The sequence below is a fragment of the Lynx canadensis genome, chromosome B1, assembly GCF_007474595.2.
Source record: "Lynx canadensis isolate LIC74 chromosome B1, mLynCan4.pri.v2, whole genome shotgun sequence".
NCBI lineage: Eukaryota > Metazoa > Chordata > Mammalia > Carnivora > Felidae > Lynx > Lynx canadensis.
In genome coordinates, this window is record NC_044306.2 from 161,487,031 (window position 1) to 161,705,762 (window position 218,732).

Sequence of the window (218,732 nt, forward strand, 5' to 3'; positions counted from 1 at the left end):
GCAAGCTTGAAAACCCGGATCCCATCCTCTTGGAGCCTCTTGGTTTGCCATATTCCTCTGGCTCCCACTCAAATCCTTGCCAGAAGGGAACGGACCTGCACCGCTTTCTTTCCCTGTTCCTCCCAGAGGCCCGAGGGCCGGCAGAGCGAAAATGCGCACTGTCCTGAGTCAGAACTCTGGCCGGGGGCGGGTCCCGCTGCGGCTGGGGGCGTCGGGGGCGGGCAGCGGGTGGCCAGTGACGCGACGGAGGCCGGGGGCGGCGGGTGCGAGGTGACGCGCGTGGGGACCGCGCTGGCCCAGCCCACGTGTCCGCGAGATTTAAAAGTTGGCGGCGCGCGGGGAGGTCAGCTTGGCGGCGGAGCCCCGCGAGCAGCGCGCCCGGGACGCAGAGGCACTGCCAGGGCCCCGCGTGGAGTGCTGACCCGCGCAGCTCAGGCTTCTAGCTCCGAGCCGCCAAGCGCCGAGATGCCGCGAGCAGCGAACCGCCGCCCTGGGCCGCCCGCCGGACAGGTGGCCGCCGCGTCCCGTCCCCTGCTGCTGCTGCTGCTGCTCGCCTGTTGCGCGGGCACCTGCCTTGGTAAGCGCGCCCCGCGCCTCCCGGGCTCCCCGCGCCCGCCGCTTCCCGCGCCTTTCCCCTGCCCACTCGCCGCGCTCTCTTCCCTCCCTTTCTCGCCTCTACTGTTGGCTGCTGGGACTGTCTTTCCCCTCGTGCGGTGGGGCTTCCTAGCTTCTCGCCTTTGACGACCGGCGCGCGTCTCGGCCACCGGGCAGCCAGGGCGCGGGTGCCTGTGGCCCGGCTGGAGCGCGGTCCCCGCTCGTCCGAAATCCCCAGGCCCCGGGCAGCCTGCAGTTGGCGGAAATCTGTAGGGCCCCCTAGCCTTGCGGATGTCCGTGGCCGGTGAAAACGTAAATAAATTAACACAGTGAAAAATGAAAATGCGTTCCCTTTCATTACAATAACTAGAGGGACTGATGGCTGAAGCAAAAGTAGAGTGGGATACTTGACCTTCTGATGCCGGGTAGACTTGGAGCGTGCTCATCATCTTTGGTGAGTGAGCTACTGTTGTGTTCAGATAATCCTGAGCAGTGAAACAGGCCCCCTTCTAGCCGTTTAGAAGGGAAAACTAGTGGGGTTTTGTGCCTTCTAGGTTTTGACGCACCAGATCAGGAAAAAGCATAGTGAAAAAAAGTGGCTTAGAAAAAAGAAGTGGGAAAAGCAAAAGCAAAGGCAGGGAGGGATATCTGAAGCTCGGAAGACAAGGTAGGGCTGAGCCCAGCGTGTTCCAATGGGGAGATCACTTCCCTATCTCCTAAAAGTTACTGTTTCCAAGTACGTTGATAGATCATCCTTTATCTCTCAGCTCCCAGAGTCCCCTCCAGGGCTAGTAAGTATCCTGCAAAACCATGAATTTTCTAACTCTGCAGAAGGTTCTTTTAGCTTCCCTCCGCTCTCCTGTCAGTGAGGTGAAGGTGGGCAGACAATCTCATCATTGTTCATAATATTGGGGACTTGAAACCATAACTGCAGGGACCTTTCAGAGTATACGGGACAGCCCTCAATTAGAGGTGGAGAAACTGAAGCTATTCTTGCTTTCCAATGTATTTATTTTTATTGCTGACCTTTCATTGTTTTGTTTTTTTCCTTTCCTGGGGGCATTGAAGAAGGGGGTAGGGGAGGGGGTTCTCCTGCTTGAAAAACGAGGGCATTTGGCTCTGAAATCTAAGCAGTCAGAGGCTAGACCTGAACTTTTTCCATCATCACATAGCCAGCAATGATACAGCATAATTCATGCAAAGTACTGTTAATATTTTTTATTTTTAGAATTAGTAGTAGAATTAGTAGTAGATGGCAATCTTTATCTACTTTATTAGGGAAGCAGATAATTATAGTTTTAAAAGTGTCTTTTTCTCTGTAAAGCAAATGTACTTGCCATGCATGTTGCATGTTATGTGCCTACAGTGATCTTTGCATCAGTTGGAGATAACTGCTTTTTGGGGAGGCAGGGAGTTTTCAGGCTGCTGGTGATTAAGCAGAAACTGTGGAAGGCTGCTTTCTAAAAAAGACAAGTCTTGGGTTTTATTTCCACAAAGAGTGTATCTGCTGGCTGGTCAATCATCCCAAAAATATCCCCAGTATTTCTCAATAGGGACAAGATGCTTTTTTCACTGTACAGAGACCCCCTACACTACCATTTTGTATCTCTTTTCCCCTTCAACCTGCTCTTGATATTTCAAGATGTGATGGAGGGGGGAGAGGGTAAACATAGTGTGATCTTCCCTAGTCCCGAGACCCTAAAAATGGCACAGGAGGGGAAGCGTGACGTACATAACCAAAACCGAGAGATAATCTACCAAGATTAATCATTATGCAGAAAACAAGATGATGTATCTAAAAACAACAAAACAGATGTCACAAAGCCAGAGGAAAATAAAATAGTGCCAATAAGTGGAGCATCCTTGGCAAAATGAGTTAGCAGAGCATGCAACAGTAGTGAGAATATAAAGAGCCAGCCACAGATTTGGTGGATGGAAACAGTTCGCTATCCAGAGAACATTGTTAAAATCAGGAAGATTTCCTAAAAGGGGGCACATTTTGGATAACTGCATCAAACCTCGATTCGGCCTGTGACTATAAGTGATCAAAGTGCCTGAGACTAAAGAAAAAAGTGGGGGCACCTGGGTGGCTCAGTTAAGCGTTTAACTCTTCCTTTCCACTCAGGTCATGATCTCGCGTTTCGTGAGTTCGAGCCCCGCGTCGGGCTCCAAGCTGACAGTGTGGAGCCTGCTTGAGATTCTCTCTCTACTTCTCTCTCTGCCCCTCCCCTGCTAGCTCTCTGTCTCTCTCAAAAATGAATAAATAAACTTACCAAAAAAAAAAAAAGATGTGTTTTTTCCTACTCAGATCCCTATTTATTGAATAATCCTTAAAATTAAGTCAGCAGTAATAATTTCTCACTTCAAAACCCTACGCTAGTTAAGTGCTAGCAGTGAGAAAAGAAAGTTAGCACCACTTTTATAACAGAGTCTATTTTTCAGAGAAAGACAAATACTGTATGATCTCACATAGATGTGGAATCTAAAATACAAAACCAAAAAATGCCAACAAAACAAAATCAAACCAAGCATGTGGATACTGAGACCAGATTGGTGGTTCACAGAGATGGGAGGTGGAGATGTGTGAAATGGGTAAAGGGGGTTGAAAGGTACAAACTTCCACTTATAAAATAAGTCATGGGGATGTAACGTACAGCATGGTGACTATATGGCGTATTTGAAAGTTGCTAAGAGACTAAGTCTTAAAAGTTCTCATCACAAGAAAAAAAAATTCTACAAGTATATATAGTGATGGATGTTAACTAGACTTATTGTAGTGATCATCTGACAATATATACAAATTTAGGATCATCATGTTGTACACCTGAAACTAATATGATGTTGTATGTCAGTTATACTCCAATAAAAAGGTCTGTTTTTCTTTCTCTTACTGATGCTGTATTTTACAGATGCAAAAATTGTCTATACATACTATTTGCATTAGTTAGATTGCATAAGACTAAAGGTTTCACTTTACTAGTAGTACTTTAGTATAAATATCTCAAGGGGTGCTTGAGTGGCTCAGTCAGTTAAGCATCCAACTCTTGATTTCAGCTCAGGTTATGATCTCAGGATTCGTGGGACCAAGCCCCCTATTGGGCTGTGCACAGAGAGCACAGAGCCTACTTGGGATTCTCTCCCTCTGTCTCTGCCTCTCCCCTGCTTGCACTGTCTCTCAAAATAAACAAACTTTAAAAAAGTATGAATATCTCAAAACTGATTGAAAACAGTGCAGTTTTCATGATATAGAAGATAATGGCACTCTTAGTATATTTGAGAAAGTATCTAGTACTGCTATTTGACAATATAAAGCCCACATCTAGGGTATCTTGGGGAGAAAAAAAATCACTCAACTTGGGTTAGCAAACACACAAAGGGAAGAAAAATAATTCTCCCTTATGTTTGGGTTTGGTAATAGGATATTAGTGGATTTGTATAAGTTAAAAACACTTTAAAATTTTGGCTTCTCTAGCTTTTTTACCCTGAGACTGTATTTACATGTTTTGTGTAAGAGCCACAAAGTACCCCTTTTTGATTATGTAAGTGCTTGGGACAAAGTTAGATATAATGGCAATTCCTGTGGGACCCATGCAAGCTTGGGAGCACGGAAGTAGGCAAGCTCTCGGTTGCTGGTAAGGCAGTGTGGAGGTGGGAGTTTCCACTTCTATCGGAGGTTGGGAGACAGACAGGCGTGGAAAGAATATAAAATTGTATTCTTTAAACAGGAACACCCTGTCACACAGAAAGGAACAGTGGTATAATGAGTGGAGAAATCAGAAGTACCTGCGGGTGACGGCTGAATCTAAAGAGTGAAAATCTCTGTGTTCTTCTCTCGCGTCAAATCCACCCTGCTCTCTCCTTCCATTCCTCTTCCTTTTACCTTCCTCTTATTCAGTCTTGGTAACAGTACATAAGCCGCACATCCCAGTTGCAAGGAAAGGGCTGATGGCCTTTTAGATGGTTTTCATGAGAATATCCATATCCCCCTTTTGGAAATCTTCAGACTTGTTAAAGAGAATCTTAGACCTAAAATGTTTGTTTGAGCTGCTTATTTCTGTTGAATAAAGAGGCATCTTCTGTTTCTTTTTACAATGCAATGCCCTATCCCCCTTGGATATTCGGTGTTGTCCGTGGACTAGCAGCATCATTGTCACCAGGGAGCTTGCTATAAATGCAGACTCTTGGGCCTGTCCCTGACTGACTGAATTAGAATCTCATTTAGTAAGATCTCCAGGTGTTGTGTACGAAAAGTAGAGAAGCACAGCTTTCTCCCTTCCTGAAAACAGAATCAGCTCAGAGGAATATACACCAGACAACAGAAACTTTGAGACATACACGTGTGCTAGGGTGAGAGCTATACAGTTGAGAAGCATGTAAGACCATTTGCCCACCTTGAACAGTTGTTCTGTGAAAGGGGATTCAATGAGGTTCTGAGATAAATCAACCATTATGGGCCACATGACCTCTGTACATTATTTCTGATGCTTGGTAGCACAGAAAATATAGCTAAATTTGTACTATTATTTACATTCTAATAAACAGTTAATATTATTAGAATTTAAATAATGGTATAAATTTGTATGAACTCAAGGGAAGACTTAACTTCCTGCTATCTTTTTAAAAAATTATTTTCTTTAAGCTTATTTTTTTAAGTATTTAATTTTGTTATATTTGAGATCTTAGAAAAATTTAGTCTTTTACTAACAGGATGTATTGTTGATTTCGTTAAACAAAAATGTATACATTTAAGAAAATGAGTAGTAATTACATTTAATATTAATAGATATTATCTCAAGGGGTGCCTGGGTGGCTCAGTCGGTTAAACATCTGACTTCAGTTCAGGTCATGATCTCAGGGTTCATGAGTTCAACCCCTGCATTGGGCTCTGTGCTGACAGCTCAGAGCCTGGAGCCTGCTTCGGATTCTGTGTCTCCCTCTCTCTCTGCACCTCCCGTGCTGGTGCTGTCTCTGTCTCTCATTAAAAATTTTTTTTGAATAATAAATATTATCTCAGTGTTTTTACAGAGATAATTTACATAGCATGAATTAGATAATTAAATCTATGAAGAAAATATTACCTTAGAGGGTGGAAGCTAATTAACATTTTACTTCAGTAATAATTAAGGGCCTAACAAGTAATTCTTATTTTTTAATATGAAATTTATTGTCAAATTGGTTTCCATACAACACCCACTGCTCATCCCAAAAGGTGCCCTCCTCAATACCCATCACCCACCCTCCCCTCCCTCCCACCCCCCATCAACCGTCAGTTTGTTCTCATTTTTTTTTAACATTTTTATTTATTTTTGAGACACATAGAACGTGAGCAGGGTAGGGGCAAAGAGAGAGGGAGACACAGAATCTGAAGCAGGCTCCAGGGTCTGAGCTGTCAGCACAGAGCCTGATGCGGGGCTCGAACCCATGAACTGCAAGATCATAACCTGAGCTGAAGCTGGACACTTAACCAACTGAGCCACCCAGGCGCCCCTGTTCTCAGTTTTTAAGAGTCTCTTATGCTTTGGCTCTCTTCCTCTCTAACCTCTTTCTTTTTTTTTCCTTCCCCTCCCCCATGGACTTCTGTTAAGTTTCTCAGGATCCACATAAGAGTGAAAACATATGGTATCTGTCTTTCTCTGTATGACTTATTTCACTTAGCATCACACTCTCCAGTTCCATTCACGTTGCTACAAAAGACCACATTTCATTCTTTCTCATTGCCACGTAGTATTCCATTGTGTATATACACCACAATTTCTTTATCCATTTGTCAGTTGATGGACATTTAGGCTCTTTCCATAATTTGGCTATTGTTGAAAGTGCTGCTATAAGCATTGGGGTACAAATGCCCCTATGCATCAGCACTCCTGTATCCTTTGGGTAAATTCCTAGCAGTGCTATTGCTGGGTCATAGGGTAGGTCTATTTTTAATTTTTTGAGGAACCTCCACACCGTTTTCCAGAGCAGCTGCACCAGTTTGCATTCCCACAAGTAGTTCTTTTTTAAAAGGCCTTCACTGAAATATACTTTATATACCATAAAATTTATGTTTTAAGTGTGCAACTCAGTGGGTTTTAAGTAGATTTCAAGACCTATGCTGCTGTCCCAACAATACAGTTTTCCATGACCCCTCCCAAAAATCTCTTATGTCTTTGCAGTCAATCTCTGTTCTTACCCCTAGCCCCAGGCAGCCACTAATCTTTCTATGATTACAGATTTGCCTTTTCTGGACATTCTATATAAATGGAATCATATATTTGGTCTTTTGCCTCTGGCTTATTTGATTTAGTGTAATATGTCTGAGATTCATCTTTGATGAAGCATGTATCAGTAGTTCATTTCTTTTTATTGCCAAATAGTATTCCATTGTGTGCAGGTACCACATTTAGCTTATCTATTCTCAGAGAATGGACATTTGGATTGTTTCCACTTGGGGGCTATTATGATAATGCTGCTATGCACATTCATGTACATGTTTTGGTGTAAACATATAAGGAATTCATTCTTAAGAGTAATGTCTTTGAAATGCTATTTAATAATTATGTATCCTCATACTAAGTCAAATGCTGAAATATCTAGTTGAAATAGGAGGGTAATGATGTATGGCAAAATGAAAAATATCATCCAAAAATGAGTTATATATACATGTTTAATTTTAGAAGAAATATAACAAAAATAACATGCAAGTATAACTTTAATTTCAGGTGCTCCAATATTATCTCAAGAACTACGGCCTGAACAAGAACTACAGCTGTGGAATGAGGTAAAGAATTGTCCTTATACAAATTAGTGGAAACTTTAACCCTCTTTGAAAATATCAAATGAAATAATATAATTGAGTTTTGGGACAAGTATGATTTTATTAACATTCTGATATCATAATATTCAGAATTCTTTTGAAGTGAAAAAAGGAAAGATTAAAAAAATTAAACAATTACAGTAAATGACAAAGCAAGATGGCAAAATGAGCCCTAATAATAGAGTAATTACAATAATGTGAATACACTAGAATATGCCACTTAAAGACAGAAATTCTCAGATTGAATTTTTTTTAAAGATCCAGCAATATGCTGTCTATAAAAGTCTCACTTAAGATGAAAAACAAAAGAAGGCTAAGCAACAAGTATGGAAAAGGACATACCAAAGAGCCCCGAACACCACGTGGCATAGTTTTATTTTATATATTTTTTACTTCTTTGTCTCCCAATTATGGTAACATACAAACATGCAGTCTGATTAAGTGGTCTCATGTTACAGGGTCGTGAGGGATGTTATCACATACATACCTGTATAGCCAGGTTGCCTTGAAGTTTTTTTTTTTCTTTCCTTAGGGAGGGGACCCTACCATATTCCCCCCTTTGATGCTTGGACCCCTCTATTTAGGGTCAAAGAGCATCATCTTGGTTTAGAGGTTTATATAGGCCATCCTCCCACATATCTAGTATAGTCCACCTGGGGCCTGCTATTTGATAGCTGCGTTGACATTGTCCCAGGTCTCTCAGAGATGAGAGAAGTTAGACAAGGGGTGAGGATCTGGCTCAAGGTGAGATGAAAGGTGAAACCCCCAACATTGGGTTTTCCAGACAGTTGAGTTATAAAATCTTTGGCTTAGGCATGTTAAGTTTTTAACAGAGACGACGATGAACTGTTTCCCCAGTAGACAAGACAGTTTTTCCCAATAAATGCACTTTTTTTTAAAAAAAAAATTTTTTTTCAACGTTTATTTATTTTTTTGGGACAGAGAGAGACAGAGCATGAACGGGGGAGGGGCAGAGAGAGAGGGAGACAACAGAATCGGAAACAGGCTCCAGGCTCTGAGCCATCAGCCCAGAGCCTGACGCGGGGCTCGAACTCACGGACCGCGAGATCGTGACCTGGCCGAAGTCGGACGCTTAACCGACTGCGCCACCCAGGCGCCCCAATAAATGCACTTTTGAAGAACCAAACCCCGGTAGTAGGACTGAGGCACTTTGTTTTACTATAAGGTTTGTGGAGATCTAATTTTCTAGTCTCTTCTGGCCATTGTTTTCCCATGTTAGTACCAACGAAGTATCCTATCCACAAAAGGAAGGTGAGTGTTCATAGAAACCTCTCATCACATTTCCAGCCAGCCAGGGTGGCCTTGGCCAATCCTGTGGCAAAGAGCAGAGCATGAATCACAATAATAGTGAGAAACTAGGTGTGACAGTGCATCACAGTAAGAAAACATATAGAAAATAAGGACAGTCTTTTGTTCCACTGGACCGTCGATTCTTCCAGCTTCTGCCATGTGTAGATTAGTCAGCTTCCGGAGTGACTAAAGCAGGGCTGCAGTCTCCCAGAGCCTCTGGAGTTGCAGATTGCTTCTTCCATATGGTCAGCTTGCATGGCATTGATGGATCAGGAATGCACTCCCAGTTTCGAGATTCTGGCTTCACTCTGCTGTAGTGAATCCAGGGACCCACTTTGGCTACCTTTACTGCAGCAGGGGTGGACAAAGTGACAGTGAACGGGTCCCTCCAGAGGGTTTTTAGGGGTTAGACATTTTACTCCTTTATCCATATTGCATCTCCTGGCTTAAAGGGGTGAGCGTCTGTGGTCAGATTCGTAGGTAATTGCTCCCTGACCCAGTGGTGTAAGGTGGTTAGGGTAGAGCCAAGGGCCTGCATCTGTTGTCTTAGGGTTAGATTGTCTGTCTCATTTAGATCCCCCCTTATGCACTGGATAATGGGAAGAGGGCACCCATAAAGGATTTTATAAAGGGAGAACCCCATCTGCTTCTTCAGCCTCCCACTTGCAGCTGCCTCCCTGAGGGTCCCTACCTCTCCCTGTCTAATGTTGACCCTTTCCCTATTTATTTCTCCCCTGGAGCAGGGCCTGTAACTGCTTTTAGGGAACAAGATTGATGACCACTCTGGCTTCTTCAAGCTGATAAGGACAGTGTGGGGGTACAGCAGTTAGAGTCTACCCAAGGGTCGGTCGAGTGGCCCACAGTATGGTTTTACAGGAAGGCTGGCAGGCATGAGGCGCATAAACATTAGCAGATACAAAGAGAAAAACACAAAGTAAAGATCATACTGACCAACAAGATGCCATCTGAAGATAATGTCTACAGTTTCCAAACCTGTCAAATAATCTAGGAGAGACTCTGACTTTGTAAACAACGTATGTCAGGGGATCTCTCATAACCCAGGTGATGGAGAAGCAGGAGCAGTAAGTAATCAATGGTGGCTCTATTTCCAAGAGTTTGGCCCTAACTTAATTAAAAACACTTTTTTTTTAAAAATTTTTTTTTTTCAACGTTTATTTATTTTTGGGACAGAGAGAGACAGAGCATGAACGGGCGAGGGGCAGAGAGAGAGGGAGACACAGAATGGGAAACAGGCTCCAGGCTCTGAGCCATCAGCCCAGAGCCCGACGCGGGGCTCGAACTCCCGGACCGCGAGATCGTGACCTGGCTGAAGTCGGACGCTCAACCGACTGCGCCACCCAGGCGCCCCAAAAACACTTTTTTTTTAAATCATCTAATGCTTGTGAGGTATTATTTAGAGTTTTGCTGAGTATAAGCAGACAGTTTGTTTTATTTTGAGGTGTAAAATTTTTCTAAGAGTCAGGAGTTTCTCATAGAGAAAGAGTCAAGGCAGCCATTTACCATTATTAATCTGCAATTTTTTAGGTAAGCCAGATCTGGGTATTATTTCATAAAGCAGAATTTTTATTACTTTTTGTGCCTTCTCTGTCTTGTAGGGGAAGGCCTTTACCCAGTTGGTAAAAGTATTAACCCATACCAACAAATGTTGGAATTTCTTTGACCTTGGCATGAGTGAAACCTAATTGTCAGTCTTTTCTGGATAGCCTCCAGTTCGTTGATTGCCTGAGAATGAAAGTTTGTGGTTGAAAGGATTGTTTCTAAGACATACTTCACAGGCTGATACTACTTGCAGAACGGTCCTTGACAAATTTTTTTTCCAGTAAACATCCTTTGGGCCATTTGGTAAGTTTGGTCCCTCCCTAAATGAAAGGCATGATGCTGTGTTTCAATGACCTTTCAGCTCTGTGTGCTTGATAATAGTAATTTCCCTGCTCTATTTGTAACCATCCCAAGGGCTGGAGACAGTGTCTAAGAGTAAGACCCCAGTTATTTGTTTGTCTGTTTGTTTGTTTGTTTGTTTGTTTTGAGGGGTGGGGGGAGAGTAAATGGGATTGAGTCTCCTTTAATAATTGATATAGTGGGCAAACTGTTTTCCTGAACCCTGATATCTATACCCTACAATATCCAGTAATTTTCAAAAACTCACATAATTGTTTATCTGCCCTAGATAGTACCACCATAGTCTCTAATTTAGTTATAATGTCCCTTTCTAGCAAGGGAGTAAGGCTTTCTGGTATTATCAGGAAAGAATGAGAAAAAAATTAGGTTTTCCCACATACATCCCAGGGGCTGAGAGAAAAATTTAGTTAGTTTTCTGGAGATGCCTCTAATTGTCATGCTGCGTTTGGATAGTTGGCCTGGAGTGGAAAGGAGGACAGAAAAGATAGCTCTGGTGTTAAGAAGGAAATCAACCAGTTTTCCTTCTATATTCAGAGTTACCCGAGGTTCTGGGTTTCTGATAGACAGTTGGTTTAGGGGAGCCACCATGAAGAGCCCCAGGACCTGGTTAGTCCCTTCCAGGGACACTGTTTATCTGAGCCCTCACAGATAGAGGTCCCCGAGGGCATTCAGATCTCCAGTGATTGTTTCCATACAAGGGGCATGGCTTATGGGGTTTTCATTTTGGTTGTCCCCTCTGAGGATGGTCTCATTTTAGTGCTCTGAACGGCCATATAAATGGCACTTGGTGCCAGGACCTCGGGAAGTCCAGTCTGACATAATATGTAAGGCCACAACTAAGGCCTCAGATTTCTTTTTTAAGCCTGCTTTTCTGTTTTGTTTGTAATATACCCAATTGGCAACTAGTAAGAGCTCCTCCAGGGTCCCTTCAAGGCTAACAGCCAATTTTCACATTTTTTTTTTTAATATCTAGGGCTGATTGAGTGACAGATTTGTCCTTTAAAATCATCTCAGCCTTAGGGGTGTCAGGGAGATAGCCATATATTTAATGAGAGCCCCCCTCAACATCTCCAGGAAGGCCATTGGGCTCTCATTTTGTGTTTGTAAAATAGTGGCTAAGTTAGCATAGTTTAAGGGCTAAATCTTAGATTTCCTTACATTTTTTTAAAAAACATCTGTCTCATTAAGAGTCTGATTTAACAAAAGCATTATATCTTTCTAGGTCAACTCAAAAACATATGTAATATTCTGCAAAGCCTTTATATACTTGTCCGATCAGAAAATTTATCTGTATCTCTTTTTATCTGTCTTACACTTTGTAAAAATTTTTTCCTTCTGGTATTCTAGCTTCTTGTAAGGGAAACATGCCTGATACATTACAGGGAGGGCCTGGATAAGGTGGGTAGCAGGGAGCAGAATTGTTTTTTGGTGTTTTTTTTTTTTTTTTTTTTAATATATAGATTGAGGACCCTAGGAGGAGGAGGTTGAGGTAGGAGACTTCCCTTCCTCCTTCTTTAGGTCTGTTTTGGATACAGGTAAAGGGCCCTTAATTGTTTCCTCTCCAGATTGCTGGACTTTAGAAAGGGCTGCCATTAAATTAAGATCTGCCTTACATTGTTTACATATATCTTGATTTTTTTCTTAAGGCCCAAAAACAATGAACATGGGGGAATTCGCCCCATTTCCCTTCACATTTGCAAAACAAGTCCACTTGTAGGGTAGTATTGCCACTGATACTTCCCTCTGGAGGCCAGGTTCCCTCTTCCAGTTTGCACTGGGGCCAAGCCTTTGGGCAAAAGAAAATGAATCATAATGCATTCCAAAGGAGTAATGGCCTTGGTAGGGGAATTACCCATCTATAGGAAAAAGGAAGAAAGTTGTCCCTTATCTCAATTTCCTATAGCTAGCCAGGAGAAACCTCATTTCCTGGCTCTGCATTTTGGCTGGCTATGCGACTGACAGCCAAAAGCCCTGTCAGTTTCGCTGAGGTGCTGGGAGTAGTCATTTTTACCCAGGCTTGACTCTACCCCTGAGAGCGGACCTGGTCTTTACTTTTTTTTTTTTCTTACTCCTCCATTTCCCATCTGTAGGACCTTGGGGGTATGGACGGTGACCAAGCAAAACTTTACTGGTTGTCATAGGATGCACTAATTTTGTTTTGGCCCAACAGTAACTTACATATTGATCATTGGCCATTGAGGGAGGGGTTAAAGGGCCAAGGTCAAGGTCAATTCCCCTGCCTTTTTCATCAATGCCCACATAAATATGTTTCAGCCATGTGGATATCCATTTTTGGCAAACAGTGGGCTAAGTTTAGTAAGATGGCTCTCATGTATCTTAGTAAAAGCCCTTCAAATATCATCCATGCTTCATATGGCATAGGCTTCCATTCCTCTGCTAAACAGGAACAACACAAATGGGGAGGATTTGGAGACTGACACCAAGAGAATTGCCATCATTTTCCCAGCCTTTGGATCAAAGGAGGAGGAATTTTAATCTTAACCCTGGGTGCTTTTAAAATCCATTTATTTTAACCTTAGTCTGTCCTGACCATATGTAAAATTTCTTTTTAAAGATTTTCCTTCACAAACCTTCTACAACTTTTCTTTGCATTTAGATTTTGTCCCAAGCCATTTCTCTCCAAATAACCAAGCTCATTTAGGACAAACTTACGTTCTTTTACCTTCAACAAAAATATATTTCCATTTCTTATATCTTTCTTTCATATCTCTTACTTTTCTACATACAGAGTTGCTTTTCATATTGTTATTAGTTTTAACTACATTTAGCAGAATTTTAACTCTTAGAAACCTTAGTCTCTAGTGAAAACTAAGTAGTAACCAATTGTGGACTCTATGTTACATCAGAACTTTTTAAGTGGCAAATTTATGAATCCATTAAGCACAAAACATGTTTTTCTACAGTTCCAAATATGCTTCGCTTTTTTTTGCAACAAGTCAAAAGCACAGACCTGCATCTAGTAATTAGTGCTTTAGCTTCTTATCTCGTTATATATCCAATGAATTCAATCTCAATTTATCATGCAAGCAAAACTTTAACATTCTAGATTACCAAAGACTTTGAAAGCTATCTTAACAATTACCCATGAAAACTTTGAGACTGACAAAATTAACCATCACTTTAAGTCATCTTTTTGTTAACAAATTGGAACAGAGATAACATTAGCATATTTGATCTGCAGCAAATCTAGGTAGAATAAAAGTTTGTTTTTTAATGTTGATAAACACTGTCTATCTCAAACCAACAAACTTAAATTAGCTTAAACACTGAATATGTTTCATTTGGGTCCATGTAAGACAATTTGTTCCCCAGTGTTAACTTTTACCTGGACCTTTGGTGGGGAAATCTGACATCAGTGGTCTTCACTCCTCGACCTCAAGGGTGGGAGGAGGAGCTGATGGTGAGCCATTGAGGAGCTGGTGATGCAGGCCACCCCCCAGGTGGTGCAGAAAAGGAGGGGGAAAGGGAACCTGAAGAGGAGAGGTGCCAGCAGAAGGCAGAGAAAGAGATTTCCCAATTCTAAGTCTTGTCAGCTCAGACAGAGGAGCAGTCTCCAGGTTTCTTTTGTTTTGTTTTCCCCCAGTGGAATTAGTCAGTCAATGTCAGTACGGAGAAGGCAAGGGATTTCCCCAAAACAAAGGAGTTTTGGCAGCTGCCTGGGAATATTCCTTAAAGTCTCCATTCTAAGGTAGACTAACCAGAGACTGTTGGCTCTAATTATCATAGTCATTGACCCAGGAAACAAAGGAGACACACATCCCCATACATAGTCACATGGTGACTCCAACCTGCCGCCCAGCGCCCAATGCCTTAGAGTTGCAGCTTCATTCCTCTTCCCTTGCGGAACTACTAGGGCAACTCTGGGAGGTGATCAGGCTCCCCTTCTGCCTCTTAGGGGCAGGTCTGCCAAAATGAACCCCAGGTTCTTACCAGTCTGACGGGCGTTCACCGAGCTGGTTCCTGGGCCTCACAGGTTCTGTTGGCACACATGGGGTCCTTGCCCTGGCACGCCAGGAGGGCTAATCTCCTTCCAATCAAGCGGTCCACTGGCGTCAGGAGAGGCTGCTTCTCCCGGTGCCTCCAGGTTCACATCCCCGGTGGCGGTGGCGAAGGAGGTGGAAATGCACTATCTCTGAATCCCGGACGCAAGCCCCCAAGTAATGTAGCAGGATTCTCACACAGAGAGTCGTGACACCCAGGCTTTTCTTTCCAGGAAACAACTTTATTCCTGCCGGCACCACTCAGTTGGGTTCATATGCAAAGAACTGAGCCCCAAACGCCACGTGGTGTAGTTTTTGAAATATTTTTTACTTCTTTGTCTCCCATATATGGTAACACACAAACATGCAGTCTGATTAAGTGGTCTCCTGTTACAAGGTCGTGAGGGATGTTGTCACGTATGCGTATACCCAGGTTGCCTTGAGGGTTTTGTTTTTTGTTTTTTGTTTTTTCCTTAAGGAGCGGACTCCACCACAGGTTGAGCATCTGACTCTTAGTCTCTGCTTGGGTCATGGTATCATGGCTCATGGGATTGAGCCCCTTGTGGGGCTCTGTGCTGACAGCAGCGAGCCTGCTTGGGATTCTTCTCTCCCTCTGTCTCTGCCCCTCTCCCCATGCGTGCTCTCTCTCTGTCTCAAAAATAAATAAATAAACTTTAAAAATTAAAAAAAAAAAGAAAAATTAGCAACAAAAGTATAACTTCAATATCCCATCTGTTTTGAAAATAAGTAGCATTTTGGTAAATAACCCTAGGCTAAAGAGGAAATTCCAAGATGGTTAGAATTAAATGACATAAAAATATTATAAGTCAAAATTTGGGGGTGCCTGGGTCAGGCAGTAGAGCATGCAACTCTTGATCTCGGGGTCATGAGTTCAAACCCCATGTTGAGTATCGTTGGACTGTGCTCAGGGCCGACCAGAAGTGCCTGGGAGTAAATACACCCACCACTGAGAATACCCCTCAGTTGGTGACCCAAGGGAATTGGTGGATCAATACCTTAGCTGCTGGTAGAGCCATCTTCCCGCAGTTGGGATACTCTGAGGTGTGTTCTGCATTGGTTCCCAGAATTCCCTAGATAGACTGATTCCAGTTACCCATGGTGATAATCTGCCTGATGACATACACTTTATCAAATTCCTTCTCTTCCCTGCTTGTCTCCTCCACTCTTCTATGAGTGTTTTTTGGGTCATCTCCCAAATAACCTACTTGTATCCACATCCTTATCTCAAGGTCTGTCTCCAGGAAAAGCCAAACTAAGACGGAAATGCACATACACATAAATAACTCTCAATAAAAGTAACATTAAAATTCACAGGGAAAAGGACAGATTATTTGGCAAATGGAGGTTGAGAAGCTTGCTTGCTATATGGAGAAAAAGAAAACTAACACCCCATTGTACTGTATATAAATGTAATGATATACATTTTGTAATGTATATAAATATCAAACCACTGTGTTGTGCACCTGAAACTAATATAATATTTTATGTCAATTATTCATCAATTAAAAAACACCTAAGAGGTGGGCTCCAAGTGGATTAAAGATCTAAATATAAAGTGTAAAATTATAGAGTTAATAGAATCTATCTTTTCTATTAGGAAAATATCTTTGTGAACTAGGAGCTAGGAATGCCTTCTAAAACAAAATTTCAGGGGCACCTGGGTGGCTCAGTTGGTTAAGCATTCAGCTCTTAGTTTTGGCTTAGGTCATGATCTCACAGATTTGCATTAACAGTGTAGAGCTTGCTTGAGATTCTCTCTCTCTGCACTTCCCCCATTTACACTGTCTCTTTCTCTCCCAAATAAATAAATAAACTTTAAAAAAACCCACAAAATTTCCAATATAAATCATAAGACCAAAAATATGATAGTAAAGATTTCTTTCAAAAGGACTACATTTAAAAAGGAAGAGCCTTTGAATGATGTTGGTTATGTCTAAAACTGACAAAGGATTAATTTCTAGACTATCTTAGAAACTCTATCAAACCAATTGGATAAAGATAAGGATCTAAGGTGAAAGTTGTCAAAGGATAGAACAGACAATTTACAAAGAAGAAACCTAAAAGGCCAATAAGCATGTAAAGAGATGCTCAGATTCATTAGTAACAATGAAATGAAAATCAAGACAACAACAAAGTGTTACTCTCTACCCATTTAGATTGGCAAAAAAAAATTGAAATCTAGATAATGGCAAGTGTTAGCAAGGATGTGGGTTGTACAAACCTCATGCATTATTGGTGAGAGTGTCAATTGGTGGAGACATCTGGAAAGCAACCTAGATATCCCCATGATCTAGCATTCCCTCTCCTGGGTAGATAGCCCAAAGATAACTTCAATAGATTCGTAAGTGGAGAATAAATACAAGGAAGTTGATTACAGCTTTGCTTGAATAGAATTGGAGGAAACCCCGCTGTCTATCACTGGGGAGCGGGATAGGCAACAAGCGTGTTGTAGATGCATGTGTAGATGCACATTATAGAGTATTCTACAGCAGCTAGGAGCAACATACTAGATGTCCCCAGTAGCATGGATAGATCTCAAAGTATAGTGTTAAATGGAAAAAATAAGGAAACACCATACATGCACACCAAATAGTAATACAGATTTTTCAAGAACATAAACAAATGAAGGATACACATCAAATACATAAGAAGAGTTGCCCACGAGTGGATGAAACAGGAGTAGGAAATTGAAATATAAAAGAATAAATAAATAAATAAATAAATAAAGCAGGTTCAATGATGATTGTGAACTAAGAGCTGAGGAGAATATTCTGTTCACCTAAGCCACCACTAACAAAATACATAAAGGAAGAGATGAGATGGATAGTAAGTGCCAAGTACTAAGTAATCTCTAAAAGCATAAAAATTCATAAAGTCAATTATAATGTTCTCTGCCTTAGTGTATCAAAATACATGCTAGAGGCATATAAACAAGATGAAGAATAATTTTGACAACAGACATTAATGTATAATACAGAAACGCTTATTTTAGCTTGGAATTATCTATATTTCTGTGGAAAATCTTTGAAAAAATATTTTAGATGAGAAAGCTGGGGGAAACCTCAAATAGAGTTGTAAAAGCACTATAGATTCTTTTATAGAAAAAGATATTTAAAGAAACTAAGATGCTAAAACGTGTACTTTTCTTCTGGAGGTTTTAAAAATTACTGAGCTCTTCAGACACTAGAAACACATCCTTTTCAAACCATTTACAGAGACCTAACCATTTTCAAACAGATTCATCAATGGATTTTGCAGAGTTCTCAAAAGCAATTAGTGGCACTTAAAACCATTAGGGCCACAAGCTGAGTAAAATGAATAAATGCTTATCCAAATGGAAAGTGGGTGAGCAATGTTGCTGTGCCTTTTAAAGAAAAGAGAACAAAGATTGAAAAGCTTTGCAATTATCTCCCAATTTGATTAATTGGTGTTTTCTTTTTCTTATTCGGATATTTTTATGCAAACAACATTGATGCACTGATTCATCAGCCCTTAGGTTCAAGAGTTTGCTGGTTTTGGACCCGGGCACCTCACCCACGCAGCAGCCTGGTCTGCGGGTGGACAGCTTTGCCTTTGAGCATGTGATATCTGCAGCTATCTAAGTATCACAAAAATGTTACTGGAGGAACCCGTTCCTCCTACCCTCTAAGTAACTGAGCAAACTTAGCAAACTAAGTAACATTTGGAAGCGATATATTAAAGCATTGGTCACAATTCAAAGCTTTAAAAAAGGTATCTTTTTGCCTTTCCCCTTTTTGCCTTTCCCCTCAGTTGACTTCTCTTTTTATTTTGTTTTCTTTCCATAGGTTCAATGCAATTTAATTAAAGAATATTTATCGAACACTTATTCTAGGCAAGTTAGATATGGCATAACCTCCGCCCTCAAGAAGTTTATCACTGTGTGTGTGTGTGTTTGTAGTCATGATTCCGGATTTGTATGGCATGGAAGAGGGAGGAGGTGGGTGGGCACAAGGAATGACTGGAATAGAACAATTTCCTAAATATTTGTGACTTCTAGAGAAGATAGCAGGCTCTGTGAGGATAAAAGGAGAGAGACATTAAGCCTTTACTCTTATATGATATTGTATGCCTTTGTTATTCTCTAAATTAGAGAATCATATATTTAAGTACATGTTCACTTGGAAGCAGTAAGGAGCATGAGGAATTATGACCAAAGAGTATGATTATTCCCCCTTCAGTATAGTATAATGATGGAAATTAAATTAAACTGATCAGCAAAGAATTCTGAGATATTGACCATAAATAGGACTCAACCTAAATCATCCCAGACAGACACAAATCAGTACTGTTTTTTTCCAGTCCCATTTTAAAAGGCCAGCAAAGGGGCGCCTGGGTGGCTCAGTCGGTTGAGCGGCCGACTTCGGCTCAGGTCATGATCTCACGGTCCGTGAGTTCAAGCCCCGCATCGGGCTCTGTGCTGACAGCTCGGAGCCTGGAGCCTGTTTCGGATTCTGTGTCTCCCTCTCTCTGACCCTCCCCCGTTCATGCTCTGTCTCTCTCTGTCTCAAAAATAAATAAACGTTAAAAAAATTAAAAAAAAAAAAAGGCCAGCAAAGAAATAAATGCCATAAACTACTCCAGACATCCAGCTTAGTGTTTAACTTTTGCAGCACAGTTAGTTTAGTGATTAATATAAATCTCTTATAGTAGTTTAAAGTCTTTCAGTTTTTCTCTTAGAAAAAGAGATAAAGGCTGAGAACAGCTGTCAACTGTAGTTCAATAAACCTTTTTTTTAATCTGTAAAGATTTCTTTATTGTGACCACAACAACTAATATTCTCTACTTCTAACTATTACTATTACAAAAATACAGCAGTATTTTATTGTATTGCCACCTCTTTTTTTCATAAAGACCATTTGGTATCAGATATTATTTATAAAATTCAAAATGTCCCTTAGTTATACAAAACACAGATGATTGTGTGAACATCCATTTCATGGTAACTTCCATCAATGCTATAGGTCAACTACAAACAGTATCTCCATTTAGATTTTCCTCATATATATTATATTGTCCTTAATCTTCAAAGGAAAAACAGATATGCATGAATCCCACCACATGAAGAAGAGTGTCACATTATCTTTCATGCAGCAACAATCATCACATGATTTCCCACACCCACTAGGGAAAACAGGTATTTCAATGAAGTGATTTGAGAGTAGAAATACATTAAAATTTGCTAGTTACAAATGTCAAATAAGGTCAATATAAAAAAGCATGTTGTAATTAATTATACCTGTCCAAAAATCCATCCCCTTTATCTTTTGAAGCATGCTAGCAAATACAGTATCTAAGCATTTAACTTATATTCTTTCTCATACTCTGGCTTAAAGTAATGTCTGAAAGGAGTCACTGACTTACTGCTTTCTACTGTCAGTCATGACATTTATTGATATTTGATGTTCAACTAAATACTTTTCTAAATTTTTATATCTCTAAAGTTATATTCCTTTATGCACTCTGGTGTTTACACAAAGCTGCGTATTTACAACAAAGGTCTTTCCTCTTTCATCACATTTCCAGGGTTTGAATCTAGTGTGCCTTTGGGGATACCGAATAATGACTAAATTCCAGTTAAAGGCTTTGTCATTTTCTTTATATTTTATGGTTTCTCTCCTGTATGGTATCTATGATGGTGAATAAGTTGTGAATTCCAGCTAAAGACTTGCCACATTCTTTATATTTGTAAGGTTTCTCCTTAGTGTGAACTCTGAAATGGTAAGGGTTGAAAAGTCCTTAAAGGTTTTACCACATTCTTTACATTTGTAAGGTTTCTCTCTAGTATGAATTCCGTAGTATTAAATAAGGTTTGAGCACTGATTAAAGGGTTTCCAAAATCTATTTTCTTTTTGAGAGAGAGAGTGAGAGAGCATGCATGAGGGGGAGGGACAGATTGAGGGGGGGGGGGGGGGGGGGGAGAGAATTCCCAAGCAGGCTCCGCACTGAGCCTAATGCGAGGCTCGATCCCACAACCCTGGGATCATGACCTGAGCTGAAATCAAGAGTCAGATGCTTAACAGACTGAGTCACCCAGGGACCCCAAGGCTCAAATAATGTTAATAAACACCTGAGGAGTCACTTTCCAGAGAACCATGATAAATGTAATAAATGCGAGGAGATCTTTTCTGAAAGCTCAGACCTTATTATACATGAGAGTATCCATATTGGAGATAATCCTTATAAATGTAATGAATGTGGGAAAACTTTTAATGAGTCCCCCAATCTTGCTGAACATCAGAGAATCCATGTTGGAAAAACCCATATAGATGTAATAAATCTGGAAAAGACTTTAGTCAGTCGTCAATTCTAAATAGACATAAGACAGTCTATACTGGAGAGGCCTTACAGATGTAAAGAATGTGGTGAAACCTTTACTGATTCCCCAATAAACCTTCATTGCAAATAGAATCCTTTCCTGATGCTGGCTTCTTGGTAGAGAACTAGTAGATTGCTGTTGTGTAAGAGTTTTTTCTGGGTGCTATGTATCAAGCTACTTTTCATTTAGCACTTCTATTATCATGTTCGTTTAGATGATGTGATTAGACTTACGTAATAAAGAACCACGTGATAACAGGGTGCTCCTTAATTTTGAGGCCATTCTTCATCGCTTGCTCGCGTTTCTCAGGCTGAATACCCAAAGTGTGTTTCTCTTAGTATTTGAAGCATCTGTATACTCTCTGGCGATCCCTATCAACTGTCCTTGGGGACCATTTAGCCCTGTGGCTGGAGGTAAATCTTGGGGAGATCCCAATTCCAGGACTTCCTTAGAAAGTTTAAGAGGCTCTTCCTGCCCAAATCCACAGTCCTGAACTGTCTCAGAACTTAAATTAATGGTACCTAGGTAACTTGACTTTGTAAAAGTCCCATTTTCTGCTCTTTTCTATTTCCAAGATGTAACTGGCATTTTTTATTTTCTACAGATAGACGATGCCTGTTCGTCTTTCCTGTCCCTTGATTCTCAGCCTCAGGTAATTCCAATTGAAGATGTTTTATAGTACCATAAGCAGTTGTCACTCCATTTCTCCCTTTGGACCTGTCATTACTTTATGGACTTATTAAACATGTCAACACTTTAGAAATTATTACATTATCCGCAGGCAATAATCAGTTCTATGAGTTTATGTTGTAAGGTCATGCTGGGGCATTTGTCTCTAAGTAAAATAGGTTTGCAGATAATATGCACATATTTTGGAAATCAAAATGCTAATTTCAAAATCAAATTCTGTGTTAGATTAAAAATAATGTGCCTCTGGTTGCATTTGGAGGCTCATATCCCAACTGTCCCTCAGTTGAGTTTGAAACCCAGGCAGAGAGGAACGTGAAGTCAGACTTGGGGAGTTCAGAATAGTCAATTTGTGAATGTGGCCTCAGATCTGATGCCCAGAGTGTTTGCTAAGAATTCCCAGACTTTAACTCCAGAATTTAATTCCCAGAATTAAACTGGGGTTAGACAGTGACCTGAGGCCTCCCCACCAGTCAGGTTTGCTGGCACAGGGCAGAGACTCGACCAAAACAGCTGGCCAGACAGCTGGCTCTTTAAGAGGAAAGGGCTGAATGTGCCCAGTTTCCTCCACTCAGTTACCTCTCAGGTAACTCTGTCCCCTTCCCACAGCAAAGAGTTCAGAGAGGGTTGGGGAGTGAGGAGTGCTAGTCTAGCTCCTGCACGCGAAGCGTGAGGAGTTGAAAATAAGCGTGTCCTCCTTACACAGCATCCACTGGACTGGACCCTGCTGTTCTGTCTGCGGCTCTGCTTCCAGCACAGGTGTAGCAGAGTTAGCCTCAGCCTTCGCTCTCTCTTCATCAGTGTCAACAGTTTCCTGGATGGAGAGGAGGGCTCAGGAGAGGCTCTTGGCTCATCCTCTTTCAGAACAATCAGCAATGTGCCTGGGGCGTAACACCAACATGGTCTGGCTAAGGTGCCATGCTTTGTCCTTCCAGAATGTCATCACGGCCCAGGTAGAGAAATGCTGTATTTCTCCTTCCTCAATCCATTTCTCAGTTTGCAGAGGGTCACTTGCAGGGAGTTAGTGGCATTAGATGAAAAAGCAAGACCAGGATCACAAGAGATGACATTTATGAATAATTCAAATTATAGGAGAAGCACTGATGGACATGTAACATATGATGGGTGTTAATTAGCATGTAAGCTTTTGCATTGTATTTAAAATTCAAGAACACCCTCAGAATCATTTCTATTTCTGCAGTACTAAAAGGATGAATTAAAAGCACTCACTCATCTAGACACCATGAAGCTAAATGAAGCTTTTACTGGATTTGGAGACTGTGTACCTTTTGAAGAGAGCTTGGTCAATTTACTATGACATCGTTTACATTCACTAATACAATTTTTAAAAATCACTACTTTTCGGGGTACCCGGATGACGCAGTCAAACGTCTGGCTCTTGGTTTTGGCTCAGGTCATGATCTCATGGTTTGTGGGATTGAGCCCCACATCAGACTCTGTGCTGACAGTGTGGAACTGCTTGGGATTCTCTCTCTCCCTCCCTCTCTCTGCCCCTCTACCCCTCCCCCACTCCTGCTCTCTCTCGTCTCTCTCTCTGTCTCTCAAAATAAATAAACTAAAAAAAATTTAAAAATCACTTCTTTTCACATTAGTTATAATTTTATTATTAATATGATTTTCTGAACAGTGCTTCAAAACATTTTTACCAAATGGAAAATAAAGGTTCACAAATAAAAAATAAAGTATTAAAAATTTAGTATAAGAAAAACTCTTAAAGAATAGTTGTAGCTCCAGGAATAATGGTTTCATGAGAAGGGTGGCTGGAAAAAATACAGTTTGTTTTAAAACTTTTCCCTTCAAACTTCGGTCTTGTTGCGAAGCCTCATCCGGCTTCAAAGCTGTGTTCTTGGGAGACGCTACATTTATTCTTTTGTGTGTTAAGAGACACATGACACCACCAGATATATATTTTTTTATTGCTTTGTATTTTATAGCATTTCTAAAAGGCCATAAAAGGAAGTTTCAGGAATCTGTTTCCCTATTTTTTATGGGGTGACCTATGTACCCAACGCTGAAGGGAAACCGTGGGAAAGAGTGTATCAGTGTTCGTACTCTTTCTCTCATCCAAGTCCCCGGTCACAGGCTTCACAGTCATTGCCAGTGAAACACGGGAATACTTGCAGGTCCGACGACCCAGCTCCCAGGCCACACTCGACCAACCATTAGCCACGTGTGGTATCGAGGAAATGATAGTCTCTTAGAACCTCACTTCCTTTACATACGGGAAGGACGATTCCTGTCCTTCATAACACACAGGTGCATTTTAAGGACAAAATGTGAATTAGGTGTATGAAAGTGTTTTGTAAGCTAGTGAAGCACTACAGAAATAGGAGCCATTTCATATTATTAGTAAACATCCCAACAATCTGCATGGCAGACAAGCACATGGAAGAGAACAAAGCAGGCCTCTGATGTGCTGGGGAGGATGTTCAGAGAAGCTGATCCATGACTCCATCTGTATCCCTAACTTCAGCCCACCATGTTAAACATGCACTGTTGTTCAAAGGGTGAGGATATGGGTGGCCCCAAATAATCCTTTCTGACGTATCTCCTACATGAAGAGTAACTTCAGTTGTAAATCCAGCTTTACAGGCCACACATTCTTTAATGCTATTATTGTTAACTAATTGCTATGTACCTGGCACTGTGCTAAGAGCTCTACCTACATTTAATCCTTCCAAGAACTCTCTGCAGTGATGTTGTCATCCCCGATTTATAGCTGAAGATACTGAAGTTTAGAGAGGTTAGGTAACCAGCCCAAGGTGACACAGCTAATGAGTAGAAATGGAACTTGCACTGCCTTTGAGCAGTGACAGGCTGCTCAACTCCACAGCCCACGTTTTTAACTACGAATTAAATTGCTCCCCCCAACACTGTTCCAGCTCCTTGTTACTTCTAACATGCATTTATTAAGTAATCAATTGTTCATGGTTCTAGTGTGCTAAATTCTGTGCAAAGCAGGTTTCGCCCCTGCTTGTCCATTTGTGTTAGTCCTCACCACACCCAGCCGGCTCCTAACCACAGGGAGCCCTGCCCTACTTCTGTGCTCAGATGCTTTGAAAAACCTGATCCTGGGGTGTGCAGTCAGCAGCCTGGAAGGGTGGTAACTCCGATGAGGTGCACCATGTGCGGCTTCTTTCCCTCCAACTCCCATTGTTTGCAAGCACTTGCAGGATTTTCAAATTAGCCACTAATGAGTAATATTCAGTGAAGCTCACAGCTTTGGCATGTAGATTCAAACTTTGCTACAAGCTGGGAGGAATAATCCCTCTTTTGGCACTGTTCTAGTTTCTCTCAGTCATACAATTTCACGGACTCTTAGAAAGTATGAGAGAACTATGTATCTGGACCACCGTGGAAGCCTTAATCAGTGCATATATACAGTACATAACATTCCCCCCCACCCCCACCCCTGGTTGGAAGGAAGGTTTTACTTTTAGGAGCCAAGTTTTTGTCATGAAAGAAACCAAGGGATTTCTACAGAGTTTTGATGGGACACGAGAAGGAATCTATTCTGGGTGCTTGGAATATCCTTGTACTCCTAACATTCGACAGTTACATATTCTATGCAAATATTGTTAAAGCACAAGGTTGGCCTATATATCTTCTCATTTTCATTAGGCATCCAATGCACTGGAGGAGCTTTGCATCACAATTAGGAGGACTCTACCAAAGCCCCAGGTAAGGTTGGAATAGTGTTTTAATTGTAGGCAAAAAAAAAAAAAAAAAAGAATTGCTCAGTGATACCTTGGTATTCCTTCTGGAAGAAAATATACCCGATTTAGGAAGCATTTCATGAAGAGCCAAGAAGATCATGAGTTGGTTTTGGATAAGAAACAAAAACTTAAGTTTCTCAAGTGTCTGAGAATTTAGTGTTCACATTAATGGGGTTTACAATCATCTAATTGGAAAATCATATAGCCCTCTCATAAGATGTGTTCTAGTTCTCATGAAAGAAATTTGGGGTCATTTTGACTCCTTTTCTCATACTAGAATTGGAGAACAGATGTATATCAGCTTGGAGTTCAGGGCATTGTACTTTGCTAGAGAGAAGGACATTAAGAATTTATATATATAGACAGTATCAGTTTGAAAATTATATTCTTACTGTGATGTCTTGGTTTCTTATTGAAATTATTTGATTCATCTAGAAGAACTTTTTGGTCTGAAACGAGGAGAGCTGGGAACTTGAAAAATAGCTTAAGTATACCATACTTCAGATTATATTCTGTATATTATAGATGAATTTATTTTAAAACTACTTTATAAGGATAAGAGAGGCAGGTCTAGAATTACATTTTTCATTAGCAATCCTAATTTAACTATGATCATTGGTACATTCTCACTTATATACCTTTCACATACAATAATTCAAAGAAACCTTGATATTTTGAAAGCATAAATGTTTCCTGTATATATATATATACACACATATATATATATGTGTGTATATATATATATATATTTTTTTTTGGTGTCTTTAGTGGTGTTATTTTCCAAAACATTTCATTGACTTTTCTTCCTGATTAGGATAAAAGAAGTGACAATTGTGTTTATCCATGAATTTCTTTTCGTATTAAAAGCAAATGAGAACAAAAAGGAACAACAAAAAGGAATATGACTCATTCTTAAAAAAATAGATTTTCGGAGGGAGAGAGGACTATAGAAAAGTTTATGGAAAAAAAAACAAAAATAACTCATAATCTTATTACTACAAGTATTGTATTTTGATATGACTCCTTAGAGTCTTTTTCTCTGAGTACTCTATCATGTGATTGATCATACCATAATTTTCTGTATCACCATTGTTGAACTATTAGGATGTTTCTGGTTTTTTACTCTTATGAATAATGCTATAGTAGAGAACTTTGTTCACACCTTTATTTGTAAACAATATCTAATTAATTTCCCATTTATTTTTAGAGCAATATATATGTTTAACCAATTTCAGTATTATAGTTTATATATAGCATGTCACATATTTTTAAAAATTATGTGATGTAATTTTATAATGTTACAAATTTTATACTACATATATTATAGTATACTGTAATATACTATAGTGTAGTGTAATATAATAATATAGTATTTTATGTATAATTTTATAATATGTTACATATAATAGAATATTTATTTCTCTCTTTTCTCAACAGGAAACAGATGAAAAAGATAATACCAAAAGGGTAAGGTGATTTCCATAAATATATACACCAAAAAATAAAAGAAACCAGTAACCGTCTATAGTAAATCTCACTACTTTTTTTTAACAGTTCTTATTTCATTATTCGAAGACACGGAAGTTGGGCAATTCAAATGTTGTGGTAAGTTGTAGAATTACTTCATATTAGTAATCATTAGTATTTTTTAATCTGTTTTTACAGTTTATCTAATAAGCTAGATCAAAATTCATGTTTTTTACTTTAGAAGTTTATATGTGGATAAACAAATGGAAATTAATATTTATTACACATTAATTTATTTTATATCTTAACTACATGTGTTTTAAATTTATTTATTCATTCATTCAATAATTATTTACTGAGTATCTATTATGTGCCAAGCACAACTCTAGGTACTAGAAATATAGCAGTGAATAAAATAGAAAATTAAAAAAGAATCCCATCCTGTCATGAAATCTACATTCTAGAGGCAAAAAAAAAAAAAAGTGCAAATGATCAAGTAAAACATATTGCTTTAGATATCAATTAGTGCAAGGATAAAACAGATTTATTCAAAGTCATTTTAAGAATTATTTTAAAAGATGATTGCTGAAAATGTCATTAAATATAACTAGAAATATCCACTTCTATTCCTCAGGTCTCCTTATTTGTAACTAGGCTTTTAATGTGAGAATTTACTAAGATTAGCTGGATACCAGTAACATGAATTCAGTTTACTTCTAAATTGTGCAGTTTTAGTAGTAGCTTTTCTTTTTATATGAATGGATTTTAAAAATGCTATTCTGGTGTTTTAATCTAGAGTGCTTAATAATAATTGACTATAGTATTCCTTCTGTGATTGTGACTCACTATCATGGACCAATTTAGGGAATGAGGAGCTGTGGAAAGATAACTGTAGTATAAACTCAGTTTTAAATATCATATGGAATATTCTTATGTATGAGGAGTTGAAAGTTAGGTTATACTGGCTTTAGGCCAAATACAGATTGAATTGATTAACAGATAACCATTATATAGGGTTTAAAGTAATCCATTTGAAAAATGTATTTAATATTTGTGACAAGGTTCAATTCAAGCCATGCCCTTAAAATGAAACTGTTTCAGGTAACTACATGTCTTGGATGTACTTTCATTTTCTTCCACTTGGCATCTTTACATTTTGAGAAAATGTATCTTGGTCACATTTTTCACTCTCGATGACACATTTGTCACCTTTTGTGTCCCCTGTTGTCTTGTTCCGTATGTTCACTTTTAAACAAAATATATATTTTGTAAAGGAGATGACCAGATGTGTGTACAGGAGAATCTTCCAGATATACATTTTCATAGTGGAAAACTGATTCTCACAGAGTAGGTTTCCTCTGTCCAAATCATTTTTGCGTGAAATCTGGAAGCAGGCAGACTCTGAGAATTGCAGGTTCTCAGGATGATCTCCTTGCTGGCAGCTGGTGATGGAGCTGACGCCCTAAGAACAGTGTTCTTCAACGTAGCATAGAGCTACCATATTTCATTCAGTGTCTTAGCTTACTCTCCAGGTTCTTTGAAGTGCTCTCCAAGGGCTGTATTACCTAACACCTTTCTCGTTCTTTTTTGGTCTGGAGCAAGTACAGTGGGTAAAAGCAAAACCAAAACCAAACAAGTAGGAAACCGTCTTTATGCTCAATGCCGAGAAGCTTTTGTGCTCATCATGTGTGTGTGTTCGTGTCTCTCAGTCGTCTGTCGTGCATCCGTTACTGCAGCTTGTTCCTCACCTGCATGAGAGAAGAACGAAGAGATTCAGACTGGACGTACGTAACACAGACCGCATGCTTAACTTGCCGCTCTTTGTGGGACCAGTAATTCCCAGTCGTGGTGGTTTGTAAGGTCCTCCTTTTCAGGCTAAGCCCAACATAAACACCCAGTTGGCCTGTGGAAGAGCGTCTGTTGGCAGAACCGTTTTCACTCAGGAAGAAGAGAACTGTTCCCCCTCCCCATGTTATGTCCCTTTGGGTTCAAGCTGGGGGCCAATGAGGAAAACTGGGGTTAGATTCCCTTCCAGGGCTGTGACCCTCCCAGGGAGGAGACCTATTCTTGGTTGAAGGGAGGACACAGCAGTGTGCCTAGTCTCTAGGTAGGAAATAGGAGAAAAGATGAAGGACAATTCATTGCCCTCCATGTGCGGTTGGCAACTGGCTAGGACAGTAAGCTTTCTATCCAAGTCTTAAAATGTTAGGAAGAGTAAGGCTCGTGAAGTAAATATATCAGAAATTAAATGCAGGCACTTTGGTTTTTCAAATTAAAAATATGGCCCAAATCCAGTATCTATGTTTAAGATGAATACAACTGACTTTTAACACATTTTTAACTAGAAATTGTGGCATTTTTATTGTCATTGAAAAGGAATCCTAACTCTCTTGATGATAAAAGTTTCTAGGTATTATTTTAAGTGATGCCTTACTTTGTTGTGATGCATTACAGTTTTAAGTCTTATATTACCTCAGTTTATTCTTTTCGCAACTCTGTTAATACACAACTCTTGTCCCCAGTTTACTAAAGGGGAAACAACTCAGAATAAAGATCTTTCCCAAGACAATGCTAGTAAGTGAGTTTAGAGATTACAGCAGAGCTTTCTGTCTCCTGGTCTAGGCAAATATTTTTTTTCATTATGCTGTTCTTTTTATTGTCTAATCTTGGATACTTCTGTTTTTTTTTTTTTTTTTTTTTTAAGATTTTATTTTAGGGGCACCTGGGTGGCTCAGTTGGTTAAATGTCTGACTTCAGCTTAGGCCATGATCTTGTGATTTGTGAATTTGAGACCCGCGTCTGGCTCTTACTGTCAGCGCTGAGCCTGCTTTGGATCCTCTGTCTCCCTCTCTCTTTGTTCCTCCCTCTCTCTCTCTCTGTGTCTCTCAAAAATAAATAAACATTAAAAAAATTATTAGAAAAATAAAAGACCTTATTTTTAAGTAATGTCTACACCCAACATGGAACTCAAACTTGCAACCCCACAATCAACAATCAAAATGCTCTTTTGACAGGGCCAGCCAGGCACCCCAGATACATCTATTATTTTATTGTTAGGTTTTCCCTTAATTTAAGTATCATGTTAATTTTATTCTTAAATTTTTTTTTTCAATGTTTATTTATTTTTGGGACAGAGAGAGACAGAGCATGAACGGGGGAGGGGCAGAGTGAGAGGGAGACACAGAATCGGAAACAGGCTCCAGGCTCCGAGCCATCAGCCCGGAGCCTGACGCGGGGCTCGAACTCACGGACCGCGAGATCGTGACCTGGCTAAAGTCGGACGCTTAACCGACTGCGCCACCCAGGCGCCCCACATGTTAATTTTATTCTTAAAATCCTACCAAAAGTCTTCAAATACTTTTAAAAATGCATATGGTTTAGGCAAAGAAATTCCTCAAAATTTATTATTATGGTCACTACTTCCCTCCTAAATTTTCACATTCTTAAACTAAGCTTCCATCAAGGAAGACAATGTCTGTTGCCAATTTGAATAAGAAATGTCAGAGGAACTCCAGCCTCTTAAAATTTTGGGATTTCCAGTATGAAAAAAAAATCTGTTGTCAACAAACTTTCTAGAAATAATACACGCTTTTTTGAATTAACTTTTACTTTCTGAAGACTTTGCTTGACTTATGAATAGTGTAAGATTCCAATTTAAAGATCCAGTTTCTTAAAATACACCAGCAAATTATTAGTTTACTATATTGCTTCAGTGTCATTGTTTACCAAAGCTAAACACTCAGTACTGTGGCCAATTAGGTACTTTGTCTGAATGTTCCACGTTGAGTGAGACTCTATTTCCAGAAAACTAGCTGCATAAGTGACCTCTTAACTTAGCAGAATATCCTGTTGGACAAATCACCCCTGAAAGTATTTTGCAACAAGCCAAGTTTCACAGGAACCGATGAAAGAAAAGAGTGTAAGACATGAATAGAAAAAAAAATTACAGTAGGGTGTCAGCTTTCTGGGCCTATATCACCTAATTTTAAAACAGATTTTTGGTAGTGAAATGTTTTGTGTTCTTAAAGAAAATGAGTTTTCAGATCTTAGTGTATTCAAACACTTTTTTTTTTTTCTTTTTTTTTTCTTTTTTCAACGTTTATTTATTTTTGGGACAGAGAGAGACAGAGCATGAATGGGGGAGGGGCAGAGAGAGAGGGAGACACAGAATCAGAAACAGGCTCCAGGCTCCGAGCCATCAGCCCAGAGCCTGACGCGGGGCTCGAACTCACGGACCGCGAGATCGTGACCTGGCTGAAGTCGGACGCTTAACCGACTGCGCCACCCAGGCGCCCCCAAACACTTTTCTTAAATGTTCTTTGCTAGACATCCTCACTTCCAAACCTACATCTTTTTTATCCCTACTTCCCAAATTCTTTTATATGCAGTTCTATCTCTAAATAATAAGACTAAAAAGACCTGTGTGTTTGGGCTTGAAGATTTTAAATTTTGCCACTATTTAAGTTACATTTTTCCCTGCCTTTTTTTTTCTTATATAATATATATATATATATTTCTAATATGTAGAATATAGAAATATATATATAGATATGTATATCTATATAGAATCTTGTATGGAATATAATATGTCTTATATAGAATATATAAATATATATATTTTTAATATATATAACTTTTCTTATATAAACATATAAATATATAGTTTCTATCTGAACATTTAAAAAATAAAGTTTCTTCATTTAGTATTTCTGAGACAGAGAGAGAGAGAGAGAGAGATAGAGAATGCACAAGAGGAGTAGGGGCAGAGAGAGGGAGACACAGAATTGGCAAGCAGGCTCCAGGCTTTGAGCTGTAGCACAGAGCCTGATGGGGGCTCGAACTCACGAACTACAAGTCCATGACCTGAGCTAGAGTCGGTGGCTTAACCGACTGAGCCACCCAGGTGCCCCTCTATAAGTATATTTTAAATATTAAGTAATTTGGAGGGTTTATAGTCAGGATGAGAATTAGATACAAAATATTGAGAATTTAAGATATATTTGTTGTAAAGCAAGTATTTCAGAATTTATTTTTATTTTCTTTTAAGTTTATTGATTTATTTGAATAATCTCTACACCCAGCGTAGGGCTCGAACTCATGACCCCAAGATCAAGGGTCACATTCTCTTCTGACTGAGCCATCCAGGTACCCCAAATCAATAAGGGATTTCATAATATTAATAGATGTCAGGGCTGTTTCTTAGAATTTAAATATATGATTATACTTATATTACAGAATAATTTTAAAAGGTCTTGATGACAGATTTCATAGTGATTGCCATCCTGACACTTTTATAATAAGTTGTTGAAAATAGGAAGCTATAATAACCAATATTATGAAAACCATAAAATGTTAAATATTTTTGCCATTGTTTACAATGCAATTAAAAATTTTTTTTAATGTTTATTTATTTTTGAGACAGAGAGACAGAGCTTGAGCGGGGGAGGGGCAGAGAGAGAGGGAGACATAGAATCTGAAGCAGGCTCTAGGCTCTGAGCTGTCAGCACAGAGCCGGATACAGAGCTCGAACTTGTGAAACGGGAGATCATGACCGGAGCTGAAGTCGGCCGCCCCTAAAAATGAAGTGTTTTAAGAAAAGAAGTACTTCAAAATATACCCATTTTGAATAATTGGTTTGTTTCCATTTGGTATTTTTTTCATTATAATATCTGTGAATATGTTATATTGGGAAAATCTCTACTCAAGTCTCATTGAATAAATATAGTTTACCAAAGTTGTCCCTCAATTTTAATTTCAATTCCTTATAGAAATATAGTGTATTTTAGCTCTGACACAATTCCATTTTATATTTTCCCTGTTCAAGTGTTAGCACATACAGTATGTATTTTAAAGGAAATATTTCATTCAAACAAAATTAAATATAGTTAATTATCTATGAACTGTCATTTCTCATTCTACTTACCGATGAATATACATACAACTGATGAACTTCCTAGAAGCTGTTATGTTGATAAGGAAATTATTTTATTAGTTATTTAAAAAATTTTTTTAAAGTAAACTCTATTCCCAACATGGGGCTCAAACTCATGACCCTGAGATCAAGAGTAGCACGTTCTACCAATTGAGGTAGCCACCCCTAGGAAATTATTTTAAAATATAACATCCTGGCGATTTTGCTAGTTGAAAATTCTTCAGGTATACATACAAAGATTACTTATTGGTATGAATTATGTACTCAAGCCCTTGATTCCCTCTTTAATTATGATCGTTGAAAATACCTTTGAGCTTCACTATACTCTCAAGAAGAATTTTCACTTATTTTTACTGTTAGTTGATGTGTAATGTCCTCATTTTCTCTTCCAGGAAGAATTCCAAGGTCCTTTTGCAAGCCAAGTTCGGAGACAGTTTTTATTCAGGGTATGCAAATACTGTATTTAAAAAAAATCATTCAATATTAAAATTGAAAAATACCCTGTGCATTTATTTACACTAAGTTGAAGTTTGTTTATAGATATCTGACATCAGGTATTATAGTCTGAGGTTAACTTCTTCCACCACCATATTGTTTTAATGTTATGGTATCTCTGATCTCTTCTTTAATCCACTCCGCATGTTTGTAAATACCCCAAATTTCACCCATTAAACAGTTTAGTTCTATAAAATTTCGTGTGCAGAAAATGAGTATCTTAAAATTTTTTTTTTCAACGTTTTTATTTATTTTTGGGACAGAGAGAGACAGAGCATGAACGGGGGAGGGGCAGAGAGAGAGGGAGACACAGAATCGGAAACAGGCTCCAGGCTCCGAGCCATCAGCCCAGAGCCTGACGCGGGGCTCGAACTCACGGACCGCAAGATCCTGACCTGGCTGAAGTCGGACGCTTAACCGACTGCGCCACCCAGGCGCCCCAGAAAATGAGTATCTTAAAGATGCATTATTCCTTAAGTTCCAAAGAAATATTTACTAAATATTTGATTCAGGAGATACTGGAATAATTATGACTATTTTCATGTTTTTAAAAGTAAAACAATCAACTATACTAGAGGTTGTAAGTAGAAAAGCTTTGTAATTGCATTTAGTGTTTTGTATGTCCAAATTGTCTGTGAAATGTGAGTTTCTTTCTAAGTAGTTACACTTGCCAAAAAAAAGTTTGTATCCTTACTACATTACCAGAGATTTTTTTTTATTCATTTATTTAGCAACTATTTTTTGAATTTCTACTGGGTGCTGGGCAATGTTCCAAAGGTTAGAAGTATGCAGATAGATAGGATTCCATTCTTATACTCTAAGAGTTTACAGCTTAATACAGGAAACTGATAAATAAACAAATACAAATTACTATGCTAATGCACCTTCAATTCAGGGGCTGTGGGTTCTTTTTCTTTTCTTTCATATCCTTTTCTTTTCTTTTCTTTTTTAATCAATTAATTTGTTTTGAGAGAGAGAGAGACAGAGCCAGAGACAGAGAAAGGGAGAGACAATCCCAAGAAGGCTCTGTGCTGTCAGTGTAGAGACCGGCTCAGGGTTCAAACTCACTAACCATGCCTTGAGATCATGACCTGAGCCAACATCAAGAGTTGGATGCTTAACCTACTGAGCCCACAGGTGCCCACAGGGCTGTGGTTTCTGAAAGAAATGCACTTAACCCAGGTCAGAGAGTGGAGGAGGTACAGAGAAGGTTTTAAGAGCTGAATTTGAAGAATCAACATGAATTAACTAGTGAAATAATTAACTAAGGAATTTCAACTTTATTATTAAGTTATATGGTGAGATTTCCATTTTGGAAACTAACTCTAACAATGAAGTGGAGAACGGATGGAAAGATGAGCAAACTAGATAAAAGAAGAAATAATAATACCCGTCGAAATCATTAGGTTGCTTTGTATGAAAATTAACTTCATTCCTTAGTTTACTGATTTATTTCTAATTTATTATTTTCTAGCCACGCAATGGAAGAAGGTCAGAAGGTTACATTTAAAATGGTATGTGCTTCACAATTCAACCCAGTTTGAAAATTTCTGTCATTTCAGATATTCACAAATTAAGCTTTGCTCAGTATATTTCTATTACTTGATTGTGTGTGCACATTAACATTAATAATATTAATATTAATAATGCACATACCATTATAAGGGCCGTGGGGGCTTTATATGATGGAAAATGTCCGTATTTGAGGGACAGATATGCTGCCATGTGTTCCTCAAACTGATGTGGGGAACAAAGGCAAAAGAAAAAGTTAAATTTCCTTACAACTTACAGCCCACTGACAAGTCCTTGAGACAGGCAGAGTGACCTTCTTCTAGGAACTCAACTGCCTCAATGTCAATACTTTGCTAAAGGCAAAAGAGAATCTTAGCTTAACATTAACCTCACTTCCAGGATCCTGTAAGTCTCCTTTAACATAAAAAAATTCCTTTAGAAATTTTCTTCATCTCTACCCCCTCCAGACATATGTTAGCGACCATACTCCAAGCATATGGCCCCCTGATATACATCTGAAGGGTCTCATGATTAAGGTTTTACTAGACAGTAATAAATGACCTCTTCCTAACAACAGCTAGCCCCTCAAGGTCCTGGAAATCTTGCTTCCAAATTCCTTAGAGACTTACGCTACCCGTAGCCCCCTCCCAATTTGAAAGTATATAATCAGCCACTCCTCACGTCTGCAATGCAGCCTTTTCTGCTCACGGGTCCTGTCGGTGTTTGAATGAAACCCCCTTTTTTGCACAAAAGATGCCTCAAGAATTTTTTCCTGACCATTCCCCCCTGAACCCCAACATTTTCATATGAAGACTATACCACAATAGTCCTCACTGTTTCAGAGACATTGACCTTATCATCATTTATTGGGTAAGTAATATGTCAGCAGTTGTCTCTTATTGTGATGATCAGTGTCCACCATAATGGGCCAGAACTTACAGACTGAATGCATTTCTGTCTTCCAAGTGACCTGTATTCAAAGATTCTTTATAAAAGCTGTAATTTACCATTTCTAGAGAACTAAGAAAATGTGGGAAGACATGAGAGCATGACTTCTACTTTGGGACTCAGTTTTCCACATCAATGTTGGAGATATAGTAGACATTTCATAGCTATTGGATAGCCCTACATATTTAATAAATTTGTTAATCCTAGTATCTTATTAGGCTGTGAATTTTGAAATTAAACCCAATGCAGGTTGATACATTTACACCATGCAAATAAAAGTATATTCTATTAACTTTATATAATCTTAAATGCAGATTTTGTGCTTAGCATGTTTTTGCAAATATATTTTTCATATCACCATCTCAACCCTTAAATACATAGTTAGCTTAAGAATATTAAATTTCTTGGGGCGCCTGGGTGGCGCAGTCGGTTAAGCGTCCGACTTCAGCCAGGTCACGATCTCGCGGTCCGTGAGTTCGAGCCCCGCGTCGGGCTCTGTGCTGACTGCTCAGAGCCTGGAGCCTGTTTCCGATTCTGTGTCTCCCTCTCCCTCTGCCCCTCCCCCGTTCATGCTCTGTCTCTCTCTGTCCCAAAAATAAATAAACGTTGAAAAAAAAAAATTAAAAAAAAAAAAAAGAATATTAAATTTCTTAATTCTTTCTCATGAAAACAAAAATCAAAATGTACTATTTCTAACTAATGAAGATAATACCAAAAAATTTACAGTATCTACAAAATAAAGAGATAATAAAAACACTGCACATTAAAACTTATGGGGCTCTGCCAAAGCCATATTCAGTAGAAAATACAAGGCTTTAAATACTGTCAAGCGAGAAAGAATGAGTGAATTAAGGATTTACTTTAAAAAGTTAAAAAAGAACAACAAGGTGAACCTCAGGAGAGCAAAAGAAAGAAAATTATAAAATGAAAAATGAAATTAATAAATTATAAAATAGTAAAACAGAATAATTGGTAAAGCAAAATCTGATTATTTGCAAAAAATAAAATAAAATAAACTAGCCTAACTGGCCCACCCTAATCAAGAAAAAAAAGGAGAAACCATAAACATGCAAAAATACAAATGAAAGTAAGGAAATTAAAACAGATATAGAAGAAATGGAAACCATAAGAGAGTACTTTGTAAATCTTGTGCCTACCCATTTGAAAACCTGAATAAAATGGAGGATTGTCTGGTAAGGTAGATACTACCAAAATTGTCTTCAGAAGAAAGAAAAAAAATCTGAACAGACTAATGGCCATTGGAAAAAATTGAAAACATTATCTAGAAACTCCCTGCTCAAAAGTACTAGACCAACAGATTTTGAACTTTTACAGCTCAGCGATGGAAGAAAATCTCAAAATATTTTTTATGAAGCCAGCAAATACTAATGCCAAAACCTTATAAAAGTAGTATATAAAAAGAAACTATAGGTCAATCCTATTTATAAATATCAATGCAAAAATGTTAAAGAAATACTAGTAAATTGTATTCAGCCGTATATTTTAAAAATTATATAACTCCAAAAAAGTGAAGTTTGTTCCAACAACTCAGGATGGTTCAACATCAGGAATTCTTTTACAATATGTTCACCATTAGAAGAAAAATTATTTAATCATCTCAAAATTCCACATCAATTTCTGATGTTTTATTTTATTTTTGTCCATTTTTTTTTTAATTTTAGAGAGATGGAGAGAGAGAGCTCGTGCACAAGCTGGGAGAGGACAGAGAGAGAGAGAGAGAGAGAGAGAGAGAGAATCTTAAGCAGGCCTCACGCTTAGCATGGAGCCCAATCCCACAACCCTGGGATCATAACCTGAGCCAAAATCAAGAGTCAGACACTCAACCAACTGAGCCATTCAGGCGTTCCCAATTTCTTTTTTTTTTTTAATTTTTTTTTTCAACGTTTATTTATTTTTGGGACAGAGAGAGACAGAGCATGAACGGGGGAGGGGCAGAGAGAGAGGGAGACACAGAATCGGAAACAGGCTCCAGGCTCTGAGCCATCAGCCCAGAGCCTGACGCGGGGCTGGAACTCCCGGACCGCGAGATCGTGACCTGGCTGAAGTCGGACGCTTAACCGACTGCGCCACCCAGGCGCCCCCCCAATTTCTGATGTTTTAAAAGAACATCTTCTAGAAAGAGATGAATCTTTATTAACATTATTTATATAATGGTCTCAAAGTCAGTAGCAGTCTTGATAGTAAAACACTTTGAAGAATTTCTATTGAAATGTCAGGAACAAAACAGGGATGCTCTGTTACCTCTTATTTAATGTAGTTCTTATGCATTAGCCAATTCAGTACATAAGAAAGAAATAAAAGAGACAAATATTGAAAAAGTGAAGAAAATTTTAATGTGCTCATGGGGCAAAATTAGGAACTTAAATTTTTGGACTATATTTGGCATTAATTCCTATTTTAGCAAAGGCCTGTTATATTCACATCAGAAATATGAGCAAATATATTCTTTAAAAAAATTTTTTTTTAAGATTTATTTATTTTTGAGAGACAGAGAGTATTTGTGTGTGAGCAGGGGAGGGGCAGAGAGAGAAAGGAAGACACAAATCCGAAGCAGGCTCCAGGCTCTGAGCTGTCAGCACAGAGCCTGACATGGGGCTCGAACTCAGAACTATAAGATCATGACCTGAGCTGAAGTCAGATGCTTAACTGACTGAGCCACCCAGGTGCCCCTGAGCAAATAAATTCTTAATTTTTTATTTTTTTAAGGAGCTAAGACCAAAGGGTCAATGGAAAAGAAGCTATGCTTTATAATATTACAAAGATAGAGATATTTACAAAATGTGGACAAAAAATAGTTTAATACTAATTGAAAAAAATGTCTGTGATTGTTAACACCAAACCAAGTGGTAGAGTCTTCACAAATGTGAAATGGAAATTAATCCATGATTTGGTTAATTTAGTTAAAAATTCTCTCTGAATTTGACAAAAATTGCTTTATTTGGGTTGTTTTCAAGATTAGGGTTTACACAGACTAACTTAAGATTTCGTTGTATTTTGTCATAAACAGCTCAATAGTCATTTTTTGGGGTTTTTTTTCATCTGATTATCTGAGATCTTTCTCTGTCTTGATGACTTCTATTTACTTAGAAACTGGTTAGACATTTTAAAAAATGGTTAGACATAAAATGGGATTTGATTTAATTGCACATACAAAAGGAAATAAATAAATGAGGAATAACTGTGCAAATTTTAAAATATTTTATTCTTAGATCTTACTGGCATCAATGAGCTTTAGGAAACTACTTTTATATAGTTAAATACTGTATAAAGTTTTGGGAAATACAGACACATAGAACGAGTGTTCTATCAGAGAGAGATTAATAACTAAAACTATACAGACTGAAGAATAGCTGAGAAATGGCCCTGATGTCAATTTTATCATACATGAAGAAATATTTATAGAAATGTCTGTATGCTAACATTGCCTGCCCTCCTTCACAGACTCATTTATACTTGACTCTAAACTTAATTTTTGTTTTTATACAGGACCAACAATTTTCCACAGAAGCAGCAAAATGTTGACATTTTGTTTTCTTCTCAAAAACAATCCTTGCTAAACTTACTGTATTTGACAATCCCTGTGTTGTAAACATTCTCAATAAAAGTTGGTTGAGATTATAAAATGTTTAATTTGTCAAAAATTTTAAAAACATCTTAAAATATTTTTTTCTTAGATAATAAAGCTGTACATAATGATGTTCCTTAGATCCCTGCAGCTTTTGACAGTACAGTTGACCCTTGAACAACATGGGTTTGAATTGCAAGGTCCACTTATACAAGGACTTTTTCAAAAAATACAGTACAGTAATGTAAATGTATTTTCTCTTATTATTTTGTTAATAACACTTTCTTTTCTGTAGTTCACTTTATTGTAAGAACACAGCATATATTACATATAACATATAAAATATGTGTTAATCAATTATGTTATTGGTAAGGCATCTGGTCAACAGTAGGCTATTAGTAGTTAAGTTTGGGGAGGGTCAAAAGTTGTGCTAGGATTTTGATGCATGGGAGGACCCTCCAAACCCCTGTGTTATTCAGAGTCAACTGTACTGATACACATGCTCTTTTGTTATTTTTATTAAAGGCACTCAGAAGAGAGCTGACTTTTAATGAGCTGTTTTAGTTTATCCTATTTGGATTTCATCAGTGACAAAGTCACCAACTCTTATAATACCATAGTGTCCAGTAACTTACTCTCTTAGAATGTGAATACCAACTAAAACTACACTAGTTGAAGTTGGCCATGATCCATCAAATAGTCCAATAAGCAAGTTCTGATTTATCTGCTGTAAAATAAATATCTGGTTACTACAAACATATCAGGGGGTTAGCTTTTTCTACCAACGAGTAGTGTTCAACTTATCTCAAAATAAGTCATTTCACTCTGCAACATCTGAAAGGCAACCAGTGTCATCCATTACCAGAAAGAAAACAGTGTCACCAGTAGAGGATCATGAACACACTTGGAAAACATTTTACATCAAATTAGTGCTTATTGGACACAGAATTAACCTCAGATGGATGTTGAGATTATTTCCATTCAGGTTCCCCTGGGTTTTTCCCTTCTCACTTCCCTCTTGGATAACCTCCTCCACCACAAAGCAGGCTGGCTGGTTAGAGGAGGGTGACTCTAGAATAGGGAGGATTAGTAACTCAACTAGCTAGGGTTTTGGATGGTCAAAATAAAACCAGTTGAATATTAATTTAAGCAGCGGTTCCTCAGGCCTCTCAGAAATACAGAGAGACTTAGGTTATTTACATTTTAGGGTTCCCAGGATATAAAGAAAAAGGAAGAAGAAGAAAAAATACCAAAACATGGTTACAAAAATTGTGGGATGTTCTACAATATTTTATATTTAACAAATTAATATTTTATATACAAACACAACAAAACATATAGGCTACCAGGAGTATAGGATTTTCATTAAATATTAACTGGGCACTACAGGTGGAGCGGTCTAATAGTGAACCCGAGTTTAAAATTGTGTCACTAAAAGCATTTTTTTCTTCTTTTCCAAATCCTATCAGTATATCTCTGTGACCATGTATATAACCTTATTTGGTGATAATATCAAATGTTTTCCTTACGTTCCTGGCAGCTACCAGTAAACATCCTTTCCTTAACCTAACCACCAAGGAATCCACCTGTCTAGGCTTTCTACGTAAAGTCAGAACTCCTGTCTTCTAAGGCAGTGGGTTTTTAGATAGGGGTGGAGAACCATTTGAGAATCTGATGAAAGCTCTGGTCCTAAACGCCCAAGACCCCCAACACAAACCTACGCATACAACGAAATGATGCACAATTGGGGTCTGTGAGCTAGTGGTCCCCTAAAATCCATCCAAATATAGTCTATGGGCTCCTCTGAAGGGTTCTCTCTCCAGGATTTGGTTCTTTCTTCATGAAGACAGGACTCAGGAGTTGAAGGGTGCCAGAGGCTCTGAGACAACGTGCCGATTTGGTGGTGGTGGAAGGAGGGATGGGAGGAATATGAGCACCAGTACTAACAGGTAAGGCACCACTCAGTACACAGGCCCCAGGCAGGACCTGGTGCATTCTCACAGCCAGCCCCTAGGCCACGCCTCCACGTTGCCCGGCAACAGAGCCGCGCTGGGTGCACCAGCGAAGGAGGCCCTTGTTCTCCCCTCCCCCTCCTGCCCCCTCTTCCGGGCGGTGGAAACGGCGAGGCCTTCGGCGGGCTCGCCTCCAACCTGAAAGAGACTTGGGGTGTCAGGAAGACACCGCCGCCACGTGACGAGCGAAGGGGAACACCATGCAGGTGGGCACGCACAGGGGTCCCCAGCTAAACCTAGAGTGAGCACCAACGGGGAGGGAGGCCCACAGCGGGTGGGTTCTAACGTTTGTTCCGGTAAGGGCTACGTTTTGTGTGCCTCTCTGTCAAGATTTGACCCCCAGGATAATACCATTTCTCAACGCTCAAGACTTTTGTCTCTGGAAGAAGTTTTTAGAGTTGTTTGGGATTGAATTTTACGCCTGCATCCCGGAAATCTTAACTGCTGCACTATTTCTCACTTGAGAAATAGACCAGCAACTGTAGCCCAAGTGTAATTCAGTTTAAGTATTTGGCTCCGCTACCTTAAAAAAAGATCAGAACGAAAACCCAGGAGTTGCATCTGTCTCAAGAAAGACCAGCTGTCCCTGGAGTTTCTCCTACCGGATTGCAAAAAAGCTCTGTTAGGCTTCCATTTAGTCCTTAGAAGGCTGCTCCTCTAACGCTTCCTTATTCAACCGAAGGCTGTGCCTTTGTTTCTTCTTTTATCAGAGTAAAATTCTCACTTTCTGACTTTCAGAAACAGCTTCTTCCCACCTGCTCCCCCAAATTAAAACCACTGTAATTTCTCTTGTTTTGCATATTTTATTTTTACTTGCATATACTGTGTAAGTTATCAGAATATTTTGAACATAAATTACACATAATTTTTAATGAATAGTCCTTTTGTGTTAATAATAGATTCCTAGCAAATACATTTTATCCAGTCTGTAAAAACGTTGTGAATCTGTCTGGATTTATACCTGCTCTTCAAGAAATAAGCCAAAATATAATTGAGTGAAATTAACAGCACGTTAACCTTTGTTCATTTATTCATCAATTTACTCGACATCCAGTTATTCAGTGTTTATGTTTAGTTCTGGACTTACTCTAAAAGAGCTTAGTATGGGGGAATAAGAGGGAGACAGATGTAACCATTTGTGGTATGATAAATGCCACAGTAGTTTTAACACAGAGATTGTGGTACCTATTTCTACTAGAAGAAATTTCATAGATAATTTCTAAAACTGAAGAGAAGAATAAATTAAAGAGGATTTACTGTTAAATCCCATTGTGATGAACTCCTAGATCAGTTAAGGAAGAGCAGAAAGGTATACATAAAACCGTAAGAATGTGGTATCATGAATATCGAAAAAGGCCATTTTAACAAGAAAGGTATGAGACAGTCTCTCCAATTCTGCTTAAGAGATCAAATACAATGAATATTCATTGAAATGAACAAGATGGTGCTTGTAGGTGACATTATCTAGAGCACTTTTGGTAGTATTAGAAGCAAAAGCTAACTTTGGAGTGGGTTGAAGAGTAAATGGGAAGTGGGAGTGGTTATAGTTTATATAGACAATTGTTTCAAGAAGTTTATGAAGGAGAAAAGAGAAGATGGTAGGGGATGTCAAGTACAGAGGGAGTTTTTTTATAAGGTATTGCTGGAATTTTTGGTAATAGTGAGCTAGATTATTTGGACCAACTCTCCCTCTGCGTACAAGTAAAAATACTGACTAACACGTAAAACATATTTCCTTAAAAGCATCAAGGAGTAAGAAACTACGATAGTAGGATATGATGCTAAGAAACTATGAGACCAAAGTTGAAGGGAAACTGGAAAACCAGGTAAATGGATTTCCAGAACTCCAAAACCTCTTTTACCCTGAAGGCATTAGCAGTTTGTGTTTTGGTCCCGGGTGTAATCCACAGAGAAGGAACCAAAGGGGTATTGTCCACTAAAGTATGGAAGACTAATAGTATGAACAAGAGATAAACTCATGTTCAGGAGAATTCAGGGAAAGTTGTCTTGATGCTTAGTGAAACAGGGGAGAAAAAGAAAGGGAATAATACCTGTTCCCAAGAAGTTGTGGCCCAATACAGAAATCACATGGATTACAACCTAAATTATATTGTCTGGGTGGTCCAGCAAACCTCAAATTATGAATTTGATATATATTAGTCATATACGTATATACATACACACGTAAAAATACCTTAGTGTCTATAAATGACTAGAAGAAATAAAAACTCCTTTGTAGAGGAATATATCTTTATCTTAGACCTCGAACAATTCCCTCAGGTAAGTTCTCAAGGACAGCAAACCGAAATCAGTCAAAAGTAACCAAGCACACAAGGAAACAGGGCACCATGAACATGAACCAACAAAAACAGACCTGTAGAGACTTTTGTTATCAGAATGATCAGAAACGGGTTCCAAAACAATTATGATTATTAGTTTAAAAAAATAAAAGACTAGATTGAAATTATCTGCAGGACATAGTGAGCTTAAAATTTGATTAAGACATTTCTATACACTATAATGAATAATCCAAAAGAAAATTAAGAAAGCAATGGCCTGGATATTTGCATCGAAAAGAGTAAAATACTTAGGAATACATGTGACCAAGGAGGCAAAAGACTTGTACACTGAAAACTACAAAACATTGCTTAAATTAAAGAACACATAAGTAAAAAACATTCCATATTCTTGGATTGGAAGACTTAAATTGTTAATATGTCAATATTTCCCAAAACAATCTCCAGATTCAGTGTAATTCCTACCAAAATTCCAATGACATTTTTTGTAAAAACAGAAAAACACATCTTAAAATTCATATGAAATCGTAGGAGACCCAAAATAGCCCAAACAGTCTTTTAACAGATGAACAAAATTGGAGGACCCAATATCTGTTTTCAAAATATAGTAGCAGTATATGTGTATGTAAAGCAGCAGTAATCAAAACCATGTGGTATTGACAGACAGACAGACATATGAACCAATGGAATAGAATAGAGAGCCCAGAAAGAAACCCTCACATTTTGGTCAAACGATTTACAACAACAGTGCCAAAACCATTCAAGTGAAAGGCAAACTGGACATCCACATGCAAAAGAATGAAGTTGGGCTTTTAGCTCACATTATTAACAAAAATTAACTGAAAAAGGATCAAAGGACCCAGGGCCCAGGATAAGGGATTGCCAGGATCAGATCAACAGAAGCAGGATTCAGGGCTGAAGCAGCAAAGAGTTGAAGACATGGAAAGAATTTGGAGACATCCAGGTAGCAAGGAAGGGTTCTCCAAAGCCTGAAGACTAAAGCAACACACTGACCTTTGGTACAATGTAAGTTCAGGGTGAAACTTTCTCTATAAGCCTCTAAAGAGGCTTAAGAGGTTTAGTGACTAAGAAATAGTACTCCTGGTTGACAACAGAAGCAAACCCTTTTTGAAGGAAATTTTCAGTTTGACCCCAAAAGCACCCACATTTTAAAAGAAATATGATCTCAAAATAATCACATAAGAAGACTACTATGAATGTTAAACAAAGGCAAAAAAAAAAAAACAACAGATTTAGATTTTTAAGGACTGCATAGTTTGCAATTGCCAAAAACAAAATCCCTGTTACTGAAGTGCTCAAAGAAATAGAAAATGAGATTACAAAGATGAGTTTATATAGGAAACTATCAAGAATGAACAAACAGCCCAAGTGTCCATTAAGAAATGAATGAATAAAGAAGATGTGGTACACACACACACACACACACACACACACACACACACACACTGGAATATTATTCAGCCATAAAAAATGAAATATTGCCATTTGCAACAACATGGATGGATCAAGAGAGTATAATGCTAGGTGAAATAAGACAGAGAAAGGCAAATATCACATGATTTCACTAATATGTGGAACTTAGAGAAACAAATGAACAAAGAAAAAAAGAGATGAACCAAAAAACAAACTTTTATAGAGAACGAACTGGTGGTTACCAAAGGGAAGGTGGTAGGGGGTGAATGGGTGAAGTAGGTGATGGGGATTAGGAGGATACTTACCACAATGAGGACTGAGTAATATGTAGAACTGTTGAATTACTGTATTGTACACCTGAAATTAATATAACACTGTATGTTAACTATACTGGCACTAAATTTTTAAATAAATGAATAAATAAATACTTTGATGAAAATACCAAAAAAAATGACAGACAAAGGAATAGAAAGGAACTTCTAGAAATGGAGTAAAGCTGAAGTAAAAAGCTGAATGGACCTCTTAATTTCTTTGCTGAAAACTAAAATTGTTTCTAAATTTTGCTATTATGAATACTGCTGTGGTGAACATCAGAAGAGGAATTTAAAAAAACTGTGTTTTATATACAGAGAGAGCGTGTACAAATGGGGGAAACGGATAGTGGGAGAGAGAGAATCTTAAGCAGGCTCCATGCTCAGCGTAGAGCATGACATGGATCTTGATCCCATGACCTGAGCTTCAATCAAGAGTCAGAAGCTCAACCAAATGAGCCACCCAAGCACCCCTAGAACAGGGGTATTTGTTTACATTTTTGATTATTTTTTAATAAAGATTTCTAGAAGCTAAGAAAAAAATATAAAAGCCCTTGAATGGATAGGTATATTAGTTTTCTATTACGATGTAGCTAAATAGCCCTGAATTTAGCAGCTTAAAACAACAAATATTTATTATCTCATAGTTTCTGGGGGTCAGAAATTTGTGAGTGGCTTAGTCAGGTGGCTCTGGCTCAAAGAGTAAATGAGAGTACAATTCAGACATCAGCTAGGGCTGCAGTATCTGCTTCCAACATGACTCACTCACATGACTGTTGGCAGGAGGCCTTGGTTTCCCACCACTTGGACTTTTTTTTTTTAATTTTTTTTTAACGTTTATTTATTTTTGAGACAGACAGAGGCAGAGCATGAACGGGGGAGGGTCAGAGAAAGAGGGAGACACAGAATCTGAAACAGGCTCCAGGCTCTGAACTGTCAGCACAGAGCCCAACACGGGGCTCGAACTCACGGACCGCAAGATCATGACCTGAGCTGAAGTCGGACGCTTAACTGACTGAGTCACCCAGGCGCCCCGACTTGGACTTTTCAATACAGCTTTTTCATGGAATGAATTGTGTCTCTCCAAAATTCATATGTTGAGACCTAACCCCAAATGTGACTATATTTGGAAGTAGGATTCTTAAGGAGATAATTAAGGTTAAATGAAGTCATAAGGGTAGGGACTGGTGTCCTTCTGACAATCTGAAAGGACTGGTATCCTTATGAGTAAGGGACACCAGAGCATTCTCTCTCTCAGTCTCTCTCTCTCTCTCTCTTTCCCTCCCTCCTTCTCTGTGCACAGAGAAAAGTTCATGTGAGAACAGAGCAAGAAGGTGGCCACTTGAAAGCCAGGTTTCTCGCTAGAAATCAACCCTGCCTGGTACCTTGATCTGGGACTTGCATCTTCCAGAACTGTGAGAAAATAAATTTCTATTTAAGCTACCCAGCCTTATATTCTGTTATGGAAGCCCACACAGACTAACACAGGCTGCTTGAGTGTCCTCACAACATGGCAGTTTCTTTTCCCCAGAGCAAGAGATGAATGTTTAAAATGCTTTAAATGCTGGAGGGGGAAACTGTCAAACCAAAATTCTATATCCAGCTAACCTATCCATCCAAAAAACTGGGGGAAAATAGTCATTTTCAGAAATACGAAAACTGGGAGAATTAGTTGCCAGCAGACCTTAACTATAAGAAATGCTTAAGGGTGTTTATTCGGGCTGAAGGGAAATGACACCAGAGGGAAAACTGGATCTAAAGAAAGGAGTGAAGAGCACCATATATGGTAAATATGTGGATAAGTACTAATAACTAAATATCTTTTTTCTCTTAATTCCCTTAAAAAACATTATAATTCTTTAAGGCAGAAATTATAACCTTGTATTATGGGTTTTCAAATATATGTAGATGTTAATATATTTAACAGCAGTAAAGCAAAGGATGGGATAGTGGTAAACGTAACTAGGCAAGGTTCCCATATTTTTTTTATTAAAAAAATCTTTTTAACGTTTATTTATTTTTGAAAGAGGGAGAGACAGCATGAGAAGGGGAGGGACAGAGAGAGAGAGAGGGAGACACAGAACTGAAGCAGGCTTCAGCCTCTGAGCTGTCAGCACAGAGCCATCAGGCTCTAACTCATGAACCATGAGATCATGACCTGAGCTGAAGTTGGATGCGTAACCAACTGAGCCACCCAGGCACCCCCAAGGTTCCCATATTTTATGTGAAGTAGTACAATATTAAATCTAGGTAGACTGTAATAAGTTAAAGATACCCAATATAATTTCTAGAGAAATTATTAAAATCATAATGCAAAGGTGTATATCTAAAAAGCCAGTGGCAAACAATGATAGTCTAAAAACTACTGAATTAACCAAAAGAAGGCAAGAAAGAAGTAGAGGAACAAAAAAGTAAATGAGACTAAAACAGGAAAATAGTAGCTCTAAATCTAATATTAACAATTATATTAAATATTAATGGACTAAATACTTCAAATAAAAAGCAGAGATTGTCAGAATAGAAAAGCAACACACAACTGTATACTGCTGAGACACTTTATTATTTTATTTTATTATTTTTTAAGATTTAAATTCCTGCATAGTTAACATATAGTGTTATATTAGTTTCATGGGTACAATATGGTGATTCAGCAGTTCCATATATTACTCAGTGCTCATCAAGATGTGTACTCTTAATCCCCTTCACCTATTTCACCCATCCCCACCCCACTTCCCCCTGGTAATCATGTGATTGTTCTCTATAGTTAAGAGTAGGTTTTTTGATTGGTCTTTTTTTGTTTGTTTGTTTCTTTCTTTCTTTCTTAAATTTGACATAAAAATGAAAACATATGGTATTTGTCTTTCTCTAATGGACTTATTTCATTTTAGCCTTATACTCTCTATAGAGCCATCCGTGTTGTTGCAAATGGCAAGACTTCATTCTTTTTATGGATGAGTAATATTCCTTTGTGTGTGTGTACGTGTTTGTGTATCCCACTTCTTTATCCATTCAACTATTGACAGACACTTGGGGTGCTTCCATAGTTTGGCTATTGTAAATAACGTTGCAAGAAACATTGGAGTGCATATATCCCTTCAAATTAGTATTTTCATATTCTTTGTGTTAATACACAATAGTGTGATTACTAGGTCATAGGATAGTTCTTGAGGAACCTCCATACTGTCTTCCACAGTGGGGGCACCAATTTACATAACCACCAACAAAGTGCAAGCCTTCCCTTTTTTCCCCATCCTTGCCAACACTTGCAATTTCTTGTCTTTTTGATAATAGCCATTCTGACAAGTGTGAGATTATATCTCATTGTGGTTTTGATTTGCATTTCCCTGATGATGAGTGATGTTGAGCATCTTTTCATGTGTCTGTTGGCCATCTGTACATCTTCTGTAGAGAAATGTCTGTTTATGTCTTCTGTTCATTTTTTAATTGCATTTTTTTGGTGTTGAGCTATATAAATTATTTGTAATTTTGGATACTAACACTTTTTTGGATATGTCATTTGCAAATATCTTTTCCCATTCAGTATCTTGTTGTTTAGTTTTGTTGGCATTTCCTTTGGTGTACAGAAGCCTTTTATTTTGATGTAGTCCCAACAGTTTATTTTTTGCATTTGTTTCCCATGCCTCAGGGGACCTACCTAGAAAGATGTTGCTATGGCCAGTGTCAGAGAACTTACTGTCTGTCCTGTCTTCTAGGATATTTATGGTTTCAGGTCTCACATTTAGGTACTTTATTCATTTTGAGTTTATTTTTATGTATGGTGTAAGAAAATGGCCTAGTTTCACTCTTTTGCATGTTGCTGTCTAGTTTTCCCAGCACCATTTGTTGAAGAAACTATCTTTTTCTCATTGCATATTTTTGCCTCCTTTGTCAATGATTGATCGACCATATAATTGTGGGTTTATTCCTGGACTTTCTATTCTATTCCATTGACTTATATGTCTAATTTTATGCCAGTGCCATACTGTTTTGATTACTACAGCTGTGTAATGTAACTTGAAGTCTGGAGTTGTGATACCTCCAGTTTTGTTTTTCTTTTTCAAGATTACTTTGGCTGACCCTGACCCTGAATAGGGTCTTTTGTTGTGCCATACAAATTTTAGGATTGTTTGTTCTAGTTCTGTGAAAAATGTTGGTATTTTGATAGAGATTGCATTAAATCTGTTGATTGCTTTGGGTAGTGTAGACCTTTTAACAATATTTGGTTTTCCAACTCATGAGCATGGAACATCTTTCCATTTCTTTGTGTCATCTTAAAAGAGACACAGTTTGAATACATAAAGCAGAACACATAAAGCAAAAACTAACATAATTCAAGGGATAAATAGACAAATCCACAATCATAATGTGAGATTTTAAACCCCTCCTCTTAGTAATTGATAGAAAAACTAGATATAAAAATTGCTAACAAAATAGAAGATTTGAACAAACCTGTCAATCATCCATTGATTTATAGAGAAATATACCTATCAGTGGCAGAATGCACACTTTTTTCAAGCATTCACTAAGATACATCATATACTGGGTCATAAAACCAGTCAATGCATGTCAAAAAAATCAAAATCTTAACAAAGTATGTTTTCTAACCAAAGAGAATTAAATTAGAAAGTATTAATAAGATACCTAGAAAAGTTGAAATTACTGGAAAATTAAACAACATCCTTCCAAATAACTAAGATGTCAGTAAAAAATTATAAAAGAGATTGGGAATATTTTTAATTGAATGATAATAATGGTACAGCAAACCAAAATTTGTAGGGTGCAACTAAGAAAATTGTTAACGGGGAAATACATAGCTGTAAGTGGCTGTATTAGAAAAGAAAGGTTCATAATCAATAATCTAAGCTTTACCTTAAGGTATAAAAAAAGAGCAAAATATAATCGGTAGGACCCTCATTTAAAATGTTTGTATTATCTGTCAAGAGTTTCAAGAGTTTCCCTTTTTCATTTCTAGTATTGGTTATTTGTGCCTTCTTGCTTTTTTTGTTTTTTGGTTTTTTTTTGGTCAGTTTTGGTAAGTGTTTATCAATTTCATTAATATTCTCTAAGAACCAATTTTTGGCCATGTTAATCCTATTATATATTAATTTTTCAGCTCATCAATTTCACTTTTTTTATCCTTGATTTATTTTGATTTTCTTTTTCCAACTTCTTTGGTTGGATGTTTATATCTTAATTTTTAAACTTTTCATTTTATAAAATATCAAATTAAGGATATAAAATTTATTTTATGAACTGCTTTAGTTGCAGCCCACATATTTTTTTGTTATGTGGCTTTACTTTTTATCATTCAATTCCTAATGCTTTTAAATTCCCATTGTGTTTTTTTCTCTGACCCATGGATTATTTAGAAAGTGTTTTCTTAATTCCAAATATATGATGATCTCCTAGTTATCATTTTCTTATTGATTTCTGTCTCTGGTCACAGTGCCGAAGTCTGTGAGTCTTTTTTCGATTTCTCAGCTTCTTGGCCTCTTCCAGAATTGGTAGTTGATCCACGGGGAATGGCCTCAAACATGGAGCTCCTCTCTAGCTCTCCTTCTCATCTAAGATCTTCTCCTGATAATTTTCTTCACTGCCTTATTGATTCTCCAGTGCTTTCAAATTGATTTTCATCAATTTCGTTCAATTTTACTAGATGTTCTCAGCAAAAGGTTTGATTCAAATGATCTAGTCTACCATTACCAAGTGCAGAATTCCTACTGATGCTGGTATTTTATTATTAGGAGACATATAAAGAATAAGGATTGAAGATCTCAGGGATAGAGTGACCAGTAATAGACAAAGTGGGGACAGAAAAACAAAACTTTGGCCAAAGAATAGGATGAAAGGAGAAATAAGATGATACTTGTCTGTCATTTATTATTGCATAACAAACTATAACAAACTTGGTGGCTTAAAACAACACATTTACTGTCTCAGAGTTTTTATGGGTCTTGATCTAGGCTTTGCTTAGCTGGGCCCTCTTCTCCAGAGTCTCCCACAAGATTGCAATGAAAGTGTCAGCCAAAGCTGGGGTCTTATTTATTTGTTTATTTATTTATTTATTTATTTTTTATTTATGTTTATTTGTTTTTGAGAGAGAGAGACAGAGAGAGACAGAATGTGAGTGGGGGAAGGGCAGAGAGAGAAAGAGGGAGACACAGAATCTGAAGCAGGCTCCAGGCTTTGAGCTGTCAGCACAGAGCCATCCGGCTCTAACTCGTGAACCATGAGATCATGACCTGAGCTGAAGCTGGATGCTTAACTGACTGAATCACCCACATACCCCGCTGGGATCTCATTTAAAGAACAGAGGAAGAATCCATTTTTAAGTTCATTTACATGGTATTTGGCAGAATTCACTTCTTTGGGGGCTATTTGACTAAGAACCTCAATGTCTAGCTGATTGTTGGTTACATTTCCTTTGTTGCATAGTTCTCTCCATAAGGCACTTCCCAATATAGCAGCTTGCTTTATCATAGCTAACCAGTGTGAAGAGTGCTGGCAAGATGGAAGTTATAATATTATGGAGAATAATAATAGAAATTACATTCTTTCATCTTTGCCATGTTCTGTTGGTTAGAAGCATGCCACAGTTCCCACCCATAGTCAAGGAGAGGAAGTTGTGCAGAGATGTGAATACCAGAATGTGGAGATCATTTAAGGTCATCAAATAATTTGTCACAGTATTTTCTCATATGTATAATTAAATTCTCCCTTCCTCTGGAAATATCAGGGGAAATGGACAGCAAACTAGAAAGAAAAGAGTTAATATATTACAACCTCTGGAAAAGGAGCAAATAAAATATCAAAGGCTAAGTAACAAGGAAAACAAGGTTAGCTTTCATAGAAAGAAACTATTTTTTTTTATTATTTATTTTTGAGAGCAAGAGAGACAGAGTGTGAGTAGGGCAGGGGCAGAGAGCGAGGAAGATACAGAATCCAAAGCAGGCTCGAGGCTCCAAGCTGTCAGCACAGAGCCCGACGTGGGGATTGAACTTGCAGACCATGAGATCATGACCTGAGCCGAAGTTGGACATGCAACCGTCTGAGCCACCCAGGCGCCCAGAAAGAAATTATTATTAGACAGAAATTAAACTATGGAAAAATTCCTAGCCTCTTCTAACATTTAACCTGGGAGTACAAGTCCCTTGAAGCTAATTGGTTGAAAAGAGAAGCGTGGTCACCTGGAGGTATTAAATGCCTATGTAGAAAAACAAAACAGTAGTTTTGCATGATGTTAATTGGTTTTGCCTAATATAGTCATGAGAGAATTTTCCATGATTTATGAGTTTACTTCATTAATATTTGATATATGTGTTCCAAATTGATTTTATATTAAACATCTCAGGGTAACTTTGAGGGTAGAGGATGTATCTTATCTATCAAAGTATGTAGTACCACTTGTGCTGGGAAGTGAGGAAAAAGTAGGCCACTTTGTTCTATACTTTGAAACTAATTATCCCATTATCTGTAGAGTTCATGAACAATTGCATAGTTGAAAATGTTATATATCAATTTTACATGTACATATTAAAATGCACAACTGTGTTAATAGATTTTCTATTTTTTTATAGGATCCAAATGAAGATACAGAATGGAATGAAATTTTAAGAGATTTTGGCATTCTTCCTCCAAAAGAAGAGCCAAAAGATGAAATTGAAGAAATGGTTTTACGTTTACAAAAAGAAGCAATGGGTATAGTTGTGCATTTAGTGGGCTGGATGAGGAGATAATGATAGAGAAAGTGTATTTCATAAACTAAGAGGGAGAGAAGACATTAGAAATCCCACCCATACTTTTGAAATTAGGGTGCTGACACCTAAAATTTTTAATTCATTTGTCGACAGTCACAAGCTAGTTAGTAACAGAGCTGAAACATCCTGGTATATAACCTAGTGAGCTTTTTTCTCTGCCGTCTTCCTCTACCTTGTGATTACCTTCTATTTTGATCATATATATAGTATGCATTATGTGTTAAGACTTTCAAGTACTTGGGAAGTCTAAATTTATGGTGTCTAACTGATGTTCACATCTACTTTAAATGTAGCCTGGTAGTTCTGTGAATTCAGAGCAGGAATCACCGTAAACAAAACCAAAGCAGTCAGCTATAAAATAGCTTTATATATTGGAGAACCTGCAACATTAAAGATATTCTTTATTTCTATTTATTTCTATATTGTTTTTTCTAACCATATGATTATAAAGTAAAAAATGAGTTCTAAATAATTCAGTTATCTAAAATTTATTTTGTTTTAGTTAAACCTTATGAAAAGATGACTCTTGCACAGTTGAAGGAAGCTGAAGATGAATTTGATGAAGAAGATATGAGAGCTATTGAAATATATAGGTATAGTGATTTATTTGGGCAACTTAAGAGTTTTTTTAATATTTGTTTTTTTGAGAGAGAGAGAGAGAGGAACAGAGCACGAGCAGGGGAGGGGCAGAAAGAGAGGGAGACGCAGAATCAAGCTGGCTCCAGGCTTCAAGTTGTTAGCACAGAGCCTGGTATGGGGCTCGAACTCACAGACAGCAAGATCATGACCTGAGCTGAAATTGGATGCTTAATGGACTGAGCCACCCAGGTGCCCCAACTTATGAGTTTTTGAATGGAGAAGTATTATAAGAATGAAATTTAAAAGGCCCTATTTTTTTCTACAGAATAGATTTTTAAAAAGAACAAAAGTAATTTTTAAAAATGTTTATTTATTTTGAGAGAGAGAGAGCAGGTGAGCAGAGAAAAGGCAGAGAGAGAGGGAGAAAGAGAATCCCAACTGGGCTCCACACTGTCAGCACAGAGCCTGATGCAGGGCTTGATCTCACAAACTGTGAGATCATGGCCTAAGCCGAAATCAAGAGTTGGACACTTCCAGGTGCCCCAAGAACAAAACTAATTTTTAAGAACATTTTAATTTTTTAAAATTAAGCTCAATGCCCAGCATGAGGCTTGAACCCATGATCTTGAGATCAAGAGTCACATGCTCTACCAACTAAGCCAACCCGTACCCTTCAAGAACATTTTAAAACCACCTCACTTTATATAAGTGCAATAGTTTTTTTCCTGAATATTTTTTCCTTTGCTTAAGTAAAAAGCTATCCAGTAATACACAGTGGAACTTCATCAAGTTACATATAAGTAAAGTGGAAATATCAGTAAAAGGCCAATAAGAGTCACAGTTTTCCTTCTAGGATGATGTATATCTTTTAATAAATAATTAATTACTACTCATAAATAAATTCTTTCCGAAATTAGAACAGGTATGTATATTTCCCAACTTATCCTGAAACTCAAGCCAGATAAAGAAATTTCAAAAACAGAATGGCACAGAAAAATATCTCTTATATATAGGATATATAGAATACATACATATATAAAATATAGGCACAAAATTTTTAAACACAGTTTAGCAAATTAGGTCCAACGATTAAAAAAAAAAGAACAATACATCCTGATCAAGTGGGATTGGTCCCAAGAATGCTGTTTTAACATGAAAAAAGCCCCAACAAAAGTGAATTGGATTAGAAGTAGCAATAGTCTGGTAGCAATGAGTACACCTAGCTCTTAGCTCTTGTTTTACAAATGCTACTCTCTAATAATGGGAACCAGTGTTCCTTGGAGGACTGCTTCATTCCACAGTGTGAGTTGAGAAAGTACAATATGAGTCAGGAGCCTCATGTGGTGCCAGAAAGTAAAGAAATGCTATAGAAAAAAAGTTTTTTAAAGGTATAGGAGCAAAACAAAAGATTTTTAAATGGTCATAGTTGGAACAACTTGAGCAACAAAATAAATAATCATAATACTGGATTATAAAATAAATATCCAGGACTCCCTTGTGATATAAATAACTGAAATCATGAACAAATTCAGAGAAAGTAACACTGAGGAAAATAGAAAAATCACCATCAGAACACCACAATAATAATTAATCCCCCATGGGCAAGATTTGCTGATAGATGCTGAAATGAGTCGGGAAATTTAAATAGAAACAGGATATTTTCATAATCTCAAAGTATCTCCCCCCAAATATTTAGTAATTATAAAAGAGGAAATAGTAAGTTTACAGTGTAGACTTTGGCAGACTCCATCTTAGGAAAAGACCAAGGTTAACATTACCAATAATATATTGGCATCAAGTAACTCCTGATATAATGCACTGTGGAGGACACATTACCTATGTAGTATCCTTGTCAATAATTTCATATCCTCAGTCTAATTATAAAAATATATCAGAGAAGCCCAAATTTGAGACATTTTCAAAAAACAACAGACTAGGTTCACATCAGGAAAGATGGCAGAATAGAAAGCTCTAGGGATCCATTTGTCCACCTAGATAATTATTGTACTAGAAGAAACAGTCTCAAGTGACAGCTTGGGAACTCTGGAGTTTATTTGAACACTTTAGCTTCCAAGATAAAGTTTGGCTGGTAAACTGTAGTTAGTATTGGCTGATTTCAGTCCTTAGTGTGGTAATAGCTATCCATACAGTAGGCAACTGTTTGGACAGCAGCCTGTGTTACTGAAAAAGCTTACTAAAGCCAGAGTGGACAGTAAAGACTTTGTCCTCAATATCAAGGTTCTGTGTTCTGATTATGAATTACTGCTTCTGAATGTGGAGATACAGGCACAAAGAGTGGTTGCTATGCTGTCAATTTTCACTGGCTCAGGTGGCTTCCAGAGGATATAAAGCAGCCACATCTGTTTGGTTGGTTGGTATTTGGACATTCAAAACAACTGTATAAATGAGGGAATTTAGAAAGCCTTGGGAAAGACAAAAGCTCAGAAAGACCTGAGACAACCTTAATTCTTTTACCTCAGACTGATCTCTGGCACAGAGACACCATAAAGTAATAAAAAAAGAAATGGAAGGTAGGGATCTGATTTTTTAGAGTTACCACATTTATAAGAATCCAGTGTTGTTTTCAAATTACAAGGCATACAAAGAAACATAAGTATTTCCAATTCAAAGGAACAAAAGAAATCGACACAAAGACAGGAAAGCATTATATGAACAAAGTGAGAATAACAATAAAGAGATAGAAATTGTAAGAAGGAACCAAAAAGATATTCTAAGACTAAAAAGTACAATAAAAATTGAAATGAAATATATACTAGAGGGCTTCAAAAATCAGATTTGAACAAGCTGAAGAAAGAACAAATTTGAAGAGAAGACAATTGAAATTATGGAGTCTGAGGAATAGAAGAAAAAAAGAATGAAGTGAACAGAGACTAATTGGCTTTGTGATACACTAAGTGAGCCAACTTATGTGGTATAAGAGTCCCAGCAGAAGAAAAGAGAAAGGGGCAGAAAGAATATTTGAAAAAATAATGTCTGAAAACTTCCCAAATTTAACAAAAGACACAAATCTCCAAATCCATGATGCTCAACGGGTTCCAAGTAGTATCAACTCAAAGAGACCCACACAAAGACACATCATAATCAACTATCAAAAGATAAAAACAAACTTGAAATCAATGAGAGAGAAGTAAAGTGTCACATACAATGGACCTTTAATAAAACTGTCAGTTTCTCATCAGAAATCTTGGAGGCCAGAAAGCAGTGAATTGGTATATTTTAAATGCTGCAAAACAACAACAATACCACACACTACCAACTGAGAATTCTTCATTTGGCAAAACTATGTTGCAAATGAAGGATAAATTAAGACATTAAGCTAAGTGAGTTTGTTACTACTAGAATTGCCCTAAAAAAGTAGTCCTTCTTGCTGAAGTTTAAAAGGCACTAGACAGTAACTCAAAGCTTTATGAAGAAGTAAGTAACATAAAGGTAACTACGTAAGCAAATATAAAAGCCAGAATTACTCAGCTTTTGGTTCTTAACTCTGTCTTTTCCTGTATGATTTAAAAGGCAAAGACATAAAACAGCAATTTTTTTTTCATAAAACAACAATTATAAGTTGATGTTGATGGACAATGTATAACAATGTAGTTTGTAACAATGACAGCATGAAAGAGGAGGGATAGAGGTGTATACAAGTGGAGCATTTGTCTAGTATTGAAACTAAGTTGGTATTATTCACAGTAGGTCATCATAAGATACTAATTTTAATCCTTAAGGTAAATGCTAAGAAAAAAACTAAAAGATTACAGAATGGAAAAGAAGAAGCAAATTAAAATGGCATATTACAAAAATCAACTAAATATAAAGGAAGAATTGGACAAAAAGCAAATAAGAAACACAAAAGAGCTAAATGGCAGAAGTCCTTCATTAACAAGAATTGCTTTGTCGCGTTTGTCCCAGCCTATTGAGAATGATATTGTTGGTGAGGAATGCCTGAGGCATTCATCTGGGCCTGTATTACTCACATTTTGTGGCTGGACTAGCCCTTTGGTTCTTATTATGATTGTAGGATACGCTTTAGCAAAAACCCCACCAGGAACCATTGAGGAAAAAGGTTTATTACTCATAGGTGCTGGAAGCTACATGGCATGCCTAAAGGCCACATAGCCAGATTATTAGGGAGTAAGAGTACAGAGCTGGGGCTCTGCCTTTACTAGGGTCCACTGGTGGGGTGTTTAGGTTTCACAGGTTTACTCTTTATTGGCTAATTTAGTGCATAAGAGCTGGAATTAGGACATGGGAAAGGAGAAGCTGGTCATTCAAGCAGTCTAGTTTACCCAGGGGTTTCTGAAAGAGGGGTCCTCATAGGTGGGGGCAGCCTAATTCCTTATCTGGTTGTTTTGCTAGTAGCTGTGTCATACAGCTGGCACTGTGTTTTTCAAGATGGATGTCTTTTGAAATGGACTCCTCAGCAACCAAAAGCTCAACGTCAGGCACTTACAGTACTATCAAAAAACTTCATGTCAGACACTTACATTACGTAGTTTAAATGTAAATGGATTTTAAATTAATTGATCTCCAATTAAAGGCAGATATTGGCAGAATGAATACAAAGAAACACAACCCATGTCCTGAAAACCAAAGACATCTTGAGAAAGAACAAAATTGGAGGACTCATACTTCCAGATTTTGAAACTTACTACAAAGTGACAGTAATCAAAACAATGTAGTAGTGACATAAGAAGAGACATACAGATCACTAGAATAGGATAGAGAGCCCAGAAAGAAACCCTCACATATATAGTCAAATGATTTTCAACAAGGTGTCAAGACCATTCAATCTTTTCAACAAATGGCACTGGGAAAACTAGATTTCTACATGGAGAAGAATAAGTTGGACTCCTACCTCATATCATAAACAACAAATAACAGAAAATGGATCAAAGACCTAAATATAAGAACTAAAACTTATGGGGAAAACATAAGGGGAAACATCCATGACATTGGATTTGGCAATGATTTCTTGGATATGACACCAAAAGCACAGCAACAAAAGAAAAAATAGATAAACTGGACTTTATCAAAATTTTACACTTTTGTACAAAGGACACTATCAAGAGAATGAAAAAATAACCCACAGAATGGGAGAAAATATTTGCAAATTATATGTATAAATATATCATGTAGGATTACTAACCAAAATATATAAAGAATTCCTAAAACTCAGCAACAAAAGACAACTCAATTTAAAAACATGCAAAGGACTTGAATAGACATTTCTCCAATGCAGGTATACAAATGGAAAGTAAGTACATGAAAAGATGATCAACTTAGTCATTAGGAAAATGCAAATCAAAAAACATGAGATTCCATTTCTTTCCACTAGGGTGGTTATAGTAAGAAGACAGACAATAAAAGTTGGTGAGCATGTGGAGAAATTGGAACCCTCATATGTTGCTAGTGGGAATGTAAAATGGTGCACTGCTTTGAAAAACAGTCTGGAATTTCCTCAGATGTTAAATATAGAATTACCATATGATTCACAATTCCACTTGGATGTGTATATATCCAAGAAAACTGAAAACATAAAATATGTATATGAATGTTCATAGCACTATTCAGAACAGCCAAAAAGTACAAAATGTGAATATCTGTCAACTGGGGAGAGGATAAACAAATTATAGTATATCAGACAATGGAATATTACCAGCCATTTAAAGAAATGTGGTACTGATATATGATACAATTAAGCCTTTAAAATATTATGCTAAGTGAAAGAAGCCAGTAACAGAAGGCCATATTTTATATGATCCCACTTATATGAAATGTCCAGGATAGGAAAATTCATAGAGACAGAAATTATTAATTACCATGGCCTGTGATGGGAATAAGTGCAGATGGGGGAATAAGGAATAACTTTGGAGCAATAAAAATATTCTAGGATTAAATAGTGGTAATGGATGCATAACTTTGTGAATGTTTTAAAAATGACTGAATTGCACACTTCAAATAGTTGGATTTTGTTTTTCATTTTCTTTTTACTTTATTTATTTATTTATTTATTTAGAGAAAGAGAGTGAGTCAGGGACGGGCAGAGAGAGGGGAAGAGAGGATCTTAAGCAGGCCCTGTGCCCAGCACGGACCCTGGCGTGGGACTCAGTCTCATGACTGTGAGTTCATGACCTGAGCCGAAATCAAGAGTGGAACGTTTAACCAACTGAGCCACCCAGGCGTCCCATATTTTTTTATAGTTGAATTTTATTATACATGCATGCATCACTTTATTGCACTTCACTTTATTGCACTTTGCAGATACTGTCTTTTTTATGCATTGGAAGCTTGTGGCAGCCCTGCCTTGAGCAAGTCTATTGGTGCCATTTTTCTACCGCATTTGCTCACTTCATGATTGTCACATTTTGGTATTCTCACAATATTTCAAGCTTTTTTATTATTATTATATTTGTCATGGTAATCTGTTATCAGTGATTATGACTCTCTGAAAGCTCAGATGATGGTTAGCATTTTTTAAAGGAATAATGTGTTTATTTGCTATTTATTTTTATTTTGTGAAGGTATGTAAATTTTTTAGACATAACGATATTGTGCTCTTAATGGACTACAGCATAGTGTAAACATAACTTTTATACACGCTGGGAAACCAGAAAATCCACTTGACTCACTTTATCGTGAGTTTCACTTTATTGCAATGGTCTGGAACAGAACTCACAAAATCTTCAAGGTATGCTTATATATGAATTATATTACAATTAAAATGTAAAGATCATGGAGGAACTGAAATATTCATATGACCACTCTGGAAAGCAGTTTGGCAATTTCATACAAAGTTACATATACATTTAACATATAACCCAGCACTCACATTTCTGAGGGAATTGAAGATCTATGTCAATACAAAGAATTGTACATGAATGTTCATAATAGCTAAAAACAAAACAACGTAAAAGTCCATTGATGCGATGAATACATGTGGAGTGAATAAACAAATTGTAGTGTATTCACATAATGGAATACTACTCTGTAGGAATAGAAAGCAAACTAGTGATACACATAGTAACTTTGGTAAAATTCGAAAGCATTATGCTAAATGAAAGAAGCCAGGCCAGGAGAATATTTGATATATGATCATTTGCATCATTTAAAGATATGATTTTTTGATGAAAATATAAATTTCCAAAATTGACTCAATAAGAGATGGAAAAACATTAGTGAGAAGATAAACGGATTCCTAAAATTTGTTCTCTAGCTGATTTTTCTCTACTTTCAAGGCACAGATAATCTCTATGTTTTTATAAAGATGGAGAGTTTACTAATTTGTTGCATAAAACACGGTTATATTTATTGATAATATAACACTGATTGTCACAATCAGACAAGGTTCATACAGAAAGGAAATAAAACTCATGACTCAGGTTGGTTGGTCAAAATAACCACCCAACATTGTTAATAAAAATGTATATTTCTCATGTGTATCGACCTTATGACAATGCAACTAGCAAAATTCAGACTGTGGGAAACCTTGGACAAACAATCCAGTGTCCTTTGATAAAGAAATTGCCAGGGGGAAAAAGTAGATGGAAATAATCTGGATTAAATTAGATTTAAGAAGTATAATAACCATATGTATAAATCTAATTTGGATCCTCATTTGAGTAAACAAACTTTAAAAAATGGAGATAATACTCAACGCTGTTGAACACTTACATGGTTAACATGGTAAATTTTATGTATATTTTATGTATTTTAGAATAGGATTATTCGAACATTATGTGACTATACTAAGGAATTATTGTTTTAGGTGTGATTGTGCTATGTGAATTAAATTTTTTAAAGTATCCTCATCTTTTGGAGATACATAATGAAATATTTACAGATGAAATTACATGATGTCTTATATTTGCTTCAGAATAGCCCGTGAGATGGGAAGTTAACAGGGGTAAAAATGTAAGATGTAGAGATGTAAGATGTAGAGATTGGCCATGAATAGAAATAATTGATGGAAGATGCATGCATCTGGGGTCTCTTTACCTTTGTATATTTTGATAACTGTCCATAATATAGTTTGAAATACACATTCCTGAGATCAGGATGAAGAGGTAATAATCAGTAAATTTGGGTTGGGATCTCAGGAATATGTCAATCTTTGGAACCTGCTATACCTAAGTGATTCTCACACAGGATGTCCATATGCCTTAACTTGGAAAACATTGCTTTAGACCAATGTCACTTTTGAAACATAGATGCAAAAATCTTAAATACGATATTGACAAATAAAATAGCATATTAAAATCATTATATATGGTGAATAATTAGAATTTATTCAAAGAATGCAAGGATTGTTCAATGATGGCAATCCTACTAATGTAATCATTTATGTCAGCAGAATTTATTGAGATAATTAATGCTTCTGTAACATGCAACTTCAAATTCACAGTGGTTTCACACAGGAAAGTTCCTTACTCAGGAACTTCAGTGACTCTTCTGTTACTCTGAAGAGTTACTTCAGTGACTCTTCTCTGGGTGATGACTAGGGATCTGGGCTCTTTTCATTAGGGCCACATCATGTCAGCATCCTTTCCCTCCGGCTTGTGGACTAGGGAGACAGTGTGAAAGACAGCATGGGACATTGCAGGGGTGAGTCACAGAAATGCATATTTCACTTTCACTCTTGATCTACTGGACATAATCCAGTCTCCTGGGCCTAATCTAACCACAAAGGAAGCTGGCAAATGTAGTCTTCCTGTGAGCCCTGGAAGAGAAAGCTATACCAATGACCAGCCAGTTTCTGCCACAGAGATGAAAGAGAGATACTACATGTGCAAGTTCTTTCACTTGCATATTCCATATCAAAAGTCCAAGTTTAATTGCCACCAGTTTGTGCCACATTTATTTTCATATCTCAGTTGTCACTTTGGATCTAAGGAAAAAGGGACCTGTATCCTTTCAAAAGTTGTTATTAACAAGGGAAAATTCTGTAGTCATCCTGATAGTGGTGATATAAAGCAAATTCCTCATTTAAAGCCAAAACAAAACAAAAATTTTAAGAATTGTAAAAGCAGTTTTACATTCACAGCAAAATGAGTGGAAGGTATAGAGATTCCAATATACCCCATGCCCCAGCAAATGCATAGTCTCCAGCATTATCAACATCTCCCACCAGAATGATAGATTTGCTATAATTGATGAACCTACATCAATACATCAGAATCACCCAAAGTCTACAGTGTTTATACAATACAGTCCATTTTTAGTGTTGTATTTTCTATAAGTTTGGACAAGTGCATAATGATGTATCCATCATTATGGTATCATACAAAGTATTTTCACTACCCTAAAAATTCTCTGTAGTCTGCCTATTTGTCCCCTCCCCATTGCAAATCTCTGGCAACTGCTGATTTTTTTATTGTCTCCATACCTTGCCTTTCCAGATTGTCATATAGTTGGGGTCATAGTTTGTAGCCTTCCCAAATTGGCTTCTTTCACTTGTAATATGCATTTAAGTTTCTTCCATGTCTTTTCATGGCTTGAGAGCTCATTTCTTTTTAGCACTGAATAATACTACATTATCTGGATACACCACAGTTTATCCATTCACTTACTTGAGGATATCTGAGTTACTTCCAAGTTTGGGCTATGATAAATTATTTTAAAGCTGCTATAAACACCCACGTGTAGGTTTTTGTGTAGACATAGTTTTCACTCCTTTGGGTAAATACCAAGGAGCATGATAGCAGGATCGTATGGTAAGAGTTTGTTTAATTATATAAGAAACCTCCAAACCATCTTCCAAAAGGTGACCATTTTGTATTCCAACCAGCAATGAATGAGAGTTCCTGTTGCTCCACATCCTCTCAATCATTTGGTGTCAGTGTTGTAGATTTTGGCCATTTAAAGATATGTTGTTCTCTCTTGTTTCAGTTTGCATTTCCTTGATGACATAGATGTGGAGTATCTTTTAATATGCTTATTTGTCATCAATATTATTTTTTGGTGAGTTGCCTGTTCAGGTCTTTGGCCCATTTTTGAATCAGGTTGTTTGTTTGTTTTCTGATTGTTGAGGTTTTAGGGTTCTTTGTATATTTTAGATAATACTCCTTCATCAGATGTACCTTCTTTCTTCTAGTCTTTGCAAAGAAGGTACGTCCCTAGAGACAATAATTGTTGTAGTGGTTTTCTGATCCCCAGTGTAGGTTGATAGTAGAACACAATTGAAATAGTAGTTCCAGATTCCCCAGTTTCTGGATTGCAGCAGGGAAAGCTATTCATTCCTTTGGCAGACCAGTTTTGAGTGTTGTTTTGGAAGTCATTCTTGGTAGCCAAGCCTAGAGTCTTCATCTTTGTACTGAGTGGTGTGTAAAATACTTAATCCCCCAGATTAAGCTTTCTGCTGCTTTCTGTTTTTGTGAGTAAATCCCAACTGATAATTGTTAGGTGAAAAATGCAGGCCATTGGAAAGAAAGAAAGAAACAAAGAAAGAAAGAAGAAAGAAAAGAAAAGAAAGGAAGGAAGGAAGAAGAAAGAAAAGAAAGAAAAGAAAAAAAGAAGAAAGGAGAAAGAAAAATGAGGCCGTTGAACACTATATCCCTTTCTGATGGCAAAACCAACCCAGGTGTTTAATTCTACTGAATTGCAAAGAAAAAGGAGGAGGAGAAGGTGCAGAAGTAGAGGAGGAAGATAGTCACACCATTAAGTAGGGCATGGTGCCATCACTGGAACAAAAACTTTTTGAAATTTTTGGCAGATATAAGCCAGTGAGATCAAATTGAGGGAAGTTAATGATAGTGATGCTAAATACTCAGTGCAAACAAAACTGGGCTCCCAAAAGATTTTTGGAGTAACTGTAAGTTCTGAATATCTGAGCCAGTACGAGGAAAATTGAAGGATTTCAGTTTGAAAGTTGTGAGAAGGCCCTAGATTTGAATTCCTGTTCTTGGCATTCTTCTCTAGGCTTCATTTTGCTTGATTTACTTGTTATGTAAAGTGAGTGGTTTTACCTGATATGGTTCTAACACATGCAATAAAGACAGAATGTTCTAAAATATACCCAGGATTTAGGTTTGGCCATGCCGACAGAACAGGAGATAATTGCCATGGTGAAGATAGTTTATTACTCAGTTCTCAAGAGTAGTGGGCATGCCCTACAATGCAGGGCCATACAGGGAAGCATCAGAGTTGGTTAAGAGGCAGAAGGAGTGAGGGGATAGTATGGACATAACTCTTCATTGTGATTTCTGTGGGAAAGGTAAGCTAAGCAGGGTGAGCAGATGTATGATTGGCTAGTTGAATAATTTTGGCAGGCTCTGGGCTGTAGAGGCTGCCTCTAGTTGTCTGATTCCTGGGCCAGGAAAGATTAGGGAATAGGAATAGTGCCTCAGGCCAATAAAGGAGGTGGTTGAAGGATTAGGCTCTGAATTAGTTGGTTTGCTTTTAAGAAATGTGCTCTGCAGTGAGTATTTGCTATCTTTAGAAATTACCCAGCCCTGGGAGAGGCAGTCTCTCCAGGATCAGCAAGGTCCCAGATGCCAGAGCATCAATACAGAAAATAAGAAAATAAAGGGCCTGGTGGGCTCAATCAGTACAGTATGTGACTCTTGATCTTGGAGTTGTGAGTTCAAGCTCCATGTTGGACATGGAGATTACTTAAAATTTTTTTTTTCATTATACACAAAATAAGAAAATCTAGTTGATACACAGAGAAAGAAAGGAGTGTGTACTCCCAGATAACTTAGAGGTATGGAATCAGTAACCTTTAAGAAACTTGTAGGTGTGTTGGAAACTCTGGATCCAAGTGTTCCACAACTAAATCAAAACATGCAAATTTTGAGAAAGTTTTTAAACAAAGTTTCAAGGTCCTCTATGGGTGAATAACTAGTTTCAAGGTCCTCTATGGGTATTTATTGAATACTCATTGTGTGCTAGGCACCATCCTAAGAAATCTACATATGTTATCTCATTTAATCCCCAACAATCCTGTGTAAATAAGTATTAATATTATTCCCATTTGCAGTTGCAGACCTGAAGCTTAGAGTGATTAAATAACTTGCCTGAGCTTATGCTGCTCATAAGTAGGAGTTGGCATTTAAACCCAGTTTAGTCTTAGAGTGATCACCCTTCTCTACCACCTCTCTACCTGCAATAAAGTTATAACAAGTAATTACACGTGTTCGCAAAGGCTTTGGACCGAAGTTCAGCTCAGCATGATAGTTAAGAGCATGTAAACAGGGTGAGAATAGTACTAACTTGATAAAGTTAAATTAGTTAATGTAGTGCACTTAAAACAGTGCCTGGCAACATAGTAAGCACTCAATAAATGTTAGCTATTATTATTATGTATATGCTTCCTTAGTATTTAACCTGTGTATATATGAGAATTTGTTGGCTCAATGCCCTCTATAGCTATGATTAAGACCTAGCCTTAAATAAAAATAAATTTAAAAGTCAATAGCTAACTCCTCTTTGCAATATTCATAACACAAATACCCATATGAAAAGAGGAATTGGAATTATAAGAGCATTAATAGTTATTCTTACATTCTTTAAAGTGTTTGATATGTACTAGCATGACATTCATCTCCCTAAATTGTTTCTGTGTATAGGAATGACCTGAAGACTATAACAATTTTCTTATGTAATTTCATTTTATTTTTTTTTAATTAGAGAAAAGCGGTTACAGGAATGGAAAGCTCTTAAGATAAAACAAAAATTTGGGGAATTAAGAGAAATTTCTGGAAATCAGTATGTGAATGAAGTCACAAATGCAGAAAAAGATGTGTCAGTTATAATTCATTTATACAGATCAAGGTAATTACCATAGTATTTCTGTAAAATGTTAATATACTAATGTTTTAAGATATTTATGCCTGGTTTTGAGGCTTTATAAGGCATATGACAAAGACCACTGAAGAAAAGAAAAATTATACATATGTATATACACATATATATATGTATGTGTATATATGTATATGTATGTATGTATGTATATATATATACATATATATACACATAATGTTAAAAAACAAAATTCAAGTAAAAATCAAGTAAAATTGAAGATCTAATTGACTTCATTAAACAATTAATGAATCAGGCAGCATCCTATCTAGAACAAATGTAGAGGGGAGCTCCAAAGAGTTGTACAAAATGCAAGGCTTTTATAGGAAGGAGGGCGGACAGGAAGTTATTAGTAAAAGAAAAGGAAGGATTGTTTCTCTTAGGGGGAATACAGGGGTGTTCTTATTAGATGGATCACCTCATCTTCCTTTGGGGAATGGAGAGCCCATGTAACAGATTACCTCATTTGGTACTAACCAGAAAATTCCAGATTGATTAAATTCCACTTCTGAGGAGGTCAAAACTGCAATAAGTATTTGTTTGCTGTCTTGGGGGCAAGTGACTCCACCTTGGGCCTTGTGGCTTCCTTTTTAATGTGTACTTAATATACAAATGGAGTAATTGGCTTCAGGGATTAAATTAGATATTTTAATATGTTTTCTTGTCTCATTTAAAGAATTTGTGGCACTTCTTAAAAGAATAACACTCTTTCAGGGCACCTGGCTGGCTCAGTTAGAAGAACATGCAACTCTTGATCTCCGGAGTTGTGAGTTTGAGTCCCACATTGGGTATGGAAACTACTTAAATAAGTGAATGAATTAAAAAGAAAAAAAAGAGGGGCACCTGGGTGGCTCAGTCAGTTAAGCATCCAACTCTTGATTTTGGTTCAATTCATGATCTCATGGTCATGGGATTGAGTCCCATGTCAAGCACCCCCCCGTCCAGCTCCACATTGAGCATGGAGCCTGCTTAAGATTCTCTCTCTCTCCCTTTCTCTCTGCCCCTCCTCCATGCATGCACACTTTCTCTCAGAAAAAGAAGAAAGAAAGAAAGAAAGAAAGAAAGAAAGAAAGAAAGAAAGAAAGAAAAAAAGAAAAAGAAAAATGACATTCTCTGGCAGTTATTTTTTTGTTAGCTTATTATGGAAAATTTCAAACATACTGAAAAGTAGAAAGAATGATAAAATCAATACCCTAAATGCCAGCCAGGTAGATTTGAAAATGAACATTTTGCCATTTTTGTATCTTTTTGTCTGTATGTGGGTATATGCCTGTGTACCTATCTGCAGGATCATTTCAAACTAAATTACACACAGCGTGAAGCTTTACTCCTGAGTACTTCAGCATGCATCTTCAAAATATAAGGGCATTTCTCTATATGACCACAATACTGTTTTCTCACCTAACAAAATTAGTTATAATTCCAAAATTAATAATAATCGACAAAGGATCCAGTTAAGGATCATGCAGTACATTTGGATATATCATGTCTCTGAAGTCTCTTTTAATAGAACAATTCCCTCATACTCACCTCTACTCCCCAAGCAGTTAATTTGTAGTGCCTACTTGTACTAAGTTTAACCCAAGTGTCCCCAGGCCTTACCAGCCTGGTATATGATAATTGGGTAGAGTGGCCCATTCCCCAACTCTGTGTCACAGAGATCCTGCAAGCTCCCAGAGTTTCACAAATCTCTCTAGAGTTAGGTCCCAGCAACTCTGCCTGGGTGCCAAGCCAGTCCAGGAACATAGGTGATGCCAATTGCCCTCATTGTTTTCATCCATTCTCTGAATAAAAGATTTTTTTCTCCAGGTCCTCAGAGAAACTCTGTACAGAGCAATTTATGCAGATTAGGGCCCTGCTATTTACCAGCTCACCAGTTCCTCACACGAATTTTGAGAGGACACCAGGCTCCATAAAAGAAGACATGACTGTTATTGTAACTAAAATGCTTGGTAATTAATTTTTGAGTAGTTTAAGGCCTTAAAAAGAATCTTTCGCATTATCTGATTTTGTACTACTTATCTGATTTTGATTTCTCACGCATAAATATGAGAAACACGGACATTTACAATAATGGGATCTGTGCGTGAGAAGTGTTATATACAAATAGCTTACTAAATATCTTTTCTGAGACCCAGAATAGATGTTGGTTCTGAATGCCCATACCATGGCATAAAATTATTTACTTTAACAGTTATTTCTGGATACATTAATTAAATTTCACAAATAATTTTCAAAAATTCATGCAAGAGATTGATGTGTTATAGTTTCAGCTAGGCTGTTTCAAACTATCATATAACTTTGATGGACTCAAAGGATAAGCATCTTTTTAAAATAATATTTAAAAAAATTTTTGTAACATTTATTTATTTTTGAGAGAGAGAGAGAGCGAGCTGAGAAGGGGAAGAGAGAGAGAGGGAGACACAGAATCTGAAGCTGGCTCCAGGCTGTCAGCACAGAGCCTGACGCAGGGCTTGAACACACGAACTGTGAGACCATGACCTGAGCCGAAGTCTAGCACTCAACTGACTGAACCACCCAGGCGCCCCTTAAAATAATATTTTAAGTGTTTGTGACCTCAGAGGGCACTCAATCTAAGATAGTTACATAAAATATTTTTTTTCTTGACACTAAGAAAATGTATTCATGTGTTGCTATAGAACATACATTTTAAGAAAATTAATCTATAATCAAATTAATCTCTCTATATTTTATTTTTATTTGAGAGAGAGAGAGAGAGAGCAAGCACATGAGTAGGGGAGGAGCACAGAGAGAGGGAGAGAGAGAGAATCCCAAAAGCAGGCCCCATGCCCAGCACAGAGTCTGATGTGGAACTCAATCTCACAACCGTGAGATCATGACCTGAGCCACCCAGGCGCCCCTATAATAAAATTTATAAAACAGAAAAAAATTATTTATATTACAAATAGTCCTTAGAAAAGTCTAGTTTTTAACTTAATGGATTTACTCATAATTTCATCTTGTGAAGTGGAATATAACTGTTAAACATATGTGTATTTCTAGCTACCTTCTATAAATTTTATAGGAACATAAGAGCTTGTTTTTTAACTGGGTTCCTAAGTTCTATAATTTTAATGTCTTTTTGCTATTAAATTTGTGGAACTGGGCCAACTCTTCATCGAAGTGAAGGCTCAGCTTGCCTAGTGTCCCCTTAGGGGAAGCTAACTCACCCTGGGCCAGTAAGCCTAGTAGCTGAGCTGCTTGGTCAACCTTGATTCTGATTTTATCCAATCTTACACCTGTGCCCAAATTATAATTTTGGGCTTCTACATCATTCCTATGCCAAACGCATATTTTAAAACGTGAAGACCATAAAAAGGTCCTTAATTCATGTGCTAATGTCAGAGGTCTCCCTTATATTTTATAGCTCTTCTGGGGTTAAATTCTGGCCCTTGAATTCCAACACCAAATTTATTCCCTTACCATTTGCTGTCAGAATTGTCTTCAGACAAGCACTTTCTCCCTGCACCATAATCTATGACACCATACTTTTCTTTTCTTTCTTTTTTTTTTTTTGTAACGTTTTTATTTATTTATTTATTTATTTATTTATTTATTTTTATTTTTTTATATATATGAAATTTATTGACAAATTGGTTTCCATACAACACCCAGTGCTCATCCCAAAAGGTGCCCTCCTCAATACCCATCACCCACCCTCCCCTCCCTCCCACCCCCCATCAACCCTCAGTTTGTTCTCAGTTTTTAACAGTCTCTTATGCTTTGGCTCTCTCCCACTCTAACCTCTTTTTTTTTTTTTTTCCTTCCCCTCCCCCATGGGTTTCTGTTAAGTTTCTCAGGATCCACGTAAGAGTGAAACCATGTGGTATCTGTCTTTCTCTGTATGGCTTATTTCACTTAGCATTACACTCTCCAGTTCCATCCACGTTGCTACAAAAGGCCATATTTCATTTTTTCTCATTGCCACGTAGTATTCCATTGTGTATATATACCACAATTTCTTTATCCATTCATCAGTTGATGGACATTTAGGCTCTTTCCATAATTTGGCTATTGTTGAGAGTGCTGCTATGAACATTGGGGTACAAGTGCCCCTATGCATCAGTACTCCTGTATCCCTTGGATAAATTCCTAGCAGTGCTATTGCTGGGTCATAGGGTAGGTCTATTTTTAATTTTCTGAGGAACCTCCACACTGCTTTCCAGAGCGGCTGCACCAATTTGCATTCCCACCAACAGTGCAAGAGGGTTCCCGTTTCTCCACATCCTCTCCAGCATCTATAGTCTCCTGATTTGTTCATTTTGGCCACTCTGACTGGCGTGAGGTGATACCTGAGTGTGGTTTTGATTTGTATTTCCCTGATAAGGAGCGACGCTGAACATCTTTTCATGTGCCTGTTGGCCATCTGGATGTCTTCTTTAGAGAAGTGTCTATTCATGTTTTCTGCCCATTTCTTCACTGGGTTATTTGTTTTTCGGGTGTGGAGTTTGGTGAGCTCTTTATAGATTTTAGATACTAGCCCTTTGTCCGATATGTCATTTGCAAATATCTTTTCCCATTCCGTTGGTTGCCTTTTAGTTTTGTTGGTTGTTTCCTTTGCTGTGCAGAAGCTTTTTATCTTCATGAGGTCCCAGTAATTCACTTTTGCTTTTAATTCCCTTGCCTTTGGGGATGTGTCGAGTAAGAGATTGCTACGGCTGAGGTCAGAGAGGTCTTTTCCTGCTTTCTCCTCTAAGGTTTTGATGGTTTCCTGTCTCACATTTAGGTCCTTTATCCATTTTGAGTTTATTTTTGTAAATGGTGTGAGAAAGTGGTCTAGTTTCAACCTTCTGCATGTTGCTGTCCAGTTCTCCCAGCACCATTTGTTAAAGAGGCTGTCTTTTTTCCATTGGATGTTCTTTCCTGCTTTGTCAAAGATGAGTTGGCCGTACGTTTGTGGGTCTAGTTCTGGGGTTTCTATTCTATTCCATTGGTCTGTGTGTCTGTTTTTGTGCCATTTATTTATTTTTGAGACAGAGAGAGACAGAGCATGAACGGGGGAGGGGCAGAGAGAGAGGGAGACACAGAATCAGCAACAGGCTCCAGGCTCTGAGCCATCAGCCCAGAGCCCGACGCGGGGCTCGAACTCACGGACCGTGAGATCGTGACCTGAGCCGAAGTCGGATGCTTAACCGACTGAGCCACCCAGGCGCCCCAACACCATACTTTTCTAATTCCACACTTTTCACGATCACCATCAATGTCCACCTGCCTTCTACCATTCATATCACATACCCCATAAGTCTGCTATACCGACTCAGCTCTCATTCTGACAGGAATGATAAAAATCCCTTTGAATTAGATATCTAACTCAGTGGGTGCATTTCACCTATTTGAGAAAAACTGAAACTTATAAAGTCAATTTGTGTTCTTGCTTTGTGTGGAAAACTGATAATTAAGTTAGGCAGTACATACTTTTCTAATATGAAAGTAGGCCACCCACTAAAATAAAGCAGGATCTAGATTTGTAGCAGGTTATAATTATCAAAATGAATGATGTTATATATTCTGAAATGTAAATTAAATGTATAATACATTTAATTTGTTTTTCTTAGCTTTGTTTCTTGTTCTATAAATTGATATACAACATTGTCTAGTATTAAGAGGATGTCTGAGGATTTTGTAGATGCTGGAGATGCAAAAGGCATGTAAGACATCTGTCTGTCATTAAAGAAATTTCAATATAGTAGAGAAAGACAATGCAACATAATAATAAGGTCTACGTGCTAGAATTGAATTCTATACATAGTAGAATAAAAGTACTGAAGAGGGAGTAGTAAGATTTATCCTTGCAAAGAGGGACGTGTGGAACTTTCTATAGAGTGTGTAACTCTTGGTCTTGGCCTCAAAAAATAAGATTCCCTAAGGAGGAAGTAAACAGGATGAATGGGGTGTATTAGATAGAGGTACAGCTTGAAGAAGGATACAGAAATAAGATACAGTATCTTACTTTGGAGGGTTTTAAGTAATGGTAGGAGGCAAAGCAGAATGCTGGGGAGACCACTGAGAACCTTGAAAGCTACACGGAGGAGCCCAGACTTTATTCTAAAGGCAGTGAGGAGCCATGAAGGTAAGCTAGAGGGAAGGGCAGTTGTTACATGATGAGATTTTCATGCTGAGCTCACTTTGTCAGCAGGGTCAAGGATGAATTTTGGGAACCAAGCCTGGAAACAGACTATTTAGGACAATCTGATGTAGCTCAGATAAGAAAGGAAAGGAATAAAGTAATGGAGAGAAAGAGGAGAGGATAGGTATAAGGAGGTAGAAGCAACCTGACTTGATTACTGGTTAGATGGTGTAGAGAAAAGAGGCTTTTGGCTTGAGTGCTAAACTAATAAAATACAGAAGAAATGTATAATATATACATATATAGCAGGGTTTTTTTTCTTTGAAAGAGGAGGGGAGATGTAGTTCATCAGTGCTATCAGAATGGTAAGATTGTACAGTGAATGTGTCTAGTATGAGAAGAGGGTCCAGGAAGAATACCTACATTTGAGGCATAGACAGAAGAAGGAAATCAAAGAAGTAAAAAGGAAATTAATAGAAAGTGTTATCACAAAAGCCAAAAAAGGAGAACTTTTCAAGAAAGGAAGTGAACAGGGCATAGAGATGATTATTTTCTTTTTTATTTGGACTATGAAAAGGAGAGAGAATAGCTATCTGAAGAAGACAGAGTTGTAAGGAAGTCTAAAAAAAAATTAGTAACTTGAATACATTTATAGAAAGTGGAGAAGACTGGGGGTGCCTGGGTGGCTCAGTAGGTTAAGCGTCCAACTCTTGGTTTCGGCTCAGGTCATGATCTCAGTTCATGAGTTTGAACCCTGAGTTGGGCTCTGTGCTGACAGTACAGAGCCTGCTTGGGATTCTCTCTCTCTTCCTCTCTCTGCCCCTCTCCAACTCTCGCTCTCCCTCTCTCTCAAAATAGATTAAGAAGAAAAAAAAAAAAAAAGAAAGTGGAGAAGACTGAAAAAAAAAACAGGAAAAAAGAGGGCAGAATAACAAGCAGAGAAAGGTCCCACAGGAAATGGAAGGCGTATGGGATAAAGTAAAGGAGTAACTCTGAAACAGTTTGATAAAGCTGTGAGTGATAGAGAAAAGAGACTGAAGAGTGGGTATAATGGGAGTGAAGTGATAGAGCTAGAAGAATTGCAGGTTCTGGTTACAGTTCCAATCAATGTTTTTGGAAAATTTATTTATTTTTAGTAATCTCTATACCCAAGGTGGGGCTTCAACTCGCAACCCCAAGATTAAGAGTCACATGATCTTCTGACTGAGCCAGCCAGGTGCCCCTTAAATATCTGATAGGGAATAGTTCTGGATAATAGGGAACAGGATGCTGCATGGAGTGGGATGTCAAAGAAAAGTGTGGGTGAAGTATGTTCGAGTAAAGAAATTCAAGGAAGTTTGAGATAAGACAGTTTGGATGTGATAATCTCTTGTGGAAATAAGCCTAAGGCGGTCATAAGAGTTGGAACTTCTTGTTTAAACTTAGAATTGCCAAGGATTCCCTAGAAGTGTGGGTTTTTTTTCCCCCCGGGTCCTATAAAGTAGGAACTGGCTTGATTAAATTGATGCTAAGTCACATGTGGTTAGCCTTAGTTAGGCATCAAATTCCCATGGCAGCAAGCTTCACTCCCAGGCTGTAATTGTGTTTGTAATTAATATGGGAGGACTTTGCAGTTGGTTCATACTCATTAAAGGTAATAGTAGAGAATTAAAGTTGATATGCTGTTATATTAAAAGAATATCCAAAGCTATATTTTTGTCATGAAGATGTTTCACTTACTTCATTAGATTGAGATAAGTAGTCTGTTTTTAAAGATATTGTGTATTATTTTTCTTTTTAGCATCCCAATGTGTTTGTTGGTTAACCAGCATCTTAGTCTTCTAGCAAGAAAGTTTCCAGAAACTAAATTTGTTAAAGCCATCGTGAATAGTTGTATTCAACACTACCATGACAATTGTTTACCAACAATTTTTGTTTATAAAAACGGTCAGATAGAAGGCAAATTCATTGGAATTATAGAATGTGGAGGGATAAATCTCAAGCTAGAAGGTAATGATATTATTTTTAAAATGTTTATTAAAAACAGGTGAAAACTTCCACAAATTAACAAGTAACATGAAAGTTTATTTTCATAAAACATAAGGTTTTTCTCGTCTAGCTTCTGGTGTCTTCTTCTATGTCTCCAGATTAATTTTCCTCAATAATACTCTTGTTATAACATCCACTTGCTTAAATCCTTAATAGTTCCTTGTGGCAAATCAGTTAAAAATACAAAATCTTCTGCTTGAGCATTTCAGCCCACCTATCCAGCTATATTTCTCCAGTGCTTTCTAGTTTCTGTTCCAGCCAGGCTGGTCTTCAGTCACTACCACAGACATACCTTACTCATTTGTGCCTTTATTCTTTGTCTCATACTCCTTCCCTATACCCAAAATACCCCACCATTCTTTATTCTTCCTTCCATGCCCTATTCCTTCGTGGTTTTCCTAGATTTCCATTTTGCTCATTGTGTGATTTTGGACCAATTCATAATCTTGTCTTCCTCTTCTCTATGAAATTTCTGTAGCGTATTTTCTTAATTTATTTTTCACTTATCCACATACTATCCAATTTTGTTAATCAATTCCCTTTATTTTCTTTTCCATTGTACACAGCACTTTATAATTTTATCTTCTTTAAGAATTTTTATTTCCTAACCTACTTTTAAAAAATGTTTTATTTTTTTGAGAAAGAGACAGAGCATGAGCAGGAGAGGGGCAGAGAAAGAGGGAGACACAGAATCTGAAACAGGCTCCAGGCCGAGAACCTGACGCAGGGCTGCAGCTCACAGATCATGAGATCATGACCTGAGCCAAAGTCCGATGCTTAACCGACTGAGCCACCCAGGCACCCACTTCCTAACCTACTTCTAAGGCCATATCTTTGATCTAAGGCCATTTCTTAAAACTGCTTTAATTCTATTTTATTAAAATCTTTTTCTCACACCATCATGTTAAAGTCATTGGACCTTATCCCTTTAATTTGAAAGAAATTAATACAGGGGCACCTGGGTGGCTCAGTTGGTTGGGCACCAACTTCGGCTCAGGTCATGATCTCACAGTTTGTGAGTTTGAGCCCTGCATCAGGCTCTGCGCTGACAGCTCAGAGTCTGGAGCCCTGCTTTGGATTCTGTGTCTCCCTCCTTGTGCTATCTCTCAAAAATAAATAAATGTTAAAAAAAAATAAAAGAAATTAATACATAAGAGTACAAACAATAATATAGTAAACATTCATGTAATCAATTACTGCCAAAAATAACAAATGTGAACATTTATTCATGTTTGCTTGAGTTGTTTCTTTGTTGCTCAAATAAACATTATAGATATAGTTGAAGTTACCTAGATTTTCATTCCTAGTCCCATTCTCCTCCCTGTCTCCCTGGAGGCAATCACTATCATGAGTAGTATGTTATCTCATCTGTGTTTTTTTTGTTTTTTTGGGTTTTTTTTGTGTGTGTATAAACATTTTTTAAAAATTGTTGTAAAATGCACATAACATGAAATGTATCCATTTATCTTAACAATTTTTAAAATATACAATACAGTATTACTACTTGTAGTTACTATGCTGTACATTACATCCCCAGGACTTATTTATTTAGCCATTTTTAGGTATATAGTTCAGTGTCATTAAGTACATTCACACTGTTGTGCAACCATTACCATCATCCATCTCTAGAACTTTTTATCTTGCATAACTGCAACTCTATACCCACTGAACAATAGCCCCCTTCATTTCCCTTTTCCTCTAGTCTTGGCAACCACCGTCCACTTTCTGATTCTATGAATTTGGCTACTCTCAGTACCTCATATAAATGAATGATACAGTATTTGTCCCTTTGTGACTGGCTTATTTCACTTAGCATAATGTCCTTAAGGTTCATTCATATTACAGCATTTGTCAGAATTTCCTTCCTTTTTAAGGCTGAATAATATTCCATTTTATGTTTAGACCACGTTTTGTTTATCCATTCATCTGTCCATGGGCACTTGGGTTGCTTCTACTCTTTGGCCATTATGAATCATGCTGCTATGAATGTAAATGTACAAAAATAATCTGTTCTAGTCCCTGCCTTCAATTCTTTTGGGTATTTATTCAGAAGTTGAATTGCTGGATTATATAGTAACTCTATTTTAAGTTTTTGAGAAATAGCATAGTGTTTTGCACAGTGGCTGCCCCATCTTACACTGCCACCAACAGGGCAGAGGAGTTCCAATTCATCCACATCCTTGCCAACATCTGTTGTTTTCTGTGTGTGTGTGTGTGTGTGTGTGTGTGTGTGTTTTGCATAGTACCATTCTAATATATGTGAGGCGTTTTCTCCACTGATTTTTAATGTTTCCTAATGTCATTTTTCATGGTTCCCAAAATGCTTCAATGTATTTCTGAAGTCTCTAATATACCTCTACTATTTGTCTCAACACAGCACTGTGTTTATTACTATAGCTTTATAACAACCTAGTTGTCTCTAGTAGGGCAAGTCTTTTTCAAAATTTCATGTAGATGTTGGAATTAGTCAACTTATGTGAAAAATTCTGTTGATTATTAGAATCATATTTATAGATTGTTGGGAGACTTGATATCCAATAACAGTGAATGTTCCTACCTATGAATGAGATAGATCTCATCATTTATTTTGGTCCTTTATGGTTTTTGTAATTTTCCTCACAGATATATATATCACATTTTGTAACATATTTTATAATTTTCCTCAAGAGTGTGTTTTATAATTTGCTTCATAAATAATCTGTTCGTCTATACAGTACTTAGGAATAAATTTAATAAAATGATGAATTTTCAGGGATTGGGGTTTTTGGCTATCAGTTAAATTCTTTTGGTTTCTCTCAGATATATTTTTGGTATTCATATTTTTATTAAAATTTTCCATTAAAGTTTTCAAATGTGTTGGCATAAGTTTTTCATAGTCTCGTAGCCATATTAGAATCTTTACCCTGACTATGTCCCATGTAAATTCTTTATATGAATTTATTTTTTTCCCTTTTGTGGTCATTTTTGCCTGAGGTATGTCTATTAGTTTCTTCAAAGAACCAGCTTTTGATTTTGTTGGTCACGTATACTGATTTTTTCCACTTTTGCTAAAGTCTTCATTATATTCCTCTTTCAGTTTTTTTTTGGGGGGGGGGAGGGGGGTTACTTTATTGTTCTTTTCCTAGCTTCTTGATTTAAAATTTTAAGCCACTTATTTTAAGTCAATTTAAAATAAACATCTTAGCCATAATTTCTCCCTTTAAGTATAACTTTGCTGTATCCAATGTGTATTTTGATATTGTAGTCCTTTCAGTCACTCAGTTCTAAATATATCTAAATATACACATTAATTTTTTATTAGCATCAACTACTGTTTCATATAGATGAGAAATTCTTTTTATTTTCCAAGATTTTTATCTGATTTAATGATGGGTTATTTATTGCAGAACTTGAATGGAAACTAGCAGAAGTTGGAGCGATACAGACTGATTTAGAAGAAAACCCCAAAAAAGGCATTGTAGATGTGATGGTATCTTCAATTAGAAACACTTCTCTTTATGATGACACTAATAGTTCAAGCAGTGATAATGATGATACCAAATAGAAATATTTAATAAATAGCTTCAAAGTATTTATGTACTGTTTTGTCAATGCCTTTATAGAGATCAGAAAATTTATAGATTTGTTTTATTTTTATATTAGAATTATAGCTTATATATCATTTCAAAAACTTTCAGGTATTTCAGAATTTATTGCCTCCAACAAAACCAGAATTTGTACTGGACCCTGTGGTTTATCCTTTTTTTGACCCACAAGTCCTCTGTGTTGCTTACCCCCAAAGAGGCCTATGAATAAAAATAATGAAAGATGACCTTAAATTTCATTTCAATTACATCAATAGCTTTTATTTTTATTTTTAAATTTTTATTATTAAATATTTTTTAAGTAGGCTCTACACCCAGTGTGGGGCTTGAACTCAGACCCTGATATCAAGAGTCACATGCTCTACTAAGCCAGCCAGGCACCCCTACATTGAGAGATTTTAAAGTTTATTACTTAGGGGCCTTGAGTGAAAATACTTAAATTTGTGACTATATACTTTTTCTTTGAGATCTCTTAGCTGTTAAAAAAATTAACCACTTGGGCTCCTGAATGGCTCAGTCAGTTAAGTGTCTGACTCCAGCTTAGGCCATGATCTCACAGTTTGTGGGTTCAAGCCCCACATCGGGCTCTGTGCTGACAGCTCAGATCCTGGAGCCGGCTTCCGATTCTGTGTCTCCTCTCTCTGCCCCTCCCTTGCTTGCCCTCTGTCTGTCTCTCTCTCTCTCTCAAAAATAAATAAACACTAAAAAAAAAATTAAAAAAAAATTAACCACTCAATAGAAAAACGCAACTTAAGGATTCTGAAAAGTACGTAAGAAACATCTCCACTCATGATTATTGTTTTTAATAGTTCTGTTACAAAGTTAGAAAATTACTAAGTACTCTCACTGATAGATGATAGAATCAGTAGAACTTTACTTATCAGATGATAGGTAAAGTTTCTAAATGAGGAGAAATGAGAAAAATATATGTGAGACTTGCCTATGTTTTAATAGTAATCACAGAAGAATTCATCATGGAAAAATATATAATATTAGGACATTGCAGAAGACTTACAGGATGTTTTATCTTGGCTTAATAATGAACAGCATTTTCAGAGAAAAGAGTGGTAAATTCAGAATGCAATGTTCAATGACAGATTTTATTATTCTACTTTGTATTAAGGACCCATCATTCTGATTGTGGATGTTCACTGATGTTTGTGAGACAATCTAGGCTAAGTTTGAATGATTAAATTACAAAAATAAATTGGTAAGAATTGAGACAGTTTAACACGGAGTCAAGAAAAGAGTCTGCTGCTCTTGGGGGTGGAGGAAGTAGGAATCATAGAGGCTCAGAGAATGAGGAAGTGGGAGGAAAGTTAAATACAGATTTGAATTGGGTTAACAGGTAGAATAAAATCAAATGATCTAATTTTGCAAAGGATCAGGGAGATCCCTTTCTTCTGAGGTAGCTCAGAAGGGCTTTTGAAAAAACATACATCTTGAGATGAAGGGAGGGAAAGTTGAGGGTTGAACACAATGAGTTTTTTTTTTTTTGTGCGTGTTTTTTTTTGTAACATTGTGCACACATGTAACAGAAATAATTACCTATACTGACCCAACTGCTGCAATTCTCTTTAACAAATTCATGGATAGATTTTTAATTAGGATAATAGTTGTGTGAATGAAAAGCCATATTATAAAGTTAAAATGTAATTTTAACACTATGTAATGCATATAAATATGAACATTATCGTATCTCCAGTTAAAACCAAATGCAAAAAGTCCTCCTAAATGTAATCTTTTTTTGTTTAGTAAATACATATTTATCTATTTTCTTTAAGTTAAAATAGAAGAAGTATTAGTAGTATTTAAGATACCTGAATTAAAAAGATAGATTTCCCTTTTAATAAGATCTTAAATCCACCAGGTGGCAGTAAGTTTTTTTTCCCACAAGAACAGTTCATGAAGACTTTCATATTTGTAAAAATCATAAAATTATAGCATGTTTTAAGTGGCTGGTTGTGATTCCAGTCACAGTCTTTTTCAAACGATGTGCACATGCCCACACCCACACCCACACATTCTTCTGGCAAGTACTCATGGCGGCCATCCCAGGTCAGTACTACGTCCATATGCTATTTCATTTACATTCTCATTTAAGTAAGGTATAAAATGTTTGTCAGAGGTGGATAAATTATTTATAATTGTTTCCCATTTTATTGAGTGGATTTTTATTTTATTTTTTTTAATTGCCAACATCCAACAGTTTTGGACCTACAAAAAAAAAATAGGTATTGCATATATCTCAACCTAATATTTTTCTCTATTCCTTCCTGCCTGCCAACCATGCTCTGTTGAAATTCCCTTCCCCTACTTTACATGCCTTGTTTGTCAAAGTGTGGTCCTGGAATTTGCAGCATTCCTGGAGGCTAGTTAGAAGTGCAGAATCTCAGGCCCCATCCCAGACTAACCAAATTGGAAGTTTTATTTTAACGAGATCCTTAGGTGATTGAGCAGTTGGACAGCAAACCCCTTTAAGACATCTTGAGTGCATTCTTGAACTCTTTCTCCACATTTTTGGTCATTAAGAGTTGTTATCAATTTCATTACTTGATTTCAGTTTATCTCCCCTTTGTACTTTAAAACACATTATTAACATTATGAAGGCTAATTCTTTTTTTGTTTTTTAATTTATTTTTATTTATTTTTGAGAGGGAGAGAGAGCGTGCATGTGCAGGGGAGGGGCAGAGAGAGAAGGACAAAGAGAGAATCCCAAGCAGGCTCCATGCTGTCAGCACAGAGCCTGACGTGGGTCTCAATCTCACAAACCGTGAAATTGTGACCTGAGCTGAAATCAAGAGTCTGACGCTTAACTGACTGAGCCACCCAGGTGCCCCTAAGGCTAGTTCCTCACAACATTATAATCTGCCTGCCGTCATAATCTAGGATATAAAGAAGATCCTAAAAACTTATTACTAGCATGTTATTCCTTTTATCTCATTTATTCATTCATCTGTTTATTCATTCACCTCAGGCACTGAAATAGATGCTCCAAATTCTGTGGTGGAGAAAGCACATAGTTCATAGTACCATGTAATGGTGGAGTTGTTAGTTAAAAACAAAAGTCAAACATACATGTAACTTAATAAGTATCATTGAGGAAAGAGTGGGCACAACAGTAGACAGTAACTGTGGGTACTCTGTGGGGGAGGGAGGAGGTGAGACATAGGAGACCTACTTAAATAGGGTAGTTAGATTTTTGAGACATGAAGACTGAGGAGGAGCCAGCCACGAGAAAAGGTAGGAGGGTAGTCCAAGCAAGGGCACAGCATGTGCCAAAGCCTGAGAACAGAGAGAGATTAGCAAGGAACTAAAGGCAGTTTCTAGGTGGGGAGTGTTAAAAGTAAAAAATGAAGAACATAAGTTTGGAGATATAGCAAGGGCTAGATCAAACCGGGTGTTATGACCATGATTAGGAGTATGAATGGAACGGGAAGCAAAAGGGTTTCAAGTAGGAGCATACGATTTCATTCTTATTTCCAAAGGAATATTCATGCTGCTCTGTACAGAACAGATTGAAGGGGGCACGCAAGATATTTGAGATACCCAAGAGGAGACATCACGTAGGCAATTGGACATAAGTGTATGGAGCCCAAAGGAGAGGTGTAGGCTGGAGTTACAAATTTATGAGTCATTTCAGGGGCGGCTGAACTGGGTGGCTCAGTTGGTTAAGCATCCGACTTCAGCTCAGGTCATGATCTCAGGTTTTGTGAGTTTGAGCCCTGCATCAGGTTCTGTGCTGACAGCTCAGAGCCTAGAGCCTGCTTTGGATTGTGTCTCCCTCTCCCACTGCCCCTCCCCTACTCACTCTCTTTCTCTCTCTCTCTCAAAAAAAAAAAATTTAAAAATTTTTTTTAAAAAGTTACTATTAAAAAAAAAATAAAACAAAATTGATGAGTCATTTCAACCATTCCTAGGTTTCCAGCAACAAATTGTAAACATCTAAAACCATCATCCTTACTACTAAACCTTTATGTAGCAGTTTATAATTTACATTTGATCATCACAATTCTCTGAGATGCTTATTCTTCTATGTTTACAGATAAATGCTCTGAAGCTCAGACAAATTCTTTTAACTTGTTCAATGTCTCTTACTTTAGAACTGGTCAGGATTTAAGCCCAGACCTTTGACTACAAAGTCTATTATCACCACCTCATATTATTGTACTGCCCTCTGTTTTAAAGGATCTAGAAACAATATTAGAAATTGGCTAACCCATGGAGATTTCTTTAAAAAAAATGCCACAAACTTTTCTTATATTCCCTATTATGCATATCTTAAATTTCCTGTGTTCCAGTTTACCTTAAACTATGGTGGTGAAACTAGGAATGCCAATGAAAGGATAGACAGGACTTTGTAACTGATGGGACCCAAGAATTAGGGGGAGGACTTGAGCAAGAGATGTAAGAATCATACAGAAGGGAATATCATTTGTAATAGCCAACGCTTATATGGGATCTCTTATGTACCAGGTACTATTACACACACACACACACCCTTACATCTATTTTCTGTATCTCAATTATCCCATGAGACAGGTTTGCTACTATCCTCATTTTACAGATGAGGAATGTGAAGAACAGAGAAATAACTTGCTCAAAGTCATGTAGATATTAAGTGGTGGGTTGGGATTTCAATCCAGCAGTTTTAGTTTCCAATTTTATACTCTTAACAACTAAATTATATTGTCTCTATCAAGACATCAACTAGGAGAATCAGTTGGAAAGGGTGCTGGAAATGCTGTTTAAGTAACTGCAAGGTATATGAGAAAGAATTAACAGAATATTTAAATTACATAAATTGTTGTTTTGGATCTGTGAAACTATGAAGCAGGATTTTTCTTAGGGAAAAGTAGAATCTAGAAGTTGGAAAAGTTATTAGAAATATCTGATTCAGTTTTCTTCTTGGAGAGAATATGGGGAGAACAGATAAACTGTGAACTGAACTGGGGAAATGTTCAAGCAGTGGCAGAGGACTGAGCAGAAAAAAACAGGATTATCAATTGGTCTTGGTAAATGATTAAATACAGAAAATGAGAGAGGAAGGAGTCAAAGATGAATGTGATTTGATACTAGTGACTAAGAGTATAATGGAACCATTAAAAGGGCAAAGGTGTTTTTGAAGATAAGAGTTCTAGATGAGGTAGAATCTGAGGAGGGATCACTTTCTCTAGAATATAAACATCCATGTCATAGGGGAAGCATGCAAACCCTCCGGTCTGGCTGCAACCTACCTTATCCATATTATTAACCTTGCCTGCTCTCCTACTACCAGCATCCTTTAGGATTCATGATAGCAAGTGACAGAAAACCTCTCACTAGTTTAAGCAATAAAACAGACACATGAAAGAACTAATTTAACTGAAATTTCCAGTTATCTGGCCCACGTTGGGTTCAGGGCATTAAATGCTAACAAGGCCAAATCTCCATCTTTGAATCCGCTTTTTTCCACGTTGCCTTCTTAGAATAATCCATGAGTGGAAAGATGGCTTCAGGCCTTCATTTTTCCAGATTTAAATCCATTGGCAGAGAGAGCACCCTACTTGGTAACTCCAGCCTAAGGCAGAAGATCAACTCAAATATGCTTCCTTCACTGGCTTCCTTCCTTCCTTCCTTCACTGCCCCAGCCATAATGGACTGAGTGAATAGTTCTCCAAGAGGAATTATTGGAATAGAAAATGAATATTTAACAGGCAAAAATGTCTGCTATATGATGGAGTGGTTAAAATCCTCAGGTGAAGGATCAGGGATAAGTTCCCCAATTTTGATGTTCTTTTTCTTTTTCTGCAAGAATCATAAATGCTTACTGAGATGAATGTTACCTTGAAGGGAGCAATTTTGAAACAAGAAGATGGTTTCTATTGTAAATCCAAAAGACATTCACTAAAACATGAAAAATACTAGGAATTAGGGCTGTAAAGACTTCTTTTCCAATCATTGACAACTACTGAAACGTGCTTTCCCATATGGACCAAGTGTGTTATAAGCATCAATGTAAGTAATTTCCCCTAAAGTAAGTAGGAAGTATTCACATGCTTTTCTAATAAGGGAAGCCGTGCAGATTAGGTCCTGGTGTATCCTCACTGCTTCATCCCTCATCTGCCATTATACTGTCACCAGGTTTTTAAGGCCAGGTGAAAAACTCCGAAGGAACACATCTTGACCTTCTTTTACCTCCCTCCTCCAGCCACTGGCGCATATCCGGTCTCCGCAGGCCCACCCACCAATAAGAAACACGAGCCTTGCTCCTTCCAGAGAGAAGAAAAAGATGTCTCTGGATGTCCATCCACCTTCGCAAACAACCTCTCCCAGCCCCAAGAGAGGAAACACGAGTGATGCCGCTGGTGAATGAAAAAAGTCTCCCGCCTGCCAACACCCGGAAAATCTTCCCTGGCGTTGTTGGCAAAATGATTTGCTTTTTAAAAGGGAGAGGGTCTCCTTTTGTACCCTCGGATGCCTCATCCAGCAAGAAGCTCTCCCTCCACCGCCTCCTCGCTCCCTGCCATAGGCGAAAGCCAAAGCCGCCCGGACCTAATGCCAACGATTCCCCCGATCCGACCAGGCCCCGCCTCCCCGGCTTTCCAGTAACGAGTGCGGCGTAGGGGGCGCCGAGGAAATACCGGTCTCCCTCCGCGGACGGCGCAGACGCACGGCTCAAGGGAGCCGGTGTCTCCTCGGCGCCCGGGATCCCCTCCGCTGCTCGGCGCTGCCTAACGGGGCAAGTCGCATGCGCATCGAGTTGCGCCGGGGAAAGGGAGAGTGAGGGGAGGGGCAAACTCAGAGCGCCGGCGGTCGGAGCCCGTGAGGGTCACTGACGACGCATGCGCTGGCAGGGAGCGCAATCACAGACTAGGTTTGCGGCTACCGGCTTAAAAAGGAAACCCCCGAGAGTGAGAGCGCGAAGGAAATCTGGCCGCCGACGCGTGCGCGCTCTTGGTGAGTGGCGTCCCACCGGGTGGGCCCGGGGCCTGAAGTCCGTCGGTAGGCTTGCCTCGGCGGCGCATGCGTGCTCCTAGTGCCGGTGGAGGAGGGGAGGAGAAGGGAGGGGGAGGAGCGGGCGGCAGTAGCGGTGAATTTTTTGGAGGTGGGTGGGGGGCGCTACTCACAACCCCAGGTGCTGCTTGTGCTGGAGCCGCGGTGTCTCCTGGACGCTGCCGGGTTAGTGGTTCCGAGTCGCCGCAGCCAGACTCCAGGGTGGGGGAGGGAAGAAGCCGGAGCCGCCGCAAGCTACACGGTGAGAGCGCGGGGAAGGGGAGGGAGCGGGGGGCGGTGTGTGTGTGTGCGTGTGTGTGTGTGTGTGTGTGTGTGTGTGGCCGGGGGGGCGGCGGCCAAGGGAGGGGAAGGCGGGAGCTAAAGCCCAAGTTTTGCTTATCGCCCTAGTGTGCCTTTTCCCGGGAGTTGGGGTGGAGTCGCACCCTAGCTGAGGGGCCCTCTGGGCTGCTGGGGTTACCTGCGGGGCAGGGGCGGGATTGGGGTGCACGGTGGGGCCAGGTGGCTAGAGTGCGCCCCGGGGCTGGGGCCGATTCCAGCGGCAGGGCGGCCGGGAAAGCCGGAGACGCGGTGCAGAGAGGGCTTTCGCTGGGGACCCGCTAGGCCTTGTGACCCACTTTATTCCTGTCACAACTCGGGCACGTTTGGAGCGGCGCCCAATGGGGCGCAGGGGCGGCCAGCTCCTCCGGGGAACCCCCGCCCTGCCGGCCCGCGCGCCGCGGTCCGCAGTCCGAGCGGCGGCCGCCGCCCGTGGGCTGGTTCCGTTAGTGGTCGTGGTTCCGGGGCTCGGTTCCCGGGGAGCGCGCGGCTCCGCGCGTCCGGCTCGGGCAACTGCGCGGGTTCGGGCGCTCGAGGCGCTGCGCCAGGTCTTCTTTCTGGCGACCCGCGCCTCCCTGCGTCTTGTCACCACCGCAGCTGGCTGTTCTAGATCCCTTTCCGCCCGAGAAGCTGTAGTCTGTGTGTAGCTGGTCCTGCGCTCTGGCCCCCGGTGTGTAATTTCCAACACGTAGCGCTGCAGAGCTTACATTCTTCAGAGTGTTTTCGCTGGTGTAGAAGTCGTCCTGTTGATGGTAATAGTGAGCAGGATCCAGTAAGATAAATGGCTCGGTCTCTGACCTGTCGGATGAAAGATCGAATCAGTGGTTGTTTCTTGCTATTAGGATACCGGGCTAAAGGACTTCAAGGCTTATTAGCCTTGAAAACATTGATTTTTTTTTTTTTTTTTTTTTACAGTGAAAGCAAAGCACAAGAAGAAAGTTTTACAGTCATTGTTGATATGACTATTATGCTGGTCCCCCAGATCAAAAAAAAGGTAATTTCACTTGGAAGATTGCATTCTAATTTGTAGCTTTATTTTTAGGGATAAAGAATTGTGGAGTGTTTGTTCCTTCACCTGCTTCAAAAACAAACGTTTTAAAAAGGATATAATTTAGCTAACGAATTGGCTTCTTGAAAGCTATCCCTTGGGAACCTCAAATCTGGTTTGTTTTAAAATTTTGTTGGGGGAAGGAAACTAACTCAGGTATTATGTAGTTGAATGAACAGAATGTCATTAAAGGTTAGCCAGAAGAAGACAGATGAAAGTTGTGGTAGAACTAGTCATGATCAGTTATGAGAGAAAGAATGAGGAAGCTTTTTGTGCCCTGGCATGGAAAGATCTCCAGAAGATGTTATAGAGTGGGAAAAAAGTCCCTCCCCACCCCCCACAAAAAGGTGTAGGACAGTGTGAATAATGTGCTACTTTATGTGTTAAGGTGTGGGGAAGGAATAAGAATATATACTTATGTTTGCTCTTCCATTATAAAGAAACTGGGAAGATACTGGAGAAAAAATAAGGGGGGCGGGGGCCGGTAACCTGAAGAAGGGAGGTGGGAAATGAGAGGCACACTGTATGTGTCTTTGTATTTAAAACTCTTGGTGGCTGTGTTACAGATTCATAAACTAGATTAAACCAAAATCCTCTTCTCAGAATAATTTGCTATGTGGGTTTTGTCTGTCTGCCTGTCTCTGTTCTATTGCTTGTTGTGGTTTTGACCATTTTCAGTATGATTTCCCTTTATATTTCTTAGAAAAATGAACTAACATTGAAAGAAAATTTAGGATAAGTTTGGCTCTTTCTACTTTAATTTTTAAGATGCTAAAGTCACAGACTAAAGATATTTAGTTATATTTTGCTTAGCTAAAATATATAATGGTATTTACATTGGGCATTATGGCTGGATTATGCTGTTTTCAGAGTACAGCTTTGTGTCTCCCTGTTTTTTCTGGAATCATAGTTGTATAAAATTTCACTTTTTTTAAAACTCCAAAGTTGTGATAATTGGAGAATATGAACACCTCATTAGAATGAAAATAGACTTGATTTTCCAGGTAGTTTGCTTTTCAGACTGGGAAACTTTTTTCTCTTAAGGAAAGCAGACATGAACCTCGATTTCTGAAATTTGTTTATATAGTTCTTACGAAAAATTAAAATATATTTGAGGGGCAACATTCTATTAGTGCAATAAAGTAAAAACTTTTTATGATTTATGGATTGCTATAAAAATTAAGATTTTTTTTTTTTTTAACTGCCAACCTAACCTTTTTAACTAGGTTACAATTGCAAAAGGGCTTTGTTAGAGTGGATGTAATTTTTGAGGGGAGGGTACTGAAACTCCCTCTGGTGGCTAATAGTGTATAAGCAAAGTAGTGAATGTTGAGTAGTGGGTGACAGTTACTGTCGGCATTTTTGTTATGTAACCAGTATTCCTTTTTATTTTGTAGGTTAAGATAATTGTATTATTTCTGTTTGATTTGTAGGTATCTAGTAGCCAGACTTCTGCAAAATGGCATTTATTTTTCTTTTGAATTCCATGTAGGTCTGTTAATCCTTTTTGAAAAAAATAGAATCACATTTCCAAGTTTTACTTAATTTTGTTTTTAAAATTATGGAAGTAAATTGATGCTCATGAAAACAATACAATATGTGTATAAGTGAAAACTTCCTTTGCACACTTATGGTTTTATTTCATGTCCCTCCCCAGAGATAATTGCTATTAACACTGTTGTATAACCTTCTCTATCTTTTTCTGTGCATTTATAAACCTAGACTTTTTAATATTGAAAATCTTAGCTCTCTGCATTGGGTTCTGTACTACCCACAGGACAGGGATATGACTTGGAGTATGTCAGAAAGTTTAACTAACGTGGTATATACCTCTTAGAACATACTCCTCTTTTCATTTGTGAGGGGTCAGTCAGCTTGGGGTGCATTTACAGTTTGCAGTAAGGTCCTGCTGATGTGAGCTTTATCTGGTGTAGATTGTATTTATCTGAAAGAGTTGGGTTTCCTGGGTTTTATAGGACTCTTTAGAGTCTACATTTTAGGGTTTTCTTTGGGTTTTGACCTGGTCAGTAGCTCACAGGTTAAACTTTGATTTTATTCTTCTGTTCTTGCAGACAAGAAACTCCCTAGGTTACATGAACCTTTCCAGGTCCTTTGAAGTGAAGATAGGTAAACTCTGTCCTTAACTAAGGGACACTGATTGACTTGGCTGGAATCTAGTCTTTGAGAGGGAAAGGAGGAGAAGAGGCCTTTTAGTCTGGTTTGTACTTACCTGACAGCAGACAAGGAGTATGCATACCTCCACCCACCTCCTGTTTCCTTCTGCAAGAGAACACTACCTTTCTAATAATTCTTTTCAGGTGATAGAGTGTGCAGAAAGTTCAGAGTATGAATCAAGACTAAATCTTTACTATTTAGTGTTTACTAAGCTATGTGAGATACATAGATTTCAGTACATTGACCCTGCCCCCGTGGGTCTGATGTCTAGTATAGTTAAAAGAGCATGTACATAAGGATTATGACACAAGATAGAAATGATCGATTCCAGAAGAAAAATATACATGAGGTTTAAAAGGGTGAGACTGTTTCCAGCCTTTTGTTTTTGCAGGCATGGGATTTAGAGGGAGAGTTTATATCTCATCCTTTTAAATAATTAAGAAAGGATAGGAAGGATAGACTGAGAAAGCTCAAATCTTAAGCTTTTAAAGAGTAAGCAAGTAAGGAGTTAAGTTGCATTGTTGCAGCAGACGTTTGTAAGACTAATTGATAGTTGCTTTTTTGTTTTTACACTAGTCCACAGGAAAGAGCCATTTGATGTTTAATTTGATAATTATAGCCTCTTTGAGATTTCAGGATTGTTAGAAATATTAGGAGATTTAGTTCTGTCAGTTAACTATTATCTACCATCTAGTATGTCGGGAGATGTTAGTAATAAAAGTAAATTGTTTCTTACCTTATTTCCTTTCCTGAAAGCACATATTTAATATACCTTCTCTCCCACAGTTTTACTCCTACTGCTATGTCAGTTAAATATTTGCTGCAAATATTTTAAACTGTGAAAGCAAACAACAACCTTGTGAAAAATCAAAGTTCCACATTATAGCAGTATTACCTTTTGTTGTTTGTGTCTGTTTCCTTCCAGTTCTTTGCAGAGGCATAAAGTAAGTTTTTTTATGTGTAGTTTCTTATAGGCCTTGTACTAGTAAAGATTGCATTTTCTCTTTTACCAAGTCTAAAATTCTAGATGCAATTGTATGAATTACTTATGGAATAAAGCGTCAGAGCAATTTCTTACAAGTTGACTGTAATTATTATAATGACATTTATATTTATAGGTTGCTTTTACAGCCATTTGTTAGTCATTTTTATAGCTCTGTTAACAACTTCTGTGAATTAGATGGATAGGAGTTTCCAGTTTTTCTCCATGTTATTAGTTATACAAATGTTAAATTACCTAAATTCATCCTCATAAGTATAGTGTCAGCTCTTGAGTTGTTAATGTATTTTTGGTGTGTATTTTACAAAGATGTAATTCCGCTTATTATTTTAAGTCTTAGAAGTCTCCATAAAGAAATCACTAAAATTAAATATTTATGAATTGTTTTTTTTTGTTTTTTGTTTTTTTTTTTTTTAAATTTTTTTTTTCAACGTTTATTTTATTTTTGGGACAGAGAGAGACAGAGCATGAACGGGGGAGGGGCAGAGAGAGAGGGAGACAGAATCGGAAGCAGGCTCCAGGCTCTGAGCCATCAGCCCAAAGCCTGACGCGGGGCTCGAACTCACGGACCGCGAGATCGTGACCCGGCTGAAGTCGGACGCTTAACCGACTGCGCCACCCAGGCGCCCCTATGAATTGTTTTTGACCTACAGTATACCGCTTAGGATGTGGCTTACTTTGTTTTTCAGAAATATTTTAATTTTTACATTTATATGGTCAAATAGTAAAACAGGAATTCACATATTTTTCAAAGAGTTCATATTTAGTCAGGTACTTAAGTTTTTAATTCTCATTCAGAATAGTGGAAAATGAAAACACAGATTGGTTCACCTTAAGAGGTTTTGTATTTGAAAATAAACAAAACCAACCACAGATGGGGGTTTTATTAGTAAGGGTTAAACCATATGCCTAATATAGAGTTTATTATTTGTATTAAATCATGGCTTAAATGTACATAGTTGCCTTTGTCTCTTTTTAAATCTCTTCCCCCCAGTTATGAAAATAGCACATCCCTAACATAGAAAATTTGGGAAACAGGAAAAAGCATGAACTAAATTTTTAAAATATCACTGGAAATCCCACTACAAAGAGGTGCCATTGTTAACCTTCTGGAATAGTTTCTTGCTTCATTTTTTTAGCCATTATATAAATATATGTGTACTTGAAGACACTTGATGTTTACAAAATGGGCTCATAATGCATCTACTGTAGTGCATATTCTCCCCCCTCCCCATGCTTATTTATTTATTTCTTTATTTTGAGGGAAAGCCTGCCTGGAAGAAGGTGGGGTGGCGGGAGGTGGGGTGGAAATCCATCCTAAGCAGGCTCCTTGCTGTGCATGGAGACTGACACTGGGGACATTGAGATCACAATCTGAGCCTGGTCTGAGGCCAACTGAGCCACCCAAGAGCCCCTGTAGTGCAAATTATTCTATTCACTTAACAATGAATCCTGAACATTTTTATTTTTATGTTGGTAGTTTTCTACAGTGTGATTATTTTTAATGGCTGTGGAGTACTCTCCTCTAGGTTTGTGTAATAATTTACTGATCTTTTCACATGGACACTTAAGTTATCAATTTTTAAAATAATGTGTCACTCTTGAATTAGAATTTAAGTAGACTGATACTGAATTTGTATTAATATCCAGGATAAACCAAACTTTTGTGCTTTTGTTGAAAAAAATGTTCCATAAGTATATAATAAATTAATAATGACCTATAATAAAGTGAATCTATATTTTATTTCTAAAGTGTGTTTTACTGAACTGTATTAAGTTAACTTTTTATGAGCATAAATCATTTGGATAGTAGTGTTCTCGAACAAGCCTTCTAAGTAGGGTGGGGATCTGTGAAGCAGTCAGTACACGCAATTAAAATGAAGTTCAACAGGGGCACCTGTGTGACTCTATTGAGCAACCGACTTTGGCTCAGGTCATGATCTCGAGGTTTGTGAGTTCGAGCCCTACATTGGGCTCCCTGCTGACAGTCTGTCAGTGCAGAGCCCACTTCAGATCCTCTGTCCCCCTCTCTCTGGCCCTCTCCCGCTCGCACTCTCTCAAAAATAAATAAACATTAAAAACAAATGAAATTCAACAGAAAAGTTTTTTGATTGCTCCAAAACACTTCCTTAAAAGGAAAATCTAAATACCAAGAAAGAATTCTTTATCCTCCCAAAAATTGACATTAGCTTTATGTAGGATTTCTGTGACATTTTATTCTACTTCTAGGTATCTGTATCTTCCAGTTTAAGTTGAGAAAAACTAAGTTAAACTACTTTCAAGAGAAAATAGATAGAATCTTACAGTTTAATCGAGTAGTTTTTAGTGTGCCTTCTGGTGTCTGTTTTTGGAAGTTTCTCGGATTTTTATGAATATACTTTTTATAGGGACTGCCTTTTAGGCAGGAAAAAAGCTAGGAAGTTTTTAGGTATTATTTCATTTATTTATTCTCAGTGACATGATCAGATGGTTAAAATATCTGGTTTATTCTAAGTAAAGCTTGTTTATTGCCTGAAACTTAACAGCATACTACTTTAACAAGGTCTTAATTACTTATATTGATAGGATGATGTAGTGATTAAGAACACAGGCTCTAGAGCTAGCCTGCTTGGCATTCAAATCCTGGGTTTACTGTTAGATGGTTGTATATCCTTGGGCAGATGTTACCTCAATTTCTCATCTCTGAAAGGAAGATTATACTAGTTTTTAATATGTGAGGATTAAATGAGACAGTACATGCAAATTACTTAGAACAAAGTTAAGTGGCCAATAAATGTTAGCAGTTATTCTCCTTTTGTTATTTTCAAAATGTGTACCAGACATGGCTCTTATCTTTCTTTTGACTCCCAGTTTAAATGTATTTAAGTAAGTTGCTTAGAGTTTTGTTTTTATATGGAGATTTTGGGAGTACTTGATCTTTTTATGTGATTTACAATAACAAAACAGTTACTAGAGCATGCTTCCAAGATGCATGGTATTTATTGTATATTTCTTGGAAGTCCTTTGGCAAATTTTGGTTCATGAAACTGATGACTAGTTTTCTTTTATGTTGCAACCTAAATTTTAGTTGAGATAATATTAGAAAAAGTTATTTAGGAAATAGCCCACAAATTAAAGTGAAAAATGTTAGGACTTCTACTTTATTTTGTAACTTTAACATGTAATATAGTATAATAGAAAATTCACAGATATTAGACGCAAGAAGAGAAATGAGGGAACCATTAGTTGATGAGAGGAGCCATTTCCAACTCTTATCTGATTAATTTTTGTCTCCATCAGAAACGGTGATGATATATATTTGTAATTATAAAGGCTTTTTAGTTTTAAGATTAGAGTTTATTGTGTGAAATGTTTATATGTTCTGCTTTTTAGACTTGATCACATTCTTTTTCTGTAAGCCTGTTACTTTGTTGGAGCTGATCATTACATTTTGTAAACTGATTTTTTTTTCTTTGGAAAAGTATTGCAGTTTTTATAAAAAATGAGTCTTGCTCCTTGGAAAAGAGTTAAAGTGCCAAAAACTACAAAGAAAATCTCTGATGGGAAAAAATCACCTAAAATCTCAGGGATAAGCCCAGTTAAATTTTTTTTCCTAGCATTTTCTGAGGCATTTGTGTGTATGTATAATTTTATAGTAAGTGGAATATTTATAAACAGTTTATTTCATATTTTATGGATGTCTTTGCTTGTGAATAAATGCAGATTATCATTAATTTAATCAAGTGTTAGTCTTTTAGTTTCAGTATTAGTTCATTTACTTTTTTACTCCTAAGTTTGCCACTACCATCAACTTTGACTTTGAATCATCTACTTTGCATTCCTTTTTATCCCTTCTGTTTTGCTTTCTTTTGAGTTAATCAAATTATTTTTATTCTATTTTTCCACTGTTTGCTCCTGACTTATGTACTCTTTCACTGTATCTTTCATTGTTATTCCAGAGATTATAACAAGTATACTTATTAGTATAGTATAGATTACTACTTCTGCCATTCCCCAATAATGCCAATTTCTTACACTTTAACTCCTACTCCAACCTTTTTGCATTGTTATTATTCTGCATTTTATTTGTACATATTTTAAACTCCAGAAAGCATTATTGGTATGATTTTAGACAGTTTTTGTTAATATTTACCCTTTCCAGGTCTCTTCCTACCTGCCTTTGTGTGTTTCTGTCTGGGATTATTTTCCTTCTGTCTGAAGAACTTCTTTTAATATATATTTTAATACCGGTCTACCTACTGATGGTGATTTTTTTTCATTTTTATTTGAGACCATCTTAATTTCACATTGTGTTTTGAAGAATATTTTTCACTGAGTGTAGAATTCTAAGTAGGTAGTTATTTTTTTCTTCATTAAAAAAATGTTTTCTTGTCTTTTGGCTTTTTGTTGAAGTCAGCTGCCAGTCTTATTGAAGGTAAATATCACCTTATATAGTCTTGCTGACAATAATGTGTCTTTTATTTTTCTTTGACTACTTTCAAGACTTTCTCTTTTGTATTAGATTTTTAGCTGTTTGACTATAATATGTTGAGGTAGGGGCACCTAGGTGGCGCAGTCGGTTAAGCGTCCGACTTCAGCCAGGTCACGATCTTGCGGTCCGTGAGTTCGAGCCCTGCGTCGGGCTCTGGGCTGATGGCTCAGAGCCTGGAGCCTGTTTCCGATTCTGTGTCTCCCTCTCTCTCTGCCGCTCCCCCATTCATGCTCTGTCTCTCTCTGTCCCAAAAATAAATAAACGTTGAAAAAAAAATTAAAAAAAAAATATGTTGAGGTATGCTTTTCTTTAGAAGTATTTTGTTTTATGTTCATACCCCTTTTTGAATTAGTAGCTTGATGCCTTTTTGTTTGAGGATGTTCTGTTATTCCTCTTCAAATATTCTGTTCCCCTTTTCAGATTCTAATTTAAACACGTGACAAGTCAATGATCATGTTCCACACATCTCTTAAATATTTTTTTCTCTGTACTTCACTTTAGGTATCTTCTATTGACCCTTCTTTCATTACTCAAACTGTTTTCTCTTTTGTTGAAACTGATCTATTATAGTCTTAATTTTATATTGTAATTTTGAGTGCTAGAACATCAATTTAATCCTGTCTTAAAATTGACCCTTCTTTCATTACTCAAACTGTTTTCTCTTTTGTTGAAACTGATCTATTATAGTCTTAATTTTATATTGTAATTTTGAGTGCTAGAACATCAATTTAATCCTGTTTTAAAGATTTTTAATACTCCAGTTCTCCTGAGTATATTGATAGTTATTTAAATGCTTATCTGTTGGTTCCAATATCTGTATCATCGACTGGTCTGCTTATATTGTTTGTTTTTCTGTTGGTTATTGGTTATATGGTTGTATGTTTCTGTCTCTTCACGTGCATGCTAAGTTTCTGAAGGAACTTGTCCATTTCATCTGTGTTGTGAAATTTATTGATAAAGTTGTTTATGAGTTGTTACCCTTTAAATATCTATAGAATCTATAGTGAAGTAAATATACAATCTGTAGAGATTCAGTATCATTTTTGATTTTGGTAATCTTTTTTTTCACTTGATCAGTCTGGCTAAGATATTTATTTTCATTTTTATTAAAAGATTTTTTTTTTTTTTTTTAATTTTTTTTTTTTCAACGTTTTTATTTATTTTTGGGACAGAGAGAGACAGAGCATGAACGGGGGAGGGGCAGAGAGAGAGGGAGACACAGAATCGGAAACAGGCTCCAGGCTCCGAGCCATCAGCCCAGAGCCTGATGCGGGGCTCGAACTCACGGACCGCGAGATCGTGACCTGGCTGAAGTCGGACGCTTAACCGACTGCGCCACCCAGGCGCCCCTTAAAAGATTTTTTTAATGTTTGTTTTTTTTTTTTTTTTTTTAATTTTTTTTTTTTTTTTCAATGTTTATTTATTTTTGGGACAGAGAGAGACAGAGCATGAACGGGGGAGGGGCAGAGTGAGAGGGAGACACAGAATCGGAAACAGGCTCCAGGCTCCGAGCCATCAGCCCGGAGCCTGACGCGGGGCTCGAACTCACGGACCGCGAGATCGTGACCTGGCTGAAGTCGGACGCTTAACCGACTGCGCCACCCAGGCGCCCCTAATGTTTGTTTTTGAGAGAGAGCGTGCATGCGTGCACACAAGAATCTGAAGCAGGCTCTGAGCTGTCGGAACAGAGCTTGATGCAGGGCTTGAACTCAGGAACAATGGGATCATGACCTGAGCAGAAGTTGGTGCTTAACCACCTGATTCACCCAGGTGCCCCATGCCTTCCTTTGTTTTCCTAATGGTGTCTTTGAAAAGTTTTAAATTTTGATTAAATACAATTTATCAATTCTTTTATGATTCACATTTTTTGTGTTCTAAGAAATATTTATCTGCCTCAGACTTTTTCTCATGTTTTCTTAACAGAAGTTTTATAGTTTTAGCTTTTGTGTTTGATTTATTTCAAAGTAACTTTTATATATGGGATGAAGAAAGGGTTGAGATTCTTCAAAAAAATTTTCCCCTCACATAGATACACAGTTGTTAACAGCAGCATTTGTTGAGAAAAGGTCATCCTTTCTCCACAGAGTTATCTTTCTGCTTTTGTCAGAAAGCAACTAACCATATGTATGTGGGTCTTTATGAAATCTGTTTTATGTAGTGTACTATATGTCTGTCCTTATATCAGTATCTTAATGTCTTGATTATTGTAGCTTTTCTAGTAATGGAAATTCTCTAACACTGCTTCTTTTTCAAAATTGTTTTTTTTTTTTTGGATTCCTTTAATTTCATATGAATTTTAAAATTAACTTGGTCCCTCTATAAAAATGGCTACTGGGATTGTGATTACATTGAACCCACAGATCAGTTTAGAGAGAACTGACCTCTTAATGCCGAGTCTTTAAAAAAAATTTTTTTTTAATGTTTATTTATTTTTGAGACAGAGAGAGACAGAGCATGAATGGGGGAAGGTCAGAGAGAGAGGGAGACACAGAATCTGAAACAGGCTCCAGGCTCTGAGCTGTCAGCACAGAGCCCGATGCAGGGCTCGAACTCACGGACCACGAGATCATGACCTGAGCCGAAGTCGGATGCTTAACTGACTGAGCGACCCAGGCACCTGTTAATGCCAAGTCTTTTGATCCACAAACACATTATAACCTCTCTTTTCATTTAGGCCTTCATTTCTCTCAACATTGCTTTTATAGTTTTTTAAATATACTTTTAGTGGTGGATTTTATCCTGTTTATTCAGCAAGTACTTATTGAGCATCTAGGTATGCTAGGTACTGTTCTAGTTCCTGTGTTATACAGTGAACAAAGTAGGCAAAAAACCCTGCCCTTGGGGAGTTTATATTCCAACTGGAGGAAGCTAGATGAGAAACTAGTAAATATGTTAGATGGTCATTATTACTTTTGGAGTAAAACAAATCGGACTATAAGAGGTTGTAGTATATGAATATGAGGGAGGTAGGGCAGGGTTTACAGTTTTATTTATTTTTTTTCTTTCTTATTTTTTTATTTTTTTATTTTTTTCAATATATGAAATTTATTGTCAAATTGGTTTCCATACAACACCCAGTGCTCATCCCAAAAGGTGCCCTCCTCAATACCCATCACCCACCCTCCCCTCCCTCTCACCCCCCATCAACCCTCAGTTTGTTCTCAGTTTTTAACAGTCTCCTATGCTTTGTCTCTCTCCCACTCTAACCTCTTTTTTTTTTTTCCCTTCCCCTCCCCCATGGGTTTCTGTTAAGTTTCTCAGGATCCACATAAGAGTGAAACCATATGGTATCTGTCTTTCTCTGTATGGCTTATTTCACTTAGCATCACACTCTCCAGTTCCATCCATGTTGCTACAAAAGGCCATATTTCATTCTTTCTCATTGCCACATAGTATTCCATTGTGTATATAAACCACAATTTCTTTATCCATTCATCAGTTGATGGACATTTAGGCTCTTTCCATAATTTGGCTATTGTTGAGAGTGCTGCTATAAACATTGGGGTACAAGTGCCCTTATGCATCAGTACTCCTGTATCCCTTGGGTCAATTCCTAGCAGTGCTATTGCTGGGTCATAGGATAGGTCTATTTTTAATTTTCTGAGGAACCTCCACACTGCTTTCCAGAGCGGCTGCACCAATTTGCATTCCCACCAACAGTGCAAGAGGGTTCCCGTTTCTCCACATCCTCTCCAGCATCTATTGTCTCCTAATTTGTTCATTTTGGCCACTCTGACTGGCATGAGGTGATATCTGAGTGTGGTTTTGATTTGTATTTCCCTGATAAGGAGCGACGTTGAACATCTTTTCATGTGCCTGTTAGCCATCTGGATGTCTTCTTTAGAGAAGTGTCTATTCATGTTTTCTGCCCATTTCTTCACTGGGTTATTTGTTTTTCGGGTGTGGAGTTTGGTGAGCTCTTTATAGATTTTGGATACTAGCCCTTTGTCTGATATGTCATTTGCAAATATCTTTTCCCATTCCATTGGTTGCCTTTTAGTTTTGTTGGTTGTTTCCTTTGCTGTGCAGAAGCTTTTTTCTTCATAAGGTCCCAGTAATTCATTTTTGCTTTTCGTTCCCTTGCCTTTGGGGATGTGTCGAGTAAGAGATTGCTACGGCTGAGGTCAGAGAGGTCTTTTCCTGCTTTCTCCTCTAGGGTTTTGATGGTTTCCTGTCTCACATTCAGGTCCTTTATCCATTTTGAGTTTATTTTTGTGAATGGTGTGAGAAAGTGGTCTAGTTTCAACCTTCTGCATGTTGCTGTCCAGTTCTCCCAGCACCATTTGTTAAAGAGACTGTCTTTTTTCCATTGGATGTTCTTTCCTGCTTTGTCAAAGATGAGTTGGCCATACGTTTGTGGGTCTAGTTCTGGTGTTTCTATTCTATTCCATTGGTCTATGTGTCTGTTTTTGTGCCAGGGTTTACAGTTTTAAATTGCGTGGACAAAGAAGTCTTCATTGATAAGTCAGTATTTGAGCAGACCTTAGTCTGCTACATATATGAATAATGAAACAACAAACGATTTCAGAAGGAAAAGGGAGAAGAATGTGGGAGCTTAAGTAAGTGTGCTAAGTAAGCTAATTGCTTCTTGTGTGATAGCTGGGAGCTAGTAGCATATAAAATCAGTAAGTGTAGTAATAGAAGTATACCTAACTGCAGAAAGGTAAACAGTTAAGAAAGATAATGTGTTTTGTTGAAATCTAGTGATGACAAAGGGAGGAGGAAAAATAAACACATTGTATCATAGCTTGTAGTAGAGAACCTACAGGTAAAATGTGAAGAAATAGAGGACTTGGGGTACCTTGGTGCCTCAGTCAGTTAAGCATCTGACTCTTGATTTTAGCTCAGGTCATGATCTAATGGTTCGTGACTTCAAGCCCCACATCAAGCTCCACATTGGCAGTGCCAAGCCTGCTTGGGATTCTTTCCCTCTCTCTCTCTGCCCCCCCCCCCCCCAAAGAAAGGAAATAGAGGACTAAGTTCATTATATGTGGATATGATTGTAAAGATGTCTATAGTACAATAATAAAAACCTTGGTAAAAGTAACAGAACTATCTGTAAGATATAAAGAGAGGATGGAATTAAGCAACAAAAAGATGAGTATTCTGTAAAGTTCATTTTATAATGAAGTACCAAATATCTGTTAAAAATAATTTAAAAAATAATATTCAAAAGGCAAAAACATACTAGACATTTATTCACAAAATCCATACTGGCAGAAGACATTAATGGGTCTTAGACCATAGTGTATCAAGTGAACAAAATCTTAAGGCTGTAGAACATCTAAATACCCCAATTAATAAACAAAATTTGATGGATAACTGAATTCTACCTTGGAAATAGAGACTGTAACTTCTTTTCAAGCACCTATAGGATATGTACAAAAATTGATTGTTACTAGATTGTAAAGAAAACTTTAGGGGCGCCTGGGTGACTCCATTGGTTTAAGTGTCTAACTCTTGATTTCTACACAGGTCATGATCTCATGGTTTGTGAATTCAAGCCCTGTGTCGGGCTCTGTGCTGACAATGCAGAACCTGCTTGGGATTCTCTCTTTCCCTCTCAGTCTGCCCTTCTCCTGTGTGCATGTGCCCGCTCTCTCTCAAAGTAAATACATACAAACTTTAAAAAATGACTAGCATGTTAAAAAAAAAACACACACACACACTCTGAAAGATAGGAATGATGAGCTCCCCATCTTGTATGGTAGCTACTAGCTACATCTGGCTATTTAAGTAGAAGTCATTAAAATTTTTTTTAAAGAAGTTTATTTATTTAGAGAGGGTGTGTACAAGTGGGGGAAGGGGAAGAGAGAGAGAGAGAATCCCCAGCAGGGTCCACACGATCAGCGCCGTGAGGGCTGGAACCTGTGAACTGTGAGATCATGACCTGAGCCTGAAGTCAAGAGTCGGATGCTTAAGCAAGTTTAAATTCAGTTCTTAGTTTCACATGCCACATAGAAATGCCCAATAGGATTGATTGCCTTTGGAATGAGGAGAAAAAAATGCAGATTGAAGATAATAAGTGAACTAAATCCTCTTTCATAATGAGGAGTCAATAGGTAATTTGATGCTACTCAAGAAATAAAGACAGGAACGTGTTATGTATACTTATGAAGATAAATATAAAAGTAAGTGAAATATAAAAAATAGATGAAAGTGATAGTTTCTAGGGAGTAGGACTGCAGGTAGGGACAGTTGGGCATGCTGCCTTTCCATTATGTTGCCTTTTTGTACTATTTTTTAAAAATCATGTATATGTATACCTTTTAGGGATGCCTGGGTGGCTCAGTCAGTTAAGCATCTGACTGCAGCTCAGTTCATGATCTCACGGTTTGTGAGTTCAAGCCCCTCATCTGGCTCTCTGCTGTCAGCATAGAGCCTGCTTCAGATCCTCCATCCCCCTCTTTCTCTGTCCCTCCCCTGCTCACGTGCATTCTCTCCCTGTCTCAAAAATAAGTAAAAGTTAAAAAAAAAAGTTAAATACCTTTCAAACAACAAAAGCACTACTTAAATGGGCCAGGAAATAAAAATCAAAACATGTACTCATAGCCTCTAAAGATTTATGATCTATTTCAAAGACTTTTTCTCTTTTGGAATTTCTAGGGAATATTTTAAACAATAGTAAGGAGTGACATTCGTACAAAGTTTTTACTAAAATAATTAAGGTACTGCTTATTATTCAAGATACCACTTTGTACTGCATGGTTTATTCACAACTATAATTTTTCTTTTTTATTTATTTATTTATTTTTTTTATTTTTATTTTTTTAACATTTATTTATTTTTGAGACAGAGAGAGAGCATGAACGGGGGAGGGGCAGAGAGAGAGGGAGACACAGAATCGGAAGCAGGCTCCAGGCTGTGAGCCATCAGCCCAGAGCCTGACGCTGGGCTCGAACTCACGGACTGTGAGATCGTGACCTGAGCTGAAGTCGGATGCTCAACCGACTGAGCCACCCAGGTGCCCCACAGCTATAATTTTTCAAAATATATTATTACATCTTTTTGTGAAGTCACCATGAGAGAGGAAATACAGGAAAGGGTTAGGGTAAAGATAAAAGAAGTTTTGCCCTATAATCTGAGAATATTACTCGAAAGCATATAGGCAGACTAGTATACAGTGTCATTTGTTGAATGAGTATTGTAGTAGATTCCCAGTTTCCCAGGTAGACTGGCTAAGCCAGTTTTTACAGCCTGACCCTCTGCAGTTGTCAGTATATTGTAGTTTGACAATTCAAGTAAGCTTTACACGCGAAGAAAAAAAAATAAACATATAGGGATTAAATATAAACTCTTAGAGGAGTAGCATTACACAGCAAATAATCAAAAAAGAAATTCAAAGAAATACAAACCATTCAAATAAATCCTACAGTTGAAGAACACAATGATTGAACTGAAGATTTTAGTAGATTCAATAGCAGACTCAACCAAGCAGAAGAAAGAATTAGAAGACAGGTCATTTGATATGTAATGAGCAGAGCAAAAGTAAAGGAGAATGATGGGGTACCTGGGTGGCTCTCTCTGCTCCTCCCCTGCTCGTGCTCTGTCTCTCTTTCAAGAATAAATAAACATTAAAAAAAAAAAAAAGTAAAGGAGAATGAAAAAGAGTGAAGAAAGCCTATGGAATGACAAGGTACTATTGAACTATGAATTATTGAAGTCCCAGAGTAAGAGAGGGAGAAAGGAGAAGTCTAATTTTTAAAGAAATAATGGCTAAGAACTTCCCAAATCTAGGGAGAGATTTGGCCATCTAAGTTCATGAAACTAATAATAGATCACCCCAAAATTTCAAACCAAAATCATATTCTCCAAGACATTATAATAAAACTGTCTAAAGTCAAACATGAAAGTTTAGAAGCAGCAAGAGAAAAAAAAATTCCCATATAAGGGAACCCCCATAAGGCTATCATCAGATTTCTCAGCAGAAACTTTGCAGGTCAGGAGAACATGTAAAGATATATCCAAAGTGCTGAAAAGAAAAAACTGCCAATCAAGAAAACTTTACCCCACAAAATTGTTTTTCAGGGTTGAAAGAGAGGTAAAGACTTTCCCAAACAGACAAAAGTTGAGAGAGTTTATCACCACTAGACCTGACTTACAAGAAATGCTGAGAGGAATTCTTCAAGCTGTAATGAAAAGATGCTACTTAGTAACATAAAATTATATGAAATTATAGAACATACTGGTAAAGGTTAAGTATACAGTCAAAATTCAGATTATTCTTACAATGTAATGTGGTGTGTGAATCACTTAACTAGTATAAAGGCTTAAAGGCCAAAATTATTAAAAACTATAGCTGCAACAATTTATATGGATATATAAAAAGTAAATTACAACATCGAAAATAAAGTATGGGAGGGGGCATAAAAGAATAAAATTTTTGTATGTGATTGAAGTTGTTAGTTTAATATAGACTGTTAATGCCTGTTTAATATAGACTGTTAATAAAATGTTTTGTGTAAGCCTCATGGCAACCACAAAGTAAAACCTGCAGTAGATTCACAGAAGATAAAGAGAAGGGAATCAAAGCATACCACTATAGAAAATCAGTTCACAAAGAAAGACAGCAAAAGAGGAAGAAAGGAATGAAGGGGCTACACAAAACAGCCAGAAAATAATAAGATGGCATTAGTAAGTTCTTTTTTTTAATTTAACTTTATTTTTTATTTTTTAAAATTTACATCCAAATTAGTTAGTATATAGTGAAGTAATGATTTCAGTAGATTCCTTAATGCCCCTTACCCATTTAGCCCATCCACCCTCCCACAACCCCTCCAGCAACCCTGTTTGTTCTCCATACTTATGAGTCTCTTTTGTTTTGTCCCCCTCCCTGTTTTTATATGATTTTTGCTTCCCTTCCCTTATGTTCATCTGTTTTGTCTCTTAAAGTCCTCATATGAGTGAAGTCATATGGTTTTTGTCTTTTCTCTGACTAATTTCACTTAGCATAATACCCTCCTGTTCCATCCACATAGTTGCAAATGGCAAGAGTTCATTCTTTCTGATTGCTGAGTAATACTCCAGCGTGTATATATGTGTGTGTGTGTGTATGTATATATATATATATATATATATATATGTATATATATATATAAAGAAAATGTGGTGTGTGTATATATATATATATATATATACACACACCACATTTTCTTTATCCATTTCTTTATCCATCGATGGACATTTGGGCTCTTTCCGTACTTTGGCTATTGTTGATAGTACTGCTATAAACATGGGGTGCATATGTCCCTTCGAACCAGCACACCTGTATCCCTTGGATAAATGCCTAGTAGTGCAATTGCTGGGTGGTAGGGTAGTTCTATTTTTAGTTTTTTGAGAAACCTCCATACTGTTTTCCAGAGTGGCTGCACCAGCTTGCATTCCCACCAACAATGCAAAAGAGATCCTCTCATCTGTTGTTGCTTGAGTTGTTAATGTTAGCCATTCTGACAGGTATAAGGTGGTATCTCATTGTGGTTTTGATTTGTATTTCCCTGATAATGAGTGATGTTGAGCATTTTTTCATGTGTCAGTTGCCCATCTGGATGTCTTCTTTGGAGAAGTGCCTATTCATGTCTTTTGCCCATTTCTTCACTGGATTATTTGTTTTTTGGGTGTTGAGTTTGATCAGTTCTTTGTAGATTTTGGATACTAACCCTTTATCTGATATGTCATTTGCAAATATCTTCTCCCATTCTGTCAGTTGCCTTTTAGTTTTGCTGATTGTTTCCTTCGCTGTGCAGAAGCTTTTTATTTTGATGAGGTCCCAGTAGTTCATTTTTGCTTTTGTTTCCCTTGCCTCTGGAGAAGTGTTGAGTAAGAAGTTGCTGCAGCCAAGATCAAAGAGGTTTTTGCTTGCTTTCTCCTTGAGGATTTTGATGGCTTCCTGTCTTACATTGAGGTCTTTCATCCATTTTGAGTTTATTTTTGCGTATGGTGTAAGAAAGTGCTCCAGGTTCATTCTTCTGCTTGTTGCTGTCCAGTTTTCCCAGCATCACTTGCTGAAGAGACTGTCTTTATTCCATTGGATATTCTTTTCTGCTTTGTCAAAGATTAGTTGCCCATACATTTATGGGTCCATTTCTGAGTTCTCTATTCTATTCCATTGATCTGAGTGTCTTCTTGTGCCAGTACCATACTGTCTTGATGATTACGGCTTTGTAGTATAGCTTGAAGTCTGGGATTGTGATGCCTCCTGCTTTGGTTTTCTTTTTCAAGATTCATTTGGTATTCGGGGTCTTTTCTGGTTCCATACAAATTTTAGGATTGTTTGTTCTAGCCCTGTGAAGAATGCTGGTGTTACTTTGATAAGGATCGCATTGAATATGTGGATTGCTTTGGGTAGTATCGACATTTTAACAATATTTGTTCTTCCTATCCAGGAGCATGGAATCCTTTTCCACTTCTTTGTGTCTTCTTCAATTTCTTTCATCAGCCTTTCTATAGTTTTCACTGTATAGGTTTTTCACCTCTTTGGTTAGATTTATTCCTAGGTACTTTATGGTTTTTGGTGCAACTATAGACATTAGTAAGTTCTTAACTGTCAATAATTACTTTAAATACAAATGGATTAAATTTACTTGTCAAAAGGCATAGAGTGGCTGACTGGATTAAAAAACAAGACCCAACTATATGATGCCTATGAAAGACTCACTTTGGCTTCAAGGACACATGTAGGCTCAAATTGAAGGGATGGAAAAAGATTATCTATGCACATGGAAACCAAAGAGAGCAGGAGTAGCTATACTTAATAGCAAACAAAGTAGATTTTAAGTCAAAAACTATATCAAGAGACAGAGTCCTAAAATGAAAAAGGAGTTGATTCATTAAGAGTATGTAATAATTATAAATATATATGCACCCAACAATGGAGTATCTAAAAATTTTAAGAAAATAACATATAATTAAGGGAGAAATAGACAGCAATACAATAATAGTAGGGGATTTTGATATACCACTTTCAACAGTGGATGGATCATCTTGACAGAAACTAAGTAAACACTAAACATGAAATATACCTTATATATAGAATAGAACATTCCACTCAACAGCAGCAGAATACACATTTTCCCCAAGTGTACATGGAACACTCTTTAGGATAGAGCATATCTTAAGTCACAAAATAAGCCTTAGCAAATGTAAGAAGATTGATTTCATATCAAATATCTTTTCCAACCATAGGGTTTTGAAACTAGAAACAACAGGAGGACAACTGGAAAATTCACAGTTCTGTGGAAATTAAATAACACCTACCTGAATAGTCAATGGGTTAAAGAACATAAAAGGGAAATCAAAGTAGAGTTGACCCTTGAACAGTGTGGGAGTCAAAAATCCACATGTAACTTTTTTCCCTTTCTTTCTTTCTTTCTTTCTTTCTTTCTTTCTTTCTTTCTTTCTTTCTTTCTCTCTCTCTTCTTTCTCTTCTTTCTCTTCTTTCTCTTTCTCTTCTTTCTCTTCTTTCTTTTCTCTTTCTTTTCTTTCTCTTCTTTTCTCTTCTTTTCTCTTTCTTTTTCTCTCTTTTCTTTTTCTTTTCTTTTCTTTTCTTTTCTTTTCTTTTCTTTTCTTTTCTTTTCTTTTCTTTTCTTTTCTTTTCTTTTCTTTTTTCTTGAGCCAGCACAAATGGAAAGAATCTTTACACAGGCTTCACGCCCATGTGGAGCTAGAAATCAAGAGTTGAATGCTTAACTGACTGAGCTACTCAGGTGTACCACATGGATAACTTTTGACTTCCTAAAAACATTACTAATAGTCTGCTGTTGACTGGAAGGAAGCCTTACTAATAACATAATCAGTTGATTGAAACATATTTTGTATGTTTTGTGTATTATATATTATATCCTTATAATAAAGTAAGCTAGAGAGAAAATGTTATTAAAATCATAGGGAAAATTTATAGTACTGTATTTATCAAAAAACAAAAACAAAAACCCATGTGTAAGTGGACCTGTGCAGTTCAAATCTGTGTTCAAGAGTAAACTGTATCGCTTAAACAAAGAAGGGAACACAAAGTACCAAAACACATGGGATGTAGCAAAAGCAGTTTTAAGTGGGAAGTTTTTAGCAATAAATACCTAGATTAAGAACAAAGAAAGACAAATAAACAATTAACTACACTTCAAGGAATTAGAAAAAGAACATACTAAGGCTAAAGTTGGCAGAAAGAAGAAAACAAAGATGAGAGCAGAGGTAAATGAAACAGAGACTGAGAACAATATAAAAGATGAATGAAACTAATAGCTGGTTTTTTGAAAAGATAAAATTGATAGAACTTTAGCTAGACTAAGAAAAAAGGAAGACTCTAAATCAGAAATGAAAGAGGAAATGTTATTTTTCTTGCCTAGTAATTGCTCTAGCTAGGACTTTCAGCAGTGTGTTGAGTAGAAGTGATGAGAGTGGGCACCCTTGCCTTGTTCCTAAACTTAGAAGAAAAGCTTTCAGTTTTCTATTGTTGATTATGATTGATGTTAGTTGTGGACATTTCATACAAGGTTTTTATTGTGTTGAGGTAGTTCTCTTCCTAGCTTATTGAGTGTTTTTATTGGGAAATGGTGTTGAATTTTGTTGGATGCTTTTTCTGCATCAATTGAGATGATCATGTGTTTTTCCCCCTCATTCTCTTAATGTGGTGTATTACATTGATAGATTTTCGTATTTTGAACCATCCTTGCATTCTAGGTATACATACCACTTGATCATGCTACATAATCCTTTTTAATGTGCTGTTGAATTTGGTTTCTTAGTATTGTGTTGAGGATTTTTGCATCATTGTTCATCAGGGATATTGCTGTGCAGTTTTCTTGTTGTGTCTTTTTCTGGTTTTGGTATCTGGGTACTGGTACCTCATAGAATGAGTTTGGAAATGTTCCCTCCTCTTTAATTCTTTGGAACACTTTGAGAAAGATTGGTGTTAATTTTTTAAATGTTTTCGAGAATTTCCTGTGAGGCCATCTGGTCCTGGGTTTTTCTTCCTTTGGGACCTGCTTTTATTTCTTGATTAATAACCTTATTTTTTTTATTAAAAATTTTTTTAAAAATGCTTACTTATCTTTGAGAGAGAGGGAGAGAGAGAGCTTCAGCAGGGGAAAGGTAGAGAGAGAGAGGGAGACACAGAATCCACAGCAGGCTCCAGACTCTGAGCTGTCAGTCCAGAGACTGATGCAGGACTCAAGTGAGATCATGACCTGAGCCAAAATCGGATGCTTAACTGACTGAGCCACTCAGGTGCACCTTGATTAATTAACTTTAATTTATGTCTCTTGAATTCCTGCTGAAAAAGATGAGGATTTAGCTTATACTGTCTGTAATCTCTTTTCTCTCTGTATTCCAAAGCTTAAAACTTAATAATATTTCATTCTTATATTAATATTTTTGCAACTTTAAAATATTTGAATTTCTTAAATAATTGCATTTTATTTATTTTAAATTTTTTTTTTTTTTTTTTTTTTTTTTTTTTTTTTTGAGAGAGAGAACGGGGTAGGGGCAGAAAGAGAGAGAAAAATAGGATCTGAAGCAGGCTTTGAGCTGTCAGCACAGAGCCCGACATGGGGTCCAAACCCATGAACCATGAGATCATGGCCTAAGCTGAAGTTGGACACTTAACTGACTGAGCCTTGGGGGGGCCCCAAATGTTGTATTTTAAATCCCTGTTATGTAAGATAACACTAGGACTTTTGGGGTGCCTGGCTGGCTCATTTGGTAGGGCATGTGACTCTTAATTTTGGGGTTGTAAGTTTGAGCCCATGTTGAGTGTAGAGATTGCTTAAAATTAAAAAAAAAAAAAAAAAAAAAAAAAACCACCAGGACTTTTATCCTTTTCTCCATCTTGTGTCTTGTCCTTCATTTCCATTCCTATTTTTCTTAATATTTGAGTAGGTGTACGATGAACAATCTCATTCTGTTCTGTAACAAGAATTAACATATTTAGGCTTGTCAGTAGCTTGATTTTAAAAGCTAAACACAATAAACTGCAGTTAATCATTGAGCTAGGGTTATTTTTTGTTCTCAGTGGGTCCAAGGTCATGATTCTAATGGAACTCAAAAAATAAAATATTTGATATCAGGGGCGCCTGGGTGGCTCAGTTGGTTAAGTGTCTGACTTGGGCTCAGGTTATGATCTCATGGTTCAGGAGTTCAAGCCCCGCATTGGGCTCTGTGCTGACAGCTCGGGTCCTGGAGCCTGCTTTGGATTCTGTGTCTCCCTCTCCCTGCCCTTCCCCCACTCATACTCTGTCTCTTTGTCCATCTCTTAAAAATAAAGAAACGTTAAAAAAAATTTTTTTTTAGTTAAAAAAAAATTTGATATCAAGGTTAGGTTGCTGATCTTAGAATTAGTAAGTTTTTCAAAATCATACTACTAGTTTGCTTTATATTCTGACTTTATATTCTTACTAGTTTGCTTTGTATTGTTCATCTTCCACCATTATGGTCTTTAATTGCCTTTTTCCTTGATGGAGAAAAAGATACCTTTACATTTCCTCAGATGTTTCATACTTGAATCATAATATATATTATTTGTTGGGTAGAATCTCTAGTTTTCCTGGAGACACCCCTTTTAGAGCCCTCCTCCTTCCTGCTTCAGTCTTGATAGGTTTGGAAGCCTGTATGTCTTACCATTCAGAGATGTTCCTGCATTTCTGGGTTAGATTTACTCTTTCTTAGATTCCACATATGTCTCTTTTATGGCATTCTCTGTCTTTTGGCTGGAATGTGTCCTAAATTAACTTCAATACACAAGGTGCTTATGATTAATCCCAGTGTACAAGGTTCCAAATTCTTGCTGTCTGAAAATGGCTTTGGCCTGCTCATAATTGCTTGATAGTTTGGCAGCGTGTAGAAATTTAGATTCAGATTAATTTCCATCAGAACTTAAGGGTTTTGCTCTGTTTTGTTTGGGTCAAGATGCTAAGTCTGATGTTACTCTGGGACTTACACTCCTTCCTTCTCTGCTTGGAAGCTTTAGTATCTTATCTTTCTAGTTTGGACTCTTCTAGTTATTTGTCTTTGTATGAGTTATTTTTTGTTCTTCTTTCTGGACTCTCGAGTTGGTAGGCCCTTTGTGGTTGAAATGCATGGGTCTTCCTTTCCGTATGGGAAATGTTCTTTTATTATGATTTGGTAATATTTCTTGGTTTTTCTATGTTCTCCCATTTTGAAATGCCCACCAGCAGAATGCTGGCTTTTTGGATTGATTTTATGTCATTTATCTCTTCTCATGTTTTCTCTTTTTTTTTATTATGTATTCTGATAGATGCCTTCAACTATATGTTTCTGCCTTTCTGTGAATGTCTGTAAGTACATTGTTAATATTACAGTAGCTTATTTTCTGCTTGTATCATTTCAAAAAGCAACATGGTATAGTAGTTCCAGGCTTATGCAATAGAACCAGAATGCCAGACTGTGTGGGTTTAGATCCCAGCTCCACCACTTAATAATCTTAGGTCACTTGATGTGATAAAGGAGTTTGTATTTGTATAGCATTTATAACAGTTCTTGGTGTAGAAATCTGTATTACTGTTTGTTAAATATATAGCATCCTGGTTTTGTTTCATGCAATGCAGTTTCTTCAGGAGTGTCTCGATATTTTGTTTTGTTTTTGAGTTTTCTTCTGTACCCTAAATAATCTGGTTCTTCCAGGGTTAATTGGTGTACTTATTTAGTTGTTTTTCTAGCTCCTGTTTTCCATTGTATGTTTGTAGTTCTGCTCTAATTCCTTAAGCAGAATCTTTCTCAAGTAACTCATGATTTTGTTTCAATGGAATAAACTATAGAACAGTATACACAATAGAATAATGAACTTCCATCTGTCACCCAGCTTTAATAACTTTAATAACTTTTTTCATCTATACTCTTACTCATCCTTTCCTAATATTGTTTTGAAGTATATCCCACATGTCATTGATCTGTAAGTATTTCTGAGTATATTTCTAAAACTGAGGGCTTTAAGTCCTTTTAAATTTTAGAAAAATTGATGGACCCCCACTTCCCCTGCTGTTACCTTTTTCCCCCCTCCATGTTGAAGGAACTGGATCATTTGTTCTATAGAATATTTCCCATTCTGGATTTGTCTCATTGCTTTTTCCTGATGTCATTTTACTTATTCCCTTCCAGTCTTAATGTAAACTAGAAGTTTGATCTTTTTGTTTTCTTTCATTATTGTCCCCTTAAAGAGCCTTTTTAGAAATTTTTTTATTTCATTGTCTGTCTACTTCCTGAGACCCAGGGGACAGATCATAGTGTTGTGCTTTGGAGGATAAGAAACTGTTTTAACTTACTGTTTAAGATCTTTTTACCTCTTGTGTGTGATATTGTTCCAGTTAAGAATATACGATCTAAAGGTTTGATCCTATTTTGATTCTTTTTCAACAAGAATATTTGACACATTGTACTGAGTATTACATGTTACATCAGGAGGTACATAATATCTGGTTTTCTCACTTTTGGAGATGCTAAGCTTGATTAGTGCATACAGATGGTGACATTGTCATATATTGTGAAATCCACTATTACTTTTTCTCCTAATGGTTTTAACATCTGTTGATGATTATTGCCCATCTGTGTAATTCATTTCTTTTGTTCTTATTAGCTGAAATTCTTGGAAGGACTAACTCTCATCAACTAGGTCTCTTTGCCTTCCTTGAGATACAGTTTGATAGGATAGGCAAGAAGAGTGCATTATTAATTTTCTTTTATTTACCAATTTTTGATTAGCCCTTAGTGTACATACTGTTAATATCCATTGGCTTTAGTATTATACTTTTTTTTTTTAAAGCATTTTTAGCTATTTGTAAGGACTAGTATTTCCAGAGTGTTATTCTTTCTTTGAGGTCTTCCAAAGAACAAAGGCAAAATTTACTGTTTTTAAATTGAATAAAACTTATTCTGTCTTGTATTCATTTACATTTAAATATTTTATTTCCTCATGACTCATTAGTTATTTCCATCTCCCCTAAAAAGAGGATATGAAAATAGAAGAATGATGGAATCACATGGGATGATAGGATATGGGGAGGGGGATTGTCACTGTTGTGCCAGGTTTTCAGTTTTTAATTTTTTTATATTACCCAAGTTATTGCATCATATTTCAACAAGTTATAAAGGAACCTTGGAGACACACCATGTTTGTAGGTTCCCTTTTAGTTTTCACTGAATGCAGTTGAGAATTCAGAAATTTTCATTTCTGTCCAAAGTGGTGAAGAGAGGAAAAATGACAGTGGAAGATATTTCACGTCTCTTTGACAAATCAGCAGATGAATGCAAAGAGAAAATAGCGCTCCAGGTCCAAACCAGCATTGTCCAATAGAAATATAATGTGAACCACAAGTGTCAGCCACATATATAATTTAAAATTTGCCTTTAAAAAGTTAGCAAAGAAAATAATGTCTTATGAGGAAAACAAATATTTGGAATTCTGTTTAAAAATTAATACTTTTGGGACAACTTTGCTGGATTCTTCTGTCACTTTTTTGATCAGATAATTTCTCTTCCTCTTCTCCTCTGCATTCACTCCAAATATGCCAAGTTTTCCCATGGATCTATATAGCTTGGTATTGGACTAGCTTGTGTTTACTTTGTCTCCTTATATGCTTTATTTTCCTTTTACTTCTTCATTTCCTGGCATTGAACCCTGCCTTCCCAAAGTATCAGGTTGTACCTTTGTCTAAGGCTGTCTTTTTGAGCTGAAACAATGGCTTTCAAACTTCTCTGACTATAGCCTATAATAAACATATTTTATTTTATGACCCAGCGTGTGTGTGTGTGTGTGTATGTGTATATATGTGTATGTATACATATACATACTCAGAAACATATCTGAAACAAAAATTTCAAGAAATACCCTTACAATAACTAGGTGTCTTATACTATAATTTTTTTTTCTGTATCCTGTTTTATTTTTAAAATGTTTATAACCCACTATATTGCTGGACCAAAGGGTAAGACATTTATGGTTTTGTTAAGATATTGATACATTGTTCTCTGTAAGTTTGTGCCAATTTATACTCCCACCAGCAACGCATGAGAATAATGTGAAAGCTGATATTATAAGTACTTTCAAAATTCTGCTCCAAGAATATGTGACTCTACAATGTCTTCAAACTTGATGGACACCCATCCCACTTGGGGATAAAGTATCTTGTGCTTCAACTACTTTTTAGTAGTAGTAGGAGAGGGAGAAAGAAACCTGTGGGTTAGTTGAACATTTGGAATTCCATCTTGATTGATTTATCACATTTTGATGATACCTTTTTGAAATTAATAAAATTAAAATAAAATAAAATAAAATAAAATAAAATAAAATAAAATAAAATAAAATAGGTTCTGCCTTGTAGGCCTGTATGATTCTGTGACTCAAGGCAAATTTCTTCACTTCTTAATTTCCTCCCGTATCTATCTTGTCTCAGAGAATGATCTTTTCATCTCTTTTCTTACTCTGACCAGCCACGTGGGCTTATTTTACTTCAGCACAAATGCCACATTTTCTCTTATATCTGGCCTTTTGAACTTGCTATTCCCTTTGGATGGAACACTTTCTCTTCCTCCTGCCTTGCTTTATTTGGCCAGATCCTACTCATGTTTGCATTTAATGCCCCACCTTTAGGGGACCATTCCTAGTGAATTCCCACCAGACTGGTTTGTATTTCTCCCAGCTTTCTCCTCACAATATCATGATTCTTAAAGGCTTTCATCCCATAAGGCTTTCATCCCATTTGGAGTTGCCCTACATAGTGAGCTCCCTATAGGGATTGATGGCATCTGACATGTTCATTGCTGCATCCTCGATTCCTGGCACATAGGAGGCCCCAATTAATGCTGTATACATGGATGGGAAAAAAATACTAGAGACATTGTTACTTGTTTTCCAGAATTTTTATTTTAATTTTTTCCTGTAAAGTTGCTGAAACTTAGAAGCTGATTCTATCACAATTTAACATTTCTTCAGAACATTCTACATTCATCTTAGATGAACCTTTAGAACTTGGTGAGTTTCACTAGGTATCTTCAGTCTTCATTTTGAGCTCAGAGGTATGCCGTGCTTTTTTTTTTTTTTTTTTTTTTGCATAACTCATTGGGTGCAGTGAGGTTTGCAGTGTTCTGACAAGATAAGATGGAGTATTATAAAACTATTTAAAGCATGACCTGCTACCTGCCTTGGTACCTTTAGAATTTTAATTTTTTTGAGGAGTAAAAAGTTATTCATTGGTAAGATAATTAATATCCAGATGTAAAGTATTGTCTTTTCACAAACTCTTGAAATTTTTCAAAGTTACTACTCAGGAGTAAGAATTAAAACATCTTCTGAGATAAACAGGGTGACTTACAAATGAATAAAAAGTAAAATAAGTTATTTCCTGTTACATTTTAAGTTGAGCAATAAAGAATTAGTTGGTTGAGGTAAAGAAGGGCCAGTCACCCACTGCAACTCTAGCTTACAAGCAAGCCTGTCAGGAGTCAGCAAAATACCAAGTCTAGCCTGCTGCTTGTTTTTGAATGACCCATGAGCTAAGTAGCGTTTACATTTTTAAATGATTGGAGGAAGAAAAATCTCAACAGAATACTATTTTGTGACATGAAAGTGATATGAAATTCAAATTCGAGCATCTGTGAATAAAGCTTTATTGGAACACAGCCACTCTTTTTATGTATTGTGTATGGCTCTTGTGGTAGAATTAGGTACAGTAGTTGCATCAGAGACCTTAGGTCCAGAAAGCTAAAAATATTTACTACATGACCCTTAATTTTAATATAGTCAATTTTATCAAACTGTTCTTTTATGGTTAGTGCCTTTGTGTTTTAAGAAATCTTTGCCTAGCCCAAAGCCAAGAAGGTATTTTTGTATGTTTTCTTCTATAAACTTGATTGTTTTAACTTTTACATTTAAGTTTATACATGGTATGTGATAGGATTCATGGTTCATTTTATTTTCTATATGGAAACCCATTTTATCAAAAATCATCAAAAAGACTGTCCTTTCCCTTTTGTAATATATTAGTCTTTGTTGTAATTCAGGTGAGTGTTTATTTGTGGGTCTATTTTTGGACTCCATTGTGTTCCATTGGTCTGTTGTTGCGGAGTGCCATACTCTTCTAATTACTATAGCTTTAAATCCTCCAATTATGCTTTTCACAATTGCCTTGGTTTTCTTGATCCTTTGAATTTCAATAAAAATTTTATACTCAACCTGTCAGTTTCCTGAATAAATAGATATCCTGCTTAATAATAAGCAAGTTTAAAATAATAGTAAGCAAGTTTAGTGTTATTTGTTATTTAATATTGTCAATATTATTCACTAGCTTAATATTAAATCTACAAATCAACTTGGATGTATATTGGACATCTTTCTTTTTTTTTTTTTTTAATTTTTTTTTTTCAACGTTTATTTATTTTTGGGACAGAGAGAGACAGAGCATGAACGGGGGAGGGGCAGAGAGAGAGGGAGACACAGAATCAGAAACAGGCTCCAGGCTCTGAGCCATCAGCCCAGAGCCTGGCGCGGGGCTCGAACTCACGGACCGCGAGATCGTGACCTGGTTGAAGTCAGACGCTTAACCGACTGCGCCACCCAGGCGCCCCTATCGGACATCTTTCAATATTAAAGTTTCAATACCTTTACTATGGTAGTACCTCTATATATTTAAGCCTTTTAAAATTTCTCTCAGAATCTAATTTTGTTTTTTTTTAATTTAATTTTGTTTATAGAAGTTTTATCTTAACTTTTTTAAGGTATGATAATGATATTGTGGTTATGTTTTTTTAATAGTCCTTGTAATTTATAGATTTGTACTGAAGTGTTTAAAGATGCAGTGACACAGTTTTGAGGATTTGCTTTTATTATTTATTTATTTATTAAAAAAATTTTTTTTAACGTTTATTTATTTTTGAGACAGAGAGAGACAGAGCATGAACGGGGGAGGGTCAGAGAGAGGGAGACACAGAATCTGAAACAGGCTCCAGGCTCTGAGCTGTCAGTACAGAGCTGGACACGGGGCTCGAACTCACGGACCGCGAGATCACGACCTGAGCCGAAGTCGGACGCTTAACTGACTGAGCCACCCAGGCTCCCCGAGGATTTGCTTTTAATAATGTAAGGGAGGGTGGGGAGGAACGGAGAAGGGGCAGACTAGATGTAACCAGATTGACTGTGATTTGATAATTGTTAAATGGGTGATATGTTGGTTAATTACATTATTCTTTTTACTTTTGTGTATATTTGACATTTTTCATAAAAATAGATTTAAAAAATGTAATGACTACAGTAGATTGAAACACAGATATACGATTCCAGAAGTTCATCATAATATTAAAAAAAAAATTCTCGGGGCGCCTGGGTGGCTTGGTCGGTTAAGCGTCCGACTTCGGCTCAGGTCACGATCTCACGGTCCATGAGTTCGAGCCCCGCGTCGGGCTCTCTGCTGACAGCTCAGAGCCTGGAGCCTGTTTCAGATTCTGTGTCTCCCTCTCTCTCTGCCCCTCCCCTGTTCATGCTCTGTCTCTCTCTGTCTCAAAAATAAATAAACGTTAAAAAAAAGAAATTAAAAAATAAAAATAAAAAAAAAATTCTCATAGGCACCAGGTCATTACTCTGAAAATCATTTGTAAATTAAAGAATCAACCATTTAATGTTTTTCTGCACAGATTATATTCCAGGATAACCAAATAGTTCAGAGGAAAAGTTTACTTTATGGAATAATCCCAGCTGATAAGAAATGCTGAGAAAATAATAGGATTAGAAAATCACCACAGTGCAATTCCTAATGAAATAGTGGATCTAGATAATGATCAGTCAATGACTACTAAAGCCAGTAGGTGAAAAGTCTGTTGGGACATAGATATAATACAGTAGGTAGACCAAGATGGAGTAAGCCTAATTCTCTGACTGATTAGACCTTGAAACTCTTAATACAAAAACCAACTGTCCAATGACTGAAAATTAATCATCGGCAAATTGAGAAGGGAAGTCATAATTTGAAGAGTTGCCTGAATAATTGTGAATTTATCATTTTTCTTGTTCCACGATCCAGCTTTGATGAAATGGTGGGCTCCACTGTGGAGCTGCACAGTGGGTGTAGCAGTTAGCAGAAACTTCAAGAGAAGCCCCTATTTCTAGCCAGAGGATAAGGAAAAGGGGGTCCCCCCCCTTTTTTTTTTCTTCTCTCTCAAGCCTGCCCTGAGACTGTTTCTACTCAGTAAATTGCACTGCCATGGTGGCACAAACACTTAAAACTCTGAGAGAAAATAATTTCTCTGGCCAGAGGAGTTGGGAAAGAGACTTCTGGAAACGAGCATGCTGGGGAAATCTCAGGGAGAAGAGAACTGAGAGGAGATTTCCTAATTGTGAGTGTGAACCCATAAACATCCCACCTCACTCATAAGCTACACATGCACAGAACAGACCCAAAGAAAGACAGCAAAGACTTAGAGAACTGAACTGTGATATAAACCTCCGTTCAGATCCAGACTTGCCTCTGAGTGATGCTTGCAGAGGATAAACCCAAGTAACATAGTAAAAATAAAGGCTTTAAAAACTGAACTGACATTCGAACTGCCACCCACAGAAGCAATTTCAGAACTTGCAGTTTAAACTTACATAAATTGAGTTATCCAGAAGAGGTTAATAGAATCTTGAGTTTCATAACCTAGTATCTAAGATATAAGTTATATCTAAGATATTATCCAAAATTACTTGACATACAAAGAAACTGGACAATCTGATCACTTTTTAAGGGAAAAGACAATAAACATGCCAAACCTGAGATGAGCCAGATGATGGAATTATTGTAACAGTTGCTTTAAAGTCTTTTTCTATCTGTACTCCTTGAGGTAAAAGTGAACACTCTTGAAATGAATGGAAGCATCGTTCTCCTCTGAAAACCAGAAACCATGTAAAGGAATCAAATGGAAATTTCAGAACTGAAAAATACAATATATGAAGTATGAATTTACTGGCTCAATAGCAGACATAAAGATAAATCCATAGAAATCTCACATCCTCTGTCTTCTGTATCAAGGGTGTGTCTCTGTTCTATAATACTTGTCAAGGCCAGGTTGCACCTTATGAAACCTGGTCATAGGCCTTCTGGCTGTGATTCATACATCCTCTCTTATCCTTAATTACTCCTGCTTGCGTTCTACAAAGATGTGTCTGCAGTGTGAGCCCCGTCTCCCTTGCTACTCCATAGATTCAGATAGGGTCTCGGCCTACCATTTTTTAAGACCTTCTCATTTCAGGGGAGGATCCAGCAACTAGTTTAAATCAGTTTAAGCAAGTTTAAAAAACAGTAATAGTCAACTAAGAGACCCATGTATATTTATTTCAAAGCTTTGAAAGTAAATAGGGATAGAGAGATAAGTAGAAATGGATAGCAAATATGATTCATACTGAAAAATATTACAATGTAAAAAGAGTAAGTTTATCTTGAAATGTAGGTATAATGATTATTTTAGTGAAGAAGAAATACCGTATGGTAATTTTCTGAATAATTTGTGGTTCAGGATGCATCTAAAGATATTTGAACTAGTTTTCAGATGGTTGGGAACTTGCTTGGCCTACTTGGCTGCACAAAAGCAACCTGGCAGTTTACTCGAGTTTTAATAGGTCAAAACAACTGCCTGTTTTATAAAGTGATTATCCTGCAAAAAGTTAGAGGAATACTTGTGGCTTTAAAAATTGGTATCTTTTTAGTGGCATTTTACGTGGTTCTGGTGGCCATATAATATGTCAAAGCATTATCATATTTGTATATATTGGTTTTAAGTTTTTAAATATCTCATGAGCTGATATTTTCATAATATTAATCAAATTTCCTGGGGCGCCTGGGTGGCTCAGTTGGTTAAGTGTCTGACTTTGGCTCAGCTCATGATCTCACGGTTTGTAAGTTCGAGCCCCGAACTTTCCCTCAAAAGTGAATTCACTTTCCCTCAAAAGTGAATAAACATTAAAACAATTTAAAAAAAATCAAATTTCCTAACAGGTTCCTGCGTTCATTTCCTCTCTCCCTTTCCCCTCCCCCTCCTCCTCCCTCTCTCTCCTGCTTCCTCTCCCTCTACCCTCAGATCCAACTCAGAAATTTTCATACACTTATCTTTTTAAAATAGGCCAGTCCACAAAGGCTGGGATTTAATTAATCTTCTTTGGACACCTGTTTGACACTTATAAATTATGCTTTTTTTAATATATGGTATAGCACATTAAATAGTTGTCCAAAAGGGAAAAGTATGCTTTCAGATTCATTTGGACATTAACTTTTGCCATTCAGAAAACCAGACATAGAGCCTGTTGCTGCCATATAGCAATAAAGTTAGACTTGAAAGTTGCAGTTGAACTCCTGGAGCAGGAATTATCATCCACATTATTTTTCAGTTCCCTTGAGGAAACCTGAAGGGAAAAGATAGCTACCTTAATAATATAGGGGCGCCTGGGTGGCGCAGTCAGTTAAGCGTCCGACTTCAGCCAGGTCACGATCTCGCGGTCCGTGAGTTCGAGCCCCGCGTCAGGCTCTGGGCTGATGGCTCAGAGCCTGGAACCTGTTTCCGATTCTGTGTCTCCCTCTCTCTCTACCCCTCCCCCTTTCATGCTCTGTCTCTGTCCCAAAAATAAATAAACGTTGAAAAAAAAAATTAAAAAAAATAATATAATACAAAAACAAAGAAAAAGTTCCAAACTTCCTGACATGGTTGTGTAGTCTTTTACCTGTTGTTCTTTAATGTCTTATCTTCCCCAAAGATACTTAATTTTGTTTTCACCAAAGAGAGACTTCTTGGGTCATGAAATGTGGTAGGCAGAATAACGGTTCTTCAAAGATGTCCATGTCCTGATTCCCAGAACCTGTGACTATGTTAGGTTAATGTGACAAAGAGAAATTACAGTTGGAAAGATTATCTTGGATTATCTGGGTGGGCCCAATGTCATCAATCACAAGGGTATTTATAAGGGTGGGAAAGGGAGGCAAAAGAAATGGCAGCAGAAGAACATGGCCTGCTGCTGGCTTTGAAGATTGAGGTGGGGAGCCTTGAGCCAAGGAATATGAGCAGCCTTGAGAAGGTTGAAAAGGCAAGGAAACAGATTTTTTGCTAAAGTTTCCAGAAAGGAACACAGTCCTACTGACACTTCGAGTTTAGCCTAGTGAGACCTGTATTAGGCTCAGATCTCTAGAACTGGGAGAGAATACATTTATGTTTTTTCATTCCATTAAGTTTGTGGTAATGTGTTCTAGAAGCCATAGGAAACTAACACATAGCACATCTATTTAGTTTTTCACTAACAGCATGAATTTTACGTATTGATTAATTGAATCCTGATGTGAATGACAATGTGATTTCCTATGAATGTGAATTCTAGTTTATTAAGTCATTCGTGTTGATAATATGTTGGATGTTGATGAATGGACTTTTGTGTACCTGGGAGTCTTTGTTTGCTACCTCATAGGAATGGCAAGAAGTTCATTGTGGCTAGAGAGCAGGGAGTGTGTGTACAGTGAGGGTGGAATGGGAGATGAGGCCAGAGAAATAGAATGAAGCTGAAAAGGAAAAGTGACCTTCAGAAGCCTTGGTTTCTCCTTCACATGTCCTTTAGTATTTGTATTGTTTGTGCCTGTAGAAGTAAATGCTGTTAAGTTGGAATTATAAAAAGTTTTATCAGCATGACTTGGGCTATATAGAGTTGTGAGCAATCATTGCATTTCACCACAGAATGGCTCATGGAGTGGCTTATTCATATTATAAGTGCACGAAGGATTTAATGGCAAAAAGGAAGGCATGGTGTTTAGACAAAACTTGAAAAAGAATTAAGCATTTCTGTCTCTCAGATATTCCCTGACCATCTCAGATAAACTTGCTTTTCTCCTTTCTGCCTTTTCTGGGATGAGAAACTGTGAGAGCCCAGCAAAGGTTAGGAGGCTAGGACAAGTTGGGGAAAAAAAGACATAGGCACAAATAAATTAAAGCTATACTGCCCATTTTAAAAAATGTGTTTTTTGTGGTTTTGAATCAGGCGGGTCACGTGCTATCTCAGTTTGTGTGAGCTATATAGAAGGATCAGGTGTTTGGAATTGAGAATATGGAGAGGCATGTGATTGTTTCCAATGGTGAGTTCTAGAATAATTCCAGGGAATGAGTGGGAGGTAGGATGGTGCACAGAATTGTTGGAAGAGAGGAAGTAAAGGCCAAGATGTTGGGCGGATAGTTGTTACAGATATTAAAATGCAAAAACAATGACAGAAGAGGTATTGGAGAGAGTAATAACCCCAAGGGAATGAGAGGGCTTGCTCTGGGAGTTTTTGAATGGTTACAACATGGAGAGGGTAGTTTCTGACATTGTCTGGAGGCATGAGATCTGAAGCTGGGGATTTCAGGGAGAGGGGAGAAAGGGGAGTAATTCAGGAATGACAGTGAGGAACAAGGAGGTCCACCTCACCACCAAGACCTAGTCATCTGTGACATGGGAGAGGAAAACAGCTGTCATTCGAAAGGACTGGAGTTAGAGCAGAGCTCCGAGAGGAGAGTGGGGCTTCAGTTGGTACAAGGAAGGTGAAGAGGTGCAACAGCGGTATGGAGGCAATAGGAGATTTTGCTCATGATATCATGAGTTCCAGAGAACAGTTAAAGGAGTTTGGAAATTGGGAAAGGAAGGACAAAGGGATCAATGAGGCGATATAAAGAGTAAATGAGGACAAGAATCCAGGTAATGGGGGAGGGTTGTGATGTGGAGGGTTTGGGCCTTTCCTGGTGACTGATATAAAAGGAAAGTAGGACATAGTGAGATTAATCTTGATTGTTTCCTAGGCAGGTTATTGTAAATATTGAGGCAGAGAGGGTTTGAGAAAGGCAAACTTACCAAGAGCAGCCAGAGATATTTGGACTTGTATTAAATTTCTGTTGCTGTCATACAAATTACCACTTAAAGTCTTAAAACAATAAAAATCTATTATCTTACAGTCCTGCAGCCCGGTGGTTCCATAATAGGTCTCACTGGACTAATAAAATCAAGGTATCAGCAGGGGTGCATTCCATTCTGGAAAATTCCTTTCTCTCCTTTCAGGGGAGAATCTGTTTCCTTGTGTTTTCAACTTCTTGATACCTCACATTCCTTGTCTTATGGCCCTTTTCCTCCACCTTCAAAACCAGCAACATTGCATCTTTCTGGTCCTTCTCCTGTCTCATAATTTCTCTCTGACCACAGCTGAAAGGTCCTCTGCTTTTTAAAAATTTTTTCAATTTTATTTCCAGCATAGTTAACATACAATGTTATATTAGTTTTAGATATATAATATAGTGACTCAACACTTCCATACATCACCCAGTGCTCTTCACAAGTGCCCTCCTTAATCCCCGTCACCTATTTAACCCATCCCCCCACCAACCTCCCCTCTGGTAACCATCAGTTCTCTATAATTAAGTCTGTTTCTTGGTCTCTCTCTCCCTCCCTCCCCCCCACCCTTTGCTCATTTATTTTGTTTCTTAAATACCACATATGAGTGAAATCATGTGGTGTTTGTCTTTCTCTGACTGACTTACTTTGCTTAGCATTATATTTTCTAGCTCCATCCATGTTGCTGCAAGTGGCAAGATTTTATTCTTTTTTATGGCTGAAGAATATTCCAGTGTGTGTGTGTATGTGTGTGTGTATGTATGTGTGTATACATATATATAACATCTTGTTTTTAATTTTTTTATTTTAAAGAGAGAGAGCAGGGGAGAGGGTCAGAGGGAGAGCAAGAGAATCCCGAGCAGGGCTCGATCCTACGTCCCTGGGATCACTACCTGAGCCAAAATCAAGAATCAGATGCTCAACTGACTGAGCCACCCAGGTGCCCCGTATCTTGATCCATTCATCTATCAATGGACACTTGTGCTGCTTCCATAATTTGGCTATTGTAAATAATGCTGCAGTAAGCATGGGGTGCATGTGTCTGAAAGGTCCTCTGCTTTTAAAGACTCACATGATTGCACTATACCCACAGATAATTCAGGATAATCTCTCCATCAAGATCTTTAACCTTAATCACATCTGCAAAGTCCCTTTTTGCCACGTAAGGTAACATATTTACAGGCTCAAGGGATTAGGGCATGCTCCTTTTAGTGGCCAAAGGGCCCCCTCTTTCTTTCTGCTGATCCTAGTAAAGAGGCCTGGTGCAGAGTTGATGTAGTTTCAGGGTAATGGTATCTCCTTCAGTGTGTAGTTCACTCTGAGACTCAGGCTTTGGCTCTGTACCTTGAGATCATCTGTGGGACTTAGTGGAGGCTAGGGACAGGCTCTGGCCTCAGACTCATCTCTGAAAAAGGAATATGGTGTTTGTATGTTCTGTGGATGAGACCAGTCCATCACATGAATAGGGAGCTCAGACATTATTTGAAGAAATACATTAGTTGAATCATTGGAATAGTCTTGTGTCCTACTAAGAAAGTTGTGCTAACTTTTCCTTTTTATTTAATGAGGTTTCAGAAAAATGTCACATTTAGACATTTGAAAGATGAGAGCTCTGGTATCATTTGTTGTTTGTGTTGAGCCAGAATCTGGTCTGTTCATGAAAGTTTGCGGTGTGTTTCTGGTTCTTACTGTCAATTTTCAGTTTAAATTGGTCTTGGAAACTGCTTTATATAGAGTCAAGGATATTTTTCATCTTGCTAATATTTTACATCCATTGTAGAGGTAGGCTGATGTTCCCATTTAGTATTAAATAAGTTGAGAACTGTTTAATTTCATCTTTACTCCTACATTAAACGAATAATTTAAAAAGTATTTAAATATTTGCAAGTTAAAATTGTTCTTTTGGGAATAATTATCTTTTTAACTGTAATACAAACATTGAGTACTCTGCAGAAACAAGTTAGAATTTTTCATAAATGGTGATAAACATAGTTAAGGATTGATGCTTGGGTTTTTATATACCAGTCAATTAAATTTCAGTGCTACTTTTAATTAATGTTAATAGACCCATCAGTCCCAGAATATTTGTGATATCAGATTTAACGCACCTAAATTCCAAATTAGGTCAGTGGGTCAATAGGTTATTAGGTTAGAAACAGATTTATTGTAGTTTCCGTTTTTAAACCCAGGTTCCTAAGTTAATCGTTTTATTTTATTATTTTTATTAAAAAATTTTTAAAATGTTTGTTTATTTTTGAGAGTGCAAAGTGGGGAGAGGGGCATAGAGACAGGGAGGCACAGAATCTGAAGCAGGCTCCAGGCTCTCAGCTGTCAGCACAGAGCCCAATGCATGGCACGAACTCACGAACTGTGAGATCATGACCTGAGCCGAAGTTGGACGCTTAACTGACTGAGCCACCCAGGCACCCCAATCATTTTATTTTTTTTAAGTTTATTTATTTATCTTGAGAGAGAGCGAGCATGAGCAGGGTAGGGGCAGAGTGGGGGGAGAGAGAATCCCAAGCAGGCTCCGAGCTGTTAGCACAGAGCCCAGTGTGGGGCTAGAACTCATGAACCGTGAGATCATGACCTGAGCCGAAATCAAGGGTCAGATGCTTAGCCGACTGAGCCACTTGGGCACCCCAAGTATACAGATATATTATAAAGAAGTAGCAGTGGGAACTGAATATCTAAACACTTCTTTCAAGATGGTTGTCACTTAGACATCTTAGAAAGTTGCAAGCTCATTCTGTGCTCTAAGAGTGAGACTGGAATTTGTATTTAAGGAACTCTCTTTGGTTCTGGAAAGTGCTGCTTTGGCATGCCCTCCTAGTTAAGAAGATACAAAGCAATACATTGTGATATAATCATAATGATAGATAAGCAATGTACAACAGACTATATATGTTCAACAGGAGTTCTGAGAAGGGAGAGGATTGGAATAGTTAAAATGTCAATACTACCCAAAGCAATCTACACATTTAATGCAATCCCAATCAAAATTGCACTGGCATTCTTCTCAAAGCTGGAAGAAACGATCCTAAAATTTGTGTGGAACCACAAAAGACCCCGAATAGCCAAAGTAATGTTGAAAGAGAAAACCAGAGCTGGAGGCATCACAATCCCAGACTTTAGCCTCTACTACAAAACTGTAATCATCAAGACAGTATGGTCATTGGCACACAAACAGACACATAGACCAATGGAATAGAATAGAGAACCCAGAATTGGACCAACAAATGTATGGCCAACTAATCTTTGACAAAGCAGGAAAGAACATCCAGTGGGAAAAAGACAGTCTCTTTAGCAAATGGTGCTGGGAGAACTGGACAACAACATGCAGAGGAATGAAACTAGACCACTTTCTTACCGAATACACAAAAGTAAACTCAAAATGGATGAAAGACCTCAATGTGAGACAGGAAACCATCAAAACCTTAGAGGAGAAAGCGGGCCACGACCTCTTTGACCTCAGCTGCAACAATTTCTTGCTCAACAAGTCTCCAGAGGCAAGGGAATTAAAAGCAAAAATGAACTATTGAGACCTCATCAAGATAAAAAGCTTCTGCACTGCAAAGGAAACGATCAACAAAACTAAAAGGCAACCGACGGAATGGGGAAAGATGTTTGCAAATGATGTATCGTATAAAGGGTTAGTATCCAAAATCTATGAAAGAACTGACCAAACTCAACACCTGAAAAACAAATAATCATCCAGTGAAGAAATGGGCAGAAGACATGAATAGACATGTTTCTAAAGAAGACATCCTGATGGCAAATAGATACATGAAAACATGCTCAACATCACTCATCATCAGGGAAATACAAATCAAAACCACAATGAGGTACCCCCTCACACCTGTCAGAATGGCTAACATTAATAAGGTAACAACAGATGTTGGCAGAAGATATGGTTTATATGTACAGTGGAATACTACTTGGCAATGAGAAAGAATGAAATCATGCCATTTGCAGCAATGTGGATGGAACTTGAGAAACTTAACAGAAGACCATGGGGGAAGGGAAGGGGGAAAATAATTACAAACAGGGAGGGAGACAAACTATAAAGAGACTCTTAAATACAGAGAACAGACTGAGGGTTGATGGGAGGGCAGGGGAGAGAGGAAAAATGGGTGATGGGCGTTGAGGAGGACACTTGTTGGGATGAGTATTGGGTGTTGTATGTAAGCTGTGAATCATAGGAATCTAACCCCAAAACCAAGAGCACACTGTATACACTGTACATTAGCCAATTGACAATAAATTATATTTTTAAAAAAGGGGAGGTTTTCAAGTTCACTCTTAAAGTAGTGTTCAGTGTCTGTTTCATACCTCCTTTACCAAATGTATCAAACTCTTTGTTATTAAATGGACATTTTAGAGTCATTGTCTTGTCTGCACAGCAATATTGACATTTTTAACTTCTCAAACACTCTTTTCCTTTAATTTTAGTGACAGCTAATTCTTCTTGGCTTTCTTGTGTCTCTTTGATCCTTTTCCATCTAATTGATAATATTATTAATACTAATCATATTTATTTTTGAATACTAGTCATATTTAAAATTGCTGTTTTCTGTGTACTGTCCCATGCATGTAACATATTTAATTCTCAGAACAACTGTGTGTACCTATCACTGTTATCTCCGAAAAAATGATGTGTGGAGATGAAGTGACTATTCTAAGATCTGTAGCTAATAAAGGGGCTGAGCTATAATTCATACCCAGGAAATGTTTTCAGAGCCTGTTTCTTTTTTTCAATTTCCCTTTCAGATTATTTGTTTTTACTACATTGAAATGTCACTGATTTTTGTGTATTAATTTTGTGTCCTGCAACTTTGGCATTTGTTCTGATGTGCTTTTTTTGTGGAATCTTTAGGGTATTATTCTACATGTAAGATCATGTCATCTGTGAACAGGGATAATTTTACTTCCTACTTTCCATATAAAGGCTTTCCATATAAGCCTTTTTTTTTTCCTTGCCTAATTACTCTAGATAGAACTTGCAGTATGATGGTGAATACAGGTGATAAAAGTGGGCATCATTACCTTGTTCCTCATCTTAAAGGGAAAGCTTTCAGTTTTTCACTGTTGACCATGATGTTAGCTGTGGACTTTTCATATATGGCTTTTGTTATTTTGAGAAAATTGTTATCTGTTCCTAGTTTGTTGTGTGCTTTTGTCTCGAAACAGTGTTGAATTATGTCAAATGATTGTTCTTCATTGATATATTTGTGTGATTTTTATGCTTTGTTTTATAGACTTGCTATATCATATTGATTTTTGTATGTTGAAACATACCTTGCATCCCAGGGATAAATCCCACTTGGTCATGCTGTATTATCCTTTTAATATACTCTTGGATTTGGTTTGTTATTATTTTGTTGAGGAATTTTGTATTTGTATTCATCAGGGATATTGTAGTTTTCTTTACTTGTGGGGTCTGTGTGGCTTTGGTGTGAAGGTGATGTTGGCTTCATAAAATGAGTTTGGGTGTGTTCCCTCTTCAATTTTTGGAAGGGTTTGAGAAAGATTGGTGTTAACTAATTCTTCGTTACATATTTGGTAGAATTCCCCATTGAATCTGTTTGGTCCTAGGCTTTTCTTTGTTGTAAGGTTTTTGATTACTGATTCACTATCTTTACTAGTTATAGGTGTGTTCCGATTTTCTACTTCTTCATGATTCAGTCTTGGTAGGTTATGTATTTCTAAGAATTTTATCTGTTTCTTCTAGGTTATCCAACTTGTTGGTATTTCTGTGGTGTCAGTTGTAGTATTGCCTCTTTCACTTCTGATTTTGAGTTATCTCTCCTTTTTTCTTAGTCTAGTTAAAGGTTTTTCACTTTGTTGACCTTTTCTAAAAATTCCTTTTTATATTTTTTTCCTATTGTTTCTCTATCCTCTGTTTACATCTATTTGAGATTTTTATTTCCTTCTGCTGACTTTGGGCTTATTTTTTCTTTTTCTGGTTCCTTGCAGTGTAAAGTTAGGGTTTGTTTTTGAGATTTTTTTTTTCTTTTCTTAATGTAGTATTTACCTTATAAACTTCTCTCCTAGTATTGCTTTTGCTACATCCCATAAGTTTTGATATGTTATGTTTTTGTTTGTTCTAGGTATTTTCTAATTTCCCTTTTGATTTCTTCTTTGATCCATTTATTGTTTAATTTTCATACATTTGAATTTTCCAGTTTCCTTTGTGTTATCAAAGTTTATTCCATTGTGGGCAGAAAAGATAGTTGGTATGATTTTAGTCTTCTTAAGTTATTATGACTTATTTTGTGATCTAATATGTGATCTGTCCTGGAGAATATTCCATGTACAGTTGAGAAGAATGTGTATTCTTTTGCTATTGGGTGGAATGTTCTGTGTATGTCTGTCAAGTTGATTTACTCTGGAGTGTTATTCAAGTTGTCTGTTTCGTATTGATATTCTGTCTGGATGTTTTATCCTTCTTGATACTGGAGTATTGAAATCTCTTACTGTGTTGCTATCTGTTTCTTTCCTTAGTTCCATCTTTGTTTGCTTCAAATATTTGGGTGCACTGGTGTTGAATGTATATGTAATTGTTACATCTTCCTGATGACCTGACCCTTTCATCATTATATAACATCCTTTTATGCCTCTTGTTAGTTTTTGACTTAAAATCTATTTTGTTTGATATAAGTATGGCCACTCCTGCTCTCTTTTGGTTATATTTGCATGGAATATCTTTTCACCTTTACTCTCATCTTCTGTATGTCCTTAAATCTAAAGTGAGTCTGTTGTAGACAACAAATGGTTGGATCTTTTTCTGATAAATGTATCGACTCTGTCTTTGATTGCTGACTTTAGTTCATCTACATTTAAAGTAATTACTGATACGGATACGGAAGACTTACTGTGTCCATTTTCTTATTTGTTTTTGACTGTCTTAGAGTTTTCTGTCACTTTGTTCCTCCTGTTGTCTTCCTTTGTGTTTTGATTTCTTTCTCTTTTCCTTTTGTGTCTCTTGTCTAGGTATTTTCTTTTTGCTTAACCATGGGTCTTATATAAAACATCTTATAGTTTTGACAATCTATATTAAACTGATAACACTTCAGAAATCTATTCTTTCACGTCTCTCTCCCTTCTACATTTTGTTATCAACATCACAAATTACATCTTTTTATTGTATATCTTATGAATCCATTTTTGTAGTTATAGTTATTTTTATACTTTTGTCTTTTAACTTCTGTACTAGAATTGTTATTTTTAGTCTTTATTTTTAATTTTTTTTAAAAACAATTTGTGGAGTTTAACATTTGTTATGTACACTTTTTGTGACTTAAGTTCTAAATTTTATGTAAAACTTTTTCATGAAAACTTCTATAAGTTAAGTAAATCTAATAAATAATTTTTTTGTTGTTTAAACAGAATTCTGAGACTGATGGTCAGCCATATAGAAGAATACATTGAACCTATAGTTTTCTGAAGAAGCAATTTAAAAGATCCAAAAAACACAAAAGGTAATGAAGGTTGTATCTTAGAATATACTTTGGATTGACATTTTTCCAGCAAAATATATAAATTAATCCATAAACTGTTTTGACACACTAATTTGAGGAATGTTTTATTAAAAAATTTTTCCTATTTATATTACTTTATTTCAAAACATGTATTGTATCCACTATATTTAGATACTGTTTTAGATACTGAGAATGCAGTGATAAACAAGACAAAAGCTGTCCCTGCTCTCATTATGGTTGCATTCTAAAGAGAGGGAGGACAAATAAACCAGTGAAACATTTGTCGTTAGTTCAGTGCACACAATTAAAATAAATAATGTGTTACAGAGACTGGTGACTGCTTTCATTATTGAAAGACATAAATATTTGAAAGCCCTCACTGAAGACGAACATTTCAGTTAAGATATGAATGGCAGGAATGTGCCAGCCTTGTGAAGATCTGAGAGAGGAGATTTACAAACAGTGAAACCAAAATGACCATAGCATGCTTGAGGAACGGAAAGAGAAAATGTGACTGGAGTATAATAAACGAGGGGAAGAGTATATGGAATTGAGGTTCGAGAAGAAATCTTGGCAAGGAGCAAATTTACAGAGAAAGTCAAGTGTTCTGTTTTGCTGTATAATATTTTAGACACCTGTAAATTCTGTAGAAATATCAAAAAGGTAGCTGGATATAAGACTCTGAAGTTAAGAATCAATGTCTAAGGGTGTGGATTTGGGAGTTATTGGCACAGAGAAATACTTAAAGGCATATGTCTAGATGAAATTATATAGGAAGTATACATAGATTGAGAAGGATTTATCCTTGGGACGTGCCAGTGTTAGAGGAGAAGGAACAGCCAGTGAGATGAGTGAGAAATCAGGAAAGAGTTCTGTTGCAGAAGGCAAAAAGAGGAAAGTATTTAATAAATGTAGAAGTGATTAGTTACATCATATGCTACTATGAGGTAAAATAGAGAGTAGACCAAAGCAACCATTATTGCATTTGGCAGCATGAATGTCCTTTAACCTCTAATAAGAGTGAACAGTCTCAGTGGGAGTGGTGAGGGTGAAAGCCTGATTAAAATTGATGAAGAGGAAATGGGGGAATTTCCAGTTAAAGATGGCAAAAGAAATGCAATTAAATTCCTGGTTTTTTTTTCCCTTGAAACTCCATTAAAGCTAAAGTAAAGGGATGGTTTTTTTTTTTTCTTCTTCTTTTAAAACAAAAGGCCTAACTTCACAAGAGCAAACAGAAGGGGACAGGAAACAAATGCAAAAAAAATTTGGAGCCTGAAAAACAAAAGAAAGTCTGGTATCTGTCTTACAGACCCTAGAACCCGGAGCCAGCTGTGAGAATGCTGAGACTAAACTTAACAGCATTATAGAGCCTCTAAAATGTCAGGAATGGACAGCGCTCTTTACTTCTGCAAGTAGAAATATGAGTGGAAGTAAAAAGAGGCCGATATGTTGCCAGTCTGTCTAAGAGGTGATTATACTCCATAAACCCTTTTCTTTTTTTTTTTTTTTTTTTTTTAAGGTCTGAAACCCTTTTAAATTTTTTTTTTTTTTTTTCCAACGTTTATTTATTTTTGGGACAGAGAGAGACAGAGCATGAACGGGGGAGGGGCAGAGAGAGAGGGAGACACAGAATCGGAAACAGGCTCCAGGCTCTGAGCCATCAGCCCAGAGCCCGACGCGGGGCTCGAACTCACAGACCGCGAGATCGTGACCTGGCTGAAGTCGGACGCTTAACCGACTGCACCACCCAGGCGCCCCCATAAACCCTTTTCTTGACCTTGGAGTACCAAGCATCTACCCCTTCCTTATCTTAGCAGAAGACATAGAGATTTATTTTCTAGCAAGGATAAAATTGAGATGCAGCAAACATGGTTGAGAATGGGAGTACCATGTTGAAAATAGAGGGATTAAGAACGTAGGCTACCAGATTTTTATAATTTTTCAGTCAGTAGTTTAGAAGATTTTTCTCTGGAAATTGTAACCAGCCTAAGAGAAAAGAGCTGAAGATACTGACTTAAAAGAATTTCCCCAAAGAAATATTCCAACCTGATACCTCTGCTAAAGTTCATAGTCAGTAAGACCTATCACAAAGAATTTCAGTGATCTTTTTAGACCCCACCCTTAAATGATTTGGTGCCTAGAGATCTCTAAGCATTATAGGAAAACCTGTTATGTGAGAGCCAAAGACCATGCCAAAAGAACTTACCATGTTAGGGGAAATGGAGACCAGGTAGGTAAAATTTATGCCATTTACAGCAGGTAAAAACTGAAACAAATACAAAATTATTACCTAATGGTTTCAGAGAAGTTGGAAGGGAGATGCTAAATTTATGAAACGTGAAAGAAAAACAAATTAGAAATGAAGAACTCAAGAGTGGAAAAATAAAGCTAATATATCGAGAGTAAAACAAAGTTAAAATGGGAGAGAAAAATATAAAATTGGAGCAACTGTCAGAATCTCTAATGTTGAAATAATGGGAGTTATGGAAAGGGAGAAAAGAGGGAAATAGGAGAAATAAAGAATTGAGAATGATTCAACAAAACTGTCCAGAATTAGAGGACATAAGTTTCCAAGTAGAAAGATCCTATACTGTGACCACTATGGATGTGGAAATAAGTCCAAAATAGGACATATCGCTGTTAAAATGTAAAACATAGAGGAGCTTCCAGAGTAAGAGAAGTAGGTCACATGTAAAGATCAATAATCAGAATGGCTTTGGGCTTCTTGAGAATACTCTGGAAACTAGAAGACAATGGAGCCTTCTCGTAAGTCTCAGGGAAAACTTATTTCCAACCCAGTATTCAGTATGTAGCTAAACTATTGATTAAGTATGATTGATGACAGTTTCAGACTTGTGATTTCTAAACTGCTTATCTGCCATGACCCCTTTCTTGGGGTGTTATATTTGGAGGTACTCAACAAAATAAGTAAACTAAAAAAGATGAAAGCATAGGATATAAGAAACAGAAAATGCACCTTTAGTAGAGACCCAGAAAATCACCAGGAAGATTATGTATAATGATCCCAAGATGACTGCTGGTTGTAGAGAGCATCTAGTCCCAACAGGAATAGGTCAAAGGGCACCAAGGTAAATAGCTTTGAGATTATGTTGGTAGAATGTGTAATGTGTTTGAAGCTGTTAGGAGATTTAGACAGGAAAAAGTTTGGGGCTGAATTGGTGATAGGTGTATAGGAAAGTAAGTCAACAATAAAACAATTATTAACTCCAGGGAAAATTATTTAGAAAGGGGAAGTAATTGTAGTATGCTGTATGGCTCAGTTGTGAATTGCATTTACAGAGTCATAATAATGTTAACTCTGAATATAACCACCTAGCCAAAAGTATGATATTGGGAATTTTGGGCAAGTGTGCATGTAAATGAGGTAAGGATGGGGAGTCAAAAAGAATTAAATTTTTCTTAGTGGAATTCAGTAGATGATGCCTAAAAAAGACTCTCTTGAGAGCAAAAGGAGACACTTTTAATAATTACATTGGGACAGCTTGAATAAGTTGGGAGCGTGTAGACAACCTACCTAAAACAGAAGGAATCAAGAAGTAGCAAAATAAAGGATATCAGAGAGTTAACCGCCTGCAGAGACAGTTCAAGGGGTGAAAGTGGTGGAAAGTGGGAATTGGGGGATCAGAGAACAGAGGACTTCCAATTTTTTAGTAAGTCTTGTAAAACTAGGTGGACACTTTAGACTTTGAACATGTATACACTGGTGAAAATAAACACTACATTTTAAAGTAAGGGAGAGAAGGGAATTAAAGATGTTCAAACAGCAAATGTACCCTGCCATGCAGTTTTCCTGTGAAAGGGAGCAGAAAAGGAGGGCAGTACCTGAAGGGGTTGGTGGGTCAGGGGTTGTTTTTGTTTTGTTTTTAGGGTAAAATACTAAGATGTTGATCAGAAAAATCCATTTTTTAAGGGAGAAATTCGTGATGTAGGAATGGAAAGCCTTAAGGGTGACAGCAACTGCGATTCAGAGGACTAGAATCATGTCATTAGATACTGCACAGTTTATTTTTAATACAGAATGTGTTGTTTCATGTATAAGGGTTCTTTTCCAAAGATTTCCAGGCTCTGAGATTTCTGTTAATTATATTTAATGTTGCATGCTGAATTAAAAACATATCTGCTTCTGTATTGGCAGACTTTGAATGTTTTATAAAATTTCTTAGTTCTTAATGTCTCCCCATTTCATAAATATTTGTAAAGCTTGTTTTTAAACTGATATTTATAAAAGACTTATGCCATCCTTGCCCTCTGTCATCATAAAGTAATAATAACACTGGAGAGCTGGGAAGTCCTATCGCTGAATGACGTTGAGCTCAAGTTGCTTATGTAAAGGAGCATTTGATTCCTACATGTAACTTGATCTTGGTAATTTAATTTGTGAACTTTGAATCCCAGAAACTGTAACTGATCCTTTCCAAGACACATTATTGCATACTATGCTGACCTAGGAATGTCAATATTTAAGAAAGAAGACTTATAATAATAAAATTTGATCTGTATTAGATTATGCACTTGAAATTCCTTGCTGTGTGTAGGGACATAGCATATCTCCTAAAACAGAATCATTTTAGGATCCATAGCATGAATCGTTTAGAATCCGTAGCATGTGCAGGTGTGACTCTGGATGGTTTTTTTTTGTACTGAAAATGTGAGGCCTAGGGTAGTCCCCAGATAGGACCTTTTGGCTGTTCCACCATTACTTTGTTTTGAATTAACTTGACACTTTATTTAAAGAAGTTAGAGGGAATTTTTACCCAGTTGGCTCTAGAGTACTTCGTTCCACCTATTTCACTTCTTCCTTACCTTTTCCTTAAATATTTAGTATGTCACTTGGCTAGAAAAGTAGACAAAAGATCTTGGACCAGACTGTTAAAGATATAGTCTTAATTTGTTCACTTAGCACAATAAATGTTCGGAAGAATACTGTTACCAACATTAGTAAAATAGCCTAATAAAGCATTAGCTTGTATCTTCTAAACCATTTTGGGTTCAATCAGGTTGGCCCTTCCTATAGTCTAAGCCCTAATTCTTGGGGTCTTTTTTTTTTTTTTTCCTAATTTTCCCTATTTTCTGCCTTTTGATAATTAAAGAAGCATAGTCTTGGTTCCATATAAAAAAGGATCAGATCTGGCCTTTTAACTTTAAAATTGTTCTTTTTTAATTCACCCAACATGACTGTTACCTTTCCACTGTTCTTTTTGTTCCAGTCATAGAACTAATCTCTGTTATTACCATGATAGGTATGTCTCTTAGACCAGAGGGTTGTAGTTAGGTCATCTTTGAAGTCTTTTCTAACTCCAGAATTCGGTAATTCCACGTTTCATCTCCTTATGTTCACCCAGACACTTAAAACTGGTATTTTATCTAGTGCTAGTTCCTTTTACTTTTACTTCTGACTCCCTATTCATTTTCTTTTAAGAATTCTTAGCCCTTCATAGTCTCATTTCTATAGCCATAACCACAGAGGCACAGCATCATTTATCAAGGATTATTCACTTGCTCTTTCATGACTATACATTTGAAAACAGTGATAGAATATTTTAGAATCCCATGTTCTTAGAGCATATTTAATCTCTTTTCACTTAGTGTTACACATTAATTTGCACTATTTCCTCAATTTTAGATAAGATGTATGATACTTAAAGTAGAATTTTTCATGTCTCAAAACTGGGAATTTATTAGCATTAATAAATATTTAACTCATGACAATAGGATGTACGTATTTTGTGTAAATAAATTCTGCCTTACACTTCAGAAAAACTATAGAATATAGGGTGACAAACTTTAGGCTAACAATTTCATTTTAAAGTAGTGAACCTTAATTCCTTCAATGTGGGTAAGAGACCCTTTATAATAAGGCTTTTTTCCATTTCACTTGCCTTCACCCTTCTACTCACTCTTATTCTCATTTTATGCTCTAGTAATTAAAACTTTAAGTTGTAACATGACCAAATTTTTTCTAAAGAAAATGCTAAAATGCAACACCTGGGTGGCTTGCTTAGTCGGTTGAGTGTCTGACTTTGGCTCAGGTCACGATCTCATGGTTTGTGAGTTTGAACTCTATATTGGGCTCTGTGCTGACAGCTTAGAGTGTGGAGCCTGCTTTGGATTCTATGTCTCCCTCTCTCTCTCTGACCCTCCCCCGTTCTTTCTCTCTCTCTGTCTCTCTCAAAAATAAAAATAAACATTAAACATTAAAAGAAAAATTAAACGAGGGGCACCTGGGTGGCTCAGTCAGTTAAGTGTCTGACTCTTGATTGCTGCTCAGGTCAGGAGCTCACTGTTCATGAGTTTAAGCCCCGTGTCAGGTTCTGTGCTGATAGCACAGAGCCTGCTTGGGATTTTCTCTCTTCCCCCCTCTCTCTGCCCCTCCCCAACTTGTGCTTTCTCTCTGTCTCAAAAATAAACAAACTTAAAAAAAAATTTTTTTTTAAAGAAAATGCTAAACCTCCTAAGTTTCTCAAATATGATGCTCCCTCAAGGCCTGTGCCTTTGCAAGTTGCGATTCTTGTAGCTTAGAATCCTTTCACATACTACCTCTTGTGCTCTGGTCTGTTATTTCTCACATTCAAATGGTCATACAGATCAGATGATGCCAACGCTGGTGGTCTCCACCAGCGTTGGCATCATCTGAGATACGTGTGTGTGTGTATACGTATATATGTATTTTGTTTTAAATTGTCAAGTTAGCTAACATACTGTGTAGTCGGCTTCAGGAATAGATTCCTGTGATTCATCCCTTACATACAACCCCCAGTGCTCATTCCAAGAAGTGCCTTCCTCAATGCCATCACGCATTTTTTTCACCTCCCCAACCCCCTACCCCTCATCAACTCTCAGTTTGTTGTCTGTGTTTAAGAGTCTCTTAATGGTTTGCCTCCTTCTCTGTTTGTATCTTATATTTCCTTCCTTCCCCCATGGTCATCTGTTAAGTTTCTCAAATTCCACATATGAGTGAAAATATATGATATCTGTCTTTCTCTTAGCATATAATACCCTCCAGTTCCATCCATGTTGTTGAAAATAGCAAGATTTCATTCTTTTTCATCGCCGAGTAGTATTCCATTGTATATGTAAACTACATCTTTATCCATTCATCAGTTGATGGACATTTAGGCTCTTTCCATAATTTGGCTATTGTTGATAGCAGTGCTATAAACATTGGGGCACATGTGCCCCTATGAATCAGCACTCCTGTATTCTTCGGATAAATTCCTAGTAGTGCTATTGCTGGATCATAGAGTAATTCTATTTTTAACTTTTTGAGGAACCTCCACACTGTTTTCCAGAGCACCAGTTTGCATTCCCACCAACAGTGCAAGAGGGTTCCCTTTTCTCCACATACTCGCCAGCATCTGTAGTTTTCTGAGTTGTTGATTTTAGCCACTCTGACCGGTGTGAGGTGGTATCTCATTGTGGTTTTGCTTTGTATTTCCCTGATGATGAGCAATGTTGAACATCTTTTTTCATGTGTCTGCTTGCCATCTGGATGTCTTTGTGTCTCTTCATGTGTTCTGCCCATTTCTTCACTGGATTATTTGTTTTTCGGGTATTGAGTTTGAGAAGTTCCTTATAGATTTTGGATACTAACCCTTTATCTTGTATGCCATTTGCAAATATCTTCTCCCATCCCGTTGGTTGCCTTTTAGTTTTGTTGATTGTTTCCTTTGCTGTGCAGAAGCTTTTTATCTTGATGAGGTCTCAGTAGTTCATTTTTGCTTTTATTTCCCTTGATGTTGGAGACATGTCAAGTGAGAAGTTGCTGCAGCCGAGGTCAAAGTGGTTACTGCCTGTTATTTCCTGTAGGATTTTGATGGTTTCCTGCCTCACATTCGGGTCTTTCATCCATTTTGAATTCATTTTTGTGTATAGTTTAAGAAAGTCGTGTAGTTTCATTCTACATGTTGCTGTCCAGTTCTCCCAGCACCATTTGCTAAAGAGACTGTCTTTTTTTCCATTGGATACTCTTTCCTGCTTTGTCAAAGATTAGTTGGCCATATATGTGTGGGTCCATGTTTGGGTTCTCTCTTCTATTCCATTGGTCTATGTGTCTGTTTTTGTGCCAGTACCATACTGTCTTGATGATTACAGTTTTGTAGTAGAGGCTAAAGTCTGGGGTTGTGATGCCTCCGACTTTGGTTTCCTTTTTCAACATTACTTTGGCTATTCAGGGTCTTTTGTGGTTCTATACAAATTTTAGGATTGTTCTCGCTCTGTGAAAAATGCTGGTGCTATTTTGATTGGGATTGCATTGAATCTGTAGATTGCTTTGGGTAGTATTGACATTTTAACAATATTTATTTTTCCAACCCATGAGCACGGAGTGTTTTTCCATTTCTTTTATATCTTCTTCAATTTCCTTCATAAGTTTTCTAGAATGTTTAGCATACAGATTTTTCACATCTTTGGTTCGGTTTCTTCCTAGGTATTTTATGGTTGTTGGTATAGTTGTAAATGGGATCAATTTCTTGATATCTCTTTCTGTTGCTTCATTATTGGTTGTAGAAATGCAGCCGATTTCTGTACATTGATTTTATATCTTGTGACTTTGCTGAATTCATGTATCAGCTTTAGCAATTTTTTGGTGAAGTCTTTCAGGTTTTCCATGTAGAGTATCTTGTCATCTGCGAAGAGTGAAAGTTTGACTTCTGCTTTGCCAATTTGCATGGCTTTTATTTTGTTTTGTTGTCTGATTGCTGAGGCTGCAACTTCTAACTATGTTAAACAAGAGTAGTGAGAGTGGACATCCCTGCTGTATTCCTGATCTCAGGGGGAAAGCTGTCAGTTTTTCCCCATTGAGGATGATATTAGCTGTGGGCCTTTCATATATGGCTTTTCTGATGTTAAGGTATGTTCCTTCTAACCTGACTTTCTTGAGGGTTTTTATTAAGAAAGGAAGCTGTATTTTGTCAAATGCTTTCTCTGCATCTATTGACAGGATCATATGGTTCTTATCCTTTCTTCTATTAATGTGATGTATCATGTTGATTGATTTGCGAGCATTGAACCAGCCCTGCAGCCCAGGAATGAATCCTACTTGATCATGGTGAATAATTCTTTTAATATACTGTTGAATTCGATTTGCTAGTATCTTGTTGAGGATTTTTGCATCGATGTTCATCAGGGATATTGGCCTTTATTCTCCTTTTCAGTGGGGTCAGTTTGGCAGTCAAGGTAATGCTGGCTTTATAGAATGAGTCTGGAAGCTTTCCTTTCATTTTGTTTTTGCAACAGCTTGAAAAGAATAGGAATTAACTCTGCTTTAACTCTGCTTTAAATGTCTGGTGGAATTCCCCTAGCCAACTGGCCCAGGACTCTTATTTGTTGGGAGATTTTTGATAACTGAATCAATTTCTTGTAGTTATAGGTCTGTTCAGATTTTTTAATTTCTTTTTACTTGAGTTTTGGTACTGTGTGAGTGAGTGTCTAGGAATTTATCCATTTCTCCCAGATTGTCCAGTTTGTTGGCATTTAATTTTTCATAGTATTCTCTAATAATTGTTGGTGTTGGTTCTCTAATAATTCTCTAATAATATGGTGTTGGTTGTGATCTCTCCTCTTTCAATCGTGATTTTATCTATTTGGGTCCTCTCTCTTTTCTTTTTGGGAAATCTGGCTAGGGGTTTGTCAGTTTTGTTTATTCTTTCAGAAAACCAGCCCTTAGATTCATTGATCTGTTCTACTGGTTTTTTTGGATTTTATGTTGTTCATTTCTGCTCTACTCTTTATTATTTGTCGTCTTCTGCTGGCTTTGTGCTTTCTTTGGTGGTGCCAAGTTCCTCCAGGTGTGAGGTTAGGTTATGTATTTGGGACTTTTGCTTCTTGAGATAGGCTTAAATTGCAGTGTACTTTCGTCTTAGGACTGCCTTTGCTGTGTCCCAAAGTGTTTGGACTCTTGTGTTTTCATTTTCATTTGCTTCCGTGTATTTTTAAATTTCTTCTTTAATTGCCTGGTTCACCCATTCATTCTTTAGTAGGCTGTTCTTTAACCTACACGTATTTGGGAACTTTCCAAATTTTTTCTTGTGATTTCAAGTTTCATAGTGTTGTGATCTGAAAATATGGATGGAATGATCTCAACCTTTTATATTTATAGAGGGCTGTTTTGTGGCCCAGCATGTGATCTGTTTTGGAGAATGTTCCAAGTGCACTCAAGAATGAGTATTCTGCTTTTGGATGAAAAGTTCTGAATATATCTGTTAAGTCCATCTGGTTCAGTGTGTCGTTAAGAGCTATTGTTCCTTATTGATTTTCTGCCTAGATGATCTGTCCATTGCTATAAGAGGAGTATTAATTCCCCCCATAATCACAGTTATTATCTATATATTTATTTATGTTTGTGAATAACTGATTTATGTATTTGTGTTCTTCCTTCTTGTGGGCATGAGCATTTACAATCGCTAGCTCTTCTTGATGGATAGACCCCTTAATTATGATACACTGCCCTTCTTCATCTCTTGTTACAGACTTTCTTTTAAAATCTAATTTGTCTGATACAAGTATGGCTACTCTAGCTTTCTTTTGCCCTCCAGTAGCATAATAGTTGGTCCTCCATCCCCTCACTTTCAATCTGCAGGTGTCCTCATGTCTAAAATGAGTCTTTTGTAGTCAGTATACAGATGGATCTTGTTTTTTTATTCATTCTGATACCCTAGGTCTTTTGATTGGGGCATTTAGTTCATTTACATTCAGAGTGATTATTGAAAGGTATGGATTTAGTGTCATTGTGTTATCTGTAGGTTTTGTGCTTGTGATATCTCTGGTCCTTTTGCTGCTTTCCACTAGTGGTCATGAACTCCTTTAGTTTTTGTTTGTCTGGGATGGCCTTTATCTCTCCTTCTATTCTGAATGACAGCCTTGCCGTTAAAAGATTCTTGGCTGCATATTTTTCCTATTCAGCACATTGAATGTTTCCTGCCACTCTCTTCTGGCCTCCCAAATTTCACTGGTCAGGTCTGCTAACTACCTTTATGTGTCTACCCTTGTAGGTTAAGGCTTGTTTGTCCTCATCTGTTTTCATAATTCTCTCTTTATCTTTCCATTTTGCCAGTTTCACTATGATATGTCGTGGTGTTGACCCGTTTTGTTGATTTTGAAGGGAGTTCTCTGTGCCTCCTGGATTTGGATATCTGTTTCCTTCCCCAGATTAGGGATGTTCTCAGCTATAATTTGTTCAAATAAATCTTCTGCCCCTTTCTCTCTGTTTTCTTCTTCTGGAACTTCTATGATACAGATATTATTAGGTTTCATTAAATCACTTAGGTCTCGGGGCGCCTGGGTGGCGCAGTCGGTTAAGCGTCCGACTTCAGCCAGGTCACGATCTCGCGGTCCGTGAGTTCGAGCCCCGCGTCGGGCTCTGGGCTGATGGCTCAGAGCCTGGAGCCTGTTTCCGACTCTGTGACTCCCTCTCTCTCTGCCCCTCCCCCGTTCATGCTCTGTCTCTGTCCCAAAAATAAATAAACGTTGAAAAAAAAATTAAAAAAAAAAAATAAATAAATCACTTAGGTCTCTAAATCTCCCCTCGTGGTGTAGTAATTTCCTTTCCCTCTTTTTTTCAGTTTCATTATTTTCCATAATTTTATCTTCTGTCTTCCCTATTTTCTCTTCTGCTTCTTCCATCCTCGCTGTCATTGTATCTAGTTTATTTTGCATCTCACGTATAGCGTTTCTTAATTCATCGTGACTATTTCTTAGGTCTTTGATCTCTGCCTCAATTCTCCCCTGTCTTCTATGGTTTTTTCAAGCCTGGCTATTAGTCTTATGACTTTTATTCTAAATTCTTGTTCACATATATTATTTCTATCTGTTTTGAGCCATTCTCTGGCTGTCATTTCTTCCTGGAATTTTTGAGGAGAATTCTTCCATTTCGTCATTTTGGCTAGGTTTCTGTCTTTTATGTGTTTTAATAGCTTGTTATGTGTCCTGCACCTGTGAGAACTACTATATTATAAAGGGGTCAGAGGTGCCTGGGTGGCTCAGTCAGTTAAATGTCCGTGATTTCATGGTTCATGCATTCAAGCCCCGCATCAGCTCTGTGATGACAACTCAGAGCCTGGAGCCTGCTTTGGAGAGCCTGTCTCCCCCTCTCTCTGCCCCTTCCCTGTTCGCGTGTACTCTCTCTCTTTCAAAATAAATAACCATTAAAAAAAATTAAAGAAAAGGGGGTTATACGCTGTCCAGGGCCTTGCACTTCAGGAAGCATTTTTGGAGTGTGTTGCTTGCACTCGGCTGTTGCATATTTGGCTGCTCTATCACAGTGGTCATTCTTCTACAAAGCTCCTCCTTACTCATGGTGGTGGATTGTTTAGACCTTTCACCAGGTGTGCTTACATTTGTTCAGAAATTAAAAAAAAAAAAAAAAGGAAAGTGCAGGGGACTTGGTCCCATACAAAGAGAAAAATGAGAGGGGTGGAAAAAAAGACCAAGCAGAGAATCAGAGAAACTACAAGGCTTAATCCAGAGAGAGAGAAAGGAAAATAAAGAAGGAGGTATAGAAAAGATGTAAAAAGAATAAAAATGCCTGATTAAACAGACTGACAAAGCAGAGAAAAAAAAAAAAACACATAACAAGAAATGACCAAAAGTCAAATCAGAGACTACGAATCTGATTCCAAAGGGGGGGGCGGGGGGGAAGAAGAGGGTAGAAAAAAGAGAAGAGAAAAAAAATAATAGTAATAAAAAGTTAAACAAAAAAACCAGACTAACATACATAACTGCAGGACAGTTGTCGGTTGGTGTTTGAGATCAGTGGCTGTGCTGTCTGGAGGAGAGGCCATCTGGTTCCCTCAGTGTCAGTCCCACTCCAGTAGATAAGCAGTTGCTAGGCACGGAGGGGTGGGGTTTGGTGTAAGCAGGTCCTGCCTTTACTGGGGGCCCTGAAGCCCCACTGTGTTGGTGATGAAGAGAAAAATGGCAGTACCCCAATCTGTCCTCCCTGGACCGGGTGTCTGAAACCTCGCTGTTCAGGCAGCCCTTACAGAGTAGTGCGGGCAGCTGGCTTGTCCTGCTCTATGGTCTCCCTCGTCTCCTAGGTGATCGGCTGAGATTCAAAACCTGATGTCTTAAAGGATCCCACACTGTGGGACCCAGTTCTGGGGTAGCACCACTCCGCCCTGCCAGTAAAGGGCCTTTGCCCGGCCTGGACCATATTTTTAGTAATAGCAATTTAGACTATCTGACAAACTCATTGTCATCAAGAATATTTCCGGACTCCTTCCTACATACCTTCGTTATCCTTCTTACTATTATCTGGGTATCTGTCTCCCTATTCAGTTCCAGATTTTTGCCTATAAGGACTTTTATCCTTCTATCCCTAAAGCTTAGCATACTATTTAATAGAAAATAGGCTTTCAACAAATGTTTGTTGATTAGATATTATTTTTAAATTGAAGAATAGTTGACATAGAATGTTATATTAGTTTCAGGTATAAACAGTGATTCAGTAATTCTGTACATTCCACAGTGCTCACCATGATAAGGGTAGTTACCATCTGTCGACATACAATGTTACTACAATATTAATGACTATGTTCCCTATGCTGTACTTTTTATTCACATGACTTATTTTGTAACTGGCAATTTGTTGGCCTTACTTCCTTTCACCTGTTTCAGTCATCCTCCCTCTTATCCCCGGCAACCACCAGTTTATTGTTTGTATTCATGAGTGTTTCTGTTTTTTGTGTTTTAGATTTCATATATAGGTGAAATCATATGGAATTTGTCTTTCTGTGTCTGACTTCTTTCACCTGGTATGATACCCTCGAGGTTCATCCATGTTGTCAAGATTGGCAAGATTTTATTTTTATAGCTGAGTAGTATTCCACACTGTGTATGTGTGTCTGTGTGTGTTTGTGTGTGTGACACACACACATCTCATATCTTCTTTATCCGTTCATCTATCAATGGGCACCTAGGTTGTTTCCATATCTTGGCTATTGTAAATAACTGCTGCATGAATATAGGGGTACATATATCTTTTTGAATTATAGCCTATTTACAGTTTCATAGTCTAATATATATACTAAATGTTAAGAGTAGCCTTTATTATTTTATAATATAAAATTAATTATGAACCTCAATTTTTTTCTCCTGTATTCCTTTTTTAGAAGGGAAAAAGCCTTAAATATGCCCCAGCTAAAGGTATTTGCTTGAAAATATTTCAGCCTTTGGTACAAGCCAAAACATTTGAATTCTCTATGATAACATAAAGTGTTTCTCAACATTACTGTTTGTAGACTAATTTTTTTTTTGAAAACTAATGACTATGTATTTTTCTTTCCACCCAAGGAGAAGTACAAATGTCTACCACAAGACGAAAACGTAATATGTTATGTTGTTTACCGTAAGCTGTAGTAAAATGAGCTCGATTGTCGACAGGTATGTTTTTAGAGACTCTTTATTTTGAATCCTATAAAGGTATTTTAAAATTTATTATTAGAGTAATGGTCTCTATCAAACTGATACGGAGTTTCATGCTTAAATATAATTCCTATTACATTCAGTTTCTATATTGAGTAAACATAGTGTAATAGTAAGATATGTTAATGTTATCTATAGCCAAAGTCCAGTGTATGGCTTGTGTCCTCAACAGATCTTGAACTGTAATTTTGAGTTTGATTTGGTCAGAGCTGCTCTGAGAGAAATTGTGATAGTTGGCACATGTTTCCCTGGCACCTTATGGAATCTTTTTTCTCCTTATGTGTTGTCCTTTTTCTCCGTATCTATCTGTTGGGGCTAACTCCATGTCTTTAAGCATTCTAGTATTTGAGATTGATAAGTGGTAGCTATAATTAGGATTTTATTAGTTGAAATTATAATCTTTGAATCATATTCTTGGGAAAAGGATAAACCTGCTTCTTTGATTTTAAGACTTTTTTTTTTTTTTACATTTTAACAGTGACACTGAGATTCATCTTACAATTGCCTTATCATAGTTTAATTGGTAGCATTTTTTTTCTTTCTTGGTGGCATATGAAATACCGACAAGTCTTTATAAAAGTCAATGGTGTTCTTAATTTGATGACATACAGTAACATATTTTAAGCTCTTACTCTTTGATAGGTAATGTGTAGAGTACTTTTCATATGTTGCTTCATTTAACCTCACAATAATTCCATGAGATTTTACAGCTGAGGCAACCATAGGTCAGAGAGGTTGAATAACTTGTTTAAGGTCACATAGTTAAGTGATGAGCTGGAATTATGACCTATGTTGGCCTGACACTAAAGTTCCTGTATTTTTATTATAGTGTACTGTGTGATTCTTCCATAGGGGATTCTTTAAAAGTTTTGTAGCTAGAGTTGTATACAGAAGTGACTTGACGTCTGGGGCCAGCCTGTCTCCCTTTCCTGTGAGATAAACAGTGAAGATAAATACTCTACCAGAACTTAAGACCTAAGGGGCAAGGAGTTTCCTTAGAGAGGCCTGCCTGCAGCACTTGCCATAGTTTTGGGCTATGCCATATTTTCAGGTGGGCTCTATGTATAGTTGTCTCCTCAGAAAGGATGTTCCTTCACTGCTCCTGAGAGATTAAATATGATTGTGGTATTATGCTTCTCAGTGATTTTCAATTCCCATTCTAGATGATACAACATCTGGAGATAACATCTGTGTTCAGACATAACAGCAGTTTTTAATAAGAGTTCATTATTTCTGTGAATATCATTAAAATTATGGACTCTCTCCTCAATAAAATGCATATACATACAGAAGTTTTCCTAAGTTGCAGTGCACACATGGAACCTGGAAAGTCCAGATATGGACCTCTGTGATACAAAATTGGCAGATATTCTCAACAATGGGTCCAGCAGACGTTCTGTGTGCCTTTATAGGCCTTAGAAAGGTGTGATTAAAGTAGTGAATAGTGAATTCATGTAAAACTCCTGAGTCACCTGAAATTATTTAATATTGCTACTTAGATTAAGGGGTTAGCCACCAGGGCTCTTGATTTCATTTGTTAAAATGTTGTTCCCCTAGATCTTCCCATAACCAACCTCTTCTTGTCACTTAGCTCTCAGCTTAGATCTCCCCACCTCAGCAAGTCCTTCCCTTACCACTGAGACTAAAGTAACACTGCAGTAACTAAAGTCTCCCCTTAAAAAAAAGAAAACTTGTCAATATTCCCTTGTTGATTTGTTTTGGTCTACTAGAAAATAACCCATATGAGAGCAGGGACCTCTGTGTCTGATTAACTGCTCTGTATTCATGTTCAGAATAGATCCTGGCACATGAGTACTAATAAATATTTGTCAAATGAATCAGTAATGAATGAAATGTATTAATGTAAGTTAAATGCTAGATGTTGTGATGCTCATGAGCAATTTGTGGTTTTATTAATATGATGTCTCAAAATAATTTTTTTAAACTATGCTGTTAAAGATAATTTCAAATGAAGTAATTTTTATATGATGGCAGATACACTGTCTATAGTTTTCGCTGATGACTAACAGTCTAAAACAAGGTATTAACCTCCGGTTAAATTAAATTCTGATTTTTGCATGTCATATTTACAGTAAGCTAAGTAAGTAGTTTTAAAATTCACATTTGTGGTAAATTTTTTAAAAATTTAGGTAAACATGGATAAACTTTAGTTTTCTAATATTAGGAAACAGGTTAGCAGTTAGTTGAATTTGAATTTGTACTATCCTTTAATTTTAGAAAAATCCTAGGATGTAACTGATTTGATTCACGTGTCATTTTGGTATTGCTGTTGCTTAATGAGTCTGCTCTTATTTTCTCTGTCGACTTTCTTTTTTCTTTTAGAGAAGATGGTAGTATATTTGATGGGTTGGTGGAAGAAGATGACAAGGACAAAGCAAAAAGGTAGTTCATCTTAAGATGCAAAATAGTAATTAAATGAATAATAAGTAAATATAAAAGTAAATAGTGATTTCCAAAAGCTGTCTGTCTTAAGAGCTTAGATATATTAGCAAGGTGGAAAAGCTTAGAATATCAGTATGCAGTTTATAAATTAATAAGGTTATCCTGTAAAAGTGCTCCTCTCATCACATCATATTTGGAGTGTGTAATATCCATAAGACATCACTAAGGATGTTAACCTTCATCACTTGGCTAAGGTAGGATTTGCCTGGATTCACATTTGTAGTTACTGTTTTCCCCTGAACTTGTTCTATTCTTTGGTAGCAAGTTATTAAGTGTAGCCTACCTTCAAAGTAGTGATGGGGGGAATTAAGCTCCACCTCCCATAGAAGGGGATATCTACATATATTTGAAATACTTCAGTAAAAAAATTGTGTCCTTCCCATTCGTTTATGTCTGTATGAACTCATGTATATTTATTTTATAGTTTAAGTTATACTCTAGTGCTGTTTTATTTTGTTGCTCAAATTGTTTCAGCTTTGGCAATTGGGAGTTCTTTCAGGGTAGGCTCCTGTGTCCTCCACATGCCTTTATTCTCCAGTAGAAGGGAAAGTAAATCGTGGAGGTGAGGGAGTGAGATCTAGAGCCATGGTAGTGTTGATGTGAGCTGCCTTAAACAGGAGGCTTGACAGTTAATTATAGTATTAGGAGAGGGAGGCTCCGGGTAGCATTATAGCAGTTTGTAGTCACTGAGAGTGGGCAGTAAGCACTTTCTGGGTGTTTTTTTCCAGCTGTGTTGAACTACGTGGGTGCTTAGACAAGGGTAGACGTTGTTGTAGTATTATTTATAGGTACAAAGATAAACATGTAATAAGTAATAGTTACTAAATGTCTGTATTCAGCAAAAAGGAAAAAAAAAGGTAGTGGGATAAGAAAAATATTCACAATAACTGGGTAAATTGCAGAATATTCTAACGAATGATTAAAATCTTAGAAGAAGAGTCGGGGTGCCTGGGTGGCGCAGTCGGTTAAGCGTCCGACTTCAGCCAGGTCACGATCTCGCGGTCCGTGAGTTCGAGCCCTGCGTCGGGCTCTGGGCTGATGGCTCAGAGCCTGGAGCCTGTTTCCAGTTCTGTGTCTCCCTCTCTCTCTGCCCCTCCCCCGTTCGTGCTCTGTCTCTCTCTGTCCCAAAAATAAATAAACGTTGAAAAAAAAAATTAAAAAAAAAAAAAATCTAAGAAGAAGATTTTGAAGACAACTATATAGTGTATTCCAGGAAATAAAAAGACCTGGATTTGAAGCTAAAAATATATAGGACAACCCGTATCCCTCAACCTCAATCTGGTGGAGGAAAGTTTTTACAAAATACCTTAGGATAGAGATAAAATCTGTTAAGATAGGAATAATCAGTCTTGCCTGAAAAAAGAAGCAGAACTCTAAGGAATTGACTTGGACAGTGTTGAAGGCCAAGTTTATAGATAGATAAGGTAGCTAAGGGTATCCTATTTTCGAACACTCTGAAGGTTTGATCATGTTTTTAGGGAACCAGAAATACTGTGGCTCTGGAAGACACTGGAGGAAGACAGAGAATCTCACAATATTGTCATAATTAAGCAGAACCACACTGAACTCTGACGGAAACTATGATGAGTTAAAGTACCTTAGTGTTGAACCAAGAACAAAGGGAGTTTTATACCCACCTCCAAAATGAAACCTCTGTGGCCTGTTGTCAGTGAGGTCCTTACAAGGGCTGAGAACTTCCAGCCTAAATATAACAATGAAGTGAAGTTTGCTTTAGTGGTTACGATTCAACAGTAGAGTTGGCAATATTTGGTTTCTGTGTATTTTCTTCCCCTGGAATCAAAATGTCTGGTTTGAATTACTACTTCATGGTAGCTGTATGACCCTGGGCATGTTCTTTATGCCTCAGTTGTCACCTGTAAAATGAAAAGTTGTAAGTAATAAAGTCTTCCTCATAGGAATTAATGAGATTTCATAAGTGCTTACAGTAGTGCCTGGCACATAAGTATGCCATGAATATTGGCTTTTATTTTTACCTCTATCCGTGTGTTCAGATACTTCATATATGCTAATTTTCAGATGCTTATTTCTTACTCTTTTCTAGAGGAATATAACTAGATCTGCATATCTAAGTCTTTCGTGTATGTCTTTTTAAATGTGAAACAGGCAATTTCATCATATTTAAATTCTGCAAACCATCTGTGCACCAAAACCAGTATCACATGTTGTATCTCACATTAATAAACAGCATTATCAGTCACTTGGGAATCCTCTTATATTTCCCTTTTGCTTCCCTACTGCAAACCAGATCTGATTTACCTGGAATTGATAGAACTGCCTCTTAACCCTCAAACCCACACTGCTCTGTTAACACTGCCACTGCCATGGTTTATAGGCTAGTATGTTGCGGCTGCCTCCTAAATGGTCATCTGACGTCCAGGCTTGTTTGCCATATAATAAATTTTCACGAGTATTTGCTAAATGAATTTGTTTCACCAAGCCTCGATCTTTTCATCACTGTGATGCCAGAATGGTCAACAAGCAGTTCTGGTCACGTCATTCCTTTGCTTTAAAACCTTTCAGTGCCTTCCCCTGGCTTTCAGGATTAAATTAAAATCCTTTTGTGTAACATAAAAACTTTATGATTTTATCCAGTATTTATTTATTCCTCACCCACCGCCACAACTCTAGTATACTTGGGCACAGAAAGCCCATCCATTGACCATATTAGCCAGGTTGAATTCCTTGTGACAGGAGTTCATTCCTGGGTAAGTTTCCTATACCTGTAATGCCATGCATACATCTACCCCACTACCACACCCTTTTCTCAGCCTCTGTGACTCCATTCAGTACACAGGTTCAGTACTCTGCATTTCCATAGGAATTAGATAAATTTCTTGAAAGAGGTTGTCTTTTCCCAGTATCCTTAGCCTTTATTAGCATAGTCTCTGTTACTATAGCAAGCACTCGCTGTTTGATGGAGTCAGTTTAATATCTTACGTTTCTTAAGAGATTTGAGCCATTATATTTTTTCCCTCTACAGAATTAAGAAATCTGACTTCAGGGGCACCTGGGTGGCTCAGTCAGTTAGGCATCTGACTCTTGATATCAGCTCAGGTCTTGATCTCAGGGTTGTGAGTTCAGGCCCCACGTTGAGCTCTGCACTGGGCATGATGCTTATGTTAAAAAAAAAAAAATCTGACTTCACAAAGCAGACAGAGGTCTGCTTTAATCATAGAATCATTAATCATAGAATGATTAATTGGTCTATAAATAATTGTATTTACTTGTTTGAAGGTCACGGTGCCACTTAGTATTTATTTACTGGTTAGCTGCTTCACATAAAATAGTACTAATTATTCTTTTGGCGTGCATATTTTGAGTGCTTACTGTTTGTTAGTTGTTACGTTTAAGTGCTTAGATGAAAAAATTGGGGCTTTGTCATCAAGAAGTACACAGCCTGATGGAGAGAGAGATATGCAGCCATTTGGTTATAGCTCTGTGGTGGAGGCTGGAATAATGAAATAAAGTGGAAGGCTATATGGATAAGCCTGAGGGTAGAGAGATTTTCATTTTTAGATTTGTTTGTAATTTAAAACTTACAAGAGATGGATAACTCTCCTACTTAGTAATTTTGAATAATTATATGCACATTATATGCACTTTCACAAATGCATCTCAGTAATATTCATAATAACTTACTAAAGAAAATACAAATACTTGGTATTTGTATTAAATAAGTTAAATAAATAAAACCTGAGATTTGAATGAAGTTTGTCTTATTGGCATTTTTCTAAGAACATATATGCTAAATGCTTAATATGTAAGTTTCTTTAGTGATTAACTGAGAAGAAAATTACTGCCCAAATTAACTGTACATTGTTGGTAACTTGTGGATAAATACTTACTATCACTATATTGACAGAATACATGATTTGTAGTTGTGTCCGAAGTGAGCATTGTATTAAATTATGTGTGTCATCAAATGGATTGTTTGAAAACTGCTTTTCTTTTTCATCAGAGTATCTAGAAACAAATCTGAAAAGAAACGTAGAGATCAATTTAATGTTCTCATTAAAGAACTGGGATCCATGCTTCCTGGTAATGCTAGGAAGATGGACAAATCTACTGTTCTGCAGAAGAGCATTGATTTTTTACGAAAACATAAAGGTAAAATTTTAACTTTATAAGATGGATTTTTTTTTTAATAACAGACTCTCTCTTAAAGCATAATGTGGTAGAAATCTTGACAGTGATTCTTAAAATTGGATGCTTCCATACCTTTTTTTTAAGATAAAGAAATCAATTGCCTTTTTAAAGGTTTCCTGGTATGTTCTTTATTTCATTCAACAAACATTTATTTAGTGCCTACTATACGCTAGATTCTTGGGGTGAAGAGTAGCAGTCCTGGCCCTCAATTAAATTTAAGCCAAGGAAGACAAACATGTGAATAACTAATTTACAACTAATTTATTTATTCCTCACCTGTAGATATTTAAAATGTGAGTAGTGTTCACAAACCGTAAACACGTTGTGAGAACACAGGAAAAAAATGTCAGGAAGGGCTTAAAAATAGCTGATTTTTCAACTGAGTCTTCCTTTTAGGTTAAGTGAAGAGAACCACATTTCACCCGGAGGGAATAGGAAGTATTGTATGCAAAAGCAGGGAGAGTTCAGTGTAATTGGAGCATAGTTGAGTTGGAAAATTATGGGTATATTTGAAAGAAAGGCAGGAGCCACATCATTTGGGCCTTATATGCCATTTTAAAAGATGTTAGGGGCACCTGGGTGGCTCAGTCAGTTCAGCGTCCGACTTTAGCTCAGGTCATGATCTCACGGTTTGTGAGTTTGAGCCCCGTGTTAGGCTCTGTGCTGACAGCTCCGAGCCTGCAGCCTACTTTGGATTCTGTCTTTCCTTCTCTCTGCCCCTCCCCAACTTGTACTCTCTCTCTGTCTCTCAAAAATAAATGTAAAAAAAAAAATTTTTTTAAAGAAGATTTCAGTATATGTCTAGTAATTAAACACTGTTTATAAAATAAAGTGATTATTTGTTAATTGAAGAAAATCACTTTGACTATAAATGAGTCATGAAAAGAAAAAGTTAGAGTATTAAGTATTTTGGTAACAGAGATAATAGATGAAAAACTTGGAACATTTCCTTTTCTAGCTGCAAGTGAAACCACAAAACTTCTCAAAAGGAGAATTTGTAACTAGTACCTTTATTCACTCCTCCCGGGCTCACTGAGTCATGCATTACCAAGCTGATTTTTATGCTCCATCACTCTCTGAAATTATTTTTGGTAATTTCACAAATGCCATAAGCCCCACCCATTCTGCTACCAATCAGATAATAGCAGTAGCTTTTTCTTATACCTAATGCACTGGAAGTTTTAATCCATCCTCCACTGGTTTTCTTTTTTCTTGGTCTGTGTTATACTGCACTTCTTCATTCATCCCCACTTTCTAACTGAAACTTTATTTTTTTGCCCTCTAAATGTCTTGTCTTTTGTGCTTTTGCTTTCTCTTCACTCTTTCCCTTGGTTATCTCATTCCATAGCTTCAAGTATTGTCTCCCTATTAAACTACCATATCTGTATTTTTAGATGCAAACTTTTCAGTCTTTTGTATCCAGATAACTTCTGGATCTTTCTTTTGCATGTCCTCAACCTCAGTGCATCTAAAACTGAACTCATTTTCATTTTCTCAAGTCACCTCTTTCTCTCAACTTCCCTTTTTACATTTTTATACCACCATCATTTCAGGCCCCAGGACTCAAGCCTGAAAAGACTTTTGAATTTTTTCCATCTTCCTTAGTACTACATCACAGTTGCCAAATTCTGTTGATCCTTCTGTAAATGTGTCATAATTGCTTGTCTTCACTTTTATTATGACATTTTACCTCTGCAGTTACTATTCTCACTAACCTTAGTGTCTCTTGTTAGCACACTTAGTCCCCTCAGACATTGCAGCTCAATAAATGATTGCTGAATGAAATGAAATAATATGCATACATTTGCCCCTGATAATTGAAGATTAATACTGGCATTAAGTAGATCAGTTTTTTTTTTCAAAATTGGGTATATCATTCTCAGAAAAGTAAAATTTACCTTAAATTAAAAGGGAATTCTTAGATACTTAATACTCTAAAATAAGCCTGTGTTTAACTAAAGTTGATGGGATTTGCTTGTGGATTTAAGTCTTTTTTCTGAATGTATATAATTGGTGTGAATGTGAAAAACATGACTATATTCCACAGAATTAGTAGCTAGACTTTTTAGTTACTCTTCATATTAGTAGTACAGGCATTTACAGTACGCCAAAAGTTGGGTGACAGTTTAATATGCTTGATTTATATATCTGATAACACAAAATCAAAACAGCCTGGTCCCTACTTTTCACAGCAAAGTAGAATATGTTTTTGTGGAGTAATATCTATGACATAGATTTTTGTTTTGGTTGTTTTAAGATGTCTGCATTAAAAAATGGAAAAGTATTTATTACCTAAATAGTTGAGATTTCATCATTAAGGAATAGCTTTCTCATATCTAAATCTACTGGAAAAATGTTGCAAAATAAACTCTAATAATTTTGTTAAAATGTGTGCCCAAGCCAGGGATCTCCAAATTTTGACCAGTTTAAAAACATGCAAGAGGACACTAAGCAAAATCACTCTGAGATTATTACTTGGGAGTTTTTGCCCCAAATCTTAATTTAGTCTCCTTGATTACTAAGAATAGAGCACCTCAAATTGGGAGGAATCTTGCTGCTTGGCAGTAGGCAAGCCTGTGGTCATTTCAGTAAAAGCAGAATGATGGACTGACCTCCTTGGCTCCTTTCCTCCAGGCTTATGTCCTTACGACTGACTGCTCTAGGTTCCATCATTTAAATGTCAAGAGAAGGATGAGGAAAAAGAATTTGTTCTGATGTTTGATACTAATCTGCTTCTTCTGATTCCTATTTGGTCATTATGTCAAGTAGGAAGCAGTCTCAGGCCTTCCACAATACAGGTTGTCAGAGCTCCCAGAGAAAAACCAGAGATTGGTATTCCCAGGAGACCCAATCCAAGGCGATAGCTTGCCACATTAGCCCATGCAGTTCATCACTGGGCCTTCTAATACCTACCTAGACCAATACATGTTATTGCCCATGGTTCTCATTTTAAATAGGAGAGAAGGCAGGTTGTTGGACTTTAGTACCACCCTTTAGCCCTACCCGGTGTTTGGAGTATGCCACTAATGTATCAAATAATCTTTACAGAAATCACTGCACAGTCAGATGCCAGTGAAATTCGACAGGACTGGAAACCTACATTCCTTAGTAATGAAGAATTTACACAATTAATGTTAGAGGTATGTCTAGATTTACTTTTTGAAAAGTTTTATTTTCCTCAGAAAAGATATAGAGATGATGAATTTTAGTATATTTTAACAATATTAATTTAATATTGAGAAGTCTTTAATTCATTGTAAATCAATAAATTATATCTTCAATTAAAATTAATTGATGTAAGTATAAGTAAATAGTAGTATGTGGTAAGGTAATGTTAAATTTTCATATTTTTAATAATACATGAGGTTTGAGAGGCTTGATAAAAGTCAGAAACCTATAGCTATCAAGTTCTTTACCTGAGACCACACTAACAATATTCATATGAAGAAAATGTAGATTATTGATCATACGTTAAATACTATGCCCTCATAAAGGGGCACCTGGCTGGCTCAGTCAGCCTGTGACTCTTGATCTCAGGGTCATGAGTTTGAGCCCACGTTGGGTGTAGAGATTACTTAAAAATACAATCTTTAAATATTATGAAATGTAAACTGCTGTTTAATTTTTTTAAACAAATTAAAATTCACCTAAATACAATATAAGATGATGATAAATGATTTTGAAAATATTAAAACATTGAAATATACATTGAAAGGCAACTCTTCTTAATTCAAGTAGAAACTTTTAAAAGGAAATAAGTAAATGTTCTTCTGTAACAAAATTATTTTTGAAAATAATTCAGAACATATTTGCTTATAATTAAACCCTCTAATATTAGCCTCATACAATTATTTCTAAAATCCACAGATGTTTTGAGTCACTCATATCTATCAGTTTTACTTCTCTACTTTTTTAATTGTTTCCTGTGTAGAATAATATAGGTATCATCTTTGCATGCAAAGTACACAGAGTTCAATATCAAATTTCCATGTAAACTTTAATAGGAAACAGAGGTGGTATACTTTGGTAGTAACATTTAAAGACAAGAAAAATAAATACATAACAAAGTAGACATAGAAAGAACCAAGGAAAGCAGTTGAGGTAGGTATGTGGAAGTTGTTAAATAATTTACATCTTTTATCCTGTTTGTATTATTTCAGACCTGAAGCATTTACCTGTGTCATGTATGTGTATGTAATGACTATATTGCAACTGTCTCTGTATATTGACTGAAGTCTGAGGCAACATAAAGTATTTTGCAAATCAATGAGTTATTTTTCGGTTCATACTTAAGATGGAACAGTTAATTGCTGGATTAATTAAGTATATATTCAGCAGAAATGTTACCATATGAAAATTTATTGGACTATAAGTATATTTATGTATAATCGTAGCTGTCCTTAAAATCTGAAAAATAATGAGCACTTTTCACATATTAACTCTATGAACCTCAAAATAATCTTATGAAGTAGCATCTGTTTATGCCTTTCTTACTTCCGGATGAGGAAATCAAGGAACAAAGGATTATGAAATTTACTCAAAGTAACACAATTAGTAAGTAGCCCCATTAGGATTCACTGCAGCCTCTCATCTCCCTGGCCTCAACCTCTCTGCACACTGCCACTCATGAACTTCTTTCGTTGAAAGCTAGCCAAAGAACAGTCCTTTTATCTTAAAAACCACCAGTTAGCTCTTTGAATTACCGGACACTTACGTTATAGACCAAATAATAGTTTCTAATTTTAAGGGTTTTACCCCCCCAAAAGGTAAGTGTTCTTCTGCAACAAAACTATTACATTACTTTTAAGTTTGTAAAAGAGTAGTCTGTAATAGCCTTCTGATTATCCACTCATTACTAAACTCATTGATAATGTCCAAAATTATCTTGCTTAGGTAAAAGTAATATGTTTATGAAAGAGTACACACAAGCTGATGTCTAAATACATAAAGGATTTAACTCATTTAATTACTCCTTAATTTTTATTTTATGATTATATTGTCAGTGCAGTGGTTTAATAAGATCTTCTGTGTTAATCATAAACATTTACTTACTCTGCTTCATAGGTATGAAAATTTCCTTACAAATTCATAAATTGATATAATATCTTCAGTCATTTCTTAATACTTAATGAAGATAAATTCACTAATAGGCCAAACAGAACAGCATTGTCTCCAAATTTTCTTTACACTGCACAGATTCTTTTTTTTATTATCATTTGCCAAGACACATGTAGTACCTATGATGTAGATAATTATCGAAAGGAAGAAAGAAACAAGAGTGCTGATACTTAAAAAAAAAAAAAAAATTGATGGACACGAGCTGCTTCCATATCTTGGCTGTTGTAAATAATGCTGCTATAAACATCGGGAAACAAGTCTCTCTTTGAATTAATGTTTTTGTATTCTTTGGGTAAATACTCAGTAGTGTGATTACTGGATCCTGGGGTAGTTCTATTTTTACCTTTTTGAGGAACCTCTGTACTGTTCTCCAGAGTGTTTGCGCTAGTTTTCAATCCCACCAACAGCGCAAGAGCGTTCTCCTTTCTCCACATCCTCGCCAACACTGGTTGTTTCTTGTGTTGTTGATTTTAGTCATTCTAACAGATGTGAGGTGATACCTCATTGTAATTTTGATTTGCATTTCCCTGATGATAAGTGATGATGAGCATCTTTTCATGTGTCTGTTGGCCATCTGTATGTCTTCTTTGGAGGAATGTCTGTTCATGTCTTCTGCCCCTTTTTAAATTGGATTCTTTGGGTTTTGGGTGTTAAGTTCTTTATAGATTTTGGATACTAACCCTTCATCAGATATGTCATTTGTAAATACCTTCTCCCATTCCATAGGTTGCCTTTTCGTTTGGTTGATTGTTTCCTTCATTGTGCAGAAGGTTTTTATTGATGTAGTCCCAATAGTTTATTTTTGCTTTTGTTTCCCGTGCTTCAGGAGACCTATCTAGAAAAAGTTGCTACAGCTGATGGCAGAGAAGTTATTACCTGTGCTGTTGTCTAGGATTTTTATAGTTTGAAGACTCACATTTAGGTCTTTAATCCATTTTGAAATAATTTTTGTGTATGGTATAAGAAAGTGGTCCAGTTATATTCTTTGGCTCTCCAGTTTTCCCAACAGCATTTGTTTTTTTTTTTTTTTCCAGTGGATATTCTTTTCTGCTTTGTTGAAGATTGACCATATATATAATTGTGGGTTTATTTCTGAGTTTTCTGTTCTGTTCTGTTGATCTGTGTGTCTGTTTTTGTGCCGTTACCAGACTGTTTTGATTACGACAGCTTTGTAGTAGAATTTGAATTCTGGAATTGTGATGCCTTCAGCTTTGCTTTCTTTTTCAAGATTACTTTGGCTATTCAGGGTCTGTTGTGGTTCCATACAGGTTTTAGGATTGTTTGTTCTAGTTCTGTAAAAACACACTGTTGGTATTTTGATACGGATTGCATTAAATGTGTAGATTGTTTTGGGTAGTATCGACATTTTAACAATATTCTCTCAACCCATCAGCATGGAATGTTTTTCCATTTTTTGGTGTCATCTTTAATTTCTTTCATCAGTGTTTTATAGTGTTCAGAGTATAGGTCTTTCACCTCTTTGGTTATTAGGTTTATTCCTAAGTATCTTATTATTTTTTGTGCAATTGTAAGTGGGATGGTTTTCTTAATTTCTCTTTCTGCTCCTTTATTATTGATATATAGAAATGCAACAGATTTCTGGAGATTGATTTTATATCCTGTGACTTGACTTAATTAATCAGTTCTAGCAGTTTTTTGGTGGAATCGAGTTTTCTATATATAATGTCATATCACATGAAAATAGTGACAGCTCTACACCTTCCTTACAGATTTGGATGCCTTACATTTCTTTTTGTTGTCTGATTTCTGTGGCTAGGAATTCTAGTATGGTGTTGAATAAAAGGAGTGAGAATGGACAGCCTTGTGTGGTTCCTGATGTTAGGGGAAAAACTCTTTTTCCCTGTTAAGGAGGATATTAGCTGTGGGTTTTTCATATATGGCCTTTATTATGTTGAGGTATGCTCCCTTGAAAACCACTTTGTTGAGGGTTTTTATCGTGAATGGATGTTGTACTTTGTCAAATGCTTTTTCTGCATTTACTGAAATGATCATATGGTTTTTATCCTTTCTCTTATTGATATGATGTATCATATTGGTTGATTTGCAAATATTGACCCACTCTTGCAATCTAGGAATAGACACACTTGATCATGGTGAATGATTTTTTTAATGTTTTGTTGGATTCAGTTTGCAAATAATTTATTCAGGATTTTTGCATCAATGTTCATCAGAGATATGGCCTATAATTCTTTTTTTTGTAGTGTCTTTATCTGGTTTTGGTATCAGTGTAATACTGGCCTCATAGAATGAATTTGGAAGTTTTCCTTACTCTTCTATTTTTTGGAGTAGTTTGAGAAGAATAGGTATTAACTCTTCTTTAAATGTTTGGTAGAATTTGTCAATGAAGCCATCTGGTCATGAACTTTTGTTTGTTGGGAGTGTTCTGATTACTGATTCCATTTCTTTGCTGGTAATTGGTCTGTTCAATTTTTTTATTTTCCTGTTTCAGTTTTGGTAGGCCATATTTTTTCTAGGAACTTATCCATTTTTTCTATGTTGTCCAATTTCTTGGCATATAGTTTTTTAATAATCTATTGCAATTGCATTTCTGTGGTGTTTGTTATTAATTCTCCTCTGTCATTTGTCATTTATTTATTTGGGTCCTTTCTCTTTTTTCTTGATAAGTCTGGTTAAGTGTCTTCTCAGTTGTAATGATTTTTTTTCAAAGAACCAGCTCTGGTTTCATTGATCTGTTTTTTGTTTGGTTTTGTTTTAGTTTATATATCATTTATTTCTGCTCTAATCTTTATAATTTCCTTCCTTCTGCTGGCTTTAGGTTTTGTTTGATGTTCTTTTTCTAGCTTCTTTAGGTGTTAGGTTTAGGTTGTTTATCTGAGATTTTTCTGGCTTCTTGAAGTAAGCCTGTATTGCTATAAACTTCCCTCTTAGAACTGCTTTTACTGCATCCTGAAGGATTTCATTTCATTTCATTTCATTTTCATTTGTTTTCATGTCCTTTTTATTCCCTTTATTTCCTCATTGATCCATTTAGTAGCATGTTATTTAACTTCCATGCATTTGTGGTCTTTCCAGATTTTTCTTGTGATTGACTTCTAGTTTCATAGAGTTGTGGTCAGAAAAGATACATGGTATGTATGACTTCAGTCTTTTTGAATTTGTTGAGGCATGTTTTGGGTTAATATGTGATCTGTTCTGGAGAATGTTCCATTTGCACTTAAAAAGAATGTGTATTCTGTTTTAGGATGGAATGTTCTGAATATGTCTATTAAATCTGGTCCAATGTTCATTCAAAGCTATGGTTTCCTTGTTGATATTCTGTGATGTAAGTGGGTTGTTAAAGTTCCCTACTATTAATGTATTATTATTGATTAGTCCCTTTATGTTTATTATTAACTGTTTTATGTATTTGGAGGCATAAATATTGTCAATTTTATATCTTGTTGGATTGTCCCCTTTTTTATTGTATAGTGTCCTTCTTTGCTTCTTGTTATAGGCTTTGTTTTAAAGTCTATTTTGTCCCATATAAGTATTGTTACTCTGGCTTTCTTTCCTTCCCTCCCCCCCTTTCCCTCCTTCCTTCCTTCCTTCCTTCCTCTCCTTCCTCTCCTTCCTCTCCTTCCTCTTCTCTCTCTCTCTTTTTTCTTTCTCTCTCTAAATTTTTATTTAAATTCTAGCTAGTTAACATATGGTGCAGTATTAGTTTCAGGTGTAGAATTTAGTGACTCATCACTTACATATAACACCCAGTGCTCATCACAAGTGCCCTCCTTAATACCCATCATGGGTTTAATCCATACCGCCTGCCCACCTCTCCTCCAGCAACCCTCAGTTTTTTCTCTTTAGTTAAGAGTCTGTTTCTTGGTATGCCTCTCTTTTCACTCTGGCTTTCCTTTGACATCCATTTACATGGTAAATATTTCTCCCATAACCTCACTTTCAATCTGCAGATGTCTTTAGGTCTAAAATGAGTCTCTTACAAGCAACATATAGATGGGTATTTTTTTTTTTTTTATAATCCATCCTGTCACCGTGTCTTTTAATTGGAGCATTTAGTCCATTTACATTCAAAGTAATTCTTGATAGATACGTATTTATTACTATTTTATTACCTGTTTTGTGGTCATTTCTGAAGATTTTCTCTGATCCTTTCTTGTCTTTCTCTCTTTTATGGTTTGCTGGTTCTCTTTAGTGATACATTGGATGTATTTCTCCTCATTCTTTCCATATTAGTGATTTTTGATCTGTGGTTATCATTAAGTTTATGTTTAACATCTTCTGCATTTAGCAGTCTATATTAAGTTGATGGTTGTTTAGGTTTGAACTCACTCGTTACACCTCTCTTCCCCATGTTTTAGGTATATGGTGTCATATTTTACATCCTTTTATTTTGCAAGTTCCTTGACTGATGTTTTATAGAAATACTCACTTTTACTGCTTTTGTGTTTCCTGTTCACACTGTTTCTTTTCCCCTGAGAGATTTCCCTTTAATATTTCTTTCAGAGCTCATTTAGTGATGATGAACTCCTTTAGTTTTGGTTTGTCTGGAAGACTCTATTTTTGTTGTTGTTTGGGAAACTCTTTATCTCTCTGTTCTGAACGATAGCCTTTCTGTTCTGAATGATAGCCTTGCTGAATAAAGTATTCTTGGTTGCCGATTTTTCCCATTCAGTACTTTGAATTTATCATGCCACACCCTTCTGGTTTGGAAAGTTTCTGCTGAAGAATCCCCTGCTAGCTTTGTGGGATTTCCCTTGTATGTAACTGTATTCTTTTGTCTTGTTGCTTTTAAACTTTTTTCTTTATTACTGTATTTTGCTATTTTAATTACATTATGTCTTGATGTAGATCTATTTTTGTTGATTTTTGTCAGGGGTTCTCTATGCCTTTCTTTCTCCAAATTAAGGAAGCTTTCAGCTATTAATTCTTTAAATAAAGTTTCTTCTCCCTTTTCTCCCTCCTTTTCTTCTGGGTGTCTATAATATGAATGCTACTGTGTTTGATGGAGTTACTGAGTTACCTAAGTCTGTTCTTGTTTTGTGCAATTCTTTTTTTCTGTCTTTTGTTCAGCTTGATAACTTTCCATTACTCTGTCTTCTAGGTCATTAATTCATTCCTCTGCTTCTTCCATCCTGCTGTTCTTTCTGATAAGTGTATTTCTCGTTTCTTTTATTAAGCTCTTTATTTCTGCTCTGCTATTCTTTATCTCTGTGTTGAGGGTCTCACTAATGTCTTCCACTCTTTTGTCAAGTCCAGTGAGTATATTTATGATCATTACTTTAGAATCTCTATCAGGCGGGGCGCCTGGGTGGCGCAGTCGGTTAAGCGTCCGACTTCAGCCAGGTCACGATCTCGCGGTCTGGGAGTTCGAGCCCCGCGTCAGGCTCTGGGCTGATGGCTCAGAGCCTGGAGCCTGTTTCCGATTCTGTGTCTCCCTCTCTCTCTGCCCCTCCCCCGTTCATGCTCTGTCTCTCTCTGTCCCCAAAATAAATAAACGTTGAAAAAAAAAAATTTAAAAAAAAAATAAAAAAATAAAAAATAAAAATAAAATAAAATAAAATCTCTATCAGGCATGTTACTTCTGTTTTACTTAGATCTCTGGCTGTGGCTTTGTCCTGTTCTTTCATTTGGGACAAATTCCTCTGTCTTCTCATATTGTCTAAGTCTCTCTGCCTGTTTCTCTGTGTTAGGAAAGTCAGCAACATCTCCTGTTTTTGAGGGTAATGGCTTTTTGAAGAAGATGTTTTGTAGTGCCCTGCCGGGTAGTTTGCGCTCTTCTCCAGGGCCTAGCACTTCAGGGAGAACCTCCAGTGTGTGCTGCGTGTGCCCTGCTGTTGTGTCCTGGCTGCTTTATTCTTCAGGTCAGTCATCTACAGAGGCTCTCTTTGCCTATTTTAGGCAGTGTTTTTTGGTTCCTGGCCTGAATGTGGCATGTTTTAATAGGTGTGGTCTGGTCGGTTTATGAAATGAGACCTATCACCACCTCCACTGGAACTGAGGCCCTGCCAGACTCCTGAGTGGGGAGATATGGTGTGGGCAGGGGTTTGGTTTTCTGGGGGAGGAGACACACCATCCTGGGACTGAGACAAGTGTGACTGGAAAGGACAGTTCTTCTCTGGACCACAGGGGTATGGAGCTAGGTATAAATAGGTAACAAGTGTTGGCTGCACTGGTTCCCACTGGTGGCTGTGTGCTTAGGCTGAGGGATGGGGGAGGGAAATGGTGCTTACCAGTTCCTTTGTTCCTGGTAGGGACTTTCTGTGAATGCTGCCTCTCTGGGATACACTCTGAAGTGAGCAAATCACCTCTCCATTGTGTGCCCAGGTGCTCTTCAGATCGCTGTTTCTATACTGTATGTCCATGGGTTGTTTGTCCTGCCTTCTCCACCACTGCCTCCGGTCTCTCCCCAAGCCAAGCCTGCTGATCTTTAGAACTCCAGGCTTTAAGCCTGCTGGTTGCGCCTCACAAGATTTGACCCCTCTTGCTTTCCAAGCCAATTGGTATGGGGATTTGTTTTCCTCATGTGCTCCCCTGTGTGCTAGTGTGTCTTTCATTCTTCTCTGCTACTGGAGCTTCCTCCCTTCCCACTGCAGCAGCTGATCTGTTTCACTGCATCTCTGCACTTCCTACTTTCTTCACTGTGGCCTCTTCTCTACTTTCAGTTGTGGAGCTTGTTCTACCAGTCTTTAGATGGATTTCTGGGGTATTTAGGTTATTTCGTAGTTATCTAGTTGTATTTGTGGGATGAGGTGAGCCTAGGGTCCTCCTACTCTGCCACTATGTTTGAATACAAAGAATTTTAATTAACTCTTTCTGTTATACAATGTGGGGAAGGGATACGCTTTATAGGCTTCAGTCTTAGGAGTAGAATGTCCTTCCCTGTCTTACTTTCTCTTCCATATGTCTTCTCTTCTGCCATAGGGTCTTCATCAAGACCCCTTTAGTTTTTGGTGTACCTACCCATCCACCTTGCCCAGAAATTGCATCCCTCCATTGAAAAGAAGTCTGGGCCCTGGGTCCTTCTTGTGTTAAGACTTTTGTAGTATGCTGGTGGAGACTTCTCTCTGGTTAGTCTTTGCCTTTCCTGAAGATGAAAAGGGCAGTTTCTGGTTCTAGAAATGGCCTTATGTCATTGAGAGTTCTGATTCCAGTTCCTTCTCTTCACAGAAGAGAGCTGCACTCAATTTCTAGCAAATATCTAAGAGCAAATACAGAAGACTGTAGTAAATATTAATTTGCTTTCAAAGATAATCTAGCCTTACATGAAGCATGTTCTTTTTTGTATCATTTTGACCCCATTCATAACAAAACAGTAATACTGGAATTATCGTAGTAAAGAGTTTTTGGAAAAATAATTTCATGAATATTCTTAAATTACAAGGTTTTCTTACACAGAGCCAAGAATGCATTTTTCTGAGCTATTCTAGAAGATAGCCATCTACTCAAAATCTGTTCATTCTGACATCCAAATCTATCCCCTAATACAAGGTGAGGGGTGGTAGGGAGGGTGCCTTTTTCTGTATGTTCAACAATTCTTCATAATTACTTAGAAGTAGATGGAGATTGGTCTAACTACCAGGTCCATACATTATATATTACAGATATTTTTTATCTACTCTGTGCAGCACATCTGCTGGGTGCTGCAGATAACAGTGTTGAAGCAGATATATATGGCTTTCTTTTTTTAAGAAGATATATATGGTTTTTCCCGAGATTGCCATTTTTTAGAGAGCCCTATAATTTAAAAAGAAATGTAAATGTAATGTGATAACTGTTTTGATAGGCAAAGAGGAGCTCCTCCTATAGTATGTCTTTTGTGCTGTGTATCTTCAGCATTTTTTCACTGGATCTTCCTTTCCTTCAGCCTGCATATATACTTCAGTTACTTCCCTTGAAACCTGGTCCCCTTAAAACTTGTCCTTTTTCCTTTCTTCCCTCTGAAGTTCGTAAAGGAGTGGTTTATAATAGCCCAATTATCCACTTGTCTCTAAACTCACTGTATAGTCTGATTTACCCTTCTACTGACATAAATCTTTTGAAAGTCACCAAAATTCATTTCTCATTTTTTCAGTCTTTATCCTGTTTGATCTCATTTTACAGTGAACCATCCCTCTTTCTCCTCACTCACCTTGTCATTTACTCTTCCATTGCCTCCCTTGACAACAGTGCCTTCTCTCTTTTCTGTCATGTTCTCTGGTACTTTTCCTCCTCTTCATCCCCATGTGTAGATAATTACCCCCAAGGATTTGTCTTTGACATGCTTCTGTCTTTTGCAGATCTTATTTCTTCACCTGTCACTTTTGTGCCTAGGATTCTTAAGTGAAAATACAGGATTGCTTTATTTATTAAGTATTGTATCCTCTACACCAGCTTACTTCCTGAACTCTAACTTCCCATCTCTCAATGCTTGCCTACGTCCTTCTCAGTCTTACTACAACTAATTTCATTCAGATTTTTGTTAACTTCCCAGACCATTCCAAAAGCCACTGAGATTTTCCTAGCAATTCCGTTTTCCCTAAATCCATGTACACAGTGCTTCTAGACTTCTTTTGAATGAAGTCCTAATGTCTTGACCTGGTATTCAAGGCCTATCATGATCTGACCTCAGTTTACAACAGCTTAATCTTAATCTCCCTTTCACTTTATTACCCATGTATCTCCTTAAGCTTCAGTCAGATACCTCTCTGTTAATATATCCAAAAGGTTGTAATGTGTTCTGTTGTGTGTCAAAGACATATCATTGATGTCATGTGTGCTTCAGATATACTAGCATCTTCAAATAAGGCAGTTTTCATTTAGTATACATATAAAAATGATAGAACATTAAGTCTCTATGTTTTAGATGCCAGCTCTCCCATATTAGACTAGAATGTGACTTTTTTGTTTTTGCTAGGAGCATTTAAAAATGCACAAAGATATGTACTAAGGTATTGTAAAGGGAAAAGCTAGCATTTGGCAGTGCTCTGGAAATTCCACATTAAGTCCTTTGTTATTTAATTAGATTTTTTTTCTGTCCTCTGAAATACTTTTTTCTTTTCACTTAACTGACCATTATGTTTAATTTCAGGCTCTTGATGGTTTTTTTTTAGCAATCATGACAGATGGAAGCATAATATATGTGTCTGAGAGTATAACTTCATTACTTGAACATTTACCAGTAAGTATCCTGTGATTTCTTTCTTGTTTAATGCCTATTTTAAATGTTCTAAAGCACATGGAAGGAGATATCCAGAGCCATGTTTGAAAGGTGGTTTCTGTGGGGGATGAGAGCTCTGTATCTCTCTTTCTCTGGCGGTAACTAATATTTAGCTGCCTCTCTAACCTCTGCCCTCCTTATTCTAATGCTGTTTTCAGTGTTTTCTCTTTCTTTAATGTGTTTTTTGTTTTGTTTTGTTTGAGAGAGAGAGACAGAGACAGAGCACAAGTGGGGGAGGGGCAGAGAGAAAGGGAGACACAGAATCCAAAGCAGGCTTCAGTCTCTGAGCTGTCAGCACAGAGCCGGACACAGGCCTTGAACTCACGGACCACAAGATTATGACCTGAGCTGAAGTTGGACACTCAATCTACTGAGCCATCCAGGCACCCCTGTTGTTTGCTGTTTTATTAAACTTATATTTATTGAATATCTACTCTGTGTCACCCTCTGTGCTAGGTGCTGTGTGCAGTGCAATTGACAGTTTTTATAAATTTGAAGTTTTATTTAAAATGTAATTGTTTTTAAAAAATAAAATGTAATTGTCTTATTTAAGATGGGAGTTACAGTATAGATATTCTGAAATTACTTATAAATTACTCTTAAAATGCCCATCTCTTGAAAATTTATGACAATACAAAGTAAACTGTTCTGTAAAGGTCTCTTTCAAGAGATAGTGAAAAAGCAGTATTTCCCTCCCTCTGATTATTCTGCTACTTCATACTTCATAAAAAGAACAGTCTCCACATTTAAAAGACCAGACTCTGAAAGGACCTTATGGAAAGCCAGGTAGTAAGTAATTTGCTAATCTCTTTGGGTCACAGAGAAAATGACTTGGCTTTACTACATTTTTAAAGGGCTCTCTTTTCCAAGTAAGCTCAAATAGTAGGCGATTAGCCCAACATCTAAAAATTGTTTGAGAGTAAACAGTAAAATATAGCATCATGTAAGTAAACTAGTATGGACAGAGAAAAGAACAGGCTGATTTACTCAATTTTCTGGGCAGTTCTCTTTTATGAAATACTTACATGGTAAAAAAAAGCCAGAGAAGGAAACTTTTTATAGGATTAATATACAATGAAGGTAAGATTAAATAATTTAAGTTGTAATTATATGCTTTTAAACCATGTACAATAGTATTGGTTTTTCTTTCAGTTATGGATTTATAAAACTATATAATCTTTAACTTAATCATAGAGTATCATTTGCAGTATGGTCACACTTTTTAAGAGCCTGCTTTTTGGGCACTTTCCATAAACTCCATTCTGAATTAGATGCTCTTCTTCTTTGTTCTCATGTTACCTACATGTACCGCCATCATGACACAGTAAACTGTAATTTTTTTTTAATTTGGATAATTATGCTAGGCGTAAGCTTTTTAAGTGCAAGGACTTAATCTCCCTATTTATATGGGCTAGCTAATTATTCTGAGAGGCAGTCAGTCAGTCATTATTTATTGAATATATAAAAGTGAGTAGACTATGTGATGTGGCTGTTAAAAATTCCTTCGTAATGGCACACTGCTGTTGGATCTTTACCAAGAGGATGTTTAATTGCATTTTGAAATAGCATATCTACGGCAGATCTAGTTGGGATTTAAGTGTTTGTAAGTGTTTGATCATTAACATTTCCCCCCTCAGTGAAAACCATCTTAACCTTCCCATTCCCTCTTCGATTTTTTTTTAACTTTTAATTTTAGGACTGTCTTAGATTTACAGAAAAATCAGGAAGATAGTACAGAGACTTCCCTTATACCCTATATCCAGTTTCCTCTGTTATTAACATCTCCTGGGTCTTTCTCATTGTGTCAGCTAAAGCTTATAGACTGGCTGGTGAACTTTTGGGTGGAGGAGATTGCTAGTAACTAATCCAGTAGATCTATTTCATTTCATTTGGAGTTAATAGTATCCTTTATTAAAACGGTTTTTTTTTACTGTTCTCCAGTTACTGTGGATACTTAGCCTCACATCACTGACATTGCTGAATTGTATGTTGTTTACTGGTTTGAAAACACAAACACAAGTGTCTTTAAAAAAAAAAAAATTAAGTTTGTTTATTTTGAGAGAGAAAGGGTGTGAAAGTGAGTGTGTACAGGTGGGGGAGGGGCAGAGAGATAGGGAGAGAATCCCAAGTAGGCTCTGTGCTGACCACATGGAGCCCGACATGAGGGTTAAGCTCGTGAACTGTGAGATCATGGCCTGAACTGAAATCAGGAGACAGACCCTTAAACCGACTGAGCCACCCAGGCGCCCCAAACACAAGTGTCTTCTGAGAAAACAAAATAAATAATACTTGTTTAGGATTGAACATAATAAGAAAAAACAACATGTGCTTTTCTATTTTGGGTTGTCATGAAAAATTAATTGTAACAAGTTGTTTAAAACAATTTCTTCGTGTTTTAACATACAAGCCTTTTCTGTCTAAAAAGTTGTCTGGAAGGAAAGAAACCAGCAAATCCCAAGTTAGGCGATAGTGTTTATAATTTAGTTCTGTTGAGAAATTAAAATTTGCCATCTTAATCATTGGTCAATATAACTTAAAAATTTTCAATTTTAATTTTAACTCTGACTATGAAGTTAAAACACTAATACCAGAGGTCCTATAAAAAATAGTTTTCTTTGTCACTTCATACTTAAGAATTTAGGCACATTTTAACCTATTTGTTGCTAAAAATCAGGAGTAGGAACTTTATTGATGGTTTTGTTTTTTTTTTCCTCTTGGTCTGATGTTCTTTGACAAAATGATAGGGTCATAATAAACTCAGTGTCAGAAGGGATTTTAGATCTCCTTAGCCCGGCCTCGCTTTATGTTATCAGCAAACATGTACCTGGAGAAACTGGACTTACTTCTGCAATAATTTAGTGGAAGTGCCAACACAAAAAGTTGGTCTCTTTACTGGGAACTTAAAATTGATAAAACTTTACAAGTTCAGATTGATTGCTTCACACTTGCTTAAAGGTGCTCCTAAGAGAGAATATATTAAACTTGTAATTACTTAGTGCAGGGAGGAGATTAGCCGTGTTACAGTATAACAGAATCCAAGACTAAAAGTGCTGCTGTTAAGATACTTTTCCTTTTCTACTCTCCTTAACTTGTTAGTTTGGAAATACAAACACAAGTGTGGTTTAAGAAAATCAGGGGCTCCTGGCTGGCTGATTCGGTTCAACACCTCGATATTAGCTCAGGTCTTGATTTCAGGGTTGTGAGTTCAAACCCCATGTTGGGCTCTGTGCTGGATGTGAAGCCTACTTAAAAAAAAAAAAAAAAGTACAGAATTTGCCTGATATGAATATAGTATGCAGAAATACAATCTAGAATTTTTTTGAATACTTATATAATGATTATGAAAGCTTATTTGATAGAGCCAGAATTTTTGTTCCCTGTGCCTATACATAAGGAACACTGTTGTAGTATCCAACATATATTTGGCATTTTTTTCAGAGGAGGTTTTAGTCCCTTTTAAGCTGCTCCTCTCCACATCAGTTATTTAACTGTTGGTTGTCTACCTGAAAGAAAATGTAATTGGAAATAGTGAATAGTTTCCAGTAAATGGTCACTAAATGACCTATGTAGAAAAAAACAGAAGGGCCTATATGATCCAGTAATTCTGCTATTGGGTATTTACCCAAAGAAAACACAAGCACTAATCCAGGAAGATATATGTACCCTGTGTTTATTGCAGCCTCATCTATAATAGCCAAGATATGGAAGCAGCCCAAGTGTTGATCAGTAGATGAATGGGTAAAGATGTGGTTTATATGTGCAGTGGAATACTACTCAGCCATAAAAAAGAATGAATGGAATCTTGCCATTTGCAAGGAACATGGATGAACCTAGAGAGTATTGTGCCAAGTGAAATTAAGTCAGACAGAGAAAGACAAATATTAAAATATTTCACTTGTATGTGGAATCTAAAAAATAAACCAAATGAACAAAAAGGCAAACAGACTCAAATACAGAGAACAAACCTAGTGATTGTCAGGGGAGATGCGTGGGGGAAATAGATAAAAGAGGAGGAGGGTTAAGTGGCACAAACTTAAAGTTTTAGGAAGGAAGGAAGGAAGGCTGTTGATTTATATGACAATCAGCAGGATTTATATTTCTTCTTTATAAAAATGATTGAGAGAGATAAAAGGATCCAGATGGCTGTCATTTTATTTTCTTTCCTTTGAATTGTGTTTGGGAATTGAGTGGATGGTTTGCCAACATCAAGTATGACCAGCCTCACTTAGAGATTTTAAATGTGTGTGGCTAATGGAAAGTTTGACACATTAATTAATTAAGCAATTTGCTGCCTGTTGACCCTGACACTTCAGATTATCAGGTATTAGGAGAAGCAGAATAGTGGGGAAGCATTGATGTGTTCATACCATTCTATACTAGTCATTCATATTTTTTTCTTCTTTTTTTTTTATGTTTATTTTTGAGAGAGACAGAGCATGAGCAGGGGAGGAATAGAGAGAGAGGGAGACACAGAATCTGAAGCAGGCTCCAGGCTCTGAGCTGTCAGCACAGAGCCCTACGCGGGGCTTGAACTCATGAACCGTGAGATCATGACCTGAGCCGAAGTCAACACTTAACCGACTGAGCCACCCAGGTGCCCTTGTTGTCAGTGGTTCTTAAGGATAGGAACTATCTGAATCATTTTTGATTCCGCAGCCATGGCACATCATAGGCAACCTGATGTTTGTCACATTACTGTCAGTTAGAAATCATAGTTAAAGCCAGATTTTTAGCAAGGATTCTAATGCTTGACATACTACTTGCCTTTTTTGTTGTTATCTAAAAGCAAGGCTTTTGAGGGTGCCTGGGTGACTTAGTCAGTTAAACATCCAACTCTTGGTTTGGGCTCAGGTGATGATCTCAGTTTGTGAGTTTGAGCCCCTCATCGGGCTCTGCACTGACAGCATGGAGCCTGCTTGGGATTCTGTCTCCTTCTCTACTTGCTCCTCTCCTGCTTGTGCTCACCCTCTCTCTGTCTCTGTCTCTAAAAAAAAAAAAAAAAAAAAAAAAAAAAAATCAAAAAAATAAAAACAAGACTTTTTGACAATGAGATATAGGATAGATGGCTGGAAAAATGTAAAATAGAAAAGAAAGGACACACTGAACAATTGGAATAATACCAAAATCAAATCTCCACTTAGCCAGTGGCTGTGCTTTGGTCCTTGGTTGCAGTGTATGCCACCATAATTTACCAGAGGTTTGGATATATGATAAGGCTGTACCTCATAGCCAAGCTCTATCATGTAGCCAAAGCTTTTGCTAGTAAACTTTCTTAGTCCTGTTATATTTTAATCGTTCAAATTTGATGAAATTTACCATTGCAAATAATTTATCAGACTTCCAAAGTCATATTGACCATAGATCTGATGACACTAGTTAATCACAGACATGGAGGTCATCTTAACCTTCTTCCACGTTCTCTTGTTTTTTGAGTGGTGCTCTATATTTTGACATTTGTCAGTTTTTATGGACAATTGAAAGAAAGCCATATGCTCATGTGGTGTTTTAAGAATGATGATCTGCTTTTTTTTTTTTTTAATGTTTTATTTTGGAGAGAGAGCACAATTGTGGAGGAGAGGAGCAGAGGGGGAAAGAGAAAGAGAGAGAGAATCCCAAGCAGGCTGTACACTCAGCACAGAGCCTGATGCAGAGCTTGATCCCATGACCTTGGAATCATGACCTGAGCCAAAACCAAAAGTTGGACACTCAACTCACTAAGCCACCCAGGCGCACCAAGAACAATGATATACTTTTAAAATAAACGTATCTTGAATCACTAAATTTATTATTTTTTTAATTTCTTTTTCAGTCTGATCTTGTGGATCAAAGTATATTTAATTTTATCCCAGAAGGGGAACATTCAGAGGTTTATAAAATACTCTCTACTCATCTGCTGGAAAGTGATTCATTAACCCCTGAATATTTAAAATGTAAGTAGTAGCTATTAAGCAAAAAGTTACTGTATTTGGTTGCATTTTCCTTTACTTTTGTAAGCTTGTCATAAACACATTATCTAACCAAATGAACACATAGCATCATTCCATATGCCCTATTAGATCCTTTTTAAATATTAGTATATATATATAATGGAATTATGACCATGTTAGGAGTCTTAACTCTATTTCAGAATACATTGAAATTCCATCTTTTTTGTTATAATAGTTTTGCCATAAAAATGTGTTTTTCACAAAAATCGAACTTGGCAATATATTTTTTTAAAAAAATCTTTTGGTATTTAATGAGAGAAAACTGAAACATTCTCATTTTCACCATCATTCACCAATTGACCACTGAAACTGGGGGAAAAATAAGTTATGTATTTCAAAAAATTATTAAGTAAAGGAAATTGCTTTATTAAGTAAACAGAATGAAATGATCACTTGCTGGATATATTTAATGTGCCTGGCACTTAAGCTGTATCATAAAAGTGCCTAGAATAGTGGAAAAAGTCGTTGCCTTTAAGAAGTACAAAATAAAAATACTATGGTATAATCAGACATTTCTCTTAGATCCATTTAACAAACTAAAATGACCAGAGTATCTCATTTTCTTCAATAAATTACCTCTTGTGTAATCTGAAATTGTTGTAATACTGTATAGATAATTAATCACTTTTTTCATGATTTAAAAATTTTGATTTTTCTTGGGGTGCCTGGGTGGCTCGGTTGGTTAAGCATCCAAGTTCAGCTCGGGTCATGATCTCACGCATGGTTCATGCGTGGGTTCGAGCCCCACATCAGGCTCTGTGCTGACAGCGCAGAGAGAGCCTAGAGCCTGCTTCAGATTCTTTGTCTCCCTCTTTCTCTTCCCCTCCCCCATTTGCCCTCTGTCTTTCAAAAATAAACATTTTTAGAAATTTTTTCTTTAACTTTTCTGGTAATACTGATTAATCATTTTAAAGGTTCTTCGTATTTTGTGTTTTTTTTTCTTTAAGTTTATTTTGAGAGAGAGAGTGAGCATGCACGTGAATGAGAGAGGGGCGGGGCGGGGGTGGGGGGAGAACAGAATTCTAAGCAGGCTGCAAGTTGTCAGCACAGAGCCCAACATGGGGCTTGAACTCATGAACCATGGGATCATGACCTGAGCTGAAATCGAGTCGGATGCTTAACCGACTGAGCCACCCAGGAGCCTTTAAGGGTTCTTTGTATTTTGAATCCTAAAATTCTGTAGCATACTAACTGTCCACGAGTAGAGATACACACATGTTCATATATGTGTAAGTATGTATGAGTGGCTATTATTGTTAAGAAGGGATAGCCTGTTAGAAGGAGTTGTGAAGAATTAGAGATGAAAAGAAGAATCCATTTGCTTTATTAAATAAACAGAATGAAATGACCACTTGTTGGATATATTCAATGTGCCTGGCACTTAAGCTGTATCATAAAACTGCCAAGAATAGTGGAAAAAGTCGTTGCCTTTAAGAAGTACAAAATAATGGGGTGCCTGGGTGGCTCAGTCGGTTAAGCGTCCGACTTCGGCTCAGGTCACGATCTTGCAGTCCGTGAGTTCGAGCCCCGCGTCGGGCTCTGTGCTGCCGGCTCAAAGCCTGGATGGAGCCTGTTTCAGATTCTGTGTCTCCCTCTCTCTCTGCCCCTCCCCCGTTCACGCTCTGTCTGTCTCTGTCTCAAAAATAAATAAATGTTAAAAACAAAAAATAAATAAAATTAAAAAAAAAAGAAGTACAAAATAAAAATACTATGGTATAATCAGACATTTCTCTTAGATTTATTTGACAAACTAATATGACCAGAGTATCTCATTTTCTTCAATAAATTACCTCTTATGTAATCTGAAATTGTTGTAACTTGTGTAATCTGAAACTGTATAGATAGTTAATCACTTTTTTCATGATTTAAAAATTTTCTGTTTTTTTTTATTTAAGCAATTATTCATAATTGCTTAAAAATCAAGCTCTTACAACATTGACCAATAGACTATCTTAGAGGAGAGAGACCTGGGCTGGATATAGAGGCCAGTTATGTGTCTATAAATAGTGCTTGACATCATGGATTGAATGACATTGCTTGAGGTAAATATACAGAGCAAGGAGAGAAGAAAGCTGGAACCCTGGGACATAGCAGTAGGTGGACAGGAGAAAGGGTCCACTTTAGAGACCTTCATAAGCGCGAAATTGGCTGGAGAACTGAATGCAATTCTCTGGCAGAAAAACAGTCATTAGGCTTCTGCTTCCAAGATCAGAGGTGAGGTTGGCAACAATACTTTTTGATAGAGTAGAGCCTTAAATGACTTCCTGACCCCCTAAATAGCTGATATACAAAACAAATTATTTCCCCAGAAAAATAGGGTTTCATGCCAAAGGAGTAATGGATATAAAACAGAGGAAATTGCTTAGAAAATTTAGGATTCTGCAAGTAGGTCATTTGGGCCATAATGATGAAGGTGGGGTGGCACAAGTGGTGTGATTTTGTCCAGAGAAGCAAATAGGGCTATTAATATGTCATCCTAAGGAGTTTGACTTTTTACACAGTGAGGAGTCAATGAAAGGGGATTTGAAAAAAAGTGGTCTGAAAAAAATATATCTCAGGTGGAAAATTTTGAAAGGACCAGATTAGAGGTTAGGATAACAAAAGAAGTAAGGATGAAAAGGAAAGACTATGCATGAGTATTGAGTAGATAAACTCAGTAGGCACAGATGTTGGGTATTAGGTACAGGTGACCAAGTGGCTAGGGATCATCCGTGGGAAGGTTTTAGGAAGAAAGTAGTTAGATTTTGAATCTGATGACTTTAAAAGCCATCCATGATAATAACAAGAGTATGAGTTTGATGCTGTGAGTGAAAGGAGGTGTTACTGGTCCTTGAGTGCTGAAATAATAATGACAAAAATAATATATATGAGTAGTAGGCAAGATTGAATTTGAGCAGCAAGAGTTTGGAAGCATAAAGAATATGTTTTTGCTAGATGAAGGGTAATATTTCTTCTAAATTAGTGGTACTAGATGCTCAGTTGGAAAAAACGACTAATGGGTGCTTCATTGGTGAAATAAATAGTGGGTCCTGGTGACAGATTAGTTTGGGGCTTGTGATAGGTAGAGAAGAGACCAAATTGATAGGGTTTCTAATTGGGGTGATAACAGATATAGGACAAAAAGGAAGAACAGCTGACTTAGAAGAAAGATGAATTAACTTTCAGATATTTTGTGTTATTTGGTGGGATAATCAAGTAGAAATGTCCTAAAGTAAATAGTAATTTGAGATTTGGTCTTACATAAAATGTGAGAATTAAGGAGAGAGATTTAGGAGTAAATAAATTTACCAGTGCCAATAAGTTTTTAAGGGATAGAAGATAAAGAGGAGAACTTTTGTCAATGTCCATAGTTTGAAGATAGATTGACAGAAGGGATAGAAATCGTCAATAAGGTAAGAAGGGTAAGATTTGTGTGATGGGGATGAAGGCATGTGAGTTTTAAAAGAGGTAGAAACAATGAGGAAAGATCATTGAAGTTAATCATACAAATGTTGGTGATCTTCCGAAGAGCAATTTCTGTAGAGGTGTGAAGAGTAAAGCCACATTTCATGAAGTTAAGGAAGATGAATATATGGAAACTAGAGCATGTAATAAAAAGGAAGGTCTGTGATAAAAAAAAAAAAAGGCATGAAAAACCTTTTGTTTAAGATAGAAAGACTTAAACAGATTTCAAAGTAGAAAGTTAGGACCCAGTGAAGAGAATATATGGATGCTAAAGGAATGAATGACTGTGGTGTAGCTCTGGTCCTAGAGAAGGTAGAGAAGACTGTTCAAGGTAGAGATAAAAACCTTAGCTTTATTAAAAAAAAATTTTTTTTAACATTGTATTTATTTTTGAGAGACAGAGAGAGACTGAACAGGAGCGAGGGAGGGGCAGAGAGACACAGAGATAGAATCTGAAGCAGGCTTCAGGCTCTGAGCTGTCAGCACAGAGCCCAACTCGGGGCTTAAACCCACGAACCGTGAAATTGTGACCTGAGCTGCAGTCAGAGGCTTAACTGACTGAGCCACCCAGGCGCCCTTAGGAGCATTAGCTTTATGATGGGAAGCAAAAACCTTTCTTTGATATTAGAGTGAAGAATGAGAAAGAAGGAAAGTGGGGAAACATATAGTTGCTTGTATCTGAAGGTCTCTTTTCTCTATTAAGGACAAGGTGAGATCATCTCCTAAAGATAATTCTGCTTTTATGGACTAAATGTCATTAAGGGCCTCTGTTGAAGAAAATAATGATTATAAACTTACACAACTTTTACTATATATCATTCTTTAAGATAAATCAAAAATATATCAAATTTTTTGTCATTTCAGCAAAAAATCAGTTAGAATTCTGTTGTCATATGCTTCGAGGAACAATAGACCCAAAGGAGCCATCTACCTATGAATATGTGAAATTTATAGGAAATTTCAAATCTTTAAACAGTGGTGAGTTAAAATGCTTTTCTTATAAGTATATTTAACTTGGTATTTCTTTTAAGCTCTTAAAGACATAGATGTTTGAACATCAATAAAAATTAGATTTTACTGGAGTAACATGATATATATTTCCTTATTGTTGTAGTATCGACTTCAGCACACAATGGTTTTGAAGGAACTATACAACGCACACACAGGCCTTCTTATGATGATAGAGTTTGTTTTGTAGCCACTGTCAGATTAGCTACACCTCAGTTCATCAAGGTATGTTTCTTATTATTCTCCAAAGAGGATTTCACTTCATATTATGAGAATTATCTTTATGTAATTGTTTCGTTCTTTCCAAAGTTACTGAACGACTTCTTTCAAACGCTGAAGTAGTAATGATGATGAGTCATTAAATATACATGGTCTTAATAATTTTGAAGCAAATGAGTTATCAAGGCACTCATTAAATTATAACTGATTTTAAAATACGTATCCTTTGAAGTTAACCAATGGTTATATATCATCACTGTCCTACTTTTGTGCAAAATTTTAGGGTACTTTTTGTTTACTTCATGACCTGCATTAAAGGAGAAAGGCCAAAAATCTAGCTAATTTTTAAAGATTGCTTTTGAAATTTCTTAAAATATGCAAGTGCCTTTTACTGCATATAATTTGCTTTTTTAATTTTAAAATTCAGTTAAATAATTTATTTTATTTCCTGGGCCCAAGAAGTAGATGATTAGTAGAGAAGTGGGAAAATGAAAGAGTTCAACCATTAGAAAGTGGCTTGAAATAAGCCAGACTAAGATTTTAAATTTAGGAAGATATCATATTCTAGGACAGAATACTGAAATAGCAGTTAAAGGATCTTAATCCAGTCTTGCTCTGCTTGTTTTGTTCTTAGGAAATAATAGCAGTGGCTAACAATTGTTGAGTGTTCGTACATGCTGCATATTTTACATGTATTCTCTCATTTAATTCTTAAAACAACTTTAAAGATAGATGTTAGTATAGTCCTCATTTTATATATAAGGAAGCTGAGGCTTAGGGAAGTTCAGTTACTTGCTCAGAGTTCTAGCTATCACGTGGTAGAACTGGGATTGATTCTAATTCCCATTCTCTCAAAGCCCAAGCTTGTAATTCACTATATTGTGATACAGAAGGTCATTCAGGGGCACAGAGGAGTTTGGAGTGCATTGCTGAGTATGAGTAAGGTGGAGGGGGTAGGGATGGTGGGAGACAAGGTTAGAAAAGTAAGCAGTCTAAAAATGAAATTTATTTCTTCATTGTTTCTCCATGCTAAAGAATTTAAACTTTATTGAAACAGAATGAGAAGTTATGAAGGTTTTTAAGCGCAGAAGTCATAATCATACTTGAGTATTAGAGAGTATTTGTGGCCAGAATAGAGGATGAGTTAAAGAATAGGGAGACTGGTCTGGAGAGAAGCTATGGTGATAATGTGAGCCAGTGATGGCAAGTCTAGGGTCTAAGACCCTGAAGATGGATGAGATCAAACAGATTTTTTTTTTTTTTAACTTAGAAGGTGAAATTGAAAGGATTTAGTATCAACCACTTAGGTGGAAAAAGGTGAAAATGAGAGTATGTTGTGACTATCAGATTTCTAGACTGATGGCACAGCACAGGTATGCCTCCAGTGTTGAGATGCAAAATTGTGGGAGATGAGGAGTCAGGCAGTTCATTTTAGGACATAATGAGTTTGTGATGCATGGGGACATCCAGACAGAAAATACAGAGCTATAATTCAAGACAGAGATCTGAATTTAGAATGAGGGTTTATAGGCATGTGAGTAAATAGAGAAACATACTGAGTGAGAAATACTCCCCTAGAAGTCTGCATGTTTATTGCCACATTCTTTAGTACCAGAAAATTAAAATGTGATTAAAACATTTCAGGGAGAGGCGGCTGGGTGGCTCAGTTGGTTAAGTGTCCATCTCTTGATTTCGGTTCAGGTCATGATCTCACAGTTCATGGGATCAAGCTCTGCATCAGACTCTATGCTGACAGCACAGAGTCTGCTTGGGACTCTCTCTCCCTCTCTGCCCCTTCCTTACCTGCTCGCTCTCAATAAATAAACTCAAAAAAATTGTTTAGGGAAAAATTATCCAATAATGACTTTTTTTTCTTCAAATTTTTATTTAAATTCTTGTTAGTTAACCATACAGTGCAGTATTGATTTCAGGAGTAGAATTCAGTGATTCATCACTTATAAACAGCTCATCACACGTGCTCTCCTTAATGCCCATCACCCATTTAGCCCATCCCTCCCACCCACCCACCTCCTCTCCAGCAACCCTGTTTGTTCTCTGTATTTAAGAGTCTCTTATGTTTTTTTCCCTCTCTTTTTCCCCCTCCCCTGTGTTCATCTGTTTTGTTTCTTAAATTCCACCTATGAGTGAAATCATATGGTATTTGTCTTTCTGTGACTTATTTGCTTAGCATAATAACACTTTAGCTCCATCCATGTCATTACAAATGGCAAGATATCCTTCCTTTTGATGGCCAGATAATATTCCATGGTGTGTGTGTATGTGTATGTGTATACACCACCTCTTCTTTAGCCATTCGTCAGTGGACATTTGGGCTCTTTCCATAGTTTGGCTGTTGTTGATAATTTTAATAATGACTTTTATGGCTGACAATATTTAAAATTCTTCTAAGGACACAACAGTATTTCTAAATTCTAATTATTAATTTACTTGTAGGAAATGTGCACTGTTGAAGAACCTAATGAAGAGTTTACATCCAGACATAGTTTAGAATGGAAGTTCCTATTTCTAGATCACAGGTAATTTCATTTTTAAATCCCATAAAAAGCTAATTGTCATATAATTCTTGAAATTAATTGGTTTCAAGGATACACTTAATCAGATGTTCAAATCCATTATCCATTTTTCAAAAAGTAAAGATTTCCCCCCAAACTGATTTCTAGTTGAGGTATTTCTTATTCTGGAAAAAGTTATAATTATCGATTGTTTTATATGTGATTTAGGGCACCACCTATAATAGGATATTTGCCATTTGAAGTTCTGGGAACATCAGGCTATGATTACTATCATGTGGATGACCTAGAAAACTTGGCAAAATGCCATGAGCACTGTAAGTAGATTTTAATATTTCTGGTGATAATAACTGCTTTTAGTCTAATAAATAACTAATGTATTAATAGAAGATGGTAAAATGCAGACTTGTAAACATTTTTGTATTTTTGAAAAATATTGGAAGATTTCACTTTATAACCCAATCCAATAGGAATCCTAGATCAAATTTAAATTAAACTTGTTCCTTCCTGTTTTACATATTTCAATCTATAATAGTAAGTACAGGTTTATAATATGGCATCTAATAAGCCTTGTTTTTGAAGTGTTTAAATTCTACATCTAGAGTAAAATTGGGATGGTATGTCAAAATATTAGAACACTTTCATATATTTTTATTTCAGGCATATAAGTCTGCCTAGGAATTAGGTACACATTTAAAGAAACTTTTAGAAAGCCCATAGTGAGTGCTTAATGTTTCCTGCCATTATGCTTATTAGCAGCAGGGACATTAACATCTTGTTGTACCCGGCTGGCACTATTCTAAACAGTTTATGTACATTATCTCCATTATTCATCAACACAGTTCTAGAAAGTAGATATTGTTATTGTCTCCATGAGTAAATTGAGACACAGGAAGGCTAAATAATTTACAATCCCACAATTCACTGGTGGCAGAGAAAGGTTTAGAGTCTAGACCTACTACCTCTTTACCACATGCTATTCTTTGTTTCAGAAGTTTGTTTTAATGGTAAGTTTTATTTGCTTCTCTGATTCTCCTCCCCAAATCCTACCTCTTGGAGTGTCCTCCATAGCTTAATTAGATATTCAACATTCTTTCATGATGTCTTAGGCTGGTCTAGTAGGCCTCTATATGAAAATAAGGCATGTTATATAACAAAATCAACTAAATGGGAGATTTCAGAATAAAGTAATTTCAGCACAAAAAACCCATTATGCACTCCAAGTAATAGGGGCAGTAGGCTCTATGATGTATTGAAAAGATCTGACGCTTCTACTGACTAGCTGGGTAATTTTGGACAAACAATTCAAAATTTGTAGACCTCAGGGGCGTCTGGGTGGCTCAGTCAGTCAAGTGTCCGACTTCGGCTCAGGTCATAATCTCGCGGTTTGTGGGTTTGAACCCCGCGTCAGGCTCTGTGCTGACAGCTTGGAGCCTGGAGCCTGCTTCAGACTCTGTGTCTCCCTCTCTCTCTGACCCTCCCCTGCTTGTGCTCTGTCACTCTCCGTCAAAAATAAGTAAATCTAAAAAAAATTTTTTTTTTTTAATTTGTAGACCTCAGTTTCCTCATGGAGAGAGAAAGATTGATTCCTGATTGGCATTTCCTGAAGTTTGTTTCACTGAATGCTGATCCCTTAAAAATAGATTTTATGGTCAAGGAAGACTGGGAAGCACTTCATAATCAATCCCTACTACCTCCCCACCCCCAGAATCATGACATAAATTAGCATACTAGAAGTTTTGAAAAGAAAGACTAAATAAAACTATTTAACAACATTCCCCAAATTAACCACAAAATTCTTTTTTTGCTTAATATCTGTTAAAAAGCTTCAGAACTTACAACCTACAAAGAATGTTTTGGGAAATACTGTTGTCAGTTACTTGAAACAATTAAGTTATTCTGATTTTGGTTAAAGTTTTGAATAAAGTGCTTCAAAGATGCTGTACCTGCCAGGGTACCTGTACCTGTGCGAAAAAACTCAGATGTGGTCACTTATTGCTCTTCAGTCTCTGTTGGTGGGAGGAAGTCAATATGTGAACACTTTATTTTTAAATATTTGGAAATTTACTGTGTGTGAAAAGTATCTGAGATCAGTAGTAACTGACTCTAAGTGGGGCACTGTGGAAGATATGTTAATTGCTTGGGACATTAAGCTATCCCTGTAGAATAACATTTTCTTACAACTGATATTTATGTTACTGAAAAGCCATTGAATTGTGAATGTAGATTTAAATGTAAATGCTAGGTTTGGCTAAAAACCAGGTTCATAACTAATGATAATGAGTCAATAAATATATTTTTCTTTTCTTCTTAGTAATGCAGTACGGGAAAGGCAAATCATGTTATTATAGATTCCTCACCAAGGGACAACAGTGGATTTGGCTTCAGACTCATTATTATATCACTTATCATCAGTGGAATTCTAGGCCAGAATTTATTGTTTGTACTCACACCGTAGTAAGGTAATAATTCTTTTATAGAACTTATGAATTATAGAAACACTGATAGTGATGTTGGCAATGAAACTTTCAGGCATGACTTAAGAGCTACAGTGATCTTTTTCCTAATTTTTGATACGTCTTTTCGTTAAAATTTTATTAAATTTACTTACAAGCATTAATTTTATTAAATTTACTTACTGGCATTATGTAGAAATAGAATACAGGTATATATGCATATGTAATTCTTAACATAAGTGTTACAATTTAAAGCAGAAATTTTAACTATCTTTTTTATACCAAAGTCAATCATGTAAAAGGAACACCGGAGTAGATAAGCATATTTTTCCTTTTTTTAATTCTTCTCAAGTAATGTGTAGTTAGAGATCATTTACAGTAGCATATAAAACTTCTGAGATAACTAGATTAAGATAGAAAACTATAGATGTGTTCTAGGATTGTGTAGTGCATAGCAAATAGGCTGGAATCCGTGGTGAACAAGTAAGACCCGTAACAGTCAGTGCACTTCTGCAGTATTGTAAATGAGTGATTAAGAACTAAAATTCTATTTTTTTCCATTTGTAGTTATGCAGAAGTTAGGGCTGAAAGACGACGAGAACTTGGCATTGAAGAGTCTCTTCCTGAGACAGCTGCTGACAAAGTATGTATCTTACAGTTTAAAAAAAAATTATTTCTTCCTAATGAAAGGCAAGACTGAATAATTTATAGGAAAATTATTTTTCAAATATTTCATTTCCTCACTTGTGACAGAATTATAATTATATTTTACTTTTTATTTTAATTTTAACATTTTAAAACCTTATATACTTCTAAAAAACATTTGAAGGGCCTCCTATTTAGTGAGAGACATGTATGATTTCACATTTAAATAACCATTTACTAATTGCCTGCAATGTGCAAGGCTCTGGCCAGGTTCTTTATATGAATTTCCAAGTGTCACTTATTCCTCAGACATCCTTATCTCTTAGGTGATATTCCCTTCTTGAAAATATTGAAACTTGAGGTTTTAGGGGGTTTTGGGGGAAGCCTCCCCTAAAGACATATGACTGGAAGTTATAGTCAGAATTTGAATTCTGGTTTTTCTTTTCTTTATGTCAGATATAAGTATAGTATACTAGTTACCTATTGCTATGTAATAAAAGTTAATGATGTAAAATAATACACATTTATTATCTCATAGTTTCTGTGGGTCAGAGATCTAGGCACGGTTTAGATGGGCCCTCTGCTCATAATTGGTCATTTGGCTGCAATCAAGGTGTCAGCCCAGGGTTTTCTCACAATGCTATAATCAACCTGTCAGTTGGGGCCACAGTCATCTCAAGGTTCAGCTGGGGCAGAATCTGTTTTCAGGCTCACTCAGTGGTTGTTGGAAGGATGTGGTTCCTCATGGGCGGTTGGATGAGTGCCTTGGTTGGCTGGCTAATGGCCCGAGACCACCTTTAGTTCGTTTCTAGGTAGCCATTTTATCAAAGAAAGCATGTAAGAGATCCAGGGAGAGGGAACGACAGCAAGATAAGAGTCTTCTGTAACCTAATCACAGAAGTAATATCCCATCATTTTTGTCTATTCTATTAATTAGAAGTAAATCACTAGGTTCAGCCTGTACTAAAGGGAAGGGATTATACAAGGTGGTGAATACCAGGAGACAGGAATCAATGTGAGCTATGTCAGAAGTTCCCTACAACAGTTGTTTTTGACCTGTAGAAAATAGTGGAATGAAAAGAATCAAGAATAAAAAGTGAGTTAAATAAGCAGCATGCCAGGGTTGTTATGGGGAGTATTATTCAGTTTTCAACAAACCTTATTAAGTACTTTCCATGTGCCAGAAAGTACTAGATAGGGGTCTAGATGCTCAGAATACAGCAGTGAATAACCCGGACAAGTTTTCTGCAATCATGGATCCCATGTGAAAGAGTTTTTTCAAAGAGGCTTTGTATGCTTAGAAGAAAAAGATCCAATATATTTTATAAAACACATTTTCTGAGAAAAGTGCTTAAATCTAGGGTACCTTGAATTTATAGAAACTAAAAGTAATACAGAGATTGTTCCTCCTTTCTTCTTTTTCTCTCATGCCAGTGTCCAATCCTAGTAAATTCAACTAGCCCTACTTCCAAGTATACTTCACATATGTGTACTTTCCTACTGTATTTACTCTTAACCACCACAGTCCTCCTGGAGTTAGGGAAGAGGTCCACTTGACATAGATTTTTGAGAAACTTTAATGTGTAGATAGGTTTTAAGGTCACGAATCCAAATATGATCACCAGGTGAATGAATGGCGAGACACACACACACACACACACCCACCCAAGGGCTAAGCACTGGGGCATTGCATCATTAAGATATGAAAGAAACAAGGAAGAATCAGTCACAGAGGAGACTGAAGGGAAATATCCAGTCAGGTATGAATAAAACTGAGAAACTGAGTTTTCATAGAAGCCAAGAAAAAGTGTGCCCATGAGGAGTGAACAGTCAGCTTTGTCAGATTCACCTTAAATAGGTTAAATTAGGTGAGCACTGAGAAGTGTGCACTGAGTTTAACAGCAGGTGTTCATTGATCAATAAGAAAAGATTGGGTGGAATAGCAATATGAGTGAAAGCCTGATTAGAGTGGGCTTAAAAGAGAAATTCCTGGGACAGGGTAATTAGAGACAGTGAGTAGGGAAGGTTTTCCTACAAAAAGGAGAGGAGTGGAAGAGTATTAGGAAGAAATAGGCTTAAAAGAAGTTTTTGATGTTTAAGGTGGGAGAAATAATAGCATGTTCGTATACTGATAAGAATGGTCTGATGGAGAGAGAATTACTGCTAGAGATAGAGAAAAAAATGCTAGAGCAAAGTTCTCGAGCAGGGGAGAGAAGATGGGATCCAGGCCACAAGTAGACAGATTGGGCTTAGTGGAAAGATCATTTAATGATAGAGAGGTTTAGTAGATAGACTGTGATCTTTAGGTCAAATCTCATTCTCTGCCTGGTTTGATAACACTCACAAGCTAAAAATATGGTTTCCACATGTTTCTCAGTGATTGAAAAAAAAATCAAAAGAAGAATGGTGTTTGTGACACATGAAAATTATATCATCAAATTCCACAGCTACACTCAATTGTGTATATATTGCCTGTTTGCTTTTTTTTTAATTAAAATTTTTTAATGTTTATTTTTGAGAGAGAGTGTGAGTGGGGGAGAGGCAGAGAGAGAGGGAGATACAGGATGCGAAGCAGGCTTCAGGTTCCCAGCTGTCAGCGCAGAGCCGACACAGGGCCCAAACCATGAGATCATAACTTGAGCCGAAGTCAGATGCTTAACCGACTGAGTCACCCAGGCGCCCCTAATTTTTTTTTTTAATGTTAGTTTATTTTTGAGAGAGAGAGTGCGCGAGCAAGCATGAGGGGGGAGGGGCAGAGAGAGAGGGAGATACAGAATCTGAAGCAGGCTCCAGGCTCTACACTGTCATTACAGAGCCCAACACGGGGCTTGAACTCAGCAACCATGACATCATGACCTGAGCTGAAGTCGGACGCTTAACCGACTGAGCCACCCAGGAGCCCCTGCCTATGGTTGCTTTTGTGCTGCAACAGCAAGTTGAGTAGTTGCAGCAGAAACTACGTGGCCCCCAAAGCCTATAATATTGACTCTCTGGCCCTCACAGAGAGCATTTGCTGACCCCTAATCTGTAGTGACATAAAGAAAGGCAGAGTATATGAGGACAGATGCTGTTAGTTAGGTTGATATGATAATAGGAGCTTATAGCAATGTCCAACAGTGAAACAGGAAGCAGAATAACCAGCTAAGAGTGAGGTTAGGAGAAGAGTTGTTTGAAGTTTGAAAAGAGCCGAGCAAGTGTTAAGTTGCTTTCTAGGAGGGGCACCTGGGTGGCTCAGCCGGTTAAACATCCAACTTTGGCTTCATGATCTCAAGGTTCATGAGTTCGAGCCCCACATCAGGCTATGTGCTGACAGCGCAGAGCCTGGAGCCTGCTTTGGATTCTGTCTCCCTCTCTCTATCTATTCCTCCTCTACTTGTGCGTGCTGTCTTTCTCACCCTCTCAAAAATAAATAAACATTAAAAAAAATTTTTAATTGTTTTCTAGGAGAGTAGGAGAGTGAACAGATGTGGAATAGATTAAAAATTGGATTTAAACAGCATTGGGATTTTTCCAGGGGAGTGTGGTGGAGGGAGATAGGAGCAAGAGAGTTGAAGATAACCTGTAAGGGTGTGGTTATGATGACTAACCATGAATTTATAAACTTGGTAAAGAGGGGAGAGAAGATACAAAATGAGAGAGTGTGAAAATGTGGTAGAATCAATGTATTTTATGTTCCACTAAAGGATTATTGGAGCTGGCATACTAAAGAGAATAAGAAATAGTGGTCTAACAGGAGGATCTTTGAAATTGAGGTTATGGAAAGTTTATTCTTTTTTTAAAAACTACTTACTTATGAGGTGCCTGGGTGGCTCAGTCAGATAAGCATCCAACTTCGGCTCAGGTCATGATCTCACGGTTTGTGAGTTCAAGCCCCGCATTGGGCTCTGTGTTGACAGCTCAGAGCCTGGGGCCTGCTTTGGATTTGCGCGCGTGCGCTCTCTCTCTCTTTCTCTCTCTCTCTCTCTCTCTCTCTCTCTCTCTCAAGAATAAATAAACATTAAAAATACTTTTTTTAATATTTATTTTGAGAGATAATGCATGCAAGGGGTGGGGGAGGGGAGAGGGATAGAGAGAGAGAGAGGGAGGGAGGGGGGAAGGAGGGAAGGAGGGAGGGAGAGAATCCCAAGCAGGCTCCATACTGCAAGCCCGCAGGGGCTTGATCCCACGAACTGTGAGATCGTGACCTGAGTGGAAATCAAGAGTCAGATGCTTAACCGACTGAGCCACCCAGGAGCCCTATAAGCTTAATCTTATTGGTAATGATAAGGTCTAAGATATGACCGTAAGAATGAGTGACTGAGGACAGGTGGAAATCAAGATCTTTGTGGGAGAAGACATCAAGGAAGAGCGAAAACATGATGATGAACATGTGAATTGATACTGATGTTGATAACCGTGGATTTAAGAATAAGTTGATGGTAGACTTAGCCAGGAGCAGAAATTTTAATACAGGTACTTAGTGAGGAGTGACCATAAGGGTCAGTAGATAACTGTACCAATGAGAGACAGTCATGTAATGATAATATGAGATTCTGGCTGTGAGTTTTGGAAAAGGAGGAAAGGGGAAAATTGTGGAAAGAGGAAGAGGAGGACTTCTCTACCCCTCCAGAGCAGCGATCTGAAGGTTGTGAAAGAGAAAATAGCCACCGCTTAGAAGTCCTGCAAGGAAGTGGTGTTTTCTATAGACAGCTAGCTTTTAGTTAGAGCAAGCCAAGCAAATGGATGTTCAAAGATGAGGTTGAGAATACAGGAGATTTTGATAATGGTGGGTAATATTCCATTGTATGTATACAACACATTTTGTTTATCCATTCATCTAGCAATGGACACTTGGGTTGCATCCATCTTTTGGCTATTGTGAATCATGCTGCTATGAACATGGGTGTACAAATACCTGTTTGAGTCACTCTGTTCAATTTTTTTGAGTATATACCTAGAAATGGAACTACTGGATCATGTAGTAATTACTTAATTTTCTGAGGAACCATCATACTGTTTACTGTAGTAGCTTCACTATTTTAAATTTTCACCAGCAGTGTACAAAGGTTCCAATTTATCCTCGTCAGCACTGGTGATTTTCTGTTTTGTTTTTGTTTTAAATAATAGTCCTCATGGGTGTGAAGTGGTATCTCATGGCTTTAATTTGCATTTCCCTAATGGTTAGTGACATTGAGCAACTTTTTATTTAAAAAAAATTTTTTTTTTTAACATTTATTTATTTTTGAGACAGAGAGAGAGCATGAACAGGGGAGGGTCGGAGAAAGAGGGAGACACAGAATCTGAAACAGGCTCCAGGCTCTGAGCTGTCAGCACAGAGCCCGACGCGGGGCTTGAACCCACGGACCGCGAGATCATGACCTGAGCCGAAGTTGGACGCTTAACTGACTGAGCCACCCAGGCGCCCCGCAACTTTTCTTTTTAATTAATTTATTTTGAAAGAGGGAGAGAGAGTGCATGCACAAGTGGGGGAGGGACAGAGAGAGAGGGAGAGTGAAGGCTGGGCAGAGCCCGACATGGGGCTCAATCTTAGGAACTGAGATCATGACCTGAGCTGAAATCAAGAGTCAGATGCTTAGCCGACTGAGCCATCAGGTGCCCTGGGCATTTTTTCAGTGTGTTCACTGGCCATTTGTATATCTTCTTTGGAGAAATATATATGTAAGACCTATGTTTTTTAATTGGATTGTTTGGGGGGAGGTTTGCTATTCAGTTGTAGGATTCTTTTATATTTTCTGGGTGTTAATTCCTTATCAGATACAGGTTTGTGAATGTTTTCTCCCCTCCCATGGGCTGCCTTTCCACTGTGTTTGTAGTGTCCTTTGGTGCACTTTTGTTGCTTGTGCTTTTAGTGTCACATCCAAGAAGTCGTTACCCAGTCCACTGTCATAAAGGCTTTTCTCCTTTTTTTCTAAAAGTTTTATAGTTTTAGCTCTTATGTTTAGGTCTTTGATCCATGACAGTTAATTTTTGTGTATGGTAGAAATTAACAAAGAGTTTAATCATTCTGTTGCATCTGTTTCTATAAATAAAGAATGAAGTAAAAAATTTCTGACTGTAGAACAGCAATTTTTATTTCTTTACCTAATATTGCAGAGGTAAGTATTACACAGGTACCTTTGCTTTGTTGTGGGTGAAAACTGATTTGGAGAAGGAAAAGTAGCCAGTTATATTGCTAACTTTGGATAACTGAACTACAAGAAAGCATTTATTTTACTGTCTCCTTAGAGCCAAGATTCGGGGTCTGATAATCGTATAAACACAGTCAGTCTCAAAGAAGCCTTGGAAAGGTTTGATCACAGCCCAACTCCTTCTGCTTCCTCCCGGAGTTCAAGAAAATCATCTCACACAGCAGTCTCAGACCCTTCCTGTGAGTATGCTAGCTTGAAAGCAGACTTACTTTCAAGAGAGTGCTTCTAAATTGTTATTGGTGTCAGCATTTTTCATCAAATGCTACTTTAGTATTTTTACGTGAAAAAGTTTACTGTAGTATTGTTTGTTAAAAAGCTAGAAACACTCTTTTTAAGTTTATTTTTTTTAATTCAAGTATAATTAACATGTTATATTAGCTTCAGGTGTTCAATATAATGTTTTAACAATTCTATACATTATTTAGTGCTCATCATAGTAAGTATACTCTTAATCCCCTTTGCCAATTTAAGAAACAAAAGAAATGAATAAAGAAAAAGGCAAACAAAAAACCAGACTCTTAAATATAGAGAACAGACTGGTTGGTTTCCAGAGGGAAAGCAGGAAGGAAGATGGATAAAATGCTACTTAAAAATGATTAGTTTTACATTTCTGAACTCTGTTAACTTTTCCAGTGAGCAAGAGGCACACTGCTCACATTTAACAAAGAATTATTTATAAAATAGCCTGTAAAATATTTAGGGAGTAGTGTTGGTATTGTTATGTTGCTTTTAATCATCCCTCAAAAAATAAAGCAAAACTGTTTATTCCTTTTTTACTGGTAGAACCTGTCAGTGTTCTTTAAGTTTGCTTTTTGAGAGCTTTTTTTAGTTCTTGTTTTAAATGAAGGCTTGCATAGTTATCATTGAATTAGTAACCTTTTTCTTTTTGTTTAAAGAGTTAAGCCCTTTTGGGGCGCCTGGGTGGCGCAGTCGGTTAAGCATCCGACTTCAGCCAGGTCACGATCTCGCGGTCCGTGAGTTCGAGCCCCACGTCAGGCTCTGGGCTGATGGCTCAGAGCCTGGAGCCTATTTCCGATTCTGTGTCTCCCTCTCTCTCTGCCCCTCCCCCGTTCATGCTCTGTCTCTCTCTGTCCCAAAAATAAATAAACATTGAAAAAAAAAAAATTTTTTTTTAAAAAAAGAGTTAAGCCCTTTCATTTCCCAGGGTATTAAAACTATATATTATAAGGAAAAGGAGGTTGTTGGAACCACTTAACACCATGGGTAGAACATTAAAGAGGTTAAACATAGAATTTCTGGAACCTTGGGAAAAAAATTTCTCCTTTGTAGCTGTTTTTCTCATTTTATAAAAGAGAAATTATACTTTTGTGTTATGCTTTTAATGGAGGGAGGTACAAAATGCAAATCAGTGTAAATCAGTACATACTCATTAACATAGTGATGAATGTAAATTAGGAATGCATTGCTGAACGTCAAAAACTACAGTTTCTTGCAACCTAAAGTAAACCTTTAGTTTACTGCAGTAAGAATACTTAAAATGAGATCTACCTTCTTAAATGTTTAACCATATGACACACTATTGTTGACTATAAGTACAATGTAGTGCAGACCTCTAGAGCTTATTCATTGTAGTAAATGGAGATGTTATTGATTAGTAACTCCATATTTGCTTCAATGCCCCCAGCCTTTGGCAAGCACCGTTCTAGTCTTTGATTCAATGAATTTGCCTATTTTAGATACCTCATATGATGGAGTCATGCAGTACTTGTTTTTACATCATTGGCTTATTTCACTTAGCATAACATCCTCCAGATTCACCCATGTTGTATATCTTGAAATTTTTCCATTCTTTTTTAAGGTTGAATAGTATTCCATTGTATGTATATTACCACATGCTGTTTTTTCCATTCAACTGTCAGACATTTAGATTGTTTCCACATCTTGGCTATTGTGAATGGTGCTGCAGTGAGCATAGGAGTGCAAATATCTCTTTGATATTCTGATTTCAGTTCTTTTGGATAAATACCCAGAGGTGGAATTGCTGGATCACATTTGGTAGTTCTATTTTTAATTTTTGGAGAAACCTCCATTACTGTTTCCCACAGTGGCTGCAGCATTTCACATCCCCACCAATTTTAAGTGTACAAGGGTTCTAATTTCTCCACATTCTGGGCAGCACTTTTTTCTTCTTTTTTTGATATGAAGTGGTATCTCATTGTGGTTTTGATTTGCATTTTCCTGACGAGTGACGTTGACCATTTTTTCATATGCTGGTTGGCCATTTGTAGATCTTCCTTGGAGAAATGTCTATATTCAAGTCCTTAAGCCATTTTGTATTGAGTTATTAGGTTTTTTACTATTGAGTTATAGGAGTAGTAACCATTTTTAAATTCAAAGTTTTCCTGTCTCAAATATTTATTTTGTCCTTAAGAAAAAAGTAATTCAAATGAGCCATCTTATTGTCATAGACTTCACTTTAATTAAATAATTTAGAAAAATAACTTAAAGATCATTTTTATTCACTGAAATCCATTTTGAGATTAATCTTTGGAAATTTTATTTTATAAAGTACTAACACTGTTTTGTTTTTGTTGACTGACATCAGCAACACCAACAAAGATCCCAACAGATACTAGCACTCCTCCCAGACCGCATTTACCAGCTCATGAAAAGATGGCACCAAGGAGGTCATCATTTAGTAGTCAGGTAACTCTTCAGTATTCTTCTGAATACAGAGTTATTAAAAGGGAAAAAAATCATCCAAATCCTTAAAATTCATTAATTTGTTATCCCTTTCTATAAAGACCAACACAGCTGTTGATAAATAACACTCGAGATCTTTCCTTTTTGTGAAGTAGTTCTCAAACATATGCTTTTGATTATTTTACAGGTAAAACATTAGATATTTATTTTAATTAATAAAAGTTAATTGGGGCACCTGGGTGGTTCAGTTATTTGAGTGTCCAACTCTTGATTTTGGCTCAGCTCGTGATCTCACGGATGGTGAGATCGAGCCCCTCTGCGCTGTCAACACAGATCCTGCTTGGGATTCTCTCTCTCTTTCTTCTTCCCACCAAAGTTAAATAAAAAATAAGAAAAATTAATAATTTAGAGCCATTTTATATTTAATTTCTAATACCAGTCACTTTCAGTTCTGTCTTTTAACTTTTACTGAGAGCCCATGCAAGGTAATGTGGCAGATGCCTTTACAAGATACAAGGATAAATAGGGAATAGACATGTCCAGTGTAGAGGGGGAAACATGCATGCCTGCATTCAGCTAAAAATGCATGAGGCAAAGTGTAATTCTCTTATAAAGATACCATTTCTGGTGAAATGGTATTTCTGGTGAAACTACTTATGGATGGGTATAATTGTCACTCATTATTTTTTATTTTGCTCCTAGTCCATAAATTCCCAGTCTGTTGGTCAGTCATTAACACAACCAGTGATGTCTCAAGCTGCAAATTTACCAATTCCACAAGGCATGTCCCAGGTATTTTTTGTTTGTTTGTTTGTTTGAAACAGTTGAGTATTTTAAAATGATAAATGGTTTTTAAGGTAATAGAGATTTTTAAAAATACATACTTTTAGTGCAGTGAATCTCATGTGTGGCCATTTATAATGTCTGGGGGATATTTTTGATTGTCAGTGATTATTAGGTACCCCTGGCCCTTCATAGGCAAGGACCAGGGATGCTATTTGTCTTGAAAGATGCATGACAGGGGCGCCTGGGTGGCTCAGTCGGTTAAGCGTCCGACTTCGGCTCAGGTCATGATCTTGCGGTCTGTGGGTTCAGGCCCCGCGTCGGGCTCTGTGCTGACTGCTCAGAGCCTGGAGCCTGTTTCGGATTCTGTGTCTCCCTCTCTCTCTGACCCTCCCCCGTTCATGCTCTGTCTCTCTCTGTCTCAAAAATAAATAAACATTAAAAAAAAAATTTAAAAAAAAAAGATGCATGACAGTTTTGTACAACAAAGAATTATCCTGCCTAGTATGCTATAATACTCCACTGAGAGACACTACAGATAGAAATAGAATGATATTAAAGATGAAATATAGCTGTTCATTTTGTTCTTCCTATGGATAGTGGAAGAATTAAGTAATTTTATTCATATATTCATTCATACACAGGGCATTTTTTGAGTTCTTGAGATATTGCAGGTGCTCGCAATATTAATATATGTACTGTAAGATTTTATTACATCTAGAAGGAATGACAGATAACTACAGTGCAATATTGTATAGTCTGTGCCCAAGGTATATAGGCTGATATATGAGCACATTAGATGGACCCCTAATGCAGCCTGAGGAAGTGAATGAAAACTTTCTGGAAGAATTGTTGCTTGGGCTCAGTCCTGAAGGAGACCTACATACAGAAATTAGCAAGGAGACAAAAGAATAGGTATTATAAAATTGACACTAAATTACTTTTGATTAGAAATTCCTAACTTGTAATTTATGACTCTCTATTCATTCAGTGCTTCAAACACATTAAAAATACTAGATAGTGGTAAAAATAATCCAAACTGTTTTGTTTGGTGTTAAATATACCTTGACTTAACAGTATTTCAAATAATGATAGTTAAGAATAGGTAAAAAACATTTTTCTAAAAATACCTTTATCTTACATGGTTTTTTATCTAAATTATACTATATATCATTTTAGCCATTATATGACACCTGTACAAGTATATTGACAATGTTGTAAATTATCTAAACACCATAACCTTGACTTCCTGTAACATGATTATATAAGGTGCTTAAATATTATCTGTAGTTACAGTAGTTTTCATCATCGAGTCCTCAATGCTTTTTATTCTGAAGGTTAACAGATTTTTTATGTAAATCTTTAGGCATACTTTCAATATTATTAGTTCACTAATCTCAAGATACTGGATGACTATTTCTTAACATTTTAAAGGGATATTTTCATGAAATTTAATAATACCTGCTATGTCAAAAATGTTCATAACTATCCAGACCTCATATTTTTTTTTTTTTTTTTTTTTTTTTTTTTTTTTTTTAAATTTTTTTAATGTTTATTTATTTTTGAGACAGAGAGAGACAGAGCATGAACGGGGGAGGGGTAGAGAGAGAGGGAGACACAGAATCGGAAACAGGCTCCAGGCTCTGAGCCATCAGCCCAGAGCCCGACGCGGGGCTCGAACTCGCGGACCGCGAGATCGTGACCTGGCTGAAGTCGGACGCTTAACCGACTGCGCCACCCAGGCGCCCCCAGACCTCATATTTTGTTGAGTGATAAAGCCACTTTGCCTCTTAGTTCTGAGATTTTTTTTTTCCTGTTATTCTGCCTTCTGTTTATATCTTATTTGCATTTAATAGAAATCCTTTAAGTAATGTCAATGTAAAGTTTATTCAAAGGTATAAATAACTTTTGTTAGGATAAAATATATTTGTATGACATAAATACAACATTTTGAATAATATTTTTAAGAGGCAGAGCTCAAGTACAAATTTGTAATGTTTTCTCATACCTAGTGTAATCTAATGTAAGATATGATTGATTATTGTCAACTTTAGAAGTCTGAGTTGTATGCTTTCTGAAAAGTAGTATTCAGTATCAGTACAAACTTCTGAAGATAAAGAAAAAAAGCTTTTGGGAGAGCATTTCTCACTTTTAGATGCAGTTCACTATGGGAGGCTATTTTAAGATTAAGGCACATTTCCAATAAATTGAAATTCTTTTTGGTATACTATATCCTGTGCTAAATATTCATAGAAATAGTTAAATGAGCCTGTATAGACTTAAGTGATGAATCACTAAGTGTGGCTAAATGTCAAGCAGTAGTAAATAAAAGCTGCTTATGACTCAAGTAAAACATAGTGAAATAAAATTGAAACTCCTGGAAGTAGAATAACTGTGTTTTCATTCATGTCCGCACTTATTCATTCATAATTGCTTAGTCTTTAAAAGCCTACATTTTGTACTTGTCTGAGAACAGTTTCAGTTGAAAATGTGAGGGGCGCCTGGGTGGCTCAGTTGGTTAAGTGTCCGACTTCAGCTCAGGTCATAATCTTGTGGTTTGTGAGTTTGAGCCCTGCGTCAGGCTCTGTGCTGACAGCTTGGAGCCTGGAGCCTGCTTTCAGATTCTGTGTTTCCCTCTCTCTCTGCCCCTCCCCTGCTCACACTCTGTGTCTGTCTCAAAAATAAAGAAACATTTAAAAAAATGTTTGAGAAAAAGGAAATAGTAAAAATATGGTTAGTTATCTGTTTAGATTTTTATAACCTTCAAGTGTGTACAAAGAGGACATTGTAGGGATGACAGAATTTGATATGAGTAACTCTAAGAACCGGCTACTTTTTCATTTGTTAAATGGTAGAGATTAAGAAACTTGTTCTAGGAAATGGTAGAGCCACAATATGATCTCTGGTCTTCTAATGCCAGTGTATACTCATAATCAGTCAAGATCTGGTCAGAAGTCAGAAGCCATACCGGAAATTTGAATAGGGCTAATATAAAAAAATATATTAACTGGTAACAGGGAATTCTAAAGAATACAGGCATAATGGATGTAGGGGGCAGCCACTAACCGCAAGTGAAAAGGAGAGTACAGTATGCAAAGAAGGAACAACTTGGAAAACTCTCCCAACCTCCTAAACTTCTTCCTCCAGGCTAGGTTGAAACTCAGTTCCCATTGGGGTTGGTGTGGCTGTAGCCACTGGATGAGAGGGAGGTTCACTGAGGTGCCAGAGACCAGGGCTGGAGGGCAGGAAGCCACCTGCTGGGGTACCAGCAAAATTTGTTGGGGAGCTTCCCATAAGGATGCCAGTGGGACTTGCTGGAAAGCCACCTCCCTTTGCAGTATCCCTCTAGCTCCATCTACTGACATGACTAAGTTTGTGTCCACTGACAAAGGAAGATGTTTATAAGGTCCAGCTCCAGTAGCACAAAGCTAAGCAAAGGTGGGTGAATTAGGAGCCAAGAGGCAATACGTTAGTAATTGGTATAACATTTTTAACTCATGATATATACTGCTTATTTTTCACATTGCACAATTATGAAGAATAAGTGATTCTAAAATATGTTACACTTTTTCCAAACATGGGACTTCAGTTTCAGTTTTCAGCTCAGTTAGGAGCCATGCAGCATCTAAAAGACCAATTAGAGCAACGGACACGGATGATAGAGGCAAACATTCATCGGCAACAAGAAGAACTAAGAAAAATTCAAGAACAACTTCAAATGGTCCATGGTCAAGGGCTGCAGGTAAGTTATTATATTTGAATACAACAAAGCATGCCATTCACATTTTGGTTTCTTAATAAAATTGACTTTTCTTACTTAAAAATGAGATGCAAGAAATACATTTCATCAATTTGGTTCAGTAAATACTCATTGGTTACCTACTCAATATGATTGAATTTATAGTCTGATTCATTCCTAAGAATATTTCCATCAATATCCTTGTTTCTCCAGATTAGATTCATCTTGTATAGTCTTTATTTTTAGTAAGCTTATACCCATAATATGAAAATAATATTTTATATAGACTTTTAGGTACATGTTGGTACAGAATTTAGAAATCAATCATCAGTCATTGTTTTAGTGAAATATCAGTAGGTATGATTCAAATTAGTCTTATTTGGTCAATCTACTGACCCACTAAAGTTACATCTGTCAGACTAGTATTTTGGAGAAGGGAAACTTTAAGTGAAAACTACTTCTGTCTCATGCATAAATTATGAATGATAGGTGATGAAGAACCAGCAGGTCACAGGCCCTTTTTTTTTTTTTTTTTTTTCAATATAATTTATTGTCAAATTGGCTAATATACAGGGTGTAAAGTGTGCTCTTCGTTTTTGGGGTAGATTCCCATGGTTCATCGCTTACATATAACACCCGGTGCTCCTCCCAACAAGTGCCCTCCTCAATGCCCTTTACCCATTTTCCCCTCTCCCCCACCGTCCATCAACCCTCAGATTGTTCTCTGTATTTGTTTCCTATGGTTTGCCTTCTTCCCTTTCTTTTTGTAACTTTTTTTCCCCCTTCCATTCCCCCATGGTCTTCTGTTAAGTTTCTCAAGATCCACATTTGAGTGAAAACATGATATCTTTCTCTGACTGACTTATTTCACTCAGCATATACCTTCCAGTTCTATCCATGTTGCTGCAAGTGGCATGATTTCATTCTTTCTCATTGCAAGTAGTATTCCATTGTACATATAAACCACATCTTCTATATCCATTCATCAGTTGATGGACATTTAGGCTGTTTCCATAATTTGGCTATTGTCGAAAGCACTGCTATAAACGTTGGTGTACACGTGCCCCTATGAATCAGCATTCCTATATCTTTTGAATAAATTCCTAGTAGTGCTATTGCTGGGTTGTAGGATAGGAACCTCCACACTGTTTTCCAGTTTGCATTCCCACCAACAGTGCATGAGGGTTCCCTTTTCTCCACATCCTTGCCAGTATCTGTAGTTTCCTGAGTTGTTGATTTTAGCCACTCTGACCGGTGTGAGGTGGTATCTCAGTGTGGTTTTGGTTTGTAGTTCCCTGATGATGAGTGACGTTGAGCATCTTTTCATATGTCTGGTGGCCATCTGGATGTCTTCTTTGGAAAAGTGTCTATTCATGTCTTTGCCCATTTCTTCACTGGTTTGTTTGTTTTTTGGGTGTGGAGTTTAGTAAGTTTTTTGGTAGATTTTGGGTATTAACCTTTTATCCAATACATCATTTGCAAATATCTTTCCCCATTCTGTCGGTTGCCTTTTAGTTTTGTTGATTGTTTCCTTTGCAGTGCAGAAGCTTTTTATCTTGATGAAGTCTCAATAGTTCATTTTTGCTTTTATTTCCCTTGCCTCTGGAGACTTATTGAACAAGAAGTTGCGGCTGAGGTCAAAGAGATTGTTGCCTGCTTTCTCCTCTAAGGTTTTGATGGTTTCCTGTCTCACATTGAGGTCTTTCATCCATTTTGAATTTATTTTTGTGTATTCTGTAAGAAAGTGGTCTAGTTTCATTCTTCTGCATGTTGTTGTCCAGTTCTCCCAGCACCATTTGCTAAAGAGACTATCTTTTTTCCATTGGATACTCTTTCCTGCTTTGTCAAAGATTAGTTGGCCATACATTTGTGGGTCCAATTCTGGGTTCTCTATTCTATTCCATTGGTCTATGTGTCTGTTTTTGTGCCAATGACCATACTGTCTTGATGATTACAGTTTTGTAGTAGAGGCTAAAGTCTGGGTTTGTGATGCCTCCAGCTCTGGTTTTCCTTTTCAACATTACTTTGGCTATTTGGTGTCTTTTGTACTTCCATACAAATTTTAGGATTGTTTGTTCTAGCTTTGAGAAGAATGCCAGTGCAATTTTGATTGGGATTGCATTTGATTGTAGATTGCTTTGGGTAGTATTGACATTTTAACAATATTTATTCTTCTAATCCATGAGCATGGGATGTTTTTCCATTTCTTTGTGTCTTCAGTTTCCTTCGTAAGTTTTCTATAGTTTTCAGCATACAGATCCTTTACATCTTTGGTTAGGTTTATCCTAGGTATTTTATGGTTCTTGGTGCAATTATAAATGGGATCGATTTCTTGATTTTCTGTTGCTTTGTTATTGGTGTATAGAAATGCAGCCAATTTCTGTACATCGATTTTTGTACCCTGCAACTTTGCTGAATTCATGAATCAGTTCTAGCAGCCTTTTGGTGGAGTCTTTCAGGTTTTCCATGTAGAGTATCATGTCATCTGCCAAAAGCGAAAGCTTGACTACTTCTTTGTCAATTTGGATGCCTTTTATTTCGTTTTGTTGTCTGATTGTTTGTGCTAGGACTTCTAACACTATGTTAAGAAACAGTGGTGAGAGTGGACATCCTTGTCGTGTTCCTGATCTCAGGGAGAAAGCTCTCAGTTTTTCCCCATTGAGAATGATATTAGCTGTGGGCCTTCATCTATGGCTTTTATGATAAGGTATGTTCCTTCTAACCTGACTTTCTTGAAGGTTTTTATTAAGAAAGGATACTGTATTTTGTCAAATGCTTTTTCTGCATCTGTTGACAGATCATATGGTTCTTGTCCTTTATTAATGTGATATATGGCATTGATTGATTTGTGAATATTGAGCCAGCCCTGCAGTCCAGGAATGAATCCCACTTGATCATGGTAAATAATTCTTGTTATGTGCTGTTGAGTTCAATTTGCTAGTATCTTGTTTAGGATTTTTGCACCCATGTTCATCAGAGATACTGGCCTGTAATTCTCCTTTTTTGTGGGGTCTCTGTCTGGTTTGGGAATCAAGATAATGTTGGCTTCCTAGAATGAGTCCAGAAGTTTCCTTCCATTTCTATATTTTGGAACAGCTTGAGGATAGGTATTAACTCTGCTTTTCAGTGTCTGGTAGAATTCCCCTGGGAAGCCAACTGGCCCAGGACTCTTTTAATGCGAGATTTTTAATAACTGATTCAATTTCTTCACTACTTATGGGTCTGTTCAAATTTTTTATTTCTTCTCATTTGAGTTTTGGTACTATGTGAGTGAGTGTCTAGGAATTTATCCATTTCTTCCAGATTATCCAGTTTGTTGGCATATAATTTTTCATAGTATTCTCTAATAATTGTTTGTATGTCTGTGGGGTTGGTTGTGATCTCTCCTCTTTCATTTGTGATTTTATCTGTTTGGGTCCTCTCCTTTTTGAGAAGTCTGGCTAGGGATGTATCAATTTCGTTTATTTTTTCAAAAAACCAACTCAGTTACATTGATCCGTTCTGCTGGTTTTTTTGTATTCTGCATTGTTTATTTCTGCTCTGATCTTTGTTATTTTCTCTTCTTCTGGTGGCCTTGGGGTTTCTTTGTTGTTCTGCTTCTAGTTCCTTTAGGTATGCTGTTAGATTTTGTATTTGGGGGTTTTTCTTGTTTCTTGAGATAGACCTGGATTGCAATGTATTTTCCCTTTGCTGTATCCCAAAGGGTTTGGACTGTTGTGTTTTCATTTTCATTTGTTTCCATATATTTTTAAATTTCTTCTTTAGTTGCCTGGTTGACCCATTCATTCTTTAGTAGGATGTTCTTTAACCTCCATGCATTTGGAGGTTTTCCAAACTTTTTCCTGTGGTTGGTTTCAAGTTTCATAGCATTGTGATCTGAAAATGTGCATGGTATTAACTCAATTCTTTTATATTTATCAAGAGCTGTTTTGTGACCCAGTAAGTGATCTGTTTTGAGAATGTTCTGTGTGCACTTGTGAAGAATGTATATTCTGCTGTTTTAGGATGAAAAGTTCTGAATATATCTGTCAAGTCCATCTGGTCCATTGTATCATTAAGGGCCATTGTTTCTGTTGATTTTCTGTCTGGGTGATCTGTCCATTGTTATAAGTGGAGTATTAAAGTCCCCTGCAATTAGCACATTCTTACCAATAAGATTGCTTATGTTTGTGATTGATTGTTTTATGTATTTGGGTGCTTCTGAATTCACTGCATAAGCGTTTATAATTATTAATTCTTCTTGAAGGGTAGACCTTGTAATTATACATAAGGCCCTTCTTCATCTCTTGTTACAGCCTTTAGTTGAAAATCTAATTTGTCCACTATAAGTATGGCTACTCTAGCTTTCTTTTGACTTCCAGTAGCATGATAGATGGTTTTCCATCCCCTCACTTTCAACGTTTATTTATTTTTGGGACAGAGAGAGACAGAGCATGAATGGGGGAGGGGCAGAGAGAGAGGGAGACACAGAATCGGAAACAGGCTCCAGGCTCTGAGCCATCAGCCCAGAGCCTGACGCGGGGCTCGAACTCACGGACCGCGAGATCGTGACCTGGCTGAAGTCGGACGCTTAACCGACTGCGCCACCCAGGCGCCCCCATCCCCTCACTTTCAATCTGAAGGTGTCCTCAGGTCTAAAATGGGTCTCTTGTAGACAGTAAATAGATGGATCTTGTTTTTTTATCCATTCTGATAACCTATGTCTTTTGATTAGAGCGTTTAGTCCATTAACATTCAGTGTTATTATTGAAAGATATGGATTAGGCTCATTGTGTTAGCTGTAGGTTTCATGCTTGTAGTGATTTCTGTGGTCCTTTGTGGTCTTTGCAAAACATTGCACTCAGAGCCCCCCTTAGGATCTCTTGTAGGGCTGGTTTAGTGGTGATGAATTCCTTCAGTTTTTGTCTGGTAAAACCTTTATCTCTCCTGCTATTCTGAATGACAGGCTTGCTGGATAAAGGATTCTCGGCTGCATATTTTTCCTATTCAGCACATTGAACATTTCCTGCCACTCCCCTCTGGCCTGCCAAGTTTCAGTAGATGGGTCTCCTACTACCCTTATGTGTCTACCCTTGTAGGTTAAGACCCATTTGTCCCTAGCTTCTTTCAGAAATCTCTCTTTATCTTTGTATTTAGCCACTTTCACATATGATATGTCATGCAGAAGATTGATTCAAGTTACATCTGAAGGGAGTTCTCTGTGCCTCCTGGATTTCAATGTCTGTTTCCTTCCCCAGATAGGGGAAGTTCTCAGCTGTGATTTGTTCAAGCACACCTTTGGCCCCTTTCTCTCTCTTCTTCTTCTGGAACTCCCGTGGTACAAATATTGTTCCATTTCATTGAGTCATTTAGTTCTCTAATTCACTGCTTGTGGTCCAGAATTTTTTTCTTTCTCAGCTTCATCTTTTTCCACAATTTTATCTATTTCACCTATTCTCCCCTCTGCCTCTTCAATCCTTGCTGTTACCGCCTCTAGTTTATTTTGCACCTCATCTACAACATTTTTTAATTCATCATGACTGTTTTTTAGTCCCTTCATCTCTGCAGCAGTAGATTCTCTGCTGTGTTCTGTCTTCTGTGTGTTCTGTCTATGCTTTTTTCAAGCCCAGAGATGAATTTTATGACAATTATTCTAAATTCTTGTTTAGTTATATTGTTTATATCTGTTTTGGTCAATTCTTTAGCAGTCATTTCTTCCCAGAATTTCTTTTGAGGGGAATTCTTCCGTTTCATCATTTTGGCTAGTTTTCTGTCCCTGATGTGTTTTAAAACTTATGTGGCCTGCACCTGGGAGCACTACTATATTAAAGAGGGGTCATACACTATCCAGGGCCTGGCCCTTCAGGAGGTGTTTTTTCGAGTGTGTTATTTGTTCTCTGTTGTTGTGATTCTGGTTGCTTTATCTCCCTACGTGTAGTCATGTTTTGGACCCTCCACTAGGTGTGCTTTGATTTGTTTGCTGAAGTAGCCCTGTGGCCCGCTAGGTGTCCCTATGGGTCCCTGGAGACATCTTTGTCACTATGCAGCCCGGACTCTTGGAATTCAAAGTCCTTTGGCCTCAATACTGCTGTTTGAGGGATGAGGGAATTTCAGGTCCCCCTACTTCTCCACCATGTTGGATCTCTTCCGGTCCATAGGCCTTGAGTAGCACTGAGCTAGGATAATGTCATCTGATGAAACAAATGGTCCCCAACATGTAAAGTGTTCAAACAAGTAGAGGTTTTGAAATTTATAACACTTTTTCTGACAATTGGAAACATGATAGAGTTAGGATAACTGGAAGAATGAATATGAATTATGTTTTATTCTGTATTTATTGCTAATTCATTCAGAATGACTTAGACCATCCTGATATTTGCTTTTAAAACTTAATTTGTAGGAGTGCTTAGGTGGCTCAGTTGGTTGAGTGTGTGACTTTGGCTCAGGTCATGATCTCACGGTACAATGTGATCTTTATTTCTGAAGATGTTTTTACAGCAGTCAACCCCTGGTTTGAATTTTGGTTCTGTTCAACTTTCTTCTGGAAATTCATCTAACATCCAGCAACTTGCACCTATAAGTATGCAGGGCCAGGTTGTTCAAACCAACCAAATTCAGAGTGGAATGAATACTGGACACATTGGCACAACTCAGCATATGATACAACAGCAGACTTTACAAAGTACATCAAGTCAGGTAATGATATCAAGTATAGTGGGTTATGGAGTGCTCAGTGACTGAAATGTGTGCTATTGCTGAAACAAAAATGAAGCTCTATCTCGAATAATTCCATATTTTAACAGTAATAATTAGAAAGTTTAGTTTAGGGGCTCCTGGCTGGTTCAGCCAGTAAGACCGTATTGTCTCATGATATCAGGGTTGTGAGTTCAAGCCTCACCTTGGGCTTGGAGTCTACTTTAAAAATAAATAAATAAAATAATAGGAAGTCTTATTTTTGAGGGTGATCATTAAAATATTTGGTACAAAATTGTTAAATTGTTGATGTTAAATGCTTTCAGTATTTTGACATTTAAAAATTTTATAGTTGGGGCACAGTGATAGTTTAATCAATATTCTAAGAAATTTCATATAAATTCCAGGAAATTTGATGCAGGTAATTGTTATACATCTGTGACTATAAATCCCAAGACTTCAGATGAAATCTATAAAGATGTCTAATGTCAGTCACTCACTTTGGGCATTTAACAGAAATTGCTCATCTATATTTTATTTCATCCCTGTTAAGATCATGCTCCTTTTCTAAAATCATACCTTGTATTCAAGCAAGGATTGAAGACTAATTCATTCTCAGTTACTGTAAGTCTTTTTCCTTTGTATTAGATTTCTCCCAGAGTAACAAGTCCTGCCTCTTCTTTTCTTGCCAGCTGTTGTTAGAATGATGCTAGTAGTATATGTATATTAACTGAAAAAATGTTTTCATTTATCTGTAAAATCTTCTGTTTTCTAGCAGAGTCAACAAAATGTACTGAGTGGGCACAGTCAACAAACCTCGCTTCCTAGTCAGACACAGAGCACACTCACCACTCCGCTGTATAACACTATGGTGATCTCACAGCCGGCAGCCGGAAGCATGGTCCAGATTCCATCTAGCATGCCACAGAACAGTACCCAGAGCACTGCTGTAACTACATTCACTCAGGACAGACAGATCAGGTAGTTGTCATATTTCATGAGTTTTTCCAAAGTTGTAAAAATTGATTAGTTAAAAAACAGTAATTTGATTTGAAAAAACAGTTTGTAGCTAACTCCCACCAGAGTTCTTGAATTTGAAATAAAATTGCAGAATATGTTCATTGTTTAAGGACTTTGTAATAAACGGACAACAACAAGTTTTGTTCTTGGTCCAGAAATGTTCTACCAAATATAGAATCCAGCATCTACAGCATACCGTTATATAAGATTTGTGGCAGGGTTTGTATCACTCTGAAACTTTCATCATTGTAGTACAAATGTTGAGTTTTCAGGCAGTAACAGTGGTTAGGGTGGATACTAGCATAAGTTGATATATGTCATGGATTAAAATTAATTTACCTTTCTTGAGTTTTTTGAGTACTGTACTAGGTGCTCAAAATACACTATCTCATTTAACTCTTTTTTTTTTTATTTAAATGTGTATTAGGGTCGTTTATTTCCCAGATAAGAAAAAAGTGAGTTTATAGTAATTTGGTCAAAGGCTTATAGGTAGCAAAGGGGGTGATGAGCAGTTTCTGAATTTTAGCTTTGGTGTCTGATTTCAAAAGTACACTAAACATTTGTGGGTCATTCTAGAAAAATAGCCATTCGTGACTTATTTTAGTGGGCAGTCCAAATAGCTGACTTAGAAACAAATATTTTGGGGGCACCTGGGTGGCTCAGTTGGGCATCCAACTCTTGATTTTGGCTCAGGTCATGATCCCAGGGTCTTGGGATTGAGCCCTGTGTCAGGCTCCACACTGAGCATGGATTAAGATTCTCCCTTTCCCCTCCCCCTCTCCCTAGCGCGCGCACTCTCGCTCGCTCTCCCAAAAGAAACAACAACAAAAAACAAGTATTTTGAAGAAATATCATTATTTCATATATTGGGAAGCTATGTTTTAATGACTATAGGATCTCTATAGTCATTAAAACTTCTATTTAAAATATTTTTTATTTTTTACTTATTTTACTGTAATACAAGTAGGCTGCTGCTTTTATAATTTTATTGTTGTATCACACTGTGTAATAGATTTTGTTAAAATCCAATAATTTCCAGAGAGTAAAGAAGCTACAGGATCACAGAGGCAGTGAGAGCAGGGAGAACTTGCTTCTCTTTGGAACTTAGTTCCTCAAGTTAAGTCCAACTTTTAGGTCTGACATTCTGAAAGGAGATGTTATGAATGTGCTCCATTGAAATCTAGAGGGTTCGTTTTAAAGCCTGAGGAAAATTTCATTAGTCTAGAATGCTGATGTGCATTTTGGAGGATACAGTTTAGCAACTACTTGTAGAACCTCTTTTTTTTTTTTTTGAGGGGAAAATATATATTTCAGCGAACATTTGAGTGCCTACTAAAGTGAGTATGGCTGGTACATTCCTCATCTCGAGAATGATCAGACTAGGAAGCCATAAAAAGTTAAATCAGTATTACTGTATGATAAATACTTCTGCTTAGGTCTTTAGAAAGAGGAAGTGAACAGGTTTATAGATTGAGGCAAACAGGTGAAGAGAGGAGTGTGGTCAAGGCAAACTTCACAGAGGAGGTACTTGGCGTGAGTCTTAAAGAGCTTGGCTGTGGGTGTACATGTGATAGGGAGTCTCAGGAGGGTGTTCTCAGCTCAGGGAACAATATATACAAAGCCACAGAAGTGATAGTTAAGCATAAGTAGATTGAAGAATGTCTTTTGGTGCTAGAGATGGATGAAGTAGTCTCATCACATTTTATCAGTGAGCAGTTTGGGCAATTCAGATTTTAATTTCTTTTAAGATTTACAGAGAATTGGGGCGCCTGGGTGGCGCAGTCGGTTAAGCGTCCGACTTCAGCCAGGTCACGATCTCGCGGTCCGTGAGTTCGAGCCCCGCGTCAGGCTCTGGGCTGATGGCTCAGAGCCTGGAGCCTGTTTCCGATTCTGTGTCTCCCTCTCTCTCTGCCCCTCCCCTGTTCATGCTCTGTCTCTCTCTGTCCCAAAAATAAATAAACGTTGAAAAAAAAAATTTAAAAAAAAAAAAAAAAAAAAAAAGATTTACAGAGAATTGAGGATTTAATACTTCTGTGCCTAAAACACTTTCCAAATGTTACTTTTTCTTTGGGCATCATTCTTCATATGTAAATATTTTGTTCTTTTATACATATTTTTTGCATTGAATAATACATTTGGTCTTGAAGTATACATAAAATAGAGTGTTTTATTTTAAAGATATGGTATGGATTCAAAAATAGATTCTGGATGTTGTATGTAAGTGATGAATCACTGAATTTTACTCCTGAAACCAATTATTGCACTTCATGTTAACTAAAATTGAAATAAATTTAAAAGAAAAGGAAACAAAAACAAAAAAATAGGTTTTGTCTTGTGGAGACCACATAAATAATAAAGTGCCTTTGTACTAAGTTGGACACCGTTATGTACTTTCCTCAGTTTATAAGTGCAGTTATGCTCCTTTCCCAGGAGAGGCTTAGCTCAGTTTTCTTGCTGTAGTGACCAATGTGAGCAGCTAACTTCATTTCACAGAAGAGGCAAATAGAAATAATGTTGTTCCCTGAACAGGCACCAGGGTTTTTATTATTATTATTTTTAAAATAGAAGAAGGAAGGTGGGAAGGGAGTGAATGTTAGTGACTTCTAATAAGGTAAGTACTATACTGCATTGATAAATGTATAAATTGATGGTACTTTTATTCACTGTTGGAATGTCATTTAATTTTCATTTATGTTTATAAGATACAATTTGCAGTGTAAATGTCTTCTGTAAACAAGGGAGATTTTTAGAAATCCCTTATGATAGCTTAGCTGTAAGTTTATCCATGGTTAGCAAAATAATGTGCATTTTGGAGGACACATATATCGGACTCGCAAGTACCTAGTAATTTTATAAAAAGAAAAAAGGTATTTTTTAAATAGGTTTAAAACTTTTTTCATTGTGGTAAAATATACATAAATATACATGTTAACTGTTTCAGCAGTTCATTGGGTACATGCATACTGTTGTGAACATCACTACCATCAGTCTCCAGAACTTTTTTCTTCTTCCCAAACTGAAACTCTGTACCCATTGAACAATAATTCCCCATTCCTTCTACCCTCTAGCTCCTAGAAGCCACTATTCTGCTTTCTAAGCACATAAGTCTATGAGTTTCACTACTCTAGATACCTCACACAAATGGGATCATACAGTGCATGTCTTTTGTGACTGGTTTATTTCACTTGACACAGTGTCCTCACGGTTTGTCTGTGTTGTGGTGTGTGGTAGAATTTTATTCCTTTTTCAGGCTAAGTAATATTCTGTTGTATGAATATACCACATTTTATTTGTTACCCATCGATGGATAGTTGGGTTGCATCCATCTTTTGGCTGTTTTGAATCGTGCTGCTGTGAACAAATATTTGTGTACAAATATCTGAGATCCTGCTTTCAGTTCTTTCGAGCATATGCTCAGAAATGGAATTGCTGGATCATGTGGTGATTCTGTACTTAATTTTTTCAGCAATAGTCCATCTGTTTTCCATAGGAGTTGCACTATTTTACATTCCTCTCAGCAATGCTTCTCCATGTCTTCACCAACACTAGTTATTTTGTTTGTTTTATCATAGTCATCCTGGTGGAAGTGAAGTGATTCACATTTCCCTTATGATTAGTGACATTGAGCATCTTTTCATTTGCTTACTGACCGTTTATTTCTTCTTTACAAAAACGTCTATTTAAGATGCCCATTTTTTAATCAGATTGTTTGTTATAGGATTGCTTTATATATTCTAGTTATTACCCCTTATCAGATGATATGATTTGCAAATAATTTCTTCCACTCTGTGGGTTTCTCTTTCTCTGTGTTGATACTATAGTGTCCTTTGATGCACGGAAGTTTTTAATTTTAATATCCAGTTTATCTGTTTTTTTTTCTTTTGTTGCTTGTGCTTTTGAGTGTCACATCTGAGAAATCATTGCCCAATCCAATGTCATGAAACTTTCCCCCTGTTTTCTTTCCTAAGAGTTTCATGCTTGTAGCCCTTATGTTTAGTGCTTTAATCCACTCTTGAGTTAATTTTTGTATGTGGGGTAAGGTAAAGGCCCAGCTTTATTCTTTTGCACATGGATATCCAGAAACTTTGTTTTGTGATCATTTCATTTTGCTTATACATTTTTGTTTTACTGGTGCCCCAGAAGGAATCTTTAAAAACATGAAACAAAATTGGAACATACAGCTTTTAAAAATCTAAACTGGCAATATCACTGGGTATTAAAGAAGTATTCAGCTCACTGCCTTTTATAATGAATACTTTATCTTTCTGATGTCGCTTCTTCTCTTTATTTCCTCTTAACAGATTTTCTCAAGGTCAGCAGCTTGTGACCAAATTAGTAACTGCTCCTGTAGCTTGTGGGGCGGTCATGGTACCCAGCACAATGCTCATGGGGCAGGTGGTGACTGCCTACCCTACGTTTGCTACCCAGCAGCAGCAGCCACAGGCACTGCCAGCCACACAGCAGCAGAACTCCCAGGAACAGCCGCTTGCTTCAGTTCAGCAACCTTCTCAGGCTCCGCTGACCCAACCACCACAGCAGTTTTTACAGGTAATTTTGCCCATGGGAGCTCTCCCAAGCCCGTTTACTTTCATATAATGAAATTAGACATTAAGAGAAGTTTTGTAAATCATCCGAAAAATCCATACAAGCTTATTGTACAAGTTAAATCTCTGGAAGGACAGAAAGCTTGTCCAGCTAGCTATCATTTCTTCCCTTGTCTGGTCTCTGGAAGACTTCTAGCACTGCTGTGGACATGGCCAGTTCTCTGAACTACTGGATAGAAATAAGGAGCTACTTGCTGCCCACCTACATCAAGCCACTTTATATAGAGTTCTGTCCGGCTAGAGTTTCTAGAATTCACCAGACACCTTTCTTTCTTCCTTCTAAGCAGCCCATCAGATTCTATGCTCTCTCTACAGGGCAGGCATGTCAACAGGGATTTAAAAAAAAAAAAAAAAAAAAAGTAATAGGCATTATCTTGAATTATTATGTTGGATTAAATTTTACAGTGATTTTTTGGTTATAAATTAATATCAGAGGAGAAATACTGTGGAGGGCTGTGTATGTCATAATTGAGAGCTTGGGCTCTAAAGTCAGGCTGCCCTGAGACTGAGTCACTGCTGTACCATATACTGTGTGACCTTTGGTAGGTTATTTACCAAAATTCATCTATAATATGGAGGTGCTAATAGTTGATATCTCATGGGTAAACAGTACATGTAAATCACTGAACATAGTTACAAGGCACATAACGAGCTGAAATTTATCAGCACTGTCTTGATTAATTTAGCAAACACTCAGATCAGCCAAAATGTAGACACATGTCTTCTCATGTATCTCAATAGATACCTGGATATATGCTTATCTAATGGATATGGAAGAAAGTTACGTAGGGTTAGCTGGGATTTCAGGATAAATTCCTGGACCTCAGTACTCTCAGTGGAGTGCACAGTAGCAGATTATGACATCTGGAAATCCAGCTTTTTCCCTTCTTGCCTAAGGGGAGCAATTCTGAATGTAGGCTAGCCTAGATTTGTGCTAGAGACCATTCCATGTAGGCCAGCCACATACATATCATATCATCAATTTTAGGGTTCCACAATATATGGTGTGATTAGAAGATTCAGTATTGTATACTCAGGCATAAACACATTATTAATTTATCACCCGTGTTACCGTGCACATAGAGTTCTTAACCTGGTGATATGGAAAGCTAAAACTTAAGGTTAGTTGCCTAAATGTCTGAGTCATACTGACAGTCCTGTAGATCTTAAAGCCCATACTGTAGCTGTTAATGACTAGGCTAGCTATTGTTATAAGTGAATTAATAACAAGAACTTATAACAAGTTATAAACTATTATCTAGAGGAAATAATACTCAATGAGAATTGAGCAAAACCTTAAAAAAGGAGAGAACTTGCCTTAAGGTCCCAGTCTTCTAAATCTGTCAGGGAACAAGAGTCCTTAAAAGAACAAGCATTCTCTGACCTCAGCCGTAGCAACTTCTTACTAGACATGTCTCTGGAGGCAAGGGAAATAAAAGCAAAAATGAACTATGGGGACCTCATCAAGATAAAACCTTCTGCACACCGAAAGAAGCCATCAACAAAACTAAAAGGCAACCGACAAAATGGGAGAAGGTATTGCAAATGATGTGTCAGATAAAGGGTTAGTATCCAGAATCTATAAAGAACTTCTCAAACTCAACACCCCCCCAAAAAAAGTAAGCCAGTGAAGAAATTAGCAGAAGACATGAATAGACACTTCTTCAAGATATCCATGTCACTAACAGACACATGAAAATCTGCTCAACATCACTCATCATCAGAGAAATACAAATCAAAACCATAATGAGATACCACCTCACACCTGTCAGAATGGCTAAAATTAACAACTCAGGAAACAACAGATGTTTGCAGGAATGCGGAGAAAGGGGTTCCTTTTTTACTGCTGGTGGGAATGCAAACTGGTGCAACCACTCTGGAAAACAGTATGGGGGTTCCTCAAAAAACTAAAAATAGAACTTCCCTATGACCCAGCAGTTGTAGTACCAGGCATTTTTTCAACGGATACAGAAATGCTGATTCGAAGGGGCATGTGCACCCCAATGTTTATAGCAGCACTATCAACAATAGCCAAATTATGAAAAAAGCCCAAATGTCCATTGACTGACAAATGGATAAAGAAGATGTGGTATATATATAACTTATATACGATGGAATATTGCTCAGCGATGAAAAAGAATGAAGTCTTGCCATTTGCAACAACATGGGTAGAACTAGAGTGTATTATGCTAAGTGAAATAAGTCAGAGAAAGACAAATACGATTTCACTCATCTGTGGAATTTAAGAAACCCACCAGATGAACATATGGGAAGGGAAGGAAAAATAGGATAAAAACAGAGAGGCAAACTATAAGAGACTCTTAAAGTACAGAAGACAAACTGAGGGTTGCTGGAGAGGAGGTAGGTTGGGGATGAGCATTAAGGAGGGCACTTGTTGGGATGAGCACTGGGTGTTATACGTAAGTTATGAATCACTGGGTTCTACTCCTGAAACCAATACTACACTGTATGTTAACTAATTTGAATTTAAATAAATACATTAAAAAAATAAAAACACTTAAGACAAAAATACTAATTTGAAAGGATATGTGCACCCCTGTGTTTACTGCATTATCTACAATATCCAAATTATGGAAGCAACCCAACTGTCCACCAATAGATGAATGAATAAAGATGTGTGTGTGGGTGTGTGTGTGTGTGTGTGTACACACTTGAATATTATTCAGCCATGAAAAAAATGAAATCTTGTGATTTGCAATACCATAGATGTAGCTAGAGAGTATAATGCTAAATGAAACAAGTCAGACTGAGAAACGCAAATACCATATAATTTCAGTTGTATGTGGAATTTAAGAAACAAATGAGCAAATGAATAAAGAAAGAGGCAAACCAAGAAATAGACTCTTAACTACAGAGAACCAACTGATGGTTACCAGAGAGGAGGTGGTTGGGGGGAGGAAATAGGTGATGGGGGTTAAGGAGTGTGCACTTGTGATGAATACCAGGTGTTGCATGGAAGTGTTGAATCACTATCGCTAACCTAGTATTACACTCTATGTTAACTATACTGGAATTAAAACAAATTAACCTGCCCCCCCGCAAAAATAAATAAATAAATAAAAAGCATTCTCTTATCCCTCCCTCCTGAAAAAAGTATCCCAAAGACATGGGACCCCTAAAGAAATAAGGTAGACAATACCCTTTAGAAATGCACTTCTTTGTAGATAGTAAATACACAGTTTGGCTTTTCTGATTATATAACACCTGGTTCCAAATACGCCTCTGTTGTAATCCTGTAAGACTCACAAATATCCTGAGCTCTTTATGTTACAAAAACTTTTTCTAAATAACAGAAAAAGTTTTTCTAGGTCCTTGGCAAAGTGTAAGGTTCAAGGACCTGTCCGTGTGTGTGTGTGTGCGCGCGCGCGCGCACGCAGCACAGGTGTCCTTTATATACATTTGCAAAAATCTCCCATCATATGTTTAGATTAGGAGTGCTGCATCAAGGTGTGTTGTCAGTAAGTAAGACTGAGAAAATTCATTTAAAACTTCACTTTCTTTGGGCTAATTTCCTTTGTATAACCAGAAATAGAAATCAGGTGAAAGAAAGAGGCTCACAGAGTTGAGACTTGCCCAGGGTTACACAGCTAATAAATAAATGGCAGAGCACAACTCGAATTGAAGGCTTCTGATTTCAGATCCTGTGCCCTTGTGTGATTGGTTGGTTTGTTTTTACACCACACTGCTACATATAAGACTTAAGTGTCTAATTTTGCCTTCGTTTTTCTGGTACTTTTAAATAACACTAATGTTAATATTTAATCTTAATAAAAACCCAGTATGGAGGCACTGCGATTATCTTAATTTTGTAAATGAAGAAACCGAGTCCCAGAGAAGTAAATAGTTTGAACAAGTCACACAGTCTAGCAAGTGGGTTAGCCAGAGTTTGAACCCAGTGGCTCATGCTCTGGGCTACTGACGTGCCGCCATAACCAACTGAACAGACTGCAGAGGCACTGTCTCTTTGACCCCAGAGTATATGTGTTTCGTATGTTCCTGCCTGTGCTTACATTTTACTGTCTAAAATTGTGGTCTTTAGGATTTATAAAAGGAAAAATTGTGTGGTTGGTCTCATGACATAGATTGCTTTCTCTACCATAAAATATCTAGCTCAGATTCCTTAAAGAAAGAAATTCTGTACTTTCAAAAGAAGGGAAAGCCTCATAAGCATTTTCCAAAATACTATTTTTAAATGAGAAAGTACAAATGATGTAGATTATGTGGAATTTAAGGATTCTGTCCCTATGTAGAGCAGAAAACTTGAGTAAAGCTTGATGTAGACAGCATAACGAGGGTAAAGCAATGTTGCATAATTCATTTGTTTTCTAGACTTCAAGGTTGCTCCACGGGAATCCTTCGACTCAGCTTATCCTCTCTGCTGCATTTCCACTACAACAGAGCACTTTCCCTCAGTCACATCACCAGCAGCACCAGTCTCAGCAACAGCAGCAACTGAATCGGCACAGGACTGACAGTTTGACCGATCCTTCCAAGGTTCAACCACAGTAGCACACATCCCTCCTCTCTGATCTCAGGAGGAAGGGGTTGTCCCTAAGAGTTGCTCAGATGATCTGAGACTAGGAGGAGAAGGTCCAGCAGTTTCACAAGATGCAGTATTGAGTGTTCTAGTTTCTGGACTTAGTTAGCAGGGAAAGTGCTGCCTAGTGCTACAGATGTACATTAAATACCAGCCAGCAGGAGATGATCATGGGGCCATAGCCAATTCTGACAGTGTTTTACTCGCCCAGCTATTTTTCAAATGGAAAGATAGATTGCCAAATGTTAAGCTCAGCTATGAAACATGACCTCCGGTCAATCAGAAAGGCACTAACAATGTTAGTAACTTTTAGTGGTTCTGTGCCTGTTTTCAAGTGTTACAGAGGACACGCCACTGTCATGTCAGGGGTTTGCGTACAACGATGCCATGAAGACAGTCCAGTAGACCCAGTAGACCCCTTCCCCATCCCCTCTCCCTTTTCAGATAATGATTGAATAGTAATTTCAGAATGTCGTGTGGTTCAAATGCTCTATGTACAGATACTGTAAAAATATTATGTATATGTCTGGATAAAAGGAGAGAAAGCAAAACATTTTGTAAGCTGCATGAAAGCATTATCTCTTAGGTATGAGTATATTTCCTTAGATTCTGACGCCATGTGCAAACTAGTACATCCTCTGTTTCCCCTCTTGTTTACAACACGGTAGTGTTCTCACTTTTCCGGGGCACAAGGCTTTTTGTTCATACTTTGGCTGTGATGTCACAGTTTGTTCAGTGAGGTATGATGTGCTGCTGGGAATGGATATTTTTTTCCAGGTTAAATTATTGAGACAACAGGATTTTCAAGTTACTCAGAAATATCCTTTATTTCATTATTTTTCATTTATGTTTGAAAATAGGATTTGCACTGCTTTATTTTAGATGGTTGGAAGTTTTGGTCACATATTTTGATATATAGTTCATAGTTGGAAATAGTTGTGTAAACGGTTTTCAATAAGCCTGAAAGTAATTTCAAGAATGTTTCAGTTATAGGAGTAAAATTTGCACACAAAAGATTTTAGGCACTTTTTAACATTCTCACTGGTGGGAATTTTAACTTTTAGGATTTGTTGGAATCTTTTTATTATCCTTCACAATTTCAATGCTTCTTTTAGTCAGAAATGATTCAGGGTTATTTGAGGGGAAAAAAAAAACCCATAGTGCCTTGATTTTGATTCAGGTGATAACTCACCATCTTGAATTCATTGTCTGGTTTCAGTAGCAGTTTTGAAACCTTAGTACATTTTTAACAGCATGTGGGTGTCAGTGCCATTATGATTCTCCTAAGTTTCCACGAAGACTGCTTTGAGTCTCTTGGACTGGAGGTACAAGTAACTTAGAAATAAAAACAAGGTGACATCCTGACACTATCAGAGTCATTGATGTGATCACAAAATTGTTTCCTAAATCAGCATCTTCCTTTAAAGCTGAACAGTTAAGAATTACCTGTCAATGTTTTCTATATATGATCTTGATATTCCTACAAAGAAAAAAGAAGGGGTAAGAATTGGCTTTGCCTTTACTATAACACTAGAATATTGTAACTCACATGCTTTCTAAACGTGAACTAAGATTTCATTTGGCAATATTAGATTCTAAAGGTAATAAATTCCAACAGAAATTACATACATAAAAAGATCATCTTAGAGCTTTTATGGTACTAATAATTAAATTGACAACCACAGAGCAAAGGAAAATTAATGGAAATACCTTATTAAAATATCAAAAATTATTACTGAAGGGAGGATAGCAAGCTGTAGTTAACTCAGAATTGACCTTAAAAGGAAATGTGTAACAGAACTGAAAAAGGTTTTGAGCAATGAAAATATTGTACTATAGAATTGCTCGACAAAGGAGTCAGAGGAATTTCTAAGACCGTTCTTATGACTTTTCTGTCCTTCACTTTGCTATCATCCCAAAAGGATAGACTTTGTCTTTCTACAGACAACTCTACCTGGCCACACATCTATTAGAGAGTTCATATTGAAGAAGAAAATAACCAAAGAAAGTTGGTACCTAGCCTTCTACAAAAGAAGTGTCACTGGATACCAATCAATAATGAACATATCAAGAAGCTCCTCTTCTAGCTAAATGATCTGGATGAAGAGATTTCTGACTTTCTCATGAATGTCAAGAATAGCTGTCAGAATATGTATGTAACTTGAGCGTAGGTACACATAGGTGAAATTGATGTAGAATATGGCAACAGTATTAGTTTTCTCCCCTTTCAGATTGCCTTTCTCAACCTTACCATGCCATTCCATATATCTGAGTTGTGCCTCATTTATTTATTGGCAATATTTAGTGGTATGGATAACAAAAGATATGAAGAACTATAATATTTATTAAGATTTATCCTCTAAATACCGTACTTAAAGGGAAAGATGGTGAACGGTGAGTACTGTGTACTTAGGTCTTCAAAGGCAAAGCAGAAGACAAGCCACAAGGTAAATCTGTAGACTGTTCACATTCTCCTCTACCAGTCCCTTCAAGTATTTTCCATCCTCATAGATATTTGGGAAGGAAAATTAGACAAAATGATGTTTTGTAATTCCTGTTGTTCCTCACAGCCCATTTTTGCCCTGCTTAGAATTGATTGAATTTAAAGGGACAGCTAGCTGCATTCCCTTGGCTGTCAATATATAGTGTTGTCGAAGAGCTAGTAAGCGCCAACTGCCTCAGCTCCTCTGTGTCCCGTCCCGCCCCCCCCCCCCCCCCCCCCCCCCCCCCCCGCCCAGCCCCCGGTTTTTCTTGAACTTGGGTTGCAGAGCTGCCCCTGCCCCTCCCCCATAATTGAGACTTGAGCATTCTGATGAAGACTGGGCAGTTGCCTGATCTTCGTTCCTGTAGCCAAAGTTGTTCATTAAAATCCCAAATCTACGTAATGAAAAAATACCAAATACAGACACCTTTCAGCTACTTAAAAGTCACCATCTTCCCTCCGCTGTACTCTCACAGCGATTCATTTTTTCTTACAAAACATTTTATTCTGGGTGGCACTTTTTAAGTGACAAACTATTGAAGATCTGGAAAAACGTGAGCTGCTCTGCAGTCGCCCTGCTCTGCACTGTGGTGGCCCCCGGTGCCAGTGCTGTTAAACCCTTCAGGCGAGGCTGCGGGGGTCAGTCACATTGCTGCTAAGAGTGGTGTCAGACCAGAACCCAGATGCTCAAAAGTACTCTGGTTCTTGAGCTGGAATATATTGGAGGAAAAGCAAATATGAGGAATGGGGATGGCAACAGGTAAATACTACTGTTCAGTCTCCAAAGTCTGTCCTAAGCTGAGGGGGTAATTCGAGTCCCATGCTCCGCTTTGTTACTTACATCTGGTTTAGGAATGTACTGGTAATAAAAGATGCCAGTGACTTTGAATAGGTGGTTACAGAATACTTAGTGCAGAAGAGTGAAAATGTTATTTGCATTCTTCAGAAGTGCTAAGAGTCTTTGGTCATTGCCTTAAAGCGGTCTGCTTGCAGTTAGTTAAGGGCACTGAAGCAGTGCAGCTCCATGCAGGGCATTGCAGTGAAGGGAGATGAACCTTTGTTCAAGAGGCCTTAGAAAGGGGCCCCTCGAAATAGTACTCTTTCTCCGGCTCCACAGTGGTGAAAATTATTTTCAACTGGATATTATTCAACTTGATTTCTAATGTTTCCACTACAGTGAGGTAAACCTTTTCCTTTTTTTAAAGTGGAATGCAAATAGCATTTTACTTTGGTATTGCTCGTTTCTCCTTTTTTTCTTTTTCTCTATTTCTTTGGTGATTGAGTTTGTTGATGATGGACATTTGTGGAAAACTCATTCAAGTCTATAACCTTTCCAATATCTGTGATCCTATTCCTAGTCCCTTGGGAGTCAGTGTTGGAAGGTATAAACACTGGATATTACTATTGCTGAGTGAGTCTAGCCAGGAGTGAGCAGATTGGAATTTTCAAATGGTGGAAAAGGAACAGCACAAAGGCACTTGCCATTTTAATTAGCGATTGGAGAGAGAGACCCTTTTAAGTTTGTTTGGGTTGGGTGAGCATTCCTCTAAAAGGAGCTTCTGAAATAAATGCAAAGGAAAAGAGTCGACTATTTTTATAGCATATTTAATATATTTGTATATAACTATGAATATGGTAGGAACCCTCCACATGCCTCCACTTTTCTAATTTACTCCCCCTTTTGCCATAGCACTAGTATAGCCTCATCCGCATGGGTAACGTGCCTATTGTCAGCCTACCAAAAGATAGCGCTGCTGCTTTCTGAGACAGGTGAGACCACCCAACTCTCATGCCTGGGGATCCTTTCTGTAGGAATAGCACACACTTCGAAAACAACATAACCACAGTCTGAAAGCATCATTTTGAAATGTAACAAGCACTTTATTGCAACTATTCATTTTGATAAAGTTTATTATCTTAAGCATTACCATTTCTAAAGGATCCCCAAATCATCACTTAGGTGAAATTTTAAAATGATACATTTCTGAGAAATGTTTAGATCCAGTGAACCGTAGCAGGTTTCTGGGAGTGATTTCAAGGTAGCCAAATGAACTTTGACTTTGGTTCTGAATGTGGCGGAGTCAGGAGATTGTAGATGGCTAGTTCCGTTTCGACACTATTGTAAACCTGTCTTGCCTATCATGTGGACACCAAAAGAGACCAATGAGCCTGTTTATTTTCAGAGGCCTAGGACAGTTGCATCAGTGTGAATAGATGTATAGAACTAACCTAAAAGTGACTGGTAGTAATATTTTAGAATATGATAATTTCAAGAATTCTTCTGGGTGTTTTAAATGTGCTCTGAAATGTTGGCATGTCATTTCAGCGTTTCCATTTGAATTGCTCTTATAATCTCTTTTGCACAAAAAGGACTGAGAAAAAGACAACTTCAGTTGAAGAAAAGTATAATTTGGTCTTATTTTAAATATGTCTCCTGTGGAAACACAGGGGATGAATTTTATTGGTATAGTTAGTTATTAATTCAGGATATTTAAAACAGTATTGAACAGCTCACAAGAAATTCAGCAAATGTGGACATTTAAAAATTAAAACTTTGTTTCCATGTGACTGTTTTGCATATTTTCCCCCTTGTCATAATTTAACACTACATTCCTTGTTTTTCTTAAATAAAATAATACTTTGCAGGTTCTGCTTTGAGTATTTAACAATATTTTTGTAAGCTGCCTGGGTCTTCCTAGGGAAACGTTTAGTGAAGTAGGATATAGTTTATGAAGAGACTGTTGAAGTGGAATCCCATCACCACCACCAGCAAACACTGAGGTGCTGCATTCAGTGACAATCAAAATAGTGAGTATTTATGGAAGAATTTAGAACGTGATTTTAAAGAGGCAATTGCTTTGAAAGCAGTTCTCTGGGTTTGTTGAATGAAAATGGCTAAATGTATTTATTTATATTTTTAAATATCTGTGTTGTTTTCTCATCAGAGTGATTTCACAGTGTCATGTATTTAATTTGTGGTTTGTTTTGTTCTGCTTCGTAATCTTCTACTTAAAAGAACTGGCTCCTCTATCTGGGGGCGCAGTCTCCAGCCCTCACCAGGACTGTCCCTGGGCCAATCCAAATCTGTTTTACTTCAGGACGGCAGTGGAGGGCCCAAAGCCGGATGCCCTGGCACTTCCCTCCTGTTCTCAACTCATTTAAGAAAAAATAAAGGTAACTCCTTCCAAATCTGCTTTGTATAGCTCCAACCTTTTTTCTAGTTTCACTTGCTGCCTTTTCTATTTTATGGGTACTTTTTATAGGATTACTTCCCCAATGCAGCCAAAGGCCAGTAGGACAGAACCAGTGGCACACATTGCCTCTGTTCTGCCCATTTGGGGAAATGTTAGTAAGAAGATCGGCATCTTCGAATGGCTGTCACTATCATATCCATAGTAAAACCCATTTCAAGTCCTTAAATACAGGTGGAACAACGTATGTGCACTGTACTCTCCTACAAAAACTGTTTGCTGTCTTTAGGGTACTGTTGCTTGGCTCTACAAAAACAAGGCCTTCATAGACAGTACTAGCCACTCAAGTAGTGTTGGGACATTTGAAGCCTACAAGTTGGAGGATACTTCTTAGCTAGTATACATCGGAACAGAATTCTCCATTCTAGGGCTCTCCGAGGAGCTCTTGAATCCCACAGGCCTCCAGCGGCGTGTACCATCTAGCTTTCGGGACCCCTCAGAGAATGATAACCAAAGCATGTCAGCCACAAGTTGGATTTAATGATGTAGAACATGTTTAACTCTGAGGCTTAAAATGAAAATGTGTTTCAAATGTATGCTTTTATTTCTGAGGAAACAAACTGTGACATCGCTTAAATGACATTCAAATGTTTTATGTGTGTTTTGAGTTATTCTGTACTGGTGCAAATTCACTGCTGGCAATGGTTGTGCCAGTACTAAAGAGTTAGTAGAGAAAGCTCTATTATCCTTAGATTGATGTATTATGTACCTAGACAATCATCAAGCAAAACAAAGTTGGCCAGGAAATGTCTTTTTTTTTCCCCCCATGTCAGCTAGAACAGCTGTAACTTTAGACCATTCTAGAATTATTTTGGAATCTGTTTTACTATGGCGTAAGTTGGGGAAGGGCCTCAGTATGGCACTTGCACATTTACTCTATGTAGAGATGGAAGCCCAAAGATGAGTCACATTCAGTGCTGTGTTGAAACCAGTTAGTGCAAAAAAGTTTTATCTTTGTAAATTTTTAATTGTTAACATCAGTTAGTAGCTGTAAAAACATACACCAAATTCTTTCTAATGTTCTGTGTGGTTCTTGGTTGTGCTACTCTTGACATTGCTGTCCTTACTGCTTGGTTCTTGGTTTTAGATAAAAATTAGATGTAGCCCATTGTCTTAACTTCCAAAAAGGTAGAGCTATATGTACATGGCTAACTGATCTTAAGAATACGTACTTTTCCTAAAGCAAACATTGAATTGAAATCCAAACTGATTTACAAAAACGAGATGGACATCTTGTAGGTATTGTATTCTGCCCCAATCCTAAATTGTACCGAAGCACGAAGGGATAATGAATGGTTTCAATGGTGCTATCTTAGGTTCTCTGCTGATTTTCATGAGCTGTGTTTGGAAGTACAATATTACATAAAACGTGGATCATTTTGTTACCAACTTAATATTGCCATTTTAATTTGGTGTTACAATTGGTTGCACTTGTTTTTCAGCGCTGTCCTTTGAGAAGAGGTAACGTGTTTTATTAGCCTACCTCCACTCAGGCCTCTTGGTGTATGATCATTTCTCCAGGTTATGATGTGCATAGTTTTCTAAAACTACATGTACTATTATTATATTGCTCTTTCCCGTAGACTTTTGTAATGTATTCCAAACCTAAAATCATAACAAAAGAGCCAAGCAGTAGCATCGGTTGGTTTTTTTTTGTTTTGTTTTTCGTTTTTTTTTTTTTTTTTTTTTTGTAAATGTAAAACTAATTAGATCCAGACTTTGTTTCCTTACTCAATTTTAAAAATAAAAAATACCTCAGTGCTATGTTTTTCAGTATCACCTGCATTTCTCAAAAAATAACACCCGCTTTATGTGGCACATAACTTGTAAGAATCACATTATTTTGGATTTTAAAGGAAGACTATTAAATATTTTAAAATCAACACCAATGACATTTTCTTTTCTTTTTACTCAGCAATGGAGTCTAACCGTATTAGCGATTTTTACCTCGTAGCTTCGTGTCGGAACTGCCAAATTCTTGTAGTAGTAGTACTGTCCTGGTACAAGGTGGTAGAGCCTCAGAAAGCTATGCTGTCTGTTACCCCTGCATTAAGCTAGTTTCTTGGGCCAGGCTGCCTGCACTGCCAGTCGGGGTTGTGATGGCACCAGCTACTTTCTAACAGGGAATTCTCCTTTCTGGTCTTGGAAAAGAAAGAATGCAATTACTTGCTTGCTCTGTTTGTAATAATCTAAAGCAGTATTAGGGGAGTGATGGTGTGGTCTAGAGATGTCAAGCTGAGATTTCTTTGAAGTGTTTTATCTTCCCAGGTGGACACTGTGTTTTTCTACCCTGTAATTACACTTCCGTTAAAACAGTCACTAAGATCTCTTCACGATAGTGGTTAGCGGTCTTTCCCACAGTGTCACTACAGAATGGTTGCTGCACTGACTTAACTGGATTTTTCCACAGTCTCTTGAAATGACAAATTACACATTGTGGACTTTCGTAATAGCTCAGTAAACCCGATCTGCTCTGGGTCTACCGTTCTACTTCACACAAGGAACACGTGGGAGTTTTCTGCGGAAGAC

The 218,732-nt window shown here is 37.2% G+C and overlaps 3 protein-coding genes across 5 annotated transcripts; all 3 read left to right on the forward strand.

Moving 5' to 3' along the window:
• Window positions 1–465: 465 nt before the first annotated feature.
• NMU (neuromedin U) lies at window positions 466–39,385 on the forward strand. The gene is made up of 10 exons (XM_030313850.1): window positions 466–577; window positions 7,296–7,354; window positions 21,585–21,632; window positions 25,310–25,369; window positions 26,842–26,871; window positions 26,959–27,009; window positions 28,581–28,655; window positions 33,196–33,249; window positions 34,773–34,812; window positions 39,266–39,385. The coding sequence occupies exons 1-9, from the start codon at window positions 466–468 to the stop codon at window positions 34,806–34,808; spliced, it is 525 nt and encodes a 174-aa protein (XP_030169710.1). The 3' UTR covers window positions 34,809–34,812; window positions 39,266–39,385.
• Window positions 39,386–41,450: 2,065 nt separating this feature from the next.
• On the forward strand, window positions 41,451–78,204 carry PDCL2 (phosducin like 2). Its single transcript, XM_032592980.1, has 6 exons — window positions 41,451–41,562; window positions 52,976–53,096; window positions 53,658–53,748; window positions 66,374–66,517; window positions 74,413–74,621; window positions 78,047–78,204. The coding sequence occupies exons 1-6, from the start codon at window positions 41,557–41,559 to the stop codon at window positions 78,202–78,204; spliced, it is 729 nt and encodes a 242-aa protein (XP_032448871.1). The 5' UTR covers window positions 41,451–41,556.
• Window positions 78,205–84,996: 6,792 nt separating this feature from the next.
• Window positions 84,997–217,967, forward strand: CLOCK (clock circadian regulator). 3 transcript variants are annotated; one of them, XM_030313846.2, is made up of 23 exons: window positions 84,997–85,183; window positions 86,471–86,549; window positions 128,499–128,590; window positions 142,898–142,987; window positions 145,373–145,432; window positions 149,472–149,620; window positions 152,708–152,799; window positions 163,824–163,913; window positions 169,762–169,882; window positions 174,248–174,361; window positions 174,498–174,616; window positions 177,065–177,147; window positions 177,352–177,458; window positions 179,456–179,603; window positions 180,165–180,240; window positions 186,468–186,609; window positions 188,997–189,097; window positions 189,797–189,886; window positions 193,467–193,619; window positions 200,082–200,291; window positions 201,064–201,269; window positions 205,610–205,856; window positions 210,263–217,967. In XM_030313846.2, the coding sequence occupies exons 4-23, from the start codon at window positions 142,941–142,943 to the stop codon at window positions 210,440–210,442; spliced, it is 2,535 nt and encodes an 844-aa protein (XP_030169706.1). In that variant the 5' UTR covers window positions 84,997–85,183; window positions 86,471–86,549; window positions 128,499–128,590; window positions 142,898–142,940; the 3' UTR covers window positions 210,443–217,967. The 3 variants fall into 3 exon arrangements, with proteins under 3 accessions (XP_030169706.1, XP_030169708.1, XP_030169707.1); XM_030313848.1 differs by having other exon boundaries at window positions 84,998–85,183; window positions 201,067–201,269; XM_030313847.2 differs by lacking the exon at window positions 84,997–85,183 and adding an exon at window positions 85,334–85,481.
• The last annotated feature ends 765 nt before the right edge of the window (window positions 217,968–218,732 follow it).

Coding starts and splice junctions, on each gene's coding strand:
- NMU (XM_030313850.1), top strand. CDS start 466: ATGCCGCGAGCAGCGAACCGCCGCCCTGGGCCGCCCGCCGGACAGGTG. Junction 25,370..26,841: donor GGACTCTACCAAAGCCCCAG/GTAAGGTTGGAA, acceptor TTTTCTCAACAG/GAAACAGATGAAAAAGATAA. Junction 33,250..34,772: donor GGAGACAGTTTTTATTCAGG/GTATGCAAATAC, acceptor ATTATTTTCTAG/CCACGCAATGGAAGAAGGTC.
- PDCL2 (XM_032592980.1), top strand. Junction 53,097..53,657: donor TTTACAAAAAGAAGCAATGG/GTATAGTTGTGC, acceptor ATTTTGTTTTAG/TTAAACCTTATGAAAAGATG. Junction 74,622..78,046: donor GATAAATCTCAAGCTAGAAG/GTAATGATATTA, acceptor TATTTATTGCAG/AACTTGAATGGAAACTAGCA.
- CLOCK (XM_030313846.2), top strand. CDS start 142,941: ATGTTGTTTACCGTAAGCTGTAGTAAAATGAGCTCGATTGTCGACAG. Junction 163,914..169,761: donor CATTACTTGAACATTTACCA/GTAAGTATCCTG, acceptor TTTCTTTTTCAG/TCTGATCTTGTGGATCAAAG. Junction 174,617..177,064: donor CTACACCTCAGTTCATCAAG/GTATGTTTCTTA, acceptor ATTTACTTGTAG/GAAATGTGCACTGTTGAAGA.